Source organism: Triturus cristatus, chromosome 4_1 (assembly GCF_964204655.1).
Source record: "Triturus cristatus chromosome 4_1, aTriCri1.1, whole genome shotgun sequence".
NCBI classification, from domain to species: domain Eukaryota; kingdom Metazoa; phylum Chordata; class Amphibia; order Caudata; family Salamandridae; genus Triturus; species Triturus cristatus.
Window position 1 is genome coordinate 860,526,044 of NC_140585.1, and position 288,358 is coordinate 860,814,401.

A 288,358-nucleotide genomic window follows, 5' to 3' on the forward strand; every position below is an offset into this window, starting at 1 on the left:
TGCCTCAGCCGTCGAGTTTGAGCCGGGCCAGCAAGTCTGGGTCATGTCACCCGTGGACCCCTGCGCCCTGCAGGACAAGTGGACCGGGCCCTTCAAGATAGTTGAGAGGAAGAGCCCCGTCACCTACCTGGTCGACATGGAGTCCCCGAGGAACCCCCTCCGGGTCCTGCACGCCAACCGGCTCAAGCCCCACTTTGCCCGAACCGAACTAAGCCTACTGCTGGCTACCGATGATGGGGGCGAAAGTGACTCCGAGCCCCTGCCAGACCTCCTGGGGTCCTGGGGTCCTCGGGCCAAGACGGCTCCTTGGAGGGCGTCCGCCTCTCCGCCACCCTGACACCAGAACAGCGCCATGATTGCCAGAAGCTGCTGCAACCCTTCGCTGCCCTCTTCTCTCTCACGCCCGGGGTGACCCCCTGGTGCGTCCACGACGTGGACACGGGGGACAGCCCCCCGGTACGACACCGCGCTTATAGAGTACCTGACCGAGTCCGAGCCTGCATAAAGACCGAGGTCGCCAAGATGCTCGCCCTCGGAGTCATCGAGCCTTCCGACAGTCCGTGGGCCAGCCCGGTAGTCTTGGTGCCGAAGGCCGCCGCCCCCGGCACGGCCCCCGAACTCAGGTTTTGTGTCGACTACCGGGGCCTGAACGCAGTCACCAAGACCGATGCCCACCCCTTGCCACGAGCCGACGAGCTGATCGACCGCCTAGGGGCCGCCCGCTACCTCAGCACCTTTGATCTCACCGCTGGGTACTGGCAGATCAAGCTCACTCCCGGCGCCCAAGAACGATCAGCCTTCTCCACCCCCGATGGGCACTACCACTTTCGGGTAATGCCCTTCGGTATGAAGAACGCCCCAGCGACCTTTCAGAGGCTAGTAAACAAGGTCCTGGCCGGACTAGAAGCCTTCAGCGCGGCCTACCTCGATGACATTGCTGTCTTCAGCGACCACTGGGCCGCGCACCTAGGACACCTTGGGGAAGTCCTGGCCGCACTCCAAAGAGCCGGGCTCACCATTAAGGCCAGTAAATGCCAGATCGGTCAAGGATCTGTGACCTATCTGGGCCACCAGGTGGGGAGTGGCCAGGTGGCGCCCCTCCAGTTAAAAGTCGATGCCATCCAGGCGTGGGAGCCCCCCGCAACCCAAACCGCTGTCCGGGCCTTCCTAGGCCTCACAGGCTACTACCGACGATTCATCAAGGATTATGGCAGCATTGTGGGCCCCCTTACGGAACTCACTTCAAAGAAACAGCCCAAGGCGGTGCACTGGACGCCCCGCTGTCAGACCGCGTTTGATGCTCTCAAGGCGGCCATGTGCGCTGCCCCTGTGCTACAGGCCCCCGACTACAGAAAGGAATTTGTAGTCCAGACCGATGCATCGGAGTACGGGGTCGGGGCGGTCCTCTCCCAGCTGGACGCCAAGGGCCTCGACCGACCGGTGGCCTTTATCAGCCGCCGACTGCTGCCGCGAGAACAGAGGTGGAGCACCATCGAGTGGGAGGCCTTCGCCGTGGTATGGGCTCTCAAGAAGCTCCGGCCCTACCTCTTCGGCACCCACTTCAGGGTCCAGACTGACCACCGGCCCTTGCGGTGGCTCATGCAAATGCGGGGCGAGAACCCCAAGCTGTTACGCTGGTCCATCTCGCTACAAGGGATGGACTTCACTGTAGAACACCGGCCCGGCAACGACCACGCCAATGCTGACGGCCTGTCCCGTTTCTTCCGCCTCGGCGAGGAGAACCCCCAAGGAGATGGGTGATTCTCCCTGCCTTCAGCTGGGGGGGACGCATATGGGAGCCGGCCTCGTGGCGTGGTCCTGTTTCCCCGCGCTAAGCCGCACGAGGTCCCATGCACATCGGGGCTCCTCCATTTTGGATTATACGTCACTTCACGTGACCACCTGCGTGACCCTGCTCTACCCGGCCTCGGTCCCAGCGAGGCCCGACATCGAGACGCCAACCCCTGGCCCGGGGGATACTACGTGAGCCCTTCCCACTCCCGGCGGAGGGCAGTATCGATGGGACCCCCAACCGTCCTTCCACACCTAGGTGCGATCGCCCCACAGCTCTCTGGGGCCTGGCGCCTCTCCTGCTGGGCGTCTGGCCGCGCCCTACTCGGCCTCTCCGCCCCCTCCGGGCGCAAGGGTCCGGACATCAAAGGGCTCCCTTCCTATATCTGGGGCGACCAGACAACAGGACAGTAGTTGTATCCTGGAGTCAAGAGCCCTGCTGATCGGATCGCGGCTGACCCTACGGAAGAAGACTCACCTTGAACCCACACTCTGAGCCCTGCTGACGACGTCGCGGCTCCACCGTGCTTAAAGACCTTCACGAACCTTTGGGGCCCTGCTGACGCTGTCGCGGCCCGACCTTGTTGAACGTTACCATCAGAGCCCAGCTGACCTCGTCGCGGCTCGACCGAAGCGGACCTACCACCGGAGCCCTGCTGACTGCGTCGCGGCTCGACCTAAGCGGAACTGCCACCCGAGCCCTGCAGACGCCGTCGCGGCTCCCCACGTCCGAGCCGCTCTGAGACCAGCACTCAAGGTCTGGCGCAGAGCCCTCCCGTACCTGGTTGGTACTAAGACTGTCCCGCTACCCTATTCCCCTAACGGACATTGAGACTCTTATAGGATCCCTCGATCCCACTGTAAATATTGCACGTATTACTACTGATAAAGAACCAAGTCACGCAACTGATATTGAGTCCTGTGTGGTGGTGTTACTGGGCCTAGTACGATCATAGGAGAAAGACCTCCCTGAGGGGGCTTCTCAGCGGCGCTCGGCTATAACTTTGCGGTAGGAAGGTGCCCCGGAATAGTCTCCCCGACTACCCGGTGGGCCTCCCTCCAACAGGGACTAACAAGCTGATTACCGAATCAGAAGCCAGCATTTACAAAGACACAAGCCAATGAAAAATATAGGCGGAGAGTGAGCTGAGCTTCAAGTGCATACTCTAATACAGCATGCCTGGCAGCAGGCCCGGTTCTAGCGGGTGGGCCGGGTTACATGTTAATGAGGCTTTGTTTATTTTTTCACCCCTTCATCTCCACATGAGGAAAGGGACAAATCCTTTCTTTGACAACGGTAACCTTTTTTTTCCTACTGTCCTGCTGCGTGGATATTTCTTTTTCTATGCAGTGCAGGAAAAAAGAAGTTTGTTTAGTCCTATTCACCTTTCCTGACCCCTGCAGCAGCGTATCACATCAGGATGTGACACAAAGTTTGACTAATGGAGTAGGTAGGAGAATATGTTACTATTTGTTTTTCGGTTTAAAAGAAGCACAGGACCAGCAGGGCACATACTTCGTGTGTGCTTCATTTAAACAGTTTTTATCATTATCATGGCCGATGCAGGACAACAATAAGACAATACAAAATGCCCAGATAATGCTGGTGATTAATGATCCTGCTGGAGAGCAATCATTTGTCTGTTAGTAGTTTTTAAATGTAGATGAACTGTAGTTTATGTGGAAGCTCAGTGGGTTACTGCCTTTGTCACAGAGATCCTTGTGTCACTTGCAGTTCAGAAGTTACAATCCTAACATAGGACAGTGACCAATGAACTGTCATCAAAGAGCAGCATATTTATTTTATTTTTTATTTTAAAAGTTTTATATAGCGCTAGCTTAACCCGTAGGTATCAGAGCGCTTTACATACATACTGTAAAGAAAAACAGATGGAAATTGCAATACATAGTAGGCAGGCAGTAAGGAAGCAAAACCAGGGATAAAAAAAAATACAGCATGGAAGATAAGGTGGTTAACACAGTCCGGTCACCAACTATCCTTGAATGTTAAGAGAGAGGAGTAAACTCGGATATTGAAGTCTAGGTTAGTTGACGTTAGTCAGGAAAGTATTTGTTAAGGAGATGGATTTTCAGGTCCCATACAAACATGAATGGTATAGTTAGAACTTCGCTTTTTTGTTTTGTTATATAGTTAGAACTTCCTCAGTCTTTCATTATTCTAATGTTGCAAAAATGAGTATGTTTGGGCAGATATACATTTTTATCAGTAAAGCTGACCCCCATGGAATACTCTTTAAATCCTAAGGTTGTGTTTCCGCAGACCAAACCCTCTTAAAATGTCCACCAGTATGGATGACATGTGATTCATACACCTTGTAATCCTCATTGACTTATGTGACGTTCCCTATAGACTCATTTATATACTTTTTTTTTTTAAAGCTTTATTTATAAGGTTCAAACAGTACAAACAATTGCAGTGTATGCAGGATCACAAGATCAGCACAATAACCATGCCGTACCCCGGCACGGTTTTCACTTGTTCCCAAACTGCCCAACGCCTTGCCCGGACGCTCTCCCTCGCCGTACCGCTGAGCTGACCAATATTTACCCCTGAAGCGCGTCTCATGTCTCGCCGCCTCCATATACTCGGTGAGCCCCTCTCGAAACTTGAGCCGGGTAGGCTAATTTTGTCTCCAAATCTTTCAGATCCCTATCCAGCCTCCTCAGTGTGCCAACAATATCTTTTAGTACACCCGCTCCCCTAGATATACAATATCCCCTGAGCGTGACCATGCTCCACTGATCCCTTATTCCGATCAAAGAAATCACTCCCCTCCTCCCCTAACCCGTCCTGAAAAACCGGATCCAACAAAATAGATGCACGCAACCTCCAACTATTGTGCGGGGGGCCGTAATCCGCCGATGTCAGGGTAAGCCTAACTGGGGCGTGGTCCGAATATGTGCGGGCCAGGTGCTGCACCTGCGCTATGGCTGGTCCCAGTCCACGGGACACGAATATATAATCCAGCCGCGCCCAGGACGCCGCCTGTGCCGTAAAATGTGTACCCTCCAATTTGTGTGGATGTAAGTGCCGCCAAGTATCCAGTAAATGATAAGTACCGAGTATGCCCTGAAGGACTGCTCGGGCCCGGGTGTAATGATGCGGAGCAGGGTGGGATCTATCACACCACGGGTCACATGTGACGTTAAAATCTCCCCCCCAGATGACATGATTTGAGCCTACAGCAAATACCTTAGCCCAAAAATCAGAATAAAAGTCTGGGGCATCCACATTAGGGCCATAGTAACAAGCCAGGGTGACGGAGTCAGAACCCAGCCGACCCCAGACTATGCAGTATCTCCCCTGGTCATCCCAAGTAGCACCCGCCAGCTGAAATGGTGTGCGTTTCTTAATAAGAATAGCGGTGCCCCAAGCATAAGAGGAGTACGAGGAAAAGATTCGGTGTTCCGCCCATCTGCTGGCAAAGGTAGTGGGGCTCCGGGGACTGAAATGTGTCTCCTGCAACAGAGCGATATGCACCTGATGTCGGTCGAGGTAGGCTAGTATTTGTCGCTTTTTGCGTGCATCTCCCAACCCCCTGACATTCCAAGTCAGGATATTCAGCTTGTCCACTGTCCCATCAGACATAAGTATACATGTGCAATAATAATCAACAAGGTTTGTGCCTGCCATACATAACTCAGCAAATAGAAACCCATACAGTACCATAATGCAAACAGTGCCATGTGCTCAGGTCTGTCAGTAAGTATCGTGCGCAATATAACTGAATGCAATCTGTCCCCTACTGGAAAGAACAAGCGATTCTGATAAGTGCCCCATGAACATCCCCCCCCCACTGAAGCAGCCCCAACTTGCCAAAATATTCACCCACCCTCCGTCCCCTCCCAAACAATATACAGAACAACAAAAGGAAAAAAAAATAGAAAAACCAACAACCCCCCAAAAAATATGCAGTATAGCAATGACCAACCCACATGGCTCAGGCCATGCAGTGTGCCACCGCAGGGGGTTACCCATGGGGGATCGCCTAGGTGGCCACGCGATCGCTCCCTGCCCCGCCGGGCCACCGCGGATGGTAAGGTCCAGCCTCAGGCGGAGCCAAGAGTGCCCAGCCTGTCAAATACCATTCTTAGAGCGAGCAGGTAGACGGACAGTGAACAACCCAACCATCAAACATCCACCCAGCCTATCAATACTATTATCACACTGCCCACAAGATAGTCCAACTCAGGTGGCTCCTACAACATAAAAATCAGCAACTAGTAAAAAAACAATAACAAAGGAAGCAATACTATAGTTACTGTGTGCCAGCATTCCGCCCCCGATGGCGAAGAGGGCCGCGATGCAGCGGCAGCGTCCACCCCGCGGCCAGTCCGCGTCAAATGCTTAAGAAAATCCTCCACCTGCTGTGGCGATGTAAAGAACCGCTGCTGGCCCTGGTGAGTCTCCCGAAGGCACGCGGGGTACAACAGCGCATAGTCTATTTGAGCCTGCCGCAGTTTGGACTTGACCGCCGTAAACTTGCGACGTTCCTCCTGAACCAGTGGAGTGAAATCCGGGTAAACAGTAAAGGTGTTGCCATCATATGACAGTTGCTTCTTGCTTCTCGCTATCCGCAAAGTGGCATCACGGTCCCGGTAATTTAAGAGCCGTGATATGATGGGGCGAGACGTGCTCCCGGGAGGCGGCCGCGGGCCCAGTGCACGATGTGCCCGCTCGACAATGAATTGCCCGGAGAGAGCATCCGCTCCGATAGAGGTCAACAACATCTTCTCCACATAGTCCTCCATCCTCCCCGTATTGGTGGATTCCGGAATACCTACGACGCGAATATTGTTGCGCTGACTACGCGCCTACAAGTCCTCATTCTTCGCGGCCACCAATTTCAGCAACTTCTCCATGCGATTGACCTGCGTGGTAACCCTTGCAGTAGTGTCCTCAGTGTCTGAGATACGTCTCTCAGCCTCCTTGAGACGATCCTCGTGGCCGTCCAATTTGTGTGCGATAGCATCAATACGCGATGACATCCCGTCCATCTTATCCGCTAAAGTAGCGAATCCCTGCCGGACCTCCCGCAGTATACTCTGCACATCAGCAGCTGTCGCGGGCCCCTCACTCCGAGCACCCCCCGCAGCGCCCTGCTCCTGATCATCCTGGGAGGCACGCATGTTCTTCTTGGGCGCCGCGAAGTTCAGCTTAGGCTGCTTGGCATCTGACTTTCCCATGACGCCACCACGGTGTAGCTCTCCTGCCCAAACTGTCCTAACTGCAGGCTACTACCGACGATTCATCAAGGATTATGGCAGCATTGTGGGCCCCCTTACGGAACTCACTTCAAAGAAACAGCCCAAGGCGGTGCACTGGACGCCCCGCTGTCAGACCGCGTTTGATGCTCTCAAGGCGGCCATGTGCGCTGCCCCTGTGCTACAGGCCCCCGACTACAGCAAGGAATTTGTAGTCCAGACCGATGCATCGGAGTACGGGGTCGGGCGGTCCTCTCCCAGCTGGACGCCAAGGGCCTCGACCGACCGGTGGCCTTTATCAGCCGCCGACTGCTGCCGCGAGAACAGAGGAGGAGCACCATCGAGTGGGAGGCCTTCGCCGTGGTATGGGCTCTCAAGAAGCTCCGGCCCTACCTCTTCGGCACCCACTTCAGGGTCCAGACTGACCACCGGCCCTTGCGGTGGCTCATGCAAATGCGGGGCGAGAACCCCAAGCTGTTACGCTGGTCCATCTCGCTACAAGGGATGGACTTCACTGTAGAACACCGGCCCGGCAACGACCACGCCAATGCTGACGGCCTGTCCCGTTTCTTCCGCCTCGGCGAGGAGAACCCCCAAGGAGATGGGTGATTCTCCCTGCCTTCAGCTGGGGGGGACGCATGTGGGAGCCGGCCTCGTGGCGTGGTCCTGTTTCCCCGCGCTAAGCCGCACGAGGTCCCATGCACATCGGGGCTCCTCCATTTTGGATTATACGTCACTTCACGTGACCACCTGCGTGACCCTGCTCTACCCGGCCTCGGTCCCAGCGAGGCCCGACATCGAGACGCCAACCCCTGGCCCGGGGGATACTACGTGAGCCCTTCCCACTCCCGGCGGAGGGCAGTATCGATGGGACCTCCAACCGTCCTTCCACACCTAGGTGCGATCGCCCCACAGCTCTCTGGGGCCTGGCGCCTCTCCTGCTGGGCGTCTGGCCGCGCCCTACTCGGCCTCTCCGCCCCCTCCGGGCGCAAGGGTCCGGACATCAAAGGGCTCCCTTCCTATATCTGGGGCGACCAGACAACAGGACAGTAGTTGTATCCTGGAGTCAAGAGCCCTGCTGATCGGATCGCGGCTGACCCTACGGAAGAAGACTCACCTTGAACCCACACTCTGAGCCCTGCTGACGACGTCGCGGCTCCACCGTGCTTAAAGACCTTCACGAACCTTTGGGGCCCTGCTGACGCTGTCGCGGCCCGACCTTGTTGAACGTTACCATCAGAGCCCAGCTGACCTCGTCGCGGCTCGACCGAAGCGGACCTACCACCGGAGCCCTGCTGACTGCGTCGCGGCTCGACCTAAGCGGAACTGCCACCCGAGCCCTGCAGACGCCGTCGCGGCTCCCCACGTCCGAGCCGCTCTGAGACCAGCACTCAAGGTCTGGCGCAGAGCCCTCCCGTACCTGGTTGGTACTAAGACTGTCCCGCTACCCTATTCCCCTAACGGACATTGAGACTCTTATAGGATCCCTCGATCCCACTGTAAATATTGCACGTATTACTACTGATAAAGAACCAAGTCACGCAACTGATATTGAGTCCTGTGTGGTGGTGTTACTGGGCCTAGTACGATCATAGGAGAAAGACCTCCCCGAGGGGGCTTCTCAGCGGCGCTCGGCTATAACTTTGCGGTAGGAAGGTGCCCCGGAATAGTCTCCCCGACTACCCGGTGGGCCTCCCTCCAACAGGGACTAACAAGCTGATTACCGAATCAGAAGCCAGCATTTACAAAGACACAAGCCAATGAAAAATATAGGCGGAGAGTGAGCTGAGCTTCAAGTGCATACTCTAATACAGCATGCCTGGCAGCAGGCCCTGTTCTAGCGGGTGGGCCGGGTTACATGTTAATGAGGCCTTGTTTATTTTTTCACCCCTTCATCTCCACATGAGGAAAGGGACAAATCCTTTCTTTGACAACGGTAACCTTTTTTTTCCTACTGTCCTGCTGCGTGGATATTTCTTTTTCTATGCAGTGCAGGAAAAAAGAAGTTTGTTTAGTCCTATTCACCTTTCCTGACCCCTGCAGCAGCGTATCACATCAGGATGTGACACAAAGTTTGACTAATGGAGTAGGTAAGAGAATATGTTACTATTTGTTTTTCGGTTTAAAAGAAGCACAGGACCAGCAGGGCACATACTTCGTGTGTGCTTCATTTAAACAGTTTTTATCATTATCATGGCCGATGCAGGACAACAATAAGACAATACAAAATGCCCAGATAATGCTGGTGATTAATGATCCTGCTGGAGAGCAATCATTTGTCTGTTAGTAGTTTTTAATTGTAGATGAACTGTAGTTTATGTGGAAGCTCAGTGGGTTACTGCCTTTGTCACAGAGATCCTTGTGTCACTTGCAGTTCAGAAGTTACAATCCTAACATAGGACAGTGACCAATGAACTGTCATCAAAGAGCAGCATATTTATTTTATTTTTTATTTTAAAAGTTTTATATAGCGCTAGCTTAACCCGTAGGTATCAGAGCGCTTTACATACATACTGTAAAGAAAAACAGATGGAAATTGCAATACATAGTAGGCAGGCAGTAAGGAAGCAAAATCAGGCATAAAAAAAAATACAGCATGGAAGATAAGGTGGTTAACACAGTCCGGTCACCAACTATCCTTGAATGTTAAGAGAGAGGAGTAAACTCGGATATTGAAGTCTAGGTTAGTTGACGTTAGTCAGGAAAGTATTTGTTAAGGAGATGGATTTTCAGGTCCCATACAAACATGAATGGTATAGTTAGAACTTCGCTTTTTTGTTTTGTTATATAGTTAGAACTTCCTCAGTCTTTCATTATTCTAATGTTGCAAAAATGAGTATGTTTGGGCAGATATACATTTTTATCAGTAAAGCTGACCCCCATGGAATACTCTTTAAATCCTAAGGTTGTGTTTCCGCAGACCAAACCCTCTTAAAATGTCCACCAGTATGGATGACATGTGATTCATACACCTTGTAATCCTCATTGACTTATGTGACATTCCCTATAGACTCATTTATATACTTTTTTTTTTAAAGCTTTATTTATAAGGTTCAAACAGTACAAACAATTGCAGTGTATGCAGGATCACAAGATCAGCACAATAACCATGCCGTACCCCGGCACGGTTTTCACTTGTTCTTACAGACATAGCACATCATCATATCAGACATAGTCCAGTCTGTTCTTACAAGGAATAGTCCATCGTTAACTTCCCTAGGCAACTCAACCCCGTACTAGTACAGTTCAATCTATGTAGTCCCAAGGGGCTCATCCCCTATCCTCGCCGCCCCCCTCCCCAACCCCTTCCTCGGGCACATTTTCCCCTCTGCGTACCTCAGTGGTGCTTCCTTGTGGATGTGCAAGTAGGTAACCCTTCAGCGGCCCCCTAATATCCCTGGGTTTAGAGGCGCCCGGTAACAGGTCCGCATATGTACCAAGTTGTTCCTGACAGTATATCAGATCGCCCAACCACACCTTAAATTTGGGCGCTCTCCCTCTGCCCCAGCGGCATGCCACGCGCCTCTTTGCCAGTAGAAGCGCCAGCGCGACATACTTACAGTGCATGGCTTTCAATGGTTTAACATAGCCCAGTACAGCCAGCAGAGGCGTGGGCTCAACATGCACGTTTATCATCAAAGCTAAGGCCGCAAACACTTTCCTCCAATAAGCATGAACACCCGGACACTCCCAGGCTAAGTGTAAGAAATCCGCATTTGGTGCTCTACACCTCTCACAGTTGTCCGTTGTCCTCAACTTGTACCTGCACATCCTGGCCGGCGTATAATATAGTCTATGCAAAACTTTATAGTGCACAATGCGCAGTCTGCTGCTGGCCGAAACCTGCTCTGTCTGTGACGAGCAGTACTCCCACTGCTCGTCTGTCAGCTCGGACCCCAGCTCCGCGCCCCATCCCACCCGGGCCGGGGCGGACGATGTCTGTCTCTGTGTGTGGACAGTATTATATATTAACGAGACCAATCGTCGCACTTTAAAGCATCAATTGTAGAGGCGCAAGCTCAGGGGGTTCAGCCGGGAAGTCAGGGGTAAGAGAGCGGACGCCCTGCCGAATGCGGATATATAAAAACACATCGAGAGGAGTACTTGGTAACTCCCGAAGCATGTTCTCTAAGGTTCGAAATTGACCACTTTGGTAAAGGTCCCCCCATGTTTTAATGCGCACGCGTTCCGCAAATCTTCGAAACACCGTTTCCTGAAGTAGGGGCATCTTGGGGTGGTAGACGAGTGGTAATAACGAGGAATAGAGCATAGGAGCCTCCAGTAGGCCACAGATGCGTTGCCATGCTTCCACGGTGCATGCAACCGTCGTCGTCGGCCTCTCCCAGCCAATATGCACATCATACAGTGCGCCGTCGAGTGGGTTGGGATGTGCCAACCAGTGCTCCGCCGCGACTTGCGGCATATAGCGCGGCTGGCGTACCCAGAAATATGCATAGTGTGCCTGTGCACTAAGATAGTATAATTCAAGGTTGGGTACACCAAAGCCTCCCTGCGAATACGGCCTAACAAGGACATCCCACTGTAGCCGTGAGTGTTTGCCCCCCCACACCAAGCGTATCAATTCATATCTCAACGTTTAAAAAAAGTAAATACCGGGATAGTACGGTATACAGCTGGGGTAGAATTACCATTTTAATCAATGACGCACGTCCCGCCATCGAGAGCGGGAGGGAAATCCATCGGGTCACGTATTCCACAATACGCGTCAATGCCGTGCCGTAATGGAGGCGCATTAGCGCATCCCTATCTCTCGTGACTGTAATGCCCAGATATCGCACCTCATCCTCGCACCACTCCAGGGGATAGTCTAACGGGAACCGAGTCGCGGCGGCTGTCAAAGGGAAGACACAAGATTTACTCCAATTTATTTGGATCCCCGAGAGTCTCCCGAACACGATAAACTCGCGGAGGATCGGATTCAAATTGACTTGTGGCTCCCGAACATACAACGTGATGTCGTCCGCGTACATGGAGATTATATGTGCCGCAGGTTGCACCGCAACGCCTTATCACTGTGATGTTGTCGCAGTTTAGCCGCTAAAGGCTCAACCGCCAGTGAAAAAAGTAAAGGGGAAAGAGGGCAGCCCTGTCGGGTACCCCTCGTGACCGAGAAGGCTCGGGACACGCGACCATTGACGAGCACCTTAGCCACGGGCAAGCAATATAGTAACCTGATCCATGAAAGGAAGAGAGGCGGAAAGCCCATACGCGACATCACCCCAAACATATAGTCCCACTCAAGTGAGTCGAAAGCTTTAGTGGCATCCAGAAACACTGCCGCCAGAGGCAACTCAGGCGCAACATTGTTCAACACCGAAAAAAGGGTGCGCAGGTTATGGGAGGTTGCGCGGCCGGGCACAAACCCTGACTGGTCAGGGAAAACCAACGCCTCCATTAATAAGCTAAGCCGGTTGGCCATTAATTTGGCTAGTATTTTAACATCGCAGTTAAGAAGTGACAATGGGCAGTAGGAGTCGCACAAATGTGGCGCTTTCCCAGGCTTCAATAACGAGATGATCAGGGCCTCCCGCATAGACGGCGGGAGGTGCCCGACCTCCAGGGCATCTTCATAAACTTCACGTAGTATGGGGGCCATCTGATCTATGTACATTTTATAGAATTCTACCGGTATGTCATCTGTGCCAGTGGCCTTTCCGGATTGTAGCTGCATTATGGCCTCCCGCACCTCATCCAGTTGAAATGGGGTGCAGAGAAACTCCCTCTGCCTATCACTCAGCCACCCGAGCGCCACATCGGCCAGATAACTATCTAGGTCTAGTTCACCGGCTCTCTGCGTGGTATACAGTTGGTCATAATGTGTGACAAAGGCATTGAGGATACTCGCCGTGTCCCTGTACACTTCCTCCCCTGGGCCTGTGAGCTCCAACACTAAGGAGGAGTATCGTGGCGTCCGAATTTCATCCGCCAACGCCTTGCCCGGACGCTCTCCCTCGCCGTACCGCTGAGCTGACCAATATTTACCCCTGAAGCGCGTCTCATGTCTCGCCGCCTCCATATACTCGGTGAGCCCCTCTCGAAACTTGAGCCGGGTAGGCTAATTTTGTCTCCAAATCTTTCAGATCCCTATCCAGCCTCCTCAGTGTGCCAACAATATCTTTTAGTACACCCGCTCCCCTAGATATACAATATCCCCTGAGCGTGACCATGCTCCACTGATCCCTTATTCCGATCAAAGAAATCACTCCCCTCCTCCCCTAACCCGTCCTGAAAAACCGGATCCAACAAAATAGATGCACGCAACCTCCAACTATTGTGCGGGGGGCCGTAATCCGCCGGTGTCAGGGTAAGCCTAACTGGGGGCGTGGTCCGAATATGTGCGGGCCAGGTGCTGCACCTGCGCTATGGCTGGTCCCAGTCCACGGGACACGAATATATAATCCAGCCGCGCCCAGGACGCCGCCTGTGCCGTAAAATGTGTACCCTCCAATTTGTGTGGATGTAAGTGCCGCCAAGTATCCAGTAAATGATAAGTACCGAGTATGCCCTGAAGGACTGCTCGGGCCCGGGTGTAATGATGCGGAGCAGGGTGGGATCTATCACACCACGGGTCACATGTGACGTTAAAATCTCCCCCCCAGATGACATGATTTGAGCCTACAGCAAATACCTTAGCCCATAAATCAGAATAAAAGTCTGGGGCATCCACATTAGGGCCATAGTAACAAGCCAGGGTGACGGAGTCAGAACCCAGCCGACCCCAGACTATGCAGTATCTCCCCTGGTCATCCCAAGTAGCACCCGCCAGCTGAAATGGTGTGCGTTTCTTAATAAGAATAGCGGTGCCCCAAGCATAAGAGGAGTACGAGGAAAAGATTCGGTGTTCCGCCCATCTGCTGGCAAAGGTAGTGGGGCTCCGGGGACTGAAATGTGTCTCCTGCAACAGAGCGATATGCACCTGATGTCGGTCGAGGTAGGCTAGTATTTGTCGCTTTTTGCGTGCATCTCCCAACCCCCTGACATTCCAAGTCAGGATATTCAGCTTGTCCACTGTCCCATCAGACATAAGTATACATGTGCAATAATAATCAACAAGGTTTGTGCCTGCCATACATAACTCAGCAAATAGAAACCCATACAGTACCATAATGCAAACAGTGCCATGTGCTCAGGTCTGTCAGTAAGTATCGTGCGCAATATAACTGAATGCAATCTGTCCCCTACTGGAAAGAACAAGCGATTCTGATAAGTGCCCCATGAACATCCCCCCCCCCCCCACTGAAGCAGCCCCAACTTGCCAGAAATATTCACCCACCCTCCGTCCCCTCCCAAACAATATACAGAACAACAAAAGGAAAAAAAAATAGAAAAACCAACAACCCCCCAAAAAATATGCAGTATAGCAATGACCAACCCACATGGCTCAGGCCATGCAGTGTGCCACCGCAGGGGGTTACCCATGGGGGATCGCCTAGGTGGCCACGCGATCGCTCCCTGCCCCGCCGGGCCACCGCGGATGGTAAGGTCCAGCCTCAGGCGGAGCCAAGAGTGCCCAGCCTGTCAAATACCATTCTTAGAGCGAGCAGGTAGACGGACAGTGAACAACCCAACCATCAAACATCCACCCAGCCTATCAATACTATTATCACACTGCCCACAAGATAGTCCAACTCAGGTGGCTCCTACAACATAAAAATCAGCAATTAGTAAAAAAACAATAACAAAGGAAGCAATACTATAGTTACTGTGTGCCAGCATCCGCCCCCGATGGCGAAGAGGGCCGCGATGCAGCGGCAGCGTCCACCCCGCGGCCAGTCCGCGTCAAATGCTTAAGAAAATCCTCCACCTGCTGTGGCGATGTAAAGAACCGCTGCTGGCCCTGGTGAGTCTCCCGAAGGCACGCGAGGTACAACAGCGCATAGTCTATTTGAGCCTGCCGCAGTTTGGACTTGACCGCCGTAAACTTGCGACGTTCCTCCTGAACCAGTGGAGTGAAATCCGGGTAAACAGTAAAGGTGTTGCCATCATATGACAGTTGCTTCTTGCTTCTCGCTATCCGCAAAGTGGCATCACGGTCCCGGTAATTTAAGAGCCGTGATATGATGGGGCGAGGCGTGCTCCCGGGAGGCGGCCGCGGGCCCAGTGCACGATGTGCCCGCTCGACAATGAATTGCCCGGAGAGAGCATCCGCTCCGATAGAGGTCAACAACATCTTCTCCACATAGTCCTCCATCCTCCCCGTATTGGTGGATTCCGGAATACCTACGACGCGAATATTGTTGCGCTGACTACGCGCCTACAAGTCCTCATTCTTCGCGGCCACCAATTTCAGCAACTTCTCCATGCGATTGACCTGCGTGGTAACCCTTGCAGTAGTGTCCTCAGTGTCCGAGATACGTCTCTCAGCCTCCTTGAGACGATCCTCGTGGCCGTCCAATTTGTGTGCGATAGCATCAATACGCGATGACATCCCGTCCATCTTATCCGCTAAAGTAGGGAATCCCTGCCGGACCTCCTGCAGTATACTCTGCACATCAGCAGCTGTCGCGGGCCCCTCACTCCGAGCACCCCCCGCAGCGCCCTGCTCCTGATCATCCTGGGAGGCACGCATGTTCTTCTTGGGCGCCGCAAAGTTCAGCTTAGGCTGCTTGGCATCTGACTTTCCCATGACGCCACCACGGTGTAGCTCTCCTGCCCAAACTGTCCCTCCACCGTCGGGCCGTACTAGGGAGCCAGAACGTGACCCGAAAATAGCACGTCAAGAGCCACCCAAGATGAAGGCCACCACGAACCCCTCACAGTCCGCAGCGTCTCACCCAAATCGTTCAGGGCCACCTGAAGTAGGAAGCGCAAGGGCGTCGCGGGGGGCCCGGCAGCGTCGCAGGGGCCGCAGCCCAACCACCGGCACAGCGCACAGCGAGAAGCCTTCCACCCCTCCAACTCTCCGGAGAGGCCCAGGACTCCCCCTGCACCAGGTAGGAAACCCACAGGCAGGCAACTCAATCAGGATCCACACAGACGATCAAGCCGGGGCCCTCTCAGATCCGTCTTCAGGCCCCGCAGCCCCCGCAACACCAAGCAGATCCAAGCAGCGCTCTAGGCAGACCAGCCGATGCCCTTCCCCGGGAGTCACAGCAGTCACCGGGCTCCTCAGTACACCTCACCGTGCCACCAACTCTCTCCACAGATATAGGCCACGCCGCTATTGCACCCACAGGCCATCACCGCTTCCCGCAGCCATCTCCTTCCTCGCTGCCGCAGCCCCGTCGGCAGAAGGCGATCAGTTCCACATCAGGGAGCAGGCCAGAAGCACCACCCAGGACAGCACTCACAGAGAGTTGGGGAGCCTTCACCGTCTCCGCACCCCACAGGGCGCCCCCCCAGGCTCCAGGGGACGCGCGGCAACCTCCGGGCCCCCGCGTCCAGGTCAGCAGGAGCAGGCCGCAGCACCAATCCCCTCCCGGTACTGCCGTATCTTCACCGCTGCCACCGCGGCCCCCCGTTCAGAGTTCCAGCAGGCAGCGATCCAGCAAATGCCGCTCCAGGGTGCAGGGTGCAGGGACCGGGACCACATCCGCCGATCCCGCCGCACGCTGTGCGCGCCCGGGGCTAGGCACCTCGTGCACAGCACCGGTCTCGCGTGGCCCCGCAAGCCGAGGGATGGCTCCGCACCCGCTCGCACCTCTGTCCGGCCCAAACTTCACCTCAGCATATGTGGCGGAGCTCTGCTTCAATCAAGACACATTTTTCACCGAGGCCGCAGTATTGGACGCGCTCCCCACAGCCACCTTCTTTGACCTGTTGCACCACCTCTAAGTAGGATAATTAGCGGAGAAATGTGCTGGGCTGCAGGAGCCTCACAGTAGTGCGGCCATTCTGCTCGTGCACCACCTAGCGCCCCCACTCATTTATATACTTGTATGATTCATTGTCTCTGTATAATGTGTGCGTGGTGTAAAGTACTGACACACACTACACTGATATGAGTTGCGCTATACAACAAATGAAATGCATATGAGAGAGGGGCTACGTAAAGATGAGGGGCACTGTTGGAGGGTGGCAGTGAGGGAATCCGAGGAGGAGGTAGTGGGAGGGGCTATGGAGCGATGAGGGGCACTGTTGGAGGGTGACAGTGAGGGAATCCGAGGAAGAGGTCATGGGGTGGAGGGGGGAGCTAGGGAGAGACAAGGGGCACTGGTGGAGGGTGGTAGTGAGGGAGTCTGAGGAGGAGGTCATGAGCGGGAGGGGCTACAGAGAGAAGAGGGGCACTGGTGGAGGGTAGCAGTGAGGGAATCCGAGGAGGAGGTCACGAGGGGGAGGGGCTTTGGGGAGATGAGGGGCACTTGTGGCGTGTGTCAGTGAGGGAATCCGAGGAAGAGGTCAATAGGAGGGAGGGCCATGGAGGGATGAGGGGCACTGTTGGAAGGTGGTAGTAAAGGTATTTACGGAGAAAAAGGTTATTTATTGGTGTGGCGTCAAAAAAGACTTTCGCATCAGCGCTAAACCCCGCCCTGTCATGGCCTTTCTGTTTTTGTTTATTTAATTAGCAGTCGGGTCATAAGGGCTACTGTGGAACATACTTTAAAGTGCATTCTAATTATATTTACTGCTATATTCAATGTTTTAAGTTTGAAGGTGATTTTACTAATGTTTTTACCGGAAAAAATGAAAGTGGAACTCAATGGTGCCGATATGGGGCTGGGGCCCAAGGTCAGCCGTGAGATAAGGTGCACTGGAGAGGAGTAGTGGATAATCAAGCCTGTAAGGGAGTGCGTTGCAGAGTCCGGGGTCAGGTGGAGGTAGTAATGAAGAGGGATTTTCCCTGAAGGCTCGCACAGAAGGAGCCCGAGAAGTGTCAGTTGCCTGATACTCCCACCTCAGAAACCTCCTCTTCCCATCAAAGGAACATTACATAGAAAAAACACTTTTTGAGAGTGATAATATTTAGAAAGAGATTTGGAAAAGAGTGTGTTTTACTGGGCCTTGTAAGACTAAGAAGAGATAAAGGAGGGCCCTGAAGCAGGCCTGCCTAGACATACATGCGTCAAATCGAGCCCGCAGTGGCCCACCCAAATGCACCCTTGGCCCACCCAAATTAAAATTCCTGTTGCCGGCCTGCCTGGCAGAGCAGCCCATACTCTAATACAGCATGCCTGGCAGAGCAGCGCATGCGCTGCCCATGTTCAACCAAAAAAGGCTCTTCCTATGGAAACTACATCCTAACTAGCCAGTAAGTCAAAAGAGAGAGAAAAGGAGCGTGGGGGGCAGCCCAGACATTGAAGTATAGCTAAACGCTGTAGTCCTCCTTTTATTTCTGGCCTGTCCAGGGCTTTAAGTGGGCCGGGTCTCATTGGGTCTGAGCACCGGCAGTTTTTTTAAGGGGGATTCGAAACGGGTCTCTATTGGGCTCTGTTTTGTGCCTTGGCACAGGCGGTCCGTTTTTTTCCGGACTGCAGTGACAGCGGCACATCGATGCGCGCTGCTCACACTGCCCACTTCTCATTAGTGGAGAAGTTACAGCATAACGTCATGCCAGGTGAGCGTTATAGGGAAATCCTTTAAAGAGTGTCATTTTCTATCTGGATTTTCCTTCACTTTGTGAAACTTGGGAGCAGCAACATTGTTGTGGTGTCACCAGGGCTTTAAGTGGAAGCTTTTTTAATATTCTATAGAACAAGCCATAGTTGCTGCTTATTTATCGTACACTGCTAACAATTAAACATTTGCGAACATTCGTGACAAGAATTTTCAATTCTATTAAGGACAACGGAGGCGAGGATTATGCTTCTCATTTCTTTACTATAAGCTCACAGCAGCCAATGAAAAACACAACAGAAACCATGTGATGACCATAGAGTCCCAGGGTATATAAGGTCCCTGCATGAACATAGAGTCCTCTTTCTTTGGAAAACATAACAGTCAAGTCCATTCACGACCTGTTCCTGAAGGATCACGGGTAGACTAGGACTTCTTCAACCAATAACTGAAGGCTCAATAGGGCTGGAAGTTCGATCTGGATTTCGGTCCGGATAACTCACTCTTGTAACGGACTAGGGACTGCATACCAGCTGCCCACGGCAGAACCGTATTTAAGCTTTATTTGCTATCAGCACCTAAAATAAAAGAAGAAGATCACCCTGTAAAAACCATTCAAACCACTTGGTGAAAGTCAACAGCACAAAATCAGTACAAGAAAAGGGTGGGAAAAAACATACCAAGCTTAAGCAATAAATTAGCATGATCAAGCAGATAATACGTGATATAATAATAATAACGTCCTTTTGGGTGGGATAATCCTCGCCTCCGTTGTCCTTAATAGAATTGAAAATGCTTGTCACGAATGTTCGCTAATTTTTAATTCTATGTCAGGACCGGAGGCTCTGATTATGCTTGTTCAAAGCTTAGCCACCACAACAGAAGCAACATCCACAATGGGTTTGTAATAAAACACTTTAAAAGTATGTTCAGTAGACCAATCAGCTGCGTTAATGATTTCTGACAAGTTGACACCTGAAGAATATGCTTTGGAAGCCATCGCACCACGGGCTGAATGAGCCCCAAACTTAGAAATATCAATTCCTGCTTCACCCATGAGCCAACGCATCCAGCGAGACAAGGTAGCCGGAGCCACCGGGTGAAAGGGTTTCTGCAGAGCAATCAACAATTGACCTTGCATGTCAGTACGAAATTCTGCAGTACTCACCTCGTAATCCTTAACACATTGAACCACGCACAGCTTGGGGTTATTTGGAAAAGCTGGGTAGGTGACAAAAGCAGTGTTACACTTAGTTCTCCTAGATAAAATAAAGGTTACTCCTTCTGGGGGAAACCTACGCCCCGCTAAGTCCAATGCACGTACGTCAGATACTCATTTGCAAGAAACTGGACATAGTAGCATCGTTAATTTAGCAGAGAGTTCTTTACGGGATAGATACTTGTTGGAAGGCCAGGCTTCCATATATCTAAGGACAACAGAAACATCCCATAGCTGAGAATATTTAGGACATGGAGGTTTAACCATCCGTACGCCTCGAAGCAGTTTACATACTAACGGGTGTTCGCCTATGGATTTGCCATCTATAGGTAAATGACCTGCCGATATGGCGGACCGAAAGTTGTTGACTGTTCTGTATGCCAAACAAGAGGATGCAATAGAGGCCAAAAAATTGACAACTAAAGAGACATGTGCTGTAGAGGGATCCACGTCCCGTTGAGAGCACCAATTACACCATCTCTTCCAAGAGGAAGCATATCTCTTATGGGTATTGGCTGACCAGGCCTCGTTGATAAATCTGTCAGCCTTGCGTGAAAGGCCCGGGATTTTCCATCGGTCCCTGAAACCCGCCAGGCCACTAGAGGAAGTTGGCCCGATATCACCAATGGATGAGGGTTCCGAAGAGGGTCCAGCAATAGGTTCTCTATCTGGGGGAGAAGAACTGGGATTGCACAACACATTTCCAAAAGGACCGGGAACCATGCCTGCGCCCTCCATAACGGAGGGATTAAGATGAGTTCCGCCCGACAAGCCCTGGCTCGTGTAAGAACCCTGGGAATCATCAAAAACTGGGGAAATGCATAACACAGGGACGTTGGCCAGTCCTGCAGAAATGCATCCAAAGCCAGAGCCTCTGGGTCCGGTCTCCAACTGAAAAAGTGGGGGACCTGTCTGTTGAGGCGGGATGCAAACAAATCTATCTGACAGGGACCCCATAGATGTATCAGATTCCGAAAGACCTGGGGAGACAGCATCCAATCGCTGAAGTCTCGCAGATGGCAGGAATGCCATTCTGCCACCTCGTTGGTGTAGCCCGGGAGATATTCCGCTACTACCGATATCCTGTTCTGGAGACAGAAATGCAAAAAAGTCTTTGGCAATCTCCGCTAACATCCAGGACTTGGTACCACCCAGTTTGATGACATACCGAACTGCCGAAACGTTGTCCATCCGAAGAAGGATACAACAATCTGACTTCTGAGGAGATAGACATCGGATTGCAAAGGAACCAGCTAACAGTTCCAGACAGTTGATATGTAACTGTAGTTCTTCCGGCGACCAGCGACCACCCGTGGACAAGTGGCCGCAGCGGGCTCCCCAACCCCACCGGCTGGCATCGGATTCGATTATCGCATCCGGAGCTGATCCGAACAGTGCTCGCCGTTCCAGGCCTCCATGTGGTTTAACCACCAGATCATCTCCAGCCTCGCCTCCTCCGAGAGAGGAATCTGTTCTAAATAATTGAGGCCTTTTCGGAGGTGGCGGATCTTGAGCCGTTGAAGGGCCCGGTAGTGAAGGGGACCCGGAAGATCGCCTGAATGGACGAGGCCAATAAACCCACTATGCAGGCTAGCGATCTCAAGGAGATCGTCTGCTTGTGCAGTATAGACTGCAGTTCCCGTTTGATGGCTCTGATCTTTGGCATCGGAAGCAGTAGCTGGCAAGACAAAGAGTTGACGAAGAAACCCAGGAATTCGATCGATTGAGTCGGGGACAGCACCGATTTCGGTGGATTGACAATGAACCCCAACTTTTGCAACAGACTGATAGCCCAATTGAGGTGTATTTGAGCAAGTTGGGGAGAGGTCGCTAAAATGATAATATCGTCTAGGTATATTATGAGACGGACGCCACTGGTCTCAGAAGCTTCGTGAAGCACCATGGTGCTGACGACAGACCGAACGGGAGGACTTTGTACTCGTAACAAACCCCTTTCCACAGAAACTGAAGAAACCGACGATGAGGGGGAAAGATGGGAATGGACAAATACGCATCTTTCAGGTCCAGCCGGACCATCCAGTCTCCTTCCTGGAGGAGGTCGCGTAACAGATGGATACCTTCCATCTTGAAGTGTGTGTAAATAATCCATGAATTGAAATCTCTGAGATTTAAGACCAGTCTGGACCCACCCTCTTTCTTTTCCACAAGGAAGACATTGCTTAGAAAACCATGGGGATGAAGAGTGGAAACCACTATTGCGCCTTTCCGTAGTAGGGACTCGATTTCTGTTGAAATAAAGGTCTAATCTCGTTGGGAAAAAGACAGGGGTATAGGGTGAGCTGTCTGTGATGGGAACTCGTACAGCTCTAGCTTGTATCCCTGAACCGTTTCCAACACCCAAGCATCTTGAGAGATCTTGCGCCAGTTGTCTAGAAAACAACTTACTCTGCCCCCCAATATCACCTCGGAACAAGGGATCAGGCTTACCTGAGCTTCCGGCATCCTGCTGATTACTGGAGTTGCCGCCAAATCTACCACCTTTGCGGAACCTGTTCCGGGATCATCACGTAGGGTAGAAGGAGGAGGAGGTACTGGAGTTGTCTTGGTACCCTCCTTTTTGCTGGCCACGCTGGGCGCCTTGACTGTACCCCGGCCGAACGAGCGCCCACAAAAGCGTCCGGCCCTGCCGAAAACCGGGCGGAACGCTCGTTTGAGCGAGCCCTGGGCCTTATCCAGCCCGCTGAAGGTGGCCACAAATTTGGGCAACTCTTTTAAGAAAGGTTGCCCAAACAAAAGACCTTGCGCCAGAGGTCCCGATTCAGATGTGGACAGTTCTGCCAATTTGGGATCCAATTTCAGGAGAATGGAACGGCGTCGCTCTGTCGAAAGTGCACAATTGGCATTGCCAAGTTGGCACACCGCCCTCTGGGCCCAGCCAATCAGCTCGTCGGGGTCAATGGTGAGTGACGACTCTTTGGCCCTAAAGCCAAGCTCAAGAATTTTGGTCAAGGGACCAGCTATGTCCAACAGTTTGTCCTGACAGGACCTCCACGACCTGTCAAGGCCCTTCTTAGGGTCTTTAGAATATTTCTTTAGGTAGGTCAGCATCGAGGGGTCCACCTCTGGCATTTCCACCACTTTATATGCTAGATCAGGCCTAGGGCATTCAGACCGAAGTCTTGCCCGCACTTCTTTATCAAACGCCTGGCGCAGATGGGACTGGACATAATCTGCCACCTCCTGAGGCGGGAGCCAAGCAGTAGAATTAGGATGGATGATATCCGCAGGTTCAAAATTGAGGACTTTAGGAGACGGGGATGGGTGTGAATGTTTCTCTTTTCACGCCTTTTTGGAAGGGCGAGGAGCCTCCTCCTGATCAGTGGAAGGGTTCGAGGAGGTATCCTGCTCATCGTCGTCCGGAGGTATTTCGGTGATCGTGGCTTCTGCGCTAGAAGTAGAGCGTTCTTGGTCGGCCAGAGCCTTAGCTAACCTAGCGAAATCCGCAGTATGGGGATTCGCCTTTCCGTGACCACCAGATCTAGTTCTAGACCCCGAAGGGGGAAGCCAGCCTTGCTGCTTGGCATAGGAGCAAAGGTGACGCTTCAAGGGAGCAATTGCCCTTACCAGCGCAGAATTGACGGCATGTTGAACACCCGCGTCTAATGCCTCTACAAGGTCTTGCTCTATAAGCCCCGAGGGGTCCTCTTCGTAGTAATAGTATTCAGCCATCTTAGCACACCAAGTGTGGAGTCACGGACCCTGGAGAACTGTGGCTTGTAAGCAGGGCAAACCAGGCTGGTAACAAGGTATGCCGAAGAGGTCAGGGGGAGTGGTAACCCCAAGCAAGCCCAGGCAATTCACCAAAGGTGATCAAAATCACAAATTAGGACGTGGAGGGAGGAAGAGCTTGCTGAAATGCCCACTCTAGGCAGAGCCTAAGCGTTATTGTACAGCCCCACAGTGTGTGCAAACATACAGGGCGTCAGGGGAGCCAAACAAGCCTTAATTATGCATAAAAATGCTATAAGCGAAGGGTCTGAAGCACAAAACGCTGCTCCGGCGTTTACTGAATGCCCGATAGTAAGATACAGGGCAAAGATGGCCGCCGCGCATGCGCGCTGGCCGAGGCTCGTTGAAATCGAAAGAGGGTTGCGCGTCTCTCAGATGCGCGCGCCCTTGCTCCCCGGGACCTCCCGCTCCACAACAAAGCCGCGAACTCCAGCGCCGGAAGACACCCGCGCCGCGCTGGAGTTGGGACACCGAAGAGGCACAAGCGAGCTTCACAAAACACGGTGAGTGATGAGCACGACAAGCGGCACAAGACCTGTAAGCAAACTTGAAGTGAAGACGTCAACCAGGTAAGTTTGATAACCTTTATTAAGCTTAAACACTTGAGCACCCTCAGCTTGCTGGTAGTCGGACTCTAAGGTGAAGGCAGCCTGTCAACATTCCAAAGCTGCCTTCACAGCTACATTCCAAGCCATACCATTGCGGAGGGGAGAGGTAGGGGGGTGTGGAACATACCAAGTGGCAACTTACAACACATCTTCCCCCTTAAATAATGGCAACAGAGAATAACTGGTGTGCCACCGGCGGCCGGGGCACCACTGACGAGACCAGGCAAGAGCCCCCCCCCTTGTTTATACTGTACTGTAATCTTTATACCAACTAGGGGGTTTGCGTTGTCTGAGTCCCCTTCCCTCTTGGGACTCCCATGCTCTGGGCCTGGGTTCCTGATTTCCCATTTGTCCCTCTATGTTTGTCTCCCTCAGACCTGGGGCCACCCGATCCATACTCCACTTTCTCCCATCTTCCAAGATGACCACATTTCTCTTCACCTCTCTAATTCTTTCTGGAGCATAGTACTTGTCACCTTTGCTTTCCAAACTCGACGGCTTCCGAATATATACACTTTGACCTTTGATAAAGGGTCTCTCCTTTGCACCCCATTTGCTGTCGTATCTCTCTTTGTACCTCATTTGCCTTGAGTCAACTTTCTTACTGAACTCTTCTGGATTGATCCTCACGGGATCCTTGGGTTTCATCCAATTTGGTGATAGTTTGGAACCTGCTTTTTTTCCTCTCAACAGTTCAAAGGGGGTATGCCCCGTGGATAGGCTTGGTGTTGTGTGGTAGGACCAGAGCATGTCTCTCAGAGCCGCTTCTATGTTCCCCCCAGACTTAACCGCTAGTTGGATACATTCCTTCAACATCCGGTTGGCCCTCTCCACTTTTCCGTTGGCTCTCGGGCAGTACAAAGGGGTGCGTATGTGTTTTATGGACATATCCCTTAGAAATTCTCTCATTTCCTCCGACACTAATTGTACTACATTGTCCGTAATCAGTGTGGAAGGTATGCCCTCTTTTGAGAATACGTCACCCAGGAATTCTACTATAGTTTTCGTGGTGATGTTGTTTGCAAATTTGTGGGTGACCCAATTCGAGTAATAGTCAATGAGCACCAAGATGTACCATTGCTGTGGACCCTTAGCCTTAATAGGGCCTGTGATATCGAATCCTAATTTGTCCCACGCGGACCTGGGAATCTCCACTGGACTAAGTGGGGGACGTCTGGTACATTTGGATTTGTCGCTAACCCCACACGAGTAACATTTCTTCACCTTCTCTTCCATGCTTGAATCCATGCCGGGAAACCAATATTCTGCTCTCATTCTTGCCTTGCATAGACTCCTCCCCAGGTGTCCCTCATGGGTTAGATCAATGATTTGTCTCCTTATCCCCTCAGGAGGGACTATTCTTCCCGCCTTGAGGAGATACTCGCCTGCAATTGATAGTTCATTGTGTACGTTCCAAAACGGTTGTATGTGTTCGGGTAGGTCCCCACACTTGTTTGGCCACCCTTTTACAACCCATTTTTTAACCTCCTGGAGGGTCTTATCCTGTACCATGTGTTCGTCCCACTGTTCTTTAGCTATAGCCGGGAGTTTAATTTCCAGGACACTCTCCTGGCCACTGACTTCTTCTTCCTGTCTCTCCACTGGGGCTCTTGATAAAAAGTCTGCCACTTTATTCTGTTGGCCCGGTACATATTTTGTTCTGAAATTGTAGCCTTGCAGACCCAACACCCATTTAGCTATGCGGGGAGTCATATTTTCTAAGAACTGGTTTCCAAACAAGTTGACCAACGGTTTATGGTCTGTGCATACTTCGAATGGCAAACCCCACACGTAGAAACTGAAATGTTTTATGGCCCAATACACAGCCATAGCCTCTTTCTCATTGGTTGAATAGTTGGACTCTGCCCCGGACAAGGATCTTGATGCAAAGGCTACTACCTTCACTGTATCGTCCACTCTTTGTGAAAGCATGGCTCCCACTCCTTTACCACTTGCATCCGTTGTGATTATTGTGTCCCTATTTATATCAAAATTGCCTATAAAAGGCGCTGACACAATTGACTCCTTTATTTTTTCAAAAGCCTGTTCTTGTTCCGTCTCCCACTGGAATGGCGTGTTTTTTTTTAAAATCTCTCTGAGGGGTTGTGCTATCATTGCAAAGTTCTTAATGAACCTGGCCATGTATTCGGCTAGGCCCAAGAACGATAGTATTTCTTCCTTGCAAGATGGAGTAGGTGCCCTCCTTACTGCCTCCACCAAATCTATTTTGGGCTTTATCCCCTCTTCCGAGATGGTGTGCCCTAAATAATCCACTGAAGTTACTCCCACTTTGCATTTGCTCACTTTGGTGGTGAAGCCAACCTCCCTCAACTTTGTGAGTACTCTTTTTGCATTCTCGTTGTGCTCAATGTCACTTGACCCATAAATCAATATGTCGTCTTGAAAACACATGGACTTTGGACAATCTCTCAACACATGTTGCATCGCTCTCTGAAACGCTGAAGCTGCCGACGCCAGCCCAAACGGCATCCTCAAAAATTTGTAGTTGCCGAACGGAGTGGTGAAGGCAGTCAAAGGTTGGGACTCAGGATGCAGCGTGATTTGGTGGTAGGCTGATGAGAGGTCGAGCACACTAAAAAACTTAGCCCCCTGCAATGTACTCCACATTTCGTGTATCCTTGGTAGGGGATGCCTGTCCACTACTATGTTGGCATTCAACGCTCTTAAGTCCACACATAGTCTAATGCTCTTGCCTCCGTCCTTACTTGTTATAACAATGGGCGCCAACCATGCTGAGCATTCTATCTCCTGTATGACCCCTTGTTCCACCAATTTCTCCAGTTCCGTTCTTAGGGGTTCCCTCATCAATAGGGAAATTGAGCGTGTTTTGTGCACTACCGGTGTTGCTCCCTCCCTGAGCTCTATTTTGTGCATGTAGTTTTTAAGTACCCCCAGCCTTTCATTAAACACTTCTGGGAACTCTTTCACTAGGTCAGATCCTACCCCTGGGGGATCTATGAGAAGTACCTGCTCCTGATTGTTGGGATCAAGCTTTATTCCCAATTCCTTCTGGTGTTTCCACCCTAAGAGACTTGACCCCTTCCGGGTTACATATACCTTCCCTACTGTGTGTCTGTCTTTGAAGGATATCCTCATTCTCACCATTCCTTCCAGCGGTATGGGCACTCTATTATAACCTGAGGGCGCTATATCAGCTGTCTCCAACCTGAGGTTGTGCTTCGCGAATTTTTCCTGGAACACCTTCTTGTCTACTAGGGTAAACGGTGAACACGAGTCTGCATACATTTTGAACTTCTCACCATCCAGACTTATCTCACATGTGGGGTACTGTGTATTATTCTCCTTACCCTCATCCTCTATTTGACAAATAAAAAAATGTTCTTCCCCCACCTCTTCTTCTTTGTGTTCCACCATGTTCACCTTAGTACTGCTAACATTGCACGCTTTAGCAAAGTGACCCTTTCTGTTGCACCTCCTACATATGACATTTCTTGCAGGGCAACGCCAATTATTGGCTAAGTGATTGTGGTTCCCACACCTAAAACACTTCAGACCTTCCATCTTAATGCTCGCCCCCTCTCTATGCTTGTTCTCCACTTTACAAACTGCTTCCCCGTTCACAGCCTCTTTGGACGTGACTTTCTCCTTACTTTCCTCTGACACTTTCATCTCTCTCATACATAGTGCTGTGTGTTCCAGCCCTTTCGCTATGCTTATCGCTTCCTCTAAATCTGGATTCCTTGTGAGCAGCTCCTCCTGTACTTTTTCCTCATTGGTGCATCTTACTAACTGGTCCCTGATAAGGGAATCCGTGAGCGCCCCAAACTCACATGTAGCTGCCATGCCTCTCAACACTGCAACATATGAGGACACTTTCTCCTCCTTCCTTTGAACCCGTTTGAAGAATTTGTTCCTTTCTAGCGTCACATTTATCTTAACTTTAAAATGTGCCTCTAACTTTCGTAGTCCCATCTCTTCCAAGGAATCTCCGAATCCCCTAACTCATTAAGAAATGGTGGCGGTTGGCTCATTCCTGCCCCTGCCATTATGCTAAGGATGTGGTCCTACTCCAGTACTGTGACCCCCTGAGCCTGTGCTACCCTCTTCAGGGGTGGAGTACTTTCACCTTAATATAAGTGTTGAAAGCTGCAGGATACACCTTTCCGAGCCCGCCCCCTTTAGACCTTCTAGGAAGTATAGGCAAAAATTACTAACAGACTGAATGTGGCTTATGCTATGGGACCCCTTTTTTCCACCCTCTACACTCCCTACAAATATCTGTTATAAGGCTTCTACATAGAATCCTAGGACAACCAGGCTTAAAGGGTTTTTTTTTTTTTATAACAAACTTTATTGATGACTGTAGCAAATTTGAAATGTATCAGTCAGTCAACAGTGACAGTCTTTTACTTTTATATGAATAACATTACAGATATGACTTATAGCGGCAATGGGCGGCATTTCGTAAACGATGAAATCGAAGACAATGATCTCCAGTGGCGTCGTTAACATCAAAGTAAGTGATCTGACAATATAAATCGACAATAAGAGACAACTACATTCCATGCAGCAAGCGAACTTCATGAAACCATCCAGGCTTAAAGGGTTGTACACTCCTCCTACTGTATTGCACTCACACTGTCCAGTCCTCTTTCTATCTCCACGTGAAGTGCTCCCAGGGTTCCCTCGGCGAGGTTCAGACGCTCCTTCCTGTTTCTCTCCTCGTCAGTCCATGAGGGAAGATCGTTCCTCAGAGGGGACTAAGGTTGATGTGAGGGCAACAGACTTCTACAGACCCACCGTGCAGACCAGGAAGCAGTCGCCAGTTCAATTTCATCGACGACGTTCTCACAAGCAGTTTCCTCTCAGCTGCGCTTTATCTCCGACGCTCCGCTGAGATGCGCTTCTCCTCCGTTACACTTGCACCCGTTGGACTCCTCCCACGGTGCTGCGCACTCTAAACATCATCCATTAGGTGTTTCCACACAGCACCTCAGGCTAGGTTTTAATCGTGAGGTTTGCCCCCGTCAGTGTAGCGAGGAGGGCGGTGTGGCAAACTCCTCCTCTAACCTTCTCCCGTTACTTTGTCAGACGATCGGATGCACCGGTGTCACTTTTTCTGGGGCACAAAGCTTTCTCATCCCCAAAGAGCAAACGGAAACTCTATACTGGCACTGCAGCGCTTCACCAGCTTCATCGAGGTTACCATCTATTCTCCGCCCCCATCAGCTGTATGCCTCAGCTCAGTCCGCCCTCAAGATCACGGCGTTCAGCCAAGCGATATCTTTATGTTGCCCACCTCGACTGCCACTATACTCTCACCTTTGAGGTGGTTGCGCCAATGTACAATTGTGAGGACTCACTCCGGAACGCCTCCAGCTGGAGAGTCACGCCGTTACGCCAGCAAGCTTCAGTCACTGCAGGGAAGGGTGCTTTGCTGTCCCTGCCACAGCCGCTGTCATCCTCGTCGCCAAAATGAAGTGAAGACGTCAACCAGGTAAGTTTGATAACCTTTATTAAGCTTAAACACTTGAGCACCCTCAGCTTGCTGGTAGTCGGACTCTAAGGTGAAGGCAGCCTGTCAACATTCCAAAGCTGCCTTCACAGCAACATTCCAAGCCATACCATTGCGGAGGGGAGAGGTAGGGGGGTGTGGAACATACCTGTCAGCAAACTTAAATTTGACGCTCAGCGCGCAGGGCAAATTAATCAGCCAACACGATAGGCATTTAGAGAATCCACACAGTAATCGCCATGCAAACACTTACAATGTAAGGAAACTCGTCACAGTATCGTATAACACGTCAATTACAAGCAAAAAATAATGGCACTTAACTGGCTGCGGAGCAGCAAAGAAAGAGGACTCTATGTTCATGCAGGGACCTTATATAACCTGGGACTCTATGGTCATCACATGGTTTCTGTTGTGTTTTTCATTGGCTGCTGTGAGCTTATAGTAAAGAAATGAGAAGCATAATCGGAGCCTCCGGTCCTGACATAGAATCATTGTCCTGACTTCTTGTAGGTATGATATTACTTGTTTGCAGTGACAGAAACAGAAAAATACGAGTCAGCTGCGCACTATGCTAAGTGCTTAATTACAGCAGCCACGCCCCTTTGAGAGACCCTCCAGTTTTTTCATGCCACTTAAAGCCTGGCCTGTCTCGATTTTTGCTTCTCAAATTTTGATCTCACTACCTGTCAAGAAACGAACTGAAAGTCTGTGATCTAAATGAAAGACGCTGTCCTTCTACTGTGTTTAGGTGTAAACATTGGTAGTCCTTCCTCGACCTATATATCCTGTCCAGGTGGTTTTGAAGTGCATTTCTAAGCTCTCCGATTACAAAATATGCCCAAATGGGTATATATTCTAGTTAACATATACGATTAAAAAACAATTGAATTGTTTGAAATATGTGAAGCGACCACGGTAAAACACAAACAAGAAAAGAAAGAGGATGGAAGGGCCAGTTTTCTTTCAAGTAGTATAGTGGCCAGTAATTATACGTTAACAATAACCTCTGCACGTGGTTATTGTTCGTAAGCTTTACAGAAATTCTTTAATGCGAGACGTGCTCTTCTAAGTTAAAATGCCTTAATTTTTTGGGCGGCGGGGGAGCAGACGGAAACGCAGCATAATGTATGTTTATTTTCCTATAAAACGGTTTTGGGGCTCAGGACTCAGCCACATTAAAGTCTCTCTATAGTCTACACTAGGCCGACGTAGGTATTTCAGAAGGTCCATGGCTAGAATTCATGCATTTACTTAAATAGGCAAGTTGCCTTGTTGCAGTAGCCTGTGCTGCGTGGACTCTCTCTTACTAGTCAGCTCAGCTCGAGCTGGAGAGTAGAGGAAGCAAGCAAGCTGAGACACCGCTCCCCGGTAGGGGCGGAGACAGTAGAGCTTCCTGTGAAAGTAGAGCCGAAACTTGAAGTTAAAAATACTACCGGAAGCGGGAGAGGTCGAGAATAGACACCGTGATGAAGCGATGCGTGTATTTCGGAGAACGATAAATATTGTAGTACAGTGGCAGGGCTTAGTACTCAGAGGAAGAGGCAGGGTATTGGACGAAGACATGGACGTAGCAAACAGCTGCAGTTCATAAGAGTACGGTTGATGTTTGTTAAAAAACAACGAAAACAATACAGCGGCTCAAGCAGTTAAACAGCTACAAGCTAATTCATTTGATAAATCATTTAAGAAGTCATTGTAGAGACTGCTTCCAGGGCTAGCGAACTAGGTCAGTCATTTATTAGTAGTTATGAATTCTATGCCTTAGCAATATGGCTACCATTTTGAGACGCAACTTCAGCTGTATCCTTTTCGAGTGCCCGGGCTAGTTGTGTATGTTTTCAATGCGAAATGCAGCCTGGCCCCAAGTAGAGCTGTAGACTATGGACAGAAGGAATGAACTACCCGGCACCGAAGGGCAGCAATGAGCGGAGCCATGGCCACGTACGCCGCAGGTGGAGACATTGGTGCGTGGGAAGTAGCTACTGAAAGCAAACCTGGGGTTGTTTATCCTTCAAGACAGCGGGGTAGGCGAGGCTACTTGTCTTTACAGGGATCGGAGGAGCAGGATTTGACAGTCTGGTTGCTTTGCCATGATGATGAGGCAGGAAGGGTTGTTTTAATTTAGAGAAAAGACAGACTTGCTATACAGCGGGGAAAGGAAATAGACTAAGGTTAGACTGGTGACGCTGGTCATCTCTGCGTTGCAGTGGCGATTGTTTTATCATGTAGGATGCACCTCACCAGGGACCGTATTTTTCTACCCCTGAACTTGTGATCACCTAAGGCATTTTGGTTGCGTTCTTGGTTTGCTAGTACGAACTAGCAGTGATTTATAAAGGAAAGGTCAAAGGCTGAATACACATACCTCTCAATCTGTGTAGTCTCTATGAAGGGGGCGTGGCGTTTACGTGGTTTTAGAGGGAAGCCCATTGAAATCCATGGATATATAGAATATTATGCGTGGAATGTTTTGCGGATCCTACGGAAGTCTGAGAGGCATTTTGCTTGTTTGCAAGGTAGGGATGAGTTCAAGAAGGGTGACACTCTCCAAATGAAAGTAAGTTGAGGGGTACACAAACCGTGTGGGTGTTGAGTAACCCAGGAAGGTGCAATTGTAGACTCATACAGCATTGTAATGCTGCAACATGTCAGTTACTTTAAGCAAGGTCCATCCATATGCCTGATGAGAACACACCTATGTGTTCATCTATAACGCACAAGACAGAAATAATAAACCTCTGCTTTCTTAGTATGCTTTTTTTTAAGGAATGACAATTTTTAGAGGGACCGCAGAATATCCTCCAAATGTTTACATCTTTTTGAACTTCTTAATACCATTTATTTCCTTCATTGTCACCTACAGTGGAATTGCCAGAAATCAAGTTACTTTCTTCATCGGACCCTTCATTACATATCAAATCCACTGTAAAGTTCTTTGCTTTATACTTGACGCTTATCGCAAACCACCAACAAATCATCATTAGAAATAAGTGCAAACTACCGCTCAATAGATTTTAACACTGATTCCAAGTTCATGACCAGTTTCTGGCTATATTTTGATCTGAGTTGTTATACACACCTGATTTATGTGGTTTTTTTTAGCTACTGAGATAGTCCAACCAGTTGTTTGTGGCATCCTCTTGGACCTTCAAGGAGTTCTCATTGTTACGTACAATGAATAAATACGCATATATAGATTTTGTAATGCCCACACTAGAGTCTCGTCATACTCACCAGAAGACAGAGCTCAAAATACAGCAAGATATAAACTTCAGTCTCACCCGAATATATGAAGTCCTCTATTTATTTATGCGGAAACACAATTATTGCCATTGACTTATCTGCCAATATGTCATAGTGTCAGGCATTACATCCGCCCCACCTCCCTCTGATGTTTCAAACTGTGCAGTTGGCATGGTGAACTTTTGAATGAATTACATCAGAAACTTTGTGTACCTCGCGGAGAAATTGAAAACTCTGCTAAAAAAGAATACCATGTTAGATAGGCAAGGCTTTGTTCCAGAAGGTCAAGCAAGCACTCAGGAAGATTAGGCCATTTAGTACGTATTAAAAGTAGATCAGGATGCCAGCCTGGTGGGTCTTGGTTCTATTCTGGGTCAAATGTTGAGGGATGGGTTGATGTTTCGTTTGGCATATGGCAGCTGAGTTGTAACACCCACATAAGAGAGATTCACAAATTGAATTGGATGTTATTGCAATCCTTAGGAGGACCCACCTCTTCCATCTGTATCTGTGTGGAAGGCTGTTGATCTTCACATGGCATTAATTTGCAGACTGGGACAGACAGCCTTGCATACCTTTTGTCCTGTTAGCAGCGCAGGGAATGTGAATCTTAGCCCTTAAAAGTGCAAGTGCAATTTCTGGTTGAGAAGGCCTGGACACTGAATGAAGCATAGAGGTCCAGCTTCAGTGACAAATGTCTGGAGAAAGCTACAACATCACTGTCCTTATTGGACTGGTTAATGACCAAACCAAGCTCACGTCCACCGAGGGCAACCAGTGATAAAGGGGCTACCTGCTATGTTGTTCATGAGTTTGGAACATAGTACTAAGTTTGGCACTGGAAACTCACTCTTGAGTTGTCAAGGCCAAGGCTTACCTGCGAGTCTGTTTGGGTTCCAAGGGTTGATTTAATGGAATAATACTGTGTTGCTGGGTGTTCCATGTGTCAAGTGAGCGACAGCAGCAGGAGGTTGAGTGAATTTGGTTACAATCTCCATGCCCCACACCGTGTCTTACCTTCTGTCTTCATTTTTCCTGCTCCCCTTATGGATGGCAGATGCTTGAGGTGGGTCACAAACAATGGACATTTATTGAGTTCGGAAAGTTCTAATTCACAGCCATGGAGCTGAAGACCCGCATACCATCCCTTAAGAAAATGATTCCCATCCATGGAATACCTATTTCACTGCATCAAGACACAGCTCCACCACTGGAGAGCTCAGGCTTTCAAGTGTATCTGTCCAAATGTGTGTTTCTTACTAGTAAACATAATCCTACACTTGTCTCAAGCAAATGGTGAAGTGCAATGCTTCTTTGAGACTAGAAAATGCCCTGAGGATTGCTCTGGTGTGTGAAATGGTGATACATAAAGTCCTTTGGTGTCACCAACCATTGGCGCACACTTTCAGGCAGTCTTCCCAGCTTCAAAGCTATTTGGTAAGGAGTTACAGCAGTGTTTGCTCCATCTAGGGCATGAGTACTCGCAAACATTTACCCATTGGGCCGCAAAGTACTGTTAGTGGCATGTCTAAGGGCCGCACCTATGCCAGCAATGTGAGGGACGGGGTGATGAAATGTAGATGTAGGGGGACACGAAGCAGATGCATGGTGTGGACAACAATCCAAGCCTTTATGTGACTTCTGTCTACCAAAACTATTCTCGTGCACCAAAAATTAAAGTCCTAGCGTTAACTTCTAATATAAAATGTGAGAGGAAAAGAGATATTCATCTGAATTGCAAAATGTGAAACCAGAAACCCTTATATCAGTCCTGGCTTCCCCACTTGATGAAATTGTGCAATCCTTGGCAATTGGTTAATTTCACTTTGTCTCCTATTACTTCATAACTACATATGAGAGCCCTTTAAATATACAAGTTCATAGTGTGTGCTGTACAAAACCTTCTCTTGTGTTTTATTTAATAAAATGTTGTTCCAGTTACCACGGCTACACCAAAGGTGCACCTGACAAATGACTTGCCTCTTGGTTCACTAATGGCATTGTTTAAGAATGGGAGTGGCATGAATGTTTCCAAGATCATGTTTGCAAACTATCACTGCTAATAAATCAACGCCAGATCAACACCGTTACCACTTCCTACTACCATACACTCCGCCTACTCCGACAGACCTTCAAATGGATTCCCCTAGAACACAGGAACACATTGCGGAATCCTTTGGCCTTCGGCAGCGAGCGGCGAAACACTTACCTGGACACCTGGCAATCTGTGGGGGACCTGCGAGGCGAACGCCCTCGTATACTCACGACGCAGTTGGTGCTTGTTGGCTGCTACACGAAGGGAGCGCCGGACTACGGCTCCCAGGAACCTAGCGGGTACCGCCCCCTCACGCCAGCACTTCCGCGCCCGGAGGCGCTAAATTCAAACTGCTCCCTCGGTGGAGCGGGAGACATTGCGGAATCCTTTGGACTTCGGCAGCGGGCGGCGAAACACTTACCTGGACACCTGGCAATCTGTGGGGGACCTGCGAGGCGAACGCCCTCGTATACTCACGACGCAGTTGGTGCTTGTTGGCTGCTACACGAAGGGAGCGCCGGACTACGGCTCCCAGGAACCTAGCGGGTACCGCCCCCTCACGCCAGCACTTCCGCGCCCGGAGGCGCTAAATTCAAACGGCTCCCTCGGTGGAGCGGGAGACATTGCGGAATCCTTTGGCCTTCGGCAGCGGGCGGCGAAACACTTACCTGGACACCTGGCAATCTGTGGGGGACCTGCGAGGCGAACGCCCTCGTATACTCACGACGCAGTTGGTGCTTGTTGGCTGCTACACGAAGGGAGCGCCGGACTACGGCTCCCAGGAACCTAGCGGGTACCGCCCCCTCACGCTAGCACTTCCGCGGCCAGAGGCGCTAAATTCAAACAGCTTCCTCCGCGTCGCGGTGGCGCCGGGCTAAGCCCGGGCATAGGGCGGGCCGTTGTGTGGCCGTTAGGAGGCCGGAGGAGGTCGGGTTGGGCCACCCCCCTTGTTTGTATAGAGGACTTTTAAATTGCAAGTATATTTATTTTTAAATGGTCTTAGTCAGTCACGAGTTACTATTGAATGCTTAATGAGGTTGTTATTACACAGGTTATATTTCCCAGTGTAGTAGTCCCTTTTTTAACATAAGATATTTAACTTACTGTGGTATAATTCGATTCATTCCATTGTGGACAATGAGGCTGATACCTTAAGCCAAGGTTTATTGGAGTCCCCAAGAGAGCTTGAACCTCTTCCATCCCCTCCGAAAAGAGCAGTTAGAAAATGCAGAAAGTCCCATCTTAAGAAGGGTAGTGTGCATCATAAGTCATCGCTAGACCAACCTCGAAGAATCACTGTGGCTCACGCTAAAACACAGACCCTTAACGAGGTTGAGAATTCTGCTCTCTCGGGGGTTATAGCCAAAATCTTCGAAGAAAAACTAGCACTTATGATTAAGCCTCTCGTAGATAAAATTGAAACCCTGTCAACCGAGGTATCGAGGCTGGGTGGTCTTCTAGATGAAATGAAACATCCTACTATTTTGCCTAAGGCACCATTACAACCCGCTTATACTGCCCTACATCCTCCTTCAGAGGGGGGGACCTCTACTGGTTCCACGAGATCACTACCACCAGTTGTTGGTGATATTCGAACCAGTATAGATCCACCTAGTAGTAAGGGGCCTAGAGTTACAGTACAAAAATCACACTGTGTTAATCTTCCACCAGCCTGTGAACCTTAAGTGGTCATTTTGTCCAATGTTCCTCCACTTAATCCTGTAACCTCTAAATTTCCACATGAAATGCACGATTCACTTAAGAGGAAATCAGTTGCTTGGTTAAACAAAAATTGTGGTTTTCCCACTAATCTTTCAGACCAAATATTGTCTACTAGACGAGTCGACTGGTTAGGTAACTCAACGAAAACATGTAAGGGGGATTGTGTTATAATACATTTTAGACACCCTCAACATGTGGCAACCACCCATTTAAGGGCAGCTACTCTTGTATTAGGAGAGAATACTGTGCGTGTACACCCTTTGGGCTATTTCTATAGACATCTAGATAGACCAATACAAAAAACAACTAGGGAAAGACTCACTTGTATTAATAATTCATCAAAATTTGAAATCCCTATGGAGAATAGATATTCAGTCTTGAGTGAACTAGACGAAAATGATTGACTCCCAGAGGTTGATAAAAATATAACCTTAGTCCCATTATTGGTCTCCCACCCAATGGAGACTTTTAAAGGTAGTGAAACACTTGGCTCTAAAATTGTGGTAGCACTGAGGCCTCCAACTAAGCCATTGGATGGGCAGCCATATATAGCTGGGACATCCGGAGATCGGTGGGGAGAGCAAGCTGAAGCTGGTTCAGATATAGCTTCGAAGCTAATTGTAGCACGGGTAGAGTCACTAGGCAACAAAATTGATATTGATGATCATACAGTGGTAGTGGATAATAATTTTCCAGTGGATGACACTGTTAGTGATGACATTGGATCAAGGGAATCTCCTTTAAAGATAACTGACAATTCTAATATTAGCCTACTGTCCTGGAATATCGCTGGCCTCTCTAGGAACCTGAAGGACGTGGTATTAAGTTCATTTATTGAAAAACATGATATTATCGTCCTTCAGGAAACCTGGATGGTGGCACCCCCCTACAGAGTAGGATATAAAACCTTCAGCTCTAAAGCGACACCATCAAATAGGGGAAGGGCATCCGGGGGGTTGGTCATCTGGGTTAAAGTCACCTTAGAAATAGAGGTTAGCCAGCTACCTATTCCCTGTTCTGACCTGTTAGGATTAAAAATCGTGACCAGTAAAAAAGGAGTCATCTATTTATTAAATATATATAATAGACCATATCCTTCCAACAGAGAATCACAGGTAATAGGAATTTTGGATTCCACCTTAGAAGGATTAGGAGAAAACGCTCAGCTTTTAATCTGTGGAGATTTCAATTGTAAATACGAACCCATCCAGGATCTTGAAAGATTGTTTGTTGAACAAGACGCTGCCAGTGACATCATGCCCCTGGAGGCTTTAAGCTTTGCTAAAAGTTCAATAGCTGCCACACAGATCTTACAGATGACTGTGTCACATGATTTAAGATCATGTAACGGTCGCTTCCCCTCAGATAGTCCATCAGCTCCCACTTACTTCAAGGGAAGTCTTAGGTCACACATTGATTTCGTAATGGCCTCTCGAAACTTATGGAGATCATTAATTGATTTTAAGATTGACTCCAGAACAGAGAGTGATCACTTTCCCCTCCAACTATGGTTAGATTCTGCTCTTTTCCTTTTTAGATTACCTGCAGAAGGACCATTAAATTCCCCGGTTGGAGAGATACAGATTTCTAACAATAGGCGCGCCATTAAATGGTCTTATATTGCGGGCAAAAAAGAAGCGCTGTCCAACATTTATAATAAATTCAGTGAAATCATTGGGACACCCCAAATGCCTCTATTGGGCACCCGGGGAGTTCTCGAGTTACATTTGAAGTTGGTTGACGCATTATCTCCCCTTCTGAGTAAAGTCTATACAAAAGAAGGGAATAAAAATACGGATCATATAGAGTTAGGAAATCAGTGGTATAACCAAGACTGTAGGGATGCAAAATCACAGCTGATCCGTACAGTGAAAAATGGGAGCCAAAGTGACATAAAAAATGCAAGACTGGCCTATAAAAATACTCTGAATCAAGCTAAAAAAGTATGGGATGCTAACCTATGGGAGGACTTACTGAGTGCAGCTAAGTTACATGATCAAAGTACATTCTGGAATCTAATTGCCAAGGGTAATAAGAAAGGTAGATCACCCAAGGATATTTTTCTGGATAAATCGACCTGGTGTGTCACTTCTCCAAACTCTATATGATTAGTAAGCATGATTTGTCCCTTGACAATGTAGATATTAATGTAGATAGCAGCACTGCATTATTACATTTTAGTCTAGAAGAAACAGACCAGGCATTACTAGCTGTTAAAATAGGTAAAGCCCCCGGCCCCGACAAAATCCCAGGTGACCTACTGAAACATGATGTTAAAGTGTGGGGGCCATATATTAATTTTTTAAGTAATTCAATTGTGGCCGGTACACCAATCCCAGAATCATGGAAAGGGGCAGAAATCATAACAATTTTTAAAAAAGGTGACCGCCATGATCCTAGCAATTACCGTCCTATTAGTTTAATAGATGTTTTACAAAAAATCTTTGCCAGACATATTTTAAACAGGATTTTAGATTGGATTGAGCAGACAAAGCTATTGTCCAAATACCAAGCAGGTTTTAGACCTAAAACCAGTACAGTTGATCAGGTGTTTAGATTTATGTGCATTTGCTGGAAATATATAAAGATCAGGCAGGGTAGTCTCTACGTGGCATTTATGGACTTAAGGGCCGCCTTTGACCTTGTTCCCCGCAAGCTGTTATGGTCTACATTAAGAAATTTAACCATTCCTGGTGAGCTACTCAATGAACTTATTAGACTTCATACAGGGAACTATGCAAAAATTAGATGGGGAAAGGCTGGAGAATTATCTAAAGCGATCCCTGTAGATAGAGGGGTGCGTCAAGGTTGCGTATTAGCACCCACATTGTTCTCATTATATGTTAATGATATTCCAACTTACCTGAGGAACTGTGTCCATGACTCCCCGAAATTAGACGGCGAAATAATTACTTCCTTACTTTTTACCGATGATACTATCCTTATTTCCCAGACTCCGAGAGGCTAGCAAAATTTGGTAAATTCTTTCCATAATTATTGTGTGGAAAAGGGGTTAGAAATTAACCCAACGAAAACAAAATACATGGCCATAAACCCAACAAAAACCCGCAGGAAAAACTTGTTCTTAGAGAATCGTACACTGGAACAGGTAGAAAGTTTTAATTATTTGGGGTTGATGTTGGATAATAAATTGACCTGGCGAGGCCAGCAGAACAAAAGTTTGTTATCCCTCAAACAAAACTCACTCCCTATCTTAAAGGTGCACAGAGCAAGCTATTCCAAAGCTATTACACCAGCATTGGAGGTTTTTAAAGCTAAGGCTCAGTCAGCAGCCCTTTACGGGGCTGAGATATGGGGATATTGTAATTCCACCAAATTCGGGTTGATTGAAAACAATTTTGTGCGTAGTCTACTTAAAATACCGACTCGTACTCCCGTTGTCCCCTTGTTTTTGGACATCAATCTCAAAAGAACAGAGCACTTAGCCTCATTAAGACCTCTATTGTATTGGATCAGGGTATGGTCAACCCCCGAGTTGAGAGACTATAAGGTTGGTCTGATTGAATTAATCAAGCTGGATGTGCATTTGAAAACCCCATGGCTGAAGTATATTTGTACGTGGTCCAAGAGACTAGGGCTGTTAAATTTTTGGGAGGAGCCTCATAACTTAACTCAGTTTTCCAAAAAACTCCTTAAGGATACCTTTTGGTCTTATGTTAATGGTGAAACGATCCGGGGAACCTCTATTGGTATTCTGTCTCAGAACTTCCTAAATGTAAAAGATTCACCTAACTTTGAGGAATTTATGGATGAAATTGCTCCTCCCTTAGCAAAATCACTTTATCTACAATTCAGGTATGGGGTTCTATTGATAAACACCTACATATGTAGGTGGGCTGGGGAAAATGGTTCGGATGCATGTATTATGTGTCCTCTTGGGGCTAGGGAAGACATTGCCCACATACTTTTCTTTTGCCCGGCTTCTAAGAAATCGAGGACCCGCTGGATTAAACCCCTTTGTAAAAACATGGGGGTTGAGTCTTACAAAGTAGCGGAGCGCATATTAAAATCTAACTCCTCTCAAGTGATGGTATATGGCATAAGTAGATTTTTATTCAATGTGTATATCACTAGGAAACGTTTTGGCTATAAACTGTAAAAGCAGAGGGAGGAATTATGGATTACCCTTGCTTACAGTTTTATTCTATTAAGTCTACCTCAGTTTTTTAGTATTTTCTATTTTAAGAACTCTGGTTTTTAACTAACTTAATATGTTTATTTATATCTTATCTGGTATTGCTTAATCATGGAGAAATAATCACCTTTTAAATTATTGTTTGTATATTGTATACCACGGCCTGTATGTATTGTTGTTTGTATATTTTGACTTTTATGGCTATATATAGCCGAAATAAAGTATTGACTGACTGACTGACACAGGAACACCGTCACCCACGCCCTAATCAGCAGCAGACTAGACTACAGCAACACACTCTACGCTGGGATGAACAAGAACCTCACCCACAAACTACAGAACGTCCAGAATGCTGGTGCCAAACTAACCCTCAACCTACCACGTCACTGCCACATCAGCCAACACCTACAGACTCTACACTGGCTCCCCGTCGAGAAGAGAATCTCCTTCAAGCTTCTCACCCATGCCCACAAAGCCGTCCACAACACCAGACCCACCTACATGAACCACTGCCTCACGTTCCACGCACCCTAAAGATCCCTCCGCTCGGCCCAGCTCTCCCTCGCGACGGTACCACGCATAAAGAAGACCAGATCAGGAGGATGCTCCTTCTCCCTCCTCGCTGCCAAGGCAGGGAGCTCCCTCCCCTTCCACCTCCGGCAGACTCCATCACTCCCCAAGTTCCTGAAGGACCTCAAGACCTGGCTCTTCGACATAGCTCCGTAACCTTCCGGGAGCTGCGTGCCCCCACCAGCCCTCAGTGCCTTGAGACCCGTTCTGCTGAGTAGCTGCGGTCTACAAACCCGCTGATTGATTGAATAAATGCCTCTCAATTAAGTGATAAAATCTGATCTACTGAGGTAAAATGCACATGCATGTTAATAAAATACACTTTTTTGAAGTTTGCGGAGAGTTTATAATGTTTTTACATATTTAGTGCAAGATGTCCATAAAACTAAGTTGTTACTAAAGATAAGTTTTCCAGGACACCTTGTTTTCTTCTTTATCATTACTTTAGGTAACGTGTAAATAAAGTATGTGTCGTGAATCAGACCCCGGTCTGCTACTCCTCAGGATTCGGGCGACGCTATATGGGGTCCACCTCTCGACGTCACCAACTTCCTGCACTAAAGGCACGGAAGACTGGAGCAGTCAAGCGAGGGAAGGGAAGGATGGGAACAGCGGGGAGTAGAACCTGTAAAGAAAGAATTAACATACAAACAATAACAATGATATAATGCAAGACCAATTAACTACTCTCGATTAGTCTCGCTACCAATTCAACAGTTCTAGAAAAGGAGCTTCTTTAGTTCCTCATAAACACGCACTCCACAACTTGATTGCGTAACCAAACACACATAAGCATTCTAACAAACCCAATCAGTATCCCCTTTATCTTTGGGGATTGTGTACCTATATAGCGGTACCAATCTAGAGAGGAACTGTTGTATTCTACTCTGCCTTTTGTTGTCTGAGAGGCTCTGGTCCTATCTATAGGGATAGAAGGACGCTGTGGCTGGACGCCCTATGGCATACTACACCCCCTCACGTGGAGCACAGAAGCAGAGAACCAATTGTCTGTTCTACTGGTCCTGTTTCGAGTGTGCAATGATGGCTGCCGGAATGTCCCTTCAGCGCATTTCATGAATTAGCTCTAAATGAACCCCAGCCTGATATATGAACCAGTCTGACACCGAAGCGCAATACATGGCGGTTCCTTCACCGCTCGAATATATGATACCTCACAGAATGAAACTAACAATCCAGACCTTTCATGATTTTTGTGTCAGAGACTCTCTTGACCGTAGATTAGGTCGATGTGCCCCTCAAGTGAGCAACTGTAATGTTATGCGAGTGATCGCTGACTCTCAGGATCCGTGAGCACACCCCCCACCAGAGACTCGTGCTGTTCACCCCGATACTTGCAGTTTTTTGGTGATACCACGGACACCTTCCTTGGTGTACACGCTACCTTCGCGTGTATCTCTGACTCCGTCTGCTGCTCTTTTCAGGTGCCGTAGCGACTGTTAATATGCCTCCGGTCCTGTCTCTTTCAGAGTAAAGCCAGTATTTTATTTTTATTTATTTTTTATCATTTATTAAGCGCGAACAAATGCCCACAGGCGTCTCGGCGCTGTACTGTTATTACTCTCCCGGTGATCTTATGAGTTGTTAGAGGTTAAATAACCAGGTCTTCAATTTCTTCCTAAAGGACATTAAGTTTGAGCAAGATCTTATGGTTTGCGGGAGTGTATTCCATAGTCTTGGGGCGACTACTAGGAAGCGCCTGTCTCCCCAGTTGACCAGCCTAGTCCGTGGCACTACAAGATCATGTAGTTTTGCTGATCGTAGTGTTCGAGTGGGGACATATGGAACCAGATGGTCACACAAGAATTGAGGCGCTTGAAGGTGCAGTGCCTTGTAGACAATGCATAAAGTTTTGAATTTTATTCTGTTCCTAACAGGAAGCCAGTGGAGAGTCCTCAAAGTCTCAGCCACTGGCGCAAATTTAGGAATATCAAGAAGAAGTCTGGCTGCTGCATTTTGGATTGTCTGCATTTTCTTGATAATCCTGACTTGCGCATTCCCAAACAAGCCATTGCAGTAATCCAACGCTGACAAAACCAAGGCGCTGATCAATGTTTTTCCCACGTTTTTTGGAAGAAAAGGGAGAATCTTCCTAACCAGCCGTAATTTATGGAATGCCGTGGAGGCTGTTTGATTGGCATGGGCCATGAAATTTAGATTGTCATCAAAGATGACTCCTAAATTTCTCACCTTCGTGACCGGTTTAGGTACCGCTCCGAAGGAAGAAGGCCACCAGGTTGGGGACCAGCTAGGATTGAGGTGGCCAAAGGTGACCACCTCAGTTTTATCAGAGTTAAGTTTCAAACTGTTTGCTGACATCCAGTTACCAATGGCCAGCATACCTGTTCTGAAACGCTCCGCCACTGCTTCCCCATCATTTCTGACAGCCAGTATCAGCTGTGTATCATCTGCATATGAGGTAAGGTTCATCCCATGCGCTTTGATGGTGTTTGCGAGGTCCGACACATATATGTTAAATAGCGTCGGACTGAGGGATGAACCTTGAGGTACCCCACATGGCAGCGATAACTCAGCGGATTCAAACTGGCCCAGTATGACAGACTGGGATCTCTCTGCCAGAAAAGACGCCAATAGATTTTTTGCTAGGCCTTGCACGCCCATTTTTTCGACACGGTTAACTAAGATCTTATGGTCAACCGTGTCGAAAGCGGCCGATAAATCTAGAAGCACCAAGAGTGCTGTACCACCTTGGTCTCTGATTAATCGGATGTCATCCGCCGCTTTAATGAGCGCTGTTTCCGTTCCATGAAACTTGCGGAATCCAAATTGTGATTCGTCGAGCAGATGATATTGCTCGATGAATTCCGCGAGTTGGATATTCATGGCTTTTTCGACTATTTTAGCCAGAAAGGGTAAGTTCGCAATAGGCCTATAATTTTTTAGTTCTGCTTTATCTAAGCCAGGTTTTTTCAGGAGGGGTTTGAGTAAGGTCTTTTTTAATTGGTTTGGAAAGATGCCAGTGCAAAACATGACGTTACATATACAGACTGTACTGCCCCCCAGGAAGTACGGTCTCGCCGCCTGTGCCTCAGAATGCCGCTATTTACCGGCCGAAACAACCGCAATCCAGCGGCTACAAATCCAAATGCGGGAACGCCTGATACGAGAACCCGCTCCTCGAGTTTCCGGTTCGTCAATTACGCACAACGTCGTGCGTGCGTCCTGGGCGTTATATGCCCTTTGGCTCCGCCCACTAGGCGCAGGGGTTTCTGGGAGTCGTAGTTATTGTAGGCGCGGCGGGCCTGGATCCTGACAGTAGGTCCCCCGCCAGGCGCTTCCTAGAACCCGGTTTCTCTGATAGAAAGCCCTGATCTTGGCCGGCGCATGCACGTTGGCGCTGTGAACCCACGAATCCTCCTCCGCAGTGTACCCCTTCCAGGAGATCAAATACCACAAGTTACTTCCCCTGTACTTGGAATCCACCACGCTGCGTACCTCATATTCCTGTCCGTCTTCTGTGGAAACTGCAGGTGGAGGTTTCCGCAAACCGCCCTTTGCCGGTTTTAGTAGACTACAGTGGAACACCGGGTGGATTCGCAGCGAGTCCGGAAGTCTTAATTTATACGCCACCGGATTGACTTGTTTAAGCACTCGATAAGGGCCTATGTATCGTGGGTGGAACACGCTCCGTAGCTTAAAACTGAAGTTTTTTGTGGATAACCATACCCTGTCCCCTCTTTGGTACTGCGGGCCCTCCACTCTATGTTTATCAGCCCAATTTTTATATCGTATCTTGGACTTCACCAAGAGTTTCTTTACTCGTGAGTGTCCTTGGCGCAACTCTCTCAAGTATGCCTGTATCGAAGGCTGATTTATGACCCGTCCTGGCATGACAATAGGTAAAATTCTAGCGTCATATCCAAAGTTGGCTACAAAGGGCGAGACACCAATGGAACTGTATGAGGCGTTGTTATACGCCAACTCCGCCATCCATAACTTGGATACCCAGGATTCTTGCGCGTGTTCAGCATAACAGCGTAAATATTTCTTTACAGTTTGATTTAACCTTTCGGTCTGTGGGTGGAAATTGGATGACAACGCCGAGTCGATATGCAGAGACTTACACCACCCTTTCCAGAAACGGGCAACAAACTGAGGGCCTCTGTCGGACACAATAACGCATGGAATTCTATGCAGTTTCACTACGTTTTGTAACAACAGTTGCGCGGTTTGACCCGCGGTAGGCAGTGTCTTGCAAGGAATAAAGTGGCCCATCTTGGTGAGACTATCAATAACCACCAGGATGGCTGAATGCCCTTGATCCACCGGGAGACCTGTAATGAAATCCAGGCTGATGTTCTGCCATGGTGCATGGGGAGTTGGTAATGGGACCAGTTTGCCCCTACGAGCGGACGTGTTGGTCTTTCGCCTGGCGCAGTCTTCACACCCCGACACCCACTTATTAACGTCCGGGACGAGGGTTTTTCCAACAAAAATATCTTTGCACCAGTAGTGTGGTTTTCCTTATGCCCGGATGCCCTGCTAAAGGTGAGTTGTGGCACCACTCAAAAGCTCGTTTTTTCAGGGCTTGCGTTGGGAGAAACAATTTATTGTTCTGGAAAGGCAGCCCATCCTGGATCTTGCGTTCCGGGCTCTTTTCCGCCCAACCGATTCAAGCCTCCGGACTCCTGTTGTTTCGTATGCTTTCTAAATATTCTTCTGCGCGTATGGCGCATATCACCTTGGACGGAGGTATGATGGCCTCTTTGGTTTCTTCTTCGGTTCCCTCCACAGCCAGTACTCGAGACAGAGAGTCGGCCTTTCGATTGTCTGCTCCGGGGCGGAAAGTGATGATGAAATTATACTCCTCGAAGAAGAGCATCCACCTCATTTGTCTTGGTGACAGACGCCTGGCTGTTCGCAGATACTGTAGGTTCCGATGATCGGAATACACAGTCACCGGAAACCTGGCCCCCCATAAATACGGACGCCATTCCTGGAAAGCCTTTTTAATAGAGAGGAGCTCTTTTTCTGCAATGTTATAATTCCTTTCGGCCGGTGGCAATTTCTGTGAAAGATATGCCACTGGGTGAAGCTGCCCTGTGTTTTTGTCTCTTTGTGAAAGGATGGCCCCTATAGCTTCATCAGATGCGTCGGCCTCCACTATGAAAGGAATATCCAACTGTGGGTGCCGCAACACTGGGGCCGAGGTAAAAGCCTTCTTCAGATAGTCAAAGGCCTGGTTAGCTTCGGCGGTCCATGCAAACGCCGTTCCTTTTCTGAGCAGACGTGTAATCGGGATGGCCCTTTGTGAAAAACCTTGTATGAACCTCCTGTTGTAATTAGAAAACCCCAGGAAGCATTGCACGTCTCTCACATTTTTGGGGACCGGCCACTCCTGTACAGCAAGTACTTTTCGCTCTGACATTCTCATACCATCCGGACGGAGTATAACTCCCAAGAATTCCACTTCTGTCACCCCAAACTCGCACTTACTTAATTTGCAAAATAAACGGTGCTTTCGTAACTCACTCAATACCTGTAACACATGTTCGTGGTGACGGTCGACAGACTTGGAATAAATCAATATGTCATCTATGTAAACGACTACCGTTCTATCCACGAAGTCCTGAAGCACATCATTCAAAAAGTACTGGAATGCCGTCGGGGCGTTGCACAACCCGAACGGCATTACCAGATACTCAAAAAGACCATAGCGGGTTTTAAATGCTGTCTTCCACTCATCCCCTTTTCGAATGCGCACCAGATGATATGCCCCGCGAAGATCTAACCTTGTGTAAATCTTAGCTTCCCTTACCTGATCCAAAAGGACAGGGATAAGGGGTAGAGGATGCCGATTACGTACTGTGTTTTTGTTGAGCATGCGATAGTCGCAACACGCTCTCAAATCCCCATTCGCCTTTGCGATAAAGAACAAAGGAGAGGCCGCTGGTGACCGGGACGGGCGAATGAACCCTATCTCCAAAAAATGGTCTAAATACTCTCGGAGATGTTTTAGTTTCTGGTTCGGAGACTGCATAGACCCTACACGTAGGAATCGTAGCTCCTTCCACCAGATCAATTTGGCAGTCATACGGACGGTGTGGCGGAAGCGACTCGGCCTGTTCTTTGCTAAACACATCGGCCAATAGCCGATACTCTTTGGGTAGGATAACGTCCTTTTCTGCTGCCGTGGCTGCGACCCACGTGTTTGCCAACATGGTGGCCCCCGAACTCCCCCCACCATCATATGCTCTTGACATTCCTCAGATAAGAACTGAACGGTTTGGCTTCTCCAATCGATGGTGGGATTGTGAAGGCTGAACCAAGGCATTCCCAAGATTACCTCGTACTGTGGAGCATCGATGATATTTAAGGCCAACGAGTCTATGTGGCGCATCTCGCCTACTCTACACGTTAACCTTACTGTCTCAGTTTGTTCTATGAGGAGTCCTGAGGTGAGAGGTTTGCCGTCAACCGCTAACACTTCTTCGGGGATTTCGCGCGATGTCTTTCCTATCGCTAATTTTTCCACCAGTCCTTGATGGATAAAATTCCCAGTTGCCCCGGAATCCAACATAGCGTTGATTTGATAGGTTTGTCTGCTGGTTTCTAACCACATGATTAATTCGAAATGTCTTTCAGTATCACCCTGTCGAGTGGTGGCCAGGGATGGGATCGTCCACCTAGGGACTTCTACTGCCTCCGAGGCTTCACCCCCCCTTACGGGACCTTCTACTCCCGCCACTGTGGCTATAGCTTTTTTATTCCTGTAATTGCCCCCTGGTCTTTTGGGACGAGCCGGACACTCACGGACATAGTGCCCCTTTTTTCCGCAGTACATACACAAGCCTTGTGTTCGTCTGCTCTCTCTTTCGTTCCTTGATAATTGCGCACGGACCGCTCCCACTTCCATGGGCTCAGAGGCCGCCTCACTTCCCGAGGCCTCCTTTCTAGCCCTCTCTCCCCGGAATCGATCGCCTCCTCAGTCCGTAAGCCGCCCATCCAAACGTAAGGCTAGACTAATTAGAGCCTCACAGGTTCTAGGCTGAGGATCTATTCGTGCAATAACGTCCTTTAAGTCGTTGCATAATCCCTGATAGAAAAGAGACATTCTCTTCTCTTCTGGCCACGCCGCTTCAGCTACCAACCGATTAAACGTGGTTAAGTAAGTTACTAGCTCTGTTCTCCCTTGTTTTAATTCCAAGAGCTCCCTATCAGCGCTAAACGTGGTAGTTCTCCTGTCAAGCACCCCCTCCAAAGCTGCTTGGAACTCGTCCCAATCTGATAAGACCGGATCGTTATGGCGTACTAAAGGCACCGCCCAATTGGCTGCATCTCCGCCACCCTAGAATGGTTAGTAGGGAATGAGGAAGGCCTACAGGAGAAGTGCATCAATATCTGAGTTAGAAACACCTGTATTTTATGAGGGTCTCCAGAATATCTCTCAGGATTGGCTAAAGGAATGGGTGGAGGTACATTAACCTGAATGGGATGCACACCTGATCCCACATCAAAAGGGTTCCTGGACAGCCTATCCACTTTGTCACGTAAGTCTGCCGTTTCGGCCCTGGAGGCCGCCAACTCCCGCTGTACTGCGGCAAGTGCAGCTAAGACCTCTTCCATACCGCGTCTCTACCCACCCCTGAACCGGGAGGAATCTCAATACGTGGGTGCGTAATTCTGTCGTGAATCAGACCCCGGTCTGCTACTCCTCAGGATTCGGGCGACGCTATATGGGGTCCACCTCTCGACGTCACCAACTTCCTGCACTAAAGGCACGGAAGACTGGAGCAGTCAAGCGAGGGAAGGGAAGGATGGGAACAGCGGGGAGTAGAACCTGTAAAGAAAGAATTAACATACAAACAATAACAATGATATAATGCAAGACCAATTAACTACTCTCGATTAGTCTCGCTACCAATTCAACAGGTCTAGAAAAGGAGCTTCTTTAGTTCCTCATAAACACGCACTCCACAACTTGATTGCGTAACCAAACACACATAAGCATTCTAACAAACCCAATCAGTATCCCCTTTATCTTTGGGGATTGTGTACCTATATAGCGGTACCAAGCTAGAGAGGAACTGTTGTATTCTACTCTGCCTTTTGTTGTCTGAGAGGCTCTGGTCCTATCTATAGGGATAGCAGGACGCTGTGGCTGGACGCCCTATGGCATACTACACCCCCTCACGTGGAGCACAGAAGCAGAGAACCAATTGTCTCTTCTACTGGTCCTGTTTCGAGTGTGCAATGATGGCTGCCGAAATGTCCCTTCAGCGCATTTCATGAATTAGCTCTAAATGAACCCCAGCCTGATATATGAACCAGTCTTACACCGAAGCGCAATCCATGGCGGTTCCTTCACCGCTCGAATATATGATACCTCACAGAATGAAACTAACAATCCAGACCTTTCATGATTTTTGTGTCAGAGACTCTCTTGACCGTAGATTAGGTCGATGTGCCCCTCAAGTGAGCAACTGTAATGTTATGCGAGTGATCGCTGACTCTCAGGATCCGTGAGCACACCCCCCCACCAGAGACTCGTGCTGTTCACCCCCGATACTTGCAGTTTTTTGGAGATACCACGGACACCTTCCTTGGTGTACACGCTACCTTCGCGTGTATCTCTGACTCCGTCTGCTGCTCTTTTCAGGTGCCGTAGCGACTGTTAATATGCCTCCGGTCCTGTCTCTTTCAGAGTAAAGCCAGTACAGACTGTACTGCCCCCCAGGAAGTACGGTCTCGCTGCCTGTGCCTCCAGAATGCCGCTATTTACCGGCCGAAACAACCGCAATCCAGCGGCTACAAATCCAAATGCGGGAACGCCTGATACGAGAACCCGCTCCTCGAGTTTCCGGTTCGTCAATTACGCACAACGTCGTGCGTGCGTCCTGGGCGTTATATGCCCTTTGGCTCCGCCCACTAGGCGCAGGGGTTTCAGGGAGTCGTAGTTATTGTAGGCGCGGTGGGCCCGGATCCTGACAGTATGCCCGTTTGTTTCAAAGCTTTCTTAATGTACCTGCTCTCTCAATTGAATAGCAGCCCACCAGGTGGCCTCAGTGAAAGGTCAGAAGGGACGCACTTTGAGTATCCCTAATCTAGAGTGACCGCTGTACGTTTGTGATGCAGAGAGTATCTCCAGAAACTGGTGATAATAAAGCAAGGAAGCCAGGGCTTTTGGGGAGGGGTGGGAAGGATGTTAGCTGTAGACTAATGTCTGTACAAGTGTGAGAGAGACTGTTATAGTAAAGATCAGATAATCCTAGGTTCAAGCCGAGCATGCCACATGAATTAACCTGTCTGAGTGGCTGAGGTTCAATAGTATCCTTGTCACAACATGCTCGGGGGGGGTGGGGAGTTATGTCAATCTTTTTTCCTAAATGATTCTGTGTGTAGCTATCATTTTCTCCACCTTGGGTGTAATTTTGTCATTGACGATCAGTTTGAACACTTCTATTCTGGCATACTTTGAGAATACGTGTACGTTGACAAGCATAAGTCTCATGTTCAGCAGAATTGAAGTTGCTCTGATATTTTCCTATTGATTTTACATATCTTATGAAACAATGGGTACAGACCCTTTTGCTCTAAGTGAAATAAATACAAAAATAAACTTGTAGGTGTAAGATAAATGGCGGGCAAGAAGAACTCTTTAGTCACTGCCGTTGAACGCTGGTGTGTTGGGTTAGAGAATCAGATTGACCCACAAGGAAGGTTTCAGCAGGGTTTAGAAATACAGGACTCTATTTTACCTGTCCTTTAGTTAGACACAATGCCAGTTTCCGAATTTCCCATGCTTGACCTAAAGTTCAGTTTCCTGGAAGCCACACCTGCTCTTTAATTCCTACCTTGATTATCTTTTGGTGCTCCACATCGGTCACTTGCACAGTGTGGGTTGCAAGGAAGAGAATTATTGATAAGCACAAATCCCTAAGAAGGCATTCCTTCCCTAAGACAGAGTTCTTGGCACACATTCATGATGTCTGTTAGCTACGTCTTCAATACAGTGGATGCAGTATCAGTTATTCTTGAATAAAGTCTGCCATTGAACACTATGAAGGTATTCATGCTCCATGTTGGCAAGTATGTTTTCCCCATCATGAACTTTCGACCTCTAGCCTCAGATTTTCTTCCATCCCCTTTTCTGCCTGCTCCACCACCTGATCCACCAGGCTATCGTTTCTGGGATCTGAGCAGTATTAATCAGAACTGATACTCTTGGGTTTCAGGGTCCGATTCTAATGGATGGGTGAGGCAGGGATTGACGATTGAAATAGTAGCACCAAAGTTTATGGTCCCTGGACATTTTGAATGGGTATCCTTGTAGTTGGTTGTGGAAGTGTTCACATTCATACAGAATTAGGATGCAAATATGTCTCTATTTGGCAATTGGCCATGTTTTTTTTGCAGGAGCACTGACCCTCTGTGTTCCGGAAATAAACGTGATAGGCCTAGAACAAGGTGAACGCTGGATGAGGAGAAAACTCCTTTCACCTAATTTGAAGGCTGATGTCTGAGTTAAAGGAACGGATTGACCGGGAAGGAAGCTTTCAGCAGGGTTCAGAAATAGAGTCCATCTTGTGACTCCTCATCAGAGAGTCCAACTTGTATGGTAGGTGGCTGCACTAGTGGTAGATTAAAACGGTGATGTCATATTCTTGCATTTCACAATCCTTTCTAGTACAACTTCTTTGAGGGCGAGTTTGATGTGCCTCACTATGGCGGTACCCTACAGATATTTGTGGCAAAAGTTATTTACATTTTTCATTGACATACTCTGTGTGCTGAAAACAGCAATCCTTGTTCATAATCACTTATTCTGTTTGAATAGATGAAGTTTACAATTGAATGTGATACTCGTCAGTGTCAACATTCCTTTCGTGCAATTTGAGTACAGCATAAAAACCAGCATGAACTGTCCAGCAGACGGGAGTTGCATAGGTTAACAATTAAGTCCACGTTAGTGCACGACACCAGCGCTTGCATGTAGGAGTTTCCCATGCATCAGTGTAGGCTTGTGTAGTAATCACAAGATGCTTCAAGATAACTCAACTTGGCTTTTACTATAGACGCAGGTGCTCTCAATACGTGGTGCCCCCTTCACCAGTCAGCAGGGAACTGCTGGTGAATGGAACCCCACACAACAGCCTTCTTTCCATGAATACAGAACCACAGATTGACCTTGTATCATTACAATGATGCAAGGGTGTGCAACTACATTATAACACACAGAGTACCTGGAGCGTCTTGTGAATACCACATTTCTGGCAACCATTGTCAGTGTGGCAGGTGAGTAGACGACTCTCTTGAAATGGGGATGCTGCGAACCCACATGCTAATAACCTGTAAGATTATGCCCAACGTGCCACTTGTCTACCGTGTTTACAGAGGAATGCCACTCTTGAGTTTTTCAGGCTGTGTGGAACTGGTTTATGCGATACAAACTTAGCATCATTATTAACGTAAGCGCTGAGCAGCCGGATAGGTTTGTTGTGCTGGCATTGTTTACCGCTGTTTCTAGAGCTGCCGCTTCATTAAATACAAGTGTGTGGATATTTAAGGAGTTAATGCAGCGGCGAGACTGTCAGCCGTGATGCGCATGAGCAATGTGAGTGTTAGAAATGGGATTTTGGGTAGGCTAGGGCGTGGGCCAAAGCCAGGCAAAAAACACCACTCTAGTCAGAATAAGGGAGTTACACATCTAAAATAATCCCTGCTCACCCCCTTGGTAGCTTGGCACGAGCAGCCAGGCTTATCTTAGACAATGCCAGAAACCGGTCCTAGGAAGCTTCTTTCCGGTCCAGGGAAGACATGGCTTGGCAGTTCGGGCTGGACTGTTCCCATGAGGCAGAGGGTCAGACTGATTTGCATATGGCCATGTCTGAACTGGGGTGGCAGAGTGGGCTAAAGAACGGTGATGGATTAAACCCAGATCAGTTGACTGGGGGCGAGTGCTTGCAATGTTCAACACTCCGTCCATCATTTCCTTTGGTTTTTGCTTTGTTCGCCATAAGTTGGCAGGGTATGCTCAGACGTTAGTCCCTTGCTCAATTTGCCACTGGATTCAAGCAAGCCTGGCTGAAGACGGCTGAAATGCCAGAAACCGGTCCTAGGAAGCTTCTTTCCGGTCCAGGGAAGACATGGCTTGGCAGTTCGTGCTAGACTGTTCCCATGAGGCACAGGGTCAGACTGATTTGCATATGGCCATGTCTGAACTGGGGTGGCAGAGTGGGCTAAAGAACGGTGATGGATTAAACCCAGATCAGTTGACTGGGGGTGAGTGCTTGCAATGTTCAACACTCCGTCCATCATTTCCTTTGGTTTAGGCTTATCTTAGAGGCAGCGTGTAAAGCATTTGCATATAACCAACAGTAATACAGAGTACGCACTACAAAAGGACACCACACCAGTTTAGAAAAATATCCAATATTTTGATATAATGAAAGACAAGACCAAAACGATAAAAATCCACAATACTATACTTAAAAGTTCACAGTTCAAAAATACGTTGATTAAAAAGAGTTCTTTGTGTGGATAGGTCCGTCCGGGGTACCACGGCATTGTGAACACACAAACCCAAAAACGGTTCTCGCTGACCGTGCGGTCGTAGGCCAACTACGGTGTCGGGAAGACCCGCAAACAGTACCTTTCAGAGATGCAGGGCGATGGGGCCCTTGAAGTCACTCGCGTTGCAGGTCGAACTCCTTTCTGATGGGATCAGGAGTGCTGGCGCCAACAGGCGTTGGGTGCTGCGGTGCGAAGGGCAGCGGTGCGGCGTGCAATGATCCCAGGTCGCGGTGCGAGCAGCGGCTCGGTGGCGGTGTCAGATGGCATCATCGGTGAGACCAGGGTCGCTGTGTGAGATGGAGGCGGTGCTCGTCACGGTACTAGCAGGTCACGCTGCAAGCAGCGGCGTCGTTGCTGAAGCGCTGTCGTCGGCTGACGAGCGGGAGTCGATGGCACCGGCGTCGGTGGGCCAAGGCTGCGGTGTGGAATGAGGGCGGTGCGGCATGTAACTTACAAGCGGTGCCTCCGAACCACTGTGCAAGCAGCGGCGTCGATCTCGGTGGGAAGTGGAGGCGTCAGGAAGGTCAAGGCGTCCTTGTGAAGCAAGACGGTGCGGAGTGCGGTGCCCACAGGTCGCAGTGCGAGCAGCGGCGGCATCAACAGGCGTCGTCGGTGAGACCAGGGTCACGGTGCGGCGTTGTGGCGGTGCTCTCTGTGGTGCCAAAGCTTTGGCGTGAAGCGAGGTGGTGGTGAGTGCAGTGCCCACAGGTCGCGGTGCAAGTAGCGGCTCGGTGGCGGTGTCAACAGGCGTCGTCGGTGAGACCAGGGTTGCGTTGCGGCAGTGCTCTCTGCGGTGCCTTCAGGACACGGAGTCGGCAGTGGCGTAGTAGACGTCGTTGAGTTGGTGTTCTTCGGGTTGCAGCACAAAACACATAGTCCCCAGTGATGAGGGTTCGAAGAACTTGAAGTCTTTGCTGTTCCCGAGACTTCGTGAACAGGGGGCAAGCTCTACCTCAAGCCCTTGGAGAGACTCACAAATTAGGTTGCAGAAAGTCCAGTCCAGGCCTTTCACTGTCCAAGAGAGAAGCAGCCACTGCAGGTAGGCCCAGCAACGCATGCAGCAAAGCAGTCATTCCTTCTTGCAGCTTCTCCTCTTCTTCTTCCTGGTAGTCTTCTTGATCCAGGAGAGTTCTAAAGTTCAGGGGTCTGGGCCCCAGTATTTGTACACAAAAATCCTTTGATCTTCCAGGCAGAGGGTGTCTGTGCCCAGCCAGAACCAGTTCGGCCTTCTCTGATGTGAATTTCTGGCAGGAGGTGGAGACTGCTTTGTAAGAGGCAGACCAGGCCCTTTGAGGTGCAAGGAAATTTCCTTCCCCTTCCCCTATCGCAGCCCAGGTTTATTTAGCCCTTTCCTGACCTACCTAGATTATCGGGAGCCACCCAGCTTCCTAGCCATCTGTCGTCCAAAACCCAGACAGACAATCCACGTTCCAGCAGAGGCACACGGGATGACCGAGCAAAATAATACCCACTTTCTAAAAGTGGCCTTTATGAACTCAGAATGAAAAGGGCGCCCTCGCTAAAGGCTGCGTCTTTAGACGCTGAGTTCAGGCATACCAATCTTCATTCACTTATACCTTTTTCGGGCTACGTACGTGGGTGGCACAATCCGTGCTGCAGGCCCATGAGTAGCAGTTGACTCACAAGCCCCGGCACTCGCAGTGCCCCTTTACTGGGGACTGACAAGTAAATCAAACATCCAATCATAACACAATTTACCACAGGAGCACCAGCACTTTACCACTGATAAGCAGTGCGAAAAGCGTGCAGAAATGTTACACCAGCAAAAACAGAGATAAAACCGGGAGGGCAGAAAGCAAAAACTCAGGGGAAACACGCCAAAAGATGCCAAGTCTAACAGTGAGTCATTTGAGATTGGTAGACTATATACATATAAAGGCGAGGCTGCCAAGAACATTTCCCTTACCAGCGAACTGTTTGAAATCGGCTTGAGCGCTGTGTGCAGCATTGGTCATACACGCGTGTTTCCAGGGCAGCATCTCCGTGGACACTGCATGCACCCCTTAAGACGTGTCAGCGCAGACACGACTTGTGTCTTGCAGTCCCATTACGCCACCTCGTCTTTGTGTGTGACAATAGCATTTCGGCAGGATTTGCGGCATTGAGAGTACCATAGCAAGGAATTTGTCAGCGTGTCAAGGTCAAATGGCAGCATTTATGGCGTTAGGTTTATTCATAAGTTGAATGGTCTTGTGCCATGATTAATGACAATGTGTTGAAATGCGAGATTGAGATGATAAAGAAGAGGAGACGAAGAGAGAGTATATTACCCAGCTCTGTGCGTCATTTTGGGGAAATACTGTTGCACAGAATTTGTCTGCGTGTCATGGTTAATGGAGACTGGTTCCTGTATACGCACCTGAAAAAAAGAAGGGAAAAGCAAAGTTGAGCCACAATAATATGTTTTTTTCTTTTACAGAAAAACTGTTCAGAACTCGGGTTTATTCATAATTAATTCTCTTTTGAAGGAAAAAAAGACATGGTGTGAAGTTTGTGGTGGTACTAACTGTGGGTGCTCCCTGCATTAGTAATACTGTATTGTATAGCTTTGTGTTGGTGTGCACATATTGGCAAATCACAGTTTTAATCCTTGTGATGGAGATTTCATCAATAAGCCCACCACCACAATGTCTGGCACAACCTGGAGCACGTCAATAGAGTGGAAAGAGTGGGTGGACATTTTTAACAATTATTTGGAGGCACTGGATGGTTTAGAATTCAGCTTTAATATGCATTTTGCTAAGCTCTTTGGGTAAAGAAGGGCAACACGTTTATAAATACCTGTCCAAAGCTGTTAATCAGGCAGGAAGGGCCATAGAAGAAGTGTATGCAGAAGCTAGGAAGAGGTTGGAGCTAAGTTTGCTAAGAGTACCAATGTGGTTATGCACAGATATACATTGTATACTCAGCCACAAAGGTCTGGGGAAACAGTGGATGAATTCATAACACGGTTACGGGAACTTTCTGTGAAGTGCAAGTTTGGGGCCATGACAGATGAGCTGATCAGAGATCAATTAATCGTTCACAGTGCTGGAGTAAAAAAATGCAGGAGAGGTTATGGGCCGCGAAGGATCCTTCTTTAAAAGATGTTGTAGAAATAGCCACGGTAGTGGAAGAGTCTGAATACTGCTTGAAGGAGATGAAACGAAAAGAAGCTAAAGGGTCTGGGGAGGTATTGTTGCTAGATGGTGAGGTTGTCGTGACATCCAAATGGCCATCCAAGGATACATCTACACCTATTAGTGGTAGTAGAACCTTTAGTAAAAATTGTAACATGCGGCAGTAACTATCACTCATCTGATTCTAGGAATTGTTATGCTTTTGGAAAAGGAGTGTAGAAAGTGGGCGTAAAGGTCAAAGAAAAGTAGCAATGGTGATGGAAGAGAGTCCAGGAATGTTCGTTGAGGCTTCCACGGACGGGCAGAGTTTTGTATCAGTGATGTTTGTGAGACGCATAAAACTACAGGCAAGGTGCATGGACCTAAGAGTGAATTTACTATCAGGAATAAAGTTGTGGAACTTATGTTGGATTCCGGTTCTTTGTATACCATCATTCCTAAAAAAATGCTTTTAGAAGAATGGCCATCTGTGCGTTTGTTACCTAAAGTATTAAATCGGGATGGTTCCAAGGAACAAATTGATATAATCGGGTACATGCACACGGACATTATGTTCAAGGACAGGTGCACAAGGGGAAAAGTGTATGTGGCTGAATTTGCACTAGTTGTTTTGGGGTGACATCATCAGTATGATCTGCACATCACTATTAATACACGAGCTCCTACGCAGGTTATGATTGTGGAGAATACAACATTAGAGGACTTTTTACAAGAGCGAAGAATATATTTGGAAAAAAAATGGGTGAGTTGAAAAGCTATATGTTCCCAAGATAAAATTGAGGCAAGGCGCCATTCCGGTCCAACATAAAGTCAGGGGAGTACCCTTTCTGGTTAGAGAGGAAGTGAAGAAACTTCTGAGTGAAATGCTTGAGAATGGGGTGATAGAACCGGTTAATGCATCTGATTGGATATCACAGTAGTCATTACAAAGAAAAAGGATGGTAAATTTAGATGTGTTGATTTAAGAGGATTAAACTAAAACATTGTAGCTGATAGTTTTCTATTGCCGAACATCAATGAACTGATTTTGTTACTCAAAGGTGCAATTTTTTTTTTCTTCAAAACAAAATCTTAAACGTGCATATCCAAGCCCTACAGCATTCACCATGGAAGGCACTAACCACTTTACCAGGATATATACAAAAATGGCAGGGTTGGATGGGAATGAAGGAAATGGCGCTCAAGCGTGTGCACTAAGGGTATCACTATCCGATAGTAAGTTTAGGTGCTGCCAGGTCAGGGATACCAACCCAAAGGATCCCTGCGATAAAGTGGGAGAACCCACTTAAATAAATAGCAAACAAAGTCCTGCGCACGCAATCAGGATAACGCTACTGTTAGCATATAAAGCGAAATGAACAATATTCAGAGACTCTGGTTTCTTGAAAGGAAAACATCAACATCAATGACATTTTTTAGAGTGGTGTTCTTTATATATAACAAAGTCTGACCAATACATGGTGCAAGAACATTCAGCCGACACGTGTTTCGTCACACTGTGTGTAGCTATGACTCTTCAGGGCTGAGAAGGACATGGAAACAAAGAAAAATTCTTTAGAAGAAAATCATAAATATTAGAGCAAAAAAGAAACACAATGGTTCACATGGCCTAGTACTTGACAAATACAAGTAAGTCACATAATCAAACGAAAACGATAAGAGCAATGTGTCTAATATGACAGGAGAGGAAAACCACCCTATGTGTTGGGGTGACTGTTCAGTAAAGGAGAAAAATCATGGACCATGCGAAGTGCTCGTGGATGAGGATGGTAACATCTGGTGTTGAGAAGATTGAAAACGTGGGGAAGGAAAAAGTCAACCTCGCATCACTGGGTAATGTGAGTCCAAACCCTAAATAATATTAAGGTGAGACCTCATGCTGTGGGCCCAATACTAATTAAACTGGAAAACGAAAAAGACCGGGAAAATAAGGTGGGGAGACAGAAAAGGAAAGGAATAATCCGTAGCGATCGTAATGTCTAATCATCAAATGTGAAAGAAAACAGGAAATATAAGGAAAAGATACATTCGCAAACTGTAAGTAGTGAGTTAATGAGCGATTGAACTCTGACACTGAGATACTTCAAGATCAAGTGGTATAGAAAAAATCCGTGAGATTTGTTAAGAACCCAAAGAACTGATACGGATGAATGTACATAGTCATAGCAAAAATGTAACAGGCATACAATCATGTGTCGAGAAACAGTAAGTGCAAGGTACGATTTTACAAGAAAAAGAATAAGGACATTTGATAATGAATGCAACAAGGCTTGAGACAAAAAACTCTTAAAGTTATGGAAAACAGGGGTTAAAAGGAGTCTACCCCGAAGGGGCAAATAGAGAATCAGTGAACCTGTGTTGTAGGAAGAAGAGCATCGGAAGGAAAATTCAGCATGCACGTACTGTGACAATATGGGAAAACCGCATGAAGGTAGAAAGAACAACAACAATCCCGTACCTGTAATAGTGTACGAGAACGCGGCTTCAGAGATTACTGTGCTGTATAAAAATTATACCGTATCCGAAGTGATCAGGTGAGCGGCGAGATGTTTCGACAGCTAGGGTGATCAGCTGGGCGCTCTAGGGTGGAAAAGGCAGAGTGAGCCTGTGTGCAGGTATGGGAACAATACGTGAGGCTGGCGGGAAAATCACTCTTACCAGATATATTGCGGATCACGGGTAGTGGATCCTCCGGTACGGGTGAATGCTCTGGAGTGGGGAGAGGGGCAGAGTGAGCCGAGCGTACTGAGCAAAAAACCTATAATAGAGGTTGGCGCTGGTGGAGTCTTACCCGATGCGTGAGTGAATCGCGGATAACGAGTTCCCGGTTTCCAAGGTGTTGGAACCCCGAGGTCTAAACACCGGAAGTTTAAGTAGGTCAGGTGCCCATGAGGGCAAAACAACTAGAACGCGCGATGCATGCAGCTGAATAATGAAAAGGAAGTGAGGGAGAGGTTGTATCGCGTTGTCATGGTGACGCGTGTTGGAAACGGCACACCGACGGCTGTGAGGGCCATGCACGTAGACAGAAATAGATCATAGGAGGCAGTGTCAAAGAGTTCAAAGTAAACAGCATGTTAAAACATGACAGAAAATGATGTGCTGGCTTACTGAATATACAGTATACATATAAAAGAAAAACACTGTGAAATTCATGTGTGGCACTGTAGGACGAGAAGAGGGCATAGGGTAGACAGTCCAACATTCTGAATCTTTATGTCACAAAAACAATCGGATATGGAGAATCAATGAAAGGAACAGAAATCTCTACTAAAGAGAAAAAGCATGACCAAACATACAATGAATTAATAAGAAAAATGAGTACATGTATGAGGAAGCAAGAAAGTCAGTGCTACTTATACGAAAGGAGAATTGCATATATGCACATGGAGAAACCTCAATGAAAATTTACAAGAAATCAGATTAGGTTCCTAGAAAGTACTGTAATTCGTGGTCGATATTGAGACCGTGTTTTACCGACTGAAGACGCATGATCCATGTCGCCTCTTGTCGTCTCAGTCTTAACTCACGGTTGCCACCTCGAGCATTGTTCCTGGCGATGTCTATTCCGAAGAATGAGAGTTTTTTCCGTGCGCCCTGTGTTTTGCATAATGCTATGTGTGACGCCATAGGGTATTTGGCATCCACATTATGCATGGCACGGACATGTTCACTGATGCGCTCCTTCAATGGTCTGATCGTGCTTCCCACGTATTGGAGATTGCAAGTACATTGTAGGATGTAGACTACAAAAGAGGAATTGCAGTTGATATTGCAAGATATTTTGTATTTTCTGCCATTCCAGCTACTGAATTCCTTGGTGCCGTTCGCGGCCCATTTACAATTACCACAGCAGCCACACTTGAAGAAACCAATGGTATGGGGTTTAAGCCACATGGAGGATGCCGGTGTGGAGTGAGGGATCGTCGGACAAAGCCTGCTTCTTAGCGTTCTTCCTCTTCTGAATGTGATTTGCGGATGATTACTGATGTTCTCTTTGATGCTCGGGTCAGCTAGTAGAACGCCCCAGTGTTTGTTGAAACTTTTGCGTATGGTGGTACTGATGGCATTATATTCTGTGATGAGTCTGACGGGTTGTTTGTTGGTGGAACCACCAGTTTTTGTTTGTAGAGTTTTGTTTCTAGTGATGTTTTGGATTCGGGTGGCTGCTTTAGTGAGGGTCTGTGGTTTGTAACCCCGTTTCTCAAGTCTGTCCTTCATGTCCTTCAGACAGCTTGAAAATTCTGTATTTTCACTACAATTCCTCCTGGCTCTGGTGAATTCTCCAAAAGGAATTGTCTCTATTTGGTGGATGGGATGAGCACTGTTCGCATGCAGAATGGCGTTGCATGAGGTTTGTTTACGATATAATTTACTTTGTAGGGAATTGTTCTTGACGTAAAGTTCCACATCCAAAAAGGAGATATTAGTCTTGCTTGATTCACATGTGAATTTCATGTCCATATGGTTGGAGTTGAGATAATCACAGAATAGATTGAGGTTATCCTGCGTGCCTGACCAGAGCAGAAGACAATCGTCGATGTATCTGCCCCAGTATATGATGTAGTCTGTCCATTGGGCTGCTTTCTTGCCCCACACCCATTCTGTTTCTAAGGCACCCATATACAGGTTGGCAAAGGATGGTGAGAATTTGGAACCCATTGCCACGCCCTTGATCTGTCTGTACCAATGTTGTTCATACATGAAGACGTTGTTTTGAAGTATGATTTCCATCATGCTGGTTATCATGTTAGTGTGTTGCCACAACGAGGCTGATCTGTGGTGAAGAGATTTAGACACCACCTCGAGTCCCAGATCAGGTTTGATGGATGTATACAGGGAGACGACGTCGAGAGTAGCTATAATCATGTTCGGTTGCCATTGTATGTCGTTCAGGATCCCTAGTATGTGCTTAGTATCTTGTATATAAGAAGGCAAGTTTCTGACCACTGGGCTGAGGAACAAGTCCACATACTGGGAAAGTCTTTCAGTTGGACCCCCTATGCCAGAAATTATCGGACGGCCAGGAGGAAAAGGGGCCTGCTTATGTACCTTGGGAAGTGTATATAGTACAGGATATGTAGGTTTGCTGGTAGTCATGTAGCATGTCTCGGCATCGTCAATAAGTCCCATCTCTTGCCAACTGCGGAGTTTGCTGTTTATGAGGCTAGTCAAAGGGCCAATCGGGTTGTTGTCTAGTAATTCATAGCAGGTGCTGTCTTGCAATTGGCTCATGATCTCGTTGTGGTAGTCTCCGCGGTTCATCACAATGACGTTCCCGCCTTTGTCGGCTTCCCTGATGATGATGTTCGGTTCCGCGGACAAATTCTTGAGGGCTATTTTTTCGCCCTTGGTGAGATTTTCTTTGGTGTTACGGTTGCTCTTTCGTAAGTTATTTTCATACTTCTCAAGATCTTCTAGTACTAAGTTATGAAACGTGTCAATGGTGTTTCCTCCAGACAGAGTGGGCGTCCATCTTGATTTGTTCTTAAGGCCACTAGGGATGGTGCCAAATGGGTCGATGTCGAGGTCTTGTAGTAAAAGTTCCAGGCTTGGAGGTGGGTCATCTAATTCAGAGATAGACAGGAGTAGGTGGGTGTCATAGACCTCTTTGATGGTTTGAGGGTTGAGAGGGCCGGTGTCACGAGTAGGTTCAGTATGGTATGTGGGCATAGTTTGAAAATGTTTTTTGAGTTTGAGTCCTCTGATGAATTTAAACAAATCTATTTTGGATTTGCACATGTCTCCTACTTCGTACGGATTGAAACTGAGGCCTTTGCTGAGTAGAGAGATCATATTGTTGTTTAGTGTAAAGGAGGAAAGATTGACTACTTGTATTGCAGAGTTGTCGGTCACTGTTTGTCGTTGCCCGATCTCAGTTTTTTCTTGTATTGTTCGGTTTCCTCCCCTTTTCCCTCTGTGGGTTTTTTGTCCCCTGTGCCCTGTCTTTGTTGTGTTCTCGTCTCGCGTCTGATGGCTTGTACCTCGCGTAAAAAACTGGAACTGGTTGTCTGTGAGTTGGTTTGATCTGTATTTTCTGGATCACTTTCACTGGTGGCCTCTGTGTTGAGGGATGAAGTGCTCGAGGAGGTTGGAGATTTGTTGATATTTGTAGTTTTTGGTGCATTAAGGACTATGCGGTCGTATTTGCGAGCAAAGGTGAAGACCCGTCCCTCTTTGTAGTCAGCTTCATCCCTTTTAAGTTGTCTAGTTTTTCTTTCTTTTATGTCATTTTGATGTTTGGTCAATACTTCTTTCAGAATTGCATAGTTTTTTTCGGTTGCGTCTTTCAGGTTGAGTTCTGCAATTTCTTTTTCTAGATTTGTGATTTCTAGTTGTAGTTTATTCACTTTGCGCTCTGCATTTTCTATTAAGATGTGAATGAGTGTTTTGGAATTATTGGTTAGAGTCTCTTCCCATTTGCCCAACAAATCGTCATCCAGGTCATCAAAAGTAGGGAATATTTGTGAGCGTAATCCTCTTGGGACTCTGTTTAATCTCAGGTAATGTTTCAGTGTGGCGCTGTCCCACCATCTAGAATTTTCTGTCTTTTTTAGTTTTTCCAATTTAATGAACTTTTCTTTAAGTCCTTCTTTACGTTGTGGATCACTATTGCCTGCTGTACCGGTCAGTGGTGTACCTTTTGCTAAATTCTCAAAAAGATCTGCTGCCACCTTGTCTCTATCCATAACAAGGGAGATGGGCACGGTGCTTGAAATATAGAAAAGTATGAGTAAAGAGATTGGTGCTATGCGGCTGCCCTTCCTTATTTTGTCCAGAAAATATACAAAAATGGCAGGGTTGGATGGGAATGAAGGAAATGGCGCTCAAGCGTGTGCACTAAGGGTATCACTATCCGATAGTAAGTTTAGGTGCTGCCAGGTCAGGGATACCAACCCAAAGGATCCCTGCGATAAAGTGGGAGAACCCACTTAAATAAATAGCAAACAAAGTCCTGCGCACGCAATCAGGATAACGCTACTGTTAGCATATAAAGCGAAATGAACAATATTCAGAGACTCTGGTTTCTTGAAAGGAAAACATCAACATCAATGACATTTTTTAGAGTGGTGTTCTTTATATATAACAAAGTCTGACCAATACATGGTGCAAGAACATTCAGCCGACACGTGTTTCGTCACACTGTGTGTAGCTATGACTCTTCAGGGCTGAGAAGGACATGGAAACAAAGAAAAATTCTTTAGAAGAAAATCATAAATATTAGAGCAAAAAAGAAACACAATGGTTCACATGGCCTAGTACTTGACAAATACAAGTAAGTCACATAATCAAACGAAAACGATAAGAGCAATGTGTCTAATATGACAGGAGAGGAAAACCACCCTATGTGTTGGGGTGACTGTTCAGTAAAGGAGAAAAATCATGGACCATGCGAAGTGCTCGTGGATGAGGATGGTAACATCTGGTGTTGAGAAGATTGAAAACGTGGGGAAGGAAAAAGTCAACCTCGCATCACTGGGTAATGTGAGTCCAAACCCTAAATAATATTAAGGTGAGACCTCATGCTGTGGGCCCAATACTAATTAAACTGGAAAACGAAAAAGACCGGGAAAATAAGGTGGGGAGACAGAAAAGGAAAGGAATAATCCGTAGCGATCGTAATGTCTAATCATCAAATGTGAAAGAAAACAGGAAATATAAGGAAAAGATACATTCGCAAACTGTAAGTAGTGAGTTAATGAGCGATTGAACTCTGACACTGAGATACTTCAAGATCAAGTGGTATAGAAAAAATCCGTGAGATTTGTTAAGAACCCAAAGAACTGATACGGATGAATGTACATAGTCATAGCAAAAATGTAACAGGCATACAATCATGTGTCGAGAAACAGTAAGTGCAAGGTACGATTTTACAAGAAAAAGAATAAGGACATTTGATAATGAATGCAACAAGGCTTGAGACAAAAAACTCTTAAAGTTATGGAAAACAGGGGTTAAAAGGAGTCTACCCCGAAGGGGCAAATAGAGAATCAGTGAACCTGTGTTGTAGGAAGAAGAGCATCGGAAGGAAAATTCAGCATGCACGTACTGTGACAATATGGGAAAACCGCATGAAGGTAGAAAGAACAACAACAATCCCGTACCTGTAATAGTGTACGAGAACGCGGCTTCAGAGATTACTGTGCTGTATAAAAATTATACCGTATCCGAAGTGATCAGGTGAGCGGCGAGATGTTTCGACAGCTAGGGTGATCAGCTGGGCGCTCTAGGGTGGAAAAGGCAGAGTGAGCCTGTGTGCAGGTATGGGAACAATACGTGAGGCTGGCGGGAAAATCACTCTTACCAGATATATTGCGGATCACGGGTAGTGGATCCTCCGGTACGGGTGAATGCTCTGGAGTGGGGAGAGGGGCAGAGTGAGCCGAGCGTACTGAGCAAAAAACCTATAATAGAGGTTGGCGCTGGTGGAGTCTTACCCGATGCGTGAGTGAATCGCGGATAACGAGTTCCCGGTTTCCAAGGTGTTGGAACCCCGAGGTCTAAACACCGGAAGTTTAAGTAGGTCAGGTGCCCATGAGGGCAAAACAACTAGAACGCGCGATGCATGCAGCTGAATAATGAAAAGGAAGTGAGGGAGAGGTTGTATCGCGTTGTCATGGTGACGCGTGTTGGAAACGGCACACCGACGGCTGTGAGGGCCATGCACGTAGACAGAAATAGATCATAAGAGGCAGTGTCAAAGAGTTCAAAGTAAACAGCATGTTAAAACATGACAGAAAATGATGTGCTGGCTTACTGAATATACAGTATACATATAAAAGAAAAACACTGTGAAATTCATGTGTGGCACTGTAGGACGAGAAGAGGGCATAGGGTAGACAGTCCAACATTCTGAATCTTTATGTCACAAAAACAATCGGATATGGAGAATCAATGAAAGGAACAGAAATCTCTACTAAAGAGAAAAAGCATGACCAAACATACAATGAATTAATAAGAAAAATGAGTACATGTATGAGGAAGCAAGAAAGTCAGTGCTACTTATACGAAAGGAGAATTGCATATATGCACATGGAGAAACCTCAATGAAAATTTACAAGAAATCAGATTAGGTTCCTAGAAAGTACTGTAATTCGTGGTCGATATTGAGACCGTGTTTTACCGACTGAAGACGCATGATCCATGTCGCCTCTTGTCGTCTCAGTCTTAACTCACGGTTGCCACCTCGAGCATTGTTCCTGGCGATGTCTATTCCGAAGAATGAGAGTTTTTTCCGTGCGCCCTGTGTTTTGCATAATGCTATGTGTGACGCCATAGGGTATTTGGCATCCACATTATGCATGGCACGGACATGTTCACTGATGCGCTCCTTCAATGGTCTGATCGTGCTTCCCACGTATTGGAGATTGCAAGTACATTGTAGGATGTAGACTACAAAAGAGGAATTGCAGTTGATATTGCAAGATATTTTGTATTTTCTGCCATTCCAGCTACTGAATTCCTTGGTGCCGTTCGCGGCCCATTTACAATTACCACAGCAGCCACACTTGAAGAAACCAATGGTATGGGGTTTAAGCCACATGGAGGATGCCGGTGTGGAGTGAGGGATCGTCGGACAAAGCCTGCTTCTTAGCGTTCTTCCTCTTCTGAATGTGATTTGCGGATGATTACTGATGTTCTCTTTGATGCTCGGGTCAGCTAGTAGAACGCCCCAGTGTTTGTTGAAACTTTTGCGTATGGTGGTACTGATGGCATTATATTCTGTGATGAGTCTGACGGGTTGTTTGTTGGTGGAACCACCAGTTTTTGTTTGTAGAGTTTTGTTTCTAGTGATGTTTTGGATTCGGGTGGCTGCTTTAGTGAGGGTCTGTGGTTTGTAACCCCGTTTCTCAAGTCTGTCCTTCATGTCCTTCAGACAGCTTGAAAATTCTGTATCTTCACTACAATTCCTCCTGGCTCTGGTGAATTCTCCAAAAGGAATTGTCTCTATTTGGTGGATGGGATGAGCACTGTTCGCATGCAGAATGGCGTTGCATGAGGTTTGTTTACGATATAATTTACTTTGTAGGGAATTGTTCTTGACGTAAAGTTCCACATCCAAAAAGGAGATATTAGTCTTGCTTGATTCACATGTGAATTTCATGTCCATATGGTTGGAGTTGAGATAATCACAGAATAGATTGAGGTTATCCTGCGTGCCTGACCAGAGCAGAAGACAATCGTCGATGTATCTGCCCCAGTATATGATGTAGTCTGTCCATTGGGCTGCTTTCTTGCCCCACACCCATTCTGTTTCTAAGGCACCCATATACAGGTTGGCAAAGGATGGTGAGAATTTGGAACCCATTGCCACGCCCTTGATCTGTCTGTACCAATGTTGTTCATACATGAAGACGTTGTTTTGAAGTATGATTTCCATCATGCTGGTTATCATGTTAGTGTGTTGCCACAACGAGGCTGATCTGTGGTGAAGAGATTTAGACACCACCTCGAGTCCCAGATCAGGTTTGATGGATGTATACAGGGAGACGACGTCGAGAGTAGCTATAATCATGTTCGGTTGCCATTGTATGTCGTTCAGGATCCCTAGTATGTGCTTAGTATCTTGTATATAAGAAGGCAAGTTTCTGACCACTGGGCTGAGGAACAAGTCCACATACTGGGAAAGTCTTTCAGTTGGACCCCCTATGCCAGAAATTATCGGACGGCCAGGAGGAAAAGGGGCCTGCTTATGTACCTTGGGAAGTGTATATAGTACAGGATATGTAGGTTTGCTGGTAGTCATGTAGCATGTCTCGGCATCGTCAATAAGTCCCATCTCTTGCCAACTGCGGAGTTTGCTGTTTATGAGGCTAGTCAAAGGGCCAATCGGGTTGTTGTCTAGTAATTCATAGCAGGTGCTGTCTTGCAATTGGCTCATGATCTCGTTGTGGTAGTCTCCGCGGTTCATCACAATGACGTTCCCGCCTTTGTCGGCTTCCCTGATGATGATGTTCGGTTCCGCGGACAAATTCTTGAGGGCTATTTTTTCGCCCTTGGTGAGATTTTCTTTGGTGTTACGGTTGCTCTTTCGTAAGTTATTTTCATACTTCTCAAGATCTTCTAGTACTAAGTTATGAAACGTGTCAATGGTGTTTCCTCCAGACAGAGTGGGCGTCCATCTTGATTTGTTCTTAAGGCCACTAGGGATGGTGCCAAATGGGTCGATGTCGAGGTCTTGTAGTAAAAGTTCCAGGCTTGGAGGTGGGTCATCTAATTCAGAGATAGACAGGAGTAGGTGGGTGTCATAGACCTCTTTGATGGTTTGAGGGTTGAGAGGGCCGGTGTCACGAGTAGGTTCAGTATGGTATGTGGGCATAGTTTGAAAATGTTTTTTGAGTTTGAGTCCTCTGATGAATTTAAACAAATCTATTTTGGATTTGCACATGTCTCCTACTTCGTACGGATTGAAACTGAGGCCTTTGCTGAGTAGAGAGATCATATTGTTGTTTAGTGTAAAGGAGGAAAGATTGACTACTTGTATTGCAGAGTTGTCGGTCACTGTTTGTCGTTGCCCGATCTCAGTTTTTTCTTGTATTGTTCGGTTTCCTCCCCTTTTCCCTCTGTGGGTTTTTTGTCCCCTGTGCCCTGTCTTTGTTGTGTTCTCGTCTCGCGTCTGATGGCTTGTACCTCGCGTAAAAAACTGGAACTGGTTGTCTGTGAGTTGGTTTGATCTGTATTTTCTGGATCACTTTCACTGGTGGCCTCTGTGTTGAGGGATGAAGTGCTCGAGGAGGTTGGAGATTTGTTGATATTTGTAGTTTTTGGTGCATTAAGGACTATGCGGTCGTATTTGCGAGCAAAGGTGAAGACCCGTCCCTCTTTGTAGTCAGCTTCATCCCTTTTAAGTTGTCTAGTTTTTCTTTCTTTTATGTCATTTTGATGTTTGGTCAATACTTCTTTCAGAATTGCATAGTTTTTTTCGGTTGCGTCTTTCAGGTTGAGTTCTGCAATTTCTTTTTCTAGATTTGTGATTTCTAGTTGTAGTTTATTCACTTTGCGCTCTGCATTTTCTATTAAGATGTGAATGAGTGTTTTGGAATTATTGGTTAGAGTCTCTTCCCATTTGCCCAACAAATCGTCATCCAGGTCATCAAAAGTAGGGAATATTTGTGAGCGTAATCCTCTTGGGACTCTGTTTAATCTCAGGTAATGTTTCAGTGTGGCGCTGTCCCACCATCTAGAATTTTCTGTCTTTTTTAGTTTTTCCAATTTAATGAACTTTTCTTTAAGTCCTTCTTTACGTTGTGGATCACTATTGCCTGCTGTACCGGTCAGTGGTGTACCTTTTGCTAAATTCTCAAAAAGATCTGCTGCCACCTTGTCTCTATCCATAACAAGGGAGATGGGCACGGTGCTTGAAATATAGAAAAGTATGAGTAAAGAGATTGGTGCTATGCGGCTGCCCTTCCTTATTTTGTCCAGAAAATATACAAAAATGGCAGGGTTGGATGGGAATGAAGGAAATGGCGCTCAAGCGTGTGCACTAAGGGTATCACTATCCGATAGTAAGTTTAGGTGCTGCCAGGTCAGGGATACCAACCCAAAGGATCCCTGCGATAAAGTGGGAGAACCCACTTAAATAAATAGCAAACAAAGTCCTGCGCACGCAATCAGGATAACGCTACTGTTAGCATATAAAGCGAAATGAACAATATTCAGAGACTCTGGTTTCTTGAAAGGAAAACATCAACATCAATGACATTTTTTAGAGTGGTGTTCTTTATATATAACAAAGTCTGACCAATACATGGTGCAAGAACATTCAGCCGACACGTGTTTCGTCACACTGTGTGTAGCTATGACTCTTCAGGGCTGAGAAGGACATGGAAACAAAGAAAAATTCTTTAGAAGAAAATCATAAATATTAGAGCAAAAAAGAAACACAATGGTTCACATGGCCTAGTACTTGACAAATACAAGTAAGTCACATAATCAAACGAAAACGATAAGAGCAATGTGTCTAATATGACAGGAGAGGAAAACCACCCTATGTGTTGGGGTGACTGTTCAGTAAAGGAGAAAAATCATGGACCATGCGAAGTGCTCGTGGATGAGGATGGTAACATCTGGTGTTGAGAAGATTGAAAACGTGGGGAAGGAAAAAGTCAACCTCGCATCACTGGGTAATGTGAGTCCAAACCCTAAATAATATTAAGGTGAGACCTCATGCTGTGGGCCCAATACTAATTAAACTGGAAAACGAAAAAGACCGGGAAAATAAGGTGGGGAGACAGAAAAGGAAAGGAATAATCCGTAGCGATCGTAATGTCTAATCATCAAATGTGAAAGAAAACAGGAAATATAAGGAAAAGATACATTCGCAAACTGTAAGTAGTGAGTTAATGAGCGATTGAACTCTGACACTGAGATACTTCAAGATCAAGTGGTATAGAAAAAATCCGTGAGATTTGTTAAGAACCCAAAGAACTGATACGGATGAATGTACATAGTCATAGCAAAAATGTAACAGGCATACAATCATGTGTCGAGAAACAGTAAGTGCAAGGTACGATTTTACAAGAAAAAGAATAAGGACATTTGATAATGAATGCAACAAGGCTTGAGACAAAAAACTCTTAAAGTTATGGAAAACAGGGGTTAAAAGGAGTCTACCCCGAAGGGGCAAATAGAGAATCAGTGAACCTGTGTTGTAGGAAGAAGAGCATCGGAAGGAAAATTCAGCATGCACGTACTGTGACAATATGGGAAAACCGCATGAAGGTAGAAAGAACAACAACAATCCCGTACCTGTAATAGTGTACGAGAACGCGGCTTCAGAGATTACTGTGCTGTATAAAAATTATACCGTATCCGAAGTGATCAGGTGAGCGGCGAGATGTTTCGACAGCTAGGGTGATCAGCTGGGCGCTCTAGGGTGGAAAAGGCAGAGTGAGCCTGTGTGCAGGTATGGGAACAATACGTGAGGCTGGCGGGAAAATCACTCTTACCAGATATATTGCGGATCACGGGTAGTGGATCCTCCGGTACGGGTGAATGCTCTGGAGTGGGGAGAGGGGCAGAGTGAGCCGAGCGTACTGAGCAAAAAACCTATAATAGAGGTTGGCGCTGGTGGAGTCTTACCCGATGCGTGAGTGAATCGCGGATAACGAGTTCCCGGTTTCCAAGGTGTTGGAACCCCGAGGTCTAAACACCGGAAGTTTAAGTAGGTCAGGTGCCCATGAGGGCAAAACAACTAGAACGCGCGATGCATGCAGCTGAATAATGAAAAGGAAGTGAGGGAGAGGTTGTATCGCGTTGTCATGGTGACGCGTGTTGGAAACGGCACACCGACGGCTGTGAGGGCCATGCACGTAGACAGAAATAGATCATAAGAGGCAGTGTCAAAGAGTTCAAAGTAAACAGCATGTTAAAACATGACAGAAAATGATGTGCTGGCTTACTGAATATACAGTATACATATAAAAGAAAAACACTGTGAAATTCATGTGTGGCACTGTAGGACGAGAAGAGGGCATAGGGTAGACAGTCCAACATTCTGAATCTTTATGTCACAAAAACAATCGGATATGGAGAATCAATGAAAGGAACAGAAATCTCTACTAAAGAGAAAAAGCATGACCAAACATACAATGAATTAATAAGAAAAATGAGTACATGTATGAGGAAGCAAGAAAGTCAGTGCTACTTATACGAAAGGAGAATTGCATATATGCACATGGAGAAACCTCAATGAAAATTTACAAGAAATCAGATTAGGTTCCTAGAAAGTACTGTAATTCGTGGTCGATATTGAGACCGTGTTTTACCGACTGAAGACGCATGATCCATGTCGCCTCTTGTCGTCTCAGTCTTAACTCACGGTTGCCACCTCGAGCATTGTTCCTGGCGATGTCTATTCCGAAGAATGAGAGTTTTTTCCGTGCGCCCTGTGTTTTGCATAATGCTATGTGTGACGCCATAGGGTATTTGGCATCCACATTATGCATGGCACGGACATGTTCACTGATGCGCTCCTTCAATGGTCTGATCGTGCTTCCCACGTATTGGAGATTGCAAGTACATTGTAGGATGTAGACTACAAAAGAGGAATTGCAGTTGATATTGCAAGATATTTTGTATTTTCTGCCATTCCAGCTACTGAATTCCTTGGTGCCGTTCGCGGCCCATTTACAATTACCACAGCAGCCACACTTGAAGAAACCAATGGTATGGGGTTTAAGCCACATGGAGGATGCCGGTGTGGAGTGAGGGATCGTCGGACAAAGCCTGCTTCTTAGCGTTCTTCCTCTTCTGAATGTGATTTGCGGATGATTACTGATGTTCTCTTTGATGCTCGGGTCAGCTAGTAGAACGCCCCAGTGTTTGTTGAAACTTTTGCGTATGGTGGTACTGATGGCATTATATTCTGTGATGAGTCTGACGGGTTGTTTGTTGGTGGAACCACCAGTTTTTGTTTGTAGAGTTTTGTTTCTAGTGATGTTTTGGATTCGGGTGGCTGCTTTAGTGAGGGTCTGTGGTTTGTAACCCCGTTTCTCAAGTCTGTCCTTCATGTCCTTCAGACAGCTTGAAAATTCTGTATCTTCACTACAATTCCTCCTGGCTCTGGTGAATTCTCCAAAAGGAATTGTCTCTATTTGGTGGATGGGATGAGCACTGTTCGCATGCAGAATGGCGTTGCATGAGGTTTGTTTACGATATAATTTACTTTGTAGGGAATTGTTCTTGACGTAAAGTTCCACATCCAAAAAGGAGATATTAGTCTTGCTTGATTCACATGTGAATTTCATGTCCATATGGTTGGAGTTGAGATAATCACAGAATAGATTGAGGTTATCCTGCGTGCCTGACCAGAGCAGAAGACAATCGTCGATGTATCTGCCCCAGTATATGATGTAGTCTGTCCATTGGGCTGCTTTCTTGCCCCACACCCATTCTGTTTCTAAGGCACCCATATACAGGTTGGCAAAGGATGGTGAGAATTTGGAACCCATTGCCACGCCCTTGATCTGTCTGTACCAATGTTGTTCATACATGAAGACGTTGTTTTGAAGTATGATTTCCATCATGCTGGTTATCATGTTAGTGTGTTGCCACAACGAGGCTGATCTGTGGTGAAGAGATTTAGACACCACCTCGAGTCCCAGATCAGGTTTGATGGATGTATACAGGGAGACGACGTCGAGAGTAGCTATAATCATGTTCGGTTGCCATTGTATGTCGTTCAGGATCCCTAGTATGTGCTTAGTATCTTGTATATAAGAAGGCAAGTTTCTGACCACTGGGCTGAGGAACAAGTCCACATACTGGGAAAGTCTTTCAGTTGGACCCCCTATGCCAGAAATTATCGGACGGCCAGGAGGAAAAGGGGCCTGCTTATGTACCTTGGGAAGTGTATATAGTACAGGATATGTAGGTTTGCTGGTAGTCATGTAGCATGTCTCGGCATCGTCAATAAGTCCCATCTCTTGCCAACTGCGGAGTTTGCTGTTTATGAGGCTAGTCAAAGGGCCAATCGGGTTGTTGTCTAGTAATTCATAGCAGGTGCTGTCTTGCAATTGGCTCATGATCTCGTTGTGGTAGTCTCCGCGGTTCATCACAATGACGTTCCCGCCTTTGTCGGCTTCCCTGATGATGATGTTCGGTTCCGCGGACAAATTCTTGAGGGCTATTTTTTCGCCCTTGGTGAGATTTTCTTTGGTGTTACGGTTGCTCTTTCGTAAGTTATTTTCATACTTCTCAAGATCTTCTAGTACTAAGTTATGAAACGTGTCAATGGTGTTTCCTCCAGACAGAGTGGGCGTCCATCTTGATTTGTTCTTAAGGCCACTAGGGATGGTGCCAAATGGGTCGATGTCGAGGTCTTGTAGTAAAAGTTCCAGGCTTGGAGGTGGGTCATCTAATTCAGAGATAGACAGGAGTAGGTGGGTGTCATAGACCTCTTTGATGGTTTGAGGGTTGAGAGGGCCGGTGTCACGAGTAGGTTCAGTATGGTATGTGGGCATAGTTTGAAAATGTTTTTTGAGTTTGAGTCCTCTGATGAATTTAAACAAATCTATTTTGGATTTGCACATGTCTCCTACTTCGTACGGATTGAAACTGAGGCCTTTGCTGAGTAGAGAGATCATATTGTTGTTTAGTGTAAAGGAGGAAAGATTGACTACTTGTATTGCAGAGTTGTCGGTCACTGTTTGTCGTTGCCCGATCTCAGTTTTTTCTTGTATTGTTCGGTTTCCTCCCCTTTTCCCTCTGTGGGTTTTTTGTCCCCTGTGCCCTGTCTTTGTTGTGTTCTCGTCTCGCGTCTGATGGCTTGTACCTCGCGTAAAAAACTGGAACTGGTTGTCTGTGAGTTGGTTTGATCTGTATTTTCTGGATCACTTTCACTGGTGGCCTCTGTGTTGAGGGATGAAGTGCTCGAGGAGGTTGGAGATTTGTTGATATTTGTAGTTTTTGGTGCATTAAGGACTATGCGGTCGTATTTGCGAGCAAAGGTGAAGACCCGTCCCTCTTTGTAGTCAGCTTCATCCCTTTTAAGTTGTCTAGTTTTTCTTTCTTTTATGTCATTTTGATGTTTGGTCAATACTTCTTTCAGAATTGCATAGTTTTTTTCGGTTGCGTCTTTCAGGTTGAGTTCTGCAATTTCTTTTTCTAGATTTGTGATTTCTAGTTGTAGTTTATTCACTTTGCGCTCTGCATTTTCTATTAAGATGTGAATGAGTGTTTTGGAATTATTGGTTAGAGTCTCTTCCCATTTGCCCAACAAATCGTCATCCAGGTCATCAAAAGTAGGGAATATTTGTGAGCGTAATCCTCTTGGGACTCTGTTTAATCTCAGGTAATGTTTCAGTGTGGCGCTGTCCCACCATCTAGAATTTTCTGTCTTTTTTAGTTTTTCCAATTTAATGAACTTTTCTTTAAGTCCTTCTTTACGTTGTGGATCACTATTGCCTGCTGTACCGGTCAGTGGTGTACCTTTTGCTAAATTCTCAAAAAGATCTGCTGCCACCTTGTCTCTATCCATAACAAGGGAGATGGGCACGGTGCTTGAAATATAGAAAAGTATGAGTAAAGAGATTGGTGCTATGCGGCTGCCCTTCCTTATTTTGTCCAGAAAATATACAAAAATGGCAGGGTTGGATGGGAATGAAGGAAATGGCGCTCAAGCGTGTGCACTAAGGGTATCACTATCCGATAGTAAGTTTAGGTGCTGCCAGGTCAGGGATACCAACCCAAAGGATCCCTGCGATAAAGTGGGAGAACCCACTTAAATAAATAGCAAACAAAGTCCTGCGCACGCAATCAGGATAACGCTACTGTTAGCATATAAAGCGAAATGAACAATATTCAGAGACTCTGGTTTCTTGAAAGGAAAACATCAACATCAATGACATTTTTTAGAGTGGTGTTCTTTATATATAACAAAGTCTGACCAATACATGGTGCAAGAACATTCAGCCGACACGTGTTTCGTCACACTGTGTGTAGCTATGACTCTTCAGGGCTGAGAAGGACATGGAAACAAAGAAAAATTCTTTAGAAGAAAATCATAAATATTAGAGCAAAAAAGAAACACAATGGTTCACATGGCCTAGTACTTGACAAATACAAGTAAGTCACATAATCAAACGAAAACGATAAGAGCAATGTGTCTAATATGACAGGAGAGGAAAACCACCCTATGTGTTGGGGTGACTGTTCAGTAAAGGAGAAAAATCATGGACCATGCGAAGTGCTCGTGGATGAGGATGGTAACATCTGGTGTTGAGAAGATTGAAAACGTGGGGAAGGAAAAAGTCAACCTCGCATCACTGGGTAATGTGAGTCCAAACCCTAAATAATATTAAGGTGAGACCTCATGCTGTGGGCCCAATACTAATTAAACTGGAAAACGAAAAAGACCGGGAAAATAAGGTGGGGAGACAGAAAAGGAAAGGAATAATCCGTAGCGATCGTAATGTCTAATCATCAAATGTGAAAGAAAACAGGAAATATAAGGAAAAGATACATTCGCAAACTGTAAGTAGTGAGTTAATGAGCGATTGAACTCTGACACTGAGATACTTCAAGATCAAGTGGTATAGAAAAAATCCGTGAGATTTGTTAAGAACCCAAAGAACTGATACGGATGAATGTACATAGTCATAGCAAAAATGTAACAGGCATACAATCATGTGTCGAGAAACAGTAAGTGCAAGGTACGATTTTACAAGAAAAAGAATAAGGACATTTGATAATGAATGCAACAAGGCTTGAGACAAAAAACTCTTAAAGTTATGGAAAACAGGGGTTAAAAGGAGTCTACCCCGAAGGGGCAAATAGAGAATCAGTGAACCTGTGTTGTAGGAAGAAGAGCATCGGAAGGAAAATTCAGCATGCACGTACTGTGACAATATGGGAAAACCGCATGAAGGTAGAAAGAACAACAACAATCCCGTACCTGTAATAGTGTACGAGAACGCGGCTTCAGAGATTACTGTGCTGTATAAAAATTATACCGTATCCGAAGTGATCAGGTGAGCGGCGAGATGTTTCGACAGCTAGGGTGATCAGCTGGGCGCTCTAGGGTGGAAAAGGCAGAGTGAGCCTGTGTGCAGGTATGGGAACAATACGTGAGGCTGGCGGGAAAATCACTCTTACCAGATATATTGCGGATCACGGGTAGTGGATCCTCCGGTACGGGTGAATGCTCTGGAGTGGGGAGAGGGGCAGAGTGAGCCGAGCGTACTGAGCAAAAAACCTATAATAGAGGTTGGCGCTGGTGGAGTCTTACCCGATGCGTGAGTGAATCGCGGATAACGAGTTCCCGGTTTCCAAGGTGTTGGAACCCCGAGGTCTAAACACCGGAAGTTTAAGTAGGTCAGGTGCCCATGAGGGCAAAACAACTAGAACGCGCGATGCATGCAGCTGAATAATGAAAAGGAAGTGAGGGAGAGGTTGTATCGCGTTGTCATGGTGACGCGTGTTGGAAACGGCACACCGACGGCTGTGAGGGCCATGCACGTAGACAGAAATAGATCATAAGAGGCAGTGTCAAAGAGTTCAAAGTAAACAGCATGTTAAAACATGACAGAAAATGATGTGCTGGCTTACTGAATATACAGTATACATATAAAAGAAAAACACTGTGAAATTCATGTGTGGCACTGTAGGACGAGAAGAGGGCATAGGGTAGACAGTCCAACATTCTGAATCTTTATGTCACAAAAACAATCGGATATGGAGAATCAATGAAAGGAACAGAAATCTCTACTAAAGAGAAAAAGCATGACCAAACATACAATGAATTAATAAGAAAAATGAGTACATGTATGAGGAAGCAAGAAAGTCAGTGCTACTTATACGAAAGGAGAATTGCATATATGCACATGGAGAAACCTCAATGAAAATTTACAAGAAATCAGATTAGGTTCCTAGAAAGTACTGTAATTCGTGGTCGATATTGAGACCGTGTTTTACCGACTGAAGACGCATGATCCATGTCGCCTCTTGTCGTCAAAGGCCGACAAAGGCGGGAACGTCATTGTGATGAACCGCGGAGACTACCACAACGAGATCATGAGCCAATTGCAAGACAGCACCTGCTATGAATTACTAGACAACAACCCGATTGGCCCTTTGACTAGCCTCATAAACAGCAAACTCCGCAGTTGGCAAGAGATGGGACTTATTGACGATGCCGAGACATGCTACATGACTACCAGCAAACCTACATATCCTGTACTATATACACTTCCCAAGGTACATAAGCAGGCCCCTTTTCCTCCTGGCCGTCCGATAATTTCTGGCATAGGGGGTCCAACTGAAAGACTTTCCCAGTATGTGGACTTGTTCCTCAGCCCAGTGGTCAGAAACTTGCCTTCTTATATACAAGATACTAAGCACATACTAGGGATCCTGAACGACATACAATGGCAACCGAACATGATTATAGCTACTCTCGACGTCGTCTCCCTGTATACATCCATCAAACCTGATCTGGGACTCGAGGTGGTGTCTAAATCTCTTCACCACAGATCAGCCTCGTTGTGGCAACACACTAACATGATAACCAGCATGATGGAAATCATACTTCAAAACAACGTCTTCATGTATGAACAACATTGGTACAGACAGATCAAGGGCGTGGCAATGGGTTCCAAATTCTCACCATCCTTTGCCAACCTGTATATGGGTGCCTTAGAAACAGAATGGGTGTGGGGCAAGAAAGCAGCCCAATGGACAGACTACATCATATACTGGGGCAGATACATCGACGATTGTCTTCTGCTCTGGTCAGGCACGCAGGATAACCTCAATCTATTCTGTGATTATCTCAACTCCAACCATATGGACATGAAATTCACATGTGAATCAAGCAAGACTAATATCTCCTTTTTGGATGTGGAACTTTACGTCAAGAACAATTCCCTACAAAGTAAATTATATCGTAAACAAACCTCATGCAACGCCATTCTGCATGCGAACAGTGCTCATCCCATCCACCAAATAGAGACAATTCCTTTTGGAGAATTCACCAGAGCCAGGAGGAATTGTAGTGAAGATACAGAATTTTCAAGCTGTCTGAAGGACATGAAGGACAGACTTGAGAAACGGGGTTACAAACCACAGACCCTCACTAAAGCAGCCACCCGAATCCAAAACATCACTAGAAACAAAACTCTACAAACAAAAACTGGTGGTTCCACCAACAAACAACCCGTCAGACTCATCACAGAATATAATGCCATCAGTACCACCATACGCAAAAGTTTCAACAAACACTGGGGCGTTCTACTAGCTGACCCGAGCATCAAAGAGAACATCAGTAATCATCCGCAAATCACATTCAGAAGAGGAAGAACGCTAAGAAGCAGGCTTTGTCCGACGATCCCTCACTCCACACCGGCATCCTCCATGTGGCTTAAACCCCATACCATTGGTTTCTTCAAGTGTGGCTGCTGTGGTAATTGTAAATGGGCCGCGAACGGCACCAAGGAATTCAGTAGCTGGAATGGCAGAAAATACAAAATATCTTGCAATATCAACTGCAATTCCTCTTTTGTAGTCTACATCCTACAATGTACTTGCAATCTCCAATACGTGGGAAGCACGATCAGACCATTGAAGGAGCGCATCAGTGAACATGTCCGTGCCATGCATAATGTGGATGCCAAATACCCTATGGCGTCACACATAGCATTATGCAAAACACAGGGCGCACGGAAAAAACTCTCATTCTTCGGAATAGACATCGCCAGGAACAATGCTCGAGGTGGCAACCGTGAGTTAAGACTGAGACGACAAGAGGCGACATGGATCATGCGTCTTCAGTCGGTAAAACACGGTCTCAATATCGACCACGAATTACAGTACTTTCTAGGAACCTAATCTGATTTCTTGTAAATTTTCATTGAGGTTTCTCCATGTGCATATATGCAATTCTCCTTTCGTATAAGTAGCACTGACTTTCTTGCTTCCTCATACATGTACTCATTTTTCTTATTAATTCATTGTATGTTTGGTCATGCTTTTTCTCTTTAGTAGAGATTTCTGTTCCTTTCATTGATTCTCCATATCCGATTGTTTTTGTGACATAAAGATTCAGAATGTTGGACTGTCTACCCTATGCCCTCTTCTCGTCCTACAGTGCCACACATGAATTTCACAGTGTTTTTCTTTTATATGTATACTGTATATTCAGTAAGCCAGCACATCATTTTCTGTCATGTTTTAACATGCTGTTTACTTTGAACTCTTTGACACTGCCTCTTATGATCTATTTCTGTCTACGTGCATGGCCCTCACAGCCGTCGGTGTGCCGTTTCCAACACGCGTCACCATGACAACGCGATACAACCTCTCCCTCACTTCCTTTTCATTATTCAGCTGCATGCATCGCGCGTTCTAGTTGTTTTGCCCTCATGGGCACCTGACCTACTTAAACTTCCGGTGTTTAGACCTCGGGGTTCCAACACCTTGGAAACCGGGAACTCGTTATCCGCGATTCACTCACGCATCGGGTAAGACTCCACCAGCGCCAACCTCTATTATAGGTTTTTTGCTCAGTACGCTCGGCTCACTCTGCCCCTCTCCCCACTCCAGAGCATTCACCCGTACCGGAGGATCCACTACCCGTGATCCGCAATATATCTGGTAAGAGTGATTTTCCCGCCAGCCTCACGTATTGTTCCCATACCTGCACACAGGCTCACTCTGCCTTTTCCACCCTAGAGCGCCCAGCTAATCACCCTAGCTGTCGAAACATCTCGCCGCTCACCTGATCACTTCGGATACGGTATAATTTTTATACAGCACAGTAATCTCTGAAGCCGCGTTCTCGTACACTATTACAGGTACGGGATTGTTGTTGTTCTTTCTACCTTCATGCGGTTTTCCCATATTGTCACAGTACGTGCATGCTGAATTTTCCTTCCGATGCTCTTCTTCCTACAACACAGGTTCACTGATTCTCTATTTGCCCCTTCGGGGTAGACTCCTTTTAACCCCTGTTTTCCATAACTTTAAGAGTTTTTTGTCTCAAGCCTTGTTGCATTCATTATCAAATGTCCTTATTCTTTTTCTTGTAAAATCGTACCTTGCACTTACTGTTTCTCGACACATGATTGTATGCCTGTTACATTTTTGCTATGACTATGTACATTCATCCGTATCAGTTCTTTGGGTTCTTAACAAATCTCACGGATTTTTTCTATACCACTTGATCTTGAAGTATCTCAGTGTCAGAGTTCAATCGCTCATTAACTCACTACTTACAGTTTGCGAATGTATCTTTTCCTTATATTTCCTGTTTTCTTTCACATTTGATGATTAGACATTACGATCGCTACGGATTATTCCTTTCCTTTTCTGTCTCCCCACCTTATTTTCCCGGTCTTTTTCGTTTTCCAGTTTAATTAGTATTGGGCCCACAGCATGAGGTCTCACCTTAATATTATTTAGGGTTTGGACTCACATTACCCAGTGATGCGAGGTTGACTTTTTCCTTCCCCACGTTTTCAATCTTCTCAACACCAGATGTTACCATCCTCATCCACGAGCACTTCGCATGGTCCATGATTTTTCTCCTTTACTGAACAGTCACCCCAACACATAGGGTGGTTTTCCTCTCCTGTCATATTAGACACATTGCTCTTATCGTTTTCGTTTGATTATGTGACTTACTTGTATTTGTCAAGTACTAGGCCATGTGAACCATTGTGTTTCTTTTTTGCTCTAATATTTATGATTTTCTTCTAAAGAATTTTTCTTTGTTTCCATGTCCTTCTCAGCCCTGAAGAGTCATAGCTACACACAGTGTGACGAAACACGTGTCGGCTGAATGTTCTTGCACCATGTATTGGTCAGACTTTGTTATATATAAAGAACACCACTCTAAAAAATGTCATTGATGTTGATGTTTTCCTTTCAAGAAACCAGAGTCTCTGAATATTGTTCATTTCGCTTTATATGCTAACAGTAGCGTTATCCTGATTGCGTGCGCAGGACTTTGTTTGCACTTTACCAGGATGCTGTTTGGTTTGTCTTCAGCGGCTAGTGTCTTCCAGAGGATGATGAATTAGGGTTTTAAGGGTTTGAACAACATCCTCTACTTTTAGGATGACATTTTGGTGTTGGTGATATGGTTGAAAATCTTAATGTCACTTTGAAGTTAGCTTTGGACCGTGTCTCTAATTCAGGTTTGGCCTTGGGACAAGAAAAATGTCAATTTTTGGTAGAGAAGATTGAGCATCTTGTGCATACCTTAACTGCAAAATTAGTCAAACCTAAAAGAGATTTGCTGTTGGCAATTAGATCTCCACCACCACCCAAAGACAAAGAGCAGTTACGTTCCTTCTGGGGACTAATAGAGTGCTAATATAAGTTTGTAAAAATGTTATGCCACCAAGACAGAGAATTTCAAAGTACTTGTGCCTAAAGTTATCGAGATCAAGAAAAAATGTTTTGCCAGCAAGACCGAGAATTTCAAAGTACTTGTGCCTAAAGGTATCGAGATCAAGGACGAAGTATACCTACTAGTGCCTTATGATACAAAGAAGCAAACAATCATTGCAGCATTATGCTAATGCCACAGGCATAGGGGCTGTTATGTCTCAGATGCATGGTTTCGTAGAGAGGACTGTTGCTTTTGCTTCGGGCATTGAGTATTACCGTACAAAGTGTGGGGAAGTCACATCATGTTACGTACCAATTCAGCAAGTTCAGCTAGATAAGCCTAATTTCTGCAAAAGTACAATTATTTCATCGAGTATATTCCTGGTTGGAGAAATGGCGAAGCTGATTGTTTTTCATGTTTGTCACTTGATTGGGACAGTGTGGATAAAAAGGGAGAGGCTCCCAGTGAAAGGGAAGGAGCTGTAGCAAGTGTTGGTGATGTTGTTCAGTGGAGTAAAGGTGTAGTGAGGGAAGTTGAATGGTCTTGTGCCATGATTAATGACAATGTGTTGAAATGCGAGATTGAAATGATAAGGAAGGGGGGATGAAGAGAGAGTATATTACCCAGCTCTGTGTGACCTTATGGGAAAATACTGGATGAACTTTCTGAATGTGATGGGAGGATGGTAATGTGGGGTGACACAATTGTGCCACTTAATGGGGTGCATAAAAGATTTTTTGATATATTTCAGGAGGGACATTTGGGACAGACTATTAGTAAAAAAAAGATTAATGATGGAATTTGGGTGGCTGGCGATGGACGGTGATGTTGTGGAATGGGTGGATCATTGTTCTGCGTGTAAAGAAAGCGAGAAGAGGTTAGGCAGTATTTTTGATGCAGGCAGTGCTTGGCATAGGATGTGTGTGGATTTTATTGGAAATATGTTGTGTTTGGGATACGGAAGAAGTTTTGCTATGGTGTTGGTTGACGTCCATTCTAAATGGCTGGTGGTCAAATTCCTATCTGAGATCTCTACTAGAACAACCATAAGGATACTGGGAGAAATGTTCATGAAGCGGGTTTCCACGTTGGTCTAATTATTGAGAATGGCACGCAGTTGACCTCTGCTGAGATGAGAGATTTTCTGGAGTCATGTTGTAGAAGACAATCATGTGCTGCGCTGTACAATCCCCGTTCTATAGAATTGTGGAAAGAGCTAATCACATGATTGAAGGGGCCCTGCAAATTGCTGAAGTCAACGGGTTCGATATAGAGGTCACGATGTCAGATGTGGTTTAGGGGTATCGCACAACAAAACACAGTTACTGGGAAGGCTCCCTTTTGCTTGATGAGGGTAGAAAACCCATTTCGAAACTCAATCCTTCAGGAATGCGGGATTTGATTGAGGGCAGGAGTGGTGAGTGTGACAGAGCTCAAACAGAGCAGGTCATATGTAGAAGGTTGCCAGGTGATTGAGTCAAGATTAAATCAGGAGGCGTGAAGAAATGATTGAATAGGTTCCTAGGGCCTTTTAAGGTGAAAGAGGTCTTTAGGTGGCATGTCATTCTGTTAAACGATGATCGCTGGAACTTGAAAAGGGTGGGCAAATATAGTGACCAAGAATATAAAAGGGATGAAGATAGGGGTGATGGTTGTAGTGGATACATGTTAATGAGAGATGAGGAAGTGGTGAAACCAAGTAGCTCCACCAATCAGATTGAAAGTGGTGATTGTGCTAGGCTAAGTACCCATTCCAGCACCCACATTATTACTGGTGTTGGTATCAGCAGGAGTCCAAGCCCAAGAAGATCACCCATGTATTTACGCGAATATGGTCAATGAAGTTTTATTAGTCAGTTAGACTGAGTTTCTGTACTTCATGAGCCTATTGTTTTGTAGACGTTCACTCTGTTCTTGCTCTATTTCAAAACAGTATTTTACTATCTTATTTTTAGTTTAATATATTGATTGTCCTTGTTTCCATATGTAACTTTGTTTTCCAGTGTACCCCTTTACTTTCCTCTTGAGGGCTTTTGCATATGTTCTGTTATAACAGAAGGGGATGAGTTATAATGTAGTTGCATGCCCTTGCATCATTGTATTGATACAAGGGCATTCTCTGGTTCTGTATTCCTGAAAAGAAGGTTGCTGTGTGGGGTTCCATTCTCAAGCAGTTGCCTGCTGAATGGTGAAGGGGGCACTACGTATTGCCTCTATAGTAAAAGCCAAATTGAGTTCTCTTGGAGCATGAACTAAAGCAGGGGGACGTTTTCTGATACCTGCAACTACAGCTCGCTTTAAAATGCCATCTACCCGATGTGGAACAACTCCCAGACTACTCCCCCATGGAGGACCGTCTGCTCCTAGATCCTAAGCCCACCAAGGCAGTCTGCCTTGTATACAAAAAGATAATGAATAATTCACCAGACACCCTTGTCCAATTGAGAGAGGCCTGGACAGAAAACGGGGCCCCTCTGGAAGATGACGAGTGGAGTGAGGCTCTGCAGCGTCCCAAAGAGATACGTGCACGATTCCGCCTGGTGCAACTTTGTGTACTACATAGGTCGTACCTCTCTAGGTCCAGAGTATATAAGATGGGCTGCAGCAAGTCGACTGGTGCACAAGGGGTTGTGACAACATAGGAACTTTCTATCGCACACTCTGGGCCTGCCCACTAATCCAACATTTCTGGAAAGGGGTGACAGAGGTGATGAAGCAAGTAAAAGGATTATCGATCCCGATGGAGGCTAAGTGGCTGTTACTAGGCACAACAGGGGAAGAGAAGTGGCCCAAACACTCAATCACTTGGCTAAGCACCGCTGATGGGGTGGCAAAGTGCAACTTGGCTAGACTCTGGAGATCGAATAGACCTCCCACGGTCCGAGAATGGGAGGAAGACCTTGACTGGTGTCAATTAGCTGAACACAAAACATACCAGTCCCGAGACTGCCCCTGCAAACTCGAAAAGATTTGGGGACCGTGGATGAAACATAGGGGAGCTAACATAGCAGGAGGAGGGAGGTAGGATGGGAAATGGGTCACTGCGGTAACCCAATGGGGTGATAATAGTTCGTCCCACAAAGCAGTATGTTACACTTGGGGAATTGGAATTAGGCAAAACATTGGTGATTGGCAATGTCCAGGCCCCCTGCTAGTGGCCTACAATGTTTTTGCTAAACAACTGTTAATGATCTGTGTTTCTCAAATAACTGCTTAATAAGAAGACTGTTTAAAAAAATAAAACGAGTTTGCAGAGCTGAAAATGTCTTATCATACCCCATTCGCTACTTGTGCAGCCAAACAGAAAACTAAGACAAGAGAAGTACTTTTTTCTCATGTGTAGGGTCAAATAGAATGATCTGTTGGCACATACGTGTGGGAAAACATTAGCAAAGTTTTATAAGGGCAGTGCTTGTCTTAATGAAAAAAAAGGCCTTAATTGAAGAAAATGTGATATTTATCATCCCATGAAGAGAAAAATCATCCCAGTGGTCCTAAGCAGGGCCACTGGAATTATGCATCATAGGAGCACTAAATTATGCAACATGGTTTACAAAAATTATGTAGCATGAAAAGGCAAATTATATAGCAGAATGCAGCACATATTTTAATCGTAATACTTCATTATTGTGTAATTTTTACACTTGGTAACTGTTAGAAAGTGGATTATTGGGAGTGGTAAATATGCATCTACCACTGGCAATAAGGTCACTAGCACAATATAGGGCTCAGAATAGGTCTCCGAAAATTAATCCCATGCTCAACCTTTGGTAGCTTGGCTGCAGGCAGGCTTAACTTCAAGACCGGTATGTAAAGCATTTAAAAACACAAATTCAGTAAATAATTAAGACACACAACACACAATAAAAATCCAACACCAATTAAAAAAAAATAGGTAATATTTATATCTTCAAAATGACACCAAAACAAAAACCGTATAATGTAGTGAACCGGAGACATGAATTTTAAAAGATTTAGCACTTAAGAGTACATAGAAGCCTTTTGAACCTATTGGGACATCTGGTCGCGCTAGAGTGGGACAAAGTCAACGTTTGAGGCCGACCGCGATGAAGCCCATTGCCTTCTGACTTAGAAACTTTTTGGAGCTTTTCTTCCTGGGGTCCCTCGAAACTCTCAGCCAGTCCAGATTTAGTGAGGATTCGCTGGATTGCCTTGTGACGAGCTCCCGGTCAAACTTATGGAAGTCAGATCTCTGTAGCTTTCCAGTGGGATGAACCAGAGATTCAGACTGGCTCTGGCGGTTGGTCCCGGTCACCTTTTCTACGGTCGGAGTTAGAAACTTCTACAGAGCTTTTTCGCCCAGGGTCCCTTGATGCCCTTCACCAGACCAGATTTGGAGAGGTTACGTTGACTTGGGTTTCGCGATCAAGCTCTGTAATTCGGACCTCTGGAGCCTTTCAGTGGGACAAACCTGTAGGGCAGGCCAGCTCGGTTGAGGGTCGCTGGCTTGGGTTTCGACCAACTCCCGGTTAAAGTCTGGAAGTCGGAGCTTTTCAGCGGCATGAACCTGGAGGGCAGGCCGACTCATGGTTGAGGGTCGCCGGCTTGGCTGGCAAAGGTCGAGTCGGTTCACTTATGGAGCTTTATTTCAAAGTTGCTCAAAAGTACTCAATACTTCTGGAACTTCTCCCTGAAGTTCCTTTGATGATCCCAAAGTGTCTAAAACCTACTCCAAGTGTCTGGAAGCTCCAAGATGGTCCTTGAAAATTTATGACTTCAATTCCCACAATCCACTTGGACAAAACTCTTACAAATCCACTGGTAGTAGTCTAGGCTGGGGTTTCTTGGTTGTGCTGGTCCAAGTGAGCTCTGCTAACCTGCCGCTTGCAGGGAGTCCACTCTTTAGTCCTTTTTGAAGCAGGTTTGATCCACAGGGCTGTAGTTACAGATTGTGTAACAGACGCAGTCAGTCAGAGTGCAGAGCCTTGTTGATGCAAATCAAACTTCCCAGCATGGAACCCTTCTTCCTTTAGTTTCAAGCAGCAGATCTGAGAGGCAGTACCCCTCTCTGATACTTATTCAGTGTTCTCTGGGGTCACACAGGAGGGTATCCTGTGCAAGGTGCAGGGTAACACCCCGGAACATGACCATTTCCTCCAAAGTGTGGCACAGTAGTCTCCCAGAAAGCACCATTTCTCTAAAATTCAATATGGCTGAAGTCTCAGCAGAGAGGCAAGAGTTGGCTAAACCAACCTCCAGGAGGGCCATCTCCATATTCTCCCTCCCCCTAGCATCTGTGCATTCCTTCATTAAGCCGGTTATGTGGCTGGGTTCAAAGAGTAGGAGGGGGGATACATGAAACTGGCTTCTACTGCCCGTCTCCTCCTTCTTTTGAAGATCATTGTTTATGACCCCGCCCCCTTGCTCTGGCATTCCTATGCAGCAGAACCCTTCCAGAATGGCTCCTTCACCCCAGGGGCTACTTATCATCTAATCAAAGCAGCCTGGCTAATCCAATTAATTCTGACCATATAGGGGTAGATCACTGGAAGGCTGAATTTTGGCTTACAGAAAAAAGTCTTATATCTTCTTATCTGTACATTTTATGATAAATTGAACAATGGCATATTGTGAGATTTATCAATAACATTCTAGTAAGTTCTTGAATGATATTTTTCTGTTTCTCCTGGCGGGAGTTATTAATTAATAACTGCTTGCCATGTTAACTTATGTGGCTGGGGATCTTCAGTGGGGAAATGAACTGGGCAATTTCTCCAACACAATGGCTTATAAAACATATATTATAAGGCCCTTGCCTATATCATCAGGACCCCTCCACCCCTGGAACACCTAGGGGAGACTTTAGGGGTTCTGAATATGTAAACATATTGCAAATCATCGCTCCACAGGGCTCCTAGCCCAAACGTCGATTTTGGGAAGCACTTTACTACCATGTGGAAGGTGAAATGTGCAATTTCACTAAACCAAAGGCATATAAAACCTATTTAATAAGGGTCCTCCTTATGAGTACCTGACCCCCCTCCCCACCCACTGGGACACCTTGGGGAGACCCTAGGGGTACTTACTATGCCAAAATATTGTAGTTTATTAGTTTGTGAGTGCCCCAAACACAAAAGTCGAGTTTGGGCCCATTTTATTTATTTATTTTATTTATAACACTTATAAAGCGCTTCTGTTACCCAAGGGTGTCCTGGCGCTGTGTAAAAAATACAACAAAGGAACTCAGCATCAGACAGGAGAGATTATTCCGCAAATAGCCACGTTTTTAAGGCTTTACGAAAAGCCAAGAGATTTGTAAGCTCTCTTACGTGTAGTGGGAGCTTATTCCACGCTTTAGCTGCGTTCACTACAAAGCTTCTGCCCCCCCAGGAGGCTTTTTTAACACGAGGAACACAGACTAGTTTTGCGGCAGCTGACCTAAGCGTTCGGGCAGGAGTATACCATACTTATCGCTCTTTTAAGTATGCTGAACCTGTTCCGTGAACCGCTTTAAACACCAGACATAAAGCCTTAAATTGGGTGCGTTTTCTTATAGGAAGCCAATGAAGCCTCCGTATCTCATTTGAGACTGAGGCATACTTAGGGATGCCTGATATAAGCCTAGCAGCGGCATTCTGCAATAATTGCAGTCTATTCATTATTCCTTCCTGCATATTAAAATATAGACTATTACAGTAATCCAACCTGGACATAGTGAGTGTCGTAACTACTGTTTGATGGCACTCTATGGGAAGGAGCGGAGGAACTTTCCTACAAGATCTTAAGGCGAAAGAAGTGGCAGAAGACACTGCGTTCACTTGATCACTGAAACTAAGCTTATGATCCACCCAAACTCCTAGATTTTTTACCTTTTTTCTGTTGTTGGGAAGTGGGCCCATAGAGTCAGGCCACCACTCCGGGGTCCAAAGCGAAGGGGCATATTTTACATATTAAAGGTAATCTTGCAATACAGGGCTTCTTTTAAACTGACCTCAGGCCTCAGCAGTGTACACATGCAATTGCAGAAAGGGCTGCTGGACTCTAAACCGCCAGACCCTATTATATACTAGGGACTTAAAAGTAGTTTTGACCCCCCTGCTCTATTATGTACTGGGGCCTTCTAGGGGAGGTCATGCCAATCATAGGGGTACCTTAACCCATAGTGTGCCGTAGTGCATTTAGGGGTTTTCACTGTATTCAAAGTGTGTTTTCATCATAGCACTAGCCCGGGGCCTGGTTAGGTAGAGCCCAGGGACGGTCAGCGTCTGTTACCACCAGTACCAGTCAGCAAAGAAATGAGGGTGCCCAGGGCACAGGATGACTTTGCAACAGTAATACTGTCTGGGTAAATATTTCAGCTCATTATCACTGGTTTAACAAGCAAAAACAGAAAAAAGTCAACTGATAAATGACCAATTAAGTTTGAGCTAGAAACAACATTTAATTGTTGTTAAAATCTGCAGTTTATGCAGCAGATGATGAATTATTTGGAAAATGGGATATCCATAATCATGCGAAAACTCAGCGGCCGCAGAATCGTATAAGTCTAGTGGCCGTGATCATAAGGCATGAAGTGCATTGATCGTCAGAGAATGCAAACAGCAGTTAAGAATGTGCACACTAAGCCGTTTTTAAAAGTCTGACTTCACAGGTGATCTTGGAGGGTGAAAGTGATTGTAAACCAGAATTTGGGAGAAGTGGCAGTTCATGGCCACAGTCCCAGAGATGAGTTACTGCGGTACATGAACTCCCATCTGATGCCCTCCTCCACACTGAAGCATTCTGCATACCTCTCCTGACATGAAGAGACCCCCCTAAAACACTAGAGAAGACATGCCATGGCATTGTGTTTGCATGTGAGAGGGGGAGGTGAGAGGGGTTGAGACGCTGCAACTTGCACTGGGTTTGTTACTGGTGGAGTTGAGCGTCCGGTATGGTGGAGGGTCATGGCTGCCACACCACTGCTTCAGCCAAAGAAGAAAAGACATCAGAAGTAAACACTGATTTGGCCATCCTATCCTCCCGAATGCGATTGCATATGTTTGGCGACACTGGCCAAGAGGAGAAAGATTGATGGAGTGTGGTGCTGGATTAGGAGACAAAAGGAGGATTGCAACGCCTGGCACACCCTTCTCGCAGTGGGTACGATTTTAGGAATATGACATTAGCTGGAGGTGAACGGAGCACTGAAAGTCAGCACAGTGATGGGAAAGCAGAATTCTAGAGGCTAAATTAAATTTCTATGTATGCCTTGCTCCATAAGAGGAGCACTGTGAATGGTTAGACCAGATTTTGCCTTAGAACACACAGCAAGACTGGTTGGGCCTGATGCCAATCTAATTTTGTGAGTGCAATTATGTATGTTTGGTGACATGGGTGGCAATGAGATTGACTGGCCTAGCTCAAACATACAAAATGGTATGACTAGGATTATTACACTGCAACTTGAAGACATGCACAAGCCCCATTGTGGGCACCCTTACCTCTAATTTTAGGGATGATGCCAATGTCTGTTTTCATCAAAGAACACGTAATGTAGCACAGAGTACACTAGATGAGACCTGCATGGAAATGTGCCCTACAGATCTCTGGAGGATCCACTTGAAAAGGTCACTCACTGATTCTGGCTTTTTGAAACTCCTCTGACTTTGAGCTTGGAGTTGTGGGAAGGTGTGATGCTGCTGCTTTGGGTTGGGGTCCTTCTCTCTTTAAACCCCATCAAGGCATGTGACATGTGACGGTTTAATCAACTGTTAAAGGAGTCAAGCTTAACAAATCTTTAGGTCAGATGGTAGGGACCTGTTATAAGGCACTTATTGACTTGCGTTCGACCTGACTGGTGACATTATACAACTTTTTCTTGACTTGGGTGTTGTGACTGATACAATTTCAGAGTTAAATATCACTTTAATACCTAAGAAAGTTAACTCTGTAGTACTCTGCCCATCAAGCTGCTTAATTGTTGTCCTCACTGTAGGCGTAAAGGCCTACATGAAGATGTTGGCTAAGCGTTTGCAACACTAATGGAATAATGGGTGCACCCGAGCAATATGGAGACAGATAGGCATTTAGCAAAATCAGACTGGTGACTTGCATGGTTGAAAAGGTGCAAAGGAAAAATATTCTGGCAATGTTTATAGCCTCAATGCTGACAAGACCTTCAGCAGGGTTGACTGGCCTCCTTGAATGGGTGCTGTAGAAAGTTGACCTAGAGGATGATAGGCTACTGTTGATGTGGGCTAATTATACCCAAGCCACGGTGAGAGTGCTTGGTCAATAGCGTAAGGCCTGAAAAAGTGTGACTGGGGAAGGGTACGTGCCATTGACGCCTATTGCCCTAGCTATGTTTTTACATCAGCTGTAGGACCTGTAGTTAGATGGATTGAGAGAGCTTATAGGATCCAAAGTTTTCATACGCTTTTCACAGTGAAAAAATGAATAACATGTTGCTGCCAGGAGAAGCAGTCTCGTTCACTGGGAACCTGGTACAAGAATTGAGATGGACAGTGTAGTTCCAGTATTGGATTCTTCTGAGCGCTTTAGCTAGATATGGCACTCGCTTCCACATTCACTAAGAGAGTAATCCCTAGAGTTGAATTTCCTAAGGACACAGAGGATCCTGAAATCATATTGTGAAACTAATCTGGGGTCTCTAAGCTTTCTGTGTCTATTCTAATGGGGTTTCTGTATACTTGTATGGGTGAAAAATGTTGCAGGCTTTACTTTCTGTGGTGGCTTCCTCTTTTCTAGGTCAGTGGGCGAAATATCTGCGATGATGGGGTATTGAGATTTAAATTGACAGATTGATAACTACGGAACCTCCTGAGGCACAGCCGGGAGTAGGCAGCAGTCAGCGCATTGGTCGCTCTTTTAAAACGTGTGGAATTGTTTTTTAAAATACTCACTCACCCCTCTCCTTGTCACACGATCTTGGTGTGCAGGTATCCCCTCACTCTGCGGAACCAGCGCCGGGAAGGGAAATCGCCGTCCAACTCCACCCGCCTTCCCTCACGCCCAAACAGGGACAAGCCCACTCTGAGGCCACGCCCCCTGCAACCAGTAGATAAGCGCGCTGAATCACGAGCGCGTTCAGATAACTACGGAACCTCCTGAGGCACAGCCGGGAGTAGGCAGCAGGCAGCAGTCAGCGCATTGGTCGCTCTTTTAAAACGTGTGGAATTGTTTTTTAAAATACTCACTCACCCCTCTCCTTGTCACACGATCTTGGTGTGCAGGTATCCCCTCACTCAGCGGAACCAGCTCCGGGAAGGGAAATCGCCGTTCAACTCCACCCGCCTTCCCTCACGCCCAAACAGGGACACGCCCACTCTGAGGCCACGCCCCCTGCAACCAGTAGATAAGCGCGCTGAATCACGAGCGCGTTCAGATAACTACGGAACCTCCTGAGGCACAGCCGGGAGTAGGCAGCAGGCAGCAGTCAGCGCATTGGTCGCTCTTTTAAAACGTGTGGAATTGTTTTTTAAAATACTCACTCACCCCTCTCCTTGTCACACGATCTTGGTGTGCAGGTATCCCCTCACTCAGCGGAACCAGCGCCGGTAAGGGAAATCGCCGTCCAACTCCACCCGCCTTCCCTCACGCACAAACAGGGACATGCCCACTCTGAGGCCACGCCCCCTGTACTTTCTCCTAGACTATATCAATGTGTAGTTTCCGGAAGCGCAGCGGGCGCGCCGAAGGCGCGCTTAAGGCAAGCTCGTCTGCGCTCGTCTGCGCCGAGTCCGGGCATAGGGCCGTACCTCCTATCCCTCAGACACCAGAGCTCAGACACTACAATGCTGAAATCCTACATAGCTTAAGACCTCCTGCCACGAACTGTTCACGGCATCTCCTCTCAGCTGATGACATCCCTCAAACTTGTCCCAAGTGTAATTCACTGCTTAAACCTAAGCCCAAAGCCGATTCAATCCACGAGTACCATATGCTCCTGTTAAATTGCAGATCCCTGCCGAAACACAGGACAGAAAACGCCCTGTTATTAGACGAATTCACTCCGGACGTTGTTTTCCTGACGGAAACATGGCTTACCACAGACTCCGATCCTGCCTTAGTTAGCGCTCTCCCCCCTGGCCTCCAAATTACTCGGCAGGACCGTCCTGATGGGAGAGGTGGAGGTCTAGCAATTATTCATAAAGAACAGTTTCAATGCCGTGTTATCCCTGAAACCATTCCCGATTGTGAGAGTCTCGCTTTTAGCATTAATTTCTCCCCGAGCAACTGCCTCTCCGGTACTCTTATCTACCGCCCTCCAGGTCCCCTTAACAACTTTCACCTTCTTCTCCCCCAGATTGTTGCAGAACGCGTTAGTACCTCGTCCAACTTCACTCTGCTAGGTGACCTTAACCTTCACTTTGACTCTGTATCGGATCAGACAGTCACCACATTGGTAGATGACCTAGCCGCGATACAACTCGCCCAATACATCAAAACCCCCACCCACGTGAAAGGTCACTTACTGGACCCGGTTTTTAGCAACTGCTCTAACTTCATAGTCGACTCACCTTCCCCGCTCCCCTGGACAGATCACTTCTTGGTGCCCTTCACATGGTCCACATCTAAGTTTCTACCGAGCGGACCAACAACTAAATTCATCCGATCTTGGTCCCGCCTCTCAATCAACGACTGGTCCTCGAAGCTCGCCTCCAATCAACCCCCTTACAATGAGGACCCAGGCCTAGCCAACCAGGCCTATGCTGACTGGATCTCGCAAACCCTCGAAAATACCCTCCCTAAAAATAAAATCACGCTAAAACGCTCCCACAAAACGGCTCCCTGGTATACGGAGACTCTCAGGGACAAGAAACGCCAGTGTAGAAAAAACGAAAGACGCTGGTGTTTAGACTACTCTTCAGAAAGCAAAATCAGTTACCGAGAGTCAATTAGCGAATACAAAACGGAAGTCTAACTCGCCCAGACCACCTATTTTTCCAACAAAATCCTCTTAGCTAAGTCTAAACCCAAAGAAATCTTCTAGATTGTAAAAACACTATCCAAACCCCCTACGAGCTTGCACGACAAAATCCTCAACTCACTGCAATGATGTAGCTGAGTTCTTCCATCAAAAAGTCAATAACATCTACTCCTCCTTTCTCCCCAGCAATATCCCCTCCCCAGCTCAGTCCAACGCATCCTTAACCACCCCCCTCCCTCAGCTTCATTTTATTTTGGACCATTTCCCTCTCCTGGATCTTCCCACTCTGGAAGCCATAGCTCAGAAAGTAAAAACTGGTTCTCCAGAAGATCCAGCCCCTCCAGACATCTTAATGTCTGCATCTCTAATCACACTGCCAATCATCAGGGATGTACTGAACGCATCGATCATCTCTGGCTTAGTTCCTCCGGCATGGAAACAAGCCATGGTTCGTGCACTACTAAAAAAAGCCTAATCTCGACCCGTCAGATCTCAGTAACTACCGGCCCATCTCCCTGCTCCCGTGGGTGAGTAAAATCTTAGAAAAATACGTCAACTGCCATCTGGTAAATTTCTTAGAAAATGCCCAATTGTTAGACGCCACCCAGACGGGCTTCAGACCCAAACACGGGACTGAGACCGCCCTCCTCATGGTCACGGAGGAATCCAGAAAAATCCTGGATCAGGGAGGATCAGTGGCAGTGATCCTCCTCGACCTCAGCGCAGCCTTCAACACGGTCAGCCATGACACCTTGCTGCACCGTCTGTCCAGCGTCGGAATCAAGAACAAAGCCTGGCGCTGGTTTAAATCTTTCCTGGAGGACAGATCCTTCCGAGTCTTTGACGGCGAGGCCGTCTCCACCAGCAGACCTCTGGGGTGCGGAGTTCCTCAGGGCTTCTCTCTAAGTCCCGCCCTTTTCAACATCTATATGAGGCCACTGGCCGATGTCGTCCGCCCTTTTGGGATTAAGATCATCTCCTACGCGGACGACACGCAGCTAGTGGTCTCACTGGCACAGGGAGCCAATCCTCCCACGTCAGGCGGACTCAGAGACTGCCTAATAGAAGTAAAAAACTGGATGTCCTCATCGTCCCTTAAATTGAATGGGGACAAAACGGAACTGATGCTCCTGGGCCCCTCCGACCCCCTCCTTTTCAATTCCCTCTGGCCCTCCGACCTAGGCCCCCCCCCCCCAGAACCTAAAGATAACATCAAAAGCCTTGGGGTTTGGTTGGACAGTTCCCTTTCATTTAAGACTCAAGCCACTAAGCTCTCGGCATCCTGCTTTGGCCTCCTCAAAATGCTTAAGAAAATCCTGCCTCTCCTCCCTATGGAAGCCAAGCAGGTAGTCACACAGGGTCTGATACAGTCCCGCTTGGATTTTAACAATGTGTTATACCTCGGCGCCCCAGACTTCACCCTACGCAGACTTCAGATAGTGCAGAACTGCGCGGCCCGTCTACTACTCGAACTCCCTCGCAGTCAATCTGTGAGGGCCGGGTTGGTTAAACTGCACTGGCTGCCAATTCATCAAAGAATTTGTTTTAAAGCCATGTGCATTGCTCATCAGTCCTTTTGGGACACAGGCCCCTTGATCACCCGCGATCTAGTCACCCATTACATACCCACCAGAAACCTCCGTTCTAGCCAAACTTTCCTGGCGACACCTTTTAGAATAAAAAAGACCAGGTCAGGCGGCAGTACGTTCACATATAACGCCAATAAGTCCTGGAATGCTCTCCCTCTGCATCTCCGAGCCAACTCCAACCACTCGTCATTCCGTAAGGAGTTAAAAACTTTCCTTTTCAACCTTCCCTACTAGTCCCTCTCAGCCACCTTATTAGGTTCCTCTCTAGTATCTAGTAGCACTTGGACGCCTCTGGGCAGCAATTCGCGCTCTATAAATGTACTTCGATGTTCGATTATATGCGGATGTTGTTTTCTGCTCCCTTTGATATTGTTTCTGTTCTCTTTTCTGTAACTTCGAAAACCTAAATGGTTTATGGGAAAAAGTAAACCTCTGTGGGGATCAGAAAGATGAAGGGTGACAACCAGAAACTGGATTAAAAACCAATACATTTAAAAGATTTGGATAGAGCCTTAGTAATAGAAAACAGACCTAAGAAGACAGTCTGTGAATACAGCAGTGCCTAGGGAATCCGGGGATGCAGAATAGTTGCTTACCGAACTGTGACGGAAAAAAAACAACTTAAGGCAGTGATTGTATGAAAAAGGCAGTTATTTTAAATCACAAATATTTCTAACTTACCAAAAGGAGGTGCAACTGACACGTGGAATACATTTTAACGCTTGTGAGTCTTCCACTTCGGAGCACACTCATTTCCATGGTTTGAGCCTTAGTCTCACTCATCAAAAGAAAATTTCCCACTTTAAAGCATGGTCTCGATCATTATGTTTGGATCTCTCCCCTTAATGTAGTCTAACAATTTAGCTGTGAGTCTTGTACCTGGACGCAGTGAATGTATTATTGGACCACAGTCAGTACCAGGGTGTAAACAATCACTTACATGGTGGATTTTACTTCTTGTCATACTTTGAGTCTTACTGGACTAGACACTTTTTCAACCCACCCTCTTGGTTAATGTCAGTGGTTTAATCACCATAACAGAGTCTTCGAGCTGTTAATTAACCATGAACTGTTTTGATAAATAACCCAGTTTGTCTACCATCACTTATGATGGACCTTGGCTTACCACAGAGGCGGGTATATGTCTGTCCATTGACTGCCAAATCAAAACTTGTATATCAGTGGGTGGAACTGTTTTTCACTGAAACCTTTTCTTTTAAAATGTGTTCCATACTATTAGAAGTTTTTACTGCTGTAGGATTGGAAATCGAGGATGGATTTTAAGGGAGAGAAAGAAGAGAGAGGAAATGACATAAATGTATTTGTAATGCGAACGTTAAGGTGAGGAAGATGATTAAAAAAGGAACAGGAGAGGTCGTGAGTGTCCGAACGATAGACAAGTAAGACATTACAGGCTAGATAGAGCAAAGGAAGAAAGAAGCGTTGTGGAAGAGAAAGGAATGGGAAATAGAGTGGGAGAAAGGAAAACGATGGAGGATTAGGTGACGACAGAATGGAAATGAGTGACAGAATGAAAGAACCAAAGTAAATAAGTGAAGTAGAGAGCTGGAGGGACAGATAGGGGAAAAAGCAGGAGGGAGTGGGAAGAGATTGACCGAGAGGGTGGAAGGCATGGAAAGAGGATGAGAGCTGAAAGGAGAGATGAGATTCACTTGATATTCTCTGTACCGTTTCATGGGACTCTCCTATAGACAAAGCAGAATCATAGTGATCCCCAGCGCATTAGTTTGTTTTCACAGATGTTTCATTTCACACTTTTACTACATACATTTCTAGTTATCCATCTTTTTGTACTCCACTACCACAAACTGGGCTGTGGACTTCAGCGTACTTGCCTAGTTCTTATTTTCTATTACCTGTCGTCCTGGACTCCACCTGTTACATGAGGCTCTGTTGTAAAATTGTAATTATTTGGAGATTTATAAAATGAGTTCCAGTTTAGTGATGCTAATAATAGTTGAGTACACAATTCACAGTTTGTTGTACCCTTTGAAAAAATCAACTGTATCGCAACCAAAATGTATACATATAAATTCGTAGATTGTAATGCAAAATAAAAGTACCTCGAGGCCCATCTACTCAATTCATATCTATGTCAGTTGAAACACCATGACTCTGCCGAGTCTCCAGTTCTGTCTTGGAGCTGCATTAATAGTATTGTCTCCTAATGCCATTCATATAAAGCACCTCTTTTTGTTTCGATAACATGCTGACTGGTAAATGTCTATGGAGATGCATTTCTCGATATAACACCCATCAATAGAACAGCACTTGAGAGGATGTTCTTATGTAGTCCAACTTATTTTTTATAGTGTCTTCATTCACTATTAATTTGTTTCTTCTTATATTTAGGTTCCTGGGCGGACAGGACTCCAGTTCATGAAGCTGCCAGAGAGGGACAAATTCTCCAGCTAAAGAAGCTGATCGATAGTGGATGCTGTGTGAACCTTGTTACAGTGGACTCTATCACACCTTTGCACGAAGCCTGTCTGCAGGGACAAACGCAGTGCGCACAGCTGCTGATTGCTGCCGGGGCACAGGTTGGTAATTCTGGAAGCTGAAAATCAAAATACTCTTGCAAGGTCAGAAACAAAATTTTGTTGTTGACTTTTTACAGAGGTCCAGATGAAGGCACTTCCAAACCGCCAAAATTGCACTCAAGAGCTATCATCTTGGTAGTTCCCATCACCATTAGTTTGCATCACTTTTCTTGCTCTCCAAAAAAGATTTTCTTGCTGAGCATTTATAACAGTATTTGTGCTTATAGCCTGGTGCTACAAAAGTCTATTTCAAACTACTCTCAGCCCTAAAATTGGTCTGCATATCGAGATACATATTGGTGATTACACTGGTGATCAAAGAAGTAATTCTAGCATCACATTTAGGAACCATCATTATTGGTAAGATTCTTTTCACGCCATTAGTGGTAGGATATCCAAGGTCCATTGTTTTTAGGTCTTGCCTAGGCAGCGCTTGCGCTGTCTCGTTGGGACATGCTGTATTCAGAATATGGGCATCAACCTCGGCCCACTTTTTGCCCAGCTTTTCAATTGGCTCCTGTTACTGTCTTATGTAAATGGTGGCTTTTTATTGTTCAAAAGGCTTAGTAGGCCCTCCTTAGTACCGCCTTTTCTGTTGTTAACCTCCCATGAGGAAGGACTGGTCCTCTTAAGTGTGTTGTTACTCATTATGTTTTATTTACAGTCTGTGAGGACTATTTTGTTAAATGACTTGCTCCTAATGCACGCATGACATGCTTTCTGCTGCACCATTTCTTTTAAGCAGCGAGGCCGTGCTTTCATTTGTGTTATTTTCTTTTTATTCAAGAATGATGGTCGTGCTATTAACGCTGCTCACGCCATAATATATTTTCATCAAAGCACTGTCATTTTAACACACGCTTTGTATTATTTCTTCACATGCGGTGCATGCTTCAAGTTCCAGAATGGCAACCGCAAATTTCTCATTATGCGCGGCTCGCCCAAATCAAACAACACCGTCAACGATGGCGCCCGCGGCTTGCAGCCCCTCATTCCCATCTTGTCCCCCGGTGAGATGCTTTAGAGATACTTCATGTACGTCAAAGGCAAACTGACCGAAAAAATCTCTGACTTATTCAGAGTCCGCTGAGCAGTCATTTTAAGTTTTTGTTAACTATTTTTAACTTTGCTGATGTATTTGTTCTTTGGTGTGAAGCCTGGCAGTCCCCCACACGCACGTCATCTAGATAGCAAGCGGCAGCTGTGACTTCACATAGATAGTATTGTAGCGACCACTTTGAAGCAAGTAGAAGCAGTGGCTTGGAATACTAGCTGTGTGATTTCATGTTTGAATCCAACAGAGGTGTCTGCCAATTTTTATTATGTAAATGGTGTTTTAATTTTGAGATGATTCGTACCTCGTCTTCGCGTTTGGAAGTGCATTGTGCAACAATTGTGCAATAAAAACAAAAATGTGTTTTACTTTTGGGCGAGGCACAGCAGCTCCAGACATGCTGCTACTGACTGCTAACTTCAGTTCTTATGCACTCTCTTCTTTGTTCCTTAGATAACAGGCAGCAGCTTCTCTTTATGTAGATGGTGTTGTTCCAGCTTCTTAATAGCAAGCTAGGAGTAGCTATAGTGCAGTGGCTATTCCTTTGCCTTGGAAAATATCTGGGTGGCGGGGCTCTTGGGGCGGGGAGATGAAGTTTAAATCGTAGCGGAGGAGTTTCACATAAGTGACCAATTGTCTTTTTTTATTGCTGAAAAACACCTTTAATGCTGAAATAATTGTGTTTCTTGGGAAGATTGTGCTCTGCTTTGGAAAGCACCTTGGAAACAAAACCTCCATAAATATGGAGAAAGCTCATAGACCCTTATCTCCTCCATGTTTTGTTAATGAACACAGATCCTTTGGTTTCCCCTCCAGTGGTTTTTGATCTGTGGGTGCAGCAGAATCACACAGCAGCCCTTTAACCAGGGACTACAGGTGGCCAATCTGCATGTGTCACTAACTCTGAAATATAAGGGCTAGTACCTGACTGCATCAGAGTCTGACGTGTAATGTTCATATATTTATAAACGTGCAGACCAAACCTGACAGACGTGAATTGAACGTTTGTCCTCACACAGGGCACAGCTGTGCTTCTATTTTTATGCAATTGCACATTCCAAAGTGCAGACATTTCTCTGAATTAGTGCTTGTGCTGCAGACGGCACAGCACAGAAACAGTAACCAGTGAGTTCCAATATATAATGTCTGCACTACTACCTCAAAAGAATTCTGAATTAAATATATGCTCTTTAGAAAGTGCGGTTCCATAAATATGGCCAGTGTAAGCACAGGTTTAAGATGTGGTGTCTGTGAAACCAGCCTTAGCAAAGACGCTTCAAATGCTTGTTCTGATTTATGATTGCAAAATGGGTTATATTTTGTCAGACTAGCTTGTTTTGAGAGACCCTGACCTTGTTTCTTAAAACTCTGCTTCCTACTTTGGGTTTTGGGATAAGAGGTGATTGTGGTTTTGTCCCTTGTGTCTATTGTGTAAGAAGTAAACGCCTTGTGATACCTTCACCCGATAACCCGTTTCTTGCTTTCTTTCTTTTGTTCCACTGGTGGTTGCCATTGATGCTTTGTGCCCCTCCCCAATTTTGTTTTCCCTAGTAATCACAGTTTTATCCTCCTAAGCATTGCATTTGGCTTGTGAGTTATGGTTCACGTCACTATTGTGTAAGTTATGGATTGTGTTCCTTGCCATAACTAGAGAATTTCAATTTTAGTGTGTGTTTAATTTCATACCTTTAACAGCATTTAACTTTGATTTTTAAAGTGAATTTCCAGGGCTTTGTTAAAACATGTAAAGATGTTATAACCAAAGTTAACCATAATTTTAGGCAGGGGCCAACCCTGGCTGCGCTCAGCCCTTGGTCGTGTGACTTAGCGAGTAGTCCACATGACCTGGCTTGTGGCCTAGCCCTTCACCCAGCTGGCCATGAAAATCTGTGCAGAGCCTAAGAGGTAACAGATACCAAGTCATTGATTGATTTGTGATGAAGGGCCTCAAAGGAGCTGTTTAGGGTTCTTATCTGGCGTTTTATTTTTTATTGTAACTTTTTTTTAAACAGTTGTGGCAAACAACTACTTTTGCACTTCTTTTCTTATGGGTTACTGATGGAAAAAGGCTTTCATTTTCTCCTCACCAAGTCACCTTATCACATTTGATCCTCGCACTCCATGCAGTAGAGAATAAACATTTTATGGTGCTGATTGGTTTCGTGCTTTCCTTTCTCAAGCACCCATGTAGGACTGCTTGGCAGAGTTGCGCCTTCCTGTGTTACTACACGCAGTCTCTCCCTCTACTATCTTCAATACCCCTATTTATGCTTCAACTTTAAATGTCATCAAGTGGTTGACATTCAAAAAGAGTAGTAACCCCTGCTCATTTTTTGTCAGGATGTGTTCACCCTGGGCCTTATGTGACTCTTCCAAAATGTTTTAAAGATGCAGGCACCGTAAACCACGCTCTGTAATCGACCTCGCAAGAGAAGCTTTTCTTGTGTGCCACAAAGCCAGATCTTTAAGGTCTGAGATCTCCATTTACAGACTATGAACTTGAAGTGGATGATAGAAGGGTAAAAGCTCCCTCATTCTATAGGATTTAAAAAACAATTACATTTAGGTCTGTGTTGTTTTTAAATTTGAGGTAAAGCAATTACCAAAAAGTTTTGGAATTTAAAAATAAAAAATACCTCACAGCTAGCAACCTGAAATTTTGTGAAATTATTCTTCTCCCTCTGTTTAATTATGTCCAGTGCATGTGATACTAAACACACAATGGGCAACATCTGGTTATTCAAGAGCGAAAGTGATATAAAACAATTGCCTAGGATCACACAGTTTGGTCAAGCAGAGAAGCCAGTATTGATGCCAAGTTTTCTGGTACCACACTGTGCAGTTTAATTCAGCCACCAAATGTACATGCTTCCCTACACCCACCTTAACACCTCCCAACTCCCTGACCACCACCCTGCCAGCATCGGTGCGGCCCTAGTCCACACCACGACTAAAAATATTTGGCCTCAGGGAAAACATTTGCGACTACCCATGGTCTATTGTAATTGTGATAACATGCAAATATGTGTGAATGAGACGCATAGCTGTTAAACCATTGACATGGCAAAATGTGAAGAAAATGCAGGTGAGTGGGTGGATTGTGTGTGGGGGTTGGTGCAGTGAAGGTGATACAAGAAAGTAGAAGTGTTAGAGAAGTAACTTATTTTTAATTAGAAAGTCTTCATCATATTTTTTGCACTCTGCATCATATCCATGTGGGATCTTTTGATGGCTTGTGTGCGGCTCAGTCCTCCTTGTGAATTTCCTAGTTCTCCCAACTGAACCATTTTGGCAGTTTGAATGCCAGGGAAAAGCTGCATCACAGAAGGTGTAACACACAATGCAGATTTATAGACCAGGTTAGCGTAATGGATGCTAATAATTAAAACACATGGGCACGTGCCTGTTTGGCCTAAACTGGAAGCCCAGGTAACTATTTGATCACTTTTCCTATTGGAGTCTCCGGAACAGTCAAATTCATTGTTTGCAAGTTTTAGAGTCTTTGCTAACTATCTTGTCTTCAATTGCAGGTTTGCAGTCTGTAAGGCATTTGGATTTGAATGGTCAGGCGTGCGTACCCACAAAGACAAGATCATTCTGTTTACATTCCTTGTTGGATTGAGGGTTGCTGGGTAAATATATTCACAATCTGCACCCTTTTTCTTTTGCAGGTTTGTGAGATCGTACTATGGATAGTATTGAACAGGCAAAATGTGAGTACAGACAGAACAGGTAATTATTGGAGTTAAACTGGTGCATCTTGTACATATATACATTGTAGTATAACAACATACCTTATCCATGTTTTCTTCCGTTGCAGGTTTCCCAGACAGTACTACACATATTTGATTGGGCATACGTGAGTACAAGCAGAACAGGTAATTGTTTTAGCAGAGTTAAACTGTGTTGCATCTTGTACATGGTAGTATAACAACATACCTTACCCATGTTTTATTCCATTACATGTTTCGCAGACATTACCACATACTTGAACGGGCATATGTGAGTACAAGCACAACAACAGGTAATTGTTTTAGTAGAGTTCCCTTGTTGTGCACATGGTATATTGCTGTATCACAATGTGCTGTTACAATCTTTACTTCTATTGCAGGCTGTATGGACAGTGCTACATATAAGTTTGGAAAGGCAGGGCAGAGAAGAGACAAATCCAGGTAATTACACTCTAAAGTTTGCCGGCGATGCCTCAGTACTATGTGACAGTTTGCATTCATGAGCATAGGCATCAACTTTAGCCATGTTCCTTTATTTTGCAGGCTTTATGGCACAGCAAGATAAAACTGGGAAGACCGAAAATGTTCAAGCGCAAAGCTGTAACTTCTGCAGAGTGCGGTGCTTCACCACAAAGGAAGAAATGTGGCCTTGTATTCAAGGAAGAGTGGATGAAAGAAATTGTGGATGCTGAGACACAGAAATTATGAAGCAAGGTTTGCGTGCAACTCGGGGAACTATTTCAACACAGTCCAGACATGGGCTTGATTGCAAAGCATGTGCTGAAGCCAAGATTGTTAGCGACTTTTGTACAGGGAAGAAATTGAGTGATGGCTGGAAACTGGGTTACATGAAACACCATCTAATTAGCAAAGTTCACTAGTCTGCGTTGGTGATATTGAGAAACAGAAGTGCTGCTGTCAGGTTTGGTTATGGACTGCGGGCAATGCTGGCAGAAACTGCCCGAGGAGATAAAGATTCTCATCAACAACGTGTTGCTGGCAGTCAAGATGAATACTTCAATGTTGTCTGTCCAAGACATCCATGACCACCTAGCTTTGCATGTGAAGATACCAGACAGCTGGAGGAGCAAGAACTATGCCTTTGGGTTCCTTGAGGCCATCAATGACGTGATGCACTTTGAAGCTATGGCGGAACCTCGTAACGCTTTGTATCACACAGTGATAATTGATGAGAGCACATATATTTCTGTTACAAAAATGTTCATCCTGAACTTCAACTTCCGACCTGTAACATCAACAGAGCACAAAACACTGTTTGGGAGCCTAGTGAAGCTGACTAATTGTAATGCTGAGGCTTTCACTATTGCTGTGAAGGAATTCTACGCTGCCAATGAACTGGACTTTATGAAAACGGTCATGTTGACATCTGATGGTGTGTCTGTGATGCTGGCTAAGAATAATGGTGTTGTTACTCGCCTTAAACAACCCATTCCTCATGTAGTTGAGCAGCATTGTGTCACCCATCGAGAAGATTTGGTAGTTGATGATGTCTGGAAGAGGGTTCCAATGATTAAAGATAGATACATTATTGAGGACTGTCTACACTGTGTTCTCCACATCTCCTGCAAGGAAGTCCAAACTGGATGAAATCGCATCGGTCATAGAATGTGAAGTGATCTCCTTTCGACCATTGAATGAAGTTCAATGGCTTTCAAGGCATTTTGCAATTGGTGCACTAATTCGTAATTATGAGGCTGTTCTTAAGTACTTTGAGCATGAGAAAGTTGAGGAGAATGTTCCAGTTGCTAAATATTGTTACAAAAAGCTATCAGACTCAAACTACCATATTTCCCTTGCAATACTTAATGACATTCTGGCCGAATGTGCATCTTTGTGCAAACTGTTCCAAAAAAGTTCTTTAGCTACTGTCAAAGCTGAACAGTATGCAAGAGCAAAGATTGTCCAAATTAAGGAACAGTACTTGGGACACTGTCTTTTGGAGCTGCACGGTAAGAGATCTGATGGTGTTGTACAAAGAAAGACAAGAGTGACAGTGGGCCTATTTTGTCTATTGTTTCCCTTCTATGTGAGCACATGCAAAAAAGGTTCCCTAAAAATGAAGTGAAAGAATGGTCACGTTTCGAATTCCAGACAATGGCAACACAATCACATTTTGATTTTGGGTCCGAGAATGTACCAAGACTTGTTGAAAAGTATAAAAATGTCTTCGTCATGGGTGATTGTGAAACACCAGAAGATGTGTTTGACAATACAGAAAATATAAATATGTGGTGGCAGAACATGTAAAGAGTGGGTTATTTACCACCTTTCAAGACATGGTGAATTTCTCTGTACGCAAAGCAGCTCAGTATAGTATGGTGTCTAAGCTTGTTGATGTCTGCGTGACATTTCAGACATCTAGTGTAGATTATGAACGAGGGTTTAGCCTCATGAACACTATCAAAAGTAAATTGAGAAATAGACTAGCGGAGAAGCATTTGGATATGCTGATGAGGACAAAAGCCTACCTCCTGAATGGGAAAGCTGACCTCAATAGAGTTTATTAGCACTGGAAAAATGGCAAAGATCGACATTGGAAGCAACCATGTCACCCATCTAGTGATGGCACTTGACTTGTGTGAATGCTTCTCTCCCACAGTCCATGTTTGCCTGAATGTCACACATTTCACAAACTATCTCTCAGGCATGATGTCCAGACATTACTCAGTAGCTTGCACATCAAATTGTAAATATGGTATGTTATTGTTTAAATTATTGTGTTTATTTGATCTTGTTTAGGCTCTCAACATTTCCCCATCCTATGAACAGTGCTGCAGTTGAGAATTTTTAGTAAAATCTTATAATGGTTCCACTGTTGGAGTCCTGTGCTTTTCTAAACCCGAAGTGTACTTGCATGTGTAACCAGTTCATGTCATGGCGTGTGTATCTAATTTGTAAACCTGCCTTAAGACCCTTCACATGGCACCCTATGTGTGGAAATGCACTGTCTATTCACTTTTTTTAGCAAAAGTTTGGAGTGATATTTGCACTGAGATTTGGTGCTGCACCCACATACGCTGTCTGGTTACTGGTGCACATAGCCTTGGCTGCAGCACGCATAAACCATACACTGCCACACTCAGAGGAAAAAAATTAGAGGGAACATTGGTTAGAGTTAATTCAAGTTACTATAACTCGTGCCCTAAGGTAACTATAACTCACGCCCTGCCATGAACAGTTTTCTCATCAATCATTTTATTACAAATGTTGCACTGATCATACCAATCTTGCTATAGAAGATGTCATCAGTGATGTAATATGTGAGGTAATTAGCTATGCATGGTGAGGGTGTGAGTTATAGTTACCTTAGGGTCTGAGTTATAGTTACTTGAAATAATTGTAACTATAACTGCTGAATATCTATGGTTTTGTGCGTGTAAATTCAGAACCTAACCATAACTTCCCTGTAACCTTTGTTTTTTTCATTGAATTTCTAAGGTTTTTTTTAATGCTAATTCCGAACTGTAACATCCCAGTAACCTTTGATTTTTTTCAGTGAATTTTTAAGGTCTTTTAAATTTTATTTCCTTACTATAACTGTAACCTTTCAGAGTGGGTGTGTGTGAGGTATGGGGGTAGCTGGGTGAGTAGCTGTATGGGTTTGTGAGTGGGTGTGTGAGTGGCTAAATGGGTCTTTACGGTAGGTAAAGAAAGGGGGCGGGGCTCAGGCGAGGTCTCAGCAATCCCGCTCTGTGGAACTTTCTGATGGTTACAGGAGCGGTTTTTATCCTCCAACAACCCTCAGCATCCAAGGGGACTTCAGACCCTAATGATAAGTGCGCCCAGAGGCGCGTTTACAGAGTGGTACAGGATTTGTGGGTCCACAGGCAGGATTTGCGGTTTCCGGGGCAGGGCCTCTGAAGTCTCAGCAATCCCGCTGTGTAACTATCTGGTGGTAACAGGAGGTTTTCTTATCCCCCAACAATCCTCAGCATACAAGGGGACTTCATCTCCCAACGAATATTCCACCAGGAGGTGCGTTTGCAGAGTGGTGCAGGATTTTCGGCTCTACAGGCAGGATTTGCGGTTTCACAGGGGGTCGTGGGTTGATCCGTGGATCTCAGAAACTGAAAAGAATATTAACACACATTGTAAAATAAGAATTCATGCTTTTACCTCACTTGTATGGTGTCAGGGAATCTCTACCCTGACCCCTTCATAAACATTACAGCCAGTAGAAGAGAAATGGCGGGCGCATCTTTTTTGTCAGATTGCGGCCAGCCAATCAGCCCATTGCTGAGGTGCGTGGTTCCGCCGGTCCCCTGCGAGTGGACCTGCAGAGTATCAGCGTCCCTATATGTACACATTTGGATTTCAGTTAATATCTCTAAAACTACTGAACGGATTTCCACCAATTCACAAAAAGCATGATCTTATGAACAAAATCTACCTTTCTGTCCAGCAGTTCAGCCTGTACTCGTGTTCAAAACTCCTATGGGAATAACGTGTTTTGGGACCTTCCCTTTTACTTGGCCTCCGCTTGACGGGCCACCCCGAAACTTTCCGTCACAAGCTGTAGTGGGTGTAAAAAAAATTTGGGGGAAATTTTGTGAAGATTCGTCAACCAGCGCAAAGATATAGGCAACTGAAAAACTACTTTTTAATAGAAATCAACTCCTAACTATAACTACCTACTGGCGACTGCCAGTAGGTAATATATAAAATGTGTGTGTACTTTTAAATGTTAAAGGAACGTTATAGGTAGGTGGAAATGTCGTTTAAAACATACTGTTTTAAACAAACAAAGCCACTGACATGTATCAATTATAGTTATCTCAAGTAACTATAATTTGTGCCCTTAAGTAACTATAAATCGAGTCCCTGCTATGCACAGTGTTGTCCTCTATAAAATAATTTCAGTAGTTGCGGTAATACTATCAATGATATCATTGAATATGTCATGGTGATGTAATATGTGAGATAATTAGCCGTGCATGGCAAAAGTGCGAGTTATAGCTATTTTAGGGCATGATTGGTTTGTTATTTTAAACGGTACAACATTTTCATCTAACTATAACGTCTCTTTAAGCGTTGTTGTTTTTTCAGTGAATTTCTCCGTTTAAAAAAAAATGTCAAGTTACATAAAACAATTCCTAACTATAACTTCACTTTAACCTTTGTTTTTTCCAATGAATTTCAATTTTTTTAGCGTTAAAGTAAGATGTCAATCACCATGTGTGGTTGGGCACAGAGGCTGGCCCCCACCCTGTACATTTATATGTTTTTTGACTTTCTTTTCAGGACAGGGGACTGAGACCCAGATTCCTAAAATGGCAGGTGCCACATCTTTGTTGATGTGGTGGCAAACAATCAGATAATATGTTAGAAACTGTGTGCTGCTTGGATCATCTGTGGCATGAAATAGCAATTTGTTTTAACCTTAATATTTTTTAAATTACTGAACGGAATTACACCAAATCACAACAAGTATTGGCATAGTCAATAGGTCTTGCCTTTGGGAACTTATAAGTATTTAGCCATGCAGATCATTATGAAAACGGATGTGCATGTGATCTTCACTTAAGTCGGTGATGCCTTTTATGCACATGCAGTGGAATTGTGAGCTCATGCTTATAATTAAGGCTTCCGGTTGTCCTGATTTTTACAGATAAATACAGACAAAAAAAGAATGTGTTTCCTGTCTGTATTTGTTTTTAAAAGCGGAAAAATACTGAAAATGGTGCTTCTTGTGAGAAACTTTCCATGCTGTCTTTCATGAATTCTAGGCAACTGCTGAGCAGGCAGATATAATGGAGGATTAAAATACAGGGTGAGAGTTCCTTAAATACAGGCCAATGTTAACATATATTTGTAGTATGGTGCTAATATGTACCTGTGAGTGCAGTCTTTTGTTATACGTGGCAGCTTTGTTTGCTGTATCCTAATGATTGGAAGCTTTTTTTCTCAAATGAGAGGCATTATTCCATCAAATATAAATAGAAAGGTGTTCTCAAATACTTTCAACATCGCTTCCAAGGCACCCCACTTCTGGGAAGAGGAAGCAAGGGTCAGGCGGATGGTTTTATTGCAATCAGAGCCTCTTGTAAGCGAAGAGTGCAGGGCATTCAGGGACTTGTAAATCTCTTTCTGCTTTGTTGTGCTTTTCTGCTACTTTTCCACCCTGTGAGTTTCATTAGACATTAAGGTAGTCGATCATGGCTAAAAGAAGAAAATAAAGTCCATACCAAAAGAATAATTGTATTTACAATCTGCTGAGCCTGTTTGTTCTTTAGCAGTATTTTGCGGCTGCACTCTGCCTGAGGAGCCTTCACAATTATTTTGTTTCCTAGGCACTCTGTAGTTTACCACTTGGCTCAAAATCTGCACCTGCTGCCCCTCAGTTCAAGTTTACAATATGTTCTTGTAAAACAGATCACATAGTAATAATAAAAGATTCTACTATTAGATTTGAAGGAAATTGTAAATTGTTACTTTTTTTTCTTAGGACGTAGCAGACGCTTCTGAAAGGTCATACATCTAATAGTATTGGAGAACGCGATAATTAAAGAATAAAGTTTTGTATTTGGACTCTTGGTTACTTTTGACAAGTTATGGATGTGATTTATCGTAGCTAAAAGAAATTCACTGCAGCATCATGCTTCATTCAAGTGCCCTCCGCTGGTAAATAGTACAAAAGGAACCCTTGAGCAGAACTGCGAAGAATCACATCATATTGAAATGCTTCTCTTTGAGTGTGACAGCAAGCATGGCTCCTGATCTTGTACAATATGGATATTTACATTATACCACAGGAATGCATGAATACTCAGAGGCTAAATGTCCATTAACGCATTCAGCTTACTATTTTAAGCGGAAGAGATTCTGTACCTGGTGTTTTTACAAGAACTTTGATCCAACCACGTGCCAAGAAGAAGCTCTACTTCTATACTTGCTTTATCTGGCCAAATCCGGCTTGCAATTCTCTTCTGTCAAAGTCCATTTGGCAGTTACTACTGCCAACAGAAAAGGACCTTCACTAACCTCTTTCTTTCATATTTATTGTAGTCAATTGTACAGACATGCTGGGCAATTTTACCAACACAGTACATAAATTACAAGCATTGACAAAGCTGCGACTGAAAGTTAGGAAAAAGAGCTATGATGCGGCCAGTGTTAGCCCCGTCATAGCGTTTTATTTCTGGTGGGATTAGTGTGGGGGGATAGGGTAGGTGGAAGAGAGTCAGGCAACATCGAGTGGGGGCGAGCAACAAATAGAGAGTGGGTATGGGGCATGAAACAAGCAGAAACAAAGGGTAAGGAAAGGGGTGCATGGGGCAAGCACAAACAACGGGCAAGGAAGAATGTGGGAGGGGCACCAGCCAAGCGAGTATGCAGAATGGGGCATGGGAAAGAACAAATGACAGTGGAGGGTGCATGGGGCAAAAACAATGGGGTGGGAGCAGGAGACAAGCAACAACAGAGCAATGATTTTACGGACACAAAACATAAACCAGTGAAGGCAAATATAGACCTGAAGCAACAAAGAGCCATTGGTTCATTCAGTTCAAACAAAAGTTGATTTTTGACCAATTAGTCCTTAAACACCTAAAATCTCCATAAATACAATCTCATATAAAACATATCTTAATAAAATCTAGCATAAAATTCATACATATAAAATTCTTTAATTATTCCACCTTTCTATTAAAATTACCATGTATCATATAAATATCTATGAGAAAGATCTCAATTCTATTCACCTTTAAGGATTGTTTTTTAACTTTTTGGATGAACTTCCCAATGGCACATGCTATATCCATATTATTCATTTCAATTAGAAGATCTACTGCTTGTGACTGATTTTTCATACCATACTTTAAAAAAATTGGGCATATAAACATTTTCCTTATATCCAAGACCTTCCGGCAGTCCAATAAAATGTGTGATATGTTGCATGTAGTACCTAGGTTACAAGTGCACTTGGAATCAATCATAGCTCTTTTTACCACGTCGTTAGCGTAACAGTGGCTAATATCAATTTTTAACCTTAATAGTTCTCTTCTAATCCAACGACAGGTAGTACATCAATATATGGGAAATGTTGTTCATTTTGCCATAAATTAGCCATGAAGCGTACACATTTTTTCTCATGAGATACTGATCGAGATCGAGAGATTTCTCTCCCTTGAGCCCTGAGTTCCCTCTTGTCTACCTCGATTTGTAAATTCTGTGGGGACATCTTGATCCTCATAACTCTACAGGCTTTAGTTACGGTTTACCTTGTCTCCTTTGCCCACTTCAGCTCACTTTGCGGTATCTCATTTCTACACCACTGTGATATTCTTTACTCTTCCCCACAGCCCTGGCGCTGCCAGAATCTTAATAGCGCCATACATGCTATTATATCCAATGGTATAATTCCGGTTTCCAGTCTTACTGCCTGAACCATTGAGGACCTGAGCAACGATAATACATTCTTCAAACTTTTTCGTTCTTCGTCACCCCACCTATTTTTACCACTCAAATATAACAATTCTGCTCCATATTGAAACTGTGGTGGTATCATGGCTGTGTAAGCTTTTAAAACCGGTCTGTCAGACATATCTCCATAGTCTCTGTTACATGTTTTCAGTCCACTGACGTAAACGAGAGCCCTTACTCTTAGTGCATCTTGGTGAGTGTGCCAATTCTGATTTTTCTCAAACCAGGTACTTATATTTGTTTACCTTTTCCAACTTCATGGAACCCAAGACCCAGTATATTACATAAAACATACTTTATTTGCATGATCAATTAAAACCGTTGCAATAATTTACTTAAAAGAACCCAAGACCCAATTAAACCTTATTATTATTTTACCAAAGCTCAGTACCTTTGTCTTTTCCATATTTACTACAAGTTTTTTTATGACTGCAGTATTCATTAAACATATTCAATTTTCTTTGCAGGCCTATCTCTTTTTGATCTATTATTACGAGATTGTCTGCATACAGTAAACATGCAATCGTTTTTCCATCTAGCTTTGGGCTGGCACCCCTTGCTGCGCCCACAACTGAAGGTAAATCTGCTATGAATAAGGAGAAAAGTAGGGGGGCCAAAACTCACCCCTGTCTCAACCCATTTCCAATTGGGATTTTTTGCGATAGGATCCCCTCTATATCCAGAATTACCTGCGCCCAATTACGGGTATGTAGTGCTTGTATTATCATCAAAAGATCTTTAGGGGTGTTGTATCTAATCAAAGTCTCCCACAACTTCTTTTGGTCCACTAAATCAAGTATTGCGGGAAGTCTGCGAAGCAGCAGAACAAACTGTTCCTCTGCTCCATAGACCTCCGCGCAATAGAGCCATTGGGTACTGGTGCGAGAGTGCAGCATACACCCGTAATTGGCTGTTGGGAAGATGTCAGCCACTGCTCCAAGATGCTGCGGTTGTTGAGTAAAGAAGCAACCTGCCAGATCCGACTGTGCCCACTGTAACCTTGCGAGAGTTACCTGTCGCCATCATCCCTGCTACTACAGGCCTCATGCCAGAAATGCCCCAAGCCCCAACGAGAAGTGAATGTTTGTAAATCATTTCTGCATGTGCTTACAATATCAATAAAAGGAAAATTCCTGTTTCAATACTGATCCTTACACAGTATAACCCAGGCAACCGGCAGCCCTTTTCCCAAAGCATCACATGTATACTTGGGCTCCTCAGCAACTTAAAGCATCATGACTACGAGTTTATTTCCTATCAAAAGGAAACAATAAAGAAACTGCTGCCCTCGTGCACTATCAACTTAATTCACCTGATCGTTTCTGAGACATAATTTAAAAACACACATCGATCCATGGGAGTGGGCGTTCGCAAAAGCAAAATAAACAAGGGAAGGGGTATCAGCAGTGCTGCGCTGGCTGCAGTGGAGAAAAGAACCCGATAAGCAGGAGTGAGGAGGAGGCAGCTGCAGCCCCATGCCCCATGCCTGAAATGCCCCCAATCCCCAACAAGAAGTGAATGAATATTTGTAAAGCATTTCTGCATGTGCTTACAATAACGTTAAAAGGAAAGTTCCTGTTCCAATACAGATCCTTGCACAATATGAACAGGCAGCCAGAAGCCCTTTTCTCAAAGCATGCCTTGTATCTTGGGACTCCTCTGCAACTTAAACCATTATGGCTACACGTTTCTTTCCTACTAAAAGGAAACAATAAAGAAACCGCCGCCCTCATGCCCCGTCAACTTAATTTATCTGATTGCTTCTGAGACATAATTAAAAAACACAAATCGATCTGTGGGAGCGGGCGTTTGCATATCAAAATAAACAAAGGGAGGGCAACAGCAGTGCTGCACAGTCTTCAGGGGAGAAAAGAACCCGACAAGCAGAAGGCAGCTGCAGCCCGTGGAGCGGGAGCTAGCGTTCCCATACGTGAATAGCTGGTCAAAATAAAAATAAAAAGTTCCTGAGCCTAAAGTAAAATAGGTCACGTGGAAGAGGACAAGTTCTGGGGACTATCCATGGGAGTCAACAATTGAGAAAGATGGTGGGAAAAGCAGGAACCATTATCCAAGTAGAAGCAACGTTTTTTTAAAGGACTCTGACAAAAGCTATTCAGAAGCTAGAGGTGGGCTGTAAGCCCACAGAGTGAATACAGCATGTCAAGAGACAGCACATGTGCTGCCTAGGCTCAAGCTATTGCCTCCACACTCTTTTTCATTTCGCCACAAGATTGACTCAGACACCAAATGCAGTTTTTCATTTTCGTTTATTTACCTCTATCCGCTATTACGCGTTTCGACCGTCACATGACAAGCCTGCACTACTGACGGCCTTTTTACGTCCTCACGTCATTTTCAAATCCTAAACACTTTAGTTCATTTGTATCGTTAACATTACCGTATTTTCTCAAATTTAAGACTATTTAATTCTTCACGAGTATGTTCCATTACATAAGACAATCATTACTTTCAGCGCCTATTTTATTGACAATTACTTTATGATCACATTGATGCAACACAATTTTCCCCGTTGAATATTTTATTTGCTAACTTTTAAATACACAATCATTTAGCAGTCTATTTAGGGGACATTTTTTTGTCCAATCTCGCCACAGTGGCTTACTCTTTGGTTAAACCTTGTTATAATATTACTGCCTATACTTGCAGTGCATTTAGGGCATATATTAGCGAAATGCATACTTTCATTAAACCCAAGTGGGTAATTGACCTAAACCTTCTAATATTATAATATATAGATCATTATGGTGCACAATGCTACTTTACAACATGATTGAAATATAAAACACTAAAAAGATCCAAAGGTATGTCTGATTAATCATAAATAAGGCTCCCTGTTTCTACTGATTTTTACATATAAATGCAGACAGAAAACATTTATTTTCTTGTCTGTATTGATTTTTAAAAGTGGATAGAAATGGAAATTGGGTTGTTTTTGAGTATTTCTAAATACTGTCTGCCATGACTACCAAGCCAATAGCTGTCTGGATTGATAGGTAAGGGGGTTAAAAAAAGAAAGGGATTTTAGTAAAGTCTTTAACAGCAGTAGAGAAATATACACAAGATTGACACTGAAATTTGTATATTTTCATATAAGTGCATTGATTTATCTTCAAATGGGGTTCACAGGATTGAAACCTGGCCTTCAAGCATGAGTGCATATTTATTGGTTAAACAAATGTGGAAATATACTAATTTCAGCTTCATGTTTTCACAAAACCCAAAATAAATATGGATAAATACAGATTAAATTAGCAAAAAATAAATATGGATAAATACAGACGGAAATGTCCAAAAAATAAATACCATAAAACCGGGAGCCCTAATCATAAAATATTCTCATAAAGTGAAGGCGACTGATTGGTCATAATAACTGATATCAATTTTTCACTTATGAATTAAATCACGCCCAAGTGGGCCAGCAGCTTCTCTGTACTAATTTTATATTTATCTGTTACAAGCTTGAATGTAATTCCTCATCCATATTGAGGCCATTAGGGACCTTACAGTTCAGATTGATGATGTATTTTATTTCTTGCTCCCTCAACTTTTTTACTCTGTCCCCTCCTCCTCTATTAGGCAGTATCATCGATCTCAAATTTTGTAATCTGATTTGGATCTTTGTTGTGGTATACTGCGCAATGTCTTGCCACCGGATATGATGGATCATTGTTTACGATAGTACGCATATGCTGTCAGATTCTCTTATACAGTGGAAGTGTAGTGCTGCCCATGTATCTCAAACCGCACGCACAGGTTGAAACATAAATTGCAAAATTTGTTCTGCAGCTATATGTTCCTTTGATCTTAATTTGCTGCTTGTTGAAGGGTGATATGTATGTTGTGGTATTTTGGCCTATTCTACAAGCTTTATATCTCAAAACAATTTTAAAACATGGCTTGGGCCTTAACCACCCCTCTTTTTCTACTACTTGCAGACTGCTTCGTAGTAGTGCATCTTTTAGTAAGGAAGCTCATATATAAGTCATTTGTGGCCACTTAGGTACAAGAGTGCCTATTATAGGATCTGCTTTTACTATGTGCAAATTTCTTCTGATCAGAGCCGCCATTTTCTTATCCTGGGCACTATAAGTAGTTCTGAATCTCATTTCATCTTTGTTTGTGGCTTGTTTCTTTACGACACGGCCGCTTTGATGTTTGATCGCGATTTCTCCTGTTTATTACTTCTATGTAGTAATGGTGGCACCCGTGCGCCGCCTTTACTACAGAGCAGTAATAAACAGAAACAAGCATTGGCATAGCCAATAGGTCTCGCTTTTGGGACCTTATAAGTATTTAGTTATGCAACTGTTGCATGGCTAAACACTTATAAGGTTCCAAAAGCGAGACCTATTGGCTATGCCAATGCTTGTATATTTTGGGTGGAAGCTTGTAGCGTGTAGTGTAGTGTTACAAGCTGTTATCTTTCTGTGCCGCTTTGCTTCTAACTTTTCCTCCTGCGTGTGTGTGTGTGTGTGTGTGTGTGTGTATATATGTATATATATATATATATATATATATATATATATATATATATATAGTCACTGAAAAAAACCATAGGTTTCAGGCACGTTATAGTTAGAAATTAGCATTTAAAAAACCTTTGAAATTCACTGAAAAAACCATAGGTTTCAGGGATGTTATAGTTAGTTGGACATTTCACTCATAGAAAACCATAGAAATGTCCCTGTTATAGTTAGTTGAGCTAACTATAACTCGCGCCCCCGCAATGCACTGCTGATGACGTCACATATTACATCATTCATGACATAGTCAGTGACATCACTGATGACATCTCATATGACATCACTGATGACATCATCCAGTGAATGTGTGTTTCTATAAAATGTAAATATGTTTTATATATATGCCAAGGTGTATTGAAGTATGAATGGGTGTATAAGAGTCAGGATGGATGATTAAGTAGGTGTGTGACTGACTGTATAAGTGAGTGATTAATTGTGTCTTGTTTAATGCATGTGTTAGCGACTGATACAGACATTCACACAGTTTAGGTTGTCAGTTGGTGTGAAAGCAGTTCCATGGTTTGGTTAGCAACTAAATGAGGATCTATATGAGCTATTGATTGCTTGTCTTAGTACCTGTATGGGTGCCTGAGTGTCGGTGTGGGTGGGTGTGACTCTGTGCATAGATGTGTGAGTGGATAATTCACTGGGTATATGTGTTCAAGTCTGTATCTGTGAAGGTCTGTATGGCTGGGTGAGTGTGTGTATGAGTGTCTTGGTGAGTGAATGGATGCCTCAGTGGTATATGTGTGAGTAACTCCATATGTGAAAGACAGTATATATGACTGTTGGACTGTATAAAGGACTATATGTGAAGGTGAGTGATTGTGAGAGTGCCTGTATGGATCAGTGTGTGCTTGTATTAGTTATTGTATTAGAGTGTAAGTATGTGTTAGTATATGTTTAAATAAGTGACGTGGTATGTGTATAACTGTACAGGTGAGTAAATGAAAGTGTGATTGATTATTTACATTACCGAGTAGGTGTGTGAATAACTCTATGAATGAGAGGCGGTGTGTGAGTGTCTGTATAGATATGTGACTGGATATGATAATACTGTATTGATGGCTCACTGTATGTATGAGTGAGTGTATGGGTGAATAAATGGATATGTGTGTAGACCTACAAATTCGTGAGTGGATATGTACTAACTGGTATTGGTGTGTTCATGGTTTCGAAAATTATAGTCTGTATTTTACAGAGGGTGTATCAAGTGTTATATTAGGGTCTGATGAGGTGCATCAGATTTTGACGTGGATGATGTCATCAGTGATGTCATTTGAGATTTCATCAGTGATGTCACTGACTATGTCATTAATGATGTGATATGTGACGTCATCAGCTGTGCATTGCAGGGGCGCGAGTTCTAGTTAGCTCAACTAACTATAACATGGGAATTTCTATGGTTTTCTATGAGTGAAATGTCCAACTAACTATAACAGCCCTGAAATCTATGTTTTCTTTCAGTAAATTTCAAAGGTTTTTTAAATGCTAATTTCTAACTATAACGTGCCTGAAACCTATGGTTTTTTTAAGTGAATTTCTAAGGTTTTTTAAATGCTAATTTCTAACTATAGCGTTCCTGAAACCTATGTTTTTTTTCAGTGAATTTCTAAGGTTTTTAAAATGCTAATTTCTAATTATAATGTTCATTAAACCTATTTTTTTTTTCTGTGTTTTTTAATTATCATCCCATTCTCAACTTGGTGAAAACTGCAAATCTCACCACTCTTCCATCGATACCTTACGCCAACAAAAACGCCACAAATGAGAGCCACAAATAACGCTAATGAAATGCAAAGTAGGCGTTCCCGTGCAAAAAAACACATGAAAACACCACTTCCCCATATTTTCAACGACCAGCCAAATCTGCAATGCGATCCAAAAAGCAGGCGATAAGCTGAGTTAGCAGTAACAAATTAACATCAACCTTTAACTGGTGTAAGGAGGTCGACTATCTACTCCGTGAATTGGACCCAACTCATAGCCACATCTAAAGACCAACACGTGATAGACCTACTGATCATGCAGCTCCGACACCCAACAAGGCCACAACACCCAGCGCCACCACCACCAGAACCTCCCCCTTGCACCACCACCCCCACTACCACCGAGGCAGCGCAAAACAGGACAACGGACCTTCCCAAAACGCCATGCTCCTCAGCCACACAATAGCTGAATGTTGGGAGATGTGGCAACCAACTATATATGAAGGAGGCAAGTCATTCATCAACAATAAAGCACACAATGCCAAGTGTAACGCTGATGTGCTGCACAGGCCTCACTATGCAAAGCACAAACCTCTCCATGTGGAGATATACTATTGATACTTGTAGTGTAGTACACAGTGGACGCAACCATGTTACCTCAGGCAGTGGGGAAGATCTCGGTCATGTAGCTGTGTGGTCCCCCCCTGGAAGCGGAAGCGAAGTGGGCTGCTCCAACGTATGCCACTCTAGCGTAGGAGTATGAATAAATAGGCCAGGCCCTAGGCGTGGTTCACTTGTGGGAAGACCAACGAGTCTGTCACAGCGGCATCCCCTACCCTGGCACGTGGCTGCCGCCATAACCACGGACCTCCTCGAGACAGGCCCTCTGTGAACCCAGCGGCACAGCACCGCAGACTTATGTCTATACCGACTACTGCCTTCGATCTACACTGCGGACAGCAGGGCTCACAATTCAAATGCAGTGGCGGTTGCAGATGTCGCAGTCCAGTTCGCAACACGTTGCTCCCAGTGCAGCTGGCCCACACCACACATCATCGTAGGGTGCGCACACGCTGTGTGCTTCAGGTGCTACTAACTCACTGCACGAAAAGTCATTGCCACATGGCCTCATCAAGGCAGAATTCATTAGACAAACCACATTGCTCCCAGTGCGGCCTGCCGGAACCACGTTTCATCGCAGGGTATGCACACGCTGAGTGCTCCAGGTGCCACTAATTGTGCAGCTCAACTCAACGCCACGTGGCTGTGCGCCCATCCTGACCGCTGCCTCCGCCCTACACTGGGGTTACACGGTTCACAATTCAAGATTAGTAGCGACTCAAATTGTGTAAGAGACTATAATGGGTTAAGAAGACCAAATGCTCCCAATCTGTGCAGCTCAAGTCCACGTCACCTGCCTGTGGGCCTTTGCTGACCGCTGCCACTGGCCTACACTGTGGAAGACCGGCGACACGTGGTGCCAACTAACCCTATTCAACACGAGCCGATCCCACATGTGTAACTGTGTCCTGAGTCCTGAATGGCTGCGACCACAGCACCAGACTCCCTTCGATCAGTGAGGGGTATTTCCATTTGGAAGGCCGGTGACACGTGGTGCCACTGAACCTGCACTACGCAGGCCGGTGGGGCCACCAACGTATGCACGTGGCTGTGAGCCCTTGTTCACCGCTACCTCTGGCCTACACTGTGGAAGACCAGCGACAAATGGTGCCACTAACCGTCTTCAACAAAAGCCGATCCCACATGTGGAACTGTGTCCTGACTCCTGAATGGCAGTGACCCCAACTCTGTGAGACAACCACAGCACCAGACTCCCTTCGATCAGTGAGGCATATTTCCATATGCAACGGCGGCGACACGTGGTGCCACTAACCCTGTTCAACACAAGCCGAAAAATCCCACATGTGGAACTGTGACCTGAGTGCTGAATGGCAGTGACGCCAACTTGGTGAGACAACCACAGCACCAGACTCCCTTCGATCAGTGAGGCATATTTCCATATGCAGCGGCGGTGACACGTGGTGCCAATAACTCTGTTCAACACAAGTCGAACAATCTCATATGTGGAACTGTGTCCTGAGTCCTGAATAGCAGTGACCCCAAGTCCATGGCAGCGAGCACAGCAGCATACTCCCTCTGATTAGTTAGGTATATTTCCATATGCAACGGCAGCGACACGTGGTGCCAATAACTGTTCAACACAAGCCGATCCCACATGTGTAACTGTGTCCTGAGTCTTGAATAGCAGTCACCCCAAGTCCGTGGCAGCGACCACAGCACCACACTCCCATTGATCAGTGAGGGGTATTTCCATATGCAACTACAGACTCCAGTAGGCAAGTAACTATCACAGTCCTACACCCTACATATTATCCTTTTAGTATCCTCGCTTCAAGAACTTTTTTTTATATCAGTTTTAGCTTTACTACAATGACCAAATTAATCTTCAAATGCAAACTAACATGGAATAGCAGTCTACACTGCAGGCAGTACAGCTCGCAATTCCAATTTTAAATGCTAATTTCTAACAACAAGATTGTACTCACAAAATACAACACTTTGTCAGTGTATTCTATACTTATTTCATCTTTTCATCATACGTCTATACTGCACTCAGTAGGGCTCACAAAGAAAATTATTTCTTCATTCATTAACTACAGAGTCCACTAGGCAAGTAACTATTACATACCTCAAATCTACATAATATCCTTTTAGTATCCTTTCTTCTTGAAGATTTTTTTTATATCAGTTATAGCTTTAGTACAATCACCAACTTCATTTTCAAGTACAAACGAACACTCAGCAGTCTACACTCGGGCAGCAGACCTCGCAATTTAATTTTGGACACGTAGTCCCACTAACCCTCTTTACCACAAGCCGATTCCTCATGTGTAACTGTGTCCTGAATGGCAGTGACCCCAAGTCCGTGGCAACGACCACAGCAGCATACTCTCTTTGATCAGTTAGACATATTTCCATATGCAAGGCCGGCGACACGTAGTCCCACTAACCCTCTTTAACTCAAGCTGATCCCACATGTGTAACTGTGTCCTGAGTCCTGAATGGCAGTCACCCCAAGTCCGTGGCAGCGACCACAGGACCAGACTCCCTCTGATCAGTGAGGCATATTTCCATATGCAAGGCTAACAGCACGTGGTGCCACTAACCCTGTTCAACACAAGCCGATCCCACATGTGTAACTGTGTCCTGAGTCCTGAACGTCAGTGACCCGAACTTCGTGACAGCGACCACAGCACCACACTCCCTTCGATTAGTGAGGGGTATTTGCATATGGAAGGCTGGCGACAGGTGGTGCCACTGAACCTGCTCTACGCAGGCCGGTGGGGCCACCAACGTATGCACGTGGCTGTGCTCCCTTGCTCACCGCTACCTCTGGCCTTCACTAAGGTCAGCAGGCCTCACAATTCAGATAGAGTCCCGATTCCACATGACGCAGTCCAGTAGTCAAGACACATTGCTCCCAGTGCGGCCCATCCACACCAAGCATCATCACAGGCTCATACAGCCTCAATGCTTCTGGTGCCACCAACCCTCTTTAACACAAGCCGATCCCACATGTGTAACTGTGTCCTGAGTCCTGAATGGCAGTGACCCCAACTTTGTGGCAGCGACCACAGCACCAGACTCCCTTCAGTCTTATTTGTTGTTCTTTTCTTTAAATAAATTGTTTTTATATGGAAATCTATACATGACTAAGATTCTTCTTTGTCCAACCGCACAGGGACACTTCCAGGCCCAAGAAGGTTGTTGGGGGTATGATGGTAATGTGGGAAGAGGGTGCGTTACCTGCTGATGTGGAGTGAGGCAGCGTCAAAGGGGTATCTATCATAGAAAAAATTCTGATATGTTTTCACAAATGCCTCGGACAAATGCCAGCTGACGGACTGAAGCACAAAATGGTTTTTCAATGCTTATGTAGTGTGAATTATGAACAGTTCGCACCCAGGCTTGCAGAGGGACAGCTGTGGCCCGTCCGCTCAACTCACAGACGCAGTACTACGAGCCGTCTGCGTCATTGTAGTTATCCCTGCCCTGTTCCGTCATACGCCACGCCACTCCGATTACGTTCCGACGTTGGCCCCACATAGCTACCTGACGCAGGCGTACTCGCTGTTGGTGTGCAGGTCAGTGGTCTAGTTCTCAACATCTCACGGCCACTCCCTGAGGGCAGGTTTGTACACACATCACACCCATCCGGCACATGCGTCACAGGCCATGTGACCACACAAATATAATAGATTGACAGCGTCACATCCGGAGAAGCTGATGTGGTCTCCGCCATTGATTACTCAGGATTCAGCGACATGTGTGAGATCTGCCGGGCCGTGGAGAAGATGATGTGGTTTCTGCCATTCAGGACTCGGCGACATATCTGGGATGCGCGGAGTTTTGACGGGCACGTGGAGTGCCCACTGCTGCACACTCTGGTGGCACCAGGTAATTATTTGCTCATGGATGCGCAGGGGAGGCAGTGTCTGTCTGTCTCTATCTCTCTCTCTTCCTTCTATCTCTCTAACTCTCTCTCTTCCTTCTGCCTTTCTCACTCCCTTTCTTTCCTTCCCTCTCTTTTTCTCTCTGGCTTTTTTTCCTTCTCTGTTTCTCTGTTTCTCTATCCTTTGATATGCCCATTACACACGTCCTTCTTTTGTGCTTTATTTTCCAGGCTCTGTCGTCGACATCCATGGTGCCCACAGGAGTGTTCCGCCTTGTAGTTTTGTATTATTTTTGATACATTTTGTTTATTAGTTTATCGTTCATATATATATGTTAATAAAAAAAGAAAGTTTGAAAATAGTTTATCGTTTACATATTTATGTTTATAAAAAAAAGTTTGAAAAAAACATTTTTTCTAAAGTTTTTGGTTGTTCTCTTAACTGCTGTGTGACTCTTTCGTGTTCTTATTACTGTTATTTGATGGAGTCCACCATGGTGTTAAATTTTGGGGCACTTATCGTGGGAATACTGGTGATGTCTGCAGTTTGCACCAACTTCTGAAGTGTGTTAGATTTATCTCAACTTTACTTCCATTAAAGTGCTGATAATGAAATGCAAACTAGCCATTCCGTGCAAAAGACACGAGGTGCACCTTTGCGATTTATTCTAACTACTAAAATATTGTATTGAATTGCACTGAGGTAATGGCTGCACTTACAGTGTACACGCAAAACCAATGAAGAAATCTCATTGTATTTATATTGATTGGGAATAGTGCGTCAGGTGCTGGATCCTGGCGAGATACACTGCTCAGTTCGTATATTGTTCTGCACACGAAAAAAATCACATCACAACTTTCACACCAACTGCAATGCGAAACAAATTCCGGCGATAAGCCACGTTAGCACCAGGGATTTTACACCTACTTTCTGCTGGTGTTAAGCAGGACGACTACCTGCACCATGAAAGGGAACACAGCCAAGAGCCACACCAGAACACCCACAGGTGCCATAGAGCCAATCAGCATGATGCAGGGATACCCACGAGGGCCACAAGACTCACCGCAACAACTCTAGGACCGCCAACGCCCCCAAACCCGCATCTGAGCAAGTGTGTTGCTGTGGTCATTGTCTTAGCATGATAGGCACGAGCCCTGCAACATCACAGTGTGCTGTCACCTCAGCGTTGGCAGTGAGCCTGGACATGTAGCTACGCACGCATCCTCCTGCATGCACAACCGGCGTGTGCTGGTCTGGGGTACACAGGTCAGCGCAGGGGTGTGCCTATCCTGCAAGGGGAACGGGGTGTCTCGGACATGTCCGTGTACAGGAAGTGGGGTAAGTGTGTCTGTGTTCTGGTGTGGCCTGCCACAAGGGCCGCAGCAGTCGATGTTGTAAAGTGGCATGCACCACCTCCAAACGGCACTGTGATGGTGTAGTTGGAATGTAGCAGGACATGCGCGAATAGGCATTACAATGTGCCGTACGAGTGCATGAGATACAACAGCGTACCGTACAAAAGTGTGGGGGCTCGTGGGAGGGAGGAGCAGCTGTTTGGCAACGTAACACACAGTGAACTCGCCCATGTGCCATGTGCTGGGCATCTCATCCATGATGACCACGGTCGCAGACATCCCACAACACCAACGGCCGGCCTTTGTACACATCCTGTATGAATGCAGCGTGGTTTTCACTTGTATGCTCGTTTAGTGGTGTGATGTTGGCGGGTTATGTGACTTGTGCTCCTTGTTGGTGTGTTTAATTTTGGCCATTGTTTGACTATACTTGTGCTGTACTTAATTGTGCATGTGTGCCGTTCTGCCCATCTCTCCCTGTCCACCCACTCCCTGTTTCTTCCTCTTTCTGGTGCTATTGTGTCTATAATTGTGTTGCTCCACACATAAATACATGTAAAGAACAAATTAGAATAGTTCCTTGATTCTTTTAGGTTTCAAAACTTCTCTCTATTGGTTTCTTTTTAATTTTCCATATAAACCGTTTTTTTAATATTGAACAACACATAGAAGTCAGAAGTGCAACTTATTCTGTCAACACACTTTCTAGAACATTCTACAACACGTGCACGTTAAAAGTTCATCAATTTTTTTAAACTTAACGATATTTTTTTGCAACATTCTCTCGAACATTTAACGGCACGTGCAGGTTAAAAGTTCACGATTGTTTTAAGTTCGAACAGTGCCTTCCAAATGCAAGTAGCAGGTGTGGTTGAGTTGAGCAAATTTTATCCTATGATATGTACTTCACGTTGAAACTGCTTTTTCTTAACCAATCACAAAGATGCTTTTCCACAAAACTTACTTGCACCATACTTTAAAAAAAGAATGCTTTTCATCTCCAAATCACGCTTCATTTTGTATGGCAAAAAATGTAGTTCCCCATCTTTAAACATATCTCTTATTCTACCAAGGAACTGCATGAGCTACAGACATCTTTCCATACCTTCCAACCATACCTTCAAAATGCTAGTATGGATCGTAGGACATAGCTATATTTTCTGGTGCAAGAGGTATGCAGAACACAGACGTATTGACTTAGACCTAGGTTTACAAAATGTGGACATTAAATGGTTTGCACAGAGAAGATTGAAGTGGCACCAATTGCTACCTTTGGTTAAAACCTCTTTGCATCTTCCACACCCTGACCTCATGATTGTGCATTGTGGTGAAAATGACCTAGGCACATTGACTGGGGTAGGTTTGGAAATGCTTATGAAGGACACCTTTGGACACCTCAGCTCAGCACCATGTGACTCTGAGCAATAGCTCACTTAATAGCTCACATAATTTCCACGACTGCCTCAAGGGCCTTCAGACCAATAGGGGTGAGTAGTTTACGCTTTACAAATACCGTATTGATATGATACGCGCAAATTTACCTTCGCACTCCCTGTATAACACCCCCTAAGCACAATACACAAGTTACAATGTTCAAAACAAAAGTTCCTCCGAGTAGGTATAACTACATGCTGACACTACTTGACAGATGTGGCACAGCGGCCAGAGCACATGACTTCACAGCATATAACACACAGTTTGGACTCACGCTTTCATCCCCGATTCCGGCAGCACCTCAGCTTAGCACCATGAGACTCTAGACAATACCTCACCTATTTTCCGGACCCCAGGACTTTCAAACCAGTAGGAGTCAGTAGTTCATCCTAGTAAGTATAAACACATGCTGACACTACTTCCACAGGTCTGCTGCAGCGGCCAGGGCACATGACTTCACACCATAAGACACACAGTTTAGGCTCACGCTTTCATCCCCGACTCCCGCAGCAGCTCACCTTAGCAGCATCAGACTCTACGCAATACCTCACTTAATTTCCGTACCCACCACTTTCAGACCGGTAGGTATGAGTAGTTTGCTTCGCACCCCCTCTATAGCACACCCTAAACACCCCACAGAGGTTACAGTGCTCCTACCCTCTTCTTTCCTACTTTTTTCGCCCATTTTCCCCTTACTCGCTTTGACAGAATCACAAAATGGCGGCCAACACTTCCTAGTTGCAACCGCTCGCAGCGCTTTCAACCAATAAGCAGCAGGCCCGTGCTCGTAATGCCTCAGCCAATCAGATGGCAGAATTCCCAAATATCGATATCTGTAAATTTCAATATTTCTCAAAAACTACTGAACGGATTTACACCAAATAAACAAAAGCGTGCTTTCTAAATCAAGACCCTTGTCCCTGCCATATTTAGGGTAATTCCGTTCACCCGTTCGACCTGTAGCCTTGTCTAAAGTTTCCTATGGAAATTAACATGGAGAAAACACGTTTTGGGACCCCCCGTTTTTCTCGGCCCCCCCTTGTCGAATCACCCCCAAACTTTCAACATAGGAGCTGATATGAACAAAGAATCAGTTTGGAAAATTTCATGAAGATTCATCAAACGACGCCAAAGTTATAAGCACAACAAAAAATGCTCTTCCTATGGAAACATGGTCCTAACTATAACTACCTACTGGCGACCGTTGTATCAGACACAACTCCCTCCGTTTAGGAAAAAGAACTTCCAGGACACCCAGGGATGCTTCACACGTTTATTCAGGCAAAGTAGCGCTACTTTGACTGAATAAACGTGTGAAGCATCCCTGGGTGTGCTGGAAGTTCTTTTTCCTAACCGGAGGGAGTTGTGTCTGATGTAAGGGTTACCGGAACCCCTCTGGGACCGCCGTGTTTGAAGTGCCGGGCTTCCGGGTTTCACAGGAGCATATATGTGTGTATGTGTGTACACACATACTCACACACACATATATATATATATATATAACCAAGTCCTCTGTACAAAGGCAAAGGATGACGACGCCGTGTCCAGGTTCAAAAAGATATTTATTGCTTATACAGCCGGTTTGGACGCGTTTCGCCTGCCCAGCAGGCTTGTTCACCAACTGTTTGTGCAAGTTTCGAAACCTTATTTACATGCTTACGTGTTCGTCCCGAATCACGTGACGTGACTACAACCACAATAACATGGAAGACAGACTCGTAGTTTAAACCATAAAATCCTTCAACCTTGGTGAAAAAATGTATATACATATACGTAAGTCTGTGTGAATTAAAGCAAATGCATTAACGGGGGTGAAAATAGATTGACACATATTTTGTAATTATTAAAGATTAAATGTCGATGAACAGGATATTATTCTCGATATCACTGTACCTAGCGTGTTATCAATCGTAGCCAGAATATGGTACCACTAATATATCACTCTTATCAAAATTGCTGAGTTTTCACCGCTCTCATACCACCACGTTATTTAACACGTTATTCACCACATATAGCCCCAGTGGGCCTGAATTAACTTATAATCATTACGGTCTAACCAATAGTTGTGTCAGACAATCTGAGTTCCACATGTCATATACCGTGCAAAGGACAAACACATTAAAGAAATTGCATTAAAAACAGTAACGAGGGAGGTTTCTTGGCTGCTAATCTTTCATCAATACATTCTCAAGCTATTTATAGATGCGTGATAAGGTCTTCTTCCATATTAAGACCTATGGGGGTACGTGTGTTTAAGGCAAGGATGTAAGAAGACTCAAGTCTCCTTAACTTCTTCTCGCGATTGCCCCCTCTTACATTCGGCATAATGCAGTCGATGACAAAGTAGGATAATCCTTTCTCATTTTTAGCGTGATGGGATTCGAAATGCCGGGCCACGGGGTATGTTCGGTCCCCGTTTTTGATGGCCCTCAGATGCTGTAGGATTCTCTTATGCACTGGGTGGATTGTGCTGCCCACGTACCGTAAGCCACAAGGGCATTGAAGTACGTAGACAGCATAATCAGTCTTACACGTGAAACACCCTTGGATCTTCTTCACTCTCTTTGAAAGACCCAGCGCATAAGACACAGTGTTTTTCCCGTGAATGCAGGCCTTACATTTATTGCATTTCAAAAAACCTGGTTTTCTCATTAGCCAGGCACTGCCTTTGGACACTGATTTTTTAGTGGGCAGCATGTTTGATACTAGCATCTGTTTGAATGATCTGGCTTTTCGGAAAGTTATTGCTGGTTTTTTCCGAACGGCTTTCCCCAAAAGGGGGTCATTTCGAATTATATGCCAATGCTTGGTGAGTATGCCTCTGATCTGTCTATGCTTTGTATTGAAAGAAGTGATCATTCTTATTTCCTTGTTGTTTCTTTTAATTTTGCTATTGCTCGCATTAAAAAGAATGTCCTCTCTAGATCTTTGTTTAGCTTTCGTTACAGCTTGGCTAATGACCTCTTCTGTATAACCCCTAGCCTTAAAACGACTAGTTAGACCTGAGAGTTCTTGGTCAATAATCCTTTCCTCACTACAGTTTCGAATTGTCCTGAGGCTCTCCCCATAAGGGATACTTCTAATCAGGCTAAAGGGGTGGAAGCTCCTGGCATGAAGCACTGTGTTGCTAGAAGTCGGTTTTCTAAACAGTTTGGAATGAACCCTCTCTTCTTTGATATAGACAGTAAGATCTAAAAAGTTTACTTCAGTTTCACTGATGGTGCTAGTGAAACTTAAATTTAGATCATTCGTTTGAAGTTTGTCAATAAAGTTTTGGGCTGCTAGTTTAGACCCTTTCCAAATCACGAAAAGGTCGTCTATATAACGACTCCAAAGCAGCACATTCTCCTCCCATTCTTCCTGGTACAAAGCTCTGACCACCTGCTCCTCCCACCAGCCCATATGCAAATTCGCATAGCTGGGGGCGAAGCAGGTGCCCATCGCCGTTCCGCATGTCTGCTGATACAGCTGATCATTAAAGAGGAAGAAGTTGTTTTTTAAACAAGTGGAGATCATGGAGAGCAACATTTGTGTATGCGACCATAGTTTGATAGGGCGGTTGCCCAAAAAGTATTTGACAGCTTTGAGGCCATCTTCATGTCTTATACTAGTGTATAGTGAGCATACATCTATAGTCACTAGTAGAAGGTCCTTTTCCCATGGGAGGTCATAGATTTTCTTCAGAAAATCTCCCGTGTCTTGGATAAAAGCTGGTAAAGTGCGGACCAAGGGACATAAGAACGAATCAATACATTTTGAAGTATTTTCAAAAGCCCCCCCTATGGCGGAAATAATTGGTCTGCCCGGGGGGTTATGCATACTTTTGTGCACCTTGGGGATCAGGTAGAACACCGGAGTCACAGGATTGGCAATTTTAAGGAAGGCTAATTCATCACGTGTCAACAAGTTTTGACTAAACCACAAATAGAGCTGATCATTAAACAATTTATAACTTGTATGCATCACATTGTCATTGATTTTGTTGTAATTGTTCACACCATTCAATTGCCTATGAGCTTCTGTGAGGTAGCTCTTTTTGTCCCATAGGACAATGTTGCCTCCCTTGTCCGCGTTGCGAACTACACAAGTCTCATCTGTGGAAAGTTTGTTAATCAATGCACTGTACTCTTGCTGGTGCTTAGATAGAGCTTTGTATTTCACACTTGTGCATTTTTCCAAGTTTTTAAGATCATTGATCACCAGTTCATTATAAACATCCACGGCATCTCGAGTGGTAAGCGGCATGAATCTGGAAGGTAATCTGAATTTTGTAGGGTCATTTCCCCCAATGTCAACTTCCTGATCCCTGGCTATGTCTTGCACTTGACTGCTTGTTACCGTTGTATCCATTGCATTGGACGAGGAGCCCTCATTGGCCATAGGATTAGATAACTCATCCATCGGTCTTAGATTTAGGAGCAAGTCCATATCGTTTACAGCTAATTCTGCGGGGGATATATCATCTGTAGTGTTTGATTGCACTGTCCGAGATCCCTCGTCGCGGTTGGAGGCAAAGTGTTTTCTCAATTTGAGCGTTCTTATAAATTTGAAAACATCTACTCTTGTTTTTACATAGTCAAAATCAGCAGGTGGGCAGTAGGAAAGGCCGAGGCTCAGGATGTTGACCTCTTGCTCAGATAGTTTAATGTTAGTCATATTAATTACTTGGTTGTTTTTCTCAAGGCCACAAGCCATCATTGTTTGCTGTTCTTTCCTCTGCCAAAGTTTTGACCCCTTGCGCCTTTGTTGCCTCTGCCTCTTCCTCTTCGTACTCCTACGCTTGTCTGAGGTGGGCGTGGACGGAGATTGAATCTCCTTTCTTGCTCTAAAAAACTGAATTCGTCTATTACAGACGGTATTGCACCTCCTTCATGGCCATGGGCATTTTCATCGATATCTGTGTCAACTTCAGAACTGGGAATGCTGCTGAGCTCTGCCTGGGCATTCGCCTGCGTGTGGCTACTAGGATTCATATGTTGCCTTCGTAGAGTGTCAAATTTCCTGGCGAATGTATAAATTTGCCCACGCTCATAGTCATTCTTGTCCCGGATAAATTTTTGTGCCTTTCTCTCTTTGATTGATTCTAATTTAAGTAGTCTTTCCTTCATTTCTTTTGTGAATTTCTCAATCGGTGCCTGGTTAGTTTCTTTATCCAGCATTTCTGTGATTTGCGCTATTTCTTCCATGATCTTGTTCCGATCTATTTCTGCGTATTTAACCAGAATCGCCAACATCCTACATGAGGACTCGAAGTTGTTCTGGGCCCATTCATTCAACATGAGTGGGTTCGGGTCCTCATATGTCGGGGCTACCAAGATACAGAGTCCACGAGGGATTCTTTTGACCTCTAAATAACGTTGGAGGGACTTGGCTTCCCACCACTTAGACAACTCGCTACGCTTTAGTTTTTCTAAGCGTTTGAGACGAGACTGGACATCCGACATTTTTTCACCTGTTGCATGCGTGCCGGAATTGGGTAATGTTGTACTTGTATCACTGAAGATAGAAAGGGCAGCCTCCTCCCTCTCTTTCATTTCCCCGGCTGACATGTTTATTACTGATAGCGTGAGTTTTATCAGCAATTCGCTGTGAACCTGGAACCGTCTGCCTCTACTCAACAAGCTTGTAAGTAGAATGACTAGTCTTGGCTGACTTCCCCTCTTCCCGTGGCCGTTTAAAACGAAGAGTTTCGTACCTTTTCGCTCGTCGGTATCCTGCGTAGGTGGGGTCCCTCGTCAGGTAAACCTCAGTGCTCCTGGTACGCACTTCGTAATCCAACACGGGCGCACAGCAGCGCTTCCTTGATGTTCGGTCCGGGGGGTGGCGGTCCACACTAGTTGCTCCTCCTCGCTCAGGTAACTGCCGCCACACTCCTAATCAGAGGGTGCGTCGTCTGCCACGGGCTACCCCAGCACAGCCCGATTCATATAACCAAGTCCTCTGTACAAAGGCAAAGGATGACGACGCCGTGTCCAGGTTCAAAAAGATATTTATTGCTTATACAGCCGGTTTGGACGCGTTTGAGAAAAACAACCAAGTAATTAATATGACTAACATTAAACTATCTGAGCAAGAGGTCAACATCCTGAGCCTCGGCCTTTCCTACTGCCCACCTGCTGATTTTGACTATGTAAAAACAAGAGTAGATGTTTTCAAATTTATAAGAACGCTCAAATTGAGAAAACACTTTGCCTCCAACCGCGACGAGGGATCTCGGACAGTGCAATCAAACACTACAGATGATATATCCCCCGCAGAATTAGCTGTAAACGATATGGACTTGCTCCTAAATCTAAGACCGATGGATGAGTTATCTAATCCTATGGCCAATGAGGGCACCTCGTCCAATGCAATGGATACAACGGTAACAAGCAGTCAAGTGCAAGACATAGCCAGGGATCAGGAAGTTGACATTGGGGGAAATTACCCTACAAAATTCAGATTACCTTCCAGATTCATGCCGCTTACCACTCGAGATGCCGTGGATGTTTATAATGAACTGGTGATCAATGATCTTAAAAACTTGGAAAAATGCACAAGTGTGAAATACAAAGCTCTATCTAAGCACCAGCAAGAGTACAGTGCATTGATTAACAAACTTTCCACAGATGAGACTTGTGTAGTTCGCAACGCGGACAAGGGAGGCAACATTGTCCTATGGGACAAAAAGAGCTACCTCACAGAAGCTCATAGGCAATTGAATGATGTGAACAATTACAACAAAATCAATGACAATGTGATGCATACAAGTTATAAATTGTTTAATGATCAGCTCTATTTGTGGTTTAGTCAAAACTTGTTGACACGTGATGAATTAGCCTTCCTTAAAATTGCCAATCCTGTGACTCCGGTGTTCTACCTGATCCCCAAGGTGCACAAAAGTATGCATAACCCCCCGGGCAGACCAATTATTTCCGCCATAGGGGGGGCTTTTGAAAATACTTCAAAATTTATTGATTCGTTCTTATGTCCCTTGGTCCGCACTTTACCAGCTTTTATCCAAGACACGGGAGATTTTCTGAAGAAAATCTATGACCTCCCATGGGAAAAGGACCTTCTACTAGTGACTATAGATGTATGCTCACTATACACTAGTATAAGACATGAAGATGGCCTCAAAGCTGTCAAATACTTTTTGGGCAACCGCCCTATCAAACTATGGTCGCATACACAAATGTTGCTCTCCATGATCTCCACTTGTTTAAAAAACAACTTCTTCCTCTTTAATGATCAGCTGTATCAGCAGACATGCGGAACGGCGATGGGCACCTGCTTCGCCCCCAGCTATGCGAATTTGCATATGGGCTGGTGGGAGGAGCAGGTGGTCAGAGCTTTGTACCAGGAAGAATGGGAGGAGAATGTGCTGCTTTGGAGTCGTTATATAGACGACCTTTTCGTGATTTGGAAAGGGTCTAAACTAGCAGCCCAAAACTTTATTGACAAACTTCAAACGAATGATCTAAATTTAAGTTTCACTAGCACCATCAGTGAAACTGAAGTAAACTTTTTAGATCTTACTGTCTATATCAAAGAAGAGAGGGTTCATTCCAAACTGTTTAGAAAACCGACTTCTAGCAACACAGTGCTTCATGCCAGGAGCTTCCACCCCTTTAGCCTGATTAGAAGTATCCCTTATGGGGAGAGCCTCAGGACAATTCGAAACTGTAGTGAGGAAAGGATTATTGACCAAGAACCCTCAGGTCTAACTAGTCGTTTTAAGGCTAGGGGTTATACAGAAGAGGTCATTAGCCAAGCTGTAACGAAAGCTAAACAAAGATCTAGAGAGGACATTCTTTTTAATGCGAGCAACAGCAAAATTAAAAGAAACAACAAGGAAATAAGAATGATCACTTCTTTCAATACAAAGCATAGACAGATCAGAGGCATACTCACCAAGCATTGGCATATAATTCGAAATGACCCCCTTTTGGGGAAAGCCGTTCGGAAAAAAACAGCAATAACTTTCCGAAAAGCCAGATCATTCAAACAGATGCTAGTATCAAACATGCTGCCCACTAAAAAATCAGTGTCCAAAGGCAGTGCCTGGCTAATGAGAAAACCAGGTTTTTTGAAATGCAATAAATGTAAGGCCTGCATTCACGGGAAAAACACTGTGTCTTATGCGCTGGGTCTTTCAAAGAGAGTGAAGAAGATCCAAGGGTGTTTCACGTGTAAGACTGATTATGCTGTCTACGTACTTCAATGCCCTTGTGGCTTACGGTACGTGGGCAGCACAATCCACCCAGTGCATAAGAGAATCCTACAGCATCTGAGGGCCATCAAAAACGGGGACCGAACATACCCCGTGGCCCGGCATTTCGAATCCCATCACGCTAAAAATGAGAAAGGATTATCCTACTTTGTCATCGACTGCATTATGCCGAATGTAAGAGGGGGCAATCGCGAGAAGAAGTTAAGGAGACTTGAGTCTTCTTACATCCTTGCCTTAAACACACGTACCCCCATAGGTCTTAATATGGAAGGAGACCTTATCACGCATCCATAAATAGCTTGAGAATGTATTGATGAAAGATCAGCAGCCAAGAAACCTCCCTCGTTACTGTTTTTAATGCAATTTCTTTAATGTGTTTGTCCTTTGCACGGTATACGACATGTGGAACTCAGATTGTCTGACACAACTATTGGTTAGACCGTAATGATTATAAGTTAATTCAGGCCCACTGGGGCTATATGTGGTGAATAACGTGTTAAATAACGTGGTGGTATGAGAGCGGTGAAAACTCAGCAATTTTGATAAGAGTGATATATTAGTGGTACCATATTCTGGCTACGATTGATAACACGCTAGGTACAGTGATATCGAGAATAATATCGTGTTCATCGACATTTAATCTTTAATAATTACAAAATATGTGTCAATCTATTTTCACCCCCGTTAATGCATTTGCTTTAATTCACACAGACTTACGTATATGTATATACATTTTTTCACCAAGGTTGAAGGATTTTATGGTTTAAACTACGAGTCTGTCTTCCATGTTATTGTGGTTGTAGTCACGTCACGTGATTCGGGACGAACACGTAAGCATGTAAATAAGGTTTCGAAACTTGCACAAACAGTTGGTGAACAAGCCTGCTGGGCAGGCGAAACGCGTCCAAACCGGCTGTATAAGCAATAAATATCTTTTTGAACCTGGACACGGCGTCGTCATCCTTTGCCTTTGTACAGAGGACTTGGTTATATGAATCGGGCTGTGCTGGGTAGCCCGTGGCAGACGACGCACCCTCTGATTAGGAGTGTGGCGGCAGTTACCTGAGCGAGGAGGAGCAATATATATATATATATTACCTACTGGCGGTCGCTAGTAGGTAGTTATAGTTAGGACCTATTTTCCATAGGAAATCCGCAACATTCTATTCCCAATAACTTTGGCGCCGATTGACGAATCTTCGCAACATTTTAAAAACTTTTGGCCAGCTCCAGTCCGCTCCTATCCTGAAAGTCTCGGGATGATTCGTGTAGCGGGGGCCGAGAAAAAAGGGGGGTCCCAAAACGTGTTTTCCCTTGCAATTTCCCATAGGACCTTTAGCCGCAGCTAGAGCCCAAACTGCTGAACGGAATTACACCAAATTTGGCAAAGACGTAGTCCTCAGTTCAGACTCGTGCCTTTTGCTTAAATGGTGTCAATCTGTTCAGTAGTTCCTGAGAAAATTACAGTTAAAAGTACATATATATCTATGGCCACGCTGGATCCGCGCACCCTGAGCGCACCCTCCCGATCACGCTCTGAATGCTAATTGGCTGTCAAGTGGTTGTCCACATTCGAAATCAGGAACTGTTGGCAGCCATTTTGTGCCTCGGTAGAAGCGAGGCTGAAGAAGTCTGTGGAATAAGTGTGCAAAACGTATAGAGGGGGCAGGGTAGAAATACCCTGCCCCTCTAGACCTGCTTAGGGGGTCCCAGAAGGACTCCCAGGGCCCCCACATTTTTTTTTAAACCGCAAAGTGCGCGCAGGGTGCGCGGATCCTGCCATAAAAATAAAAAAACAGAGCTTTTTTTATAATTTGTCCCCGGGGGGGCCAAATCCCAGTGGCAAAATTATTACATTCAAAGGGGGCCCAGGGGGGCCCCCCATCTCCGGGGAGCGCCACCCCCCAGGGCTACAAAATAAATTGGGAGGGGCTCGAAAGCCCCTCGCAGTATAATTTGGTGGGGGGGCTCAACGGCCCCCCCAAGCCCCGGGGACCACCACCCCTGGGGCTTTATGTATTGAGGGAGGGGGGCTCCGTGGCACCCCTTCTGGAGCCCTTGAGGGCCCTGGGGACCGCCACCCCCCAGAGCCGGCTCCTGCAGTGTCTTGGGGTGCTCACCCCCAGGACACTGTTGTTTGCTATGAAAGGGCGGGAGTCTCCCGCCCTCCCATAGCAAACTTGGTTTGGATTTTGAAAGAGAGAGCAGGGAATCCTGCTCTCTTTCAAAATCCAAACCATATTGCTTTTCCACACGGGGGGCTGCATGTCAGCAGCTCCCCATGTGGAAAAGCAATGCTGGCTCCCGAAGGACGCGGGGAGCCGTCTGGGACCGTGGGGTCGTTGGGGCTCCCCCCACGGTCCCCAATGTTTTTTATAAGCCCTGGGGAATGGGGTGCCCGGGGATGATAAAAATTAGTGATAGGGGCTAACGGTAAAATTAGGAGTCGCGCATACAGCGCGGCTCTCAGCGCGGCCCGCTGGTGTGCACGCACGACTACTAACCTGTAGGGTGTGCGACTCCAGCGCTTTTGGTGCACGACTTCTATGCGTCTGATGCACGATTCTACCGCGTTGGGTGCGCAACTCCAAAAAAAAAAAAAAGGAAACAAAATACAAAAAAATAATATGAGTATATTTAAAAGAATCTAAATAATAAAAAAATATATATTTATTTAAATTTTTTTTTTTTTTTAAATATGCATAGTGTAATTTTTTTTAAAATATACAAATAAGTAGATTAAAAAAATGTCGTTAAAGAATATGAAAAAAATTATAACAAGAAATACATTTTAAAAACATCATTTAAAAATCCTTTGAAATTCACTGAAAAAACCATAGGTTTCAGGCATGTTATAGTTAGAAATTAGCAATTAAAAAACCTTAGAAATTCACTGAAAAAACCATAGGTTTTAGGGAAAGTTATAGTTAGTTGGACATTTCACTCGTACAAAACCATAGAAATTCCCCCGTTATAGTTAGTTCAGCTAACTATAACTCGCACCCCCGCAATGCACTGCTGATGACGTCACATATTACATCACTGATGACCTGGTCAGGGACATCACTGATGACATCTCAAATGACATCACTGATTGCAGAGCCTCTCCACTCAATATAGTCCTGCTGGAAGCAGGGGGAGATGGAGAGATGCACGCAGAGGGGGAGACTGTGGAGCCCGGGCGGCGAGGAGCTGAGCCGCACACAGACTCCAGTCTCTTCCGGTGCCTGGGCTGCACATGAGGGCTCGGCGGTGGCGGAGGGCGCCTCTCCTTTCCGCCTGAGCCGGGACTTCAGGGAGGGTTCGGGGAGCCGGGTGAGGGCTCAGTGCCGGCTGAGGTCCCCTCCAGCCAGTGCCAGGGTTGTGGGAGAGGGAGTTGGTGGTGCTAGCTAAGAACACTTTTCCCATCCAATCCATCTGCAGTAGAGGGCTTGGGTGCCGACTGAGGGCTCGGTCAGGGCTGGTGACGCTGGTCCCCTTCAGCGTGAACAGGCACTGCAGGAGAGGGCTCGGAGTGCCGACGAAGGGTACCTCAGTCTCCCCTCCAACTAGAGCGAGGCTGCAGGTGGAGGGGCTCGGTGCAGGCTGTGAACAGCGCTCCCTCCTCCAACCAGTGCCAGGGCTCTAGGGGGCAGAGCGGGGGCTGCTGGAGGGCTCGGTGTGGGCTGACGCTACGCTCCCCTCTATCTGGAGCTGGAGCGTCAGGAAAGGGCCTCGGTGCGGGCGGAAGACTCGAGGTGCGGCCTGAGGGCAGAGCACCATTCCAGCCAGTGCCGGATGAGCTGCAGGACAGTGTCGGGGTGTGTCTGAGGGCACCCAATCCCTTTTGTGTATCGGAACCGGGGCTGCAAGAGAGGCCTCAGTGCACGTTGAGGGCACAGCTTCCCTCAACCAGAGCTGGGACTGTAGGTAAGGGTTCTGGCTGCCCTTTGAGAGCTCGGGTGCAGTTCCAGGGCAACAGTACCCTCCTATCTGTCGGAGCCGAAGCTTCACGAGAGGGCTCGTGATACCGGCCCAGGTGAGGAGGTGAGGGCTCAGCATATCGCCCGAGGGCTCCGAGTGCAGACCGAGGAGGTGCAGGCCCCAGCCCTGGTAATTTTTGCCCCTGTTCATTTTTCTCCTTGACTTCTCTCCTCGATTTATTCTGTCAGGTCTGTCCTCTGTCCCCAAGTCTCACTCTTTCTTCTCCCTTTTCTCTCAACTCCTACCTCCACCCATATTTCTCCTCTTCTCTCATTTCGCTCCTTGTCGTCTCCCCTTTCTATTGTGTCTTGTTTTGTGTGTCCCGGCTCACTTCGTTCCGTTCTCTTTTGTGCGTGTTCCGCCTTGCTCCTAAAACCCCTTCCATTCTCTTTTTACTCCATCCCATTTCTGTTTCTTTCTTCTCTGACTGCAAGCCCTCTGACACCGCTCACCCGTCTTCTTTGCATTTTCTGAACAGACTGCATACAGACATACACGCACACCTGCATTCTCACACACACCCTGATGCACACACTGTTCCTCTTCGCTCCCCACTCCTTTTTCTTCTGTCAAAAACTGGCTTTATCTTGTCGGCTCTCTGCCCCTTATGTCTCTTCTATTTTTTTCCGAAATATATCGGTGCTGTTCTTTCGTTCCAGTGGTCTAAAAGGATGATGGCTAAGGACCATAGATTATGAAAATGTGATACCTCTCTCTCCCCCTATCTGTCTGCTTGTCTCGCTCATACATGTTCTTTCCTTCTCTTCTCTTTTTGTTTCTCTCTCGTAGAGTTCTCTCTGAGCCTTTCTCTTTTCTTCTATTTTCCCTCTATCCTTCTGCGCCTTTCTCTTTCCTCTTTCTCCTGCACTTTCTCCTTTCTGTACTGTTCTCACTTTTCCGTTTTCTTTTTATGACCTTCTCTCTTTTTGTCCCTTTGACCGGTCATTCTCTTTTCATTCCTCTCACTACCCTCTTCTCTTTCTAGCTCTCACACTCACGCGCACTCTTGTATACACCGCTCCCAATCACAAACTACGTTCGCTCGCTGTGGCAGACTTTTCTGTTGCATTCAGACTTACTCCTGCACGCACTGCAATCTTCTGATCAGCCACAGATTAATATGTTTTAAGGCATAGGCAAAGTGAGCAATTGCCCACAGATCACCTTTTAAGCGCCCCCCCCCTTCCAAAGTGATCTATTTATAATCTCACCTTTGTCTGTTTCACTATCTCAACCTCTCCACTATCCATTACATCTTAAGAATCTTGGTGTCCCAAAGTGAAGACGTATATCAACTGTTTTTGAGACGGAATGTAATATTTTGGACTTTGTGCAGACTTTATTTAGCACAAAATGTATGATGAAATTCATGGTGGCTCTGAAGAAGGGCCCCTAACTTTACTTGGCCTAGGGCCCCATAGCCTGTTATAAAGTCACTGCCTAAGGTGGCCCTCCAGGACCCTGGAATACCTCGGCAGAGGGCTCCCACCCCTGTGCCAGAGACTCTGCAGTAGAAGGAGGTGAGTTATAGCCGAGACAGATAGTATAATGGAGAGGTGCGGTGCAGATAGAGAGGTGTGGTGCAGCGGCCAGGGCAGCTGACTTCTGAGCACAGGCTTCACGGTTCGATTCCGGGCTCCGGCTATAGCTCAGCGCCATATGTCTCTGGGCAATAGTTCACTTAATTTCCACAAGGGCTCCCAGCGCCTTGAGACCCGTAAGGGTGAGTAGTTCACGCTTTACAAATACGGATTTAAATATTATTTATAATCTATAGAAAAATTACTCACGTTTTATGGCGCTGCCCTTGCCTCGCACAACTATAACAGACTTTGGAGCTTTTGAATGAACCGGGGTCCGTCCTGTTGGAATTCAAACCTGCACCAGACAGGTTACTGTTTGATTTCTTCAGGGCACTCGAACCCACTGAGCTACATCTCTGGGAATCAAATATGCCAGAGGGAAAGCGCCTGGACCGCCCGGGATTTCGTATTGCTAAAATACAAAATTTCCCATTTTTCTATCCTCGAAGAGTTTCATAGTGGTGTCCTGAAAGTAAAGCACATATCCCAAGAGAAGAAAATTAGACCTAAAAAGTGCAGATAAAAGTAAGAGTTTGAAAGTAAAGATTACCATCAGGGTGTGGGGCACCCCCTTCAGGAGGTGGCGCCTGTACACTTCTGTGTAACTGTGCGTGGCCTTGCGACCTTGCCTTTTTTGCGTGCTTGTGAGGTAGTCGCTCACGAGCGCTACGGGGAAACTTAATTCATGAGTACTTTAGAATTAACCTATATTGAAGCAGGGCGGGAGCGCAGAGGAAACATATAATTCACACCCTCCAGGCGGCCAGGCTTCCTTGAGGATGCCCACGTAGTCACGAGGAAAGTGTGCTGACAAAAAGTCCACCAAATAACTTTATTCCATAATTTCAGTAAAGTAGAACTTTATTCTATTTTTCATGAAAAATCAATCAATCAAAAAAACTTTATTTCGGCCATTTCGGCCACAAAAGCACAAAATGTACACAATTGCAATTAAACATTATATAGTTAAAATATAGTAAAATATCATTAACCATCCCAACATTGAAGAATAAAATCAATCTCTCAACCTCGAAGCAAATATGAATTCATATAAAAGATGTGCAAGAAAAAAAAAAGAAAAAATAAGAACCACAAATCAATTTACATATTTCCATTTAAATAATAAATAAAGTTCAGAGTTTTAAAAGGATGCATATCCAACAAAAGAAATAATTCAAAAACATTATGATTCATATTTGGTTCTGCGCTGACATTTTCATAATGTTCCGTCGCCTAGTCCACATAGCAAAGAGGAATTTAGAGATTGCTACAGTGATAACCGGTTGAGTGTCATATTTCATTATCCTATAGGCTTCTCTATGATTACTTATGCCAAGATTTTTACAGAGTTGTATAATCCATTTCTTTCTAGGCCTAACATAGGCTGGGCAGAAAAAAATAGCATGAACTTCAGTTTCTTCCGTCACTGAACAGGCTGGACATGGGTGCTTCGTGGCACCTACCCACTTGTTGGTAAATGTATTCAGCGGGAGTGTACAATGCCGAAACTGGATGTAGAGCTTTTTTGCCATTAAGGGTTGAATCCAGTCCAGTGCCGGCTCTAAATAGTATTGGGATTTGACTTCCACAAACTTAGTTGTTAAAGTGGCAGAATCTGCCGTCTGGAGGATTCGAAGCAATTGATGTTCTGTCAAGGCATACAATAAAGTTTTTTTTTACGTAACCGGGCATGACACATCCGGTGTTGACCATAAATCGTCTCTGCCTATTACTTGTAGGGAATTTCTAACAAAGGACAACCAGGGAATATTCCCTGCTCCCACTGTTGAAATAACCGATTTCAATTCCTCCTTTTAGCAGTCTAACTCTGGAGTGCTCCACAGTCGTCTCCAGTATAAGACTGGGCGGGCAGCAACCAGATCGGCAATCGGGACTATACCTAGATCCAACCTTAGTGGGATGAGTGGAGTACTTTTAGGGAGTGCCAAAAGTTGTCTCACAAAGTTATTCTCAGTGAGCGTTAAAATTTTAGATGAACAGTGGCCCCAAAATTCCGCTCCATAGACAACTGCCCCCCTTGCTTGGACCTTGTATACTTCTACCGGGGGTCCAATAACCTTGGCAGCACATTTCCTATAGACTCTCAATATTCCCCCAGCCATCTGGATCAATTTCAGGTTTACTTTATGAATTTGCGGGCCCCACTCCATCCTGTCATTTAATGTAAGACCCAGGTAATCAAAGATGGGTACCCGTTCAAGAAACATGTGATCCATTTTAGGGTGAGGGCGATTGGTTGTGTCCGCGTGGAATACCATATACTTGGTTTTCTGTATGTTAATCAACAAGTTCCTCCTCTTACAGAAGAGGCTGAATCCCTCTAAGACATGTTGCATTCCCATTGGTGTTTTAGACAGGAGCAACGTGTCATCCGCGAACATTAAAGCGGGAATTCTACGATTAGCCAACCTTGGAGAGTCAATGTCTTTGACTGCCAAAAGTTCCTTAATGAGGCCATTAAGGAAGAGGGATAAAAGGGTTGGCGCCAAAACGCACCCCTGTCTCACTCCCTTCTCAACCGGAAACGGATCAGTTAACTCTCCATTTTTGCCAAACCTTACTCTGGCAAATGTATCAAGATGTAAACGTTTCAGAAGATGGCACAAAAAATCTGGGACTCCCATATCGGTTAGCAAGTTCCACAACTGATGGCTATCAACCATATCGAATGCAGATTTTAAATCTACAAAAGTAAGATAAAGACTTCCTCCTCCCTAAGTTACGGTTTTCCAATGGATCAGCTGTAATCTAAACAGCTGATCCGTTGTCAAGGTCTTGGGTCTAAAGCCCGCCTGTAGTGGGGTTAAAATATTAGAGTCTTCTATCCACTCTTGCAGTCTGCTCAACAAAATGCGGGCAAAAAATTTCTGGGCCACGTCAATAAGGCTGATCGGCCTGTAATTAGCTGGATCAGTTGGAGAACCCTTTTTATGGATCAGGATGATCTCTGCTCCAACCCATGTGGGAGGGAGAGCCATACCTCTGAAAATAGCATTAAAAATATTTTGGAGATAAGGAGCCCACCCTATCTGTTCGTTCCTAAACAGGTCCCCTGGAATCCTATCCAGGCCTGGTGTTTTATTTGGCAGAACCTTCCCCAGTGCCTGTTGAATCTCTTCCAGCGTGCATAGCGGGGGTTCATCAGTTATCTCATAAAGGAGATCACTGTCCAGGGCGCTTGTTTCTAATGGAGGTGGTTGTTGGCGAGAGTATAGAGTTTCAAAATATACTCGCCAAGTCTCCTGTCCAAGGTTTGGCTGTACTGCGGGGGAACCCTCCGCTGTCCCTGATCTAACCAGGTTCCAGAAACTCCTGGTATCTTTTTGGTCTAATGCTTTCTTTATGGCCTGCCAATTGTTGGTCTCCCATTCAATTTTTGTGTCTAATAGAGGTTTTTTTAAGAGAGCCCTCGCTTCCCTTATGGCCACCCTTTCTCCTTCCCTAAGTTTCATCAGCAGTGCACTCTTTGTATCCCTGCATAATTTATTATACCAGGGATTTTTCCCCCTAGTTTTCGAGCTATTACAGGTTTTAGCACTATAGAAGAACCCCGCCATAGTTTCAAAGAGGTCATGGTGAATTTTCCCTAGGGAGACATGTGTTTCTAATGCCTCGCTACTGTCGGAGACATCAAATGCCCTTTCCAAAAATGGAACAATCTGATCATACATACAAGCTAACTCTTCCTGCGATTGAAGTCATTTTTCCCATCGGACTCGTCGGCCACCTTCAACCGTTATCAAATTAGAGGATTGGGGGTTGACATTTACCTGCATTAATTCTTCTTGGTAACTATCCAGTGTTATCACTACAGGGTTATGATCACTTTCCCCACGTGGTTGCACCCTAAAGTTTAGAACTGTATGCCATGTTTCCAAGCTGACCATAATGTATTCTATTATGGAGGCATGGGCATTTTTCTGAAAGGTGTAATTCCCAGGGTTATCAGCTGAAAACCTGCCATTGCAAGCCCTAAGTGAGTGATTAAGGGTGAGTGAAGTCAACTGGAGAACTAGCGGAGTCCATCCCCTCGTGTGATATGCATTGCATGCAGGAATAGCCCAAGCAACATCCTCTTCATGTGTGATTGGGGTTTGTAGGCCATTAAGAGGTTCGAAATGACAATTAAAATCTCCTCCAATGACCATTTGTGTTCTGTCTGGAAGTGAGGACAAGCAGGTGTCCAAGCTATCCAGTGTCTTAGAAATGTGGCCGTAGCTAGCCGGGCGTGAGTACACATTAATAATCGCCACCTTAGGTGAGTTCCTATGGGAGATAAGCAAACGCAGGATATCCGGTGAATGAGTAGCCACTCTTCCAACCATACAGTTCAGATGAGTTCGAACCCATACACACAGTCCTCCTGATGGTCTGCCCCTAGCACCCTGGCTGGCCGCCTCCCAGTAGGTCGCGTACCCTACCCTATGTATTGGGTCCAGGGCCCAGGTCTCATAAAAGTGGGCATGATGAAATTAGGCAAACAAGAAAAATAGGAGGTCTAAATCCCAGCCACCACAGGTTACAGAAACCGATGAATAAAACATGTTATCATTCCAATATCAAAGGATTTTTTTTTCTCATCCAGGGCTGCACAAGGCCAGACTCATGTGGCTTATTCATGGAACTGGAACAAGTGCACCAGTGAGTGACTGCCCTAGCACCCACACGTGAGGCGAATGCAAGTGATTATGTGGCTGTCTCAGCGGAAGCACAAAAGAGACGCCGAGGGCTGGAGAAGACAATTAAGCGGAAGCCCCCAGCGGGGCGACTCGAAAACAGCAGCGTCGCCAGGATCATTCAGTGCCTGTGGGCGGACCCCTGCTGGGTGCCACATCGACCCTGTAGATGAGCAGTATGGATCGCGAATTGGTACACAGTGCGTACTGCAGAGGCAGCTGGGGGCCTGTGCGTTGGGCACCTGGGCTCCCATTCAGGAATACGCTGAGACGCACTTAGCCACGTGCTGTACTTGCATCAAATGAAAATAACGAGTTTTGTTTTCTATACTTCGCTCAAACCCTCCAGTGCCTGAGCCCGGTAACAACAGATGTTATAATGTCCCTCTCTAGGTATGCTAATTAGCGCCACTTGTTTGTTTTGAGTTGCTTCTAATTCATTTTCTTGTTTCCCATGTAGTTCTGTGCCACAATCATGAATGAATGGCTGAATGGGGGCACTTGTTAGCTGGGGGATATGGCCAGAGTTGTCTCATTCTCCCATCAGGCACAAGAGACCACTCAGAAAGAGTACCTGTGTCGGAGTAACAAAGGAGTATAGTTGTTATATAAATGCTGCATCACCCTAACAGAGGAAAATTATTCAGGCATAAGAGTTGCGAATATAAAAAATACCCATACCAAGAAAATAATTCCTCTTCGATAGTGGAAAACACCTGTAAACTACCTTATTTGTGTGGGAGGGTGTGCACACACACAGGCTCAGACCAACTATCTCCATTAACCCAGTGCAAGGGCCCAAATGTGCTGAGTCATTATGTGGCTGCAAACCTTGTGAACCACAAACTTAGATGGTTTGTGATCACAAAACGGCTTACTTGTATTCCCTAAACGCAGTTTGAGATTCAGTAAAGTCTTAGTAAACCGCAAAAGGCTATTAGAAATGGATAATGAAACGCAATTTGAAAGGGTGGCGCTTAGGGCATCCCTTCCAAATTGCAACTCAGTATAAGACGTATCAGTGGTTTGTGAGCGCAATTGAATTGTGACCAGCACCGCAACTCATTCGCAAAAGTGAAGGGGTCGCTTGTGACACTTCGATTCTGAGTGAATGCGACCACCTAATGGATAGTACACCTGGCACAAAATTTTGAATATAAGAAAATAACTGCAATGGCAAAAGTGTTACTTTAGAGGCCTGCACTAGCCCTTATGAATACCAGTGGTACGGAATACCAAGGTTGTGATGTCTTCATACCACTTCATGCCTCTTATTTCTACCCTTAACGTATTGTCTATTTACTCCACTCTTGCAGGTTCTATTTCATCCCTGCTTCTCCCTTTATCACTTTTCCTCTCCTCCTCTTTCTTCCTCACTTCTTCCTTTTTGCCTTCTCTCTTTTGATCTTTGTTAAAGTTTGATGATGAAAAATAAGTCATGGTCCTTAAAAATTAGTGCCTGGGCCTCTGACTTGAAACCATTGGCACAAATAAAGCCCTTCTTGATACAGGATTGTAACCAAAAAGCATCCAAAGGGGAGAGCTACTTGCTACTGGAGCAAATAGCCAGCTGGATGAATAAATTGTGGCTTAAGCTGAACGGAGCTGAAACTGAACTCATGATCCTTGATTCCTTTCCCTCTAGGGCTCTGGGTTGGCTGGTTTGTCTAGGTCCCCCTCCGACACCGAAACCAGCTATCAAAAGTTTGGGAGTGTGGCTGGAAAACACTCTGTCTGGAGACCCGAACTACTAAACTTTCTGCCATTTGCTTTGGAATCCAGCATATGCTGTGCAAGATTTTGCCTTTGCTCCCTCGGCACGCGTGGTTGCTGGTAGTCCAGGCTTTGATTCTCTCCTGACTGGACAATGGAAACTTGCTCTACCTGGTTGCTCCTAAGGCAGCTACTCAAAAATGACAAGTCGGGCAAAATTCTACTGCATGCACGCTGTTAGGGAACTGCAGGATTGAGTCAGCCTGGCAGGGTTTGATGGAACTCCACTGGCTACCTGTTGCCCAAAGAATTGAATTCAAATCCTTGTGCATAGTTGACAGAGCCCTCCATGCACCTGACCACCCTTTTTCTTGCCAACTTGTTATCCCCTACAAGGCTTCTTAGATCCACCAACTCATACCTGGCCACCATCCCTACTATCAGAAGAGCTAGAAGTAGAGGATGGTCTTTTTGCTTTAATGCAGCAAAGTTCTGGAGTGCCCTCACTTGGCCATCTGATCCACAATCAAAGAGCTGTGTTTTTGAAAATCCCTTAAGATCTTGCTTTTTAGGAATTTGTTTTCTAGGTACCCCAAGCATCATCGCTTAGTCTCACGCATTTCAACATCTACATGGCTCCCCTCGCCACCATTGACAGACAGCATGGACTCAGCATAGTATCCTACGCCGACGACACCCTGCTTATCCTCTCCTCATGAAGGACCCCGAAGCCACCAGACTCAGCTTCCAGGAAGGAATTAAAGATGTCTCATCGTGGATGAGCAACATCTATCTGAAACTCACTTTGTAGAAGACAGAGCTCCTCGTCCTCAGACCCACCCCCTCAGCTTGGGACAACACCTGGTGGCCCACCACCCTTGGCAACCCCCACCCCCACAGGCCACGCCTCGAACCTTGGCATCATACTCAACTCCTCCCTCACCATGACCCAGCAGATCAACGCTGTCACCTCCACCTGGTTCAATACCATCTGCATCCTTTGCAAGACCTTCAAATGTATTCCCTCTGAATCTAGAAAGATCATCACTCACACACTCATAACAAGCAGACTGGACTACGGAAATGTCCTCTAAGCTGGAATCAACAAATCCCTGCTACGCAAACTCCAGACCATCCAGAACACCGCAGCCAGACTCGTCCTCAGCATCCCACGACATGAGCACATCACCCAACACCTATGAGACCTCCACTGGCTCCCCGTCAATAAAAGAGATTTAGAGAAATCTAATGTGCCAATATTACAGTTCCCTTGTAGGCCAGTGCAGGACACTGCGGGGGTTGATACTGGAGATCGACTGTACTGCAATCACCATCCTGGATCAACATCAACATCTTGTCATTACTGCCTTTTATCCATTACAATATGCCTATGAGAGGCTAATGACTTATCGTGAACATTGGTTTGTGAACATCAAGAGGGGATAACGTGGTGTAGCTATATGTATTTAACAACTACGGCCACACAGCGATGGCGGCTGCTAAAATGAAGGTTATGTGGGATGGTGGTAGTCTTTCTTAAATTGTTTATTTAAAAAATATGAGCCACTGGGAATGTGTAGTAATAAAGTATAAATGGATCAACCGTTATGGTGCTCATTTGGAATTAACAGGCATTGATAAAGAGATTGCCGAAAGGCGTCTGTCTGTCTTCAATGATAAATGAGTGCCCGTCTTTACATACAGAATTGTAAAATAAATATTGCATGAGTTTCGCCCTCACGAGCGATGCACCCATCCTGTAGTTCGGCAGCTTTGGTGAAACTTGTGAGAGATATATATAAATATATTATCTACTGGCGGTCGCCAGTAGATAGTTATAGTTAGGACCTATTTTCCATAGGAAATCCGCAACATTCTATTGGGAATATCTTTGGCGCCGGTTGATGAATCCTCACAAAATTTTCCAAACTTTTGGCCAGCTCCGCTCCGCTCCTACCCTGAAAGTTTTGCGGTGATCCGTCAAGCGGGGGCCGAGAAAAAAGGGGGTCCCAAAACGCGTTTTCCCCATGCAATTTCCCATAGGATCTGCTGTCGCAGCTACAGACCGAACCGCTGAACGGAATGACACCAAATTTGGCAAAGAGGTAGTCCTCAGTTCGGACTCGTGCCTTTTGCATATATGGTGTGAATCTGTCCAGTAGTTCCTGAGAAAATTAGGGTAAAAAAGTTAGTGATATCTATGGCCGGGGAGGATCCGCGGACCCTACCCGCACCGTAAGCGCACCCTCCCCGAACCGAGCACGCACCCTCCCGATCGCGCGCTGAATGCTAATTGGCTGTTGAGTGTCTCTCTACATTCGAAACCAGGAACTGTTGGCGGCCATTTTCTGCCTCGGTAGAAGCGAGGCTGAAGATGCAAGGGGAATAAGTGTGTAAAATATATAAAGGAGGCAGAGTGGAAATACTCTGACCCTCTAGAGGTGCTTAGGGGGTCCCAGAAGGACCCGCTGGGGCCCCACTTTTTTTTTTTTTTTTAACGGCGAAATGCGCGCACGGTGTGCGCATCCTATCGCGTTGGATGCACGGATTCTCTCGCGGTGGGTGCGCGGATCCACGGCAACCTTTTTGGAAAAACGACAAGAAATCATTGGTTGTATGACAACTTTCTACACTGAAAGGTAGGGTGTATATTTCTGTTTTTTAAAGGTATGATTGTTATTGGTTAACAAAAACAGATTGTAAGAAACATTATATATGATAAGCTTGTATGTTGAAAAGTTAAGCACACTTCTTGTCTTGTGTAGGAACATTGTGTGCTGAACTTGTGACCTGTGAGCTCAGTGCAGTGTTCCATGACCTGTTTCTATGGTAACAGGCAGAAGGCAGATTGGGGGAAGGGTTGAAATGTATTTCAGTTGGAAAGGGTTGAAATGTTTAACCAATAGAAATGTGTGTTTGCTTTTGAGTTTATGTGCGAAGGATTGCGATTTGATGTTTACATGTATATGTGTGGAAAATGAAAGGGAAACTTTTTCATTCTTTGCTTTTGCTGAGAGGTGCACAGTGCAGAGATTCTGTAAAAGAAAATATGGTGAGTGATTGATATACTTCTTAATCTACAAAAGAACTTGAAAGATGAGTTATTTAATTGTGAGGGGCTGTATGTTGACTATTTTGATTTTAATCAGACTAATGTATTTTTCCTGCTAAAGTGTAGGGAGTACTTTTTTTCTCTACAATGTGTGTGCATGTAGAAACCATTCTATGATAAGCATTTGTGTTTTTCATCTGTTTGTAAACAGATAACTGTGCACTTTTTATATTTTGGTAGAATTAGAAACCAGTCATTGTTTATGAATTTGTGAAATGAGTTATGTTATGTTTCTATACTAAAATGTAGCACTACTTCTAGATGAAGAAATGTGTTTTGGTATAGTGCAAGGGATAGTGTTGTTTGTCTAGAATCACACAGTGAGTCTGTGTGCATTTGGGAACCACTGTGAGAGAAGCATTTGGTAACATTGTGTATTTGCTGACAGATAACTGTTTTAACTTGTCATGTTGTAAAGTTTTAGTAGCATTAGAAGACAGTTATGGCTTATGATTTGATTAAATGAGTCAGGCTTTGACAGAAAAGTGCAGCCCTGAAATATGTAGATTGTGTGCAGTTCCCTTACCAGTTGCACTGTACTGAATGAGTTTTGGTAAACTCCTAGGGATAGTGGTGCATGTCTAGAATCACAGTGTGAGTTAGTGTGTATTTGGGATCAGTGTGAGAGAAGCATTTGGTGATATCATGTATTTGCTTACAGATAACCTTTTTTAAACCTGTCATGTTGTGAAGTTTTAGTAGCATTAGAATCCAGTCTTTGCTTATGCGTTGATTAAATGAGTCATGCTTTGACACTGATGTGCTATACTTAAATATGTAGATTGTGTTCAGTACCATTAAGTCTTCCAGACTAGTGAATGAGTTTTGGTAAACTCCTAGGATAGTGTTGATTGTCTAAAATCATACTGTGAGTCTGTGTGCATTTGGGTAAGGATTGTGAGAGAAGCATTTGGTAACATCGTGTATTTACTGACAGATAACTGTTTTAAAACCTGTCATGTTGTCAAGTTTTAGTAGCATTAGAAGCCAGTCTTTGCTTATGTGTTGATTAAATTAGTCAGGCATTGACATTAAAGTGTAGTCGTGAAATATGTAGATTGTGTGCAGTTCCTTTACCACTTTCACTGTAGTGAATGAGTTTTGGTAAACTCCTAGGGATAGTGTTGTTTGTCTAGAATCACACTGTGAGTCTGTGTGCATTTGGGAACCACTGTGAGAGAAGTGTTTGGTAACATCGTGTATTTGCTGACAGATAAGTGTTGTAAAACATGTCATGTTGTCAAGTTTTAGTAGCATTAGAAGACAGTTATTGCTTATGCTTTCATTATATGAGTCAGGGATTGACAGTAAATTGCAGTTGTGAAATATGTAGATTGTGTGCAGTTCCCTTACCACTTGCACTGTAGTGAATGAGTTTTGGTAAACTCATAGGGATAGTGGTGCTTGTCTAGAATCACACTGTGAGTTAGTGTGTATTTGGAATCACTGTGAGAGAAGCATTTGGTAACATCATGTATTTGCTGACAGATAACTGTTTTAAAACCTGTCATGTTGTGAAGTTTTAGTAGGATTAGAATCCAGTCTTTGCTTATGCGTTGATTAAATGAGTCATGCTTTGACACCGATGTGGTGTACTTAAATATGTAGATTGTGTGCAGTACCATTAACTCTTCCAGAGTAGTGAATGAGTTTTGGTAAACTCCTAAGATAGTGTTGCTTGTCTAAAATCGCACTGTGAGTCTGTGTGCATTTGGGTAAGGATTGTGAGAGAAGCATTTGGTAACATCGTGTATTTGCTGACATATACCTGTTTTAAAACCGGTCATGTTGTGAAGTTTTAGTAGCATTAGAAGCCAGTCTTTGCTTATGCTTTGATTATATGAGTCAGGCTTTGACATAAAAGTGCAGTCCTGAAATATGAAGATTGTGTGCAGTTCGCTTACCACTTCCACAGTAGTGAATGAGTTTTGGTAAACACCTAGGTATAGTGGTTGTTGTCTAGAATTACACTGTGAGTCTGTGTGCATTTGAGAACCACTGTAAGAGAAGCATTTGGTAAGATCGTGTATTTGCTGAGAGATAACTAATTTAAAACTTCTCATGTTGTCAAGTTTTAGTAGCATTAGAAGCTAGTCTTTGCTTATGCATTGATAAAATGAGTCAGGGTTTGACACTAAGGTGCAGTACCATGTACTATTCTGTTCACTGTGGTAGAACTGAAAATTTAAAAGTTTTACCTAAGCACTGTCCTAGAAGTAGTCTGATTATTTAGTCAGTTTCTAAGTACCAAATAGACTGCTACAAATGTCTATGCAGTATTCATGTAGTGTTCTAACATACTATACACTTGTCTTTTACACCTTCAATTCCCTAGTCAGTATCCATACACTTCCAGGAAACATCCTGTCACTTCCTTTGCAGTCCTCTAGAGACCCATCCAACAGCATGTACTAATCCATTCACTGTGCCAAAACCCAAACACTTATAAATTCACCAAGACACTCTCTTTCCAGTACTCTAATGATTCAGTCACTGCCTAAGTATTCATGCACTGAGCCTGGTCTTAGCACATGGACTTCTTCAAACCCCTATCCACTATGCATGCAGTCCTCTAAGCACCTACACACTTGTCTTTCACACCTTCAATTCCCCAGTCAGTATCCGTTCACTTCCAGCAAACACCCTGTCACTCCATTTGCACTCCTCTAGTGACCCATTCAGCATCATGTACTAATCCATTCACTGCGCCAAACCCTAATAAATTCACCCAGGCACTCTCCTTGCAGTACTCTAATCATTCAGTCAGTACCCAAGTACTCATCCAGTGACCCAGGCCTTAGTATATGGACTGCTTCAAACCCTTGTCCACTATGCATGCAGTCCTCTAACCACCTACACAATTGTCTTTCTCACCTTCAATTCCCTAGTCAGTATCCATACACTTCCAGGAAATACCCTGTCACTCCCTTTGCAGTCCTCTAGTGACCCATTCAGCACCATGTACTAATCCATTCACTGTGCTAAAACCCAAACACTTATAAATTCACCAATATACTATCTTTGCAGTACTCTAATCATTCAGTCAGTGCCTAAGTATTCATACACTGAGCCAGGCCTTAGCACATGGACTGCTTCAAACCCCTATGCACTATGCATGCAGTCTTCTAACCACCTAGACACTTGTCTTTCACACTTTCAATTTCCTAGTCAGTATCCATACAGTCCAGCACTTGTGACTGCCTTTGCACTCCTCTAGTGACCCATTCAGTACCAAGTACTAATCCATTCCCTGTGCGAAAAGCCTAGCAGTTATAATTTCACCTAGGCACTCTCCTTGCTGTACTCTAATCATTCAGTCAGTACCCAAGTAGTCATGCAGTGAGCCAGGCCTTAGCACATGGACTGCTTTAAATGCCTATGCAGTATGGATGCAGTCCTCTAATCACCTACACAGTTGTGTTTCACACCATCAATTCCCTAGTTAGTTTTCAAACTCTTCTAGCAAACACCCTGTCACTCACCCAGTGTGTCTCCTTATAGTACTGTAATCATTTAGTCAGTTAGCATGTAGTCTTTTAGTGAGGTAGGCTTTAGGGCATGAACTGCTTCAAAGTAGTATGCACTATGCATGTAGTGTTTTAACGATCGTGACACTTGTGGTTCAGGGCTATAGTTTCTTAGTCAGTTTTTATATAAAATGTGTTTGTACAGTAATGGAATAGTATAAATTTGAAAGTTATTAATATACATTTATTTGTGATTCTTTTTTACAGATACAGAACAGGAGTGTTTCTCATCTGTTTGCACTCTTCTCGTGCAAGATTGTTTGGATGAAGGGTCCTTAGGTGTTTCATCATACTTGCTGTGCCGCACGAGTATTTTTTGTTAGGATCCCCTCGTAACAGAACTCTTTGGCAAATCTTGCCAATGAAGAAGGTGGCATTGGTCTTTGTTTGCCCCTTGGAAAAAGTTAAACATTTCTTCACCACTGAAGAAAAATGTTGTGGGCGTGGTGCCTTCTGCAAAAAAAAATTCTCAGATTCGGTAAATATTTTAAAGCGGCAACATTTACAGTTTTTGTAAGTTAAACTTATAAAATTTTGTTAGCTGTATACATTTTATATATCTGTGATTTGTTTCTTGTGGTATTTTGTTGAGAATACCATATTGGTTTTTTTTTAACAATCTTTCTGATTTTCCAGGTCTATCGTCGACATCCGTGGTTCCCACAGGAGTGTTCCGCCTTGTTGTTTTGTATTATTGTTGTTACATTTTGTTTATTAGTTTATTGTTTATATTTAAGGTAATAAAAAAATAAAGTTTGAAAATAGTTTATCGTTTATATATTTATTATTATAAAAAATAAAGTTTGAAAAAAAAATTAATAATGTTTTTGGTTGTTCTCTTAACTGCTGTGTGACTCTTTCTTGTTCTTATTACTGTTATTTGATGAGTCCACCATGGTGTTAAATTTTGGGGCACTTATCGCTGGAATACTGGTGATATCTGCAGTTTGCACCAACTTCTGAATAGTGTGTTAGATTTATCTCAACTTTACTTCCGTTAAAGTGCTGATAATGAAATGGAGAGTAGCCGTTCCCGTGCAAAAAGACATGAGGTGCACCTTTGTGATTTATTCTAAATACTAAAATCCTGTATTGTATTGCACTGAGGTATTGGCTGCACTTACAGTGTACACACAAAATCTATTAAGAAATCTCATTGTATTTATATTGATTGGGAATAGTGCGTCAGGTGCTGGATCTTGACGAGATACACTGCTCAGTTCGTATATTGTTGTGCACATGAAAAAAATCACATTACAACTTTCATACCAATTGCAATGTGATACAAATTCCGGCGATAAGACACGTTAGCACCAGGTATTTTACACCTGCTTTCTGCTGGTGTTAAGCAGGACAACTACCTGCACCATGAAAGGGAACACAGCCAAGAGCCACACCAGAACACCCACAGGTGCCATAGAGTCAATGAGCATGATACAGGGATACCCATGAGGGCCAGAAGACTCATCTCAACAACTCCAGGACCGCCAATGACCCCCAAACCCACATCTTAGTAAGTGTGTCCTTGTGGTCATTGGCTTAGCATGATAGGCACGAGCCCTGCAACATCACAGTGTGCTGTCACCTCAGCGTTGGCAGTGAGCCTGGATGTGTAGATACGTACGCATCCTCCTGCATGCACAACTGGCGTGTGCTGGTCTGTCGTTCACAGGTCAGTGCAGGGGTGTGCCTATCCGGCAAGGGGAACGGGGTGTCTCGGACATGTTCGTGTACAGGAAGTGAGGTAAGTGTGTCTCTGTGTTCTGGTGTGGCCTGTTACAAGAGCCGCAGCAGTCGATGTTGTAAAGTGGTATGCACCACCTCCAAACGGCACTGTGATGTTGTAGTTGGAATGTAGCAGGACATGCGCAAATAGGCATTACAATGGCGTGCCGTACGAGTGCACGAGATACAACAGCTCACCGTAGAAAAGTGTGGGGGCTTGTGGGAGGGAGGAGCAGCCGTTTGGCAACATAACACACAGTGAACTCGACCATGTGCCACATGCTGGGCATCTCATCCATGATGACCACGGTCGCAGACATCCCACAACACCAACGACTGGCCTTTGTACAATCCTGTATGAATGCAGCGTGGTTTTCACTTCTATGCTCGTTCAGTGGTGTGATGTTGGCAGGTTGTGTGACTTGTGCTCCTTGTTGGTGTGTTTCATTTTGGCCATTGTTAGTCTATATGTGTGTTGTACTTAATTGTGCATGTGTGCCATTCTGCCCATCTCCCCCTCCCCCCACTCCCTGTTTCTTCCTTTTCCTAGTGCTGTTGTGTCTAATTTTGTTGCTGCACACATAAATACATGTAAAGAATAAATTAGAATAGTTCCTTGATTCTTTTAGGTTCCAAAACTTCTCTATTGGTTTCTTTTTAATTTTCCATATGAACCGTTTTTTTTAATATTCAATAACACATAGAAGTCAGAAGTGCAACGTATTCTATCAACACACTTTCTAGAACATTCTACAATACGTGCAGGTTAAAAGTTCATCAATTTTTTTAAACTTTACGATATTTTTTCGTAACATTTTCTTGAACATTTAACGACACGTGCAGGATAAAAGTTGACGATTGTTTTAAGTTCGAACAGTGCCTTCCAAATGCAAGTAGCAGGTGTGGTTGAGCTGAGCAAATTTTATCCTATGATATGTACTCCACGTTGAAACTGCTTTTTCTTAACCAATCACAAAGATGCTTTTCCACAAAACTAATGTGCACCCTACTTATAAAAAAGAATGCTTTTCATGATATCTTCAGAGATAAGTTATAGATAGGAATTAGCATTTAAAAAACCTTTGAAATTAACAGAAAAAAACCATAGGTTTCATGCACGTTATAGTTAGGAATTGGCATTTAAAAAACCTTTGAAATTCACTGAAAAAACCATAGGTTTAAGGGGCGTTCTAGTTAGCTGGACATTTCCCTCGTACAAAACCCTAGAAATTCCCCTGTTATAGTTAGTTCAGCTAACTATAACTCGCGCCCCCGCAATGCACTGCTGATGACGTCACATATTACATCACTCATGCCATGGTCAGTGGCATCACTGATGACATCACTGATGACATCTCAAATGACATCAATGTCCAACTAACTATAACTTTCCCTAAAACCTATTTTTTTTTCAGTGAATTTCTAAGGTTTTTTAAATGCTAATTTCTAACTATAACATGCCTGAAACCTATGTTTTTTTCAGTGATATATATATGTTTCACTGTTTCCGTCAGGAACCGCCGCTCTCAGCGTAGTGGGTGCTGTGATCTGCGAGGATGGACTCGCCTATATACTCAAACACCTCCAAAGGAACGTCGCGCACTCTCAAGCTGATTTTCAATATTTATTTTTTGCTTGCAACACTGACAAACGCATTTCAGCCATTTGGCCTTCCTCAATGTCAGTTTCAATCATTTTCTTTTCACAATATATCACAAAAGATCTCTCAAAAACCAATCTCATTGGGCAGCATTCATCAGCTTAAGCATAAACATAAAGGATGGACTGTGAATTCAGTTGCTTACACATTCATGATTAACATGGTGGCCATTTTTTTTATATTTGTTTGTATTGATTTTCATGCCGGCAGAGAGAAGTTTATTTTTATATACACATATGTATTTGTATACAGAAAGAAAATGTTATGCTCAACATATATTTTAACCCATAATTGCAGATAATTCCATTCATCAAATCACTAACAGTTTGGGTGTTCCTGTATTATTCCCAATCAGAGAGAATGACAATTCTCCAATTAATAGGCAGAGAGAATCTTGATTTCATTAAAGAACAACGGAGGGTAACATTATGCAATTACTTTTATTTGCTGCCCAAACATGTAGCCCTGTAAATAATTTCAATATGTCATAAAACATAAGAATGTTCATAACACTATAAATAGACAGAGCACGCTTCCATCTTCCTCTTAGGCTGCGATGACACCAAGGATTAGATACATCGTGGCATCCCGTTTGCTCCTAAGCATTGTTATCAAATATATTGTACAGAAGAACTGAAGCAGTAAAAAGCAGAAGTAATAACAACTTCAGAGAGCATTACATTAGTAATACAAATATAGTATAAAACAATTACAGTGTGCATTACATTAACTTAAGAAAGTAGTAGTAACATCAATTCCATACTCCTCAGGGTGAGGAGGGTGTGATAATGTTAGCCTCCGTTTGTCTTTAATGAAATCAAGATTCTCTCTGCATATTACTTGGAGAATCGTCATTTCATTACGAGACCGAAGGCTACCATTATGCATGTTCAAAGCCATGTAAGGCTACACTGCTTACATGCTCTACTGGTCTCAAGTAAACTTTTGTGAAGGTACTTGCATTGGACCAATCAGCAGCTTTAAGTATTTCAGGCAGAGACCCTCCTGCCCAGAATACTTTACTAGCCATTGCACATCTAGAAGAATGTGCCCTAAACCTAGAGAGATCCACACCTGCTTCATGCATAATCAGACGGACCCATCTGGCTAAGGTGGCTGTAAAACAGGTCTATATGGACTAAATATGATAAGAGAAGTTGGTCAGTGTAGTGAGATCTGAATGTTGAAATGTTACTCTTTTACAATTAACAATACACAATATTTCACACTCATGGTAAAAGGGATAGAAGATAATCTCTGACATGGTTTTGGTTCTTTTCCAAATATCGAAATTCACATCTTCAGAAGAATAGAATCTATTTGAAAGTTCTAATGCTTTAATGTCTGACATCCTTCTTAAGGAGATAAACCAGAGCAGGGTTGCTAGTTTCATGGAGATTTGTTTAAGGGAGAGTAAAGGGTTACTAGGCCAGGCCATGAAGAGTTTAAAAATTAAGTTGACATCCCATAAGGACTCGTAACATGCTTTAGGGGGTCTTCTTAGTCTAACTCCTTTCATAACTCTTTTGATTAGGGGATTACTACCAATTTCAAGATTATTAATCAAAGCATGAACTGATGAGATTGCAGGTCTGTAACAATTGATAGTTCTATAAGAGAGGCCTGAATCAAAAAGATGGGCTAGATAGTTGGCTATCTGTTGTAAAGAGCTTTGAAGGGGATCCAGATCCAGATCCATTTCCATGCACCAACACCTCCATTTCCTCCAAACGCCTCTATATATTAAATGAAATTACCTGGCTTCGCCATAAATGGACAGGGTTCACACTTGTTAGAAGAAAAGGGTTTATACAAGCATTAAGCTGAAGATAATATCAATAGGACGAGCTGTCTAAAAATTATATAAAAATATAATGTTAATGACCAATACAACATTAAAAACCAAAAGCAATAATGCCACGTTTGAAGAGAGATACTTAGCTGTGTCAGGAGCAGCAAATAAAATAGGAAGAGGGGAGCGCGCTCTGTCTATTTATAGTGCTAGGAACATTCCTATGTTTTATGATGTATTGACATTCTTTAAAGGGCTGCATGTTTGGGCATCAAATAAAGGTATTTGCACTCCTCCTCACTGTTGAGGCCCCATGGTGTGCGTGTCCTTAGCTTGACTATTTATTGAGATTCCAATTGCCTGAGGGATTTGACACTGTCACCTTCTCTATCTTTGTGTGGCATTTGGTCGATGCAGAAGAAACGCAATAGTTCACTTCTGCTTCGATGATAGCTGCATTCGATTCTCTCTGATTAAGAATAATACAGTAACACCCAAACTGTTTGTGATTTGATGAATGAAATTATCTGCAATTATGGGTTAAAATATATTTAAAATATATGTTGATCGTAACATTTTCTTTCAATAAATGCCAGCCATTCAGGGCCTGATTACTAATGCATGAATTTAAACAATAGGTGGTGCAGCAGAAAATTGGCTACAACACATTCTTATTGTATTTTCTTTTTTAGGTAATGCATTCCCATCCAGGGCTTGATTGTAAATTAATTAATCTGAGCAGCTGGCGGAGTGATGAATATGAAAGCTTTGCAGTACAATGGCATGCTTCAAAACGAATGAGTTTATTACAAGTATTTTTTTGTGGCATTCTGTAATTACAATCCATCAGAGGATTTGATTGATGCTATGTAGATGTATATACAAATACATATGTGTACATAAAAAGAACATTTTCTTTGTAGGCATGAAAATCAATACAAACCAATATTACAAAATGGCTGCCATGTTAATCATGAATGTGTAATCAACTGAATTCGTAATCCATTGTTTATGTTTATGCTTAAGCTGATGAATGGTGCCCAATGAGATTTGTTTTTGAGAGATCTTTTGTGATATGTGAAAAGAAAAAGATTGAATCTGACATTGAGGAAGGCAAGTGGCTGAAACGTGTTTGTCGGTGTTGCAAGCAAATAATAAATATTGAAAATCTGCTTGAGAGTGCGCAACGTTCCTTTGTAGGTGTTTGAATATATATATATATTATCTACTGGCGGTCGCCAGTAGATAGTTATAGTTAGGACCCTGTTTCCATAGGAAATCCGCAACATTCTATTTGGAATAACTTTGGCGCCGGTCGACGAATGCTCGCGAAATTTTCAAAACTAATGGGGCGCTCCGCTCCGCTCCTACCCTGAAATTCTCGGGGGGATTCGTCAAGCGGGGGCTGAGAAAAAAGGGGGGTCCCAAAACGCGTTTTCCCCATGCATTTTTCCATAGGACCTTTAGACACAGCTACAGCCTGAACGGCTGAACGGAATTACTTGAAAGTCCTCAGGTCAAGGAGGTGCCTTTTGTAGGTCTGGTGTAAATCTGTTCAGTATTTCCTGAGAAAATAGCATTTAAATCAATATATATATCTGTGGGCGCGCTCCGTGCACTTACCGTAAGCTTACCGAAGCGCACGGTGCTGTGCGCGAGCGCGATTCTGATTGGTTGTTAGATCTTAGTAAACATTCGAATCGGTCGAAATCAGGAAGTGTCGGCCGCCATTTTGTCTCTCGCAGTCTGAGGGGGTGTAAAACAAAGGTGGATAACGTGAAAAGGGGGCAGGCTGGACAGTTCCTGACCCCTAGCCTTTGTCAGGGGGTCTTAGAAGGACCCCCAAGGGGAAAAAATTAATTTAATTTTTTTTTTTTAAATCGCCGAATGCGCGCAGCGTACGCGCACGGCGTAAACGGAGAAATTCCGCGAAATTCGCGTAATTACGCGTGCCGTGCGCGCACGGTAAAAAATTTTTTTCAAAAAGGAAAGCTTAAAAAAAAAAAAAAAAAAATTGTGAGGTAAGGTTGGCTCTTAAAAGAGCCGTTGGGTTCATAGAGGGATGGAGGAAAGAAAGAATGGGAATATTATGAGCGTCTACAAACGTGCTGGTCTATCTTATTGTTAATAAGGGGAACACTGGTCTCCCCAAAAACAATAAGACCACAACACGTTATACACCTCATTACAACCCTTCCAAATCGAGGGTTAACATCCAGAGGAGCAGAAGAAGGTGATGCTCCCACCTCAGAGGAAGGGCTCAGCTGAGCTGCCGATGATGTACTCGGCTGAGCTTCTGAGGCTGGGCTCTGGTGACTTACTGAAGAGTTTTCTCCAGTATGTCGATCAAAGGTCCTGGGATGTTTATCCCTAAGGTGTCTCATCATAGAGTGATTTCCAAAGGAATACTTTTTCCTAGGATTTCCTCTTGATAAAACACGGTCACAAAGTGTGCAAGTGACCAGTGGAGCATTGACCTTTTTCTCCCCCTCTGGAAAAGTAAAATACTCCCATACAAAAGAAGTCTTCTGTTTCCTCCTTCTCTGGATGATGGTGGTGCTGCTAGCCTCACTCTCAGAAGAGGTCTGCTGTTCTGCCATTGTATCCCAAAGACAATTCAGCTCCTGCTCCTAGAGAATCACCAGCAGTAATGAGGGGAATGGGTGTGGTGTGGGAAGTTTCTGGAACTGAAAGTAGTTTCAACCAATGAAAAGTGTTCTTTCAAGCAGTAATGAGGGGATTGGGTGTGGTGTGGGAAGTTTCTGGAACTGAAAGTAATTTCAACCAATGAAAAGTGTTCTTTGTGGATCACATGACCTACCGTGCGCGCTCCGTAAGCTTACGGTACGCGCTCGTAAACAAGTACGCATGCGCATTACACGCCCCTGCGTAACCGCGACGTTGCTTCCGGGTGTACGCGTACGTCACGCACGTATCGCGTAAGCGCGCTGTACTTATGACGTGCGGAGCGCGTAGCGTCAGCTTACCGTACGCGTATCCTATTACGTACGCGCACCGTACTTATGACGTACGGAGCGCGTACCGTCAGCTTACCGTACGCGCACGGAAAAAAATGCATAAAAAAAAAAAAACCTTTCCATAATGCAGGATATAGTACATATATTATTTTATACATAGGTTTACAAAAAATCTCAAAAAAAAATTTGCATTTAAAAAACCGTACAAATTCACTGAAAAAACCATGGGTTTCACACACGTTATAGTTAGGAATTAGCATTTAAAAAACCTTGCAAATTCAGTGAAAAAACCATAGGTTTCACACATGTTATAGTTAGCTGTACATTTCACTCGTAAAAAACCAATGAAATTCCCGCGTTATAGTTAGTGCAGGCAACTATAACTCACGCGACCGCAATCCTCTGTTGATGCAAATACTGTATCTTTAGGTATACATATATTACAAATATTTATTTTTTATAAACACACATATGTCATCAGTGATGTAATATCTGACATCATCAGCAGAGGATTGCGGTCGCGTGAGTTATAGTTGCCTGCACTAACTATAACGCGGGAATTTCATTGGTTTTTTACGAGTGAAATGTACAGCTAACTATAACATGTGTGAAACCTATGGTTTTTTCACTGATATATATATACACATATACACACACATATATATTTATATATGTGTGTTGTATGTAGATAGATTTTATTGTGCATGACATTTTATGCTTATTTTCTTTTGCAATAACCTCCAACAATGCCCCTTTTCCCTTTCTTTCTTACTTTTTGAGGTACATTTCTTAATATATATGTATATTGTTTTAGATTTCCATATTTATTAATCCTAATACAACATGCACTTAATGTATTTGTAATATTTAGCCTAAATACTTACTTTCTTTTTTTTTTTTAAACAATGTTATTAAAATAAGACAATCTGCATATACAGTATCACAGTCACAAGGGCAAGTACACACAGTCAAGTGATACACATTTTCCACAAAAACACCAACACTATGATGGCTACAACAGTGTTATATCTCATCGTCCGAGTCTTCAGCCAACCCCGGAGGTGTACCGATGTTCCCCCTATAGATGTTCCATTTGCCCCACACCCTTCTCCATTTCTTTGCGCACCCCCTGTGAACAAAGGAGGCCTTCTCCGCTACCATTACCATATCCATATCTCTACACCATTCTAATAAAGTTGGTATGCTTGCCAACCCCCATTTTTGTGCTAGGTTTCGTTTAGCTATCATCATGGCAGTCGTTGCCCACTGACGTTCAGCGTGATTGAGGTCTGTGGGTCCCCATATGTTGAGGAAGCAGCATTTAGGCTCGAGCGGGACTTGCTTCTCGCTGACTTCCGTAATGGTGTCTATCACTGCTGCCCAGTATGGTGTAAGCAGTGTGCACTCCCACAAGGCGTAAACAGTGTGGATCGGTTATTCTTCCCATCTTATGCAGTATTACCCATGTGTAGTAGGTCCTTTGTAATATTTTTAGCTGTATCAGCCGCAGTCTAGAGGAGATTGCCACCTCTTTAGGTGACGCAATCGCGTCTCGCCAATCGGGGTCGTCCATATCTCTAACTGCCGTCTGCCAGAGCACCCTAAGTCGGTGGAGAGGGTCCGTCCGGTTATTAATGATTTTCTTGTAGGTGAGTGAGGTTGCTTTTTTGTCTAAATAATCAGTTAGTAGCCGATCCTCTAAAGGAGATGATACGGGGAGTATTTCCACTGCTGGGAGGGCTCGCATCTATCGCATGTTTAATCTGCATATCTTGAAATTTCTCTCCCGGGGCCATCATTTATTGTTCTTGTAGGTGGGCAAAGCTTACAACCTCTCCATTGTGCCAGAGGCCCCCCAGCCGGGAGATCCCTATCAGGTCCCATTTTTTAAATCCCTTGCTCTTTCCCAGCGTGCCCAGTTTGCCTGTGTTCCACAGTGGAGTGTGTTGCGTCAGTCTGTCTGACCAGCCCAGGTGCCATGTCACCGTGTGCCAAATACGAATTGTGTGTGCCGTTGGGCCCATGAGATCTCGGGTTTTCTGCTTGTTGTAAAGCACCCTATCAACTCCACCCTTCCCCTTGGCCACTCTGTCTAGGCGGTAGGCAGGGTCAGTGTCAGGAACATGGATCCACTGATTAATGACTGTGAGTTGCGACGCCCAATAGTATGCCTTGATATCGGGTAGAGCAATCCCCCCATCATACCAATACTTTCTTTCTTGACTGTTATGTAAGGACCTTGTGATGTAGTGATTCTGTATAAATAGGCTATAAATGCTGTAGTATGTAGTGACTTCTGATCTATCGTTTTCTGGATCTGTTATTGTGGGTACTCACTGAAAGTGGATGTGGTTCACCCGTATCTTTGTTTTGCTGAGATTTGTCAGGGATCTACTACAGTTAGCTGGATTAAGGTGGTCAGCATACATTTGAGAATGGCAGCCTTATTCATATTTTGCTTTAAATCTTTTTCTGTCACAATGCTTTGTGTCTTTATCTTTCATTATTTTCTTAGCCACAAGATATTTTACCTGAGTCTAGACTGATGATAACTATTTTAGCACATGTGTATGGTATAATTAGAAGCTGGCAAAAGGAGTTTTGTTGTATTTCATGTTTTTAGTATCTGCTTGACAGTTATATTAATGATCAGAATATATACAGCCTTGCAGCTATATTAAATTCATGCATCCAATGAGGATACCTTGAAACTCCACTTTGACGGTCATCCTAAGGTGAGGCTTCCCATGAATTTAACATAAAGTTTCCCAATTTATGGAGTCCAAGAGTGTGATGCACAGTTTCTCGAATGATGACACACCATTAAGCCTAGATCTCCTATATCATAGCAAACAGCAAGCGTTGCCAGAGAGGTGTAATGTTAATACTGATGAACCAGGGAACAGACTAGATACATTAAACAGGTTAACGCAACATGAAATAAAATCTTATTCAAGAGAGCTTGAACATCTAGATGGTGAAATCACAGTGAAGTGATTACTTAGGAACACTCCCCTCCACTTCATTCTTCATACATTGTGTTTTCAAGAATTAAAAAAAATCCAAGGGGATATCCACTGCTAACACTCTCTTCCTTTCACTTTTCTTGTCACTTTCATCTTTCTTTTATTCGTTCCTAAATTCTTGTTTACTATGCACCCACCACAAATTGAATATTTGGTTACTGCAAAATTGAAATGATAACTATACTGAAACAAACAGTGATCTATTTTTTCCCCAAATATTTTTTATTAGCATGTTTAAGAATATTGTCCCTTTCGGCGGGGTCACCCCAGATTTTTTTACCTTTTGTTGGACCCTATTTGTTTGCTGGATATAGAACTCTGCACTGTGTAGTTACATTGGAAACCACTGGGTTACATTATTATATTTAAAAATAGTCATTTTGGTTAGGAAACAGGTAGAAAATAATTAAACAACTCTTTAATAGGTATTAAAAGTCCAATTCAATTGTGAAATAAGATTTTTGATAAGTATTAAGTAAAATATACTTTTAGAAAGTTACCTTTTCCCTGCCTAAAGCCTTGGAGGTCCATTTGAATTTGCTCTCTCACTTCTTGCAGCCAGTAATTGGCATTTGAATCGGTATGATTGGGTGTGAAATGCCTCCCAGGAGCAAACCATAGCCTGACCTAAATGAACCGAGATTACTCCTCTGAACCTGACAGAATATACTGGGTGGGGATGTGAGCATCCTTTTTGACAGTGAAATGTGAAATACTGCTTGCATGTTGAATTCTGCTTGGCACATCTGCTGGTGTTTTACATACAACACTTGGAGCGCAATGCACAGGCAAATGTTAGCTAACATCGAGGCAGTTCGGGCTGGACTGTTCCCATTAGGCGCAGGGTCAAGACTGATTTGCATATGGCTGGGTCCAAACTGGAATGGCATGGTGAGCAAAAAACCGATGGATTTAGGCCCAGATCTCTGTACTGGGGTGAATGTATGACATTGTTCTGCATTCTGTTCATCAATAGTTCTTTTTGCATTTGTCACCCCAACAGCTAGTCAATCTCCAATCACAGTGGGACTCATTTTGACTTTAGAGTGTCAAATCCTGCTTGAATGTCAACTCCAATTTACAAGATCTGCTGGGGTTTATGTATAACACATGGGGTGCACTTCAAAGGGCGAAAACAGGATGCCAAAGCAGTACTGGTGTATACACAATCTGGTTGCGGGGAAACCCTGCTTTGTTCTAGCACACTTCTGTCTCAGGGTTTATTGTGGATACAGTGACTACACCAAACTGGATTATAGTGTTAGATGAGGAATGACACTAGGATTACCATAGTACACTTTCCAGTCACAACCCAGCCTTCAGATCCCATGTTTAGTGTGGCCAAAGACCTGCCATCTTGTCCAAAGTTGGTAGTCTTGGCCCCAGGAGCTTTTACCCCATTGATTAGGGCATGTCAATGGGTCTTTCTCACCCACAGCTTGTGTCAGCCATAAACGTAGCATCTCCAGACACCCACTTCAGAAGACTACTGGATTTAAAGAAGATCATAAGAGGACTAAACCTGTTGTCTGCAACCTCAGAAGAGCCCTGTAAGGACTGGGCCTGCTATTTCTTGTACTCACGGCAAATAAATTGATTCCAAGGGTTGTAAGGCTGACCTCTCTTTAAAGCTTCAGGCACCCAACAAGCTGCAAGAGACCTTTGCCTGCAACTGCCCAGCTAACAAGTGGCAACTGCACCTGGACTAGACCCTGCTGTTTGGCCTCTTTCTGACACCCTGTAAGTCTTGCGCTAAGGTAAGTGCCTCCCCTGAGGTCCTTGGGTGTGGGGCTTTAGAAGTACAATCCTGTGGTGGATTTGGGCTTCAAGAAATAAAGTCATAAGGTAAAATCTTTGGTCAGGACAAATCTGGTTGGTGTGTCTGACCCACACACACTCCATCATAGTTTGTGTCAAATTGCACCTAGGTCCCAGTCTACCGCAACACGTGACTATTATTGCCATTTTATGCTTTTTCATGCTATTCCTACTTAAGACTTTTAAAAATTCATGTCTCCGTTTCCCCCTATTAGATTTTGTCATTTTGGTGCCATTTTATTAATTAACTTTTTTGAATAACAAATTTTATTTGATTTTCATGGCATATCAGGAGCCGAGGCTCACTGCATAGATTACAGACACATTTCTGAGCACAAATGCCTATAATTACATACAAATATGTGAACGGCGAAACCGGCAGGCAAAACAACTGAAACATCTGAAACATGTCATGGGCTACTATAGACCTCACTGGATGCCGGATTTTGAAATTTACATACACACGGAAAACCGTATTATGTGATTTGAGAAACATAGTGGTCAGGTAAGTGTATAAAGCAAATCTCATAGGGGGTCTTTTGGTGATAGAGGGGGTAGTTCTATGCCTCGGTATGTAGCCCAACGAGACCATATTTTCCTATGTTTCCGAGGGCAGCCTCTGGCCTGAAACACCGCAATCTCTGCACCCATGCACCTGTCCATTATTTTGTTAATTAACTTTTACTCTGTATTTCTAATTCACTTTCTAATTTATTGTGTTGCATTTCAACTTTAGTACTGTTTTGGTACTGCAAAAGTACTTTACACATTGCCTTAAATTAAGCCTATCTAGTCTGTGCCATTGCCACTAGGGGGATGAGTTTACATTAATTTAGCGACTTGAGCGTTCACCTGCCACCAATTATAATCAGATTTCTTACAACATTCATTCATAACTGATACATCACTGAATTGTATGGGTACAGTCCCACCCAGCAGCCCATCTTTTGTCTACATTGAAATCACAGTTATACATATTTCTTATTACAGTTCTTGTTACCTACATGTATCCATTTCCAGGCCCCCTACTTTCCCCTTTCAGGAGCGCTTTTTATTTTAGTCAAATAACCTCAGAGGCCTCAGCCTCAGAGGGCATGTCATTTCGAATTGGTCCAACATCCGGTACTACGTCATTGGATGTGCTGACGTGACGAGACGCTTTCCACCGTCATAGTCTCCCACACCTGCCATCATCAGTAATGCCATCTAGCCTAGGGACCGCTATTTGTTTCCATAATTAGCATTAGTGAGATGGGTTATCGGTTAAAACTGGTATATGACTGTTCAGTGTCCTTTTCCCACCTCCTCCCAGACAAGAGGTCGCATCCCCAATCCCATAACATCTGGCTGTGCAGGTGCTGGTTACCCCATCCGATCGCTTCTCTGATCGATTCCAACACAGTCGTCTGGCTTACATTTGTTCATCTTTGTGACCAGATACTTTAGCTTGAAACAAAATGTCAGTTGACATACTAGGTCGAGTCTGCAAGGCTAAACACACATCTCATATGCTTCAATACTGATACTGTAACTTTACGTCAGAAATCATTCTGAAACTTACAAAGGGCCTAGCTGGAATTTAGTTGGTGTGTTTTAATTTATTACGATTTTCTTTTGTTAGTTCACAGAAACGTTTAATAAACTGATTGTTTTTTTTTTTTAAAGGGAAAGGTATCAAAACACGGGATAAATCTGAAAGATACAATCTCACCTGAAAACCTGATAGCACTGAATAGAAATGTTTAAACAGAAACAGGAGAGTCTTTGAGCTTTTCCTTCTCCTGCTTTCTGGGTGTGGTATAAATAATATGACAAGTTGCAGCATGTTTTGCGCGATCATTTGGATTCAGTATGCATTAAAGTTATGAGAAGTAAAACACTGCATGCACTGACGATGTTGCCACAATTATGTTGTGCAGAAATTTGACGTAAAGGCACTTTTGTCAACAAGTCTTTTATGGTGATATCTTTTGGCGTAAACCCTGAACCTTAGTTGGTGTGCGGTATAGGGCAGGGCACAAGTGGCGCCATCACTCCGAAGGCGATTGAACGCTGGATGATGGGGCAAGCACGGTCTTTTAAGACTAAGGGGTACACACCACTGCCTTTGGGAAGGGGAGCTGAAACAGAGACGTTTATTTTTGTGTTAGCGTTTATTGTATGTCTCAACCCCGGCATAACACTGTGCATGGAGCATGCACTGGATTCTGTGCGGCAACGTTGGAGCATGTACTGCAGTAAAGTTTGCTGCATCCTGGAGCAGGTGTGTAGGAAGGCATTGGGAGTTGATAAAGGTTGATATTTCCCTTTCTTCATCATTGTTATCTTTTGATAAGCAGAAGAAAACCCCTGATGCTACTACTTGGGGAGCAGTACCAGTTATGTCACAGATTGTCGATGGCAAGTAGAGGGTAAAAGGATTCGTCTCATGGGCATTGAGTAGACCTGAGATGAATTATTCAGTCACGTAGATAGATGCACTCACTTGTTTGTAGGCTACGTGTAATGTTCAGTAGGCCACTGAACATTTTAAACTCTTTGTGAGGTGGACGACGGAGGGCTTACCTTCGGGTCACCCTGGAAAGAACACTCCGGCGTCCTGGGTCAACATAATGCATCCTGGGAGTGGAAGGAGGAATCAAGCCGACAACAACCAACGGTCCCGTATGCTGTCTCTTCACAGAGAGACTACGATGAGACACCGGAAGGGGGCGGAGATTAACCCGGAAGGGATTCTCCTATTCCAATGAAAGGAGGACGAAACAGGAAGGAGTCGTCGGTGACCAATGGCGGAGAAGCAGTAGGAGCGAAGGAGAGCAGAGACTTCGGAATACCCGGCGAGAACGACGCGGAAACCCAGGAAGACAGGAGAGTTGCGGCGGAGCCGGTGAGTCCTAACGCCTCAGGGGACAAGGGGGAGGGTGAGCGGGAGGAGGGAGGTGTATCTGGTGAGGAGTACGGATAGCGAATTGACAGACTGCGAGTTGCAGAGGACTTTGTCCGGCGCAACGTTGTATTTTGGATTCCACGCTTTAAATGGGCATTTTTAAGCACCGATATCAATAGATAGCACCATAAGTTTCATTTCTCTGTCTCTTCTATGGCATGTGTCCAACCTCTGAGCCATAAGACGTTTGCTTACTTTTCCACCCCCCTCTTAGCCCCCATATCTTAAGATTTTCCCTGAGCACACCCTTTCAACCGACCTTTACTCACTTCCCGGTGTGGTGACTGGAAGAGACTGAATTATTAATCAAAACAGTACCTGACAGCTCCCTTTTCTCTCCTATTCTATGAGCCTCCGGGGACACACCAGCAAGACCAAGGACGAGCCCCTAACATATACCTCGGACGGCCCGCCCAGCTCAACCCAGAGCGAATCTGGAGGAGAAAAGAAAGACCTATTCTCTGAACAAAGTCAAAAACCGCTTTCTGATAATAAACCACGTGTTTTTGGGAAATATATTCGGCCTCCTCGCCTGTTTATCAAACCCGCCCTCCCACAAGTGGTGTCAGAAGTGGGATCTAAAGGCGACATGGAGGCTGCATTAGCTAAAATGGCAGAAAACCAGGAACACCTGGGGAAGGTGATGGAACGCTTCCTGACAGTAGTAGAAGAGGATCGGGGAAAGCTGCAACAAGTGCTCACCGGGCAGAGTCAGACCCAGGGAGCAGCTATGGATAAGATTTCCGAGGCTCTTGGACAGCAGAGAGGACCCACCACCCTTCCGTCTATTGTCCTACAACGCTACGTGAGCGGAGAAGACCCTGATTATTTTTTCAATAATTTCGAGAGAATGGCCGCTGCCGCATCATGGCCACCGGATAAATGGGGCCAATATCTGGGACCTCTCCTGTCTGGGGACTTACAGGCGGCATACCAAGCAGCCACAGTTCAGGGGGTAGTACCTTTTGCCGACATAAAACGGTGCATTATGGAGAGGTTGGGGGTAGATGACGAGACCTACCGCCTGAAGCTACGACAGATGAAGGAAGGACGCCAAGAGACCCCTAGAGCATTGTATTTTAGGGTAAAAGACATGGCTGATCGCTGGTTAAAACCAGCCACTACAGATAAAGATGGAATCATGGCCAAAATATATTTGGAACAATATCTGTCCTCACTTCATCCACCCATTCAGAGGTGGGAGCGACAACAAGCTAATTTAACCCTCGAAACCGCAGTAGAAATTGCCAGTGTCTACAACAGGGCCCAGGAAATACACAAGGGGCGAGAGGAGTCCACAGGAAAGACGGGAGGCCCGGGAGTACATCGTCAGCCCCGTCCACCTTTAGTGAAGAAGCCCGAAACAGTTACCATAATTCCGGGGAACCCTGTTGTCAGACCTCCACCTACGGGTCCTCAATGTTTCCAATGAGGTGGGATGGGACATATTGCCCGGTTCTGTCCTCAAAAAGAAGAACCCATGGAGATCGGTATGGCTCGCAACTACTATTGTTTTCCCTCAGAAAGAAAACCCCCACCCTATCGTTGTACGGTATCTGTGAATGGACAGCCCGTGACAGCCCTGGCGGATACAGGGTGCCTTCACAGTGTAGTTCGACCACAAGACCTGGGGTCATGCCTCGGCCAAAGTGATGGGACCGTAGCCATACGGTGTGTTCATGGGGATACCAAACCATATCCCACCGCACAGGTACGGATACAACACGCCCAAGATCCAGGAACCACTTAAACCGTGGGACTCATTCCACGATTACCCGAGCAAGCTATACTTGGGAACGATTATCCAAAGTTATCTCAATTGTTACATGGCAACAAACCCGAAGAAGAAGACTGGTGGGCCACAGCACCTTTTTCACAGGATACTGATAAGGATTGGCCACCGTCAAAAATCAAGAAGAGCAGGAAACAAAGGAGAGCAGAGAAGGGAAATGGCTCATTGGTTCTACCGATTATCCAGGATGAGAATCCATGGGAAACCGACAGGAGTTTCCATGCGGCACAACGAGAAGATCCACTACTACAAGAAGCATGGAATAAGGCCTTAGAGAACGAAGACCCCCAACATGTATGTCCGTATTTTTTTTAAGAAACAGGGTCTATTGTACAGGAAAGGGAGCCCTACTCAGAATCCCCAGTTATTGATACCCGGTCCATTCAAGGATAAGGTGTTGTATCTAGCCCACAGTCACTTATTGGGAGGACACTTTGGGGTGGAGAAAACCGAAAAACAGATCATAGAACGGTTTTATTGGCCCGGCATATATCGGCATGTAAAGAAATACTGCAAAGAATGCCTGGTGTGCCAAAGAAACAATAGATACCGGCCTCCCAGAGCACCCCTCCAACCCCTACCCATCATAAGCGTACCTTTTAGTAGGATAGGTATGGACATAATAGGCCCTTTGTTAGCATCCCGCAGTGGTTGTCGTTATGTTCTGGTGGATTACGCTACCAGGTTTCCCGAAGCCATACCTCTACGTAGACCTGATGCCTCTATCATAGCTAAAGCCATGATAACAGTGTTTCCAGGGTGGGGTTCCCAAAAGAGATTCTGACCGACCAAGGGACTCCCTTTGTGTCTCGCTTAATGAAACAAGTCTGTGCGCTGTTAGGGGTGAAGCAAATCAGGACGGCTGCTTATCATCCGCAAACGGATGGGTTAGTTGAAAGGTATAATGCCACTATTAAAGACACCCTTAAGAAACTCCTAGCCTTAGAGACCCGAAAATGGGAGGACATGTTGCCTTTAGCCTTATTTGCCATCAGGTGTAAAGAACAAAAGAGCACAGGGTATTCCCCCTTTGAACTGCTATATGGTCATAAACCACGTACCTTTCTAGAGATGGCCCAAGAGAGATGGGAAACAGAACCTAATGATGGCAGGCCATTGACCGAATACATTTCTAATCTACGTACTCACCTAGGTCAAATAAGGACCATTGTAAGGAATAACTTAGAGAAAGCCCAGGTAACCCAGAAAGGACAATATGACAAGGGGGCTAACGTCAGGAATTTTGAAATAGGGGATTCAGTGTTACTAATGATGGCTTCGTCAGATCATAAATTATTGGGACAATGGCAAGGTCCGTACACTTTCATTAAAAAGATCTCTCCTGTGACCTATCAGGTTGAGACCGATCCAACTAGACATGTCTCTCAGATTTATCATGTGAATTTGTTAAAGAAATGGGAAGGTCCCATACCCGCGGATGTAAACACGGCGGAAGCATCCGTTCCCCTCTATTACCAATGTATAGATGCTGGTCTTCCACCTGACCTACTAGGCAAACTGGTAAAAGTACTAAGTCCGGTACAGGATGTATTTTCCTCATCACCTGGTAGGACCACACTCTTGGAACATGCTATAAAAACAAACCCCGGGAAAAGGGTACGCCTTAGGCCCTACTGTATCCCTGAGGCTCGTCGCCAAACCATTAAAGATGAAATACAAAAGATGTTGCAGATGGACATAATTGAGCCCTCTGTAAGTGAGTGGAACTCACCCATCGTCCTTGTACCGAAGCCAGACGGCTCAGTACGGTTTTGTATTGACTTCAGGGAGGTCAATAAGATCTCGGAATTCGACACATACCCCCTTCCCCGAGTGGACGAAATGGTTGAGAGAATAGGGAAGGCCAAGTATATCAGTACCTTGGATCTGTGCAAAGGGTATTGGCAGATACCCCTCAGAGAACGAGACAGAGAGAAGACAGCCTTCTCTACTCCTGATGGATTATACCAGTTCAAAGTACTACCCTTTGGATTACACGGAGCTCCAGCCACGTTTCAGAGAGCTATGAATGTGATACTACAACCTCATGAAAGATATGCTGGGGCATATATTGATGACATAATCATATATAGTGATACCTGGGAACAACATTTGGTACATCTCTTCCAGATCATACAAAGCTTGGGACGATACGGGCTAAAAATTAATCCTGCTAAGAGCCATCTAGCGGCCCAAACTGTCCGATATCTCGGATATCTGTTAGGAGAGGGAGTGATAAGATCTCAAACCTCTAAACTAGCTGCCATTTCCCAGATACCGTTGCCTCAAACAAAAAAAGATCTCAGAGCTTTCCTGGGATTGCTAGGGTACTATCGTCTGTTTATTCCAAGATTCTCCCAGATTGCAGCCCCTTTGACTAACTTACTCCAGAAAACCGTCAAGACAGAGGAAATATTAAGACACCCTACTAGGGAAATTGTATGGGCTTTTGAGACTTTGAAAACATCTCTCACATCTGAAACGGTTTTAGTTAGTCCTGACTATTCTTTACCCTTTGTCCTTCAAACCGACGCATCCGATCAAGGAATAGGAGCTGTCTTGTCACAAGAAACACCCCAGGGCGAAAGACCTATCCTATATATAAGTCGTAAGCTTTTTCCCAGAGAGAAAAATTATGCTACCATAGAGAAAGAGGCCTTAGCCATCAAGTGAGCAATAGACACACTACGATACTATCTTGAGGGCTGGGAATTTATCTTATACACAGACCATGCCCCGTTAGAATGGCTAGCTAGGAACAAAGGTAATAACGAGAGAGTATTGAGATGGTTTTTGTCACTTCAACCCTATAGATTCCAAACTAAGCATCGGAAGGGCAGCGAACAGGGAAATGTAGATTACCTGTCGAGGTTTCCCCAAATTCAGAACCCCAGTAGAAAGACAGCAAGGGAAAGGGGATGTGAGGAGGACGACGGAGGGCTTACCTTCGGGTCACCCTGGAAAGAACACTCCGGCGTCCTGGGTCAACATAATGCATCCTGGGAGTGGAAGGAGGAATCAAGCCGACAACAACCAACGGTCCCGTATGCTGTCTCTTCACAGAGAGACTACGATGAGACACCGGAAGGGGGCGGAGATGAACCCGGAAGGGATTATGCTATTCCAATGATAGGAGGACGAAACAGGAAGGAGTCGTCGGTGACCAATGGCGGAGAAGTAGTAGGAGCGAAGGAGAGCAGAGACTTCGGAATACCCGGCGAGAACGACGCGGAAACCCAGGAAGACACGGAGGCTGAGGACGACCGGGAAGAAGACGAGGAACATACCGAACAGTGGACTGAGGAGTGGTGGAGCCCACCGGAGGAGGCTGGAGAGCGGCCGCAACTCAGGAGAGTTGCGGCGGAGCCGGTGAGTCCTAAGGCCTCAGGGGACAAGGGGGAGGGTAAGCGGGAGGAGGGAGGTGTATTTGGTGAGGAGTACGGATAGCGAATTGACAGACTGCGAGTTGCAGAGGGCTTTGTCCGGCGAAACGTTGTATTTTGGATTCCATGCTTTAAATGGGCATTTTTAAGCACCGATACCAATAGATAGCACCATAAGTTTCATTTCTCTATCTCTTCTATGGCATGTGTCCAACCTCTGAGCCATAAGACGTTTGCTTACTTTTCCACCCCCCTCTTAGCCCCCATATCTTAAGATTTTCCCTGAGCACACCCTTTCAACCGACCTTTACTCACTTCCCGGTGTGGTGACTGGAAGAGACTGAATTATTAATCAAAACAGTACCTGACAGCTCCCTTTTCTCTCCTATTCTATGAGCCTCAGGGGACACACCAGCAAGACCAAGGAGGAGCCCCTAACATCTACCTTGGACGGCCCGCCCAGCTCAACCCAGAGCGAATCTGGAGAAGAAAAGAAAGACCTATTCTCTGAACAAAGTTAAAAACCGCTTTCTGATAATAAACCATGTGTTTTTGGGAAATATATTCGGCCTCCTCGCCTGTTTATCAAACCCGCCCTCCCACACTCTTCTTATGACGTATAGGGTTTCCTGTGCATTCAGATCACAAACTTCATAAAGAAACTCTGAGAGGACTTCCTAGTGTTGCAAGTTGGGGGAATAAAGTTGAATATTTTAATGTCTAGATTAATTATTTGCCAGGTTTGAGAAAAAAAATGCAGTTGGCTTCCTTCCAATGGTGCCTAAGGTGGAGAAAGGTAGAAAGGATTGTGCATATGATGGACAAACAGTGACAATGTTTTGCTAATTAGGAAACTTGCTGTTGTCGCTGATGGTCATTTCTTGTGGTCATTGGGTAGTTGGGATAGAATGTTATAAAGCAGAAGGTGTAGCCCTGCCAGAGAGAGGTCTCTGCCTGAGATGGTTGATTATCACATTGTTACGTGTATTTGTAAAGCGCACTATCACCCAAAAGGGTACCCTGGCTCTGAGCAGTTGTGTGTCTGGCCCTACCTATGGTAGGTTGGTTAATTGAAATGCCAGGTCTTCAGCTTCTTGCGGAATTCAAGATGAGATGAGACAGCTCCGCTGTGGACTGGGAGCTTGTTCCATGCTTTAGGAGCATTGTAGGAGAATGCACGTCCTCCTGATCTAGTTTTGTGAATGCATGGGATTTATGCGGGTAGTTGTCGAGCAGAGGTATCTGGGTGGTTGGTGGAAGGAGATGCGACTGTTTAGGTAGGTGGGGCCTGATTTGTGTACTGTCTCGAATGTGTGTGAGAGGAGTTTGAATTAAGCAGGTTTATGTATCGGGAGCCAGTGTAGTTCCTTGAGGTGTCGTGTGATGTGAGTTCTGTGTGGGAGATTGAGGTCTGGTTGCCGAAGGTTTTAGCTATGGATAATGGATTGAAGAAGTAAGATTCAAAGAGTTTCGGGCAAGCGTGGTGATTGAGTGTCAGTGTTTGCCATTATATTACACCATGCCAGTTTTCACGATAAGAAATAAATTGCATGGTGAAGGACAGTGTACGGTTAGGGCAGGCAGAGGCAGTGGAATTAATGTTGAAGTGGCCTATTGGTGCCCCACAACTAATCTTCTTAAAACCAGAGGTAAATGGTGGAAGATGCACTGCTTGCTCCCTGTCAGAGAAGTAGGATTTGAGCCAGTTGTTATCTGTGTTGGTTATTCCGACTGTCCTCAGCTGGTCCAAAATGTTCTCCCAAAGATGAGACTGAGTGGCCCAGAAGAATAACCACTGCTCTTTTTCCTATACCCAAGTTGGATTTATCAAATTCCACCACCTCTAATAGGGCCACCTCAATGCTGAAGCTCTTACGGCAACATTGTTCACATTTTGAGACTTACTTTTTCCTTCTTACTTAAACACTTTTTTGGAGTGCATGTGTTTTCCAGCTATCTCCTTCATGTGCTCCTCTCTCCCCTGCTCTCTCTCATCCATGTGCTCTTCTCGCCCACCCCACCCCTCCTCTCAGCTCTCTTTTATTTATTTTTCTATAAGCATGTTCCTATGTTTTCTAGCTGTATGCCTTGTGTACTTCTCTACCCCTCCGGTTCCGTATCCATTCCTCCATGTGCTTCTCTTCTCCGTGATAATCTCTCTGTCATCCGTGTTTCTCTCCCCGGTCTGCATTTTGTGTGTCTCCCTCTCTCTGTCTGCCTCGCTCATGGTGCCACCCCCCTCTGTGCTGTTGGTCTCCTTCCTACCCTGCGCGCTCTTCTGTTACTTCCCCACAGCTGCCCCCAACATCAGCTGTGATTTTTTTTTTAATTAGCGCTTTTGTACACAGTTGTAAAAAAAAAATTATTAATTCAAGTGGCGTCTGCCAGCTTACATCAGTAAATAGAAAATTAAAGTAAATAGGGCCTTTGTCATTAGATTTGCTCATGCGTTTAGTGGAATTACGCAACTGCCTTGAAGCCTTTATTTTTAGGTTGAGCCTGGGCAGCTCATGCTCTGCGAGGCATGTTAAATTCAAGTATGCACTTGAAGCCCCTCCCACCCATATTTATCATTGGCTTGTGTCACTGTCCTTCGTAAATGCTGGCTTCTGATTCGTAAATAGGATTGTTAGTCCCTCTTTAGTACCACCTTGTCTTAATTTTTAGCCTACCATGAGGACTGGCTCTTTTACTTTGGTTGTTACAGGGTACGTATAATTTAGTCTGTAAACACTATTTTCTTTAATTAGTTTTCTCTTGCTGCAGGTACGACGTGCGTTCCTGCAACATTCAGCGCGTCATGCGCACTTTCACGTTCGCTTTTACAAAAAAAGCATTTGTCTGTCAACTTGACAAACAAATGCTTTTTTTTGGGTAAAAGCTCCCCATACAGCCTTTCCCTTTAATACCGGCAGAGGACCTTTCTTTAGACACGGCTCGTCTAAAGAAAGAGGCGTGGCCTCTATTAAGGTGAAAGCGCAGCATGAGGCGCTTGTAAACAAGCATTTGCAATGCAATAGGTCTCGCATTTTAGAAACTTTGACCTATTGGTATTGTAAATGACAGTGCCTTTTATTATTGCAGTCGGTTTTTTAAACACATAAATAAATGGCATTGTCATTTACAATGCCAATAGTCAAAATCTCGCAATTGCGAGACCTATTGCATTGCAAATGCTTGTTAAGTTTACGGTGCTGTGCAGCGTCCCAACGCTATTTATTTCCGCCAAAAGACCTGCTAGCTTTGCTAATGCCTGTTCAGTTTACTGGCTATTGTTTAAATTTCATTTATGTGGTACTCATTGGACTGAGCATTTTATTTTTGTGCATTATAGTTTTGCTGTTATTTTTATTTCCCATTATTAAATATAAAAAGAATGCCCCATTGTTGCGAAAACCTCGACCCGCACCAGTAATTCGATAATAATGGTAATTTCTTAAATACGGTTCTTGTGTTGCATGTCTCCTATACAGGTGGACGCCCGAAACATCGACGGCAGCACCCCGCTCTGTGATGCGTGTGCCTCTGGCAGTCTGGAGTGTGCGCAGCTCCTTCTAGCTCATGGAGCCAGAGTGAACCCTCCTCTCTTCACAGCCTCCCCACTCCATGAGGCCTGCATGAGCGGTGAGCCTTCCATGCTTCATGTCTAAATGTAGGCCTAGGTCTCACGGTTTGCCACGTGTTCAAAGGAAGTGGTTCTTATACAGCAGGGCAGAAGACAAATGCTGGCCTCTGCTGCCTCAGTTGTATCAGAAATCAAAAGCCAAGTGTAACACGAAAATGTTATAAAATAATGCTCAAAAAGCAACTCACCAAGCACAAACAAGTTTAAAATAAAATATGTTAATACATTTTTTTGAATACACTGTAAATCTAAAATACTTGTACTGTTGTATTTGTGACGTGTGACCAAAACATATTGACAAATACTATGCTATTGGACTAGTATTATTTAGGAAAGAGGTTGTATTTTTGATAAATATGATGCTTTTTCATTTTGTAATAACTAAATCATTGTAGCTCTTCTAACGCTTTTGTGGAATGAAGTAATTCTACTGTATTGTCAGACTTTCTACATTTGTAAATGCACCTCATGATTATTGAATTGCTCTGTAAATCAGCATTGGGATACTATATTTGGGGAATGCATAATATTTAGTACGACTAAGGGCAATTTAAATGTGTGCAATACTTGGTATATCAGGCCCAATGTTCTTTACTACAGTACAATCGAGCAGTTACTTCTACCCGCAAATTCCTTACTTTGGAATATTCCCAGGTGCTGATCTTGAACTTGTTCCTGATTTTTCAGGTACATTTTTTTCTCTTCAAATTTATATCCAGTACGCAAGGGAGCATGTCCCCTCCTAAAACTACAGGGTTTAAGTCTTGTAGGGACTATCGCAAGCTAATGACTGTGAGAGAACCCTACGAGTTGTGTCTCTGGTGTTTGGGGTCGGACCACAAATTCATGTACTGTGAGAAATGCGCCCTTATGCACCCGAAGACAATCCAGGCCAGTGAAGCCAAGCTGTACGTCAGCACTGTAGGAAGTTGCTTAAGGGCTGCTCCTGCTCGAAGTCAAGGACACATACTTGTTCCTGCTCTTGGGTCCTGTCTCACAACAGATCATCATTGCAGTCCTAGTCTTCGATGAAGTCTAAATCCAACAAGAAGCAAAAGAGGTCTGAGTGAGGCTTGTCCTAGTGTAGTGCCTCTCCACCTGACAAGTCACAAGGACATCAAGGTGCCCCGCGGTCTTGCTCCCGGTCCTCTATCGAAGAGCTGATTCCTCAGCTGGTTCCGATGCACCCCAAATTCCTGGGTCTGCCGGTGATGCTATAGTAGATGGAAGCATTTAACCACGCCATTCTCTGCATCTTCGGCACCCTACTGGCTTCCTCTTGCATGCCACTGGAACCCATGGATCCACAAGAGTCCTTCAGTTGGGTTACTGCTGGAGGATCCACCATCAGCACCGTCTGTGCCCCCTGAATCCACTTTGGGTTCCGCCCAGACTCTGGAGGGACTCCACGGCCGGCACCACGATCCATGCTGGTTACTGCTCTGTTGACGTCAGCACCAGCACCGGAGGAGGACATTGACCTGATTGTCCTGTCCAACTCAAAACCGAATCTGTCTCGACCTTGGCAAAACACTGCATTCTGGCTCAAATTCCATGAACCCAGCCCCAATCCATTTAGGCTGTTATTGGACAGTGCCTTTGTCTAGGAACCATCCCTAGTCCGCCAACAACTGTTCAGATGAGACTCTGATAAGAGCCAGCTTGCTTTTGGTGATGATGATGGTGATGAAGGGTCTGGCGGGAATGAGTTCTCCCCCAATATGATGATGACAATTTTTGTCTGGAACTAAAAGAGGCCAGTGGGTTGGCCACTTTCCTAGACACATAGCTGGTTTCTCTCCCTGGCCCTTCCACAGAAGAGTCTGCGTCATTCGCTACATCATTAGATGAGCAGCAGAAGTCTGTATCTGGAGCTGCCTTCTGTTGAGGTAAAAACCAACATCTTTGTGGAACTGTTACACCCAGGGCAATCCTCCTCTTAACTCCTACCGCCATCCAGTACCCTACTGCCATCCAGCAAGGCCCTAACCGATTCCCTCATGAGTACTTAGTCAAAATCCTGCTCTTGCTCACCTGTAAATAGATAGGAGGCATGTTGTCACCAACCCGCTGCGGGTGACCCTGCCTTCATAATGTTGCACCCTACTCTGGAGAGTATAGTAGTGGCCTTCACTAAAACTTTTAACCCCAATTATTTTCCTTCTACCCCTGTGGACAGGGAGTTGAAAAGAATAGGGGCATTTGGGAGAGGGAGCGTACTAGCCCCGGCCCTTTTCTCATTATACATCAACAGGGTGATCAACTACTTCGAGCAACACCCCACCGACGCTCCCAAGCTGGATGGTAAATTGATCCCGCTGTTGATGTTTGCAGATGACACTCTATTAATCTCAAAGACACAACAGGGATTACAAAAATCCATTGATGTATTTGAGGTTCTCTGGTAAATGTAAGTAAGACCAAGTTCATGGTCCTTCACAAGTCTAAATATATAAGAGGAAATGTGTAGACGATCCGGGTCAAATTAGAACAGACTAAGGTTTTTTCGTACCTAGGTATAACCCTTGCATCAAAGCTAGATTGGAAACCGCACACTACCCAGCTGGTTACAAAGCACGCACAGCTAATTGGAGCACTAACAAAAGAGCTTCACCTCTCCTATACCAGGCCAATAATACCAGCACTCAAAATTTACGATGCAAAGATAGGAACAGCAATTCTTTACGGGGCGGAATTGTGAAGATTCAGTAACCTCACCCTGCTGACTAGTGCCCAAAATAAGTTTTTACGAGTAATCACAGGTCTTCCTGTATCAACCCCGCTGATCCCCCTTTTCTATGACCTAGGTGTCCAACGTTTGGAGGATATGGCCCGATACAGACCAGTGGCATACTGGAGGAGACTGTGGGTTACCCCAAATCTCTCACAGTATGCTCGGGCATTTATGGATGTCAGAGGAGCAGATAAGGCGTAAAAAATTCCCTGGATGCGGGAGGTTAAGGTAATTTACTCCGCCATGGGCCTAGCCAGTCTATGGGAAGACCCAACAGCACATACCTTCCCCCCTAAGAAAACCTTAAGAGATCTATACTGGAGTATGGTCTCCGTGAAAAGATTTGGTTCATGTATTGGTCCGTCACTAACTGCGGATTTTATGGAACTTAAAGACTCGCCTGTGTTTGAAAGCTATTGGGACTGTATTACTGTTGTGGAGGACAGAAAGAAATACCATCAATTTAGGGTGGGCACACTACCTATTAATTCCTTCGTTGCTAAATGGAGAGAAGGCCTTAACCCTAGTTGTCCTTTCTGTCCTACACATCGGGAAAGTATTGGGCATATTTTATTTATTTGTCTAGAGTATAAAGATCCTAGGCGGTCCTGGCTTAAACCTATTTGTTTACAGCTGGGCCTTCGGGCAGGCGGTGAGGCTTTGCGGCTTCTTAAAACTAACACCTCCCAACCTGTGACTATTGCTGTTGCAAAATTCCTTCATTGGATGTGGATAATCCGTGCACGTAAATTACGCTTTTTGTGAATATTTTAGATTTGTATAGCCCCTTTTTATATCATAAGCCTTTTAAACATTTTAAACGTTTTACTTATAATGGGATGTGTACTTATAACTGAAGTTAATAAGCATGTTACACTCCATGATGGATTACATTTTTTTTTTTTTCTCTATTATATGGGTCGGTCTAGAATTTTGTAACACAGTTCTGGTGTGGCTTTTAAACAATGTTATGAAATCTTTTATACTATATCCCTCCTGAAAGAACCCCTTTTTTGTCTTTTAAAATTGTTAAATATTTTAATGATGTCTTTTATGATTGAAAATCGAAATAAAGACTTTGAATTGAATTGAAATTGAGAGGGATCTTTTCTCCGGTTGCCTCACCCTCATGTCAGTCAACTCCAGCTGTTTGCTGGGAATTTACTCCCATGCCTTATGAGACTCAGTCACTGAGATATTACAAGCAGTCCCAGAGAACATGTATCCCATATTGGCACATCTGGTTAGTCCCGGACACAACTAACTGTTTAGGCAGAGTTGTTGGCACCATGCGTGGATGAGATCTACAGGGTTCTTGGGTATGTTCAGGCATCACTGATGGGTATGCCTTTTGACAGAGCTTGCATCTTTGGAGAGAAGGACGACTCCGCCCTCGACAACTTCAAAGGGAGTAGAGCTACTGTGTGCTCCCTTGGTCTCTCCCCAAATGCAAGGCAGTATCCCCAGCAATTTTGTCATTTTTTAGACTTCACTAGGGGTTTTGCTTTCAGAATGTGTCAAGCCCCACCACCATAGAGAGGGTTGCGTAACCCAGTGTTGCTGGCAATATTTCCTATGCCGAAAAAAGGCAGATGCCTTCACCCTATTTTAGATCTCAGTTGACCACTCAATTTCTTCCTGCAGGACAAATTCAAGAAACTCACTTTGGAACTAGGTTCCTTCTTCCCTGGATCGAGGAGTCTGGATGGCAGTGTTGTACCTGCAGGAGTCCTATTTAAATATTCCTGTACTGCAGGCACACGGCTGCTATCTGTGGTTCAAGGTGGGCATGAGCATTTTCAGTTTGTTGTGCTCTCTCTCATCCTCACCATTACCTCTTGAGCAGCCCACCATCGGGGGTCTTCCTCTACTTTGGCAACTGGCTGTTGAAGGCAGGCTTGCCACAGTCAGTCATTGACTACCTTCAGATGATGGCAAACCTCCTTACGTCGCTGGGGTTCATAATAGGTATGCCGATGTCACACCTGCCTCCTTTGCAGAGGCTCCCTTTTATCAGAGCAATCCTGGATAAGGTGCACTTTCAGGCCTTTCCCTCTGGATCAACAAGTTCATGCCATTCGGGCTGTGATCCCAATGTTTCAGCCTTGGTCCCGACTCAGTGAGGGTGTTTCTGAGGCTTCTTGGCATATTGGTCTTTTGTATCCTGCTCATCGGCCATGCCATATGGCACACGTGGGCATTCGGGTATAGGAGGAGACTGAACAAGATCTGCAGTGATGGCTACTAGACCACAATTTAAACAGTGGTAGACCCCTCTCTTTGCTCTATCCCTAGCTGACAGTGGTCCCTGCTGGGCTGGGGCAGTCATTTGGGCAAAGTAGAGATCAGAGGACTCTGGTCTCTGGTGGGAACTCACCTCCACATCGCTGGAGTTGCTGGTCATCCGCTTGGCGTTGAAAGTCTTCTTGGCGTTCATCAAGAGAAGGCTGATTCAGGTCCTCATGAACAGCACCACTGTCAGGTGATATTGCAGCAAGCAGGAGGAGGTGCAGTCCTAGGCTTTGTGCCATGCAGCCCCATGCCTCTGAGTCTGATTGTATTGTCAGTGCATCTCCCTCATCATACAACACCTGTCAGGTTCTTTAAATGTAAGGATGGACGAACTCAGCCAGTGACACCTATTTAATCACAAATAGCAATTACACCTGGTGGTGGTGAAGGTATCTTCCCACAATGGGGAGAACCCTTGCTTGATCTCCTTGCCACAGCCAAACACGCAGTGTCAACACTTGGGCATTGGAGTTCCTGAAAAGGCTTTCACTCTGAGATGCATTCCACTTGGAGTGGAGCATGAGTGTCCTGCATGCTTTTCCGCCACTGCCTCTCCCGCCCTGAGATCTAAAGACGATCAGGAGTGACCAAGCCCAAGTCATCCACCTGCCTCCAGATTTGCCCCAGAGCATGTGGTTCCCAGAACTTCTGGGCATGAGCATCTGTCCTCCGATCAGACTGCTGTTTTGGGAGGACCTTCTGTCGCAGCAGCAGGGCACGGCCCTCAACCCTGGCCTGTACAATCTACATCTCCATGCATAGAGATTGAGTGATGGCAGTTGACTGCAGTCAGTCTGCTTCCTGAAGTAGAAGATATCATCTTTGCAGCCAAGAGTCTCTCACCAACAACTGTTTACTCCAGATTTGGGACAGGTTTGTAGCTTGGTGAGGCACCCATACCACAGACTTGTTGCAGGCCAGACTTTTAGATGTATTACTGTTTTTGTCTTTGTCCCAGCAAGCACCTGCAGTGCCACAGTTATAGGTTTTCCGTCAGCCCTGTCGGGCCAGTGACATTGTTGTAGAAAGATTGTCAATATTTTCTTCCCGTTACCATCCTCCAAATAGTTCTACAGGGTAGTGTGCTTATTGCCTTTGATATGGGAATGTGGGCAGCAATTTATTGCACTTTATACAGAGCTATGTATTGTACACACAGTGCATTTGTTCCAAACTATTATGCAGTCTCTAAAGGCGTCACCTGTTTTTTTAGTCTTCAAGTGACCCTCATAATCAATGGAAAAACTGGTTTTATGCTATTCAGACTAATTTAGGAGCCTCTGGAGCTCAGACCAGAGAGGAAGAAATAGTTACTACTGCATTCTTTTGGGTTTGAGGGCAGAGTTCTATTTAAACATATTCCAGATTTAGATCCTAACACAAGTGAACGTTTAGATGAATACCAAAGCAAACTGAGAGCGTAGATTCCTACATTTCAGCACTTAGAGGACTTATAGCAGATTGTCAGTTTGGAGAGTAAAGTGATTCATTGGTGAGAGACCATTTATTAAGCCACTGTTGGGACTGAGGTATACAGAAAAAAATGTTTCTATGGGGATCCATTACTTGAAGAAACAATTCGCACAGCAGCGAGTTTTTAAATGTTCTAGTGGTCTGTGAAGGAACTGGATGAGAAAAATAAGGTGTAATCAGTTGGGGCAATAGAGATAAAAAATGCCAAGTTGTCAAAGAATAACAACAAGAGTAATGCTTTTTTTAAGCAGAGAATATTTGTTTTCATTGTGGTTATCCGATGCATGTGAAAGTAGGTTGACAATGTTTTGCGCTAAATGTTACTTGCAGGACATGTATTAAAGTAGGACATAAACCAAATTGTGTCAAAACTCCAAGCAATCTGCAGAGAGGGTTAACGTTGTGGAGGATAAGTGCATGGTTAATACAGTTCAGAGTTAACTGCAAGATATGATGTTGGTGATGGTAGTGATGAGGATGATGATGTGAAATCATTTGTGGATCCATATATGGATAAAGTAGTTGATACCAAATCTCTGAATCTTCGGGTTGATTTTGGAGCCACGATTACCAAAGAGTTGTTTGAAGAAACTTGGGGTTAGAACTGCAGTTTGCGCTCCAGTTTCTTAGGAAAAGGGAGAAGCATTGAGCCATAGGACTAATTTGAGGATGTTTTGGGGTTCAAATATGGGCAAATTCAAGGGAAGATATATGTGGCAATTAAAAAACTAAACATACTTAGTTGGAATCCCCAAGGTTTGTTAGGTATTGTGTTTAGACCAGGGACAAAGGAGCAAGTTTTGGTTGTTCAGAACGGTTTGTTGGACAAATTCTCTAGAGTTATTGATGACCCTCTCGGTAGAATCACTGGTTTTAAACATAAAATCAGTCTCAACGAGAGGAAGACATACCTGTTAAACACACACTAAGAAGTGTGCCTTTTAGCCTAAAGACTGATTTAGAAACTCATCATAATATTTTATGTGAACAGGGTATTATTGAACCCATTGAATCCTCACTCTGACTTTCTCCATTGGTCGTGGCTCGAAAGAGGTCAGGGGAACTCGGAGTATGTGTTGATCTTAGAAGTATCAACCGTGAGTTGTGGATTGAATCACATCCTTTGCCTAAGATATGTGAGATCTTGACTATCTTGAGTGGAGCTTGTTGGTTTTCCAAGCCAGGTCTGGTGGCAGCTTATCATCAGATGGAATTAAAACCAGAATCTCAAGATTTCATAGCTTTTGTATCTTGATTTGGAAGGTATCAATTCACTTAAACGCCTTTTAAGCTAGTGTCTGCGGCTTAAATATTCCAAAGAATAATAGATCAGATAATTCAGGATATCAAGGGAGTAATAGTATTCCAAGATGATGTGTTGTTTTTTTCTTCTAGTAGTAAGGAACATGACAGGGTATTAGCACAGGTGTTAATGGTCTTTCCACACAGATGAGTTGTGCTATGCAAGGATAAATGTGAATTTCTGAAAGAGATAGTCAAAAATCTATGGCATGTAGTGTCAAAATATGGCATTTACCCACAACCAGTTTTAGTTGAGTGTATCAAGAATTCTCAGCAACCCCAGGACAGAACTAGTTGAAAGTCATTTTAGGACTGTGTGAGTTGTATTCAAATTGCTTGCCTTAATATGCCTCACATATGGAGTGTTTGAGGAAAATGTTAATGAAAGATGTTGAGTTTGTTTGGAATCAGGACTGTGAGAAGGCTTTTCAATGGGTTAAAAAAGATTGGTGCTAGAGATCTTAAGGCTTACAATCCTTCCTTAACTCGTACTATCACAATTGGTGAAGTAATGTAGGGTTAGGTGCTGTTTTGGCTCACGAAAGTGTCAATGGTGAGTCCACAGTGGGTTATGATTCCAGAGGTTTGGGTAGGTCAGAGATGGCATATTCGATCATTGAAGAAGAATTGCATGGTTGTGTGTGGGCAGTAGAGATGTTTAAAGCATATTTGTGGGCTAAGAAATATTCGATTTTTACAGAGCACAAACCACTGACTTATGCTCAGTGAGAGAAATGTGAAGAGTTATACTCCATGGATTGCTTGAATATCCTCTAGGCTATGGAAGTAAAAAATTTGACATTTTACACATCAAAGAGGGGAAAGTATTTGCCCAATATCCCATGGGAGATGCAGTGGGAAGTGTGATAGATGATGAGGTGGTGAAAGAAGAATCGGAATCGTGCTTCATTGCTACCATGGATGCGGAGAGAAGCCTTTGAATCAGATGTTGTTTTTAAAAGAGATAGTGAGGTATTAACATGATGTTTGACCAAGTGCGGGATAGCTGATGTGGGCAGTATAACCTTTTGTAAGTTTGTTGAAGCGGAATCTTATCATGTGTGGTCATGAGGGACCTTTAGGTGCTACATTGACCAAACATAGTTGTGGTCAAATTTATGGTAGCCAGCAATGGATAAAGAAGTTGATGAGGTGGTTAATAATTATTATTATTTGTGTGCCAGTAGTGAGAAAGGTATTGTTACAAGAGTGCCACCAATGACAGAATTAGAATTACCAAGCAGAGCGTGGGAAACATTTTATTGATCTGTTGGGTCCATTAATGCCTTGGATGTGTGGCATAAATATGCCATTGTTTTAAAGGACTTCTATTTTAAGTCACCTTAAGTTAGATATATGGTGGAAATGAATAAAAGAAGTATTATTTAATTTCTAAAATATGTGTTTTCAAGAGAAGGAGTTCAACAGCATTGATTGTGGAATAATAGGGTACAGTTTGTGAGTCAGGAAATGGATGAATTTCTTAAGAATGTTGGAGTTGAGCATCTGAAGAGCTCCTTTTATCACCTCCAAATGAACAGTTTGTTTGAAAGGAGGAATCAGGTGGTGCCCAGTGTATTAAATGGGCTGTTTCTTACAAATGGGAAATATTTAATGTTGTTAGAACTATGATATGGCTCTGTCGTTGTACACCCCAATTCTAGTACAGCAGTTGCTCCAGTTCAGTTGTTGAAAGGGCGGAAACTGGTTTTGAAAGTTTGCCCCACCTGGATAAGAAAGTTGCTTAAATGAATGTTTAGGATACATTTGAAGTGGATGAGGATGTGAGGCCCAAAGCTGAAGTTGCACAATGTAAGCAAAAGGAAGATTTTGATTAGAGAAATAGAGTGAAGCAACATTTTTCATTCAAAGGTGATAATGTGGTCGTATCAGGAAACCAGGACATATTTTCAAAGGGAATACTATATTTGGTGAACCTGTGGTGATTCACAAAAAATATGTGGATGGTATACAGTGGTGGAATATAAACAAAGTTGTCATACTGTCTGAAGACGAGATGAGAAAGAGGAGAGACACTGAGAGTCAGTTGAAATTTGGGGGAAAACACAAATGTGAGTAAAAATTTTGTTGTAGGAGTTTGAGAAGAGGTTTTATACCGATACCCTTTAGGGACTGAATATCTGCTTTTTAATCCTGTTGTGTAGAGATACAGTGTAAAATGTCTTGATGTGTTGCAGAGGTCTTTTGTTTTTGCTATTTTGTGTTCTGGGTGAAACATTTGTTTGTATACTTTGGTCTTTTTTTGTTGCTGTTTTGTGGAGGTGTTTTATTTTTGCCATTTGTGTATAACTGTTTTGGAAAAGAATAGCCAATGTTGTATTTTTATTGGAGCAGTTGCTCTTACTCATGTATTCTGACAAACAGTTTCAGTTCTACTTTCTAATTGGAATGTCAGTATTTTAATGTGAGTCAGTCAGTTTATTCCTGTCTGCTGTTAGATGGTGATGCTGGTGGCTTGCTGTATTTACATTGGAAATAAATTTCGGACTTCCATAACTGACCTGGAGCCAGATGTCACTTCTGTCTGTGGATACCATATTCGGTCCACATGTTTCCTCCCAAACCCTTCGGGATTCCACAGCACAACCTTAATTTGGTCCTTTCTTTCTATTTTAGCCATTACACATCTGTCGCCTGTGTCTTCTGACATTAAAGACAGTCTTTCTCATCGCTAATACCTCAGCTAGTCACATGAGTGAGGTTCAAACTTTGTCAGTCCTGCTGCCCTACACCACATTCTTTCAAGACATATCTATGCAAAGGACTAGAGTGGCCTTTCTACCAACAGTTGTGACTCCATTTCACATCAAACAATCCATCTCTCATTCGACGTTGCTTCCTCCACCCCAAACTCAAAGGAGGAGTAAAGACTCCATTGCTTGGACTGCACGAGAGCACCCCGGTTTTACATTGATCATAACAAAGAACATTGAATGGGTTATCAGCTCTTTGTAGGGTTTTCTGGGGCTAAAGAAGGCAAGGCAGTGTAGAAGAGTGGCTTATTGAGGTGGATAGACCCCTTCATCAAGATCTATTGTCCAAAAAGCAGTCTCCTGAAGGATTAGACACTCACTCCATCAGGGCCAAGACTGCTACCACTGCGAGTGGCTGTCCTGGTTATTTGTCAGGCTGGTATGTGTGCATCAGTGCACACATTCACAAAGCTTTATTGCCTTGACAGGCAGGTCTGACAGGAAGGGCATTTTGACTGTTCAGGGATTTGTGCTTGGATCTGAGTCATTCCACATACCCTCTACCAGGGGAGGTACTGTTTTGGTAGCTATTCAAAAGTAGAAGATTCTGTGGTTTTAGTGTCCCTCAGAAAAACAAGTTACTTACCTTTGATAGCGCTCTTTTTGGTAGATACTCCTAAAAGAAACTGAGGCTCCGACTGCCACTTCCAGGGCACAACAAAGTCGATGGGGAGGCGTACAGCACCATTTACTGGTTATGCTGAAAAATATTCTAGATCCAATCTGGCGCCTGGGGATATTTTAAGGGTATGGAATCTGCTGTGAAATAGAGTAATTACCAGAAAGACTATCACTAAAAGAAACTTGTTAGTTAGATCCTTCTTTTTTCTTTGGAGTGAATTGCTCGTAAAAGATGTGCAGCTATTGAAACTTAAAATGTTCAGGTAAGAGGCACTAGACAGTCCTCTTACGATGGGGTGATGTGGTCGAACAACTTATGACCTGTAGTTTGGTGGGCAACTGCTTGGAATTCATCCTTAGTGGTGCCTGAGTGGTTCTTGATAGGCTGATTAGACGCACGTTGGCCCAGTGAAGTAGTTAAGGAACCAGGGCTTGTATAACTGTTTGGGAGTTTGTGGGGATGGAATGAATGGTTTCATCTTGCAGAGGAGCCTAAGTTGTTTTTAGAAGTTGTTAGTGCGATTTTGTTGACTTAGTAAATAAACTAAGACAAGTGCTACACTTAGTGAAAGAGTATTATATAAACCTAATGTCTGTGCTTTATAGCCAAATTTGAATTTGTCCTGTTGGCTCCACTTACACTGTATGTCTTTTTTTGGGACAGCTGTCTCCTTTGATCCAGACAGTGCAGTAGTTAAAAAGAGTGTGGTTAGATCAAGGAACACCAGTAATGTAAGACAGTTCTAGAGTGTCAAGATACATTTGCGTTGGGCTCCTTACCAGTTGTTTTTGATGACTATATTGTTAACAAATGCTGCAGTGTTTAAAGTTATTCTTTTATCCCTGGAATATATAAAATGAGGAGATTGATGGGTTTTTTCAAGACAACATTCTAAAGTTGATTTCTGCTCTTGACGTGCACCTTCTGTTTAATAAGAGTTTGCTAGTCCTAAGAAGGTGTAACCTCTATGACTCGCTTTGTTACCTCTGTGAGTGACTCTGGTGAGCCACAGTCATGACGGGAGCTGTAAAAGAAAGCTGGTGACACTTGTTTACAACCATGTCAGTTCTTTGCAGTTATCACTTCTTGTCACTCCAGAAGTATTTTGTGAGGGACGAGGCAATGACCTGTCTTCTCACCTACTCTGTGCCATCCTAGGAAGCTGTGAGATGCTGAATATTTGAAAATAGAGGGTTCAAGGGAAAAGGACCTACATCGTTTGGTTGCTGCTGCCAGCATCTGATCTGCATAAGAACTTAAAGCAAATTACACATATAGGTTTCATAGAGCCAGGGGAGTTGATGCTCTGGGTAGAGGAATTCACAGTCTTTCTCCCCCTGCTATGGGAACCTAGCTACTGGTGCCCCTTCAGCAGCTCCTTCCCTCCTGACATTTAATCAATCATTTGTAAAGTGCAGCACTGTCACCCCTAGGGGTATCTGAACGCTGAGGATGCCGTATCCTAGTCGAAAACCCAGGTCTTGATTCTCTTTCTGAAGTCGCACTGAAAGGGTGCAGTTCTGAGGTGGAGAGGCAGGCTGTTCCAGATCTTGGTGGCTGCATGGGGTGAGGGCGAGGGCAAGGGAGGAGGAACTAAGGTGTCTGGAGGGTTGATAGAAATTCAATTCAGCCTATGGTTGATGTAGGATGGTCCTTGACTGTGAAGGGCTTTGTAGGTGTGAACTTCTGATTGGGGAGCCAATGGAGGACTCTGTGATGGGGGGTGATGTGCAATCCACTTGGGCAGTCCAGGATGTGTCTGGCTGCTGTGCTCTGTATGGTCTAGAGTTTTCTTAGGAGCTGGGTGGAGATGCTGGCAGAGAGAGTGTTGCCGTAGTCGAGGCCCCTGGTGCTCTTGTGTTAGTTGAGATCCATCTGAAGATTCTGCAAAGCATTGGGAAGCAGTAGGAGGCGAGTGCGTTGATCTGTTGTTTCATGGTTAGTTGGCTGTTGAGGATGATCTCCAGGTTGAGCACGTGGTCTGTTGGTGTGGGGGTTGGTCCAAGTTCAGCTGGCCACCAGCTGTGGTGCCAGGCGGAGGTGTTGGTCCCAAAAATCAGTACTTCTGTCTTGGCAGAGTTTACTTTGAGGCAGTTGTCTTTCATCCAGTTGGCTACGTTGCTCATGGCGCTGGAGAAATTGTGTTTGGCGTTGGTGGGGTCCCTGGTGAGCGAGAGGATGAGTTTAGTGTTGTCTACATGAGAGGTTATGTTGAGGCTGTGGGCTCTGACGGCATCTGCGTGGAGGGTCATATAGGTGTTGAATAAGGTGGGGCTTACTGATGATCCTTGTGAAATGCCGCAGATGATGTCCTTGGGTGTGGAGGTGAAGGGAGGGAGCTGGATGCTCTGTGTGCGTCATGTAAGGAAGGAGGCAATACACTTTAGAGCGTTGTGCTGTATGCTGATGTTGTGGAGTCTGTTGATGAGGGTGTTGTGGGAGACGGTGTTGAACGCAGCAGAGAGGTTGAGGAGAATCAAGGCCACGGTTTCTCCACGGTCGAGGAGAGTTCTGATGTCGTCTATGGCCGCTATCAACACTGTCTCAGTGCTGTGGTTGGCCCAGAATCCAGATAGTGAGGCGTCCAGTAGGTAGTTGTATTTCAGGAATTCAGTGTGTTGGTGGTTAATGGCTTCCTCTAGTACTTTGGCTGGGGATAGGAGCAGGGAAATCGGTCTGTGTTTTCTGAGGTTGGTGTGGTCGGCGGAGGGTTTCTTTTGGAGAGATCTGACTATTGCATGTTCCCACCTGTCTGGGAAGGTTGCTGTGTAGATGGAGGTGTTGAGGATATTGGTGAGTTCTGTGCTGATGGGGTTCGCCCCGAGGTTGAAGAGGTGGTGGGGGCACAGGTCTGTGGGCGCTCCAAAGTGGATAGAAGAAATGATGGCTGTGATGGTTCAATGGTTGGGTGAGGTTGAGGGTGGGGGGGTTGAGGGTCGAAGTTGTAGATGGCGGCAATTTTGCTGTGGAAGTACTCTGAGAGGGTGTCTCAGAGTTCTTGGGATGGGTGGATGGTGTTCACTGTGGCTGTTGGGTTGGAAAATTCTTTGATTATTTTGAAGAGCTCTTTGGTGCGGTTTGCTGCGGTGTCGATTCAGGCAGTGATGGCTGCTCACTTGGCTTCCTTGGTGTGCTGGTGCAAGTTGCGGAGGGCTGTTTTTACAGCCTCATTATTTGAAAGAAGGATGGAGTATATCGGGGGCACGTGTTTTCTGCACCCCTGAAGTCTTCTGCGAATGCAGTTGCTTTTCTGCATGCATGTAATCTCACCAGATTATTGGTATGTGATATCCCACCCTCTTGACGTGTGATGGCACTGCCCTCATGTCATTTACAGTCTTCTGACCTCTGGCATGTTCTAGTTAGAGCCTTGCTCTTGGTGATTGTAGCCCTGGCTGTAAGTAGTAATGCACACTGGGCATATGATGGCAGCACCCATGGCAAATGAAGGCTTCGCTCTTGACATGATTGGCAAAGTACCCTGGAATATTAAGGCTGCAGCCCTGCCATTTGATGACTTCACCCTAATTATCAGAAGACTGTGGCCTTGGCATGCATGTAGTGGAAGATCACTACAAACTGTGAATGCTGTAACACAGCCTTGCAAAAGCAACATCCCTGGGATGTGATGTCTGCACTAGGCCTGAGCGGAGCTCATGGCGTTTCACTCTGCGGAATTCTGCATGGTTTCCGAAAAACACTTCCCAATTCCACAGACTTCCGCAAGCTGCGGAGTTGGATCAGCCACCCCTAATTTCAGGATTCCCAGGCTCCACTCTTCGCTATCACGCACCCGGGTGATTTGAAAAGTCTCTCTTTAACTTGCTTCATGATGATTGCTCAACTGCCCTTCCTGCCCCCTCTCTGCTTTCCCAGGATTTCCTCCTGCTGGTAAACCTACTGTTGCTCATGCATTTTGCACTGTTAGGCCTGACGCTTCCGCTCCCTCTGGTGCAGATTGCAGGCAGCCAGGGAGAGAGAGGGCTGCGCTCCGAGTCATCCATCAGCTGATTATTGATTTATGGACGGTCCTCATGCGGGTGTGAGAAGCAGGGGTTGAACTGTGTGCTCTGACGGACGGAGAGCCTAGCGATAAATCCCGTCCCTGGGTGCATGTCTGAGTCTGAGCAAGGCCACACAAACACATTGGGAAGGGGTGCCATCAGCATGTAGCCCCGGCACCTATCCTAAACCCTGGCCCATACAGTGAAGGAGACCTTACAAAGCACTGCATCAGGATAGGAGGGCTCAAAGAATGCTGAGCAGCCAGCTAGCTATATCATGTACTACCCATTGTGCAAAAGGGGCACTTGGAAATGGGAGGGGTATCACTGTGTGAGAAAGTGAAAAACGCTTACCTCCTGGAGAAGCTAATCTCCCTTGACAAGGTTCTGTCTGGTGCTCATGGGCCAGCTTGACTGCTGCTGATGGTCAGTACGCGCAGCATGTGCTGCTGTGACTTGGACCCTTTCCAACTGCGTGCAGTCGTCAGAGCTGTACTTAGTGTTAATTGAATTCACCATGGTAAAGGATGTATGGCGTCTGGAGACGGTGTTGTACTGCTGCTGTCATCTGCCGTGTGCTCCGCACCTTCCCCAACTGCCTGCTTCCTCCTTCGTATCGGGAACTTAATGTATGACAGGAAGCAGAAGTAGTCAAATAAAGTGGACGGGTAGAATTAGCGCGGCTTGCCCATTCACAAAAGAATGACGTTGCCTGGGTTCATTCAATCAATGACTTTAAAACAGGCCTGGGTGAAAAAAAGAGTGGTGTTCGGTGAACTCCGCTGCGCAGCAGTAGATGGAGTTTTGTTGAACTCCGTGATTCAAGCACAGCAGGGAGTGGCGAAAACTTTGTGAACTCCGCCGGCAATGCGGACGCGATGTCCGCCTTCCTTGCCATAAGATGTCGGTACCTCTGCCATGCAATGTCTGCACTCCTGGTATGTGAGTGCAGTGTAGTGGGTTTTTAGTAAAGACAGATGTTCCGTTGGTATATGATGACAGTTCCTCAGTGAACTTTGTGGACTACGATGGCAGTATACGAATGCAATACTCTTGCATATTGAACAGTAAACCAGGCATATATTGGCAGAATCCTGTTTTTGTGACAGTACACCTAGCCCAGGTTGGCTTCACCGTTGACGTATAAAATGGAATTGTCATAGGCATAGGGAGCGGTGCACCAGGTATGTGACGACATGACATCTAGCATATGACAGTCTTACCTGCGACATATGATGGATGCACCCCAGCATATGAAGGGTGTCGTTTAGATATTTATTAATTTTGCGCTTATTAAAGAGCTGCATTTTTTTAAAACTGTTATGTTTTAATAATATCACTTCCTTAGATGTTATCAGAATTGAGGACTATTTAATGCCACTCACTGTGATGCTCTCCTGAATGGAGTGATGGCCACTAGGCATGTGATTTTACTTCTTGGATGGTTGGATCTTGGTACGCTGTGCGTCTCTGTGTTTTTATTTGTTTTGATTCTTTATGAATGGTTACGTTTTATAGTAATAGCTGCCTTTTGCTAATAACCTGTTTGCTTTGCCCAAGGTCACTCTGAGTGTGTGAGGCTCTTGATCAGTGTCGGTGCAAACCTGGAGGCCCATGACTGCCACATTGGAACCCCACTGCATGTCGCTTGTGCGAGGGAGCATATAGATTGTGCCAAAATACTACTGAATTCAGGTATGGTCTATTTTTTCCTTGCTAACAATTGTTAGCTCTCTGACTGCTATAGCTTCAGCTGTTTAATTTGTGAAATATTTATACTAATTCCTAAGCATTTTCCAAAATTTGCACTGTGTCATTGACCACTCCTTTGATGCTCCCCATTTTTAGCGTCTTTTCTCCTTATGAAACTCTTTACCACTTACTCATATCCTGCTTCTGACTAAATTTCACACTAATTACATAAATTACCACTGTTTAGGTAAACTACTCTTCATTATGTTCAAAGCCTTTCACTTGTATCTTTTGTGCAAAGGTTCAAACGAGAGAGAGAGAGAGAGAGAGAGACAGACAAAGGTGCAAAAAATGTTTTGCCAGTTGTTCTGTTTATTTTTTCTCCTAGTTTCCTTTACAGAGCCCTGGCCTACGTTCTAAAAGTGGATGTCGTGGGATCAAATGATCACAGTTGTTCTACGCGTCTGTTCCTAATCAGGGACCAATTTCTCATTGGCTCCTACTGACCCACAACAAATAGTTTGCATTGTGTTATAGTCGGACCCTTTCTCTTGTAGCACAGCTAAAGCAAACCTTAATGGGGAATTTCTCTGTTCATATCAGGAGTTCAGCAGTCAGCAATCTTGTAATTTTCAGCTCCTCCCGCTCCTTAAGTAGTCGCATTTCAACATGGCTCGCACTTTGATTTCGAGCTTCACAACCTTTCTAAATGTTGTACTTTGCTTACTTAACTTCCCATAAAAATTCTTATTTTTACTGTTATCCTCTTCTGCCTGAAGTTTTTGTTCTGTTTTACTTGGTGTTTCTGCTTACCCAGGTCAACCTGTCTTTAATTCCTCGTGTAGGCTCCTTCGTCTCTGTCCCGCAGCTTCCGTTTGTGACTCTTAGGGTATCTCATAGACTCTCGAGCCATCTTTGTATTCTCCATCGTCTCCTTACTAAAGTATTTAAATCTACTCATGTTAGTGCCCTCTAAATCTCTCATCACGTCCCCTTATACGTTATCAACTGTTATAATTTCATTGACTTTTAGTTTTTAGTGGTCTCCCCTGGCATGCCATGTGTTAAATATAATTTTTGTTTGTTTTCACTTTGGGCTTCTAAACTTTAGAATCCTTCTATCTGTCTTCGCTGTCTCCAATTTGTACTTCTTCCGCCAAGTTGTACTGATTGTATTTTACGTTTTGCTCAGTGCTTTGTTTAAAGTGTTGTATATATTCAGTAATATATAAATCAAATTACAGTCAATAATCTGGAACTGCATATGAATAAATTAGTTTTTGGTGGCTCACTTTCTGAATTCCACTTTTAGATTTAGAAACACTGGGCCAGAGTAAAAAAAGAAAAATGTTAAAATTGACCGCAATGATCGATTTGACATATTCCTAGCCTGCAAATAAAATGCTAATTATTCAAGTGACTGTTCACTGTCACTGAGGCTAAATGATTGTGACATGCAATATTGGCCGATCACTATAATTAGTCTCTGTTAGTCAATTCCTGTTTTGATCAGTGCACTATATTTTGTATATCTTGCATAGACAGAATGTGTTGATTAGTAGCCTTTGGCGAGTTTCACACTGTGTCATGGAGCAGCTTGTCAATTCTGCGTGTGGAAGAGCCTTTAAATAAGTTAATTTACATACGGAATTATGGGAGCAGTTAGTGGAAAAGAATTAGCCTTAAAAGAATGGTTAGCTACCAGGGTTACCAACACAACAGAGTGGGTCAGAGTGGTGGGTTAGAGTAGGTGTGTTAGTTGTTGAGCACTGCAATGAGGGCGTTGTTTGCGGAGCATCAGGCAAGCCACTTGTTTGTCGGCCTGGGAAGAAGCCAACAAAATATCTCCTCCATGAAGTAAGGTTGATACAAGTGCAGGTAAGGTAATAGGTTCTTCTGTGACTCCTTTCCATTCCTGATTGGATTTGTTCCTGCCCTGGATGTACCCTACATTTTTAGGTCACGCCTAGCGATGCAGCGCATAGATGCTCGCCTTGGCCAGATCTATTGTTGTCGGTTGCTTGGCCGAAGCGGGACAGCACGCACCCAGAAGACAGGAAATGTGCATGCCTACGGCTGAAGACGTTAGCATAAAAGACAGCAGGCATGCGATGACACGAGATGTGCACGCGTGTACGGCTCGGCCGCTCGCTCCCTCTCTCACTCCCTGTCTGCGCGCGCGCAGGACAGGAGATTTGCACACGTTCAGCTGGCAATGTCCTCATCCTTCAGCTCTGCCCAGGCATGGAAGCACGTGCTGCCTTGCTTCACAGCCTTTCAGGTACTCCTCCAGGCAACCTTCTCCGCCACCCCAGCTTCTTTGCTGCACCCCAAATCTTCCGTCACTTCCCCAACACTCACGGAACTTGCTGGCAGTGGTGCTGATGTTGAGGGCAGATCCGCTTTTAGCTGCCCGCTCCCCGGGGGCTCCCCATTGGCGGGCACGGTCCTTGTGCCCCCTTGGCCGGTGCTGTCTGCTTGGCAAGGCTCCCCCTACCACTCCCAGCTGTTGTGGTTCGGGTCCTCCATGGTCTCGTCGTCCATACTTGCTTCCTCCATGCTGCCTCTCAGGCTCCCGGCGGTAGGTCGCGTGCCCTGTGGCTCATGCTGACCCTCTTTGTGCCGCCACTGAGCTCTACGAAGCCCACGGGCAGGTAAGGTAGTGACAATTTCCCGTCAAGTTACATCTTATTTGTGCGCAGTATTTATACACATGGCAGCGTGACTAGACTTTTCGCATAAAAAACCCAGTTGTTGCAAGTTAATTAAGAAGAAGTAGTTAGGTGTTGAACGTCGCAGAATGGGAACGTATTGGGTTCTGGGAGTAGTATGGGCAGCGCTTTAAATGGAAATCTAGAAATGCAGGTACTCACTATTCAGAGTATCTGTTTCCGTCCGAGAAGTGCCCATAAAATATATTGCAGTCGTGCAGGCACTGTCACTTTCAAATTAAACAAGCGCAGGTACCCGTTACCGGGCATCTCCTGGTCATTTAAAGCACTGATTAAGGGTTTACAGGGCAGCTGAGGATGTCAAAGGGTTAGTAAATAAGCGGAGGTGCCAGGCGCGCGCCACTCACGCCTCCCCATGCTTCACACTGCGCAGCAGGCTCCCCCTCCTCACCTCAGAGCCGCCCCCTGCAGAAAAGAAGTATACAGACCTCTCCTCCATCGGCACGGACGGCCATGAGTTGCTACACGCGCCATGGGCTGGGTAAATAAACACACCACCGGTGGAACAGACCTTGCATTTACCAGGGGCAGAGAACGTTTCACAACAGAGGCATTGTGCGAAGAATGCAAACACAGAAACAGCTGGCGCGCCGAGCACCCACTACAGCCATGCATGCTGTCCAACACTTCCCACTTACACCAGCCGACGCGCCCACACTGTTCCCACCAAGCAGGGACGTCACCCAACCACCCCAACACGGAACATATCTAAGCAAGACCACCCCACATCTCATCATGCTTAAACGCAGCCCGCAGTTCCCCACAGCACGTTTAGGGAGCCCCTCTTAAAAAACACGCACGACGCTGTGATATCCGTGTTAGTCTATGACTAATCATCCTAATTAGTAACCAGCATTTGCAGTGCATTAGGTTTTACATTTGCGAGAGTTTGAGCTATTAGCATTGTAAATGACAATGCCTTTTATTTATGTATTGTTTTTTTGTAACATAAATAAAAGGCATTGTCATTAACAATGCCAATAGCTTAAACACTTTCAACTGCGAGACCTATTGCATTGCAAATGCTTGTTTAAATGGTAGTCTGTTGGGTCATGTGAGATGCAAGTCCTCTCAGATCCTATCTGATAAATAGCTTACCCCAACCCCTTTCTTTGGTGTTTCTTCCCCATGTTTACTTCATCATCATCAGGACAATATTGTAGTAAGTGCTGGTCCTGACCCTTCACTTGTAGTGTTTCCCTTAGGACATTTTCCCCCACTGAGGGCTGCTTGTCTTACAGAGTCTGCTCCCTAGAATTTGCATTTCAGCAGCCACCCTGCCTTTGGGCACTTACAACCACTGCGGTGCCACCCTGCATATGGAGACACACTCGGATCCGTGATACTCTGGTGGCCTAACGTGCCAGAGACTGCCAAAGACTAAAGCCAAGAATGCTCCTCGCTCATACAGGGTGGACAGCCTGCTGTACACAGCACAGTCTCCACCCTAAATAGTGGGCATGCTTTTTCATCAACCAATCAATGGACTTTGAATGGGTGCTTGTAAATGAAACCTTTCACACCTACCCAAAGTGACAACTTCAGATTTTCTATGTTATGCAGTTTATCGATCTTTCCTTCTTTATAAATATAATGGGTGTAAATAAGAGAATAAACAGAAGCCTTCATTTAATCAGTTAAAAAAAATAATAAAATTCTGCATTGTTGCTTATTTGTCACCTCACCTTCTGTTCTTCTCATTAATTTATCTATGGTGCCAGCATGCTGTTAATGCATAGACTTGGTAAATCTATTTTATTGCTTTTGTAGAACTGAGGGGTTAGCTGCAATACCAAAAGCCATTTCCCAAGGCATGGTCATGGAATCCTGAATATGGCATGCTTATATGTCACGTTCCAGTACCTGTACCCATTTGAATGTAGATTCTACTGTTACAGTTGATTTGACGTCCAGCTGTACAAGTGTTTCCTGGTGCCAGCTCTCTCTTCTCAAGAGAATGGAACCATTTCTTCCAGAAATCGACTACAGAACTGCTGTTCATGCCCTCGTACTCTCGCATCCTGAGGGTGGTAATGGTTTACTCCTTGACCTCCTGAACTCCCCACCGACACCGCTTAGGACTTCCTACTCACTGCAGTACCTCACATCCAGGGCCTGAAGAAATCTAATCTCATCACCACATCCTGTTGGCAGTCTATTGGGTCCCCTTACCATCTTCAAAGCCAACTGCATGATTTACAAAGCTACCACGACCAGCACTTTTCCTGCATATAAGCTCACCACCTCTAGCGGGTCTCGTCACACACCCACAGCCAGGACATCATCCAACTTAAATGAATTACTCATGAACAAGTGTTCATTGTATCATCCCAAATGCAATAATATGGAAGAGGAAGTTTCCAGCTATCAAAAGGTGCAGTTACAAATTGGAAACAAGAAGCAAAGGTGGAAGTTTATAGATTTACTCCACATGCAACACTAGGAAGAGTACTTTTTGAGTTGTTTAGGGAAAGAATGGTCACTCTTTTGTCACCCATTATTGAGTGAAGTGGGGAAAACAGAGTGCACGCAATGCAATGATGATATGTTTGAAAGTAAGAGAGTGAAGCAACATGACCGAAAAAATAGGTACAGCTTTTGCAAAGCTGGAAGTTTGTCTAAACTGTTTGTGAATGATATGGCTATGAGATCCCCTACGGTCAAAAGAGATCATTCAAAATTTACTTGATCTTTGAGAATGGTGAAGATGTTTAAGAATGCAGGAAAGCAAGATGGCAGAATTGTCTATTTAAATCGTCATTCTTTGTATAGATCAGGGGGACAGGATGGTAGCGGATAAGGCTAAATGGTGTTCAGTTTTTGTCTCATTGTTTAAAGTGGATGTATTTATGGCCTTTCTATTTATCTGTAACTGGTTTTATTTCAGTTGTGGTTCAGACTATATTTCCTTTTTTCTTCTCTAAACGTTTTTCTTCGATGTACTTTCTTTTATGTGAATTGGGGAAGGTGTGTCCTATCTTGTCCCTGCTTCCTCATGATATGTCACCGGTCTGCTAGTTCTACATATTTGTATCTTGTTCCAGCTCTGTTTAGCATGTGGATGGGATGCTGCTATGTTGAAATTCATCCTTTTTATATAAGTATAGTGCAGTGTAACATTGAAGCATACAGTCATACTGTAGGGGCAGCATAAGCTACAATTGTTGTGACAACAAAAAGGGTGCCTAATATACATATTATGCAGCAAGTGAGAACATCCATCTGTGTGAGGCTTAAGACTCTTAACCGAATGTTTACTTCATGAACCCCATATCCTTTGTAGTTTGACCAGGCATACACTCACTTGGTAAAGTACTTCTTCAGTTCCATCACAATATTCCAGATAATAACAGTATCAGGAGATGTTCGAATTTGGTCAGGAGGAATCCAAACCCCACCAGCGATTGTGTACACCAGCCCATGAACACTTCCATCCCTCCATGATGTTCAGAAGCCTCAGGCGTGAGTTCCACAGGGCATATATCAATCAATCAATCATTGTATTTATAAAGCGCACTACTTACCCGTGAGGGTCTCAAGGCGCTGAGGGGAGGGGGTGCTGCTACTACTTGAAGAGCCAGGTCTTGAGGAGTCTTCTGAAGGTGAGCAGGTTTTGGGTCTGCCATAGGTGGGTGGGGAGGGTGTTCCAGGTCTTGGCGGCGAGAAAGGAGAAGGATCTGTCGCCGGCGGTCGTTCGTTGGATGCGGGGGACAGCGGCGAGGGCGAGGCTGGCGGACCGGAGCTGGTGGGTGAGGGTGTAGAAGCTGAGTCGGCCGTTGAGGCAGGCTGGTCCGGTGTTGTGGAGGGCTTTGTGTGTGTGTGGGTGAATAGCTTGAAGGTGATCCTCTGTTCGACGGGGAGCCAGTGTAGGTCTCTCAGGTGGGGGGTGATGTGGCTGCGGCGAGGGACGTTGAGGATCAGTTGAGCGGAAGCGTTTTGGATGCGTTGCAGTCGTCGCAGGTGTTTGGCCGGGATACCTGCGTAGAGTGCGTTGCCGTAGTTCAGCCTGCTGCTGACGAGGGCCTGGGTCACAGTTCTTCTTGTTTTGGTGGGGATCCACTTGTAGATCCTGCGAAACATGCGGAGGGTGTTGTAGCAGGAGGAGGAGACGGAGTTGACCTGCTTTGACATGGAGAGGGAGGAGTTGAGGATGATTCCCAGGTTGCGTGCGTGGTCGGTGGGTGTCTGTGCGGTTCCTAGCGTGGTTGGCCACCAGGAGTCGTCCCAGGCTGAGGGGGTGGATCCGAGGATGAGGACCTCCGTCTTGTCCGAGTTCAGCTTCAGTCGGCTGCTCCTCATCCATTCGGCAACGGCCTTCATTCCCTCGTGGAGGTTGGTTTTGGCGGTGTGCGGGTCCTTGCTGAGGGAGAGGATCAGCTGGGTGTCGTCGGCGTAGGAGATGATGTTGAGATCGTGTTGGCGGGCAACGTGGGCGAGGGGGGCCATGTAGACGTTGAACAGCGTCGGGCTGAGGGAAGAGCTCTGGGGTACGCCGCAGATGATTTCGGTGGCTTCGGAGCGGAAGGGGGGGAGGCGGGCGCTCTGGGTTATCCCGGAGAGGAAGGATGTGGTCCAGTCCAGGGCCTTCTCTTGGATTCCGCCATCTTGGAGGCGTGTCTTTAGTGTCGAAAGTGGCTGACAGGTCCAGGAGGATGAGGTCTGATGTCTCGCCGTTGTCTAGTTGAATGATGATGTCGTCTGTGGCGGCGATGAGGGCTGCCTCGGTGCTGTGGTTTCTTCGTAACCCGGACTGGGATGGGTCTAGGATGTTGTTGTCCTCGAGGTAGCGGGTCAGTTGCGTGTTGAGGACTTTCTCTATGACCTTCGCCGGTAACGGGATCAGGGAGATGGGCCGGAAGTTCTTGAGGTCCTTGGGGTCCGCATTGGGCTTCTTGAGAAGGGAGTTGATCCTGGCGCGCTTCCAACTTTCCGGAAATGTGGCTGTCTCGAGGGAGATGTTGATTACTTTCCGAAGTTGGGGTGCGATGGCTGGGTCTGCTTTGTTGAATATGTGGTGTGGGCAGGGGTCTAACGGTGATCCTGAGTGGATGGAGTTCATGATCTTGCGTGTTTCGTCGTCGTTGACGTTGGTCCAGGAGGTCAGGCGGTTGATGCGGGTGGTGTTCGCCGGGGGGGTGGGGTCTGGCGCTGTTGGGGCGGTCGTGGTGTTGAAGCTGCCATGGATGGCAGCGATCTTGCGGTGGAAGAAGGTCGCACAGTTCTTGTGAGGTCGGGATGTTGTTGGCGTTCGCGCTGGGGTTGGAGAGTTCCTTGACGATGCTGAAGAGTTCTTTGCTGTCCTGTGCGTTGTTGTCCAGGCGGGCTTTGAAGGACGACCTCTTGGCTGATCTGATGAGGTGGTGATGTCTGCGGGTGGCGTCCTTGTGGGCTGTGTAGCTGTCCGATGTTCGTTCGTGGAGCCATTTCTTCTCCAGTTTCCGGCATGTTCGTTTGGAGGTCTGGAGCTTTTCGGTGAACCAGGCGGCTTTCTTGCTGGTGCGGCTGTTGGATGGTTTCTTGAGCAGGGCGAGGGTGTTGGCGCACTCGTTGATCCATTGTCTGAAGTTGCAGGCAGCGGTGTCTGGGTCGGTGGGCAGGTTCTGGACGAGGATGTTGGCCAGCTGGTCTTCTGTGACTTTGCTCCAGCAGCGGCGGGGCAGCTGTTGGGTGCGATGGTGCGTGGTGGGCTTCTTGTAGGTGAAATGGATGCGGCGGTGATTGGTCCAGTGGAGTTCAGTGGTGTGGTTGAAGGAGACGTGGGTGCTCGTGGAGAAGATGGGGTCGAGCGTGTGGCCGGCGGCGTGGGTGAGTGCGGTGACCAGATGTCTGAGGCCGAGCTTGGCGAGGTTGTCGATCAGGGTGGCGGAGTTGGCGTCGTTGTTGTTCTCGAGGTGGAAGTTCAGGTCTCCGAGGAGGATGTAGTCCGTGGAAGTGAGTGCGTGGGTGCTGACGAGGTCGGCGATGGAGTCGCTGAAAAGTGGCCGGCGGTCCGGGAGGTCTGTAGACGAGGGTTCCTCTGAGGGTGGTGTTGGGGTCGGTGTGGATCCGGAAGTGCAGGTGTTCGGAAGTGCCAAGGGTGTCCTCTGAGTGATTGGAGACCTTGAGGGAGGACTTGTGGACGATGGCTATTCCTCCTCCTATTCCGTTGGCGCGGTCTCTGTGGGAGATTTTGTAGCCGTCCGGGACGGCTATGGCGATGTCGGGTGCTGAGGAGTCGTTCCACCAGGTCTCGGTCAGGAAGAAAACGTCTGGGGCGGAGGTGTGGAGCAGGTCCCAGAGCTCGACGGCGTGTTTGCGTTAGGAACGGGTGTTCAGGAGTATGCAGCGGAGGTGATTGAGTCCAGTCTTTGGTGGTTTGGCGGCTCTGTCGCAGGTGAATCTGCAGTTGCGGCAGGAGAAGGGTCCCTGGGTGCATTTCGGGAAGGCCTGGATGCAGGTGTGGTGTCGCCCGGCGTTGAGTGTGTGGAGAGTGCTGGCGTTGTGGCGTTCGCAGAGTCCAGGGCTTCTGGCGGTGGGCGCGGTCCAGGCGCGGACTGGCGCAGACGGGCTTGCCTCTGGCGCGCAAGCGGCACGCCCGCTGTGGCGCGGGCGCCATTTTAGACGGGGAGGGAGGGAGGAGCAGCTGGGCGGCGGGAGCGGGGCGACGAATGGACGGCGAGGGGGCGGGGCCGCAGGGGAGCAGCGGCAGGATCGGCAGAGGGTACAGAAGTGAAAAAAGGGGGGAGGGGGGAGACGAGCAGGACGCAAGGGCAAGAAAGGCAAAACGAAGTACAAAACAGGACAAAATGCACAAAAGAGCACAAAACAGTGGCAACAATAAACTCAGCTACATGGGCACAGCGGAAAGACAGCAACGATCAGGGGGCACAGCAGGATCGAACTCACGCTCAGAGCGGCAGCGAGGGGGCAGAGGCACTGGCACACAGGTGGAGCTGTGCGGCAGGAGGGAAGCGACCTGGCCTGCGAGCAGTGTGCACGGCACGGCTCGTGAGTGGCAGGCGTGGGTCACAATAAAAAAAAAAAACACTTACCTTCCCATCAGGTCCCACAGGCTCCCCTGACCAATGACAACGCTGCAATGCAGCGTTGTTATTTAGTCTGAGCGCCATGACACAGCACTCAGCCAGGGGCTGGAGGGGTGGGCATGTTCTCCATGCAGGCTGTAATGCAGCCTGCATGGAGAATGGGGAAATTGCACATGACTGTTTTGGGTGGCCCAAGAGGGCCGACCAAACAGTCTTAGTGCACTTTGGAGGGTTGTACTCTTCTCCTCTGCTCTTCAGCCCTGCCCTGCCCCGTCACGCAAGCTGCCGTAGCGGGAGGACAAAATAAACTGATAACAACATTATGTTATAATCATTTTATTTTCTCTTTTCTTTTCCTGCATGAAGTCAGTGGGGCGATGCTTCTCTGCCTTAGCGGAGGAGCCGCCACTGACAGTGTGTCTGTCCTTAAGCTATTACCAGTATGCATGATTGACTGGGCCAGTCCAAACCCTGTTACTAGCAACAGGTTGAATGTGTTATCTATGTATTTTCCATCATTTTGCATGGGTGTAATACGTTTGGTTCAGCAGTTTTAGCACAGCCAGGTTGAGGTTACCTGCTCCCAAGGTGTCACCTTTGCTTTTACATTCATCCTTTAATGTCTACTCATCATGTGAGTCTACATTAATTAACTTTTTTAGGTGCACTGTAAGTGTTTCTTGACATTTCTTTATGCCTGCACGTCATTCATTATTTGCTTATGTACTAATTCTCCTTGGTCTTCGGATTTTTTCAACATACAAGTGCTAAAATATTTCGTTCACAAGTGCTGTATTTTCTTTTTTGCAGTGGTTTTGCCGGCATTCATTTATTATTCAAGAACCTGTCACATATTCCCCATCTGTGCATAACACAATACACGTTTTAATTATTTTTAACATACCGATATTGGTCTCGTTTTTAAATAATATTAGAATAGCTGTACCTATTATTGACTCATGGTGAAACTAGCATTGTTCTTCCGCTTTGCACTGATTTTTTTGTATTTTTATCACATTTGAGTTTGTCTATCAGACTAATCATAATTATATTTTTGGTCCAAAAGATCATTAATTTCATGGCTTTCATGTATGTGTGTGTGTCTGTGTCTTTATATATGTGTACCTTTTATATATTTATATCCAGCAATCCCAAAATCTAGGAACCATATATTTGTATATATGTTCACTGAAACAATAAAAAGGTTTAAGGGACGTTCTAGTTTGGTGAAAATATCAGCTAAAACCTACTGTTTTAAGAACAGAACCACTGAAACTCACCAGTTAAAGTTATCTCAAGTAACTATATCTTGTATTCTAAAGTACCTATAACTCATGCCCCACCATGTACAGTGTTGTTATCAATTATTTCATTTCAGATGTTACAGTGATGTTATCAATGCTGTCATAGTGCGTGTCATGAGTGATGTAATATGTGAGGTAATTAGCAGTGCATGGCGAGGGCATAATTTACAGTTACTTTAGGGTTCCTTTCAGGCCGGGTCATCTGATCACAGGGGCAATTTGGACTGAGGGCTTATAGTGCCCAGCCTGAGTGTACAGGTAAAGACTGTCGGGTTCAAGGTGCTGTATGTTTTGTGCCCATTAGGGCCTGAATATGGCCTAGTGCCAGGAACTCTGCATTTCCGCTATAAGTAAGTAAGCAGTCACACATTAACAAAATCTTTATCTGTTACTACTCCTTTAATGCTGCCTATACCAAATGCAACTATTTCTAAACCACACAAATCAACCATATAACCCCTTCAACAATAAAGCCAACCACTAGATCTACATCACACAACCTATTAAAAAAAACACCAATTGTAAAACCACAACCCAAAGAACTCACAAATACAATGTCACTCGTCCTGAAGAAAATTAAAAATCAACAAAAGAACATATGATCACTAGATTCCCTGATTGTAACTTCCCCCCCAGAACCCTCCACACTCTATTCAAACAACAGAACAATACAGCAGCTACAACCCTACTACCTGCACAAAAAGCTCCCCACAAACACATCTCAAGTGTCTGAATACTCTACCCAAACAATCACCCTTCCACCTCCACCCCAAGCTGCAACCAGATTAGCCCCACTCACACTAAAATCCCCTATGCCCATGTTCCCCCTCCAATAACACAACCACCTCAAAGCACCCTGAGATTAACAGGAAAGAGGCACAACAACTGCAGGGCTTACTCTTCACTGCAAGGTCCATGAACAGAAATCACTTCAAATTTTTTCGCCTACTTTCAAAAACCATACAGGAGCTCCCCTTCATTACAGAAACATGGAGCAGCAAAGACTTTACACCCACGTTTCACAAAGCCATCTCACCAGATTTTTGCATTAGCAACAAAAATTGCATTGGCAGAATTGCAGATGTCCTGACTGTCATCCATTAAAAATCAATAAAAATAACACACATTCAAAACAACACCATAAACAGCTGCAAATCCTTGATGTTAAGATGTCACCCCACTCCAGTTGTACCTTATTCCTTACTCTTAATATATAGAGCACAATCCAGGAATGTATACTTTAAAATTTTATTTTAAGATATAGTGAGCAAGACGCATCTGGACCACACAAACATATACAATTTAGCAGACCTCAGCCTCTCACTTGGCAAGAAGACTAAAACCACAACCACTGCTACCACAACCATTGCTTTAATGATCAACTTTGAAGACTTCAACCACGATACATTCCTTTTCAGCTCACTTAGCTTAACACACTATAGATGCCATATTTGCACCCCTAGGAGAAGCCAAAGTTACAGACAATTCCTCCGTAAGCTGAAGCAAAAACAACATTACCATCTTCAAGATAAACGTATCAAAAACAAACACTTCAAAGACACCAAACGCTCACATAAAGGAAAAAAAGCTAGACATCTACAGACTCAACTCCCATCTTAAAAGCTCTTTCACATGCTGCTAGTCCATCCCAGGACTTTAATGTAGTCCACCACAGCATGCCTCAAAAAAATTAAACATTATAACCGCTTTTATTCATCTCACGATGACACCTGAAGATGAGATGATAGTAACAAAGCCTATGTCAGCAGATCTCTCCACTTTTTTTTTCTCTCACCTACCATGCTATCAAAGGGCTTAAGCTATAAACAACATTTCAGTTTGAACAACTCTAGTGCAGTAACCAGCTAAGTAGATTATGATCTTAAGAGACCTGCACAGCGGCTAAATGTTTCGGGTTACTGAAATACTGAAAGCCATACATTGCATGTCGATCTGTCACACCTCATCATCCACCAAACTACTAACTACAGAACACAAGAACCACAACTCTGTGGTGTCTGTGGGATTCAACACCAAACCACAACTTTATTTTAAAAACACCATCCAAAAAGATATTGGCTATCCTCATGCAGAGGAATAGAGAAAAACGCATGCATGGCACTAGGTCTATGACTGTGTTCCATTCTGCATCCGCGGGAATCTGAAACAAAATCACAGCAGGATTCAGTAGCATTGGACAACATGGGACTACAATTTCATTGATTTACGATTCGCAATTAGAAAATCGCAAAACGGAATGCATGAATGTGTGTTTAACACTTTCTGCGACTCCTAGGGGATCGCAAATTACCTACCTCATGAATATTAATGAGGTAGGTCACAATTTGCTATCCCCTAGGTAAAGCAAAAATCACGGGGATGGTGGCATGCTGGGGTCAGCAGACCACCATGTCTTTCATTGCTTTTTAATGAAGCAATCTTTTATTTTGTAAAGACACGTTTTCCTTTACAAAAGAGAAAATGAAAACATTTCCCTTCATTTTCTAAGAGCAGGCAGTGGTGCGTGGGACCACTGGCTGCTCTTAAAAAATGCATTTACAGCCATTCACAAAGAGGGAGGGGTCCCTCTCCCATTTGCAAATTGGTTACCACCTGCTTGAAGTGGTGGTAAAATGCGAATGTTTTGCGACCGCATTTCGGTCGCAAGACATTCATGCATACCGATGCGATTCAGTATTAGGAAGGGACGCCCTAAACACGCCCCTTCCTAATAGCAAATTGCAAACCCATTTTGCGATTCGGTAACAGGTTACCAAATCGCAAAATAGGATTTCCTGCATCAGAAGAGCATTTTTTTGTGTTCGCAATCGGCCGTTTGCGAAGGCAAAAACTGCTTGATCCATCTGGCCCAAAGTCTCAAATGGGCAGCAAATCGATGAGGGCTTGTATTGTATTTTCTAGCATAGAACGCAATGAAAGTTTGCACAGTCTGCACCGTATAAGCTAATATATTTATTGACAAATTAGAGTACAGTATTATAAAACATCATATAAACCCACTATACTAGCACTATCCCCTAATATAAATGTATTTATTTATTTGAAAAGTTTTATAAAACGCTACCATGACCCGAACGGGTATCAGAGCGCTGTACAAAGGAGTGGATGTGGAATGAGGTAAAAGCATGAGTACAACATCATAGCGGAACATGTGAAGTACATGAAAAGCAACAAAGTCATAGGGGAGCACGGGGAAAGACAAAATTACAACGTTGACCCATGGTAATCAGCCCATCTCGTGGGGCATGGAAAGTTCCAAAAGAACAAAAAATCTAACAGGGCACATGAGGAGACAAAAATAGAACTTTTGAACAAAAGTATAAAAGAATGTCAAACAGGAGATGGATGAAGGGTTAAGATGGTTCCAGGACTGTTGCTGTAGATGTTCATTCAGGAGTAGCCATTTGACATGTTTTTTTAATGAGGAGGTAGAGGGTTTTGATCTGATCTCGGGAGGAAGATCGTTCCATATTCTTGGAGCAAGACCAGAGAAAGCACGATTCTTATTGAATTTGGGAGGTTTCAACAGTAGGGTAGTAAAGCTTCTTAGGTTTCGACTCGAACCAGATAGTTCAAGTTTTTTTGCCAGGTAAACGGGGTGTTATAATGAATAGCTTTGTGCATCAGACAAGCTATCTTGAAACGGATCCTTGCTTCGATGGACAGCCAGTTTAGTTGAATTAGGTCTGGTGTGATGTGGTCTTGTTCTCTAGAGCCCGTGATGAGTTTGTCCGAAGAGTTCAGAGTGGCTCTAAGAGATGCAACTGTAGCTTTAGGCAACCCAGCCATGGTCACCAATCCATATTCCAAGTGTGAAACAAGTAAGAATTGGACTGCAGACTGGATGTCCTCAGAAGGCAAGAATGGCTTGATTTTCCTTAGAGTGTTGAGCTGATGACTGGCTCCCCTAATAGTTGCACTGATGTGATCTTGCATGTTCAGGTATTTATTCAGAGTTATACCTAAAGATCCCGCAGAGTCAACAGCATGAGAGGTGCAGTTTAGCGCAGTAAGTTGTTTGAGCGAGTCTTGAGGGGGTGCAGAGTGATTGTGGGGGGGCAATCCAGAGGAATTCTCTTTTTAGGGTATTTCTTTCTGACCTACTGTCATCGGAGGTGGCAAGGCAAATGTGTTAGCATAAACAATGGAAAGACTCGAACACAGTGATAGATCCAGAGGGGCGTTATGTGGCTATTTCGGGGACTTTGGGAGGGAGAGACCTAAACGTTTGCTGTGTGTATGCTCCTAATGTAGACCAGTCTGCCTTCCTTTCCAGGTTATCGGGCTCGTTGGCCCATTGCCTCTCCGGACCCCTCCTGCTCGGTGGAGATTTCAACTCAGTAGTGGATGTAGATATGGACCGCTCGCATCCACCCCTCCCCGATTCTCCGGTTCGTCGCTTGGCTAGGGATCGTCGGGACTGGCAGACTCGCTGGGGTCTAACGGATATTTGGAGGGCGCAACACCCCACAACCAGGGATTACTCCTACTTCTCGAGCCTCCATGAACTGCACGTTCGACTGGACGGATTTCTTGGCTCGCCCGAACTGGTTTCAGCAGCGGTCCGATCTGAATATTTGACCAGGACCATTTCTGACCATAACCCCCTCCTGTTGGACCTTGGCTGGTTTCCCGGGGTACCGGCGGTGCCCACCTGGAAATTACGGCCCGAGATCCTTGAGGACAGTGTCTTCAAGGCGGACCTAGGTGATACGATTTCAGAGTACTTTGCGTCCAACCGTGGCACCGCGAGCTCGAGAGCGCTAGAGTGGGACGCTTTTAAGGTGGTGGTGAGGGGGTACTGCATTTCTAAACAGGTCGGCGTGAGGCGAAGTATCCTCGCCGACCTAGAGGCAGCGGATCGAAAACTCCGCGAGGTGGAGTTACGCCGCCCCGGGCGCCCCGAACTGCAGGCGCGCACGGCGGAGGCGAAGGAGGCGGTGGCGGCGGAGGTCGAACGGCTTCGCTGTTTTGACTATAAGGCCTATACGGTTCGGTCCATCGCAGAGGGGGATAGGTCGAGCGCGCTGTTGGCATGGCTGGCCAACCCTACGCGGCAGTCCTCACTGACTACGTCCATGCGCAGGGCAGACGGAACCCAGGTGTACACCCAGCCTGCGATTCTGAGCTGCTACCGGCAATATTACGAGCGCTTATACCGCAGTCGCTCGGCCCGAGACCCTGACCTGCTCGATAACTATTTGCGGCCTTTAGAGATCCGAACAATGAAGCGGGACGTGGCGAAAGCCTTGGGGTCCGACATAGAATTGGGAGAGATCCGTAGCGCCATCAAAAAGATGGCGAGAAATAAGACCCCGGGCCTGGACGGTCTTCCTGTGGAGTTCTATGCGGCCTATGCCGATCTCCTAGCCCCTAGATTGTTGGTAGTATACAGGGAGGCGAAGAGGCTTGGGCGTCTCCCAGGCTCGATGTGTGAGGCATTGGTGGTCCCGCTCCTCAAGCCTGGAAGGGATTCCTCCGATCCGGGGTCGTACCGTCCCTTATCGATGCTGACGGTGGATTATAAAATACTGAGCAGCATCCTGGCCTCGAGGCTGCTCGGCCACATGAGCTCCTTGGTACATGAGGACCAGGCTGGCTTTATCCCCAGGCGTAACACGACCATGAACATTCGCCGGTTGTTCCGCTTGCTAGGGGAACCGCTTGTGGACGCCCCGTGCCCGGTTGTCCTCTCAGTGGATTTAGAGAAGGCTTTTGATAGCCTGGAATGGGACTACCTTTGTACTGTGTTGCGGAGGTTCGGCCTCGGGGAGGGCTTCATCAGGTGGACCAGGGTTCAGTACGCCTCGGCGTCGGCCAGGGTTCGGGCGGGACCGCTGATTTCCTCACAATATCCGGTGGAACGAGGCACGAGGCAGGGATGCTCGTTATCCCCATTGCTCTTTGCGCTGGCGGTGGAACCTCTTGCGCTGCATCTCCGGTCGGGAGCCTATTACACAGGCCTGTGGACTCCTTCGGGCCCGCATTACATCTCACTGTATGCAGACGACCTGTTGCTCTTCCTAGAAGACCCGCTAGATGCCCTACATGGGGCTGCGACGGCGCTCACGGAGTTTGGGGAGGTCTCGGGCCTCCGAGTGAATTGGACTAAGACCTGTCTTTTCCCGGTCCGCAGGGGCACCCCTACCCCTACTCTGAGTAGGGAGATTAGATGGGAACCCGACTGCTTTAAGTATCTAGGGGTGTATGTCTATCATGAACCTTCTGGCCTCCTGGATGGGAACATTGCCCGGGGCATTCGAGCACTTCGAGGCAGTATGGGCTTTTGGGCAGCACTGCCGCTCTCGGTGGCTGGGAGGACTGCTTTGCTTAAAATGGTGGCGCTCCCCCGGTTGCTATATTATTTCCGGACACTACCGATCTGGGTCCCACCGACCACGTTTCGATTTTTACGATCCATGATTGTCGGATTCCTTTGGGGTTCGGGCCGCCGGCGGGTGGCCCTCAAGACCCTACTGAGGCCGAAGGAGGAGGGTGGGCTTGCGGTGCCGGACTTCGAAAAGTATTATTTAGCGGCGCAGCTCCAGGCCTTCACCCAGGAGATCGCCCGGGAGTTCCGGGGCCCCGAAGAAAAGAGGGGAACGGGCATGGCCAGGCATGTTCTCTCCTTCATAGCGATGAGACAACGGTTGGCCTTGCAGGACTTGTCAATGGAGGAGCGGACTATCCGCCTGTGCTGGAACCGAGCTCACGCCCGGGGCCACCTGCGAACACCGTACGCGCCCGAAATACCACTGGGGATGCTAACGGCTCTGCCCCATGGGGGTGATTGGTCGCGGCTGGCGACCTGGGAGGACGCCGGTTTGCAGCTAATCGGGGATCTATACGAGGACGGGTCGCTCTTGCCCTTTCAGGAGCTCATCGAGCGCTTCGGGATTCCCCGCGGCGACTTTTTGCTGCACTCGGCCCTTGTTCGAGCGATCCAGGCGCACTGGAGACGCGGGCAGGAGGAACCTCCTTTATCCCCAGTATGCCAATACGTGATGATGTCTGCGGGCACGGTGAAGGCGGTCACTTGCCTTTACGGCAGACTAATCAATGAGGGGATAGCTCCCCTCACCACTTTGAGAAACCGCTGGGAGGAGGACATTGGCAGGGAGATCCCGGAGACGACCTGGGCCCAGCTAGTGCGGAGGGCCTGGAAGGGCACACGCCACGCCCGCTTTCAATTGGTCCACTACTACGTGCTCCATAGAGCCTACTTGACCCCGGTGAAAATCAGGCGATATTTTGGTACGACTTCGGCGGAATGCCCCAGGTGCCCGGCCCAGGAGGCGGACCTCCTCCATATGCTGTGGGCCTGCCCGGGATTGTCATCCTATTGGGAGGAAGTGGGGAAGACCCTGGAGGAGACGACGGGGAGATCTTTATCGCTTGACGCGGGGGTGGGTCTCCTGCACTGGTTCCCTCATACCCCAAAAAATAAAATTTCTAGCAAGTTCATTGATCTGGGGCTGCTCCTTGCTAAACGGGAGGTGACCAGGAACTGGAAGGCACGAGCTGGTCCGACGGGAAGCCGGTGGCGCAGCGAATTTTTGAAGTGGGCGGCGGGGGAGAGTACGCTCAGATACCAGCTAGCTTGGAGGCAGCGTAATGAGAAGGCACAGGAGGCAGCGCTGGAATGGGAGATGTTAGTGCAGGCCCTTAGGGATTATGGCGCCCCCAGCGACCCTGAGCTTGAGGAAGAGGCTCGCCCTGAGTCCCGATAGACGATTGCACTTTTCAGATCAATTGCTTTCCCTGTGGGTCCTTTTGAAGATCCTGTGGCGGTTGGTGCCGCGCGCTGATGGCGGGGGGGGGGGAGGGTTTACCTGGGTTTGGGGTGTTTTAAGAGTGGGGTGTTATTTTGGGTTATGGGTTTGTTTGGAAAAGCAGATGACGGATAGCGGGTTCTCCGGGCCAGCTTCGACATCCTCCTGAGCCCCCATTGAATTTCGCCGCCCGACCCTAGGGTTGTGGGCTGAATGGCTGTGTAAGTAACTTACGGTGGGGGAACGGAGGGCTGCATCTCATTGATTGGGCGTGATATATAATGTTGGCCGATTATGTAACGATTTACTGATTCCTGCAATAAAAATATTTTAAACAAAAAAAATAAATAAACAATGGAAAGACTCATGAGTTTTCTGTCTACCCGTGCAAGCAGGAAGAACCTTGGATGTAACGGAAGCTTCCTCCGATGTACTATGAGAACAGCATATTATTACAAAACAAACGGCGCATATTTTGCTTCATGGTTTGTCAGAATTAGAAAATAAACTCACAATGAATATTATGAGGCAGCAGCAGACATCTTGTTCAAGCTGAAGACGAGGCCTAGTCAAGGCTCAGTTACCATAGTCTAGAGAATGCGTTTGTAATATTCTCAGTAGTTTCTTTCCAGTTGTATTTTATTCATGTTAATAGATAAATAGGATTCTAATAAAATCGCTTCAAAAGTGGTCATCACGCACTAAATAGAAACACTTCCCACATAGGATCACTAAAAAAAGACAACAACATTCCATCCGCACATACCTGGCATAGCTTTCTGCCCATGTAGGCAAGCGCTTCAGTATCCCACTTCGAGACAGTAAGCGCTATATAAATGCTGCAATAACATTCAGTACAATATAAATTATTTGCTGTGGAACAAACAACAGTGCCGAAAATCAAAAATGTTGTTCTCTAAGAATGATGTCACCAGCAATAACATGCTCTCTGGGGGTTTCCTGATCTTTGTCCAGCAAAAAACACCTTATTTCTTCCTCCTTATGTTTTTCTGTAGCAAAATATTTTACTGTTGGGACAGTCTCTTTCTTATTTCAGATTGCGGATCCATGCTCAATAACGTTATTCTTTTTCTCCACTTTAGTTTGTCTTCGTAAATAAATGCTCAGAATTGTTTTGCTTCTTGTTCGGAAATTGCTTTGCTCATGTCTTATGCTGTGGCGCATAGATTATGTTTTATACATCGGCTACCGCCCTCTATTTCATATTAGGAAATCATGTTTATGTTTTGGATACAGACGTTTTCACATTACCTCGTTTAATCAATTTAACCATGCCGTCTCTGCCATTTGTAGGGGCAAATGTGAACGCAGCAAAGCTACACGAAACAGCTCTTCACCACGCGGCCAAGGTGAAAAGTAGGGACCTGATCGAGATGCTGATGGCATTTGGAGGGGATGTTTACGCAAGAGACAACCGAGGAAAGAAGCCGGCGGACTACACCTGGCCCAGCAGCCCACTGGCCAAGTGCTTCGAATACTATGAGAGTAAGTCTTTAACTCTCTGCCTTTTGGGTGAAGCAAACAACGTTGGTCCTTTGTTTTCATAATGTGCGGACTGGAAGAATATAAAGTAAAATCCCTGCAGTGATAAATCACTTGCAGCTTGGCTAACCACCATGCAGTGTCGTTTGTGGCAGAGCAACCAGCCGCCATTAAATGACTGGATCATGTGTATCTGCTTAAGCTGCAGCTTTTAAAAACCTGCACTTCTTGCATAACCCTGTTTTCAATTGTTGACATCCGTGAAGGCAAATGAAATGTCTGAGCAAATCAGTTCAGACTACAAAAAAGTTTAAAAAAACATCAACACTTTGGCCCTCACCCAGGGTTTGGCGGATGATCCGTTGTCTGCCAGGGGGCAAAGGTAGTAACCTCCACTGCCCTGGTGGAATGACTCCTGCTGTATTTATACATCTATGTCTGCCTGGCGAAGGTGGCTGTCTTCAGAGGCGCCGCTTCCATGCCATGTTTCATGCGGCCGCTCAGCAAACTTTATTGTTCGACAAAAACAAACTTCCAAAGCTGGAGTTTGTGTCTGTAAAGCACAAAATAAAGTCCCTGGCACCGTGGGAGATTCCTCCCAGGGTGTGGGCACCATTTTGAAATTGTTTGTTCTGGACAGCCTTGCTTTCCCTGGCGGTCCTGAACAGAAATTAAAAAAACAAATGTGCATCAAACCACCCGCTCTATATAGGGTAAAAGGTCAGAGAAACTTATACCAATGGCCAGAACTCTATCAGGCTGTTAGTCTAAGGTTTCTGCCAGTGTTTGGGGTGAGAGTCTCCACTGAGCCTAAATTGGCTGCCAAATTCGCCTGAGAACTCCCTGTTGTGGGACCTGTTTGCCGGCCCTCGGCAGGGGGGGCTCGGACCAAACCTAGCTCAGTGATAACGACTGAAGGATTTCAGCCCGCGTGATCATGAGTCACTGGGTGGCCGGATAGGAGATTGGGGAAGCCATGCGCAAATGCATATCAACTGCTGAGTCAAGTCAGTAGTCCGCTGCAAAGGGCTGGGGTCCTGCAGCTGCACAGTTTCAATGGGGGATGAGATGGGGTAGGCCAGCTTTGGATCTGGTGGCCTACCTCATCTCATCCCCCATTGAAACTGTGCATCTGCAGGACCCCAGCCCTTTGCAGCGGACTACTGACTTGACTCAGCAGTTGATATGCATTTGCGCATGGCTTCCCCAATCTCCTATCCGGCCACCCAGTGCACACGGTGCTGGGAGAGTGCAGGGCAGTCACCTCGCCCTTCTTGGGATCAGTACCATTATGTTTGTCTTGATTTTCCTAATGGGGTTGTTGGGTGGGATGGTTGGCCTTATTTGGCCAGTTTGGGGGGCCAAAAAGGGTGGTGGGTTTTGGTTTGCTGCATTGTTTATACTATATATACTGTTTTTCCACTCAGCCACACGACTTCCCCTCTCTGCACGGTGTACACCCAACTTGCCATTATCCACCCGAGGTTACCTTTGCTCCCTGATGGCAGCAGTTGAATGCTTGACCTGGAATATATGGGAAATTATTGACAGGCATACGGCCCAACAAGTCTTTGACTACATACAGAGACATGAAATTGATGTTTGCCTCCTGCAAAAGCTACACTTGACTGACTCATCACAGACGCGACTGAGGGCGAACTGGATACGTTAGAAGTATGTGTTCTGCTATTCGAACTATGCCCAGGGCGTGGCCGTAATGCTCTGCAGAGGGCTTCCGTGGTACACATGCTCTATGCTCTGCAATACACTGGGGCGATATATACTCATTGCAGGGATTCTGCAGGGACACCCGCTGATATTGGTGTGCATGAATGGCCCAAACAAGGACGACCTGCCTGGTGGGCACTATGTGCCCAGGGGCTGTGTTATGAAGCGAGGTCTTCAGTGCGGTTCTGTACGGTAGTGTAGATAGATCTAGTGCCTCTGCGCAATTAAGTGTCATTATTGCCGACAATAGCCTTGCAGATCTTTGGTGCGCTTACCACTTGCACAACACAGAGGGAACTTTCATTACATCCACTCACAATGCATGGTCTAGGATTGACTTCTGGCTTGCCTCCAAGGAGGTTGTTTCTTGGACCACCGATGTACAGCATCTGCCATGAACTCTGCTGGGTCACGCCCTGTGCTACTGGAGCTGCTCTTGCCCGATGCTGCCCCACAAGTGTTCTTCTGTAGGCTTTCTCCCGGTGCACTGCAGGACTAGGACTTTCAGAGCAAAGTCCGCGAGACCATCATAGAATACTTCGAACAGAATTTGCAGTTGTTGGACTCTCCGTCCACTCTATGGGGGGCCTTTATGGTGGTCATCCCCGGAGTTTGCATTGCCAAACAGGCCGGGTGCTAAGAGCGATTCGGGTGAGCTTGGCCCACCTGTAGGTGAAAATCCGTGCTTTGGAGCTTCGGTATTTTGAGTCTGGAGAAGAGGAACTGTTTGCGACCATCCATAGTAAACTTGCTTAATTTTGGTAGGAGGTTATACGTGGGACTACCTAGGGAAGGAGGCTCACACCAGGCGATGAGGGGAGTGTGACGGGGCCATAAAAAACCTAGCTGGGATGTTACACAAATCCTGGGCGAATGACAATGGGTCGAGATTTTGGACGACCACCAAAAAAACAAGCCAGCAGCGCTGCCGTACAGCGCACTGTAGTAAATTTCTATGCTAACTTATACACATCATCCCACTGTGCACCTCCCCCTGATTTAGCCGCCTGCTTGGACTCATTGCTGCTTCTCTGCCTTTTTAAAATGAACCCTTTATAGAGGAGGAGATTGCTCAGGTCATCACAGGACTGCCTAGGGTTAAAGCTCCTGTCCTTGATGACTTTGTTGCATCCTTCTATAAGGAGTTTGCACCCCTTCTGGCCCCACACCTCCTTGATTTGTATGAGGAGTCCATGCATACGGGCGTGCTCCCGCCTTCCCTGCGCGAGGCCCTTATTGTGACCATCCTCAAACCTGATGAGGACTCAAGACCGAGTGTAGGAGAGTAGGGTCTGCTTCCTATGGTCACCCCCACTTTTTGCTTTTGCTTTACTGGTTTTCGATTTAGATGTGGCTGTGGGCCTGCTAATCAGATCCACAGCCCAGCTGTTCTCTCTCTAAATTCATACTATGTACTTTAGGTACATAACCCAATTGGTAAGGATTACCTTATGGGTCCCTGTACAGTGTACCTTAGGTACCCAGGGCATAGGTGTACCCTAGGCCAACCAGGGTCTGCAGCATGTATTATGCCACCCCTGGCTGGCCTCCCATCATGACACAACTGGCTGATCACTCAGCTGGGGCAAGGTCGTGTAATCACCCCTTGCTTAGGTATAGTATTCCTATACCTACCTTATATATAGACTCATGGGTATCCTGTAAGCCACTCCTATGGCAGGCCTTAACAATCCTGGAGGCAGAGTGCTTGGTAACATGTGAGATGGTGCTCTAGCGTGAGCTGAGCCTGTCTGCAGCTTTCGGAACCATGTCCTTATAGCTGTTCTATGATATCGCCTACCATATACTCTTAAAGTGCCTTATAATCCTCGCGGTATGGTAACTATTGTTTGGCTTTATCAAAACATGTCGTGTAAGGTGTCTAACACTTTGGAATACTACCCCCACACCATTTCTGGCGATGAGGATAGTATTCCCCCCTTCTAGAGGGAGAAGACATGTTAAAATCCTATTTACCCGGTTAAAGTTAACCAGAGCCCCAGCATCACAAAATGGATGCTGCTGCCACGGACACAAGTCTGACCTTCTGCTGCTGGGAGTCCTTCCAGCGAGGGAGGCTTGGACAATAGGTTTCCTGCCTTGGGAGGTGCTAGCACCACCCCAGACAGGACTTAAGTGTATTGGGGCAGGGAGGGATGAAAGAAACGAGACACTGCCTGGGGCACACAAGGTGTCCCATGCATAGCCCGGTTCAAACCGGTGCTGGGGCACTCCAGCCCCAGCCCTGGCGCGAAACTGGACAAAGGGAAGGGGGTGTAACCACCCCCCTCCCTGGTCCCACCCATAGGAGGGACCTAGCAGGTAATCCAGCCCCCCAGATTAGTATAAGGGTGGGAGCTGAGTCCCTAGGACTTTAGATTTATCCGGAACTGAAACTAGGCACGAAACTCTGGACCTTCGACATTCGACGACAAGAAGACTGAAGAATCTCCCTTGTGGCCAAGGAGTGGCCACCCTGTGCAAACAGGCACCAACAAGCGACCTGCCGTTTGCTTTGCCCAAGTTCTACGATGAACCGACTGCAGAGCCCGACCAGCGCCTTGACTTCCAGACTTCTCCGACCCTGATCCACATCCACAGCAGAGCTGAGATCCGTGGAGGCGACGAGAGACGTGGGACCGGCTACCTGGGAAAATTGGCGAGTAGCTTCCAGCGCAGCTTCTGAGGCATCCTTGAAGTTGTGCTCTGGGGATTGAGAAGCCCTATCCCCGAGCACCATCTGCACCGAAGATAAGCCCTCCACACTCCACGAGTTCTGCGTGGGGCCCTTCTGCATTTTCCTGCTCGACGCGTCTGTCCGGTTGCTGGCCCGTTGGCTAGTAGCCTCAGTGGCGACGAACCCTTAACTTTCCACCACTGGTTTGGCTCCTCCAGACTGGCTCCTGCTTCCCTGTGAAAGAGAAGCACCTCAGACCTCACTGGTCTAGACCTGAAGCGAATTTCGATTTCCGCGTGGGTTGCCTTTGCCAAGGCTTGTTGACTCCAATCGGGACGTCGACTCCGCCATCAGCAAGATCCTTCGTGGGACAGCTCGTATCCTGGTCCTGGTCGTCCCCGACACCTCCTGGTCCACGTGGCTGCAGAGACACGCTTCAAGACATCACCTGTGTTCTGCACGACATCGCCTGGTTCCTTCCTGGTTCCACCCGGTCACTGGCTAGTGACCCAGACTTTGTCCCCTCTGCTTGCAGGTGTTCTTCCTTCAAGATCCATCCTTGGGTCCACCGGACACTTCCTCCTGGCCGCCTGCCAGTATCTGTTCTTCAGGCATCCATAGGATCCAGCGACGACACCCGACACATCTTCACACCTATGCACCCGTCTCCTGTGGGTGAGGTAACACGAGTACTCCGGTGCTCCAGTGGATATTGACTATCCAAGTGTCTAAGTCTTTAGTTGCTTCCTCCTAGTCACTTCGGAAGTGTCCTTATTCTCCCTATTTCTAACTACTACATTCCTATTGACTTTAATGTAACCCGCGTGTGTGTCTCCACACTGCACACGTTTCCCGTGGGCCTCCCACTTCCTAACTCTTGGTAGGGTAGTGTAGCCCCAGCGATGCCCTAGGCCTACTCCCTGTTCGTGACGTGGTACTTGTACCACTTTCTTAGTATATGGTTTGCGTGGCCCCCGGGCCTAACTGTATTTACCTGTGTAGCTTAACGTATGCTACTTAAGAAATTGTTTGTACTTAGACCTCTGAACTCATAAAGAGTGCTGAGGGTATATGTTAGAATAAATACATTCTACTTTTATATATACCTGGTGTGGTGTCCTTTCATTTGGTATTCAAGGGATTGTAATGGTATAACAGCTGGCTTCACATGCCATACAGAGTTTAGCCTAAGACTGCTCTTGTCCATGCTACCACTAGTATAGCTGGTCTATAAGGTTGACTTTACAACCAATAACCATAAGGGTTGTTTGGACTGATACAGGGTGTACACTAGAACTAGTGACCTCATATATCAGGCCAACTTCTCACATTGGTGAGCAGCGTTTGGGATCTGAGCTTGCTGTTGTGATACCATTATAATCTTGAGATATCAAATTGAAAGATCACATTAGGTACTGTAAGGTACATATAAAACAAAATCTTAGAATACTTAAGTTCTACTGAACTTAGTTGTTGTAGATTGAAGGGCCTAGCACACCCTGACTACAACCACTAGAGAGGTTTTAGTAGATACAACTAGTGTAGGTAGTTGCACACACCACATCCTCACTAGATCATGTCTCTGAGAGGAGATCAAGATGATTCTCTCTCAGGAGAGGTAAATCCTAGAAGGATACCCTCTAGATATGATACCCTAACTTTTCAGGAGATGAGACAATTGTGGACCTCCAGAAAGTTAAAACAGGGTTCCAACCCTACCCTCATTTATCTAGTGGAGATCTTAGAAGAGTATGATGCTCAGAGAGCCTCCCACGATGGTACCTTAGGTACAGATGAGGGTCTGCCCTCTACAGAAGACTCCCCTCACCACACTGATCAAGATGAGTCAGAAGGGACTTCAGAAGATGAGGTAGACAGCCAGGTCCAAGTTAGGAGACTTAGCCAGCCTAACTTAAGCCTACATGGGAGTCAGAATGGGATCCCCCCATTCAGGCCCCCAAGTGGACTTAACCAGAGAGATAGGAGAAGACGATCCCCTTCCAGGGAATCTATCCACTTCCATGTCTCTAACGACTCCAATGCCTCTTCTCATAGGAGAATGACTTCTCCACAGAGAAAAGAGCATAAGGCCAGAATGAGGGAAGTCAATCTGAGGATTAAAAGGGAAGAACTTGCCCTTGCCAAGGGGAGACTTGCTCTGGCCAGAGAGCAAAAGTTAAGTGGGTTAGAACCCACTGGTGGCAGCATTATCCAGAAGGATAGAGACAGGACCTATGAGAATAGAAACCTGAGCAAGATTGTACCTCCCTACAAGTGTGGGGATGACATCCACAAATGGATAACTGCTTTGGAGAGGGCTTGCAAAGTACAGCAGGTACCCCAAAGTCAGTGGGCAGCTATCTTGTGGCTCTCCTTCTCTGAGAAAGGTAGAGACAAGCTCCTCACAGTGTGATGAGGATGCTGATAATTACACTGTCCTGAAGAGTGCTCTGATTGATGGGTTTGGCCTAACCACTGAACAATACAGGTTGTTGTTCAGGGATACCCAGAAGACACAGACTCAGGACTGGACTGACTTTGTTGATTGCGCCACTAAGACTTTGGAAGGCTGGTTATTGGGTAGTAGGGTTAAGGACTATACAGGGTTGTATAATTTGATCATGAGAGAACAAATCCTTAGCAACTGTCAAAACCAGCTACTGCATCAACACCTGATTGACTCTGATCTGACTTCTCCCCAAGAATTGGGAAAGAAGGCAGATAGGTGGGTCAGGACTAGAGTTAAGCAGAAATCCCAGAACCAGGGCGGTGATCAGAAAAAGGCAGACCAGAAGGGTAATGAGCAGAAAGCAAAAGACCAGAAGTCTTCACCAGTCCCCCAACAGGCTCAGGGGGAGGGTGGTCCCAAAAAGGATAAAAAGAAAGATGGCCAAAAGAAACCTTGGTGTAACTATTGTAAGTCCAATTCCCATTGGTATAGTGAGTGCACCAAAAAGGACAAGCCCCCAACCACCATTGCCCCTAAGGCAACTGTACCCCCTAGTCCAGCTGTAAGTGGTGGTTCCCAGCAAAAGGGTGTAATAGGGTTAACCCTGGGAACTGAGGTGGATTCTGGCCTAGTCAGGATACCAACTCGGGCTGTTCTGATCTATGATGGGGACATAGTTTAGTTCTCTACTGTGAGTCCCAGTAACCTGGGCAAGTATAGACAGACTCCTTTAATCAACCATAGGATGGCTCAGGCCTACAGGGACACAGGTGCTAGTGTCACAATGGTGACACCTGCCTTTGTGGACCCTGGACAGATCATGCTAGGTGAGAATTACCTAGTGACCAACGCTAGCAATGCCCCTACCTCCCATAGTGTGGCAATTGTTAACTTCTCCTGGTGAGGGGTAACTGGCCTCAAGAAAGTTGTGGTAAGTTCAGACCTTCCTGTAGAGTGTCTGTTTGGAAATGACCTTGTAACTTCAGTTTGGGCTGAGGTGGAGTATAGGACCCATGCAGAAATGCTGGGAATAGATGCACATGTCCTTGCTGTGACTAGGCCACAGGCCAAAAAGTGCAACACTGAACAAGTGCTGGATCCTGGGATAATGGACCAGACACAACCCAAGAGAAAGAGCAGTAGGGTTAAGTATGTGCCTCCCCCCCCCTGCCTCAGGTAGAGAATCAGCTCTCACAGGAGGATGATTCTGAGAGCCCTGAAGGAACTGTCCTAGAAGAACTGGAACCTGACCAGGTTGAGTTTCTTGGGACAGGGGGACCTTCATGGGCAGATCTGAGTCAGGCACAATTAGACTGTCCTTCTCTTGAACCCCTCAGACAGCAGGCTGCTGCTGAGGCTGCAGGGAATGCTCAAGGTACCCATAAAGTGTATTGGGATGAAGGGCTGCTGTACTCAGAGGCTAGAGACCCCAAGCCTGGTGCGTCCAGAAGGTTGGTCATACCATTGAGTTTCAGAGGCTTCCTTCTTACCTTGGCCCATGATATTCCCCTTGCAGGACAGTTAGGCCAGAATAAGACTTGGGACAGACTTGTCCCTCACTTTCACTGGCCTCACATGTCAGAAGAGACCAAGGAGTTTTGTCGCTCCTGTGTCACCTGCCAAGCCAGTGGCAAATCAGGTGGCACCACAAAGGCCCCCCTAATACCACTACCTGTGGTGGGGGTTCCATTTGAGAGAGTGGGGATAGACATTGTTGGACCAATGGACCCCCGAACAGCATCTGGGCACAGATTCATACTGGTGATAGTAGACCATGCCACCAGGTACCCAGAAGCTATACCCCTGAGGACCACAACAGCTCCTTTTGTGGCAAGGGCCCTACTGGGAGTGTTCTCCAGAGTGGGGTTTCCAAAGGAGCTTGTCTCTGACAGAGGTGCCAACTTCATGTCAGGATATCTGACTGCAATGTGGAAGGAGTGTGGTGTTAACTACAAATTCACTACATCCTATCACCCACAATGCAATGGGCTTGTTGAAAGGTTCAACAAGACCCTAAAAGGGATGATAAAAGGTTTACCAGACAAGCTTAGGCGAAGATGGGACATCCTTTTACCCTGCCTTCTGTTTGCTTACATAGAGGTCCCACAAAAAGGGGTTGGCTACAGCCCTGTTGGACTTTTGTTTGGGCATCCTGTAAGGGGACCCCTATGTCTAGTAAGGGAAGGATGGGAGAGACCTCTCAGACAACCCAAGCTTGATATAGTGGATTATGTGCTTGGCCTCCGCTCAAGGATGGCAGAGTATATGAAGAAGGCTTCTAAAAACCTTGAGGCAAGCCAAGAACTCCAAAAATCTTGGCATGACCAAAAGGCTGTGCTGCCTGTGTACCAGCCAGGACAGAAAGTGTGGGTGTTGGAGCCAGTGGCCCCAGCAGCACTCCAGGACAAATGGTCTGGACCCCACACTATTGTTGAGCAGAAGGGAGAAGTCACCTACTTGGTGGACCTTGGGACTCCCAGAAGCCCCCACAGGGTGATTCATGTCAACAGGTTAAAGGCATATGTTGACAGGGCAGACATGGGCTTGCTCATGGCTACAGATGAGGGTCAGGAGGAAGAGAGTGACCCTCTCCCAGACCTGCTGACTCAGAACCCTGATGATGGTTCAGTTGATGGTGTGGTCTTTTCAGACAGCCTCACTAATCATCAGCAACAGGACTGCAGACACGTTCTACAGGCCTATAGACATATGTTCTCACTGACCCCAAGTCAGACAAACTGGTGCACCCATGAGGTGGACACTGGTGACAGTCTGCCTGTGAAGAGTAAAATCTACAGGCAACCTGACCATGTCAGGGACTGCATAAAGATTGAGGTACAAAAGATGTTGGAGCTGGGAGTCACTGAACCTTCAGAGAGCCCTTGGGCTAGTCCTGTAGTTCTTGTGCCAAAACCTCACACCCAAGATGGTAAGAGAGAGATGAGGTTTTGCGTAGACTACAGAGGTCTCAATTCTGTCACTAGGACAGATGCCCACCCAATACCTAGGGCAGATGAACTCATTGACAGATTGGCAGCTGCCAAGTTTCTGAGTACATTTGACCTGACAGCAGGCTACTGGCAAATCCGGCTAGCTGAGAGTGCAAAAGCCAAAACTGCTTTCTCAACCCCAGGAGGACATTATCAATTTGTGGTAATGCCCTTTGGCTTGAAGAATGCACCTGCCACTTTCCAAAGGTTGGTGAATCAAGTCCGTACAGGCCTGGATGACTACTGTGCAGCTTATCTTGATGATATTGCTGTCTTTACCTCCACCTGGGAGGATCACCTGGACCACCTGAGGGATGTCTTAGAGACCCAGCAAAAGGCAGGCCTCACTATCAAGGCCACTAAGTGCCAGATAGGGCAGAGCAAGGTTGTGTACCTGGGCCACCTAGTAGGTGGGGGTCAGGTTCAACCACTGGAGAGCAAGATCCAGACCATAAAGGGCTGGACTCCTCCAATTACCCAGACACAGGTCAGAGCTTTCTTGGGCCTGTCTGGGTACTACAGTAAGTTTGTTAAGAACTATGGGTCCATTGTGACACCACTTAATGACTTGACCTCCAAGAAAATGCCAAAGAAAGTTCAGTGGACAGTAAACTGTCAGAAGGCATTTGATGACCTGAAGCAGGCCATGTGCACAGCACCTATTCTGAAAAGTCCAGATTACTCAAAAGAATTCATTGTCCAAACAGATGCTTCTGAGTTGGGTGTGGGAGCTGTTCTTTCACAACTGAATATAGATGGTCAAGACCAGCCCATTGCTTTTATTAGTAGAAGGCTGACCCCTAGACAGAAACGTTGGTCAGCTATTGAGAGGGAGGCCTTTGCTGTGGTCTGGGCCCTGAAGAAGCTGAGGCCATACCTGTTGGGCACTCACTTCAAGATTCAGACAGACCATAAGCCCCTCTTGTGGCTAAATCAGATGAAGGGTGACAATCCCAAACTTCTTAGGTGGTCCATTTCCCTACAGGGGATGGACTTCACAGTGGAATATAGACCTGGGACTGACCATGCCGATGCAGATGGACTCTCCAGATATTTACACTTAGAACATGAAGACTCAACTGGTCAAGGTTTGTTTAATGTCCCTAAGTTTGGTGGGGGGGGGGGGGTTGTGTAGGAGAGTAGGGTCTGCTTCCTATGGTCACCCCCACTTTTTGCTTTTGCTTTACTGGTTTTCGATTTAGATATGGCTGTGGGCCTGCTAAACAGACCCACAGCCCAGCTGTTCTCTCTCTAAATTCATACTATGTACTTGAGGTACATAACCCAATTGGTAAGGATCACCTTATGAGTCCCTGTACAGTCTACCTTAGGTACCCAGGGCATAGGTGTACCCTAGGCCAACCAGGGGCTGCAGTATGTATTATGCCACCCCTGGCTGGCCTCCCATCATGACACAACTGGCTGATCACTCAGCTGGGGCAAGGTTGTGTAATCACCCCTTGCTTAGGTATATTATTCCTATACCTACCTTATATATAGACACATGGGTAACCTGTAAGCCACTCCTATGGCAGGCCTTAACAATCCTGGAGGAAGAGTGCTTGGTAACATGTGAGATGGTGCTCTAGTGTGAGCTGAGCCTGTCTGCAGCTTTCGGAACCATGTCCTTATAGCTGTTCTATGATATCGCCTACCATATACTCTTAAAGTGCCTTATAATCCTCACGGTTATAGTAACTATGGTTTGGCTTTATCAAAACATGTCGTGTAAGGTGTCTAACACTTTGGAATACTACCCCCACACCATTTCTGGCGATGAGGATAGTATCCCCCCTTCTACAGGGAGAAGACATGTTAAAATCCTACTTACCCGGTTAAAGTTAACCAGAGCCCCAGCATCACAAAATGGATGCTGCTGCCACGGACACAAGTCTGACCTCCTGCTGCTGGGAGTCCTTCCAGCGAGGGAGGCGTGGACAATTGGTTTCCTGCCTTGGGAGGTGCTAGCACCACCCCAGATAGGACTTAGTGTATTGGGGCAGGGAGGGAGGAAAGAAACGAGACACTGCCTGGGGCACACAAGGTGTCCCATGCATAGCCCGGTTCAAACCGGTGCTGGGGCACTTCAGCCCCAGCCCTGGCGCGAAACTGGACAAAGGGAAGAGGGTGTAACCACCCCCCTCCCTGGTCCCACCCATAGGAGGGACCTAGCAGGTAATCCAGCCCCCCAGATTAGTATAAGAGTGGGAGCTGAGTCCCTAGGACTTTAGATTTATCCTGAACTGAAACTAGGCACGAAACTCTGGACCTTCGACATTCGACGACAAGAAGACTGAAGAATCTCCCTTGTGGCCAAGGAGCGGCCACCCTGTGCAAACAGGCACCAACAAGCGACCTGCCGTTTGCTTTGCCCAAGTTCTACGAGGAACCGACTGCAGAGCCCGACCAGCGCCTTGACTTCCAGACTTCTCCGACCCTGATCCACATCCACAGCAGAGCTGAGATCCGTGGAGGCGACGAGAGACGTGGGACCGGCTACCTGGGAAAATTGGCGAGTAGCTTCCAGCGCAGCTTCTGAGGCATCCTCGAAGTTGTGCTCTGGGGATTGAGAAGCCCCAACCCCGAGCACAATCTGCACCGAAGATCAGCCCTCCACACTCCATGAGTTCTGCGTGGGGCCCTTCTGCATTTTCCTGCTCGACGCGTCTGTCCGGTTGCTGGCCCGTTGGCTATTAGCCTCAGTGGCGACGAACCCTTAACTTTCCACCGCTGGTTTGGCTCCTCCAGACTGGCTCCTGCTTCCCTGTGAAAGAGAAGCACCTCAGACCTCCCTGGTCTGCACCTGAAGCGAATTTCGATTTCCGCGTGGGTTGCCTTTGCCAAGGCTTGTTGACTCCAATCAGGACGTCGACTCCGCCATCAGCAAGATCCTTCGTGGGACAGCCCGTATCCTGGTCCTGGTCGTCCCCGACGCCTCCTGGTCCACGTGGCTGCAGAGACAAGCTTCAAGACGTCACCTGTGTTCTGCACGACATCGCCTGCTTCCTTCCTGGATCCACCCGGTCACTGGCTAGTGACCCAGACTTTGTCCCCTCTGCTTGCAGGTGTTCTTCCTTCAAGATCCATCCTTGGGTCCACCGGACATCTTCCTCCTCGCCGCCTGCCAGCATCTGTTCTTCAGGCATCCATAGGATCCAGCGACGACACCCGACACATCTTCACACCTATGCACCCGTCTCCTGTGGGTGAGGTAACACGAGTACTCCGGTGCTCCAGTGGATATTGACTATCCAAGTGTCTAAGTCTTTAGTTGCTTCCTCCTAGTCACTTCGGAAGTGTCCTTATTCTCCCTATTTCTAACTACTACATTCCTGTTGACTTTAATGTAACGCGCGTGTGTGTCTCCACACTGCACACGCTTCCCGTGGGCCTCCCACTTCCTAACTCTTGGTAAGGTAGTGTAGCCCCAGCGATTCCCTAGGCCCTAGGCCTACTCTCTGTTCGTGATGTGGTACTTATACCACTTTCTTAGTATATTGTTTGCGTGGCCCTCGGGCCTAACTGTATTTTCCTGTGTAACTTAACGTATGCTACTTAAGAAATTGTTTGTACTTAGACCTCTGAACTCATAAAGAGTGCTGAGGGTATATGTTAGAATAAATACATTCTACTTTTATATATACCTGGTGTGGTGTCCTTTCATTTGGTATTCAAGGGATTGTAATGGTATAACAGCTGGCTTCACATGCCATACAGAGTTTAGCCTAAGACTGCTCTTGTCCATGCTACCACTAGGATAGCTGGTCTATAAGGTTGACTTTACAACCAATCACCATAAGGGTTGTTTGGACTGATACAGGGTGTACACTAGAACTAGTGACATCATATATCAGGCCAACTTCTCACACCGAGGCATAGTGAATCCTACTGGCTGCTCTCCCCTCGTGCCTGTCGTGGTTTGCCCGGACCAGTCCGGCTCTGTGCCAGGAAGATCGACGGTTCACAAACTGAGCATGTTTTTTGCTCTTCTTCACACGATCGATCCGAGTTTGCATCTGGCCCGTTTGCGGTACACTTGGCCCGTTGCTCACCTGCGGATTAACGGTGCGATTTCAGCTCCATTTGCAATTGCCCATGGTACGCACCAGGGGTGCGCACTGGCACCAATTTTATTTGCCATCCCGATGGAGCTGCTTTCTGCCAGGCTGTGTTAGCACCACTCACACCGTTGCCTAGCATTCAGACCCCGGCGGATACTTGTATGCACACAAAGTTACACTATATGTCCATGACCCGTCGGATAATCTGGACCCACTCCTCCGAGATTGCACCTGCCTCTGCAGTATGTCAGGCATCTCCATCAACTGGGTGAAGTTCCATTTGTTCCCGCTCACTATGACCACAGTGACTTTTATTCCCAACTTGGGCCTAGGACCGCATTCGCTTTATGTTTGTGTGCCTCAGCCGAAACTTGGAGGAGCTCGGGAAGGAAAACTATGGCAGACTGATGACATGGCTTAAAGATCGTGTGTCCGTCTGGTCAAAACTACCATTGTCCTTGACTGGTTGATTGGCCATTGCAAAAATGGTTATACTCCCCAAATGATTATATTTATTCACCAATATACCTCTCCCTCTGCCAGTGTGTTTTAGTTAACTGCTCCGGTCGCACCTGGTCTGCTGGCTTGGGCCAGCTAACAGCCTTGCATGTCCTGGGAGATCTTGACGCTCTCATTTGAGCAGGGTGGGTTAGGGCCCCTGAAATTAACTTGTACTTTCCTAGTGCTCAGGCCACTTTGGGCACTTCAGGCTACACCCATACAATTTCATCCTCATACGGCCCCATGTCCACTCCAGACGGTCATCTATGCCCTGTCCACCAGGTGCATCAGCACATAGATACTGTGGTATGCACAGTTAGGGTGTGGAATAAGCTGCGGAAAGGGGCACGTTTTGACTACCTATTTGGCCCATCCGTTCCGCTCTCGGGACATCCTTTGCTCCCCATGACTGCGTAGGCAGGGACACAGGCACGCTTGCGCCGTCTGCAGCTGACTTCATTTGGAGTGGTGTACCCTGATGGCAGCTTTATTGCTCATGAGCAGGGTGTTTCAGGATCCTGTCGCGTCCTTTTTGAACGTCATGACCTATCATCAGCTTTTGGCGTCACTGCGTAACCTCCACGACACGTTCTCCTCTTTCATCGTACTTGAGGAGATGCTGATCAATCCCTCGCCCCGTAAGCTGATCACGCATATTTATGCTGGTATGCAGAGGACCGCGCCGATGAATGCCACTCTGCTCCATCCTGAGGGACATTTGGACCCTGTAACAAATTATCTTTAGCTACAGGGAGAAACAACTGAGGGCTGTCTAAGAACAAATGTACCCTTTATGGTTTAATTTGGAGGTCTGGGAGAAAAGGGAAAACAGAACTATGAATGTATATGCCCGAAAGCACCTCCCACTCGACCAACTCTGAGTCAAATGTGGCTAAATACAGTTCACTTGGGCTATCCCTAGGCATTTGGAACATCACAACCAATATATAAAAAAAACATCGATTCATATTAGTTTATTTATTGTTTTATTTAAATAGAAAAATATTTTTTGATTTATCTGTTCTTTTTGTGATTAATAAAAACTTTTTTTAATTAATAGGGAGTAGGGGGTAATGTGTTTTTGTTTTTAACTATTTCAAACACCACAAACTCTTCTTTTTTCATTTATACAATATACGACTTGACTAGTGCAACATGATTGTATTCCTTGTCAAATGTGCAAATTGAAACAATTGATACAAATTTTTTTTTACATACAAGGTATCAAAATTGAACTAATCTCCCTGCCATTTAACGTATACAAACTCCTCTCATACAATCATTACATACCAGACATACTCATACACTCTACACACTACACAACTCATTCTGTAAAATCCAGCTACAAAATGGTTTTGTAGTTAATAAGCACATGGGGAGATATCTTCCTTTATATCCAAGATTTTGCCACCAGCTGGAAAGGTAACATGGCCGACGTACGTTTCAGTGGATGCAATTAATTAAGTCCACCTTTATCAGGGCCGCTTGCTGATTTTCTTTTTAATGCAGCGGAGGATTTAAAGGGGGGGATCACAGGGGCAGTGCCCGGCTCTTGTTATCACTTCTCAAAATATTAGGTTTTTCTTAGGTTCCACATGGGTAAAAACTCCATCTGTTAGTTACTAGTGTTCCAACATCTCCTGGTCACTAGATTATTATTTTTTCCTTGATTAGTCCTTACTGGGGCATTAGGTTGGCATCACCTAAATGCAGTTGGTGTCCCAACAGATATGCGGGGTCCTCAAATAATTATCCAGTCATTTGTTAAGAAATTCTTTTTTTGTTATCTTGTTTTCTTAGGAATGAAGCGCTATCCGAACTCCCGCCTGCTGGCCGACCCACTTACCAGGAACTGGAAGTATGAATAGGGTGTTCTTGTGGAAGGAAGGAGGAGGAGTGAATAATTATAAACAATACCTACCTACCTTGCATTAACCGGTTCTGTGTTAACTGCAAAATAGGAGTATTAAGTGAGTGGGCTTAGAAACTGTGAAGGTATTATACAAGGAAGGTGACATTATCCCAAACTGATTGTAATGTGCAGTCCTGAATGAGATAGATTCATCCTTCGCCAAGATTCAGATCTGGTTAAAGGAGATTACTAATCATTTCACATCTCCGTTATCAAATTGTAATTTGAAAACAGAGAAGGAAATTTGAACTGTGAAGAAACCACTATAAGTTCTTCAGAACCTTTTCTTTGAGGTACATACAACTTCACACCGAGAGCAGTGAAGAACGAGGCATTCGGCTTACAAGAAAGACACTGAAATTTTGAATATGCTTACGAGTTGCACTTCCTGGCCAGCCATTTTGGACTAGAGCCGTTTGGAAGAATTAGGCGTATAGTGTTGTACATAAACTCTTCTCCAAACTCTAGCCAATATTTCACATTCCACAGTGGTTGTGTAACCAATTTAGGATGGTGAGAGTAAGGCATAGAGACGTTTGTACCATGGCTTTTCTTTCCTTTTTAGGTTTCGCCTGCACAGTACTTGCATTGTGCTTGTGAAATCTATTTTTTTTAATATAAATATTTAAAAGGGGCTTACATCCCGTCCCCTTGCTTTCCTGACTTTTCATTGGTTCCTGTGTTTGCCACTTACTTTTCCTCCATTTCTATTGAGTGTAGCATATTTTCCTACATTTACCAATGTTTGTTCCTCGTCTGCTTCTCTTATCCGTTTCCTGTAGCCAAAATACTGTTACATCCTCTTTGGTGGAATAATTTTTTCATAAAATGTTGCCTCTTTCTGCTATTTCGTCTTGCGTGATACTTTAAATTAAATTAGCAGATTTATTTATTTATTTTGAAAATATCTTTATTGAGCATCAGATAACAATAGTGAACAGTTACATCCCGTATGCATGCGTCATCTGTGCATTTTCCTGAGCATAAGCCACGCTCTGGCATCCCACTTACAAAGATCCGCCCCTCCAACGATGAGGTACATCCCATCCCACATTGGCAATGGTTATCAGCAAATAAGACACTCAACTAGTACCCCAAGTGGTACGTTCAACACTTACAGTGAGCAGATCAGTATAATATGCAATTCTACCCTACCCCAACAATCCCCCCTCCCCCCACCCCCAAACTAACTAAGAACATTGGTGCCGCTGCTCGGGAGGGCCACCCCCGCCGATGTACCTGCGGCAGGCGCTCACCCAGCTCCGATACCCCCACCTGGGGGGGTCCGTACCGAGGAGGAGGAGGAAGGGGAAAGGAGGGGGGGAGAGGAAGGGGAGGAGTCAGAGGCGGGAGGGGGAAAGAGAAAGCGGGGGGGGATGAAAAGACCCCCAAAGGGAAGGCAGAAGAGGGGACAGGGCGGCAAGCCCCCCAGAGGGGGGGGGGGGGGGGAGAGAGACGGGAAAGGAAAGCCAGCCCATATACGGGGCCAGGAAGGACCCCCACGCTCAGGAGATAATCGAGATACCAATTAACAAGCGGGGTTCACAGGTGCATCACCCCCCCAGCTCCGCCAGTGCCTAGTAACCCCCCGCCTCTATACATCCACCCCGCTAACTCGCAGTGCAGTAGGCGACCCCGCGGGGTCCGGGGCTACTAACGCCTTAAACTGCTCAATCAGTTGAGCCCATTCAAGTGCCACCGGTCGTTTCCTCAGGCCTCTGTACTCCTCCTGGTATAAAGCCTCCCGCTCCGCCACCACCCACCTGCCCACCTCCTCGCGCCAGGCCTCATTAGCAGATGTATATACTGCAATTTATCACCCGAAGAGATTAAGTGATTTTCCCAGAATCACAGGAAGTTGCACCGCTGAGACTCGATCCGGGATCCCCAGCTCCCGAGTCAGCAGCTCTGGCCACTGTGCCACATCCTCTTCTCTTCCATGATACTTGTCAGGGAGCTCTTTCCTTCGTCCCACTGTAGTTTTTTGTAAAGGTTTGCCACTTTCTGCTTTTTCTGCTTGTTATAATCAGCCTCTAATTAATTTTTGTGCGTCATCAAATTCTGATGGCTTTCTGCGTGGCACGTCGAGTGGAAACCTTGATGAAGTGCATTTGGCTAGGAGGCATGGGCGATGCTTTAAGGCACTGCGATGTTAATGTTCCCCGATACCGAATGACCAGTCACCCTGCTCATTACTATCCAGCGACGGGAAGACGATTCCTCCATATATGATACCTGTCAACTGCCACAACACCAGCCCTCAATTAGGCTCCGATCCTTTTCAGATAATAAGGAGCCCAACACTTTCAGGCCTAATGTGCGAGTTGATGTTGGCAGCCGAGTCACAAAACAAGCCGCAGGATAATCACAGTCTTACTTCACGCAGTAAAGCAAGAGGAAAGAGACACAAGCACGGCCCTTCCTTCCAAAATACATTTTATCACTGTGGAAATTGTTTTCAAGTAAAGTGACCATCACACGTTAGTGTGAGCAATCGATCTGTTTGCCTCAGAGTGTATTACTGCCACTGTCGCGTGATGAACATAAGTAATGGGTGAGAATATACTTATAACAAGTAATACCGTGAAGAGGAGCAAGGAACTGTGGGTACAGGAAGTTAATTAAATGGGCAATGATATTGAAAAGAGACTCACACCCTCCCGTGTTTAAGTATGTCACCCATTTTAGTTTATATTGCAGGAGAAACACAATTCATTATCTTTGTTTCGTTTGCTATGAGTAAGATTTAAACTTCCATCCATGCCTTTCTGTTTTCCTTTATGATTTGTGTCACCATTCCCTAATTTAGACATTATGTTGCAAGGCTAGCTTGAGAGGGGAGGACTCATTCCTCCGATGACACTTCCACGATAGCACATGGATTGTGACCAATAGCCATATGACCTGATCGAAGAGGGGACTCCAGTAGTTTGACAAATGCCTCCAACTGCAAGAAGACAAGGGCAATGGAAAAACAGAGATTGTTTGCCCATTGAGTGGGAAAATATTTCTTCCACACTAATTGACATAAAAGGAAGACACTACCACCACTTTTTAGGTTTCGCCTGCCTTGTGAAATCTCTTGTATTTATGATATCTTTAAAGGGGGCTCTTATCAGTTACCAAATGGCTGAATTACTGTGTTCATTCGCTTTTGTGTGGGACTTTTTATTTTGTTAACTTCCTTTGGCTGCACGCATTTACGATACTTCTTCTAAAGCTGTTCACACTGTTTAAGCACCATTCACTGTCAAGATAAGATCTCTTCCCAAGAGAAAAGCAGACCGCTTCTAACAGTGTGTTGGAATGCTTGCTTTTTATTACTTAGTTGTGCAAAGCAGATACTTTAGCCTTAGAATGTTTGTGGCATTTCCTATTCATGCCTCAGTACCTTTCTTTGCACTTTGTAGGCATTATCAGATTGATTTTTTTCAACTTAATCTATGTGGTCATTATGATCAAATTCTAAATGTTGTAATAAACATTGCGCGTTAAAAATAAAGTTAATATACAAAAGCTATATGTTACTACTAAACAGGCAGCCACAAGTGCAGTTACCTTACCGACAACAGGGTCATGATTTGAATGGTGCAGCGGGTGCAGTAGCACCGGGCCCACAAGTTGTCAGAACTCCTCTAAACACATACTGTTGATATATTTGACTACTAAACAGGCAGTCACAATTTCAGTTACCTTGCAGTTAAAAGGGACTTGATGTGAATTGCGCAGCAGGTGCAGTGGCACCGGGGCCAAAAGTTCTAGGCTCCCCACTAAACACCTAATATTGCTATATTTTACTACTAAACAGGCAGTCGCAAGTGCAGTTACCTTGCAGACAACAGGGTCATGATTTGAATGGTGCAGCAGGTGCAGTGGCACCGGACCCAAAAAGTTGTCAGAACTCCTTTAAACACCTAATATTGCTATATTTTACTACAATACAGGCAGTCACAATTGCAGTTACCTTTTGCAGTTAAAAGAGGCTTGATTTAAATGGTGTAGCAGGTGCAGTGGCACTGGGGCCAAAAGTTATCATAACTCCTCTAAACATCAACTATTGCTATATTTTACAACTAAACAGGCAGTCACAAGTGCAGTTATCTAGCAAGCGCTAGGGTCCTTATTTGAATGGTGCAGCAGCTGCATTGGCACCAGGACCAAAAGCTCCAGGCACCCCACTAAACACCGATTATTGGTATATTGTACAACCAAACAGGCAGCCATAAGTGCAGTTATCTATTATCAAGAATTAGTGTCGTGATTTCAATAGTGCAGCAGGTGCAGTGGCACCGGGGCCAACAATTGTCATAGCTCCACTAAACACCAAATATTGCTAAATTTTACTGCTACAAAGGCAGTTACAAGTGCAGTTATCTTTCAGGCACTAGGGTCATGATTTGAATGGTGCAGCAGGTACAGTGGCAACAGGCCAAAAAGTTGTCAGAACTCCTCTAAACACCCAAAATTGCTATATTTTACAACTTAACAGGCAGTCATACGTGCAGTTATCTGTCAAGCATTAGGGTCATGATTTCAACAGTGCAGCAGGTGCAGGGGCACCGGGACCAAAAGCTCCAGGCACCCCGCTAAACACCTAATATTGATATATGTTATTTCTAAACAGGCAACCACAAGTGCAGTTACCTTGCAGGGAACAGGGTCAGGATTTGTATGGTGCAGCAGGTGCCGTAGCACCGGGCCCAAAAGTTGTTAGAACTCCTCTAAACACATAATATTGCTATATTTGACTACTAAACAGGCAGTCACAATTGCAGTTACCTTGCAGTTAAAAGGAACTTGATTTGAATGGTGCAGCAGGTGCAGAGACTTTGAGGCCAAAATCTCTAAGGATCCCACTAAACCCATATTATTGCTAAATGTTACTACTAAACAAGACAGTCCCAAGAGCATTAATCTAGCAGGCTATATGGTAATTATTGGAATATTGCCGCAGGTGCAACAGCACCAGGACAAAAAGATTAGACACCCCACTAAACACCTAAGATTGCAATATTGTACTACTAAACAGGCAGTCTCAAGTGCAGTTACCTTAAAGGCAATATGGTCATGATTTGAATGGTGCAGAGGCATCGGGCCAAAAGTTGCCATAACTCCTTCAACACCAAATATTACTATATTTTACTACTAAACAGGCAATCACAAATGCAGTTAACTTGCAGGCACTAGGGGCATGATTGGAATGGTGCAACAGGTGCAGTGGCACTGGGCCCAAAAGTTTTCAGAGCACTTAATATTGCTATTACATCAATTAATTCTATTATTTCCCCTCTTTCATTTTATATTTCAAAATTTGGCTATTACTTACCCGCACTATACCACTAGTAACAGCACAATATATTGCCTTTTTGCACATAAACAAGTCATAACACTTTAATGGACTTTCTGAAAGTTATTTTGTTCCACCATTCAGCAAGCTACATCTTACAACAAAAAACAGCCTCGTTTTAATCACATAGGCGAAACCTAATCCATTTATCAATGCTTGTTTACTTAACTAACTGCGTAATCTTTGCTTTCAGAGACTCCAAGGACGTTGAGACAGTTTTGTAGACTCAGCCTGCGGAAAGCAATTGGCCTTCGAGGACTGGAGAAAGTTGCCCTGTTAAATATCCCTACAAGATTAATAGAATACCTTTCGTACAACTGAACCACTACAAGGACAATTTGGGACAGCACGCTGCATCTCTCAAAATGATGAAGCATCTGTGTAAACAGAAAGAAAAACAATCGATACTCATAAACGGCCCTCCAAATGCCCGAGACAGAAAGAACTCACAAGGCCTTTGCAATAAGAACACCGTTTTATAGGAACTTTTTTTATTATTGGTTAGAAAATCTTTGTTTTTATTTCAATTGTTAAGTCATTATCATTGTATATTTATTTGTCAATGGAAACTGATGTTGTGTTCGGATTGTAGGATTGCGAGCTATTCGCCTTGTTCATTCCCTCCGCGCATTTTATCCTTTACATGGTGACATTCTCTGTGGCTCTGATCTGTCACGCAGTGGCACCCAGCACCCTCACTCCTCGCCTCTGTTCCCCTTTCTGCACGTTGCACCTTGAGTCTTTGCCTGTCCTCGGTGGGTTTGCCTTTCTACCTGTTGGCACGCTTGCAGACTATATTGCCGTACTTTGAGGGTTTGCCCTTTCACTCTTTGGCGCGGGTGTCCCTTTCTTTGCTGCACGTGGGTGTGATTCTTTAGCATGAGCCATCCTCGTGTCTTTTCCTGCCTTCCCTGTTTTTAGGTCTTGCCTGACCCAGCGCATGCACTGGTCTGGCGAGACTTTTTGAGAGGGCTCCAAAAAGTGCTACCAGGCCAGCCTAGACCTACAGTGCATGTGCACGGGTGCGCGCGCCGCGCTTGACCGTGATTTCTTTCACTTTCGCGGCTGCTTTGATGTTTGATCGCGATCACTTTCAGTTTGAAATAGCCAATAGGTCTCGCTTTTGGGAGCTTATAAGTATTTAGTTATGCAACTGTTGCATGGCTAAACACTTATAAGGTCCCAAAGGCGAGACCTATTGGCTATGTCAATGCTTGTTATCCTTCACCTTGGGGCATCCTGAATCCGTTTCACCTGCTGGTGTGATGCTTCGCTCGCATCGCTCTCTCCCCCAGGGAGGTGCTCTTTGCCCAGTGGCCCTCTCTGATTGTGTCCCGTCTCCCTGTGGTACCACGAGTACCTTCTCTGCGCCCTGTGTGGTTGGGCTCCTTTGACCTGATGTCCCGCCTCCCTCCACAAGTCCCTCGCGCCAGGGTCTACGCTCCGTGTGCGCTCCCATTGGCAGCTTGCGTCCCCCATCACTGATCAGTGGCTGTGTTCCTCCCCTGTAATTTGGAATACCCGAGTCATTCTACAGCAGATAACGATTAAAACGCAATAAAATTGTAGTGATTTTGCGAAACATTGGGTCCTTCTCCTGCTTCACAAATTATTTCCTTTCTTTCCTAAGTTTCTCCTCAGTGATTCACTGAACCATTTTGGTAGAAGTGGAAAAGATACGGAACAGTAATTCATCAAACAAGAAAGCCCCTGAGACCTTTGTCAATTTGCGGTTTGGATCAGGGGTTCATTCCAGCTGCTTCCTTTTTCCATTGGCCAACTTTGTTCAGAAATGCCTAGATAAAGAGCTACCTTGGCAGATTTTCCCACCAATATTTATGTTATGCTATATTGATTTGTATAGCACACTGATGACCCAAGAGGGTATCCAGGCGCTTGGGCAGGTGTGTATATTTGTGTTTCCCAAGGTGCTTATACGAAGAGCCAGGTGCTTCAGCTTCTTGCGGAACTCCAGAGGAGGCGGCTCTGACTAGAGTTTATGGATGGGCTGAGAGTGTAAGTGTAAATCTCATGCAGCAGGGGGGCACTCCTTCTCTGGTTGACACATCTCAGTGTTATATTGTTAAGTATTCTGTATTATATATCAACGAACAAGAAAGATGTGTGTATATATATATATATATAATTCAATGAGTGTACGTAGATTGCTTAGTATATATAAATTAGATGATTAAATATTAGAACCTTTGAGGATGGATACAATGCTTCTATCCAAATGTGTCTACGTGAGTAAATAATTAATGGCATTACCTTACAAGTACGCTATATTCACAATAACAAACAACCGTTTCTTATAGCATTACATCACGGTACTATCTAAAAACTATAAGCTGAATATGCATAGACTGCCTCCATAGTAGGATACTTTAATGCTGTTTTCAAATGATGCACATGTAACAATCACTGCTAACATACATAGCACACCAACGTCATATCAGAAATTGTAGTAGAAATATTAATACCCAAGCAGATTGGTGTTTCAATTTATCAAATTCAGGAAGATAAATGGGTAAGTGGGGCCTCTGGGAATTGTAACCTGCAAGTTGCTGATTATAGACTTGTCTCTGCAACATAAATTAATCTACAAAGCTTTTTTACCTATACATATACATCGGTCATAGATCATACATACTGATAAATACATTTAGGTCTTGGTTCTTCATACATTCATCATTGTTTTATGATTTTGGCATTAAGCCATAAAATATATATATTTTTTACTTACAGATAAGACATGTAACATGGATATATATATACAGTTAAAAAAGCTACATTTTACATTCCTGGGGCCACAACCATTATTCAAACTAGTTATTATCTGAAGGCAACGTGCAAGCCATATTGCATTGCAGCTGCACAGCGAAGTGTAAAGTAAGTAAAGATATCCAGTGCATTACTCTCACTCCATGCCCGAAACCTCTCCAGGGTGAGAAAGAAATCATCCCTGAACAACTGGCCCACCGTAGTGATACCCAGTCGGAGTAGTGTGGCGCCTGTCTATTGTAGGGGACAGAGAATCCAAGGCAGGAATCGTAGGTCAATCACTCCTCGCTAGTGTGCACATAGCCCGGTGCATGCAGCGGAATGGGTCTAGATATCTTCAGGTTGAGGTGGCCTTGCAGCTAGTGTTGTGTCCAGTCTGCCCATTTCAAGCTGATCGCTTTCAGTCGGGATTTGGGGCGGGGCAGATAGGGCTTATTCAATATATGACGTAGTACGCTTGTGCTGCAAGGAAATAACACTCCCGGTCAGGGATAGCGAAGCCACCTCTTTCATAAACCTCTGTGGGCCTCAACCAACTCACTGGAGTCCTGCTACCGAGAGAAGCCGCGTTAGGAGCGTTCAGAGTTGGGGATGTTTATTATTGAACGTAATCTTTTTGGGAGAGTTATTATCTTAATAAGCTCCGCACCAGGGCCGGACTGGTCGTAGAGGGCATCGGGCAATTCCCCGGTGCACCACGCGGGTGGGAGCCGGTTTTTGGCCCCTAGGGGCCGTTTTTAGGTCTCGCCTTGCTATCGCGTAAGCGATCGCCAAGCGAGCCTATTGTAAGCGGGTTTTAAAAGTGCTCCCAAAAAGCGGATTGCATGGCTAGCACGCGCACAATCACGCGCATCGTGCCGCGATGCAATCCGCTTTTTGGGAGCACTTCAAAGGGTCCGCTCCCCCGCCCCCGCCAAGCGCGCGCCACGCTCCGCTTTTTGGGAGCACTTCAAAGGGTCCGCGCCCGCGCCCCCGCCAAGCGCGCGCGCGCCACGCTCCGCCGGGCTTCTCTTGTTTTTTGGGTCGTTCGGTGCACATTAAGCTTGGGCACCAGCATCTGGTTGCTGAACACAAGCAGGGCTGGCCCACTGAGAACAGTGGAGTTAAAATTACCTGCTAGAGGTCTACCTTTGTCCAGCAAGATACAGAAGGGGCTTCTCTGGTGGTTATTGTGCTGCTGTTATAACTCAGTGAGTCATGCACTTGCATTAAAAAGCTGCACATAACCGGCAAGGCATACATTTGGAACCTTGTTTTCAAGATGTCAGTATAGTAATGCTGCTAAAATGTATTCATTTGGGTAGCTATAAACACTTACCATCATTAAATGATTTCACTTTTAAAAGTTGCCAATGCTGTGAGAATGCAATGTAGTAAATTGCCACAGACCCATTTAAACACCCTACGGATCAGTGGTCCATGTATAAAAGGCACAGCTACAGCTGTTATCTCTTGGTATACAACTGCTCCCACTCTCCTCGGACAAAGTGAGCTGCTGATTGCTTAGGTGCGTCAAACCGCGGTGCTATTAAAAGCTGGGGTTTGCTCTGATACCCTGGAGGTATTGCAGGCTGCACCAGGGCACAGTAAGATGTACTTGGGATCGACTTAGTTCAGTCTTAAATAAGTGCTGGATCCAAGCACTACTAACAATATACACTGGGGGGGCAAGCCCCTGCAACCAAAGCAGGCCGGGTTGCCTCAATAAGACCTATCACCCGGCATTAGCAAGGGCGGTTGTGGGTATCGTTTTCAGGTGATAAACTTTAATTATAAGTAAATTAAAAAGTAGGAATGAACCGAAATATTTCAATAATATTTATCTTGGTTTGAGTTTATATGAACCATTGAACAACAAGGCTAGAATAAGACTTCATCACCTATTCACTGTAACGTAATTTGCAAAAATATTCATTAAGCCTGTATTACCTGGTTAGTTACGATAGATCCCAAGAATGCTAGGTCATTATTGGCAGTAGAAAGGCTAAAACAAGGAGATGTTGATGAGATATTGGTCAATTTGCAGTAAACAATAGGATAGTAATGCAATGTGAAGGGAAGCAAAAGTAGGGAGTCAATGGCCGAAAAGGCAAATACGGCAGAGTTAGCAGTTTTTATCGATCTTTCATTCAATTGTCTTGGCATGCTGTAGGAAGGTGAGATTGTCCCAACGAATGATTTGCCAATAATGCTGTCACCAGCTAAGGTTGTGGCATTAACCATTCAGAGACGGTGACATGCAGCGGCCGGGGACAGTGAGCATATGTTTTCCGTGTGCTGGGTGAGAGTACAAAGACAGAGGCTGTTGCCCACATACTGTCTGTTGTTCATATTCATAATATTTGTCGTAGTTTGATTTTATATGAACGATTGAAGAACAAGGCTGGAATAAGACTCCACCATCCAATTAATGTAACTTATTTTGCAAGAATATGCAATAGAACTTGTATTATCTGGTTAGTTAAGGTAGATCCCGAGAATGCCAGGTCATTATTGGCAGTAGGGAGGCCAAAACCGGGAGATGTTGCTGAGATATTGGTCTTTGGAAGTAAACAATAGGATAATAATGAAATGTGATAGGAAACAAACATAGGGAGCGTTGGCCGAAAAGGTGAATACGGCAGAGTTAGCAGTTTTATCTATTTTATTGCGGGCTGTAGGAAGGTGAGATTGTCTCAACGAATCACTTGCCAAGAATGCTGTCACTAGCCAAGGGTGGCATTATCTATTCAGAGACAGTGTCATGAAGCAGCCAGGGATCAGATGACGGACAGCGGGATCTCCGGGATCTCCGGGCCAGCTTCGACATCCTCCTGAGCCCCCATTGAATTTCGCCGCCCGACCCTAGGGTTGTGGGCTGAATGGCTGTGTAAGTAACTTACGGTGGGGGAACGGAGGGTTGCGTCTCATTGATCGGGCGTGATATATAATGTTGGCCGGTTATGTAACGATTTACGGATTCCTGCAATAAAAATATTTTAAACAAAAAAAAAATGAAGCAGCCAGGGACAGTGAGCATATATTGCCCATGTACTGGGTGAGCGTACAAAGACAGAGGCTGTTGCCCCCCTACTGTCTGATGTTCACAGTTTGTAAGCACCCATCCCATCATTAGATACCCGTGATGTCAGCTTGTGTTGATAAACGTAGGGAAGGCAGTAACTCACATGTTACCTTCATCTTGCTTTCTTGTGCTGTAGCTGTTGGAAACACACTTCTAAGCGACAAAGGACCCTAATTAGATCGTCACACAATTACGTTAGGATGAACTGCAGTTGCATCGCAAAGAAGTTAGGAACATATACGTATAAGCTGAACAGCAGTGGGGCCAAGAGACATCCTTGCGCCAATTCGCTTTTGGTGGAAATCCCCGTTGTTAGTCTGCACTGGTGTTCTGAGTAAAGTTGCAAATTATTGATGTTATTTGCGGGTCACAGAACAGGTTCCATAATATAGCCCACTAAAGCCAGCTCGCAAGGGGCAGGGCACCCATAACAGCGAAGGGAGGAAGGGGGGGCTCTGGCAGCGACAGGAGCCTCCCCAGAGCTGTGGCGGAGTTACAGGGCGATCTGGAGGCAGAAGGGTACAGTAAGGGTACCTCTGCGACAGGCGGTACAGTAAGGGTACCCCAGTCCGGCACAGTAAGGGTGCCCGAGCCAAGGTCCGGGAGCCGAAGGAGGTTCTGGGAAGACCGCGACGGCGCCCCGTTAGTCCTTCGGGCGGTTGGGGGGCCTGACCAACCGGGGGTGTGCCATAACACGCTGCGCCCCCGGTAAAAGGGGGCGGGAGTATTAGACAGATCACGTGATCCAAAGGAGGATCTAAAAAAATGTGCCGCACTGTCGGGCATCGACCCACCGTGCGTGCTGGCTCGCAAGGCGGGCGGAGCAGCGAGGGGCTGCTTGCCCTGGATCGCCCGTAAGATAACCCACTTATCGTCATACTTATGTTGTATGAAATAAACCTGCAGCAGTTCTTCACCCATAACGAAAGTGTCAGTGTAATCTTTGGGTGACGTCTGTGCATGCGTGTTGAGTGGAGCGGATGACGGTGTGGTCACTATGCCGCTGCCCGCGTCCCACGCAGGGGGATATCAGCAGGCCAGCCTTCTAGTGGCCGCCCGTCGGAACCTCCCCCCCCCCTGCTCCGCCTCTCTAGCGAGGCCGTGCCTCAGGGAGGGGAGGCCCCAATGGGTTTGTCCTGGGGAGGCGTGCCACGAGGGTGGGCGAGGCTAGACCCCCCTTTTAGGCGCCTCACCCCCTCCGATCTTCCTCTGCTTCCTGCGCCGCTCCTCCTGGCCACGCGAATTCCCACCCTTTCCGCTTACCCTGCGCGGCGGAGGCAGCGCGCTATTGGAATGTTTTAATGTTTTTTCTTGCGTTGCAGGCGGAGTTACAGGGCGATCTGGAGGCAGAAGGGTACAGTAAGGGTACCTCTGCGACAGGCGGTACAGTAAGGGTACCCCTGTCCGGCACAGTAAGGGTGCCCGAGCCAAGGTCCGGGAGCCGAAGGAGGTTCTGGGAAGACCGCGACGGCGCCCCGCTAGTCCTTCGGGCGGTTGGGGGGCCTGACCAACCGGGGTGTGCCATAACACGCTCCGCCCCCGTTAAAAGGGGGCGGGAGTATTAGACAGATCACGTGATCCAAAGAAGGATCTGAAAAAAATGTGCCGCACTGTCGGGCATCGACCCACCGTGCGTGCTGGCTCACAAGGCGGGCGGAGCAGCGAGGGGCTGCTTGCCCTGGATCGCCCGTAAGATAACCCACTTATCGTCATACTTATGTTGTATGAAATAAACCTGCAGCAGTTCTTCACCCATAACGAAAGTGTCAGTGTAATCTTTGGGTGACGTCTGTGCATGCGTGTTGAGTGGAGCAGATGACGGTGTGGTCACTATGCTTAGGTGCGTCAAACCGCGGTGCTATAAAAAGCTGGGGTTTGCTCTGATACCCTGGAGGTATTGCAGGCTGCACCAGGGCACAGTAAGATGTACTTGGGATCGACTTAGATCAGTCTTAAATAAGTGCTGGATCCAAGCACTACTAACAAGGCAAATTCTACCTGTGAATAAGTGTGCAAGCTAGGATCATCACGTTCCGGATTTCAAAAGACAGTAAAGGTTTTCGAAATAATGCCTCGCGTCCCATATTAAAGAGTCGGCTGAGCGCACAGGGTTCAGTGTTGTGCATACTCATGTTTTTACCATCCCACCTTTAATATGTGCGTGCCAATTACTCTTGCTACAGTTTTTTTTCACTTAGGTAGCGTAGCTTCAATAGCAACACCAACCTTTGACTGAGTAGCCGCACCATTAGTACTACCAGCGAAGCAATGCTGCGTGCGCGATGCCAGCACCAATTACCAATGCACAACAGGATATACGGGAGTACTAAGAATACCACAATCTAGGTTTAATAACAAATTTATACCGGGTGCTAAAGTCCCATGCATTGGGGTGTTTTGCACCCCTTCATCTCATAAATCCAAATGCCCAGAACGCACATGCCTATTCTAAGCAGGTTTTAGAACATCAGCACCCATGACCTACCTTAAACAAACAAGTTGCGGACGGACTGCCCACACAATGGACTTCCCTTCGAGTACGGGGCCTGAGCAGCGCCTTACATTTGGATTGAAAGAGGCGTCGCGCAGAAATGACGAAAGGCACACAGTCATGCTATGTAATAAGCGGAAGCTTGTTGAGGGAAAGCACAATATCATGCCAGAAGGAGGACAGGAAATGAGCTTAAAGCAGCGCCTTACGTTTGAACTGAAAGCGGCGCAGCGTAGAAATGAAGAAAAAAAGTGGCGCCGCGTAGAAATGAAAAAAGGCACACAGTCATGCTCTGTAATAAGCAGAAGCGTGTTAAGTAGATTAAGAGAACTGAGTCTGTAAGCAGCAGGGAGACGGCAAAAAGAACAAGACAACACTTCAACCATGCATGAGAAACGAATCCATACCTGCAAAAATCAGCGCAGCCGCGAAACTGAAAGCGACTGCGCTGTGTTTATTTAGTAACCTCATCCACGATGAGGCGAGGACTGCAGCTGCACCCAAAGGCCGTGGGAGTGAACATTTGAAGAAGAGGTGGGACATGCACCCGCCTTTGGCCATTTGCGTGCTTTCATTATTGAAAGCCATACGCAAAGCCCAAACAAATGTGTGGGCGGAGTCACACCCACACGGAGAAGTTTCGGGAAAGTTTGGAGTGCTCACAAGAAGCCTCCCATAGAGCAGCGCCCTCTGGCAGTGTCATCAGTAAGGGAAAGTATTTTGAACTTGTCCCAATTAATGTGCAAGCCTCCAAAGTCACCGAAATGTATAATGTTGTGAGTAATGGGACTAAAGCTTTCCCCAGAGTGTCGTCGGCATAAAGGAAAATAAGGTACAGATGCAATGGAAATCACAGTCCTCTATGAATACATTTCTCACTTAGAAGGGCAGCGAGGGGTTTAGTGGCCAAGGCAAATAATAATGGTGATAGGGGTAATCCATGTCACGTACCTCTGCCTACCTCTGGTGACCACATAATATGGCAATTAACCCTACCCTTAGCCATCGGCCTTGTGCATAACAATTTTGTCAGCCTGATAAAGTAATGTCCCAAGCCCATCCATAGGAGATCATGAATAGAAATGGCCATTCAAATGAGTCAAAAGCTTTGGCATCAAGAAATACAAAGATCGCCTGGACCTCAAATTTTTAGCAATAGATCATTGAAAGTAGTGTCCGAAGATTGTTGGAAATAGCCCTGATGTGTATAAAAAGATCTGACAGGATGAGTTTGGACATTAATGGGTTTCATCTATTAGCAAGACTTTGCACTAGAATCTTATTATCCAGGTTTAATTAAGAGAGTGGTCTAGGAACCAGCATCTCTGGGGTATTTTCCTGGCTTTATAATGATAGAAATCAGGGCTTTTCCTGCAGTGTGGAGGAGGGTCCCGACCTCCAAAGCCACATGGGAAAACTCAAGGAGTCGAGGGGAAAGCAGGTCTTTAAAACTCTTCATAAAATTCTGTGGGTAGACTATCTGATGCCCGGTGCCCTGCCATCCCTTAAGTAACGTTAGACCCATGTTGTCACAAGGACTCGGGGAATCTCTATGTGGACATTAGGGAGCAGGCACTCATTTTCTGTGGATGAGCAATCTTGCTTGTAAACATATTTCCAGTGTGGCTCTGGCTGTGTTTTTGAGTTCCATAATTCATCTCTGTGCTAGTATGTACTGTCCCATTGCCAAGACTGTTTTTTGATTGATGGCAGATAGGTGATGATTGAGGGCAAATTTGCCAAAGGGAATTTTGGGGTCCAGACTGCCAAGTTTGTGTTACTGGTGGTTATGAGGACTAGGGTTTTATCTTATTTGTGAGTTGAAAGTTGTATAGGAACAGTGTTGACTAGGTCATTATCTTTCTAGGAACTTAGTGAAGGCAGAAATAGATAAGGATTAGCATTGCCCTATCATGTGCTCAAGTCATCGAGAATAATATGTTCTTGAGCGCCCATGTGTTATGGGTAATATGATTAATGCACTGTTCTACAATTTGTTTACTTGTTAATTTTGATAGGTGGTAAATATTTTTTAACTTTATAGAGTTAGACACAGTGATTTTGAGGGGGTCTACCAGGCACTCAGCTTTATGGTAGTTAGAGAAACTATACGTTTACAGAAAAGGATACTGCTGTAGGTCACGGGTATACCACCTTTTCCTCTCCCAGTCCGCCTGGTGACAGTTTGCTATACTCATGCTTGCTACATTCAGTCGGTACATTATGAAGCTGGTGGGAACACAATTTCTAGGGCTCCTTTTAGCCCCCAGTCCACCACTAACTTTCCCTTGCTGATTGCTTTGCTAACAAGCATTGGCAAAGCCAGTAGGTCTTACCTTTTGCCTTTGCCAATGTAGACCTATTGGTTTTGCTGATGACTTTTGCTGATGCTCTACAACATAGGCAAAACAGAAAAAAGTGGTATTATTAATGTTGACCAGCATCGACAAAAAAAAGGTGCAATTATGTAAATGCATGCATAAGTCATCTCACATGCACACTTATGTATTATGATACTAAGGCAGCCAAGGCAATTACGTATGCATGTACATGCATGGTAATGCATGTGCACATACCATGCACATCAGTACGCTGACCTACTACAGTGACATGGCGCAGAAGTGCATATGCATGATGACACAGGCACATGAATATATCAAATGTCATGCAGTGGCTCTCATTTTTTTCTGGACAGACACCCGTCTTGCAGCAGTGAATTAATAACAAGCACTGGCAAAGAAAATAGGTCTGGCTTATTTTAGTAGCATATGTTTTCTGTTATAATGGCCTTGTATTGTTGAGTGATAGGTTGGAATGTACCCAGTTAAAAAGTGTGTGTTATTTGTGGCTATACATATATAATAAAACAAAATCAGCACCATAGCCAAATTAGGTTTCCAGCTCCATAGATATTCAGAAACTGTGCAAAGGAATTACTCTGGTAGCAATATTCAATCCATATGGTTAGATACAAAAAAACCATTAACTAAAAATTGCATATGCCACTTTTTACGTTGTGCACACCATATTGTAGTTTTTAAAAACAATATTTTTTTTCGAGGCATATGAGCTGTAGATTGTATACTTTAGCATTGATCGCCATCTGGTGTTGGGCTCGGATGTTTGCAGTTTGTTTTTGTCGAAGAAGTCTTTGTTAGTCACGAGATAGATGACTCCTTCTTATGGTGACAGTACGCATGGGCATCGACTACATCCCCAGTTTGTTTTTTTCTGCCATCGGGTTCGGATGTGACTTGCTGCGCTCTGGGTCGGTGTCGTTATCGAAACCCCCTTCGACACGCAATCACCTACCCCTTGACAGTATTGTCTCGATCACGTTTCCCCTTTTCGACACGCATCTTCTACAATCGAAAAAATTCGATAAACTTCAAGGCGTGCCGATGGGCCTACCCGTGCCGATTCCGATGGAAGTCGATGGAACAGACTCCCTTCAAGAAATGTCCCCAGTGTGGTGCTAAATTCCCACATTCTGACCTACACCCAGTGTGTAATCTCTGCCTCTCTCTGGAACATCGAGAGGATACCTGTGAGGCTTGTCTATCTTTCAAGTCTAAGAAGACCATTCGTGATCGTCAGGCTCAACTCCACGAAATGTGCCGAGGAAGCGGCTCCATTCCAAACATCTTCCATCCAGGCCCCGACAGCCTTCCGGTACAAGCCCAGGAGGAACCGGTCTCAGTCTCCACAGATGACTCCGATGCCGAAGACAAAGTCACCTCAGCTCACTGGGCCGTGAGTACCGAGACCCCTGCCCCACCCAAGCCCATACCAAAGGCCCCGGTAACACCTTCGCCACAAGGCCCAGGTCCACACTGGTCGAACAATTCAAATGCCCCGCCCTCGGCTTTGAAAATGAAAGACAAGCCTTCCGGCTCAGGCTCGACCCAACCACACTCCGGTACCGAAAAACCACCTTCGCCACCGAAGTCCAAGGCTGCCGATATGCCACGCCTTCCTCCATCGGCACCGGAAAACCCTCCGGCACCGAAACAGGTGAAGGACAAACTCTCAGAGCTGAAGCAAAAAGGGAAAACTTCAACACCGAAGACGTCAGAGCCGAAACAATCCAAGGAAAAACCTTTGACGCCTAAACCACCGAAGCAAAACCCTCTGGAGCCGAAACAATCGACACCGAAGTCTTCGGAAAAGACTTCTAAACCGGACAGTATCCCTATGCCTAAACAACCTAAGACTCCTCATAGGGATAAATCTTCGGCACCAAAATAGAACACCGGCTCCGAAGAACTTTTTGTCCCGGATCCAAACCAGAAAACAATTTATATCCATCCAAAGACTGGTCATATTCTCTCCAAACAACCTACAAAAAGGAAACTGGACCATTTGCAAAATTCACCGGTTCCGACTAAAAGAATGGACATGGACACTAATACCTCTCCACCTCCTCCACCACCTATTGATCCCAATTTACGTATCTCTCCAGTACACTCTCCGGAACACACTTTTCCACTCTCACAACCAGAGGATAGTGATAATGGAAATGGGGACGGACAAGGGGATGATAACATAATCCCACAACGAGACAATGATGACAGTGATGATCCCCCACAGGACCGAGATCCATGAATGGACTATAACACAGATCCTCACTTAACAGACCCAGATCTTTATCCCTCTAAGCCATCCCCACCAGACTATGTATGTTTTGACCAATTAATCAATAGGGCCGCAACATTTTATGGAGTAAATCTACATTCTGAACCTGTAGAGAAGGATTTTCTCTTAGAGACTTTTTCTCAGCCACAAAAAACCTCACACGTCCTACCAATGTTCAACGGGCTCATTAGACACACACCAGAAGTGTTTAAGGACCCTGTTAGGACTAGGGTTCTTAACCCAAGGATAGACAAAAAATACAAAGCTGCTCCCAGTGACCCCATATACATTAAGGGTCAGCTTCCTTTAAATTCCCTGGTAGTAGCTAATGCACGTAAAAGGGCCAACTCTCTAGGTTCAGGTGACGCCTCGCCCCCAGATAAAGAATCCAAATTATTAGACGCATCAGGCAAATGTATGGCGTCTCAAGCTGCTAACTATTCGAAAATAGCCAATACACAAGCTCTCTTGGCAAGGTACGATAGGGCTCACTATGATAAGCTAGAGAAGTTCATTCAACACCTACCAGAACAATACAATGATAAGGCCGGATATATCACTAGGTGGAGTGGAGGGTTCGCCACTTACCAATTTCACCCAGATCTCTCACCAGGAGGCGTTAGTTGAAATACAAAAATGTCGCTCAGGTGCTCCAGATGATTCTTGTCCTCCTAAATTATGGAAAATGTTGGCCTCGTCCTTGACGGATGGCCTCCGCCATATTTGGAACATCTCTCTAGACACGGGCATTTTTCCAGATAAATGGAAACGTGCAACTCTTCTCCCTTTGAGAAAGAAACCAAATTGCGATCCAGGTGATCTTAGCAACCTGAGACCCATCTCCCTGCTTCCTGCACCAGGAAAAATGTTAGAGAAGCTGGTTCAGTGCCAACTGACCACTTTTATTGAGCAGAATGGCGCTTTACACGATACTCAATCTGGTTTTCGAGCTGGATTTAGCACGGAGACCGCTCTCCTCGAGGTGGCAGAGTCTGTAAGATGGGCACCAGACTCAGGAGCATTGGCATTGCTGGTGCTCCTGGATCTGTCAGCTGCTTTCGATACTGTCGACCACACCATCCTGATTCAGAGACTACAAGGCATGGGCCTTGGTGGGAAAGTGATAACGTGGTTGTCATCCTATCTGAGTGGACGCACGCAGAGAGTTGCTTTACAACCATTTGAATCCAAACCAAAACAGCTTAGCTGTGGCGTCCCCCAGGGCTCAGCCTTAAGCCCTCTACTGTTTAATATCTGCCTAGCTCCACTGTTCTCCCTTATTGCCAACTGGGGTGTGAAAGCGATTTCTTACGCTGATGACACCCAGTTGGTGTTTCCATTTAAGGAGCGGACGGCAGATGGTTTTAAGAAGTTTAAGGGCTGTTTGCGGGATATAGCGCTGTGAATGAATTCTAACAAATTAAAGCTCAATGCCGGGAAAACTGAAGTTTTGTTTTTCGGCAAGGGCCCAGTGCCAGATCCAGAGATGTGGTGGCCGCCAGAAATGGGTTCACCACCATCCCCTGCCTCGCGCATCCGCAACTTAGGAGTGAAATGGGAGGCGGATCTCTCTTTTTCAGCTCAAATACAGCAGGTCTCGTCAAGCTGTTTTAGTACATTAAAAAACCTTCGGAAAGTCCTTCATTTCTTACCTGAGGATCGCCGTAAATCAATAGTACATGCCACAGTCACATCCAGGCTTGACTATGCGAACAGCCTATACCTCGGCCTTCCCAAATAGGTCGTCTCCAGATGATACAGAATGCGGCTGCGAGACTGGTTCTACGTTTCCCTTTCCGACACCATGTCTCTCCGCATTTACAGAAGCTCCATTGGCTGAAAGTGGAGAAAAGAAATACATTTAAGGCCTTGATTCTGGCATACCGGGCTCTGAAGGGAAAATGCCCTGGTTACCTGAAGGGAAGACTGAGTTTATATAAGCAAAATCGTGTGTTGCGATCTAATTCTCAGATCTTGCTGCAGACCCCCCGCTTTGCGAAGGCACGTCTGGGTGGGAGAGCTTTCACAGTTGGTGCAGCCTCACTGTGGAATTCCCTACCAGGTGCCCTGCGACAGGCTAACACCGAATCCTGCTTTAGGAAAGCTTTAAAAACGTGGCTCTTTTAGGATAGTCTAACATGAACTATTGGTCCATTTTGTTCTCTGGCCGTATTTCACCCGCTGCTTTAGCGCCGGGACACCCCTGTTTGGGGTAGCTGTCGCGCTTTATAAGTCATCGTATTATTATTTATTATTTATTAAGGCCAATGACCTCATACAAGAAGGCAAATTAATCACAAACACATTAATCAAATGTGCTCTAGACGCCGCGGACACCGCGTCCCGCGCAGTGAACATAGCGTATTTTTACACAGGCATGCTTGGCTCAGAATATCAGGATTTAAACAGGAGGTGCAAACCAGTATCCTTAATCAGTCTTTCGACCAAAAGCACATCTTTGGCCCTGCAGTGGACACATCTTTATAAAAGATGAAAAAGGACACTGAAACTGCAAAGTCTATGGGAACCTTGCAGTTATCCTCTTCTAGAGGCTCCTTTCCACGCTCCTTTTATAGGGCTGGCTCAAAAACCAACACACCAGAGCACCCATCCTCACCTTACAAAAGCCTTTCCAGAGGATACTTTAGGGGAGGTTACAGGGGTAACAACAACAAGGGCAGAGGCTGGGGTAATAACACCCGCAGCTCCCCTACCACCAAGCAGTGACTTCCCTGCGTTTCCCCCACCACTCCACACCTGTCGGGGGACGCCTTTCACAGTTCCTACCTGTCTGGAATTCCATCACCACAGACAGGTGGGTGAGCCAAATTGTCAAGTATGGTTACTGCCTGGAACTCACGTCCACTCCCCCACACATTCCTCCCAAGCACCGTCCAATGTCCACAGAACATTTGACTCTCCTCAAACAGGAAATTCTCTCTCTACTACACAAAAATGCAATAGAACCAGTGCCCTTACTCCAACAGGGAACAGGGGTTTATTTACTCTACTTTCTCATTCCAAAACAGGACTGCCCTCTCAGGCCAATATTAGACCTAAGGCCCCTAAACCTCTACATCCAATCAGACCACTTCCACATGGTCACTCTCCAACAGGTGCTCCCACTACTTCAACAAGGCGACTTCCTCTCGCCTCTGTATCTAAAGGACGCCTATTTTCATATTCCTATTCACCCCTCTCACAGAAAGTATCTCAGGTTCACAGTGGACGGACAGCATTACCAGACAGCATTATCAGTTCAAAGTCCTTCCATTCGCAGTGACCACGGCACCCAGAGTCTTCACCAAATGCCTCGCATTGGTAGCGGCTCATTTAAGAAGGCAACACATTCATGTGTTCCCTTATCTGGACGACTGGCTCATAAAGGCCAAATCCCACAACAATTGTGTGCAGCACACACACAAAACTATCCTGCTACTTCAAGACTTAGGTTTCACATTAAACCTTGACAAGTCTCACCTTCAACCATCCAACATACAACAGTATGTAGTGGCTACCCTGGACACCTAAAGGGCTCTAGCATACCCCAATCCAGGCAGGATTCACTCCATGTGACTATAATATTACAATTTTGACCTCAACACTCGTTGCCAGCTCGAGTGTTTATGCAGTTGATCGGGATGATGGCCTCTTGCATCCTCATCGTCCCTTAGGCAAGACTCCAGATATGTCCCTTGCAGGAATGCTTAGCACATCAGTGGAACCAGGCTCAAGGTCAGCTGACAGATCTGGTGTTGGTGGACAGCCGCAGACATCGGTCTCTTCAGTGGTGGATTGTACAAAAGCTTTCCAGAGGGTGACCGTTCCTCGACCTGGGTTCCACAGATAGTACTAACAACAGACGCGTCGCTCACCGGCTGGGGAGCTGATCTACAAAGTCAAACTGTTCAAGGCTTATGGACCCATCCACAGAAACAACTCCACATAAATCACCTGGAGTTACTAGCAATCTTTTTAGTACTAAAGTCTTTCCAACTTTAGCTACTGGCAAAGCTGTCCTAATACGTACAGACAACATGACAGCAATGCATTCAAAAGCAAGGGAGGACACACTCTCTCCAAATTTCGCGCCTAGCGCAAACTATATGAAGATGGGCCATCCTCAAAAGATATACCTGCTTGCAGAACATCTCCCAGGAGTACACAACCAAATCACGGATCTGCTCAGTCGACAAACACAACAAATTCACGAATGGGAACTTCATCCTCAAGTTCTTCTTCCATTCTTTCAAATGTGGGGACACCCAGACATAGATCTGTTTGCCACACATCACAACGCAAAATGCCCAAACTTCGCCTCCAGGTATCCACACCTATTGTCCAAAGGCAATGCGCTATGGATAAACTGGTCAAACAGATTTGCTTACGCTTTTCCGTCTCTCCTGCTCATTCTGTTAGTGGTTCGGAAACTCAAACAGCATTCCCTCACAATGATCTTAGTTGCTCCAACATGGGCCCGACAACCATGGTTCACAACCCTCTTGGAACTATCAGTAGTTCCACATCAAAAGCTACACCTCTCACCCAAACGTCTTACACAGAACCATGGGGAGATAAGACATCCAGACCCCAATCAACTCAATCTTGCGATCTGGCTCCTGAGGTCCTGGAGTTTGGCTACCTCAATCTCCCACCAGATTGTATGAATGTCATCAAAGAGGCTAGGCGTCCTACCACAAGAGCATGCTACATAGCAAAGTGGAAGCGATTCGTTGTTTATTGTACAAATAACAAAATCAACCCACTAGATGCTTCTATTCAAAACATTATCTGTTATCTCTTGCATCTACAACAATGTAATTTGGCATATACATCTTTACGACTACATCTAGCTGCAATAGCCGCTTACCTCCAAAACAGACAACCCTTGTCTCTATTTCGAGTTCCTGCTATCAAAGCGTTCATGGAAGGACTTAAAAGAATAATTCCACCTAGAGTTCCACACTCCCCAGTCTGGAACCTCAATATTGTCCTTACCAGGCTCATGGGCCCCCCATTTGAACCTCTACACAAATGTGAGTTACAGTTCCTCACTTGGAAAGTAGCCTTCCTGGTAGCTATCACATCCCTCAGGAGAGTCAGTGAACTCCAGGCATTAACCATACAAGAACCATTTTTAGGTCTCACCTGAGCCAGCGCATGCGCTGCTCTGGCGAGACATTTAGTGAGTGGGCTTTTAAAAGTCCGACCGGGTGACATAGAGCGTGCGGTTACGCGCACAATGACGAGCAGAGGTGCCATCTGGCTTTCCTCTCTCGTCATGGTGCGTGCATATCGTACACCACTCACCAGCCTGCTTTCACTATTCCTGTCGTGTGTGCACGCACCACTCCCGGGCTTTGGGGCCGCACGTCTTGTTTACGATTTTCTGTCCGCGTACGCGCATTTTCCCTAGCGTGGCTTTCTCTGCCAGCTTCATCTTGTTCTGCAAGGCTGCAGTCCTGACCTCCCACAGATTAGCTTTGCCTTTCCAATAAAATATTGAGTGGTAATATCCCGTCAGATAAACACAGCAGGAAAAACAAGAAACACAGCAGGACGGGGTCCGTATCGCTGCGCGAGACACGCTTGTCGGCTCAGAGCTCCTGACCCAAGCTGTCATTCATCAGGCTCTGGCGACAGGCTGCTGAGGCAAAACATTGATCTGATGCTGATGGCTGCCACGCCAGGCAAACGGAATGTCGGAGAAGAGACACTGAAGTTGCAACTCAGACAGAAGATACCTTCTGCGATGTAGACTCACAGAGACAGACAGCAAAATACTGCTGCAAGGATAGCCCCACCTGCCTCCATTTAGGGCTGCATATTATGTGAGGTAATACCACACATGGCAAATACCAATACTGAAAGGTGCAGTGATTACCTATCTCTTGCCTATTCCCATTTTCATTCCTCTAAACAGGGGCAATGGGATAATCCCAAATGTTTTTCCTCCTTCTGAGCTACAACACTGTGAAAATGCAGTCAGCTCACTAAAGACTGTCTCACTTACGCATGTGCAGCTGATCTAATACTAAGAACAATCCACCACATCATCCCATCATGAAAGCTGTCCTCCATCTTTGAATAGTGCCCGCTTCCAAAGCCAATGCTGCAGAGCAAACTTCCCTCTTCACGGCACACAAATTATACTGTAACTTCAGGAAAAAAAAAAAATACGCATTAATCTTTCTTAAAGTGTGCCATTACGAATGTACGGCACTCATTTCAGAATGCCGAATTTCTCGAGTTCTGGAAATATTTAAATATTCAACAATTCATTAGAATTCTTATAATTTAATCACCAATGAAATTGTGTCCCTCTGGCTCTGCTTTACCTGATTAATCTCCTATCAAGTTCCTTGTCCTCGCAGTGTCAGAAACCTCATTGAACACCTCAATAAAAATAAAGCAATTGCGCATTCATGTGCAAGTTGTACTAACAATATCCTTGTAGAGCAGTTAATGTTTTTTTTCATGTTGTATTACTAGAATTGTTGTACTTCCGCTTCATAGAAATGCCAGGATGGAAATCTCTAAACAAAAATGTACAATCATTTACTTTTTTAAAGTGTGCAAAAACAAATATCAATTTTAGTGAATTGAGCAGTTGATTTGAGAAGATTCAGTAACTTCACAACTGACAGATGTTAGCGCACTATGATCCATTCCCACAAGGAACAAATTCAAATTATCCACCGATATTTGAATTAATGCAAAAACAAGAAGCCTCCTAGAGCACTCTCTTACCTCAGCACCACTAATACTCCTGACACTCAATAGGGTTTGATTAGAAGGCTTCAAATAAAGTAACCCTAAATACCACTATAACTGCATTCTTTATAACAACCAATTACTTCAAGATTATGGAGGCTCCCCATAGACAACTGCCCTACAAAATGTCGATCAAATTAATGTTTTCCCTCAAAGGGGGCGTAGGTACTTTACTACCATATGTACTAGAAAGTGCTTTGCACCAGTAAGGTGTTCAGTGGTATGGAAGTAATTCTGCATAACATGAAGCTTAGAGGACAAGGCTCAGTCAGCACCCCCACATCATCACTCTGCACCACCACCGCATCACCCAGGGCCACCACAGGATCACTCAAGAACACCACAGCATCACTCAGTAACACCACAGCATCACTATACGCTACCACAGCATCACTCTGCAGTGCCACAGCATCAATCAGCATCACCACAGCATCAGTCAACACCACCACAGCATCACTAAGGGCCACCACAGCATCACTCAGGGCCACCACAGCATCACTATGCGCTACCACAGCATCACTCTGCAGTGCCACAGCATCAGTCAGCACCACCACAGCATCACTAAGGGCCACCACAGCATCACTCAGGGCCACCACAGCATCACTCAGGGCCACCACAGCATCACTCAGGGCCAGCACAGGATCGCTCAATGCCACCACAACATCAGTCAGCACCACCACAGCGTCACTCAGCACCGCCACAGCATCACTCAGGACCACCACAGCATCACTCAGGACCACCCAACATCAGTCTGCACCACCACATCATCACTATGCACCACCACAGCATCACTCAGGGCCACCACAGGATCACTCACCTTCACCACAGCATCACTCAGGAACACCACAGCATCACTCAGTACCACCACAGCATCACTCAGTACCACCACAGCAACACTATGCGCTACCACAGCATCACTCTGCAGCGCAACAGCATCAATCAGCATCACCACAGCATCACTCAGGGCCACCACAGCATCACTCAGGGCCAGCACAGCATCACTGAACACCACCGCTGCATAACTCAGGGCCAGCACAGCATCACTCAACGACACCACAGCATCACTCAGTGCTTCTTTAATTACAACTTCTCAGCATGCTGCACAGCAGACACACTTCTCTACAGCACAGGTTAGAAACATTGGCAAAGTCAATAGCTCTACCTAAACACTTATAAGGCCCCACAATGCATAGCCAATAGGTCTCGCCTTTGGGACATTATAAGTGTTTAGTTATCCAGCACATTTCCTTCATTAAACAACATCAAGTGTTGCATGGCTAATCACGTATAAGGTCCCAAAAGCGAGACCTATTGGCTATGCCAATGCTTGTTACAAATGCATCATAGTAAAGTGGTTCTTAGGCCTAACCCAAAATTTCTACCCAAGGTAGTTTCTGCCTTCCACCTTAATCAGTCTGTTGAACTCCGTTTTTTTTCCCTCAACCAAACTCAGTGGCAGAACGTGCTCTTCACACACTAGATGTCAAAAGAGCGTTATTATACTACATAGAAAGAACTAAACCTTTTAGAAAGGCTAAACAACTCTTTGTATCTTTCTCCCCACCTCACAAGGGCAATCCCATCTCAAAAACAGGAATTGCAAGATGGATTGTTAAGTGCATCCAAATATTCTATCTCAAAGCTAAACACACGCTAACCATTCCCCCTAGAGCTCATTCAACACGCAAAATAGGGGCTTCTATGGCACTCTTAGGGAGCATTCCCCTAGATGACATTTGCAAAGCAGCAGCTTGGTCTACACCTCACACTTTCACTAAACACTTTTGTGTAGACGTGCAAGCTAAGCAACAAGCTAGTGTGGGCCAGGCTGTATTAAGAACACTTTTTCAGACCACTGCAAAGGATGCAGGTTGCCACCGCTAAGGAGGAAAACTGCTATATAGTCTATGCTAAAGTATGCAATCTACAGCTCATATGCCTCGAACGGAAAATGCTACTTACCGTTATGCATCTGTTCTTGGCATGTAGAGCTGTAGAGTTGTATACGCCCACCCACCTCCCCGGATACCTTTATCCGTTGCAGTATTATCTTACTTAGATACATTACACATGGACATCCTTTTCTACTTTCCTACTAACTCCATCATTACCCTTCATGGCGAAAAACAATCTGGGGATGGAGTCGATGCCCATGCACACTGTCACCATAAGGAGGAGTCATCTATCTTGTGACTAACAAAGACTTCTTCGACAAAAACAAACTGCAAACATCCGAGCCCATCACAAGATCGCGATCTATGCTAAAGTATACAACTCTACAGCTCTACATGCCAAGAACGGATGCATACTGGTAAGTAGCATTTTTCTTTTGTTATATTTTGTTGATTAACAGTGAACCATACAGGATAATCAGGCAGTTGGTACACCTGTATCAATATGATGGCATTAGTAGCAAATGACATAATGCAGGAAAAAGGCAATCTGAGAAGTATAAATATGATGTGTATGACATTTAAAGAGTTATGGAGACTGAATCTGATGCCACCATGGACCCGAAATCTTCTTATGCTTATTAGTGTAGCCTCTCCATTTATACACTAGTTCCTCCACATTGGCACAATAGTCCATATCCAACTGCCAATAAACCTGAATCACAGGGCATTCCCACACATTCAGATGACCACCTCATACCTGAGACAATATTGGTTAGGTGTGTCAAGACTCAGTTCAGGACATTGGCTGAATATTGGGTACAGAGCTGCCGCTGCCCAAGATCACACAGAAAGTCAAAGGAGAAAGGGAATCCAAAGGGGAACTGCTGTAAAAGGGAATAAGAGAGTTAAGGCTCAGAAAAGACAGGCACTCAAGAGGTAATGTGGCATTCAGACTAACACCCAGGACAGATGTGCAAGACACACACACATATATAACAACATTAACAATGAAGGGAATGTGGTGTAAAGCACGGAGGAGGTCCACACGGTAGAACTGAAGCTCAGTAAGATCCTCACCCACAATGCTGTTACAGATACTTACTGTGAATACCCATATAGTGGATATACATGCAAAGGCAGGGTCTGGGGTGCCGATATCTATGGTGATGTTATAAAAGTAACTCAAAGACAATACTCACAGTGAAGAAGAAACATTACCGAGGTTGTCTTCTGAACCCACGGATCCTGGCGATCAAACTGGAACATGCAAGGCAATAAAAGCAGAGGTTTTGAACTAAATATTCAACCACGGTGGACAAGCAGCTAGCAAGGAGAAGTGCTTAACAGGAAAGAAGGGAAAACAAGCGCAAACGTGGCAGAAAGCAAGTAACCAACATACAAGGAAACTAGAAGCAAGACAGCAGGAATAGAAAAAGAGCAGACTAGGAACTGGAACAAAAGTAGTGGGAAGAAAGCAGGGACTGGAAATAGGTAAATACAGAAGGGTAGAGGCTACAAGAGAGCGCTAGAACAGTGCTGGTTCAGAAACAAGGTAAAACAGAGGCTATGTTAGTACAAGGAACACGTAAATAGCTAATGCTCAGGAATCAAGTTGCACTGCAGGCAGTGCTAATTAAGGAACAAGGAACAGCTACATCTCGGGAATCAAGGTAGACTGCAGGCAGTGCTAATTCAGGATCAAGGATTAGCTACAGCTCAGGAATCAAGGAGTCAAGGGGGCAATGCAGGCAGTGCTACTACAGAAACAAAGAAATTGCTACAGCTCAGGAACAGGAATAAGGAATAAGAAGAGCTCAGGAAAAAGAATAGCAAAAGCTCAGGAAACAAGGGTCGGTCTCACAGGAACACAGTTACTATGACCAACCCTGGACCTAAGAGAGCTGAGACTTAAAAGAGCTCACAGTAATCACGTGCACCAGGATTGAGCAGGCTAATAGCTGCCATCCACAGGTGAGCCGAATTCCTCCACCCATCCTTGGCCTGCATGGGTGGAGATGGAGCAGAGAGCAGGGAATTATAGGTAATGAGGTTTCAAGCATGAGCAGACTGGCTTCCACAAAACCTGGCATGGATTGAGAATGGATGGCAGTTTCCAAATAGCGACCCAATGGCTGGAAGTCAGGATATGCATGCAGGGGATGCTCCGGAAGCTTATTAGAACACTAACAGAACAAAAAGCACCAAAACAGAAACTGGGCTCACAGAAAAACAGGAATGGAATCAAGGACAGTAGCAGAATTGGAATACAGTTCAAGTTCAGGACTGGAATACACAGAACATAAGGTGTTTACATGTAACAGGAACAAAAGAGATACAAGCTAAATCAAAAGGCAAACCAGGTATCACAACAACAAGGACTTGACAGAGCATGAGGAGGCTCAACACCCAAGTCTCTATCAAGCCACTTCACTCTGCACTCACAGGGCTGATATAGTTGGAGGCTCAGGTGGGGAGCAGAGGTGTAGGCAGAGAGCCAGGTACAAGTAATAACCCATGCATAAGGAATTAGGGAACCACTAATGAAGGAAAGGCTGAACTGGGACTTGGAAAAGGGAATATTTTGTATTTCGGACATCATTCACACTATCTTCGCTGTGTTAAGTAGTTTTGTTTGCAGCAATTATAGGGCAAGCTCGAGTTCTGTGTGAGAATTACAGATTGCTGTTAACCAGCTTTGAAGCTCAATGATTTCTTCTTCTAAGGACCAACTCTATTTTCTTTATCTGCATGAGTCTTGAAGTCCTCCCAGAGGTCAGAGGGTGGTGAGAACGAGTGTGCATTGAGCCTCTGTGCCACACATCAAGTGGTACGCCAGTTGGTTGTCTTTAAACCACCATGCATTTGGAAACCACATGCCTCTGCATTCATGATCTTGGCGACTAATCGGCAACATGACAAGGCAGTGACTGATGAGTCCCTGTTCCAGTATCTGACCACCCAACTTGGCCTCTGGAACATATGGATAGTCCAGTTGGGAAGAACAACAGTGGTGTATGGAGTAGTGGGTGTATTGTTTGCCATCTATGTGCCATTTCCACCACTAAAACCCAATAAGTCAGCTCCCTAGGCCAGGCTGTAGCTCTTGGAGTTAGGGAGGGGCTATCTACATCTAGAGAAGGGTTCATGACGGCATTAAAGTCTCCCCCGCACTACTGTTATGCCCATGGGTGATTCTAATATTCAGTTGGTGCGCAGAGAGTACTGTTATTCAACCTAGGGGGTGCATTCACGCTTAGGATGGACAACATCAGGCCCTCAAGTGATCCGATTATCATGACAAACCTGGAGGGGTCATCAGTACAGACCATTCATACAACAATTGGGAACAATTTATGTAAGAGTGTGGACACACTTCTAGAGGCCGTGGGAAACCTGTATGGAACATCCTGGTATATCCCTGCCTGCTGAGGACAGGGCACTGTGTACCTAATAGGTGAGTGTTCTGTAGTAGGAGAGCGTCAGAGATATGCTTTTAGAGTGCATTGCATCACTGCTCCTCCACATTTTGTTATGAAGTCTGTTGACATTCCCTTCAGAAAGTGATAGTGATCATGTGATTTTGTATTTTCTATCATAAAAGTAGATGAGTTTTGTGGTCCTATATCTGCGCCCCAAAACTTAACCCCTTCGCTGCGAGGCCTTGCCCCCCCCCCTGTGCTAAGCCTTTTTTGGCTATTTGGGGTAGTTCGCACTTAGGCCCCTGTAACTTTTGACCACATAAGATATCCATGCCAAATTTGCGTCCTTTTCTTCCAACATCATGGGGATTCTAAAGGTACCCAGGTTTGTGGATTCCCCTAGAGGGGTCCCAGAAATTAGCCAAAATACAGCTAAATTTTGTTTTGTTTTTGAAAAATGGGAAAAAAGTGCTGCAAATGAAAGCGTCTGGGTTTTTCCCTGCAAATGGTATTAAAAAAGGGTTTGTGGGGCTGAAATTTCCATTTTACCAGCTTTTAGGGAATGACAGACTTTTGTCAGAAAACCAACATTTTTTACACAGTTTTGGCATTTTTCTGGGACATAGCCTATTTTTGCTATTTTTTGTGCTTTCAACCACCTTCCAGTTAATGGTAGAAATGGGTATGAAAGCAATAATGGATCCTGGAAAGCTATACATTTTAAAAAAGTAGACATAATTCTGAATTCACCGGGGGTCATTTGTGTAGATCCTTCAAGGTTTCTTTATAGAAACTAACAGTTAAATATAGGAAAATTTGAAAACTAGTTAAAAAAACAGCTTTTGTGTCAACGTTTTCACCTGTAACTTCTTCTAATTATGACAGCTCTTTGAAAGCAATATACCGTTACATCCGCAGGACCTTACTGGTTATGGGGATATAGGACTTGTAGGTTCACCAAGAACCCGACGAACCCAGAGCCAAAAACTGAGCAGCGACTTGCAATGGTTTTTTATTATGTAGCGGGTTTATAGCAATTACTCTGGGACAATGTATACATGGAAAAATTAGTATGAAAGACAAAATATAGAGTTTAGAAATAGTAGATATATGCACATTTCCGAAATTGGGAACACTCATACTAGCATGAGAATTATCGGTCATGTTTCAAAATGACTTCTTTTTTACACATTGTCTTTCATTTGGAAGGCAGAAATGCATTGAAAGTCAATAGGTAATAACAGTTGCTTTACAAATCTGAATGACCCTAAGTCTCCCAATAAAAATGGTACCTCACTTGTGTGGGTAGGCATAGTGCCCACGACAGGAAACGGCTCAAAACGCAATGTGAACACACCACATTTTCACAATGAAAAATTACGCTTTTTTTGCAAAGTGCCTAGCTGTAGTTTTTGAACCCTAGCTCTGCTGGCACCTAGGGAAACCTAGCAAACCTATACATTTTAGAAAACTAGACACCCAGGGCAACACAGGATTGGGTGACTTGACTGGCTCTCACCAGGTTCTGTTACCTAGAATCCCTTGCAAACCTAAACAAATGTCCAAAAAAACACATTTTCCTCACATTTCTGTTGTGAAAAGTTCTGGAATCTGCGTGGATCCACAAATTTCCACCCACCCCGCGTTCCCCAAAGTCTTCCGAGAAAAATGGTACTTCACTTGCGTGGGTAGGCCTAATGTCCGTGACAGGAAACAGCGCAAAACGCAACATGGACACACCACAATTTCACAGTGAAAAATGACCCTTTTTTGGCAAAGTGCCTAGCTGTAGTTTTTTAACCCTAGCTCTGCCGGCACCTAGGGAAACGTAGCAAACCTATACATTTTTTAAAACTAGACACCCAGGGGAATCCAGGATGGGATGACTTGACTGCCTCCCACCAGGTTCTGTTATCCAGAATCCCTTGCAAACCTACAAAATTGACAAAAAAACAAATTTTCTTCACATTTCAGTGGTGGCAAGTTCTGGAATATGCGTGGATCCACACATTTCTACCCACCCCTCGTTCCCCAAAGTCTTCTGAGAAAAATGGTACCTCACTTGCGTGGGTAGGCCTAGTTCCCGCGACATGAAACGGCACAAAACGCAACGTGGACACACCACAATTTCACAGTGCAAAATGACCCTTTTTTGGCAAAGTGCCTAGCTATAGTTTTTGAACCCTAGCTCTGCTCACACCTAGGGAAACCTAGCAAACCTATACATTTTTGAAAACTAGACACCCAGGTGAATTCAGGATGGGGTGACTCGACTGCCTACCTCCAGGTTCTGTTACCCAGAATCCCTTGCAAACCTAAAACATTGCCCAAAAAAACACATTTTCTCCCATTTCTGTGGTGGAAAGTTCTGGAATCTGCGTGGATCCACAAATTTCTACCCACCCCGCGTTCCCCAAAGTCTTCCAAGAAAAATGGTACCTCTCTTGCGTGGTTAGGCCTAGTGCCCGCGACATGAAATGGCGCAAAATGCAACGTGGACACATCACAATTTCACAGTGAAAAATGACCCTTTTTTGGCAAAGTGCCTAGCTGTAGTTTTTGAACCCTAGCTCTACCGGCACCTAGGGAAACCTAGCAAACCTACACGTTTTTGAAAAATAGACACCCAGGGAAATCCAGGATGGGGTGATGTGAATGGCTCCCACCATGTTCTGTTACCCAGAATCCCTTGCAAATCTAAAAAATGTAAAAAAAAACACATTTACCTTACATTTCTGTGGTGGAATGTTCTGGAATCTGCGTGGATCCACAAATCTCCACCCACCCCACGTTCCCCAACGTCTTCCGAGAAAAATGGTACGTCACTTGTGTGGGTAGGCCTAGGGCTTGCGATGGGAAACGGCGCAAAACGCAACGTGGACACACCTCAATTTCACAGTGAAAAATGCCCCTTTTTTTGCAAAGTACCTAGCTGTAATTTTTTAACCCTAGCTCTGCCAGCACCTAGGGAAATCTAGCAAACCTATACATTTTTGAAAACTAGACACCCAGGGAAATCCAGGATGGGGTGACTCGACTGCCTACCTCCAGGTTCTGTTACCCAGAATCCCTTGCAAACCTAAAAAATTTTTTTTAAAACACATTTTCCTTACATTTCTGTGGTGGAAAGTTCTGGAATCTGCGTGGATCCACAAATTTCTACCCACCCCGCGTTCCCCAAAGTCTTCCAAGAAAAATGGTACCTCACTTGCGTGGGTAGGCCTAGTGCCCGCGACATGAAATGGCGCAAAATGCAACGTGGACACATCACAATTTCACAGTGAAAAATGACCCTTTTTTGGCAAAGTGCCTAGCTGTAGTTTTTTAACCCTAGCTCTACCGGCACCTAGGGAAACCTAGCAAACTTATACGTTTTTGAAAAATAGACACCCAGGGAAATCCAGGATGGGGTGATGTGACTGGCTCCCACCATGTTCTGTTACCCAGAATCCCTTGCAAACCTAAAAAAATTTTAAAAACCCACATTTACCTTACATTTCTGTGGTGGAATGTTCTGGAATCTGCGTGGATCCACAAATCTCCACCCACCCCACGTTCCCCAACGTCTTCCGAGAAGAATGGTACGTCACTTGTGTGGGGAGGCCTAGGGCTTGCGATAGGAAACGGCACAAAACGCAACGTGGACACACCTCAATTTCACAGTGAAAAATGCCCCTTTTTTGGCAAAGTACCTAGCTGTAATTTTATAACCCTAGCTCTGCCGGCACCGAGGGAGATCTAGCAAACCTATACATTTTTGAAAACTAGACATCCAGGGAAATCCAGGATGGGGTGACTCGACTGCCTTTCACCAGATTCTGTTACCCAGAATCCCTTGCAAACCTAAAAAAATTTAAAAAACCCACATTTACCTTACATTTCTGTGGTGGAATGTTCTGGAATCTGCGTGGATCCACAAATTTCCACCCACCCCGCGTTCCCCAAAGTCTTCCAAGAAAAATGGTACCTCACTTGTGTGGGTAGGCCTAGTACTCGCGACAGGAAACTGCGAAAAATGCAATTTGGACACAACACAATTTCAGAGTGAAAAATGACCCTTTTTTGGCAAAGTGCTAGCTGTAGTTTTCGAACCCTAGCTCTGCCGGCACCTAGGGAAACCTAGCAAACCTATACATTTTTTAAAACTAGACACCCTGGGGAATACAGGATGGGGTGACTCAACTGCCTCTCACCAGGTTCTGTTACCCAGAATCCCTTGCAAACTTAAAGAATTGCCCAAGAAGACAAATTTTCCTCACATTTCTGTGGTGGAAAGTTCTGGAATTTGCGTAGATCCACAAATTTCCACCCACCCCGCGTTCCCCAAAGTCTTCTGAGAAAAATGGTACCTTACTTGTGTGGGTAGGCCTAGTGCCCGCGACAGGAAACAGCGCAAAACGCAAAAGTGGACACTACACAATTTCACAGTGAAAAATGACCCTTTTTTGGCAAAGTGCCTAACTGTAGTTTTTTAACCCTAGCTCTGCCGGCACCTAGGGAAACCTACCAAACCCACACATTTCTGAAAGCTAGACACCCGTGGAATTCCAGGGAGGTATGGCTTGCGTGGAGCTCCCAATGTTTCCTTACCCAGAATCCCCTGCAAACCTCAATTTTAGCTGAAAGAATCACTTTTTTTCACACATTTTTGTTTGGGAAAGTTGTGGCATCAGCGGGCTGACACAAATTTCCTACGACCCAGCGTTTCCCCGGGTTTCCCGATAAAAATTGTGCCTCACTCGTGTGGGAGGCCCAAGTACCCGTGACAGGCAAGGGCCCAAAACGTATTGAGGCGACATCAAAATTGCCTATCACCAAACAACCTGGTTTTGCAAGGGGGGTAACCTGGTTTTTTGGCCCCGTGCTTGGCGGCCATCTAAGGAAATCTACCAAACCCACACATTTCTGAAAACTCGACACCCGGCAGATTCTAGGGAGGTATGGCTTGCGTGGATCCCCCAACGTTTCCTTACCCAGAATCTCCTGTAAACCTCATATTTAGCTGAAAAAAATCACTTTTTTCACACATTTTTGTGCGGGAAAGTTGTGGCATCACCGGGCTGACACAAATTTCCTACCACCCAGCATTCCCCCGGGTCTCCCGATAAAAACGGGGCCTCACTCGTGTGGATGGCCCAAGTACCTGCGACAGGCAAGGGCCCAAAATATATTGAGGCAACATCAAAATTGCCTATCACAAAAAGTTTGGGGCCCTTGCCTGTCGCGGGCACTTGGGCACACGAGTGAGGCACCATTTTTATCGGGAAACCCGGGGGCACTCACGCAACACTGCTGTAAAGTCCTCGGAGTATCTGTGGCTGGTATGAACTGTCACTTAGCACTCAGAACAGGAATGATGGCCCAATGAAGGCTAGTTCATCCCCAGTCTGAGGGTCCAACAAGTCTTAAAAAATGCTGTCCTCCAGGGACTCCCAGCCCACCTGCTCCGTACTTACGGGTGGCATAACCAGCCGGTAAATCCCTCACAACATGAATCTGTAGGGGATCCTTGATGACTAGAAGCGTGAAGATCAAATTCACTGGAAAGACCCGAAGGGAATCAGTGGGTGTCTGGAGCAGTGGGTATCAGTTGAGCTGGGACAAGGGCTCCCCCTGAAAACAGCCCAGTGCCGACCGTGTGGCCTCCATCAGCGGCAGTCGCGGCTGCTACCTGGAAGCAGGGCAGGGAGGATCACTATAAAAATAAATCACTTACCTCCTGGCCGGCCGGCCGGCTGGCCGCCCACCGACGCCTCTCCTGCGTCCTCTTCCTGTGAGAAACAGGAAGCACCATGGCTCCCACGCTCCCGCAGCCAATCACATTGGTCTGAGCGCCGTGACACAGTGCTCAACCAGGGGCTGTAAGGGTGGGCATGTTCTCCAGCAGTCAATCAATCAGGTGTTTGTTAAGCGAGACTACTCACCCGTAAGGGTCTCAAGGCACTGGGGGGTCGCAGGTATCAGTCCATCAAGGAGGGGGTCTGTCGAAGAGCCAGGTTTTAAGGTTTCTTGGGAAGATGGAGAAGGAGCAACCTCGCGATCAGGTCTTTCTGGCGCGGGGGACCACAGCGTAGAAGAGCTGTGCTGATCATAGGGTCCTTTGGGGTGCGTGGAATTTGAGTCGGCTGTTCAGGTATGCTGGTCCGGTGTCATGGAGGGCCTTGTGAGCGTGGGTTAGCATCTTGAAGGTGACTAGCTTCGATGGGGAGCGTGCGCAGGTGCTGGGAGATGTGCCAGTGTCTTGGCAGGTTGAGGACCTGTCTTGCGGCGGCGTTTTGGATGTTCTGTAGCTTGCGGGTGAGGTTTTTGTTTATGACGGCATAGAGTGCATTGCCGTAGTCGAGTCTGCTGGTGACCAGGGCATGAGTGACGGTCTTTCTGTGTTTGAGGGAGATTCATTTGAAGGTCTTACGTAGGAGGCGGAGGGTGTGGAAGCAGGAGGACGAGACAGAGTTGATCTGGCGGTCCATTTTGAGCTCTGAGTCCAGGATGATTCCCAGGTTGGTTGTGTGGTCCGTGGGGGTGGGCGGGCTTCCGATGGCGGGGCTGATGTAATGCAGCCTTCATGGAGAAGTGGGAAAGTGTGCACGACTAATTTGGGAGGCCAGAGAGGGCTGACCAAACAGTCATTGCGCACTTAGGAGGGTTGCACCACTCCTCCCCTGGTCCTAAAAGCACTGTGCTGCCCCCTGTCCAGGCCCCAGGCACTTACCCCACCTGGGGTGTGGGCCAGTTCTACCTCCAGGGCCTGTGATCGGGAATCCGCCCCACTGCAAGTCTTCCTGAGCACACTCCTTGGGTCCGCATTGCTGATCAAAAGGACCTTCCAGGTGGGTACAGCTCTCTCACCAGAAACTCTGAATGGCATGTTGCCACAATCATGGTCGCAGGGGCTGGGGTCATCATTCTTCATAAGCTGAAGAGGGTCCAGAACCAGCCCAACCAGTCTCGCTAGTCTGCGTACCCTAAACGTCCCCCTCGTAGAGGAAGATGGGAGGTTACAGTAGGACCACGTTGCAAACAACGCCCGCTACATTGTAGTCTTAACAAAAAACACCATAGTGAAAAAACGGTCACTCTAATTTATCTGGTTAGTTTCCACTTTGGGCAGGAAATATTTAGTGCTACAAAATATTCTAGGAATTTATCTGAAATCATACAACCTGGATAACCTCACACTGGCGTGTGATTTTACTGTTAATAATGTGCAGGTGTGTATAATGGTCTGTGTGCATGGTGGGCGTCTGTGCATGTGATGTGTGTGGATGTGGTGTGTGCGATAGCGCATGTTAATATAATTGTGTGTATTTGTGTTTTGGTGTATGAAGTTGTGTGAGCCTGTGATGTACATATGTGTTAATCATGATAAGTTGGTACATAATGCATCAGAACATTTTCCTTGCTCTGTTGCCCCCCGGGATAGAAACAAATAATGAATATGAAAGACATAAAAAAGCTATTTTTAAAGTGATATGTATTGAAAATGGCTAAATTCTATACTTTTGGTATGAATATTTGAAGGCACATAGTGGAGAATCCACAGCTTCTGCTTGTGTTTTTGTAGGTGGAAAAAGCTTGGATGCAGTAAGCCATGGCTCATGGGCAATGCTAAGGAGAAATATGTCTTTCCATCTTGGTTGTTACAATAACAACACACATAGAAAGAGGATCAGACCTCAGGAGAGTTTTTTTTTTGCATGAATGTGCCCCTTTCTGCACAAAAAAACAATACTCCTTGCACCGCAGGCACCCTTGCACCCTGGTGCAAGATGCGTTGGCGCTAGGCAGCCAAAAAGGCACCAGCACAGGGGAAAATGCAAGTGTGTTCCATATTGACTTAAATACGGCACATTCCTGTCCTTTCCCTGTCACGCAGCGCAGTACGTTGACTTGCTGCACTGCGTGACTTGGCCATAAATATGGCCCTAAGTCTTCCCTGGGATTCCCAATCCATCAGGATCAGTAAATGATCTAAGACCTGAGTGACAAAGTGCTAAAGGAGGATCTAGAGCGGTAACTAACAAATAGCTCACTCACTAAGGAAACCACACTGGCTTATTGCTTGGGTTAAATTGAAGGCCTTCACCCCACCACTTTTGATTCTGCCAGCCTGCCCTTATGGCAGAGTAGTAAGTATTAACGGGCTGAATTTGCGTGGCCCCTTCCACTTCAGCCTTCTGCAGGGAAAATGCCTGAAACGCATGGGGGTAATGAGCTGGCTTCTGTTTGGAAGCACATGAATGAAAGGAGAAATGTTGTGTGTATACAAAGAACACAATCGCTAAAAATAAAATGATAAGGACTAATTCGAAAAAGCGATTTCTAAACTAAATCATGCCCTGCGTAAAGCGATCCCTCTTCGGGGCCTTCCATCAATGCCCATCGCAACAACACACTACTGCGTTGTTAACGCCACTCTCCCTCGCTCTGGCTGAAGGTGCCACAAACCAAAATAGTTGGAAGTGATGTTACTCTTTAGAAAGCCCAGACTGCAGCTTCTCTTGTCGCTTTGGTGCTCATAATAAAGTTGAACTAGACCAATGGGGCACGTCATATTTAATGATTTGTCGGAGTCTAGGCGAAGCAGCAGTGAAACAGTGATTTTCAGCGTCTTGGGCACCACTGTCATTTTTTTTAACATGCTCCAGTCCGGCTGTCCTCCTCCTGATTCATCCCAGGAGCGCTGTTTTGACTCTGAGTAAACACGACCCGCCTTGCTTTGGGTGTAGTCGTGTATTTTTCGGCTCCATGGCTACACCAGGGGATTGGGCAATGCATCAGCAGGCGTCCTTCTTACACAGTCTCAGCCCCAGGTCGTGAGGTGGGGCTCGAGACAGTGTCAGCCCTTGCATTGGACGAGAGTGACAGGTACAAGCTGTCCTCCAGAGCCCTGGGAAGGGATCACTGCACACACATAAGTGACAGAGGTTTATTATCCAGCCTAAGAAAGGTGAGGGTCAAGCTGAGAAGATAACACGCTCCACTGTTCACCGGGGCGACGCCCTGGCCAGGGACAGGTCTGTAACACACACCCTTCACTTTTCAGAGGTGATCGATGTTTGACAAAATGCAGTAACTCCTGTCACCTCTGTACCTGCTACTGACAGCCAAAGGATTTGCGCCAAAGTATTTTAAAGAATACTGCAGGGCCCATATCCATTCAGTGTAAATAAAACAAAGGGCGCCATTTTTTTCTGCTTCCGGTATGAGAAGTGAGAATGTATGTCTCGGTTTCTGGCAAAATGCAGATTTTCTTGACTAAATTAATGAGAAAATCAAGCTGACACAATTTGGTGTCATTCATATGCCTGGTCTTGCCAGGTCGCTTCTGAAACAGTTAACCACCTAGGAGAAGCTTTTGGGTGAGGTATGGATATGGAAGTTAAACCTCCTAAGAGCCTGAGTTGCAACTGGTTGATAAAGGAAAGCAACAAACAGCCTTTAGAGGGATTAGCCTTCGATGGAGGACAGTCTGGATGAACCCCCCCACCAAGGGTAGTACAGAGGAGATAATTCTGCTGAAACTTCCTCATTTGCTGGATAATCCTCAAACTGACCAACCAGGGAGTCAAGAAATGGTTACTCTGCCTGTGTTCAGAAAGTTGAAGCTCTTGTACATCAGAACTACTATTAAAGCAAGCAGGAACTTATTCATTTGAGGTGGTCCCTTCCATCATCTCTAACTGTTCTGGGGAAAATACATATGCTGCTTTGCAAAAATGAGAGTAAACGTACATCCCACCTCTGAACAAAGACCCTCATACTGGAGGTTTGGAATTGTGAATGCCCCCATGTCTGTGTAGTGTTCATGCTTTTATCTGCATTAGTATTTTTTCATGTTATGATGTATCCATTCTTGTTCTTCTGCCAGTTCCACAAATCTGACTATCATCTTTTTTATTCTAACACAGTGTTATGTTGTAGTTTGTGTAGGTATTTTTGTCTCTTAGGTGTTCTTCCATCGCCCTAAGAGAAATCTCTGTAATCACAATAACAAGGGTGCCTACCCTGTCTGCACTTCTTACAAAAAACAGATATACAGCTCTTTTTTTGATTACATTCAAATGTTTACACATTTATTGAGGAAATCGGGTGTCTTCAATACATGTCATCATATCACTCTTGAGATGTTTTTTCATGAACATGGATGCTCAATTGTCAGAAAACTGAATCAATACCCAATACTATCAGGGAACTTGGAGTATGTGTTTTCTCACATTTTGGTCAACATTCAATTTGCTCAAACCTTTAGACACCATTTATTGAAATACTTGAAGAGAGAGGTGGGTCATTACCCGCGTGTTACCAGTCATCTTCATTACTCTGATCCCTGGTCTTTCTTATCACAGTTCTTACAATGCAAAGTCTAGTTTGACTAGATGACAGGGTTCACCTATCCTAGCAAAGCGAAAACGACTAGTTAACAGCATGAGTTAGTTGTATTAAGCCCAACCCCTTTCCCAGACCTAAGAGTTAGCCCTAATCCAATAGACAGCCTACAACCTTTTAAGCATATTTTAGGCCCTGTGGACACTGCTAGAGGGAGAGGGGGTGGGGGTGGGGGCTTGGGACTGTGATAAAGAAGACAGGGACATACAATAATTATTTTTTTATAAACTTTATTTAAAGTTTTACATGAACACAACCATGATGTGCACTCAGTAGCCAGCAAATGAATCGTATATACATATAATACAGTGGTAGCGGTTAAAGACATTGGCCATCTACAGTATCCCCAATCCAAAATCTGTAACTAGGCCTTACACATTTAAAACATTTACTCCCCCTCCCCATCAGGATTCGCAGAATTTCCCCTTGAAGTGGCGCTTTGAGAACCAGTCTGGAAGGACTTGCAATAATTCAAATTACCTATAGGTAACTGGATCTTTTACTACTTGTCCATTTTCCTCGTTCCAGTCCTTGAAAAGTAAGGAATGAATTACCCAAGGTTAACCCGTGAACACTGTGATAACACATAAGAGAAGGACACAACATAGATTTTTCCCACCTAGTTCCAACCAAATTTAACAAAAGTGCACACACTTCATGATGCTATAACGCTCACCACATGCAAATCCATCTACAACACACAATTGATAATGCGCTACGAAGAGACGTGAAGATCATGTGACTGCAATTCAAAACTCTTTCCGAGACTCACCTTTAAAAGCTGTCCAAGATGTAGAAACTGCCGTAGTGAACACCACTTGCACTGAATCAGGTAAGACAGCACCACCACGTTCATATGCTTGTGGAATGACTACAGGATTCCAGTACCATAGAGGGGATGTGTGATGCTACATCGCAAACGTTTACATCGCATGGCATGACATCGCAGTTTTCACATCGCATGTCACTTTACATCACAAGCATCCACCACGCAAACCATTACGTTGCATTTCCATTGAAATACCTACAAAATACATTTACAACGCACACAAACACCCCGCATGCTTTCACATCAAGATTTTTACCCCTAGGCCGACTTCCCCTAAACCCGCAATTCTAAAACCTTTAATTACTACCCTACGCGAGGACCCCCTGACTCCACCCTAAACCCTGAAGCCTAAAACAGTACCCTACAGTACGACCCCCTAACACTTCCCTAAACTCTAAGCCCTAGGCCCTAAACCCTAATACAGTACCCTACAGTAAGACCCCCTGAAACTACCCTCAACCTTAAGCCCTAAGCCTACCCTACACTACAACCCCCTAACACTTACCTAAAACCTAAGCCCTAAACTACACTCTAAGCACAATCCTCCTTACCTCTCTTTCCTCGCGTCTTCTCGTCCGCTTCTGTCCCGGTGCTCCGCCTCGCGTCCATTACACCACATGCGATTTAAAAGCACATGCGTTTTAAAAGCGCATGCGATGTAATGGGACGCAACGCAATGTCAACGCGTCGTAACGTCGCTTGCGTTGTAACGCATGCGACGTAAAGGCATGTGTAGTGATGCCAGCGTTGTAATGGGTGTTCGCCCATAGAGGGGGAAAGGCTGGTTGCTCATCTTTCCATGGAAGTCAAACAACAACAACTTTAGAGACATCCGTTGTCTGAGCCAGTAAGTCAGACCGAGCTCTATGAATATCAGTGTATCAAGTTCCTTCTCTCCTAGATTGTGGCCATAAGAGGGAAGAGGTGAGAGGGGGGGAAGCAGGCACCAGAGTTCCATGGACAGCAGGCGAAACGAACACAGGACACACAAATTATCTTGTCATGCCGAGAAAAACTTAACGAGTTAAGGTGAAGGGAATCTAGGAAACTTCAAAAACTAAATGCCAAAAAAGGATCGGTGAAAAACGTTGTGGGCAAAATAATAACTTCACACCACCCCCTACTTAATAGACACTGTACTAAAGAATGAAGAAATCTTGTGGGCCGATTTACAAACACTTAAAAAACTATGGCATGTAGCACAACAGGAGAACTGTTTTATATAATCAGACCTGCTTGTGTAAAATTTACAATTCCCTATTAGCAAAAGTACACATTTCATTTGTACTAAGTGTATATTAATATTCCTTGAATATTCCTATTCATTCTCAGTTTAAATGTTTTGTTAGATGTGCCAGTTGCTCCTTTTCCAGTTTTAACCCTACAACAGGTAATCATTCTGAGACGGCTAGTGGCTGTTTGTAGCACATTATACAAACTAATAAATAATGTTAATATATGAGCTGCATCAGTTATTGACTGTCATGCAACGCTGGTTTATGTCACACAAAAGTGTTATATCTATGTCTGGCATGGACCTGGGTTCTGCTAGGAATGTCATAGTTAGAACTGGTGGCAATTAGTGACCAGTGCCTGACCGAGCGATGCCACGAGTCCTTGTTATCGAATGAAGAAGATTTAACTTCTCCTGGTTCCATTTGTCGCCCTAACAAAAAGTAATTATTTAAAGCTTTGCACTTTGATTTCCGTTATATTCTATTTTCTTTACTTAGATTTGTTATAGTGGGACTCCTTGGGAAACTTGTTATTGGTCTTTCCCTTGCCCCCCGCCCCCCCACCCTTTATTCCCCATTTAATACATTCCTTCTGTTTAGCCAGAGGCTGCCTTAGAATGTTGACAAGAGCAGCCTGACTGGAAGAGTTCGAAGTGCGCTGTACCCTGTGCTCGGTGTACTTGTGGTAGCTGAGTGGAGGCCGAAATAAAGAAGTTTTTTACTGTACTGCTTGATTTTTCCGGCCTTACTGTGTTGTAGGGTGATTAATGTGACTTCAGCCTCTTTCCATTCAAGCCTAAAGGGTTAGAGTAGGGTATAGAGCCTAGTTACCCGGCACTTCGACATGATCCTGTGCCCTTCCCCATAGATTAGGGCTTGCACATATAGCCTAGGGGATAGATCCGTTAGTATTAGGGATAATCTGTCCTCTAGTGAGGGTATTTCATGGAGCCGTGCTGAATTCAGGCCTGGTAGGCCTTAAACGAGAGAGACTCCATCTTTCCTCCTGCTCTGGCAGCTTGAGATGCTTCTAGGTCAAAGGCAGTGTTTTAGTTAGGAGGTGTTATTCACTTGGAGAGAACTGGTTCAGGCCGGCCCTTATCGAAGGATTGTATTTTTCTTCATGCCGAAGACACTACATCAGGCCGGCCGGCTGGGAACGTGTCCTTGGCACGGGGAGGTACAAGAATTTGGTGGGCGGCAGGTTACTGGCTGGAATTTTCCATGAGAGAATGCACATCTATATTAGTGAAAGTCTGAGGCAGATACTGGCACTTGCTTCTAGTTCGTAGACGGCACCTGGCCGTGAGCGATACAGCCAATACTTATTCCAGGGAGGACAGATGACAAACTTGGAGGTGGAGAGATTCCAAAGAGAGAGAGTAGCCGATGAGGAAGAGGTCCCAGTGACTCAGAGAGGGAGAAGGGAGTAGACCCGTGATTGTGGAGGGGTGACTTCCAGGCGAGCTGAGCCACAGACGAGAAGGGAACCTAGATGACCACGGAGTGCAGGCTACATATTACCAAGGTGATGTCGACCCTTTCTTATTAAAGTGTACAACTTAACCTTTCACTTTTCTTTGTAGGTCGTGTGCTATGATGCAATGTTATGTGACTGCGTATGTAATGACTAATAAAGTGTCCCGATTGTAATGAGCCAACATGTGCTGCGTGTTCTTGTATGAGAGGATGGCCTATTCTTCTAGTCAGTTGTAGTTTGATCTGTACAGAGGACGATCCTGGACAGGTAAGTGGTAACTGAACAAGGGAGAAGGGAGCTCCTCAAACTGGAGAACAGGTTGTGCTCAACTAACAGTCCTTGTGTGATCTGATACATAGTGGTACCGATTCCCCTGTTGCATGTCGTGGTAACCATAGGATGAGCTCGTGTGAGGCTGCTGTCTAGGCAGGAGTACCTGGGTCCGTCTGGGACCACGAGGACTTTGTAGCTGCCGCCGAGGTAGGAGTATCTGGGTCCGTCTGGGACCGCGAGAACTTTGCAGGCTGCCGCATGGGTAGGAGTATCTGGGCCCGTCTGGGACCGCGAGAACTTTGCAGGCTGCCGTCTGGGCAGGAGTACCTGGGTCCGTCTGGGACCGCGAGGACTTTGTAGCTGCCGTCTGGGCAGGAGTACCTGGGTCCGTCTGGGACCGCGAGGACTTTGTAGCTGCCGTCTGGGCAGGAGTACCTGGGTCCGTCTGGGACCGCGAGGACTTTGTAGCTGCCGCCTGGGTAGGAGTATCTGGGTTCGTCTGGGACCGCGAGGACTTTGAGGCTGCCATCTAGGCAGGAGTACCTGGGTCCGTCTGGGACCGCGAGGCCGCCACTAGTATAGATATATATATATATATATATATATATAGGAATTCTCTGTCCTTAGGTGGTACATATACGTGGTTATTCAGGTGAGAACAGGCCCTAGGGAGGGGGTAACGTTCTGATTTGGGTTAGTGAGGCTCTGTTGAGCGGGTTCCATCTGATCCAAAGACCCAAGCAGAACATTTGGCGTCACGAACCGTTTACGTAACCTGTGTGCGTTGTGTTGTATTGTGTTTGCTTTCGGCGTGTGCGTGATTGTGTCGGTATATTATTTGTGTTATTATTGTGCATATAGTTTTTTTTTTTTCTTTCTCTCTCTTTCTTCTTCTATTTTCTCTTCCTTTCTTTTCTTCTTTCTTTTTTCGCTATGTTTCCTAGGCGTTCTAAATCTACTTTTAAGTTGCCCGTTGATATTCCCGGGTGGGATTCGACGCCTTATGAAGCGTTGGCCCGTGAGTGGGCTGACTCTACTGGTTTGAGTGAGAATTGGAATTCTTCTTTGGAGCTGGCGGAGCCGGCTACTGTGATTGCTTGTTTGCAGAAGGCACCCGTATCGAAGGGTGAGGAGCTTCCCGTTTTGGGGCGGAGAGGTTGGATTGTTCTGTCTGCGTATCGGATTCTCCATGAGAGATTATTGAAATTACAGATCTCCCTTAAAGATGTGGAGGCGCACTATGTTGAGATTCAAAATTCTCATACTTTGTTGCGGTGTCAAAATAAGTTGCTTGCTGATAAGCTGGAGACTTACCAAGCGATTGCCGAAAGGGCGGCTGTGCGGATTGCTCGTTATAAATACAAGAACAGGCGCGGTCGTGTTTCGCCGCGAAAGGTGCGTCTAGTCGTGGCGAAAGCCGGACTGGATTGGGATCCTGATGAGTGGGATGGTAATATCTGGAATTCGACTGATTCTTGTTCCTCAGGTGAGGAGTCTGCCAAGCGCGAGTCTTCTCGTTCCCGTCCGGTGTGTAGGTCTACTTCTCGCACCTCGGATGGTGCATCCTGTGATTGCGTTCGTTCTTCGGGTAGGATTGATGCCCCTTACGCTGATTGTCCCTCTACGAGTACTGATCGGGCTCCTTGTGATGCTCGTCCCGCGGTCTCTGCGCATCCTGTTTTTCGTCGGAAGTTACAGCAGTCTCCCAATGCTCCGCAGGGTGTTTCTTTGGACTGTTTGGAAGATTTTACGCAACAGGAAATTAGTGATATTTTGCAGCGGTTTAGACAGCGGTCTGGTGAGGCTTTGCTCACATGGATGGTGCGCCTTTATGAACTGGGCGCTGCTGGTATTATGCTGGATACTGGCGATTGTTTAAAGTTCTGTTCCTTGAGTTTGGATTCGACTGTGCAGGATCATTTTCGTAATTATCATGGTGGTGGTCAGATTTCTTTACTCCACTTGGCGACTGAGGGTTGTAATCTGAAGTATCCTTCTGAATCTGACTGGCCTGTCAATGACAAGCCGTGGTATACTTTGCGCGATGCTGCTCAACGCCTCAAAGAAGAGGTGATGAAGACAGCGATTTTTCTGGGCACTGCTGACAGGTTGCTTGATGGATTGTTGACATCTTCTGTGCGGAACCGTATTATTCGATCTTCCCCGGTTGCCTATAAGCAGGTTATGATGACTCTATTGATTAACCAGACTGGTAACACGTTAGCTGTAGTGCTGGAATCAGTGCGCCAGCTCGGTGAGTTGGGTGAATGGTTTAAGCCTGAACGTCAGTCCCGGACTGACACCCGTACTCCTGGTGAAAATAAACTTACTAGACGTGACATCTTTTCCGGTCTTCTGGCTGATGGTGTGCGTAGGGAGGACATTGACGGTGAGACTACGGCTCGCTTGTGGGAATTGTTTCGCAAACGTGGTTTGGATCGGAAGGAGGGTGCCCGGCGTGTTCGGACGACTGAGTGTGATCGTGGTGGTTCTGATGGTAGCGGTGATGACAACCACCGTGGGCGCTCTGCTCGTCGTGATGATCGACGTTATGTACGTGATATGTCCCCCCGTCGTGAGAGAGACGGAGAGAGAGAGGGGGAAAGAGAAAGGGGGAGGAATGATTATGTTTACAACAGACGTAGAGAGGATAGGGATCAATCCCCTGAGTTAAGAAGGAGAGAGGATCGTCACAGTTTGGTCGATCGTACCCCGCAGTACAATGCTGAAAACTTGAATCCGTTCCGTACTGGGAATGGATATGAACAGGAGGTACCGATACCTAAGAAACGTGAGAGTCTTTATCCTGATTTGTCCTGGTACACAGAATGCAGTAAGAATGACTAGGAAACAGGTCAAGCTCCGGTACGCAGATGGGCTCACAGAGATAATAGACCCTATGTAGATATTGATATTTATTGGAGACATCGTAATATCCAAAGGGCCCGAGCATTGGTAGATACAGGAGCGGAGGCCACTCTCATTCATGGAAAATCAAAGAAGTTTAAAGGTCAGCCTTTTACAATTACCGGATTAGGTGGAAAGGAAACTCCTGCAGTTCAAACTTTACTTGAAATGAGAATAGGTAGAATTCCTAGAAGAGAATACTCTGTATTAGTGGTGCCACTCTTAGAGTTTATAATTGGAATTGATATTTTGAAAGGAATGACTTTACACTTAGACGATGGATGTTACCAATTTGGAACTAGACATTATATTTCACCCAGACCTATACGGGTTGGCCGTTTAAGAATGCCCCCCATAAAAGTTCCCCAGGCGACAAAAGTGGTTTGTCAGAAGCAGTATCGTATTCCAGGTGGTCATGAAGAGATTAGTACCACTATTCAGGAGTTGGTGAATGCAGGTGTTATAACTCCAGTTACTTCTGCTTGGAATAATCCTGTTTGGCCGGTGCGTAAGAGTGACAATTCTTGGCGCATGACGGTTGATTATCGAGAATTGAACAAACACACGCCCCCTTTGACTGTTGCAGTACCGGATGTTATTACCCTAATTGAAAGAATACAAAAACATCCAGGTACATGGTATGCGTCCATTGATATTGCTAATGCTTTCTTTTCTATCCCAATTGCCCCTGAATGTCAGGAACAGTTCAGTTTTACGTGGAACGGGCGTCAGATGACGTTTAGAAGTCTCCCTCAGGGCTATGTGCATAGCCCTACGATATGTCACCGGCTGGTGGCAGAGCATTTGGCTGAGGTACCAGTTCATCCCCAAATTCAGATATGTCACTACATCGATGATGTTTTGATTCAAGGTGAAACACAAGAGGAAGTTCAGACACAATTGGACAGGGTCATTGAGTGTCTACGTGAGAAAGGTTGGGAAATCAATCCGGATAAATTGCAAGGCCCGTCCCGGGCTGTAAAATTTTTGGGTATTAATTGGCACGAAGGGCACCGTGAAGTGATCCCTCAAGTTAAACGGAAGATTCTTGATTTTGCAGTTCCGAGGAATAGGAAGGAAGCCCAGAGCTTCATTGGTCTGTTTGGTTTTTGGCGCCAGCATATTCCTCATTTGAGTCAAATATTGGCCCCCTTGTACCGGGTTACACGCAAAAAGAATGCATTTGAATGGGATAAACCACAGCAAGATGCGTTTAGTTTGGCAAAAGAGGCAATTCAGCATGCTCTGGACTTATGGCCTGTACGTGATGGTGATGTGGATTTGAATGTGTCTGTACAGGGTCCTTATGCGAATTGGAGTTTGTGGCAGAAACAAGGCAGGAGCAAAGTACCGTTAGGTTTTTGGACAAAAAAGTTACCTGATGCTGGCGAACGTTACACACCCTTTGAGAAACAGTTGCTTGCTTGTTATTGGGCTCTGGTGGATACCGAGCAATTGACTTTGGGCCACGATATAGTTTTGCGTCCTGAAATTCCTATCATGCAGTGGGTTCTGAGTTCACCGAAGACTCACCGAATTGGACACGCTCAAGAGGTGAGCGTGATTAAATGGAAATGGTACATACAAGACCGGGCGCGTGTGGGCCCGAAAGGAGTTGCTTCTTTACATGAACAGGTGGCGCGAGCACCATCGACTGAGACTGAGAGTGAGTGTTCCATACCTTTGACGCTGGAGTCTCCTGTTACATGGGGTAAGCCCTTTGATGATTTGTCTGCAGCGGAAAGAAACCATGTTTGGTTCACAGATGGTTCAGCGAGGTTTATAGGGACGACGCGGCACTGGAAAGCGGTGTCCTACAATCCGATCACACAAAAATTGCTGAGCACAACTGGTGAAGGTAAAAGCAGCCAGTTCGCTGAACTGTATGCTGTTTACCAAGTTTTGAAACAGGAGTTACCTGGCACATGCCACATTTTTACTGATTCTTGGTCCACTGCCAATGGACTGGCTGTTTGGTTGCCGACTTGGCATTCCCATAATTGGAAGTTACATTCTAAAGAACTGTGGGGAAAAGAGTTATGGCAAGAGATTTGGGAGATGCTCCCGCAGAGTACTGTTACAATCTTCCATGTGGATGCTCACACTCCGATAGACTCCCTTGACAAATTCTTTCATAACATTGCAGATGGGGAATCTAAAATTGCTGAGGCAGTGGTGGACAGGCAAGATTCTGATATTGCGGGATTGGCGAAATGGGCACACCAGAAGGCAGGACATTTTGGAGAGAAGGCCACTAGCAGGTGGGCTGCTGATCGAGGAATCTATATTCCCCTGGACTTAATTAAAAATGTTATTTTACACTGTCCCGTTTGTCAGCATACCAGACAGCGTAAGGTGCCCCAAATTGTTAAAGGTCATTTACATCGCGGGAAATTGCCCGCTCAAATTTGGCAGATTGACTACATTGGTCCACTTCCTATGAGTAGGAATTGTCAATATGTTTGCACAATTGTCGATACATACAGTGGCTTGCTGGTAGCCCTTCCATGTAAGCAAGCTACCCAATCGAATACCATTAAAACATTAGAATTGATTATGATGTATTATGGTGTACCATTCCAAATTCAATCTGATAATGCATCCCATTTCCGTGGAAGATTGGTACAGGAGTTCTGTGCAGAAAATAATATTGACTGGGTATTCCATATACCCTACTACCCACAGGCCTCTGGCCTGGTGGAGAGACTGAATGGCCTGTTGAAGAGCCAGTTGCGTAAGTTAACAGATGACAAGTATAAAAATTGGCGAGACTTTTTACCCCAAGCACTGTTGATTTTGAATAATCGTCCTTTTCTGAATGCTGAATCTCCACTTATGCGTTTGTTTCCCCCAACTGTTGAGACAATGCCTAATGAAATAAGAGAAACTGTGATGTATTGGGAAATTACTCCTGGAGCTCTAGCTCCATGCAGAGCGACCCCAGGGTCGGCAGGTTTAGACTTGCATGCCATGGATGACACCGTCATAAAAAGTAAGGATCGGGTCATCATTGAAACTGGTGTTGGTGTCCATATACCAACTGGGAATTTCGGACTAATCGCCCCTAGATCGGGGCTGGCTGTAAAAGGCATTCAGGTACTTGGAGGGGTGATTGACAGCGACTATCAGGGAGAGATTAAGGTGCTCCTGCTGAATAGCAGTGAGGTTGACTTACTGATACATCAAACTGACCGAGTGGCTCAATTGTTAATAATGCCTGTTTTCAGTGGTGAGATCGCAAAAGGCACTGCCCCAACGTTGCTAACTGTACGAGGCCAGAAAGGTTTTGGCTCAACGGATAACCCTGGAGCTAGAGTTTGGGTGCAGTCGCCTAAGAATCCCCCTGAACAAGCAGAGGTCATTGCCACTGGTCAGGACAATACCATTTTGGTTATGAGACCAGGGAAAGATAGCTGGGAAGTAGTCCCAGCTGACAAGTGTTATTTACGAGAATGATTAATGCCTGTATTTGATTCTTTTTCAGATCATTCTTTGGACTGTTGCTGCAGGATGTGTCGGCGCTGGACTCCCTTTGGAGCGATCCGACGAGAGGAAAGGGATCCCGTCTGTCCGGGATGAACTGAAAGCGCGAGTGTTGCGTTCTTTCGATGCGTGGGATTCGTCATCGAACTTTTGGACTTTGCTAGCTAAGAGGGTGACTGATGCCCCTCACTTCTGTTTGACACCGATGAGATCTGTCCATGACATCCTAGCGACATGCCTAGTCGCTGTCCCCGCCTCATTGGAAACTTTAGCTCATATTTTTAATGTTTCCAAGGCTCGTCGGAATATTCTCCTGGGTGATTTTGCTACTCATGCGTATTGCCCCTTATGTACTGAGCTGCCGAATGGGCAATCCCCCATCCAGTCCCAAATAGTTACTTATAATATCACACAAGGTGACCTATGCTTCTTTCTTACATGTAATCCTAGTGCAATCTCTGAATGTCTACGCCTAAAACTAAAAGGCGCCACTTCATTTACCGCTCATGAACAGACTTTGTGCTTTCAAAGGACACCGACCACATGTGCTTCAGTTCAGAACAATATGACTTGCAATAGTTTGGTAGTTACCCCCAGTCACTATCGCACGATGTTACTACCTGCCGGATGGCTTTTCTCATGTGGTAATACGTCCTGGCCGTATGTCCCTGCAAACATTTCTGGAGGCCCTTGTGCCATTACGAGACTCAGTTTATTGATGTTTTCATCACATCCGAATGCCAACTCTCGCGTTCTCCGAGATACTGTGATGTTACAGGAGGATTGTGACTCATCTTTGCATTTATATTCCAAGTCTGAATACCTTAGCCTGGCTGTTTCAATTATTGGTGTTCCTGCTTTGGCAGTTTATAATGCCAAATCCATCGGAAAGATGGCGTGCTGGATGGCAAAATCCATAAATCACACTTCTATAGTATTGTCTGACATGCTATTAGACGCCCAGGGTGAACGTAGGGCCATTTTACAAAATAGAGCAGCCATTGATTATCTTTTGCTTAAACACGGTCATGGCTGTTCTGATTTTGAAGGCCTTTGCTGCTTTAACTTATCTGATCATACACAATCTATTCGTACACACATTGACAAGTTACACGACTTAGCGGAAACAATCAGACAACATATAGACCAGGGCTGGTTCGACTGGCTCTTTAATTGGTTACCAGATATACACATGCTACGCCACATATTGGGTGGTATTATAATTACTGTTACTATTTTGATTTCTATCTGTTGCTTTATTCAGTGTATCCCTTCACTACTTCAATTCTGCACACTTGGTACTAGACATAGATCAGTTAGTTTTGTTTCATATTATTCTTCCACTGATGTTAGTTCTGTTTAATGAATGTATAATAGACTGAAGTCAAGGGTGAAATGTACTGCTTGATTTTTCCGGCCTTACTGTGTTGTAGGGTGATTAATGTGACTTCAGCCTCTTTCCATTCAAGCCTAAAGGGTTAGAGTAGGGTATAGAGCCTAGTTACCCGGCACTTCGACATGATCCTGTGCCCTTCCCCATAGATTAGGGCTTGCACATATAGCCTAGGGGATAGATCCGTTAGTATTAGGGATAATCTGTCCTCTAGTGAGGGTATTTCATGGAGCCGTGCTGAATTCAGGCCTGGTAGGCCTTAAACGAGAGAGACTCCATCTTTCCTCCTGCTCTGGCAGCTTGAGATGCTTCTAGGTCAAAGGCAGTGTTTTAGTTAGGAGGTGTTATTCACTTGGAGAGAACTGGTTCAGGCCGGCCCTTATCGAAGGATTGTATTTTTCTTCATGCCGAAGACACTACATCAGGCCGGCCGGCTGGGAACGTGTCCTTGGCACGGGGAGGTACAAGAATTTGGTGGGCGGCAGGTTACTGGCTGGAATTTTCCATGAGAGAATGCACATCTATATTAGTGAAAGTCTGAGGCAGATACTGGCACTTGCTTCTAGTTCGTAGACGGCACCTGGCCGTGAGCGATACAGCCAATACTTATTCCAGGGAGGACAGATGACAAACTTGGAGGTGGAGAGATTCCAAAGAGAGAGAGTAGCCGATGAGGAAGAGGTCCCAGTGACTCAGAGAGGGAGAAGGGAGTAGACCCGTGATTGTGGAGGGGTGACTTCCAGGCGAGCTGAGCCACAGACGAGAAGGGAACCTAGATGACCACGGAGTGCAGGCTACATATTACCAAGGTGATGTCGACCCTTTCTTATTAAAGTGTACAACTTAACCTTTCACTTTTCTTTGTAGGTCGTGTGCTATGATGCAATGTTATGTGACTGCGTATGTAATGACTAATAAAGTGTCCCGATTGTAATGAGCCAACATGTGCTGCGTGTTCTTGTATGAGAGGATGGCCTATTCTTCTAGTCAGTTGTAGTTTGATCTGTACAGAGGACGATCCTGGACAGGTAAGTGGTAACTGAACAAGGGAGAAGGGAGCTCCTCAAACTGGAGAACAGGTTGTGCTCAACTAACAGTCCTTGTGTGATCTGATACATAGTGGTACCGATTCCCCTGTTGCATGTCGTGGTAACCATAGGATGAGCTCGTGTGAGGCTGCTGTCTAGGCAGGAGTACCTGGGTCCGTCTGGGACCACGAGGACTTTGTAGCTGCCGCCGAGGTAGGAGTATCTGGGTCCGTCTGGGACCGCGAGAACTTTGCAGGCTGCCGTCTGGGCAGGAGTACCTGGGTCCGTCTGGGACCGCGAGGACTTTGTAGCTGCCGTCTGGGCAGGAGTACCTGGGTCCGTCTGGGACCGCGAGGACTTTGTAGCTGCCGTCTGGGCAGGAGTACCTGGGTCCGTCTGGGACCGCGAGGACTTTGTAGCTGCCGCCTGGGTAGGAGTATCTGGGTTCGTCTGGGACCGCGAGGACTTTGAGGCTGCCATCTAGGCAGGAGTACCTGGGTCCGTCTGGGACCGCGAGGCCGCCACTAGTATAGATATATATATATATATATATATATAGGAATTCTCTGTCCTTAGGTGGTACATATACGTGGTTATTCAGGTGAGAACAGGCCCTAGGGAGGGGGTAACGTTCTGATTTGGGTTAGTGAGGCTCTGTTGAGCGGGTTCCATCTGATCCAAAGACCCAAGCAGAACATTTACTTACCTTGCTCTAGTCTTCATTGTAACACTGGCGACGACTGGTCTGCATAAGGGAGCAGGATGGCTCTCCTTCCCTTCTGCATACTTCTACCACGTCGTGTCAAGCTATCACCTTGTGGCCCACAAGGTCAAGGTACTGTCTGTCCAATTACTCCCTGGACTACCTGCATGAGGCCAGATTGACTTCCCTTTGTGACTCTGAGAGACTTTTCTCCTCCCATTTTTCCAGTCACAAACGCGGCGTCTCACCCTTTCCTTGACGCTTACTTTCCTGGTGGCTAGTCCCCGCTGCTCCTTCTATGCATACTACTGCCTTTATAAATCTCTTGCAGCCGGCGAATTCATGAGATTCCTGCCACATGGTTCTTCCACTTCCTTACTCTGGAGACTCTGGTGATGCCAGGAGGCGTAGCCCGCTTTGGACGTTCCCTCCTCTTCATCACCTCCTCTGACCCTCCGGACCGCCTCCACACCCCCTCTCCGGTTCCTCAGAGAGACTCTGGTGACGTCTGGAGGCGTATCCTCAAGATTCGGTCCTCAGAGCACAACACCTCCTCAGCATCCTCCGGACCGCCTACACGCCTTACCTTCGGTTCCTCAGACAGACTCTGGTGACGCCTAGAGGCGTATCCTCATGGGTTGGTCCTGAGAGCACCACACCTCCTCAGCGCCCTCCGGACCGCCTACATGCCTTCCGTTCAGTATATCGGTGTTTGGATGGAGGTGTGTGCAGCTTTGGATGTTTTTCGTTTTCGCTACGCCCTTCCGCCTATGCAAACGCATTTGCTAATCTGTCTACCGGCGTCTCTAAAGTTAAACGGGAGGGGAGTCCGTTACTCTCCTCTGTCCATTCTCCATAACGCCCTCACCATTTCCAGTTACACGCTCTTTCCCTGCATGTCTATTTCCGCATGTCAGTGGGACTCTCTCACTCCTACCAGCACACCTAGTGGAAAAACATCCTTTTTAAATGTAATTTCATTCCCTTTCTGCGGTGACACGCACACCATCTTGCGTGTCTCTTCAGTGATACGCTCCCTCTTCCTCATAAAAGCACTCATTCCTGTGTATCTTTTGGAGCTACTTCCATTCATACTCATCCTCTTTTCATTCTGCGGTGACGTGCATACCATATTGGGTGTCTGAAGCCTTCTCAGTGACACGCTCACTATCTCTCTCTCCATCCTTTCGGTGACACGCACACCATTGTGAGTGTCATCCAGTTGGGCGTAATCTCCTTATCGGCTACAATCTTTAAAATCCATTCCTTATGGTAGTGCGCGCACCATTTTCCTGTGTACCACTCTTTCAACAGTGATACGGACACTCCTCAAGGCATTTTGCGTGTCATTCATTTGGGCATTTTTCACCTTCTCGGCTACAGTCATCAACATCTACTCTTTGCGGTGGTACGCACACCATTTCCCTGTGTATCACTTCTTCAACAGTGATACACACACTTATCAAGGCTATACTCTTGTACCTTCTCAATATCCTGACACGTATACTTTTAATCCACTACATCCCCTGCTAAGAATACGCACACAATTATTACGCAAATTTTGTTACATACTAAAATCACGGTGACACGCACACCTTCCAGCGTGCCACTCTATTAGTGCTATTGTACCTTCACTCCTTCTCTTCTTCTTATTTCCATATATACCATCCTTATTCAGCCATCGCTGCTGCAAGCATGACCCAACCTCCTTCGTTCCTTAATGAATTTGGGGATCCCAACCACCCTTGGAAAGAATGGATCAAAATCTTTGAGTCCTACCTTATAGCCATTGGCGTGGAGAAATTCAGACCCTTAAGAAAACAGCATATTCTACTTCACAATCTGGGTACCTATGGTAGGAAAGTTTTTGACACACTACCAGAGCCAGACCTAGATGAAGAGGGGGATGCTTATGAAACCTCACTGATCAAACTTGAAATACACATTGGAGACAAGGTAAACATTGTCTTGGAATGCCACAAGTTTTTCTGTAGAGTCCAAGGAAAACAAGAAAGTATTTCAACCTACGTGGCTGTTCTAAGAGGTTTAAGTGAACTGTGTGAATTTGGTGAGCTCAACGATTCTCTAATAAGGGATCAACTGGTGCGGTGCACCAACAATGGGAAAAATTACTACAAAAGCAACCTAATCTAAATGAGGCTATTGAATTGGCCAAATCTATTGAACACACCGCCCTCTGCATGAAAGAAATCAGGCCAAGTATTGTCCATACTGACCCTGGTCAAGTATCAAAGATTGCTGACCTTTCCACAGAAAATACCATGTGCAAAATTAAAAATGAAAAAACCTTCAGCTCTGCTCGTGACCACAATTCAAGCAAGCTTAAATGTTACCGTTGCGGTAGCAATAATCACTTGGCCAACAACCCGAATTGCCAAGCCATGTCAGCAATGTGCAAAAAGTGCAATAAGAGAGGCCACTTAGCAAGGGTTTGTCGAAGCCTACTTAAAAAAACTAAATAGTGCTGATGAAAGTCCTGACACTTAATTCCAGTCAGTAAAGAAAATTGTCTTTCATGTTCCCCCTTCATATTTGTCAACATTTCTGATTTTAAAAACATGAACATTCGCGAAGAAAGTAAATTAATGAAAGCTGACATCTCATCTAGCAGCTACACCAGGGAATCCATTCCTTTAAAGGGCATGATTAAAACTCACATTACCTTCAAAGACCGAGTTACCCTAGGGAAAGTCTACATAGTAGAAGAAGGGTCCAATCTCCTTGGTTGGCAACACCAAAAAGAATTAGGTATAAAACTAGATCCTAACAACCCAGAACAAATGCTTACTATTGACTTGTCCATTCCGGGTAAAACCTTCCTCAAAGAATTCCCCGAAGTGTTCACTACCGAGTTAGGACTTCTTAAAAACTTTCAACACAAGATTAAATTGAAACACAATGCTAAACCTGTTACACACAAAACTAGGCCCAAACCTCACCTCATGTGGGAACCCCTCAAACAGGAGTTATCCGGACTACAAACTCTAGGTATTATTCAACCATTTGATTGCATTGCATGGGTTGCCCCTGTAGTCATCGCCAAGAAGAACCAAGGAGATGAAATCAGATTATGCATTGACCTCAGGGACCTTAATGATAACACCATCCTTGAAAGACAGCTCCTACCAAGCATTCACAAAGTTTTGAGCACCAGGGGGGAAGCTACGCACTTTAGTGTTCTGGACCTTTCTAATGCATATCATCAGGTAGAATTACACGCCAACTCCAGAGAATTGACAGCCTTCACTACTCCTCTGGGGGTCATTCATGTTCCTTACGATGCCGTTCAGGCTTGCCTCGGCAGCAGCTGGGTTCCAGAAAATAATGCAGCACATTTTGGAAGGAGTTCCCAAAACAGTATGCTTCCAAGACAATGTAATGATATATGGGGCTACTCCTGAAGAACATGACTCGTCTCTCAGAACTGTTCTCAGGAGATTTAAAGAGGCGGGTCTAACTCTAAAAGAAGAGAAATGCCAAATCAGGGTGGGTACAGTTGATTACCTAGGGCACACCATATCAAGGGTCGGATTTAAACCCAAATTGAGCCTCCTTGACACTGTAGAAAAGGCTCATGCACCCACCACCAAACAGGAACTTTTATCCTTCCTAGGACTTGCCGAATACATGGCCAAATATGTAAAGAACTTTGCTGACCTCACTAATGACTTAAGGGAACTCATAAAAAACCATACGCCTTACAAATGGCTAGATAAGCATCAATTATCTTTCGACAACATTAAAAAAGCCATCTTAAATGCTCCCCACTTATGCAATTTTGACCCTTGCAGAAAGACCATCCTAACTACCGATGCATGCAATAAAGGGCTAGGTGCCACACTCTCTCATGTCATAGGGGGTAAAGAACGCATACTAGCCTTCGCCTCGCGTACCCTCAGCGATTCAGAGAGAAATTACTCAGTAGTGGAGAGAGAGGCACTAGCTTGTTTCTGGGCAATCAAACACTTTAAGTTCTTTTTATGGGGAATAAAGTTCACAGTTTGCACCCATCATAAACCCCTCATCTACATGCTCAGTCCCAAAGGTACCGCAAACAGCATACCTAGAGTGGCAAGATGGGTGCTGGGCCTCCAAAGTTTTGTCTTTAAACTTGAATATGTCGCAGGCGACCTCAATTTGGCTGCCGATTTCCTTTCAAGAGCACCTTTAGATATAAAGGAAATTTTTGAAACCCCAGAATATCCCATCTTACATATTCACTCTTCTATCATAAATAAAAATGAATGGGTTGAGAGCCTAACGCAAGATGCTACATTAACTCTACTCAAGGAATACACCCTACAAGGTTGGCCAGCTACTCACAAAGAAGTAAGTCAAGAACTTAACACATTTTGGGAAATCAGACACAAAATCAATTTAAACAATGATTGCATATGGAGAAACACCAAAATTATACCTCCCAAAGGGTTGAGAGATAAAAT

The 288,358-nt window shown here is 45.6% G+C and overlaps 1 protein-coding gene across 1 annotated transcript; it reads left to right on the forward strand.

Annotated features, from left to right (window-relative positions):
• The first annotated feature begins 31,419 nt into the window (after window positions 1-31,419).
• On the forward strand, window positions 31,420-236,695 carry ASB13 (ankyrin repeat and SOCS box containing 13). Its single transcript, XM_085653572.1, has 6 exons — window positions 31,420-31,569; window positions 97,714-97,901; window positions 176,047-176,197; window positions 192,960-193,094; window positions 213,260-213,451; window positions 235,307-236,695. The coding sequence occupies exons 1-6, from the start codon at window positions 31,527-31,529 to the stop codon at window positions 235,432-235,434; spliced, it is 837 nt and encodes a 278-aa protein (XP_085509698.1). The 5' UTR covers window positions 31,420-31,526; the 3' UTR covers window positions 235,435-236,695.
• The last annotated feature ends 51,663 nt before the right edge of the window (window positions 236,696-288,358 follow it).

Excerpts from the sequence above, each read along its gene's own strand:
- ASB13 (XM_085653572.1), top strand. The coding sequence starts at position 31,527 with ATGAGCGGAGCCATGGCCACGTACGCCGCAGGTGGAGACATTG. Across the intron at positions 31,570-97,713 it reads CGCCGCAGGTGGAGACATTG|GTTCCTGGGCGGACAGGACT; the intron begins GTGCGTGGGAAG and ends TCTTATATTTAG. Across the intron at positions 97,902-176,046 it reads TGATTGCTGCCGGGGCACAG|GTGGACGCCCGAAACATCGA; the intron begins GTTGGTAATTCT and ends TCTCCTATACAG.